This window comes from Pelophylax lessonae (genome assembly GCF_965119305.1).
Source record: "Pelophylax lessonae genome assembly, chromosome: 5".
Classification (NCBI taxonomy): Eukaryota; Metazoa; Chordata; class Amphibia; order Anura; family Ranidae; genus Pelophylax; species Pelophylax lessonae.
Genome location: NC_138772.1, coordinates 334,306,387 through 334,594,744, shown reverse-complemented (window position 1 = coordinate 334,594,744; position 288,358 = coordinate 334,306,387). Strand labels below are relative to the sequence as shown.

The 288,358-nt window shown below is 43.1% G+C and overlaps 1 protein-coding gene across 1 annotated transcript; it reads left to right on the top strand.

The window, feature by feature from the left end:
• Positions 1 to 85,351: 85,351 nt before the first annotated feature.
• ELOVL2 (ELOVL fatty acid elongase 2) lies at positions 85,352 to 263,151 on the top strand. Its single transcript, XM_082258838.1, has 8 exons — positions 85,352 to 85,509; positions 193,218 to 193,281; positions 207,584 to 207,771; positions 236,437 to 236,514; positions 241,662 to 241,833; positions 248,859 to 248,983; positions 253,296 to 253,430; positions 262,688 to 263,151. Exons 1-8 carry the CDS (start codon positions 85,507 to 85,509, stop codon positions 262,808 to 262,810), a joined length of 888 nt encoding a protein of 295 aa, XP_082114964.1. The 5' UTR covers positions 85,352 to 85,506; the 3' UTR covers positions 262,811 to 263,151.
• Positions 263,152 to 288,358: the final 25,207 nt, after the last annotated feature.

Here is a 288,358-nt window from a genome sequence, read left to right as displayed (position 1 = left end):
TATCAGTTTAGGCCAATTTGTATTCTGCTACATATTTTTGGTAAAAAAATATCCCAAAAAGCGTATTTTAATTGATTTGCGCCAAAGTTATAATGTTTAAAATCTACGGGATAGATTTTTGGACTTTTTATTTATTTATTTATTTTTTTTTATTAGTAATGGAGGCAATCTGCGATTTTTAGCGGGACTACGACATTACGGCGGACAGATCGGACCCCCTCACTGAAATTTTTGACACTTTTTGGGGACCAGTGACACTAATACAGTAATAAGTGCAAAATAATATGCACTGTTACTGTATAAATGACACTGGCAGGGAAAGGGTTAATACTGGGGGTGATTAAAGGGGTTAAATGTATGCCTCTGTGCTTACTGACTGTGTATGTGTGTGTGTGTGTGTGAAACTGCTGATCTGTCCCTGCCTGTCTGAGAGAAGATCAGCCTGCTTTGTTTACATAAGCAGGTGGGTCTTCTCTCCATTTCCCGGACGATTGTGGGAGGAAGGCGGCGATCGCGGCCTCTCCTCCCATGGCCCGCCTCCCGCTGTGTCTAAACAGCGGGAGTGTGGCTCCGGCAGCGCGAGCGTGCCGCTGAAACCACATGCACTCCAGTCACGTAGTACTACGTGACTGGACACAGCCAAGCTGCCCCGTCACAGTAAAAGGCCAGCGGGCGGTCGGCAAGTGGTTAAAACGAAGCCCCCGCAGCGGCGCCCACACAACACTTACATGGCTGATATGTTAACCTGTCTTCCTTCCGGGTTCAAGTCCTCTGGATTGTCCAGAGCCATGATGATGTCACTCCCGCGCATGCGCACAGGAGCTGCCGTTTATGGCACAGGGCTCTGAAGGAATGGCATGGGCGGCCGTTCCTTCAGAGCGCATGCGCCAGTGATGTCACTGGCTGCATGCAAAGTAAATATCTCCTAAATGGTGCATGTTTAGGAGATATTTACAGTAGGTAAGGATTACTTATAGGTACAAGTTACAGTTGGTTGGATACCCAGTAAGATAATGATTTCCCTATCACGTTTCACTGAATGTCTGTAGAATAATGGGTCATTATATTGTGATGTATGTAAAGGCCAACCCGCTGCTCCAGCTGATTCATTTGATTTTCTTTGATTTTTAGTACCCCAAAAATACCACAAGATGGCAGAAAAAGGGTAATGAGAAGCACATTTTCAAATTGAAACTTTTTAGTCTGCAGTATTTATCCAGATCAGGGTATAGTTTGTCACATTCAACAAGATTTATTCTGTAATTAGTGATGGGCTTATGCGTGTATGGATCCTAGTCTGACCTTACCTGACCAAGCTCACCAGGAAGCTGTCACTACGGCTGGGCATTTACTGCACCATAGGATATACCTGTGTGCAGGTATATTGTATCACCCATCGGGTTCATAACACTAAAAATTCTAGGTGAACCCTCTGCACACTGACACCCTTTCTAGCAAACTTTGCAGAAAAACAGGGATTTTTAGTTCACATACAATGCATGTTTAAAGCTGGCCAGCTGTGTAATAGTAATTTCTCCCAACCCCACCCCACAAGTGCCCCCACCAGGTTTCCTGGGTTCTATACACCCATTGGTGAACCCTGGACCTTCATGGTGGGTGATCGCCCCTTCTTGCTAATGACCCGAAAGCGACATGTAAAACATTACATCCATGATTGGTGTCAGTTTCCCCAGCCAGTATATCTAGAGAAGACGCTAATGGAGCATATTCTGCATTCTTTTAGCTTCACTGGGGACAAGAGAGACATCAGAGGTCTTATAGACCCTTATGTATTTTAACCCCCAAAAAACATCACATAGGGGACTTTTGTCATTTTTGCAATTTTAAGGCTTGATGTGTTGTGTGTCATTTTAATCGGCGCAACCTCATATTTTATATTATTCTATAAAAGGACTAAAATATTGCATTTGTTTACCCTAGAATTAACTTTACTGTCATTTTTTACTGAAATGTGGTGTTTCACAAACTCTTGTGCTATTATCGTGTGACATTAGAAAGTTGAAACTACCACCATTTTATTCTCTAGGATGTCTGCTTTCAGAAAAAAAAAAAAAAAGGGGGGTACTATAAGCTTAGCGGTTTGAAAATAACATTTCATAAATCTATTCCGTTTTTGTTTCAGCAATTTGTTTCCAGTCATCAAAAAGCTATGCAATGCCCCCAAACGAACAGATTCCTACAATATACTTATCAGGAAGAAAACAAAAACATTTCGCTGTCAGATTAACATTATAGTTCTGCAGTGTGCCCAGTATCAAAGCAGTGTACCACACCTGCATACCAGTCAGACTAGATATTGATCAATCAAACCCATTATTAGTGCCATAGATGGAATGTGTGCTTGTCTGGGCTGTTCATTTTCTATCCCTCCCAAACAATCATTGAAAAGCTTAGGCTTTATGCACACAGGGCGCTTTTACAGCTTCAGGCGTTTTTTTTTTTTGCAGCTTAAAAAGGCCCCTCCATGTTATTCTATGGCCTCATGCACACACAGGCTTTTAGGAGCTGTAAGTGGCATAGGCGTTTTTAGGCTGTAAAAAAAATCCAGGGCCAGCGCGTTCTGGAGCAGCAGCGTTAAGCTGTAAAAACACATGACTAGTAATAGACCGATATGTTTTTTTCATGGCCATTACTGATACCGATATTTTGGTCACAACGTATCGGTATCAGCCAATATGGGCCGATATTTTGTACATTTAAAGCGGAGTTCCACCCAGGGGATACTTTTTTTAAGAAAAATACCCCCGGGACAGTCAGGGCTAGTACATTCCACAATGGCTAGCCTCTGATCTGTCCCGGGTTGCACTTACCTTTTAGGAGAAATACTTACCTTGAAAAAGTATTCTGCCATCTCAGGTGTGGGCAGCTTGAAGCCAGCGCGATCCTCTTCGGCGTCCTCTTCCTTCTTCTTCGGTCCCACGATGCACTGAACCGGCCCCGCCGTCACTTCCGGTGTGCGCGCGTCATCCCTCCACAGCTTCTGGGCATGCCCAGAAGCTGTTTAGAAGGGAATGATATGCGTGCACCGGAAATTACGTCGGGGCCGGTGCAGGCGCATTGATTCCTGGGAGCGATGACGTTCAGCTCCCAGGAATCATTGCAAAAGCCAGGAAGTGACAAATCGCCGTGGCCGCCGAGGGGAGGAAGAAGGAAGTAAGGTAAGTATATTTTCTCTACAAGGTAAGTAAAAAAAAAAAATGCGATTATCCATTTGTTTTTCAGGTGACCCGGAGCGAGAAGATGGAGGTAAGTGTAAATTTAGGGTGGAACTCCACTTTAAAGTTTTGAAAAATAAAGACAATTTTTACACAAATCTGGTACTGAACATGTCATTTTTGTTTAATGCTTAATGGCTGGCTTGCTGGCACCCTGTGGTGGGTGGCTGGCTGGCTGGCACCCTGTGGTGAGTGGCTGGCATCCTATGGTGGGTGGCTGGCTGTCTGGCACCCTGTGGTGGGTGGCTGGCATCCTATGGTGGGTGGCTGGCTGTCTGGCACCCTGTGGTGGGTGGCTGGCTGGCTGACACCCTGTGGTGGATGGCTGGCTGGCTAGCACCCTGTGATGAGTGACTGGCTGGCACCCTGTGGTGGGTGGCTGGCACCCTGTGGTAGGTGGGTGGCTGGCACAGGGGCTGCGGGTGGCTGGCTGGTACAGGGCCTGTGGGCGGGTGGCTTGTACAGTTTCTGTGGCTGGCTGGTACAGGGCCTGTGGGTGGCTGGCTGTATGGCACCCTGTATGTGGGTGGCTAGCTGGCTGGCACCCTGTGGTGGATGGCTGGCTGGCACAGGGCCTGTGGGTGGGTGGCTGGCTGGTACACTGCCTGTGGCTGGCAGTTTGCATATGATGCCATTTCAATCCCAACTCTGGGCACAAGAAAAACATATCCTTGCAGGCCCCCCCATACACACACACACTCGCTGCAAGGGTTAACTGTGTGTCAAGTCTAAGGATGCACAGAAAAGAAGTGAATTGTACCTTACTCCTCACTCCTATAGGCTCCCTATTTCTGTGTGAATGCTTCCGCTAAGCCTGGGTTAATAGCCCTGTATTCTATACAATGACATGAAGGGACCATCCACAGCCTGGAGTGGAAAAAAGTGTCACTAAACCCACATCATAAAAAACTATCAATAAATGGTGCATTACATGCTGTTGATACTCAGTCACTATGAAACTTGTTTCTGTATTCTGTGAAAAAACCTGATTGATCCACCTGCTCTCTATCTCCCCCTTCTGGTTATGTCCTCTACTTCAGCTGGGGATTTTGCAGTTGTGGTGGCAGCTTTGCACATGCTCAGTTTTCAGTGAGTTTTAATGCTGAGCATTCCTCCCTATCAAATCTAGACATGTACAATTAGTTTAGTTCTTGGGCGAAATTTGGTATATTCATTCATTCGGGAGCATCCGAATAAAAGAAATACTCTTTTGAGGAATGCGTATGAAAACAAATTGTCAGAAAGAAAATCTGAAAGAATGAAAACCCGTAAGAAAAAGTATTAGAATGAAAATTTGAAAATACAAAAAGAAGAAACGAAAAACAATTCAACCCAAGAGTTTAACGAATCGATTACATGCGGATCATTTTGTTTTCATATTTTCGTTCCTTCTGACAATTCGCTTTCGCTGAGTATAAAGAAAAAATTGATGAATGCATTCGTATTTCTTTTGGATATATTTGGATTCATTTGATTTTCAGATGGGCAGTGTTAGTGTGTTATCTCTGGCCAATGAGCTTGTCCCTTATTCCCTTGTCTGTTTTTCTGTATCAGACTGCATTCAATCCAAGGTCCAGTCAGGGTGTGGTGGTCCTGTGGTACTGTTATTTGGATTCGTTGATTACAAATGCAACCACCAATGTCTGAATGAACGAAGGGTCTGAGCCTGAAGTAACGAATGACGTAGTTAAACAAATAGAATGTAACGAATATGAATGCATCCAAAGTTATGAATTATTCCGAAGTAACGAATACCGCATCTAAACTAATGGAACGGAACGAATACAAATGCATCTGAAGTTACAAATTATCTGAAGTAACGAATGCCGCATCTAAATGAATTGAACCGAATGAATACAAATGCATTCGAATTTATGAATGATCCGAAGTAGCGAATGCCAATCATAACGAATTATCCGATAAACGAAAAAAAAAAAATCAATGAAACGAAAATGAAACAAAACAAATTTTTCGGTAGTGCACATGTCTAATCACATCTGAGTAGCCCATGTAACTATAGAGTCACACATAGTGTATGGGTGTATATACAGCCCACTCCCTTCCTCTTCTTCCATGCCCAGTAACCATCCAAACACAATGGCGGTGGGATATTACATGTGGATTGATGGAGGCTTCACCTCCCTCGTATTCTAAGACACAGGCTGGAAGGGAGTGACACAGCCTGTGACTGGAAGAAATCCACTTACACCATGTTATTTCCACAAAATAATAAAGACTTGATATCAAATATATATTTTTTGTATGACAATTTCAAACAGTTTATTGATATTATTTATTTATTTTTACTCTGCATCCCAAGGGCTGTTTTTTTATTTTATTTTGAACATGTGACAAGCAGCAGAGCACTAGAAGCTCCTCCTGCTTATGTTTCCCTGCAGACAGGCTTGGAAAGATCTGGGTCATGTGACAGCTGTATATTGATTAGGGAAAAAGTAATCAGAATGTTTTTTTTTTTTTTTAATTAAAATAATTACAGTGCCATCCTCCACATACAGAAAGAAAATGGACAATGTGAAATAAACACTGTGTGCTTAGAATCACTTTAACTGATCCCTGACTGCCCGCTGCAGATGTACTGCGGCAGGCAGCCGCACCCAGGCAAATCGCCGTACATGTATGGCGCTCGCTCTGGGGAGTCTAGGGGGCGAGCGCGTGCCGCCGGCGGCACGCTCTCCTCCACCGCTCATCAGCGGGGAAGCTGATGCCTGTGTCAGGTGGCTCTGATTGCCGCCTGACACCCACGATCGTTCCCCACTGAGAGAGATGGACGGTCGAATGTTGTAAACACAGCCACCCGTTCTTCTCCCTGGGATGATCATAGAGATCATGTGATCCTGCTATATAGGATCACATGTCTCTATGGTCATCTCAGAAGCCACACCCCCCACAGTTAGAATCACTCCCCAAGGCTCACTTTTAACTCCTTGATCACCAACAGGGTTAACCCCTTCCCTGCCAATGGCATTAATACAGTAACAATGCATATTTTTAGCACTGATTACTGTAGTAATGTCACTGGTACCCCCAAAAGTGTCAAAAATGTCAGTCAGGGGTCCGATCTGTCCGCCACAATGTCGCAGTCCCACAAAAAATCACAGATCGCCGCCATTACTAGTAAAAAAAAAACAATAAAAATGACATAAATCTTTCCCGTAGTTAGTAGATGTGATAACTTTTGCGCAAACCAATCAAAATACGCATATTGTTTTTACCAAAAATATGTAGTAGAAAACAAATTGGCCTAAAATGTGAAAAAATTTTGATTTTTACATTTTTTTTGGGACTGTCATATAGCAGAATGTGAAATATATATATATACATATATATATATATATATATATATATATATATATATATATATATATATATATATATATATATATTTTTTTTTTTTTTTCAAAAATGTCACTCTGTTTTTGTTTATAGAGCAAAAGATGAAAATCGCACAGGTGTTTATGCGCAGACGCTGTAACTTAGCTCTGCCTCTTTCCTTGCAGCTCCCTAGCTGCGCTTGTACCTCCTGGACTTTCTCAGGCTTCGGCCTGGGTCTGTCCCAACCTGGACAGCATGCATCTAACAGCTCCCTTCACACACATTGACCTCCTCAAGGGGGTGGGGCTCTGAGCTCTAATTCGGGGTCCAATATTAAGCCAGCACACACCTGAGCCTTTAGCATGCCTGCTTCTCCCAAAATCTGGCATAAACCACCATTTTACCAGGTCACCCTGCTACAATATTTACTGTATATATATATATATATATATATACACACACACACACACACACACACAGTATCTCACAAAAGTGAGTACACCCCTCAAACGTATGTAAATATTTTATTATATAATTTCATATGACAACACTGAGGAAATGACACTTTGCTACAATGTAAAGTAGTGAGTGTACAGCTTGTATAACAGTGTAAATTTGCTGTCCCCTCAAAATAACTCAACACACAGCCATTAATGTCTAAACCGCTGGCAACAAAAGTGAGTACACCCCTAAGTTAAAATGCCCAAATTGAACCCAAAGAGTCAATATTTTGTGTGGCCACCATTATTTTCCAGCACTGCCTTAACCCTCTTGGGCATGGAGTTCACCAGAGCTTCACAGGTTGCCACTGGAGTCCTCTTCCGCTCCTCCATGACGACATCACAAAGCTGGTGGATGTTAGAGATCTTGAGCTCCTCCACCTTCCATTTGAGGATGCCCCACAGATGCTCAATAGGGTTTAGGTCTTTAGACATGCTTGGCCAATCCATCACCTTTACCCTCAGCTTCTTTAGCATGGCAGTGATCATCTTGGAAGTGTGTTTGGGGTCATTATCATCATGCTTGAATACTGTCCTGCGGCCCTGTCTCTGAAGGGAGGGGATCATGCTCTGCTTCAGTATGTCACAGTAGATGATGGCATTCATGGTTCCCTCAATGAACTGTAGCTCCCCAGTGCTGGCAGCACTCATGCAGCCCCAGACCATGACACTCCCACCACCATGCTTGACTGTAGGCAAGACACACTTGTCTTTGTACTCCTCACCCAATTGCCACCACACACGCTTGACACCATCCGAACCACATAAACTTATCATGGTCTCATCAGAGCACAGGACATGGTTCCAGTAATCCATGTCCTTAGTCTGCTTGTCTTCAGCAAACTGTTTGCGGGCTTTCTTGTGCATCATCTTTAGAAGAGGCTTCCTTCTAGGACGACAGCCATGCAGACCAATTTGATGCAGTGTGCGGCGTATGGTCTGAGCACTGACAGGTTAACCCCCTCCCCTTCAACCTCTGCAGCAATGCTGACAGCACTAATACGTCTAGTTCCCAAAGACAACCTTTGAATATGACGCTGAGCACCTGCACTCAACTGCATTGGTCGACCATGGCGAGGCCTGTCCTGAGTGGAACCTGTCCTGGTAAACCGCTGTATGGTCTTGGCCACCATGCTGCAGCTTAGTTTCAGGGTCTTGGCAATTTTCTTATAGCCTAGGGCATCTTTATGTAGAGCAGCGATTCTTTTTTCAGATCCTCAGGGAGTTCTTTGCCATGAGGTGTCATTTTGAACCTCCAGTGACCATTATGATTGAGTGAGAGTGATAACACCAAATTTAACACACCTGCTCCCCATTCACGCCTGAGACCTTGTAAACTTTTTTTTTTTTGAAAAATTCTTTTTATTGAGTTTGCAACAAGAAAAATACAAACAATGACAGTCACCAGTCCCTAACACGGCGGGACGGTACAACAACCCCCCCCCCCCCGACCCACCCCTCCCTCCCTCCCAACCATGGCAGCTTATCCAACAGAACAGAGTAGTGGGGGCCGGGGGCGGCCGGGACAGCACCCCCTGTCCAGACCGCCCCCCCCCCCCCCAGCCCCAGAGGTGCAGGATACAAAAACATATATGACAATCAACTCAAATCAGAACATAAAATCAGAAGGTAAAAATAAGAGACATTCCTTGACTGAAAAATAGGGACTAGTGAGAGAGCGGGCCCAAAGAGACAATCATGGTGGGGTCGTTATCTAAACAGCATTATCCCGCCGTCTCAGTAGATTCCACCCAAGCCTTCCATACCTTTTCAAATTTCCGGAGACAACCTCGGGACACGTATGTGGCCTTGTACAATGGTAAAACAGCGTTCACCAGCCCCTTCCAGAATTCCAACGAAGGGGGGAGACACCTTTTTCCAATGTAATAGGATAGCCTTTTTGGCATAGAATAACAGGATTATCAACAGCGTCCTATGAGCCACCGAGGGGACCACCTCCTCCACCAGGCCCAGGAGACATACGCTCTGGGTCAGCGGAACCGGGGTCATAAGTACCCTCCCAAGGCAAGAGACAACCTCCGACCAGTAGCGCTGAACCAGGGCACAGTCCCAAAATATATGACGGGCATCCGCCGGGGTAGCCGAGCAACACCAGCACTCAGCGGCTGTCGTTGGGAAGATCCTAGCCAACCGGGCAGGCGTGTAATACACTCTGTGGAGAAATTTAAATTGGATGAACTTATCCCTAGCCGCCACCAGGTGTTTAAAAGGATCAGTCCACAGGTCATCCCAGTCTTCCCCCTGCAGGTCAGGAATATCCTCCGTCCATCGCTGTCTACAGCGCACGATCCCCGGGGGGGTCAGACGAAACAGTTCTTTGTAAATAGTGGACAGTGTTTTACTAAGGTCAGGGTTAGTTAGCATTAGCTCTAAATCCGACGGTACCGACTCAATCCGAAGATCCGTAAACTGACTCTGGAACGCGTGCCTCAGTTGCAAAAAACGAAAAAAAAAAAAATGTCGTGGGCAGGTTGCGTCGAGAACGCAAGGTGTCAAAAGTAACCAAACACCCTCGGTGGTGATGTCCCCCAACGTCTTTATACCAAAAGCAGCCCATACCCCAGGGTCCGGAAGGTGGTAAAAATGGGGAAGTCTGGGATTCATCCATAGGGGGGCGGAAGGTGAAAACCCAAGGTAGCTAGGGCACGCCAGCCTCACCGTCTGACCCCACGCCTTAATTGTAGCCTTCATAGAGTCCATCAATGGCAAGTCAGAACCCACCCCTCGAAATAGTGCTAGGCGCAAGCTCTCATAGGACCCCAAGTGCGCAGCCTCCAGAACCGTAGCCGAGTCCTCCACATCCGCCCGTAACCAACGCCTCGCAAATACCATCTGCCATGCCAGGTAGTATTTATGCCAGTCAGGAAGAGCGAGGCCACCACTAGCCTTGGGCTCCTGGAGGGCCCTCAGGCCTATCCTAGGGGCCCCTGGCGACCACAAAAAAGAGCCAATGATGCCATCCAACTTACGGAAAAAAGCTCTAGGAACCCAGGTAGGAGAGTGCTGCAAAAAATACAGTACCACGGGTAGAAATTGCATCTTCAATAGGGCAATACGGCCAAGCAATGAGAGCGGGAGCCTCTTCCACACCTGCACCAGTTGCTGCAACCTAGGCACCAGTGGAAGGAGGTTTAGGGCGTAGTAGTCTCCCGGACACCGCGTAACTTTCACCCCCAGGTAGGTGAAAGAGTCCACCCAACACAGAGGAGGATCAGTAGTGGAAACCGTCATCGGGGCCCCCGTGAGAGAGAGGATGGAAGATTTACCCCAGTTCACCCGGAGCCCCGAGAAGGCACCAAACGTGTCCAAAATGCACAAAACCGCCCGCAGGGAGGGGCCAGAGTCTCTAAGGAAAAGCAGCATATCGTCAGCATAAAGTGCTACGCACTCCCTAATGGATCCAACGCGAATGGCATCAAAGGCCTCAGAGGTTCTGTGGGCAGTGGCAACCGGTTCGATTGTGAGGGCAAACAAAAAGGGAGAGAGGGGGCAACCCTGTTGGGTACCCCTTCCCACCCCAAAGTACTCAGATTTGGCCAGACCCAGCCGAATGGCCGTACGAGGAGAAGAATACAATAGTTTAACCCACAGCCAGAACATAGGGCCGAAACCCATCAGCTCCAGCACCTTATGCATGTACGACCAGTCGACTGAGTCGAAAGCCTTCTCAATATCAATAGAGACCACAATTCTCTGCGGATAGTCAGAATTTGGCAACTGAAGATGGGTAAAGAGGCGCCTAATATTGGAGTCCACCGATTTACCCGGCATAAAACCCGTCTGGTCCGGGTCAACCAAGGTATGGATGACCCCCGCCAGTCGGGACGCCAAAACCTTAGAAAGGACCTTCAGATCGGCATTTAAAAGGGCTATGGGTCTGTAGGAGGAGCAGTCCAAGGGGTCCTTACCTGGCTTCGGCAACAACACCATGGTGGCGTCAAGCATGGAAGGGGGAAGAGCCTCCCCCTCGAGACAACATTGGAACAGGCTACTAAGGCGTGGGGCCAGCTGCTCAGCAAACGATTTGTAAAAATCAGCGGGGAACCCATCAGGACCCGGGGCCTTGTGCGGGGGGAAGGAGGCTATAGCCTTTTCCACCTCCAAAGGGGTAATGGGTGCGTCAAGGAGGGCTCTGTCGTCAGCAGTCAAAGTGGGGAGGTAAAGACCCTGAAGGAGCAGTTCCATGGCAGTACGGTCGTAGTCAGGGGTAGGAGCATATAAGGCCTCAAAGTATCGTCTGAACTCAGCCAGTATATCTGCGGGATCCGTTAAAAGGTCACCCCCGAACTCCTGAGAAGCGGGACATTAATCGGCGCCTTTTGATCAGCTACCAGCCTCGCCAAAAGCTTGCCATTTTTATCTCCCTGTGCAAACACCGAAGCCCGCACATGGGAGGCCTCAGTGTGGGCAAGGTCAGAGAAGTGGAGTGAAAGAGTGCGCCGCGCCTCCATTAAGGAAGCATAACTGGAATCAGAAGGCGACTCCGCGTGCGCCCTCGCCCTCTCCCTCTCCTCCTCCTGCAAGGACACGACTGTGCTGTTGTGATCCTTCCTAGCAGACTTAATTCCGGCTATACACTCCCCTCTGGCCACCGCTTTAAATGCCTCCCACACCACTCCCGGCTCAGCAGAGTCCTCGTTGCTCTCCCAATACGTCTGGATGACCTTTTCCAGCTGGGAGGTAATCTGTTCATGTTGGAGCCATCCAGAGGACAGCCGCCAGCCCCGCTCTCTGTAAGATTCTGGTACCTCCGGTACCCTTAATCACTACTTTCTCTGTAATGCGTCCCACCTTTCTCTTCAGGTGGTACGCATATACCTTTAAGAACGATGATGTCACTGCTGAGCGCCGCAGAGCGGCTATTTCAACCGCCGGCGGTCTCACTCACATTGTTCGTTCAACCTGCCTTGTTATCCACATGCTTTCAAGCCTGTCTCTCGATCGGAACCTCCAGCTATTCCCTTTACCTGGAGCAGACCGGAACCTCGCTACTGATCCCTGTATCTCGCTACTGGATCATTCCTTATCTACTGGACCTCTCTAAACTACTAACATTACAAGTGATAAGTACCCCACAGGGGAACCCTCCATAACCTTATTGCACTATCTACCTATGCACATTAAGGACTGTTACTACCTATCCATACTATCCTATCATCTGCACTGTTACATAGATTGCTAGCTCTTGAGCCTACTACCATCTATCTGCACTGCTGCATAGATTGCTAGCTCTCTTGTCTACTACTATCTATCCTTGCACTGGGTTAGTCTATCCTGTATTTGTCATCTGATGTCCTCACCACCTGTTAGCATACTCGATACTAACCTATCTGCATTCCTAAATACCATCTTGAACTCTCCTATACAAACCTATCAAGTGATTACCATCCTTGTCACTGTTCACACCTGTCCCTTCAGCACATCCCCTTCATACTATCATATACATCCTATCACTCCAGGAACATCTCATTGAGTGTGTATATATCTGTATGTTGAAGCTGACAGGCCCACGGTGATGAGTCCTGGAGAGTTGGATCTGGTATTCAACACATCTCTACATGACTACTGAGTGGAGATTTTGCAGCTGCAAATCCAGCCTATACTAAAAACGCAGGAGCGATACAGATTGAACGAACCTTAAAAATGGATTCAGCAGAATTACCCACTCAAGTGACACAATTAACACAACAAGTAAAAGCGTTAATACTTGCTCTGACTGACGTACAAGAAAAGAATCAGACTCTGACACAGCAGGTAACCCAGCTCTCACGGCTTACTGCTGTTCAGCCTCCTGAACCTAAAATAAACCCTCCTCTAGTGTTTACAGGTGATCGGAAAAAATTTCGTGAATTCAAAAACGCATGTCAATTGCTTTTTTTGTTAAAACCTCGTACATACCCCACTGATCAAATAAAAGTCTGTACCGTTATTTCATACTTGACGGGTGATCCACGGGCCTGGGCAGACTCTCTCTTTGAGAATAATGATCAGATTCTCAACACCTATTCCTTATTCCTAGCGGAACTCGCTAGTTTATACGATGACCCCAATAGGCAGAGTACTGCTGATATTCAGTTGAGGGCCTTAAAACAAGGAAGGAGACCTGTAGAAGACTTTGTATCTGAGTTCAAAAGATGGACCCTTGATTCAGGGTGGAACGACACATCTTTGCGAACTCAATTCAGACTCGGGTTATCGGAAGCTGTTAAAGACGAGCTCGCCCGAGCGGATTTACCTGGCACCTTGGAGGCCTTGATACAACTTAGTATCAACATCGACAGACGACTGCGAGAAAAAAGGGCTGAAAAGATGGGAATGCCATTGTCTAGTCCTTCTCAGATTTCGGCCGTTGACCCTACTCCCATGGATGTAGGAACCATACGCCCACCTTTAACGACTACTGAACGAGCTAGAAGAACATCCAGAAATCTCTGCATGTACTGCGCAACCTCGGATCATTTGATAAGCACCTGTCCCCTTGTTCGCAAAAAAGAGGGTGAGTGTTCACATGTCTTGCTGGGAGGATTAACGACTTCCTTTTCTAACCCCTATCTTTTTGCTCATTTAATATTACAGTGGGACCAAACTAGGATCACCACCAAGGCTATGGTCGACACTGGATCCTGTGGAAACTATATTGATACACGCTTTGTTACCTTAAATAAAATACCTATTATTTCAAAATCTAAGCCTGTTTCTGTTAGTTTCATTAATGGTATTCCACTGTCCTCTGGTCCAATCACCAACCAGACACAGGCACTCCTTGCCACTACCAACGAATCACATGTGGAGACCATCACCTTTGACATACTATCCTCACCCCATTTTCCTATTATTTTGGGACTTCCCTGGTTACACACACACCAACCAATCATAGATTGGAAAAAACGGACTTTGGTTTTCCCTTCTCACTATTGTGAGAATACGTGTAACCTCCCATCTTATGGGAAGATTCTGTCTGTGGTGTCAGATGAAATTGCACCACTATGCTATCAGGATCTGTCCGAAGTGTTCCTTGAGAAAAATGCTCAAGTGTTGCCTCCCCATAGGGATTACGATTGCACTATCGATCTACTCCCTAACAGCAAATTGCCTTTCGGTCATGTTTATCCCCTTTCACAGGATGAACTTTCTCATCTCAAGGAATACTTGGATGAGAATTTGACAAAAGGGTTCATTAGACCCTCTACTTCTTCCACTGCTGCAGGACTTTTCTTTGTCCGCAATAAAGATTCCAGTCTCAGGCCTATTATCGATTATAGGCAATTAAACACGATTACGATAAAGGATCGCTATCCTTTGCCGCTCATCCCTGAACTTATTGAACAGGTGCGTGGGGCTACTTATTTCACCAAATTAGACCTGAAAGGGGCATACAACCTAATCCGAATCCGTGACGGGGATGAGTGGAAAACAGCATTCAGAACCAGATACGGACTATTCGAATACCTTGTGATGCCATTCGGGCTATGTAATGCTCCCGCAGCTTTCCAAAGATTCATAAACGACATCTTTAGAGACTTACTTGATGTCTGTGTTGTAGTATACCTAGACGATATACTTATTTATTCTCGATCTATGCCTGAACACATAAAACATGTAAGACTTGTGTTGTCCAGACTGCTCTCACACAGACTATATGTGAAATTAAAAAAATGTCTATTTCATAAAGAAGAAATATTATTTCTAGGATACTTCATATCCAAAACTGGAATTAAGATGGATATGAGTAAGATATCCTGTATTCTAGACTGGCCTATACCAACAACTCGTAAGGCCCTACAGCGATTCCTTGGATTCTCGAACTTCTATAGGAAGTTCATCAAGAACTTTTCCGCTATTGTGAGACCTCTCACACAACTGACAAGTATAAAAAAACCATTCAAATGGTCAGAAGAAGCAAATCAAGCTTTCTGCTTGTTAAAATCAAGCTTTACTTCTGCTCCCATACTACGCCATCCAGACCCATCCCTCCAATATATTCTAGAGGTAGATGCGTCAAATATGGCAGTAGGAGCAGTTCTCTCCCAACGACCAACAAACACTTCATCACTCCACCCAGTTGCTTTCTTTTCAAAATCACTAAGCAGCCCAGAGGTGAATTACCCAGTGGGTGAAAAGGAGTTGCTTGCCATAAAACTGGCACTGGAGAATTGGCGACATCTGCTCGAAGGTACACAGTTACCAATACTCATATATACAGATCATAAAAACCTTCAATACCTCCAGACTAACAAGACTCTCTCCCACCGGCAGGTACGATGGTCATTATTCTTTTTAAGATTTAATTTCCTAGTGACCTACACGCCTGCAGACAAAAATAAAAAAGCGGATGCGCTATCACGATTAACCGAAGATAACTGCGCCGAAATCCCTTCCATTCCCATAATACCCTATGAACGCATTATTGGTGTTGTCCGTTCCTTGAAGGAAGAGATTTTGCACAGTATAAGAATGGATTCACCTCCACCACAACTAAGTACTGATGCAGAAGGCTTCCTCTATTACAATGACAAACTCTACATACCCCCTACTATGCGCACCAAGATCTTGGAGTTATCGCATGATGTGCCCATGGCAGGACATATGGGTATAACGAAAACCTTTAATTTGCTCACCAGGCAGTTTTGGTGGCCTGATATGAAGACGTCTGTACAAAAATTTGTTTCTTCATGTGACATCTGTGCAAGGTCCAAAATTGACACTACAAAACCATCTGGACTACTTTGTAGTCTACCAATACCCCAGGTTCCATGGGAAGTTGTGTCCTTAGATTTCATAGTAGAACTACCACCCTCTAAAGGATTTAATACCATCCTAGTGTCAGTGGACCACTTGACAAAGATGGCACATTTCATTGCTTTCCGTAGACTACCTTCATCTAAACAAACAGCAGAACTACTGATGAAACATGTGTTTAAGTTGCATGGAATTCCAAAAACTCTTTTGTCCTACCGTGGTTCACAATTCATCTCTAAATTTTGGCAAGCACTTTGTCAAATTTTACGCATTGAGCGAAAGCTCACTTCTCCCTACCATCCTCAGACCAACGGACAGACTTAAAGAGTCAACCAGTGCATTGAGCAATATCTACGTTGCTACACATCATACTTGCAGGATGATTGGGTGGATCTCCTTCCTCTAGCAGAATTTGCTTACAACAACGCAACCCACAGTACTACGAAGCAAAGTCCGTTCTACTTGAACTATGGGTTTCATCCCACTCTTCTTCCACCACGCATCCTGCCATCGAGTAACCCAGTAGCCTCGGATTACCTTACCCAAATAAAAGACTCTTTGGGTTTACTCAATACCACTATATCACACGCTCACAGTCAACAAAAAAAGTACTACGACCTTCATAGAAGACCTTCTCCTCAGTATGCTATTGGGGACCTTGTTTGGCTATCGACAAAGAACTTAAGATTAAAAATCCCTAGCAAGAAGCTTGGACCTTTATTTTTGGGACCCTTCCCAATTAAAAAACTTATCGGAAAAGCTGCAGTACAGCTCACCCTACCAGCAGATCTCAAGATCCATCCCATCTTCCATGTGTCGCTACTGAAGCCCCATGTTCCTAACCAAGGAATAAGGCCTACCATCTTGCCTCCACCTCCAATACAAGTTGAAGGCGGAGAAGAGTATGAGATCAAGGAAATTTTGGATTCTCGCATCCATAGAGGAAGACTCCAGTATCTCATAAGATGGAAGAACTATGGACCATAAGACGACTCCTGGCTAGATACCTCTGATATTCATGCGCCTAGACTTATACGGAACTTTCACTCGAAACACCCAGAGAAACCTGTCCTATAGGCCTTCCGGAGCCGGCCTTAAGGGGGAGTACTGTAAGATTCTGGTACCTCCGGTACCCTTAATCACCACTTTCTCTGTAATGCATCCCACCTTTCTCTTCAGGTGGTACGCATATACCTTTAAGAACGATGATGTCACTGCTGAGCGCCGCAGAGCGGCTATTTCAACCGCCGGCGGTCTCACTCACATTGTTCGTTCAACCTGCCTTGTTATCCACATGCTTTCAAGCCTGTCTCTCGATCGGAACCTCCAGCTATTCCCTTTACCTGGAGCAGACCGGAACCTCGCTACTGATCCCTGTATCTCGCTACCGGATCATTCCTTATCTACTGGACCTCTCTAAACTACTAACATTACAAGTGATAAGTACCCCGCAGGGGAACCCTCCATAACCTTATTGCACTATCTACCTATGCACATTAAGGACTGTTACTACCTATCCATACTATCCTATCATCTGCACTGTTACATAGATTGCTAGCTCTTGAGCCTACTACCATCTATCATCTGCACTGCTGCATAGATTGCTAGCTCTCTTGTCTACTACTATCTATCCTTGCACTGGGTTAGTCTATCCTGTATTTGTCATCTGCTGTCCTCACCACCTGTTAGCATACTCGATACTAACCTATCTGCATTCCTAAATACCATCTTGAACTCTCCTATACAAACCTATCAAGTGATTACCATCCTTGTCACTGTTCACACCTGTCCCTTCAGCACATCACCTTCATACTATCATATACATCCTATCACTCCAGGAACATCTCATTGAGTGTGTATATATCTGTATGTTGAAGCTGACAGGCCCACGGTGATGAGTCCTGGAGAGTTGGATCTGGTATTCAACACATCTCTACATGACTACTGAGTGGAGATTTTGCAGCTGCAAATCCAGCCTATACTAAAAACGCAGGAGCGTTACACTCTCTAGCCTCCACACGGAGGTGCACTGTCAAGAGAAGCGGGTTATGGTCAGACACCCCCACAGCCAGATAGTCAGCAGTTGAAAGAAGGGATTGTAGACGAGCATTTCAAAGGCCAGGTCAATGCGAGCCGCAGAGCGGTGCGTGGCTGAAAGGAGGGAATAACACCGATCATCAGGATGCTTCCAACGCCATAGTTCCACCAGGCCCATGGCAGACGCCCAAGCCATAAGGTCAAGCGAGGCCGGCCGACTGGAGTTGGAAGTATCTAGCCCACTGTCCAGAATGGCATTAAAGTCCCCCATCATAAGCACCGGTAATGAGACATGATCAGAAAGCTTGTCCATAAGGTCATACAGTAATTGCACCTTAAAGGGTGGAGGAACATAAACATTAATCAAGAGCATTTTGAGAGAATACAGAGTAACGACTAAAGCCACAAAGCGCCCCTCCGGGTCAGAGACCACCTGGTGGATGGTGCAGGGAATAACCTTGCTAACCAAAACCGCAACACCTCGGGCATACGTGGAATAAGTGGCATGAAACGCCTTTTGTATTCACGGTTTTCGAAGGGCCTGGACCACATTGCCATCCAGGTGGGTCTCCTGAAGGAGGAACACATGTGGCTTGTATTGCTTAAGATATTGAAATACAGCATACGCTTATATTTGCTATTAAGCCCCCTCACATTCCATGAGAGGAATCGATAAACATCAGCCATGGGGGGCATGTAAAAAGGGAAAAACAAAAATAAAAGGAGGATGGAAAAAACAGTCAGACAGGGCCAGGAAGTCCACAATCCAATTGTCTGAGACACATTTAGTGCACCACTGGGACCAGGAGGCCCCGAGGATACACACAGTCAGAAGAAGGTATAGCTGCCCAAAAAACTGCCCAAATGCCCTTGTACCAGCAACATCAAACTGGCCAGGAAAACCTGGCAAAACCCAGCCGGTACGGGCCTGAAACCCCAAACTTCCCAACATTAGAGTCAGTGAACGCTGTGCAGTGCAAACAAAGTTCGACAGGTACCTAGTTGGCGCTATAGAGACTCCAGCGGAGCCCCTGGGGAAACCAGGATCATATGAAACCAAGAAAACAAAATGGGGGGGGGGAAATATGCGCACAAAATAGTCACCAACACTCCAAGAAGTAGGGGATAGATCCGTAGAGAAGAGCAGCCCGCACCAGGCTATCCACGAAGACTGTCCAGCCACTCCGAGACCTCCTGAGGGGATTCATAGAATTTCACTGCGCCATTAAATTGAACCCGGAGTCTGCTGGGGTAAAGCATGCTATACTTGATTTCCTTATCCCGGAGACGTTTACGGACCTCTGTAAACGACCGGCGTTTCCTCTGGGTTTCCGCCGAGAAATCCGGGAAGAGCATGATCCGTGCATTTTCAAATTGCAATTCCTGATGCTTGCGAGCCTCAGCCAGGAGCATGTCACGGTCCCGATAGTTCAGGAATTTGACCAGGAAGGGTCGTGGCGGGGCCCCTGGTGGCCTAGCCCCCATGGGAACGCGATGGGCTCGCTCCACAACATAGGTGGGGGGCAGGTCAGTGAGGGCGAGCAACTGTTTAAAGAATTGTTCTGCAAATATGGCCGGTTTAGACCCCTCCACCCCTTCAGGGAGCCCCACCACCCTTACATTGTTCCGTCGCTGGCGGTCTTCCGCATCATCCGCACGGTGCTGCAGGGACTTGACTAGGCCTTGGAGTTCCGCCAATTGAGCGGCATGTGTTGTCGTGCTGTCCTCCACATCCGAGATGCGACCCTCCGCAGTGGTAATGCGGCCCCTCATCTTATCCAGGTCATGGCGGATCAGGGTGCACTCAGAGGCCAGGTGGTCGATCCGAACCATGAGGGCAATCTTGCAGCCGTCAATGGCCGCCAGGATCGGAGCTGTGATGGCCCGCTGATCGGCCTCATGTTGCGAGGCGGAGGGCTGGGATGAGGCAGGCGGCTGTACCTGAGAGGAACCGTCTCCGCTCTGCTCCTGCTCCATGGCCGTACTCCCTCGCGAGGCGCGCTGCGGCGTTGAAGACGGCGCCAAGATGGCGGAGGCGGAGCCCTGTGTCTGGCCGCGAGCGGAGCGGGTCTGGCGATGATCTGTCCGGCCTTTGCCGGGAGTGTTGGAGGCAGCTGTAGGCATCCCCAGAACGGGAAGGAGTTCCCCCACCGGTCAGGAGCGGGTACAAGTCCAGAAAAACGGTTGGTAAGGATAAAAGTACCGGATGATCCAGGAGCTCCGCCGAGACACGTCCTGTCTTGTTCACATCCGGACACGCCCCGACATAGACCTTGTAATCTTAACAAGTCACATGACACCAGTGAGGGAAAATGGCTAATTGGTCCCAATTTGGACATTTTCACTTAGGGGTGTACTCACTTTTGTTGCCAGCAGTTTAGACATTAATGGCTGTGTATGGAGTTATTTTGAGGGGACAGCAAATTTACACTGTTATACAAGCTGTACACTCACTACTTTACATTGTAGCAAAGTATCATTTCTTCAGTGTTGTCACATGAAAACATATAATAAAATATTTACAAAAATGTGAGGGGTGTACTCACTTTTGTGAGATACAGTATCTATATTTAAAGCCCAAGTGTTGTCAAAATAAGGCCTTATTCACACGGGGTGATTACATCTGTGCCCAGCGCAGGGTTGTTGTACGTGAACAGGGATGAACAGGTGTTGCATGCATCTCTAAGCCAGAAGTCCCATTGTTATCTATTGGGATGCAGTAGCTGCATGGACACAACCACTGCTCATAATATGATATTGGTGCAGGTACAGTTCGGGGACATGCACCCGCACCCACATGGATGTCATATTGGAACACAGTGGCTGTGTCCATGCAACCGCTGTGTCCCAATAGACGTGAATGGGACTACACAAAAAGGGATGCACAGAACCCCTGTGCAACTCTGTCCTAGTGAAACACAGCCCTGCAGAGGATACAGATCACACCACCCCATGTGAACGAGATCTAAAGAACACAAAAATAAGCACAAGGGACACGACTTACTATTATTGTACTGTGTCCCTGATGCTGCTGTCGTCTGTAAGGTCTCCTGCACACTGCAGCTTGAAAAAGCTCAGTACAGCTTTTTTTTTTTTTTTTTTTTACTGAGCTAAAACACAGCCTATTCGTTGTAAGGCACGTAAACAAGCACCGTGTATTCTTCAGTAAAAAAAAAAAAAACAATAATAATAAAAAAATAAATAAATAAAAATCAGCTTTTTTGGTCAGTAATTTACACCTCATGCACACACATGCGTGCAAATACGTGTGAATGCACACAAATGCCCATTTACATATTGTGCAGAACAAGAACATGGGAATACGTTTTCCTCGCATTTGCGCAAAAATGCATGTGCATACAAAATTGCGAAAATGCGTGTAAATACGTGCAAATATATGCAAGAAAAAACGTCTGAAAAAGTAGATGCTCATACAAGAGTATCATGTGCATGACTGACCTTTCCATCCACCTTCTCCATTGAGTGATAGAAGCCATACTACAGCTTCTATGAATAGAACACCATCTATGAATACGGGACGGACAGATGGTTGAAAGGTCCTCCCCCTCCATTCAAAGATCCTGTTTCATTCATAACAGCTGTGGTACCAGGTTTATGAATGGTGGAGCTGGGAGTAAAGGGTGGGAATATTTGGGCACTCTTGATCAGTACAAATGACAGCTCCCTTAGTCAGAGATGTATAGTAACTAAGTAGAACTACTTCACTACTGTACTTAAGTACCGAAAGGCGGTATCTGTACTTTCCTAGAGTAGAATTTTTTCTCCTACTTCCACTTTTACTTCACTACATTTTTTCAATGATTTCAATACTTCTACTCCAATATTTTTTTTTGTGCTGCATAGTTACTCGTTACAATTATAAAAATTACCACTGCCAGAACAGTAGATGGCAGGTTTCATGAAGCTCAAAACATGTGTATTATCAACGCATACGAAAATAAATGCTACTGTATGTATAAATAAAAGCTGCATTTGAAATAATAAAAAACAATATGATGCTCAAACTTTTGACTTCTTTCTTTAATAACTACATAACACAGTACTTGTACTTTTACTTTCAGTACTTGAGTAGCAATTTTTTTTTTTCAAAACTACTGGTACTTTTACTTTCAGTACTTGAGTAGCAAAATTAAAAAAAAAAACTACTTGCAATACTTAAGTACAAAAAATGTTGAATACTTTAGTACTTCTACTCAAGTCACTTTTTGATAGAGCACTTCCACTTCTACTCAAGTCACTTTTTGATCAAGCACTTGTACTTTTACTCAAGTATGGGTTTTGAGTACTTTATACAACTCTGCCCTTAGTTCTATTAAACCCCGCTGCACCAGATGGGCAGATGGGATCGATGGAGGACAAGTTCAAGGAAACTATCAGCACAAGGGACACAGCACATTAATAAGTCATGCCCCTGTCTCTGATTTTTATGTTTTTTTTTTAATTTTATTTGATCACACTTAGATGTTATTACCAGAACTATGAAGTAACAATTGCCAACCTTTTTCCAAAAATGCTGGATAGAAAATATTTTTTTACTGAAAGAGTATTAGAAAATAATAATTTAGTAGTTGATGCCTGGAACAGACTTCCAGTAGAGTGAAGAAGTCAGTCAACAGTAAATAAATGTAAGCATGCTTGGAACAAAAAAATGAAATTAAAAGATAAATAATGGGGTGACTCGTGACCTTTGTGTACATGGATTCAATAGTTTTGGAGTTTTAAAACAATTAAAACCTTTAAAATCTGGGATTGTCTCTGGAAAGACAGCTGGTAAAAAAATGTATAACAAAACACTAGAGCAAGGAGAATCAGCAAATAACTATTTGACATGTAATGCAACGAATATGGAAACTAGATTCTAAACAAATATTTATTTTCGTTCATGAACTGCAAACATTGCAGATTATTAAATTTCCACAAGAGGGCGACATAGTGCAATAAATCAGGTTTAGCTCAGAAATTAATCTATTTTCAAGCTCCCAAAATTCCTCTACAGAATGGAAGCAGCCAGTGGAGCTGTACACGATATTTAACTTGATTTATTATGCCTGCATGTTGCTGATCAACCCTAACGTCCCTATCTACGCAAGAATGCATTTTACACGTTCCCGCTGCTGCATTGCTTTTTGCTGAAACTGAAATAGTGCAACAGTGAAAAATTATACAGACTATTTTAGTTTTTGCCTTTGGGCACCCTTCTAAATCATTTTAACTGTATTGCTACCATGCCTGCATGGTTCAAAGAATCACAATTATAAATATGTTCTGCCTGCTTTTTAAGGAGGACTACTTTATTCATTTTTATTTTTTAACTTAAAGCAGAACTTTACCTATAATAACTTGATATAAATTAGTGTTCTTTAACAAGAAACATACATTCCACTCTAATATTTATGCTACCAAAATTAGTGTGTGCTGTAAATTGCCTCCAGCATTGTTCCTGTTTTTTTTCTGAAGCCCAGAGCCCCTGAACAGCAGTAAGTCTTTAGGCTGTCAGCAGATCGGTCTCTATAAATTTGGCACAGGTCCTAAAAAAACAGAGCAACTGAGCATGTGCAGAGCAGGGTTTGAATGAAAGAAAATATACCAAGGTATATTCCCCACGCCTGGAGGTGTGTGAAAGCAGTAAATATTATGAGAATATAAATATTAAAATATGTGGATGGTGCAGCAGCAGCTATAGAATAAAAATGACAAATGACCGTAATAGCCTTGTAATAAGACTACCTACAGCGCTTGCTGGAATTAATATACCTATGTTGGCATAAAAGTGCTATATGAAATATATTACCAATATTACTAGGCTCTTAACCATGATAAAGTGCTAAGTGCAATAGATGAAGCCGTGGCTAAACCAATAAACCTCAATTAGCTATGTAAACACAAAATAGTATATAAAAAAATATATAAAAACACACTCAATGATATATAAATAAATGGAATATACACTGTGGTGAGGGTTCAAAAGTGCACGTGATCCATAAGAGTTAAATCAAGTCCATTTAAAGTGACTGTAGTGATCAGACAGTTCAAAAAAATATATGGATTTATATTCAATATCCTCTGTGACATAGATCTTTCCACCGTGGTAAGGGTAAATTGGGTGACTTACCAGAGATAGTAGGTCCTATATGCCTTATGGCATTAAGACCACTTATGGCGCTTTTCCACTGCATGGAACCAAACGGTTCGGCTCGCTTTTGTGCTTTTCCACTGCTGGTACCGCATGGTATGGTGTATGAACGGTTCGGTACAGTGCGCTATGTTACTGTACGGCGGCGCTTTTCCACTGCATGGAACCGAACGATACGGCTCTCAAAAACAGTACCACCTCGATTGTGGTTCCAACAGGTACCATACCCGGTACCATATCCCACAATCCTTTGCATGCAGTCACTACTAGCCACTGATTGGTCAGAGAATCCCACCCACCCCATTGTTATCCCACCCACTTAACTTTAGTACTACTTTAGTGGAAAAGCAAACCATACCGTACCGTACCGAACCGTTCCAACACCGTACCATGCGGTACCAGCAGTGGAAAAGCAAACCGGGCCAAGCAGGGCCGAGTAGAGCCGAGCCGGTACTTGCAGTGGAAAAGTGCCGATACGCTTGAGGGGGCCCCCAGGGCCGAGATGGATTCCCCCTTGGCTCTCTGGTAGGATAGTGGGGTGATGTAGGATTCCTCCTCCTCTCCTCTCACCTTTCACAGAGTATGGGCCAAGGTATGTAAGGGAAACAAAATGCTCCAGATGGTGTAGTATTGTTTAAAATTGTTTTATTCCCAATTCATTGGTGAAGGCTTAAAAAATAGCATAAAAACTATGCTGAGCAGTCTAACTGACAGGCTGTACGTCCTCTCTGCAGAGTGGCGAGCGGAGGTTCCGGTTTGTGCTCCACCCGACGTGACGCCATCATGCTGTGCGTTCAAATCTAACGCGTTTCGTCACTTCCTATGACGTCTTTAGAGATGGGAAGGCACAGTAAGCGGTGTCATTTTATACGGCAAACGCTGCCCCTCACTCCGCCCAGTGTGAATTTTTCCGGAAACGGGTTATGCTATGGGAGTGTCCCCACTATAGTGATTGACACTTAGAATTCCTGTGTCACCCTACGTAACCGGCTGGAATATATATAAAGGATAACGATGACATATGCTTTTAACACTGGGGTTTGACCAAAGAGGATCAAAGTATATTTACGATGTTTTATAGACAATGTAATCCCCGATTCTTAGAAGCTCAAGATATATATGGTACCCAAAAACTCTTAAAATATACAAACAGAATTATATGTATACATACATTATAAGCAACCCTTCTTATGTTACACAACAAATACTTAATCAAATTACATGTTACAAAGATGTATTAAAATTGTGTTTATAAAAAATTAATTATACATCTTTGTATCACCCTTCTACTACTATACAAGGAATTATATATTTATATATATATATATATATATATATATATATATATACTCATGAAACCATACATTTGCACAATCTTTCTTAATAGATAATAATTAATGAGCAGGTTGCTTATACATCTTTGGTTACTCCCAGGTAATACTGATATCTATTATATAGATTATTTTCTTGATGTAGGCTATATGGAGACCACAAAATTATAAAATTATGGAGAATATAATAAATAAAAGAATAAAAAAAAAAATATATATATATATATATAAAAAAAATATATATAAAAAACACACGCTATATATTGAGATCAGGTGCTAACATAATACTGGTATATTACACATGTTTTGTGATCTAGGTAATGGAGTAGGATAAATATTTCATATTCCCTATGATATTCTACATAAAGTGGGAATGAGTGTATGGTAGATTGGCAGATCCTGTGTTCTGACTACCATATGCTCTTAATTGGCCCCAAGTTGTGAATTCAGATAATTTAAGGTGGATGGACCCTAAGGGTTAGATATGAAACAATTTATATCCATATCTATATTCATTCTCCTGGGTTGTAGGGTGGAAAGTTGGTATATCCATCTTGATTCATTTTGTGAGACCACAATTTGCATGTTTTTTCCCTCCAGTCTGGTTCAATCTTGTCGATTCCACAAAAGGTAAGTAGGCTTGGGTCTCTACTATGTGCCAGTCGGAAGTGGTTGGATACACTATGATGTCTAAATCCTTTATGTTATCAATGTGTTCCCCAATGCAAGTCTTCAGTTGCCTTGTAGTACGCCCCACGTACTGTAGGTTGCATGGGCAGGTAAATAAATATGTTACATGGGTGCTTTGGCAGGTTATTAGATTCTTTATCTTGTATGTTTTGTTAGTGGTAGTGGATTTGAATTCTAAAGTTGTTTGTTTCCTAGTTTTTACAGTTCTGCAAGGTTTACACCTTCCACATGTGTAAAAACCTTTTTGATCCAAGAATGTGGCAAGTTTTTTAGGGGGGTCAGAATATTTTTAACCAGACTGTCCCTTAGATTTGGACCCCTGCGGTAGACAAATTTAGGTCGATCTGGTAATATCCCTCTTAATTGTTCATGTCCCAGAAGTAGATGCCAATGTTTCTGCACAATATGTTCAATTTTCCGATATCTGGTGTTATAATTGGTAATAAAGGCTAATGCATAATCTTTATTTTCCTTCGGTTTATCTTCTAATAGCTTTCTTCTATCCATATTTTTCACCTCCTCCTTCACCCTTTCAATTTTTATATATATATATATATATATATATATATATATATATAATATTTTTATATATGTTTTTTTTATTCTTTTATTTATTATATTCTCCATAATTTTATAATTTTGTGGTCTCCATATAGCCTACATCAAGAGAATAATGTATATAATAGGTATCAGTCACCTGGGAGTAACCAAAGATGTATAAGCAACCTGCTCATTAATTATAAGAAAGATAATGCAAATTTATGGATTTATGAGTATATATATAATTCTTTGTACAACAGTAGAAGGGTGATACAAAGATGTATAATTCATTTTTTATAAACACAATTTTAAGAGCATCTTTGTAACATGTAATTTGATTAAGTATTTGTTGTGTAACATAAGAAAGGTTGCGTATAATGTATGTATACATATAATTCTCTTTGTATATTTAAGAGTTTTTGGTTACCATATATACCTTGAGCTTCTAAGAATTGGGGATTACATTGTCTATAAAACATCGTAAATATACTTTGATACTCTTTGGTCAAACCCCAGTGTTAAAAGCATATGTCATCGTTATCCTTTATATATATTCCAGCCGGTTAGGTAGGGTGACACGGGAATTCTAAGTGTCAATCACTATAGTGGGGACACTCCCGTAGCATAACCCATTTCCGGAAAAATTCACACTGGGCGGAGTGAGGGGCAGCGTTTGCCGTATAAAACGACACCGCTTACTGTGCCTTCCCATCTCTAAAGTCGTCACAGGAAGTGACGAAACGCGTTAGTATGGAACGCACAGCGTGACGGCGTCATGTCGGGTGCAGCGCAAACCGGAACCTCCGCTCGCCACTCTGCAGAGAGGATGTACAGCCTGTCAGTTAGACTGCTCAGCATCATTTTTATGCTATTTTTTTAGGCCTTCACCCATGGATTGGGAATAAAACAATTTTCAACAATATTACACCATCTGGAGCATTTATTTTCCCTTACATACCTTGGCCCATACCCTGTGAAAGGTGAGAGGAGAGGAGGTGAGGAGGAATCCTACATCACCCCACTATCCTACCAGAGAGCCAGGGGGGAATCTATCTCGGCCCTGGGGGCCACTCAAGCGTAAGTGGTCTTAATGCCATAAGGCATAAAGGACCCACTATCTCTGGTAAGTCACCCAATTGACCCTTACCACGGTGGAAAGATCTATGTCACAGAGGATATTGAATATAAATCCACATTGAGCACCTGCACCTTGAGCTTATTGGATGAGCATACTTGCACAAGGATTATATATTTTTTTTTTTTAACTGTCTGATCACTACAGTCACTTTAAATGGACTTGATTTAACTCTTATGGATCACGTGCACTTTTAAACCCTCACCACAGTGTATATTCCATTTATGTGTATATCATTGAGTGTGTTTTTATATATTTTTTTATATACTATTTTGTGTTTACATAGCTAATTGAGGTTTATTGGTTTAGTCACGGCTTCATCTATTGCACTTAGCACTTTATCATGGTTAAGAGCCTAGTAATATTGGTAATATATTTCATATAAAACTTTTATGCCAACATAGGTATATTAATTCCAGCAAGCAATGTAGGTACTCTTATTACAAGGCTATTACGGTCACTTATTTTTAATATTTTACATAGCTATACCTGCAAAAGGGGCCAGCCTGAAGTAACAAGACTTAATTTCTAATTAAAGTTCAACTTTAAGTTCTGCAACTTCTCAAACTGCAATTATACCTAATTTCTAAATTATTCAGTCAGACCTTTGCATACATTCATCTAGTACAGCCTTTCTCAACTCTTTTATCCCAGAGGAAAGCCTTCACTTCTAGGCAAACTCATGCTAAAATTAATTCATTGGGGGCGGTCAATGGAGATATTGCCCACCTTACATTAGTGATCAATAGGAAAAATGTAACCCTTCCATGTTGGTCAGAATACCTCCTTTAGAGAGAGCTAACAAGATGATTGCTGTCATGCTGTTGGCTCTGCCAATTTGTGTTGGCCCTGGAACTATGCACACACCATAAATTGGAAAGCCAATCAACCACAGCTCAAAGAACCCCTAGCAACCTCCGGAGGAAGCCTAGGGTTCCATGGAACCCTGGTTGAGAATGACAGATTTAGTGGTTACCATGGCATCTGTTGCTGTCACCCCTTGTGAATGTTAATAAACTGTTTACCGAGTTCTGTATCTATTAAGGCTCATTAGCTTTCCCAAATGCAAGAAAAAAAATGCCATCTGGAGCCAAGAAAACAGCCCCGCAGGCCTTGTGAAGTTAGTGAGCATTTTTTCACCAATGCCTATTATCCCCCTAAGAATTTTCATCATAATCAATTTTCTCTAAACAGTCAGTCTCTCTCTCTCTCACTTTTCTCTAATTGCTGTACTATATGTCTCCCTCTTCTCTACCCCCCCCCCCTCCTCTCTCGTTCCTTCTCTCTTATTTTAATAATCTTGCTCCCCTTTCCTTTCTCTCTCCCTCATAACCCTTCTCGCTCTCCCTTCTCTCTCTCTCTCTCTTAAGGGGGTTGTAAAGGCAGAAGTTTTCTCATCTTAATCCATTGTATACATTAGAATAAAAGAACTAGCTCCTGCTGCTGTCAATCAAATACAGTGAGGAGGAAATGGGGGGCAAAGCGAAGTCCCGCTGTGTAAGTCTATGGAGCGCTGTTCCATAGATACACAGCTCGGGAGGGTGCAGACATTGTGTGCCTCCATAGAAAATGGCTTGGTATGGGGACACACGAAAAATAGAAGGAGCGAGGAGCGCCACAAGAGAACTCAAGAAGAAGAGGATCGGGGCCGCTCTGTGCAATACCATTGCACAGAGCAGGTGAGTATAACGTGTTTATTATTTTAATCTAAAAACAAATTTTGACTTTAGTAACACTTTAACTCCTTTCACTATCACTTTTCTGTCTCTTTCTCGCTCTCTCTTCGATCCAATTCCTTCACTCGCTCCTTCTTTAATTGCTCCATGTTTTATTCCTCTCCTGGATCCTGGAAATATAAATATTAGTTAAATAGAGAAATAATAAAAGTGTATTGTGTGGTGACTTTTAATACAAATCTATCTTACTTGCACTCACCCATGGACTGGTTAGGGATCTGAGGAACCCCTGAAAACTGTTCACTTGGAGGAAGGGGTAACCATGGGGGGCAGGTAGGTGGAACAGGAGCCCCCCCCCCCCCCACTCCTCTTTTGGCCAGTACCCCCTTCTGTGCATCAGGGATAGTGAAGAGCCTGCTGCTTGTCAGCATAGGACTTAGGTGCTTTTAGAGGATCATTTGTCTTTTGGGGAACCTGCTTTGAATTGCTGAAGGGCATGTTCTTTTGGTATTAGCAAAAAAAAAACCACAAAAAAATAATTATGGAAGTGCTGAACCCATAATAAAAACAGAGGTTCAGCATGCTCCATAAGTAAAAAGAAAGAATCAACATTTCCCACATCAAACCAAGGCAAGTATGAATAAAGTGAAAAATGGGCAAGTGTTGGGAAAGGTTCAGAACAAGCTTACATTCATTAACCACTTTACCACTAGAGGATTTTGCTGTCTTACGTCTGGGCCACTTTTTGCGATTCGGCACTGTGCGACTTTAACTGACAGTTGCGCGGTCATGCCACGCCGTACCCAAACGAAATTTACGTCCTTTTTTTCCCACAAACAGAGCTTTCTTTTGGTGGTATTTGATCACCTGTGCGATTTTTACTTTTTGCGCTATAAACAAAAAAAGAGCGTACATTTTGAAAAAATAACAATATTTTTCACATTTTTTTTATATGAAATTCCCCCCAAAAAAATGTAAAAATCAAATTTTTTTTACATTTTTGGCCAATTTGTTTTCTGCTACCTATGTATGGTAAAAAAATCACAATAAGCGTATTTTGATTGGTTTGCGCAAAAGTTATTGTGTTTACTAAGGGAAAGATTTCTGTCATTTTTGGTGTTTTTTTTTTAACGAGTAATGGCGGCGATCTGCGATTTTGTTTGCAGGACTGCGACATTGCGGCGGACAGATCAGACCCTTGACTGACATTTTTGAAACTTTTGGGGGTACCAGTGACATTACTACAGTAATCAGTGCTATTTATATGCACTGTTATTGTAAAAATGACACTGGCAGGAAGGGGTTAATTTTATTGGAGAGGGAGGGGTTAATGTATGCCTGGTGCTTACTGACGTGTGTGTGGGTAGAGATTTTTTTAAAAAAATTTTGGGGGGGGGGGGACCTGTGGGGTAAAGCAATAATGTGCTAGTATACATCACATCTAGCACATCATGTTAAACCTACTTGAAAATGAAGCCCTCCCGCGTCAGCGCTGCAGGCACCTCCATCTTCACCCGTTTTACTTCCAGGTTCGCGGATTCCAGCCCTGTGAGTGGCTGGAGCCATGGTGACATTATCATTCACGCACGGGAGCCGCCGTTCACGGCACAGGGCTCTGTAGAAAAAGCATGGGCGGCCGTGATGTCACTGGCTGCATGCAATGTAAATATCTCGGAGATATTTACACTACCTATAGGTAAGCCTTATTATAGGCTTACCTATAGGTAAAAGCAAGAGAAGGAAGTTTACTTCCTCTTTAAGTTATCGCTGCACTTTTTTATTGATTGAATCACATGGCAGTATGAGCAAGCTACTGACCATTTAAAGTAGAACTGTAGGCAAAACTTTTTTTTTTTTATTATTTTGGATAGAGCAAGGAAGGGTAATAATCCCATTGCAGATATTTCTTGTTCCGATAGTCAGACAGGAAGGGATCGGAAATCCCCGCAAATTAAGGGAATCTCTTGGGGACCCCCCAGGTCAACAGAGTAAGGGCCCTTTCACACGGGCGTTCCGTATGTCCGCAAATCATCCTATTTTTTTGCGGATGATTTACGGACATAATGAATGTCTATGGGATTGCGGATGTCAGTGGATGACCATCCGCTGACATCCGATTTTCTTCCTTTCAGTTCTGTTCCGTTTTTTGGAACGGAACCCTATTTTTGTTCCGTTTAAAAAACGGAAAGGAAGCAAAATAGGATGTCAGCGGTGTCATCCGCTGACATCCGCAATGCCCATAGACATACATTATGTTCGTATATCATCCGCAAACGGATGGGATGATATGTGGACATACGGAGCGGATGACACAAATGTTATCCGCTCCATGTAATAAAAAAAAAAGCACCGGAGCGGAAAAAAAAAACTGAACGGCCGTGTGAAAGAGCCCCTAGTGTTCCCATTGGAAGGTTTCCCCTCTATTACTTTTTTGGGGACAACTGGAAATTTGGGGTTTTCTTTACTTTTACTTTTAATGATAATGGTAAACAGGACAAATAGAGAGGGTGAATCTCCCTAATGGAGGCACAGACAGCAATAAAAAACTGACAGGTATTTTAATCCCTCATCACTAATAAATAAAATAAAAGTTTTGCCTTTAGTTATACTTTAATGATACCTATTAGAGCTGAGCATGGCAGAAGTTGATTCTATTTTAAATTTAGAGGTATAAAAAATATTTTGGACACCTAGAAAAGAGGTCTTAATGAAATTTTCACATGGGAAAATCTTGTTTGATGCTATTTCCAATGGAGGAACTTAAAAAAAAAAAAAAAAAAAAGATGATAACTGCTTGGGTAAATGGAGAGAAAGTGGAATATAAAAGTTTAGTAAAAAAAAAAAAGGGGGGGGGGGGTAGATTGAGCGACTTTTTTTTTTTTTTTGTCAAATCACCGGAAAATACCCTCATTATTCCGTATTTTCACAATTTTCTATAGAACCGCCTTTAGCATCCTGTAAAATTCACACACATTAGGGGGAGAAAAAAAAAAAAATTACGTTAGAAAACCTTTGCATGTTACCATGCAACAGGAGAGTAAAGCATAACATATAGCTAAACAGTTTATAGCCAGAGGCATGTATGGCTTTCTAGCTAACCCTACTTAACCACTTCCATACCAGGCCTATTTCGGACACTTTGTGTTTACAAGTTAAAACCAGTATTTTTTCCTAGAAAACTACTTAGAACCCCCAAACATTATATATATTTTTTTAGCAAAGACTCTGGAGAATTAAATGGCGGTCATTGCAATATTTTTTGTCACGCGGTATTTGCGCAGCGGTCTTTAAAACGCCATTTTTTTGGGAAAAATTACATTTCACTGCATTTAAAAAATACTAAACAGTAAAGTTAGCCCATTTTTTTTTGTATATTGTGAAAGATGATGTCATGCTGAGTAAATAGATACCCAACATGTTACGGTTTAAACTTGCGTCCCCCCGTGGGATGGCGACAAACTACGGTCAATAGAGATCTCAATAGGCGACACTTTAAATTTATTTAACGGTTACCAGTTTAGAGTTAGAGTGTAGCTCTTTTTTTTTAATTATTGCTCGCGCTCTGGCGATCACGGCGATACCTCACATGTGTGGTTTGAACAGCGATTTCATTCGCGGCTCGACTTCCGTATACGTTTTTTTTTGTGCGCGAGCTAACGGTGATCGGGGCGGCTAAATTTTTTTTTTTTTTTTCCCATTTATTTTATTTATTTTTTTAACTTTATTACAGTTTTTAAAAAAAAATAAAAATCTGATCACTTTTATTGCTGTCACAAGCAATGTAAACATCCCTTGTGAAAGCAATATGCAGTGACAGGTACACTTTATGGAGGGATCGAGGGTCTAAAAGACCCTAGACCCCTCCACTACACTTCCCTGTATGCAAAACGCCGAAAACGGCGTTTTTGCATACAGCCGTTTTTCAAATTTGGCGCCGTTTTGCAGCACACTAACCCGGAAGTGACGTCATGGACGCCGCCTCCGGGTTACGTCATCGGAGACCCGATCGATGCCGTTTCCGGCATTCATCGGGACTCCATCCAGCCGGCGGACGCGCCGGCTGGGTGCTCGGGGCTCCCGGTGGGACGTGAGCCCCGGTAAAAGCCGCGGGAGGGGGGGGATGTCCCCTCCCGACCCCCCGAGTTACGATCGAGCGGCTCCCGAGCCGCATCGATCGGTACCGACGGAAAGCCGACCGTTGGCTTCAAACAACGGTACCGGGATGATGCCTCTAGCTAGAGGCATCATCCCGGTATACCCCCGCAAAGTTTGGACGTCATATGACGTCCACCTAGGGGGAAGTGGTTAAGGTGGACACAAAAGGCATTGTTTAAAGTTTACTTTTCTAATTGTAAAATATGTAAAATATGTCTTGTACTGCTTGAGTTTAACCACTTTACCACCGGAGGATTTTGCTGTCTTACGTCTGGGCCACTTTTTGTGATTCGGCACTGTGCGACTTTAACTAACAATTGCGCGGTCGTGTGACGCCGTACCGAAACAAAATTTACGTTCTTTTTTTTCCCACAAACAGAGCTTTCTTTTGGTGGTATTCGATCACCTGTGCGATTTTTACTTTTTGCGCTATAAACAAAAAAAGAGCGTAAATTTTGAAAAAATAACAATATTTTTCACATTTTTTTTATATAATAGGGTTCCAATCTATGTAGTCCCGCTACTGGGTCTCATATAACTTAGTACCATTCAGGTAAATTATTGTCAATAGATTTTTCATTTACACACTTTCTGGATACCACCTTGGGAACTTTTGCGGCTTTTCCTTTCACCTCTTGAACTCGATTGGTATCACATGGATACCTTTTCTGGTTCATGTACCACACGCTCTCTAGGTGTCCCTGTCTTATCTCTCCTCCACATCCGTGGGTAAGACGTTTTGTGGGGGTTGCAGACTCTCCCTCTTCCTGGTGTGCTATCGGGTGACCGTCTGTGGTGAAGCACTGTGCATGGTATACATAGGGGCCACACTTGCATGTTGGACCATTACGTTTTTATCTTGTATAATCCTCATGTTTGTCTCATTATTTGTTATTTCATTATATAGGTCATTAAAGGTGTGTCTGACCGGGCTGTGCGACTGAGTGTGTGCGTCTGACCGGGCTGTGCGACTGAGTGTTGTGCGTCTGACCGGGCTGTGCGACTCAGTGTTGTGCGTCTGACTGGGCTGTGCGACTCAGTGTTGTGCATCTGACCGGGCTGTGCGACTCAGTGTTGTGCGTCTGACCGGGCTGTGCGACTTAGTGTTGTGCGTCTGACCGGGCTGTGCAACTGAGTGTTGTGCGTCTGACCGGGCTGTGCGACTGAGTGTTGTGCGTCTGACCGGGCTGTGAGATTGTGAGTGTTGTGCAACTGAGTGTCGAGCGAGTGTAGCGGAACACCAGAGGGTGAGAAGGTAGCGTTAGGAAGCCAGGAAATAGCCACATAGGATAGACTTAAATCGCTGTATCCCCATTAGATTAGATTAGTAGGTACAATGCCCGGCGGGTGTGGAGATGCGACTCGGTGTACATCTTGTGATATGTATGCGTTCCTCAGGCATGTGATCGAGGGCGAATACAAATGCGCAAAATGTAAGCACATTGCTTCCCTGGAAGCTCAGGTCCTGAATCTAGGGAATCAGCTGGCAACACTGAGACGTATGTCCATACCGGAGGAGAGCCAGGATCGTACCAGTCAGGTGCAGGCAGGGGTCTGCACAGAGGTGGGCGGAGTATTGGAGGTGCAGGCATCAGAGCAGTTTAGAGGGGTGACAGTTAGGAGGGGTAGAAGGGGACAAGGCAAGGAGGCTGATCCTGGGCTGGAGCACCCCAATAGATACGCCCCGTTGTGTGATGTTGGGGAAACCAGTCAGGGACCAGCATTGCTGGAGCAGAGAGACGCCCCTAGCTGCCAGGGGAAGAACTCCTCCAGTGAGGCCGGGAGAAAGGGAAAGGAAAGACAGGTGCTGGCGGAAGGGGACTCAATTATTAGAAGGACAAACAGTGTAATCTGTGACAAAGACCGTGTGTGCCGAACAGTCTGTTGTTTGCCGGGCGCTCGGGTTCGGCACATCGCGGATCGCGTGGACAGAGTACTGGGTGGGGCTGGGGAAGACCCAGCTGTCATGGTACACGTGGGTACCAATGACATAGGCAGAGGAAGACAGAGAGTCCTAAACAATTTCAGGGACTTAGGCGCTAAGTTGAGGACTAGGACCTCCAAGGTAGTATTTTCCGAAATACTACCTGTACCTCGAGCCACACCAGAGAGGCAGCGGGAGATTAGGGAAGTTAACGAGTGGCTGAGGAGCTGGTGTAGTAAGGAGGGTTTCGGGTTCCTGGAGAACTGGGCCGACTTCTCAGTCGGTCACCGGCTCTTTGGTAGGGACGGATTGCACCTAAATGGGGTGGGTGCAGCCGTACTGGGTGAGAGGATGGCCAAAAAGTTAGAGGGGCTTTTAAACTAGGGAATGGGGGGGAGGGTACAGATGTAGAATTAGCCAGTGGAAAGCAAGTTTCAGAGGGCAGAAATGGGGGCATTAGCGGTAGGGTGTTCGTAGCTCCTAAACCCAGGGTGGGTACGGGGAAAAATCAAGAGAGCAGCCTAAAAACATCAAACGAGGATAAATGTAACCGATCAAAATTACGAGGCTTGTATACCAATGCCAGAAGCCTGGCCAACAAGATGGGAGAGCTGGAGCTGCTGATGTTTGAGGAGGACTTAGATTTTGAAAAAAACCTATAAAAAATAAAAAATAAAAAAAAAAAACCTGCAAGACAAAGGCATAATGAGCTAGTATGCATCGCATACTAGCCCATTATGTTTACCTTACCTTAAAACGAAGCCCCGACACGGACCCCCGGACATCGATGCGGGCGCTGCCATGATCCCTCGTCGTCTCTTCCGGGTTCGGCGGCTCCGGCGGCTCCGGCGCGCTGATTGGCCGGAAGAGACGGCTCCAGCGCGCTGATTGGCCGGAGCCGCGATGACGTCACTCCCGCGCATGCGCGCGGGAGTGATTTTTCCGGCAAGCTCCCGGCAAGTTAATTGAAGGTCCCCCCGGACCTTCAGAGCTCATGCGCCGCTCGCGCGAGCGGCTGCATGCACTGTAAATATCTCCTAAACCGTGCCGGTTTAGGAGATATTATTTGTACCTACAGGTAAGCCTTATTATAGGCTTACCTGTGGGTAAAAGTGTCAAAAAGCGGGATACAACCGCTTTAAGAACAGTATACTGGTAAATATGAGGGATGATATTAATAATGGCGCTATGGACGAGGCAGAATCCCTATGGGTAGAGCTTCAAAGGGAAGGCACGGTGGGGAAGGTAATATTGGGCGTATGCTATAGGCCCCCCAACCAGAGGGAGGAGGGTGAGGCGGACCTCATGTTACAGATAGGATTGGCAGCAAGGATGGGAAATGTCATTATAATGGGGGACTTTAATTATCCTGATATAGACTGCGCAGAAGGAACTGCGCACTCAGCCAAGGCTCGACAGTTCCTAAATGTTTTGCAGGACAATTTCATGGGTCAGATGGTGAATGCACCGACAAGAAACAATGCGGTACTTGACCTACTGATTACCAACAATACAGACCTGCTCACGGATACAGAAATACGGGACAACTTAGGGAACAGTGACCATAGGTCAATTGGTTTTAGTATTAATTACAGTAATAGGAAACACAAAGGTAATATAAGGACACTGAATTTCAAAAGAGCCAATTTCCCTAAACTGCGCTCGCTGCTAGAAAATATCAAATGGGATAGAACGCTGGGAACAAAGAACACGGAGGAAAAATGGGAGTGCTTCCAGAGCATACTTAACAAAGGGGTGGGCCAGTGCATTCCACAGGGAAATAAATTTAAAAGAGCAAAACTAAACCCTGGGTGGCTAAACTCCAACATAAAAATGTATATTAGAGCTAAAGAAAAGGCCTTCAAAAAATACAAGACTGAGGGGTCATTGGCAGCATTTAAGCATTACAAAGAGTGTAATAAGAAATGTAAAGACGAAATCAGGGCGGCTAAAATAGAACACGAGAGACATATAGCGGAGGAGAGTAAAAAGAACCCCAAGAAGTTCTTTAAGTATATAAACAGTAAGAAAGCGAGGTCAGAACACATTGGCCCCATAAAAGATGATAAAGGAAAAATGGCCACAGAGGACAGAGAAAAGGCGGAAGTGTTAAATAATTTCTTTTCTTCAGTCTTCACAAAGGAATCGGGGGGCTACACGAACCTTGCTTGTAAGGCCGAACTAAATAATACACCTCAGGAAGTGCCGCCATGGCTAACAGAGGATAGACTTAGAGCTAAACTAGAGAAACTTAACATAAATAAATCCCCGGGACCGGATGGCTTGCACCCGAGGGTTCTTAATGAGCTCAGCCAGGTGATTGCCAGACCATTATTCTTGATCTTTAAGGATAGTTTACAGACGGGTATGGTGCCAGCTGATTGGAAAAAAGCCAACGTGGTACCAATATTTAAAAAGGGGCCGAGATATATCCCGGGTAACTATAGGCCGGTCAGCCTAACATCAGTAGTCTGCAAAATTTTGGAGGGGATGATAAGGGACCACATACAAGACTTTAGTAATGAAAACGGTATTATAAGTAGTAATCAGCATGGATTCATGAAAAATCGTTCGCGCCAAACCAATCTATTAACCTTCTACGATGAAGTGAGCTGCCACCTAGATAAAGGTAAGCCTGTGGATGTGGTGTATCTGGACTTTGCAAAGGCCTTTGACACCGTTCCCCACAAACGCTTACTGTACAAACTAAGGAAGGTAGGTATGGACCATAAGGTAAGTACCTGGATAGAGAACTGGCTCCAGGGGAGAGTACAGAGGGTGGTGATTAATGGGGAGTACTCGGATTGGGCGGGTGTGGAAAGTGGGGTCCCCCAGGGTTCTGTCCTGGGACCAATCCTGTTTAATTTATTCATAAATGATCTAGAGGAGGGGATATCTAGTACAATCTCAGTATTTGCAGATGATACTAAACTAAGCATGCCAATATCTTCTATGCAGGATGTGGAAACCTTGCAAGAGGACCTGACCAAAATAACGGGGTGGGCAACTACATGGCAGATGAGATTTAATGTTGAAAAATGTAAAGTAATGCACTTGGGGGCCAGAAACCAGAAAGCAAGCTACTCACTAGGGGGGGAACCTCTGGGTGAGTCTAGGAAAAGGACTTGGGGGTACTGGTAGACAACAGGCTTGGCAGTGGCATGCAATGCCAAGCCGCCGCAAGCAAAGCCAACAGAATACTGGGTTGTATAAAAAAGGGGATTCACTCCAGAAATAAAGAGATTATTCTCCCACTCTACAAGACTCTGGTCCGGCCACCTCTGGAGTATGCTGTCCAGTTCTGGGCCCCGGTCCTCAGGAAGGATGTGCTGGAACTGGAGAAAGTCCAGAGAAGGGCAACAAAAATAATTAGGGGAATGGAGGACATCAGCTACGAGGAAAGACTACAAGCACTGAACCTATTCTCTCTGGAGAAGAGAAGATTGAGGGGGGATATGATATCAATGTACAAATACTGTACTGGCGACCCGAGCATAAGGAACAAACTATTCAGAGAGAGGAGATACAATAAGACACGTGGCCACTCACTAAAACTTGAGGAAACGCGGTTTAACCTTAAAGTGCGTAAGGGGTTCTTCACTGTAAGAGCGGTAAGGATGTGGAATTCTCTTCCACAAGCAGTCGTATCAGCAGGGAGCATTGATAGTTTCAAAAAACTATTAGATGGACACCTTAAAGACCACAACATACAGGGGTATACAATGTACGGTTAATAGCAAACACACACACACATCATAGGTTGAACTGGATGGACTGATGTCTTTTTTAAACCTCACTAACTATGTAACTATGTAACTATATAGCATGACACAGACCCCTGAAGAAGCAGCCCTAACTAGGCTGCGAAACATGTTGGGTTAATTTCCGAGGTCTTGCACATCGGATGAGTTATATATCTATGATTGCCTATTTTATGTACCTTTGTAATGGACTGTATGCATCTCACCATGTATTGTATATGTTCCCCTTATCTGGTTTTAATATGTTAAAATAAAACACTCGATTTTACTATTGTTGCTATTGTTTTTCCTACGGTACCCTTAAAATCCCATCAGCCCTCTTCTTCACACTTTTCTTTTCCGATCTCTTCTTCTCCTCCCCTTTTTCGGTTTCCCTTTTTCCTTTTCCTTCTTCCTTCCCTTTCCCTTTTTCCCCCCTCTTTTTTCTCCCACATTTCATCTCTACCCATTTTCAGTTCTTTCCTTTTTCCCCTTTTTTCCTTTCACTCATTTTGGGTCTGCTTCATTTCTTTTGGATGGTGGCTTGGACGCCTTGAGCCCCCACCCATTCCTCTGGTAGGTCCTCTCTCCTACCCAGAATTGACATTTTTTTATATGAAATTCCCCCCCAAAAAAATTTAAATTTTTTTACATTTTTGGCCAATTTGTTTTCTGCTACCTATGTTTGGTAAAAAAAAATCACAATAAGCGTATTTTGATTGGTTTGCGCAAAAGTTATTGCATTTACTAACTAAGGGAAAGATTTCTGTCATTTTTGGTGTTTTTTTTTTAACGAGTAATGGCGGCGATCTGCGATTTTTTTTGCGAGACTGCGACATTGCGGCGGACAGATCGGACCCTTGACTGACATTTTTGACACTTTTGGGGGTACCAGTGACATTACTACAGTAATCAGTGCTATACATATGCACTGTTACTGTAAAATGACACTGGCAGGGAAGGGGTTAATTTTTATTGGTGATCAAGGGGTTAATGTATGCCTGGTGCTTACTGACATGTATGAGGGGAGGGGACTATGTGACACAAGGACAGATCGCAGGTTCAGCTATGCTGAACCCTGCAATCTGACCCTGCCTGTCACTTAGGAGATCCGCCTGCTTGTGTTTACACAAGCAGGCGGATCTCCACACTCGATTTCCCGACGAGTGAACAGCGGCAAAGTGGTTAAATACAGACCTCCACCTATAGCAGTTTTTTTTCCATTTTATGGTGAAGGCTGACTTTTGAAAAATAAATTATTAGTATAAAAGCTGAGTTCCAGGAAAACATTAAGGCCTCATGCACACTGGACGTATTACAGCTGCTGTTTTTGGCTTCAGGCGTTTTTTTCTGCAGCTAATAAACTCCCCAGCATGTTATCCAATGTGTCCATGCACACACATGTTATCAGCAGTTTTTGGCAGGGGCGTTTTCTGGCTTGAAAAAAAAAACCCAACTAGCGGGTTTTTTAGAGGAGTTTTTCAGCTGAAAAAATGCTCTAACCCTGAAAAAAGCTTAAAAACACGACTATTCGGTGTCTATCATCGTTTTTGAGCCATAAGCTTTTTTAGGAGTGTAATTTTGGTAGAAAAAGCAACAGCTAAAAAAACGCTACTGCGTAAACCCTGAAAAACTCATTCTACAGCTGCAGCTTTCTACAGCTAACGCTACTGGTGTTTGGTAATGTCCAGTGTGCATGAAGCCTTAAAGCGGTAGTAAAGTCTTCTAAAAGAAAAAAAAAAAAATCTGGTCCTTGAAAGGTAATGTCATATTGTGCTCATACTAGCGCATACTAGCTCAATTGCATACTAGCATAATATGAAAGACTTACCTTAAAACGAAGCCCTCCAGCGGTATGCTGTCACCACTGTCAGGGCTTCCATCTTTACTGGGTCTTCCTTTCGGGTTCGTGGGCTCCAGCCATTTGAATGACAGAGCTGCGATAACGTTATGCCATGCACACTGGGGCCACAGCCATGGCACAGCACTCTGAAGGGATGGCAAAGTCAGTATGTATAAGAATAGGTGACAGTGTTGCGCTGCCCATAAAGTATGCATTCCCCTCAGAGCACATTGCACATGCGCCAGTGATGTTTCCGGCTGCAGAAATAGTGAATATCTCCATAAGGTGCACATTTAGGAGATATAACTTGTACCTTTATTATAAGCTTACCTGTAGGTACAAGTCACCAAGCAGTGTTTACTATCACTTTAAATTCACAGATTAACCACTTGCCCTACAGTAGATTTACCCCCTTGCATGACCAGGCCACTTTCTGTTTCTTAGCACTGCATTTCTAACAATCATGCAATGCTGTACACATGAAATTTATATCCTTTACCTCCCAAAAAATAGAGCTTTCTTTTGGTGGTATTTGATCACCTCTGAAAAAAAAAAATGTTTTTTTCTTAATTATTTATTTTTTATTTTTGCACTATTCATTAAAAAAAAATGTTTTGATCACTTTTATTGCTGTCACAAGGAATGTAAACATCAACAGATGCTCTTTATGAAGGGATCTGGGGTCTAAAAAGACCCCAAACCCCTCCTCTGCACTTAAAAGCATTCAAAACACCAAATTTGGCTGTTTTGAATGCTGTAATTTTTTTTTTTTTTTTTTAATCTGGGGCCTTTAAGGCTCCATTACCTGGAAGGGATGTCATGACATCCCTTCCAGGTTTTTACATCAGGGACCCGATCAGACTTGAATGCAGCTTTGTTCGGGTTCTTGGCCAGCTGGTGGTTCGGGTATCCATATTATTACTAGAACAGAATTTACCAGCTTCCACAACTTATCCAACAATTTCTAAGACATCAAAAGATGTCCAGCAACCAGGATGCCCTACTTGGGAAGGTACACTGACAGAACAGACATTAAAGTGGTATTTGACTCAAAACCAAAAATGTAATATATTGCAGCTTACCAATCCTTAGATGTGGTGGTTGTATCAGTTTTCTTTTCTTTGGCCTTTTCCCCTCACAAGGAGGTGATCTGGAGTTCATCTTCCCAGCAACACACCTCCTTCTAGTGGTCAGATGCAGCTCTGGATGAATGAGAACAGGAGGCACAGCAGACAGCACCATTGTCAGTGGGGGTGGGGGGTGAAAGCCAAACTCCAGCTCACACTTTATAATCGGTTACAGCAAACTTTTTTTTTTCCCTTTTGCAATAAAGATTTTTCATGAATAAATAAAAGCTTATCATTTTAATATCCTCTGTTAAAGTGATTGTAAAGTCAGAAGGTTTTTTTTTTTGTATCTTAATGTATTCTATGCATTAAGATAAAAAGCCTTCTGTGTGCAGCAGCCTCCCTAATATTTACCTGAGACTGCATAACTGAAGCCACTTGGTAATATGGTGCCCACGTCCCTAACTTGAAATAGCAAACGCACAGGAAATTCCCTCTGAATGGGATTTTAAGGGGCAGGAGTAACTGATGTATGGATAACTAAGAAATGTGTTTACAAAATTGATATCAAAATGTATTACAACAATTTTAAATACAAAAAAACATATACTGTTCAAAGATAATATGTACGCAATTCAATCGGTCTGTATGACCAGCATTCATAAAGGACTGTTCACATAGGGACAACGAAGGACCCAAAAATAATATTTACCTGAGCCCATCTCTATCCAGTGATGTTGCAGGAGTGTCTCGGCTGCCAGAGACTCTCCCTTCTCATTGGCTGAGACGGCAGGGTGGCGCCATTGACTTCCACTTCTGTCAGTCAAATTCAGTGAGCAAATGAGGAGAGAGAGGGGGGCAAGGCCAGGTCGCAGCTTCCTGTCTGAATGGACACAGGGAGTTGCGGCTCGGCTCAGATGCCCCCATAACAAGCTGCTTGCTGTGGGGGCATTCAACAGGAGGGAGGGGATAGGAGCACTAAAGAGGGACCCAAGAGGAGTAGGATCCGGACCACTCTGCAAAACCATTACACAGGGCAGGTAAGTATGACATGTTTTTTATTTTTAACCAAAAAAAAGAGACTTTACAATCACTTCAAGTGGTTTGACTCATTCATGCAAGCTGATACTGTACATTCCGCTGGAGAGCTTGTGTTTTTGAAAAACAACAGACTTGCTGGCTGGTTCATCAGATCAAAATAGAAGCAAGAAAGCCTAAAAAAGAAAACCAATGCAGCCATCACATCTAAGTATCAATGAGATGCATTTATCCCCTTTTTTCCTCATGGGAAGGTGGCAGAGCTGGTAGTTTCAGGGCTCCCCCTCAAGTTGTCAGGATAGGAAGGGATATGGGATACAGGGGAGGGGTCCTTGAAACCGCTAGGTCACATGCCCGGGAAGCTTCTGGAAGCCAGGGACCCTCCATATAAAGGGGTCCCGGGTGCGCAGACTTTACCAGTCACCTCAGAGGGTCAGTAGGTCAGAAGTGACCCTCCCTCATGCCCTATAATAAATGTTTGCTTTTGAGTATAATACCGCTTTAAGATTCAGTTTAGGTGTTTTCTTTTGTATTGCAGCCATCAGTTTACATGTGCTAAGTAGGGATCAACCGATTATCGGCAAAGCCGATATAACGAGGGCCGATATGCACTTTGCCCGATATATCGGAATCGGCCCCTGAGGTTACCGATATTGCTGATATTTCGGGAAAGTGCTTGTACCAGAGTGATGCCTGCAGCTAGAGGCATCACCCCGGTACCAGCGTCCATAGTCGATGGTCGGCTGTCTTGTAACGACAACCAATGCGGCTGAGAAGCCGCTCAGCTATCATTACAAGGAGCGGGAGGGGTCACCCCCCCCCTCCCGCCGCCTTCCGCGGCTCGCCCAGGTCTCCCGTCCCACCGGGAGACCCAGGCAAACAGCCTGCACGGCCGCCGAAGAGAAGACCCGATCAAAGCCGCATTTGGCTGTGATCGGGTCTCCATGCAAAAACCCAGAAGTGATGTCATGACATCACTTCCGGGTACTCGGCGCAAATTAAAAAAAATGACAGCATTCAAACTAGCCAAACTTGGCGTTTTGAATGCTTTTAAGTGCAGAGGGGGGATTTGGGGTCTTTTAGACCCCCAGATCCCTCCACAAAAGTACCTGTCAAACAAAAAAAAAAACAGAAAATATCGGCCGATACCGATATGCAATGACCAATATATCGGTATCGGTATTGGCAATAAAAAAACGCTATTGGTCGATCACTAGTGCTAAGTATACACATCTCATACATTCACATTCCATGACAGTGGAAGTCCTCAGGGTAAAATCATTGCTCTATAGCTGGATTAGAGGACAATTGATTCCATTTATTTTCCTACTGTCCTTACAATAAATTCCAATTTTAGTTTTTACTGCCAACACAATTAGCATTATGCAATCTTCACAAACAACGTGCTCCCTGGCTCAGACCTACTGGACTTTAGCAGCACGACTCTTCGCTGTATCTGAACATACTACAATACATGGGCTTCAAAGTATAAATATACTCTAAACTAAGAAATCACATTTGTAAAGTGTATCTAAAGGTAAAAGTCATGAAAAACCAAGTCTACACAGACACGGAGACAAACTCAGTGCACCTAATGGAGGATAAGCTACCATTTTTTGGGGGGTTAGATTCACTTAAGTTTTACTAAACGCACAATAGTAAAATCAGTCTGTAAATGCAGTAAAGCATGCTTGTTATACTTAAACCTAAGGGGTTAATCCTGCGCATTGTGTATAAAACTCTGTTTGATCCTGTCTTCTCTGATAATCGCCTTCTTCCGCAGTCCCCAATCCATCGCCTGAGAGGTTTGCCTTGGGCGTACTCTGCACATGCTCAGTTTGGTGTGTTTTTTTTTTCTTTGGGGAGGGTGCATGTGATCAGCACAGGGCCAATCAGTACTGTCCAGACAGAGGGGTCAGGAGTCATGCAGCCTCATAGGACAGTAAAAGCAGAATGAAAACTCCTCTTACAAGCTTTAACCAGTGCTCAGCCCCACACTAATAGAAGTCACAAGACTGCTATATACTGTTGACGAGAAAAGGTATTTAGCAGATTATATTTACTAAAATTGTTGCATTTCCATGTTCTGTGTACTGCGGGGATATAGTACCAGATATAGTGAATGCAGGGTCCTGGGTTTAGTAACACTTTAAAGATACTAACTGGAGTACTGAGCTCATACAGTTGCTATACAATAATCCATAATTGCCTGGCATTCAGCATTGAAACCATTCATATGAGGGAGAATTACCATAAAGAAAAATAATCCCTGTGTGTTTTCAATCAAGTTCATTTACATATCTGTTGAATAAAGTTAATGCAGCATTTTATGGTTTTATTTTTTGTTTTTTTACTAGAAATACAAAATATGTGAAATATTAGGCACCAGTACCTTATTTTAACATATAGTATGTATGTGAAAAGTGTTGTGTTTGGTTACATTTTTTTTCTTTTTTGCAGGAAAGCAATAAATCAAAATATTTTTTTTTCTTATCCATCATTGCATTTCTGTGTGGGTGTATAACTGATGAAAGCAGATTTAAAACGATTACATTACTGTACATAATAGACAGACAAGATTTTCAATTTAAACATGGAGCAGTTTTCATGGCCATGGGACTGCCATCAGGATAGAATGGAAGAAGAGGGGGGGGGGGGTTGATTTCTGCTGGGGTGCACAGGAACCAGTGGCATGATTAAGGATGATCAATAATCGCTGGCCACTTAGTCTTCCTTGCTGGGAAAAAATTATGAAAATGCCATTTATTTGTACTAATTGCACTTCTACTGTACCACAAATGTACAAATAAAAATGTACCTATAAAAAAAAAAAAAAAAAATGACCTAATTTTAGGCACATGTACAAAATTGTGTATCAGCCGGTTAAAAAATTATTTGCAGAATTGTAACCGTGCATCATTAATTTATTGCCACTGTTAGGCTTGTAAATGTCCACATTTATTAAAGTGGTTCTAAACGCAAAAGATTTTTTTTTTTTTTACCTTAAAGCGGTTCTCCAATCTATAAAAAAAAAACAACTAAAAGTCAGAAGCTAAAATTAGGTTCATGGCGTCGGCATCCTAACTGTGGGCAGTGTACTGCTTGCGGGGATGTGCTTTGTGAATGGTCCCGCAGTCTTCTGGGACCTGTGATATGTGTCAAAAGACTGTGGGGAGGGAGTGAGAGCAGGTATTTGCCCCCCCCCCCAAAAAAAAAAAAATTACCTGCCGGGGGGATGACTTAATGCAGAACTTCCCTTTTTCGGTGAAGCTTCACTTTAAAGTGGAAGCAACGTTCCACACATTACTTTTACCTATAGGCAGGGTCTTTTTTTCATCCGGAACATGGTGGGACGCCGTTCCGCCACCTCTGGCGCTGCCCCGTACATTCCGATCACTACTGTCACTTCTAAACACAGAAGCCTGACTTCTGTATTTAGAAGTCATAGCGCTTCTGTCCTGGCTGCTGCAACAAAACCTCCCTGGGCGCAGCTAATGTGAAGGCGTTGCCCCGGTGCTTCTGCTAGGCTCTTCCTTGGCTCTAAAGTCACTTAAGACAGATCACGAGCAGGAGCCTGGGAAGAAGAACTTGTCCACTGCTGCATCAAGCCACGCTGTATCTGAGGTCTGTGTTTGGAGATGTGAGAAGAGATATGAGGGGGAGAAAAAAAAACACAATAATAGTAGCATTTGTACAGCAAGGGGGATGGGGGGGGGGTGGGGATTTATACTGGGAGGGGGACTTGTTTTTTAAGACAATTCTATCAAGGGTGAGGATTTGGGGGAGGAACTCTGCACTCTGTACATAGCACCCTCCTGAACACTGCACTCTACAAGTAGCACACTCCTGAACCCAGCACTCTACACATAGCACCTTCCTGAACCCTGCACTCTAAACGTAACACCCTCCTGAACCCTGCACTCTGTATGTAGCACCCTCCTGGAACCCTGCACTCTAAACATAACACATCCTGAGCCCTGCACTCTGTACAAAGCGCACTCCTGACCTCTGTATGTAGCACCCTCCTGAACCCTGCACTCTGTATGTTGCACCCTCCTGAACTATGCACTCTTTACAAAGCGCACTCCTGAATTCTGCACACTGTATGTAGCACCCTCCTGAACCCTGCACTCTGTACAAAGTGCACTCCTAAACTCTGCACACTATATGTAGCACACTCCTGGTATTTAATGGCCGTTTAAGACCCCCCTACACCCATTTGCTGCGGTGTGCACAAACCTCCCCCCCCAATCCCCAGCAGAAGGTGGGGGGCGTGGTTGAATTCCTGCATCTATTCTCTGAAAAAAAAAAAGACCTGCCTATAGGTAAGCCTAAATGCATTTAAATGCATTCTCTACATGCAGCCACTGACATCACTGGCGCACGCGCTCTGAAGGAACGGCCAGCGGCACCGTTCCTTCCGAGCCTTGTGCCGTAATGTGCGGGGGGTGATATCATCATGGCTCTGGCCAGTCATAGACCTGGAATCCACAAACCCAGAAGCAAGATGGGTAAAATGGGAGCACGCTGCAGCTTTAAGGTCTTTACGCTGGAGGGCTTTGTTTTAAGGTAAGTTTAGCATAATGTGCTGGTATGCGATGCATACTAGCACATTATGCCTTTACATTGCAGGGTGCAAAAAAAAAACACTTTAAATGCATTCTCTGCATCAGGGTAAAAAGAAAACACTAACTGTTCTAGCCTCCCATGTTACTAAACGCTTAGCTAAGTCCAGACACCAATCCAGTGCTGTCCAGGCTACTGCTCCGCTCTCATCTCTTCCTACTTTCACAGGAAACTCTGAGAGTAGTGGGGGCCATAGGCTCCTTCAAGTGTCAGTCAAACTCCTGTGAGGGGGGAGCAGGAGAGTGACCAAGCTGTGCTCTGTGTGTCTATAGATGCACACAGCCCGGATCAGGAGTGCACCTGCCTCCTTAGCACTGAGGGGGACTTGGAAAAAGAAGGAGCAGACAGCCCCAGCATGGGAACACCAACGAGAAAGTAAAGCCCCGTACACACGTACCGATGGTCGGCATACAAATGTTCCTCTTTTCTCCCCGGGATGTCGGTGTCTGCTGAAAAGTGCAAAGACAGCACAAGGACAGCACAAGAATTTTGTCCGCCGACTGCAGAAGTGATGTCATGTAATGGTTAACTTTCCCTGTGTTTTCTATTTTCTGAGCATGCCCAGTCTTGCAAATCTGCGGTCTGTCGGCCGAATTGTGTACTGACAGGCGAACAATCGTCCGTTCTGGTGTCGGCATACAAATATTTTCATGTTTGCAAGAAAGACTTTTGTCCGCGGATTGTGCGCAGACATCTGTCGGAGGCACCATACTAACACGCGTACAATCGGCAGATCCTTCGTCCACCGACGTTTGTATGCCGACGATCGGTACGTGTGTACGGGCCTTAAGAAACCACTTTGTGCAACATTGTTGCACAAGGGTAAGCATACTTTTTTTTATTTTAGAAAAATAAAATATGTATGTATGTATGTATGTATGTATGTATGTATGTATGTATGTATGTGTGTGTATATATATATATATATATATATATATATATATATAAAATAGGGACCGCGCTCAATAGATTGTGTGGACAATAGATAAATAAATAAAAAATATACGCAAATTTTGTGCAAATATGCTATGCTTATCCAATAGGTACCATGATTTTTGAATACATTAATTTGTGAAAAAACACTAAATACATAAACTCAATTAATAGATTATACAATAAATAGTAGAGCAATACATTTTAAAAAGTGAAAATAAAAAGTCCAAAGTGATTATAAATATTGCAAATAATAGTATGGAATTAGAAAATCAAAATGTGCTAAAAGTGCTAAATAGTGAGCAAATAAATAGTGTTATATTGCAAAAAATGTCCAGCTTGCTGGAAAGTGCTCTTGGTGCTTATTCAAAGTGATGAGCAGGTATCGTGGAAAAATGTTCATTCAGTGCGGAATTTGGTGGGTATGTGCTGATCCTTTCACCTCAACCGCATGCATGGCTTACTTACCAGATGACCCCTTGGGGTCAGGCGCCAGTAAGATCTCCTATAGTGGTGTCCCGCTGGGGTTCCCTCACAGGGGTCTCCTGCTATAATATCCCTCTGGGGTTCCCTCAATGGAGAGTGAGGTAAAAGGGAGTGCAGATGGCTTTTAGGGGTCTCCTTCAGGGTCCGTTCATGGATTATTTATTAAAATTCCCGGCATATGTAAACAAGATGAAGGCTTTATGGTGTAGTTTGTCTGTACATATTTTATTGAATAAAGCAAAACTCACATTTAAAATGAAGAAAGCCGGCCGCAGAGGTCGGAACGCCGTTCCGCGTTCCAGATGTGTGTCCCTGGCCGGAAGTGACGGACTGGCGTATAACGAGATCCGACGTGTTTCGTCAGTGTGCGTCTGTCATCAGGTGAGTAATGACAAGTGTATCCTACAGAATATCTAGCACAGTACGGTGATGAGATGCTCAGCCGCAGTAAGACATTTGAATTTTGTAAAGGTTTTAAAGATGGCTGTACGTCTGTCAGTGACAATCCTACCTGTGGTGGTTCCCAGCCCACAGCAGTCATTCTTGTGAACATTCAGCACATGGAATTCCTGATCCTGGATAATCAACACACAACCTGTTGTAAAAATGCACAAGAGACAAATCTGTCTGTGAGAACGGTGAACACAATCATTCAAAAACATTTGCATTTTCGAAAAGTTAACGCACGCTGGGTACCAAAGACAGCTTTCTGTTTTTGACCGGCACATCCCCCCACAACCATATAGCATATAACACAAGATTAGCTGCGCTTAGTTAAAAACCAATCATATCCAAATTAGCTGCCAGCACAAATGTGCAGGAATAATAGTATAAAAAATACAAATAATACAAAGAAGTGCAGCGTAGTAAATATATTAGTCCATTAATTTGCAGATATCATTCAAAATTTGTTGCTAGTAGATGTGAGAGGAAGAGGGAGTGTGCAGAAATTAGCCATCACCAACACACATTCACACTGCCTCTTACCCCTTGCTGTAGACCCCCAATCCTAGAAGGTCAAACAGACACTGTTATATAGGTCCATAAAGACATAGATAAGTGAGCTTGGGGTGGAGGAACTTGACTGGCCTGCACCGAGTCCTGACCTCAACCCAATAGAACACCTTTGGGATGAATTAAAGTGCAGACTGCGAGCCAGGTCTTCTCTTCCAATATCAGTGCCTGACCTCACAAATGCCCTTCTGGAAGAATGGTCAAACATTCCATTAGACACACTCCTAAACCTTGTGGACAGCCTTCCCAGAAGAGTTGAAGCTGATATAGCTGCAAAGAGTGGGCCAACTCAATATTGAACCCTACGGACTAAGACTGGGATGTCATTAAAGTTCATGTGCGTGTAAAGGCAGGCATCCCAATACTTTTGGTAATATATGGTATATATATCTATGTATATAGATATATATAAATATATATGTAGCACCCACCTAGGTAGGTGCTAGAGAGAGAGTATCGTTTTGGGGCTTTTCTGCTTACCAGGGAGATTGCCAAGTAAATTTATGTTGCTGCTAGTAAGGTCTGATCATGGTGCTCAGGTGCAGCTCAGTTTGTCTGAAGTGTTTCACACTGGTCCAGTAGGGAGGCATATTGGACAGTGGGAGGAAACCTGACAAATGAGTGCACAGGAGTTTAGTACAGCGCTGGTGATTAGCAGAGGAATGTGTCTCAGTGCATGCTGGGGTACTGTATAAATGCCAACGGCACATGTGCTGGGGGTCTTTTCTGCTGGAGAGCGGCTACCCCTCCCCTGTAGAAGTTGCCATGCAGCCTCAAGTGGTCAACCTGAAGGCCTGAGAGTCAGAAAGGAGCTGAACCCAGAGGCCCTGCAAAGCTAACTGGGAGGGAGACACTGGAAAGGATCTGTATGTAGTGCGCACAGATCTGTGTTATGAGGCCTGTCCTGAGAGGGCCACCCCTCCAGCTAGAAGAGTCGGTGGACAGGTGTAAGTAAAGGGGATGTTCGAGAGTGTCCTGAAGATAATGTAATGCATCATGTTTGCTGCTGGAGAGAGCAAGAAGACTCAACCCCTTCCATACAAGTGGCAGTATGGTTAAAGCAGTGTGACTGCTTCCACAAATAACCTGGTGAGGCCAAGTGCGAGTTGTCCTTATTAACTGTAGATAGTTCCAGTTGGAGTATCCCACTATTCCCTTCTCTCATCCAAGTTCCACAATAAATACAAAACTAAAACCCCTGGACTGTTTATTGAGTAACGAGCCATTGGGAGTAAGGGTGAATGTGTTAACTGTCCCTAAGTGACTGTGTGCAGGTAATCAGAGGAGGCCCAAGAAGTCATCAGGCAAGCATACCCTACAGGGACAGTGCTATATATACATAGTATCTCACAAAAGTGAGAACACCCCTCACATTTTTGTAAATATTTTATTCTACCTTTTCATGTGACAACACTGAAGAAATTACACTTTGCTATTGTAGCACTGCCCCCGTAAGGACTGCCAGATTTCACTCCATGGGCCTCCCTGAGTTACCAGCATACAATAATGACAGTCAAGATCTTACTTTCTCCTTCCTTAGCTCCAGTGGTGGGATTCAGCCAGTTTGCACCGGTGCCACAGAACCGGTTACTAAACATTTGGAAGTTCGCCGAACCCCCTTACTGTGACCATCTGTATCATCCGCTCTGGCTCTCTCTGCCTCTGTCCCTGCCTGTGGCCATGGCAGCGGCGCTCTCTCTCTGCGGGGAGGTGGCCGGAGCCCACACACTTCACTGGTTTCTAGGCTAGAACCCCTTAGCGTCTAGCAACCAGTGACGTCACCCCCTTTCTCCTCCAGGCCGCCACGCCGCCGCCTCCCAGTCCCTGTCTATTACAATTTGGCTCCTGCAAAGGGTGGACCCGGGGTGCAGAGCAGTGCGCCACGAGCCCACCCATTGTGTGACAATAGCGAATGAAAATTCCCTATTGTCACACGGATCCTCTTCCTGGCCAATCAGGAAGCGGTTCCGAGACCCATGAAATCCCATGCCATTGGCGGAGGAGGAGGCAGGAGGACTCGAGGAGACGTGGGGACTGAAGAGAAGCCGCCGCTACAGGTAAGTGCACTGGTCTCAGGGGGGCTTGGCACGCTGTTCACTCTGCATTGAAAGGGGGCACGCTGGTCTGAAAGATTGTATTAACATGCCTTATTACATTTCATATATATTTCAGTTTTATGCCCATTCTATGATGAAATGTGGCCCCCTGCAATTACAGATTTAACGAGCCAGGCTAACACCCATTCATCCACCCTGGACAGCAGACAGTTGGATATTTTGCATTTAGACGACATGTTAAACACCTTGTCATTCATTCATTTGGACACTTGACAGGTTTAAGTCTGCGCATGGTAATTACTGACACCACCTAAACACATTTGACAATTGCTTGCATTAACACATGACAACTGAATACAGACGGGGCGACTCTGCCACAAAACACAGATTCAGATACAAAGACACCTCATATTGACACAAATGCATAGGGAAACAAAAGCCTTTCATGTACAGTTTCTGTGAGACATGTTCTATTGTCAAATTGACCAGTAAATTGTAAACCAGTTAAAGCAGTTTTTTCCCGCTCAAACGTGCCTTAAATATGAGCTAAACTTGTAATAAAATCAGATGTGACTACACTTTGTTTAGGTACTCTGTGTTCTTGCATCTCCCAGCTGGAAGAGGAGGAATTCACTATCTAGGGGGGGGTTAGCCACTGAAGGGCCGTATATCATCCTTTAATTGCCTCCTGACGAGATATGAGCTAACATTGGTCTCTCTGCATTGAAGGGGGCATGCTGGTCTCTGCATTGAAAGGGGCACGCTGGTCACTGCATTGAAAGGGGGCACGCTGGTCACTGCATTGAAGGGGGCATGCTGGTCACTGTTTTGAAGGGGGCACGCTGGTCAGTGTGCATTGAAAGGGGGCACAATGATCTCTGCATTGAAGGGGGCACGATGATCTCTGCATTGAAGGGGGCACGCTGGTCTCTGCATTGAAGGGGGCACGCTGGTCACTGCATTGAAGGGGGCACGCTGGTCACTGCATTGAATGGGGCACGCTGGTCACTGTTTTGAAGGGGGCACGCTGGTCAGTGTGCATTGAAAGGGGGCACACTGGTCACTGTGCATTGAAAGGGGGCACGCTGGTCACTGTGCATTGAAAGGGGGGACGCTGGTCTCTGCACTGAAAGGAGGCACGATGATCTCTGCATTGAAGGGGGCACGCTGGTCTCTGCATTGAAAGGGGGCATGCTGGTCACTGTGCATTGAAAGGGGGCACGCTGGTCTCTGCACTGAAAGGGGGGACGATGATCTCTGCATTGAAGGGGGCACGCTGGTCTCTGCATTGATAGGGGGCACGCTGGTCTCTGCATTGAAGGGGGCACACTGGTCACTGCATTGAAGGGGGCACACTGGTCACTGCATTGAAGGGGGCACGCTGGTCACTGTTTTGAAGGGGGCACGCTGGTCAGTGTGCATTGAAAGGGGGCACGCTGGTCACTTTGCATTGAAAGGGAGCACGCTGGTCACTGTGCATTGAAAGGGGGCACGCTGGTCATTCTGCATTGATAGGGGGCACGCTGGTCACTGTGCATTGAAAGGGGGCACGCTGGTCACTGTGCATTGAAAGTCGGAACTGGTTACTAAACTTTTTGAATCCCACCACTGCTTAGCTCGCTCCAAAAATCTTTCCATGGGGTACTTGGTTCTTGTTTTATTTTAAATAGGGGGCTAGGGAAAGGGATTGGTGGGATATTCCAATTTGAACTATAGACAATGTTTGAGGACTCCTATCTTTCGATACAGCCAGGCTATTGATTCACCCGGCCACTATGGGTGAACTTATATTAGGTCTCTTTCCTTAAGACGACTTGGTGAACTGACAATTATCTTCAGGACACTCTCACCAGCATCCTCTTTCTTCTCCGCTGCTGACACCCATCCACTGACTATTCTACACTTAGGGGTGGCCCCTTAAACCGAGTCCCTGTACTCACGATACTGTGGTCCCAGGGTCTCCAGTGTCCCCCCTTCTCAGTCAGCTCTCCTAGACCTCTGGGTCCAGCTCATCTCATCCATTCCTCAGGTCCTCAGGACGACCTCCTGCGACCACAGAGCACCTCTTCGGAGGAGGCAGCCGCCCCCTCTCTTCGGGACTCTGCTCTCCAGCCAAAGACCCCGCAGCACATATGCTCCTTGCTTTTATACAGTATCCCAGAATGCACCGAGACAACCTGCCCTCTGACAATCACCAGGACTAAATCAAAAGCCTATGCACCCATTCCTCAGGTTTCCTTCCACTGTCCAAAATGCCTCCCTAATGGACCAGCAGGAAACTCTCTTCAGACTGAATGAATCGCATACTGAGCACATTGAGCAGACCTCACTAATAGATCCTGCTCCCTGATAGGCAGTGAGTAATATAGATTTACCTGAAGTTCCTCTAGTAAGCAGACAGAGCTCAAAACTATACTCTCTCACTAGCACCTACCTAGGAGGGTGCTACACTATAATGTAAAGTAGTGAGTGTACAGCTTGTTTAACAGTGTAAATTTGCTGTCCCCCCAAAATAACTCAACACACAGCCATTAATGTCTAAATCCTTGGCAACAAAAGTGAGTACACCCCTAAGTAAAAATGTCTAAATTGGCCCCAAAGTGTCAATATTTTGTATGGCCACCATTATTTTCCAGCACTGCCTTAACCCTCTTGGGCATGGAGTTCACCAGAGCTTCACAAGTTGGAGCCCTCTTCCACACTTCTATGACAACATCACAGAGCTGGTGTATGTTAGAGACCTTGCGCTCCTCCACCTTTTGAGGATGTCCTACAGATATTCAATAGGGTTTAGGGCTGGAGACATACTTGGCCAGTCCATCAACTTTACCCTCAGTTTTTTTAGCAAGGCAGTGGTCATCTTGGAGGTGTGTTTGGGGTCGTTATCATGTTGGAATACTGCCCTGCGGCCCAGTCTCCAAAGAGAGGGGATCATGCTTTGCTCAGTATGTCACAGTACATGTTGGCATTCATGGTTCCCTCAATGAACTGTAGCTCCCCAGTGCCGGCAGCACTCATGCAGCCCCAGACCATGACAATCCAACCACCATATTTCACTGCAGGCAAGACACACAAGTCCCTTGTCTTTGTACTCCTCACCTGGTTGCCGCCACACACGCTTGACACCATCTGAACCAAACAAATGTATCTTGGTCTCATCAGACCACAGGAAATGGTTCCAGTAATCCATGTACTTAGTCTGCTTCAGCAGCTTTTTGCAGGCTTTCTTGTGCATCATCTTTATAAGAAGCTTTCTTCTGGGAAGACAGCCATGCAGACCAATTTGATACAGTGTGTGGCGTATGGTCCGAGCACTGACACGCTGATCCCACCCCCCCCCCCCCACACCCCTGCTGGCAGCACTCATATGTCTATTTCCCAAAGACAACCTCTGCATATGATGCTGAGCACGTGCACTCAACTCCTTTGATCGACCATGGCGAGGCCTGTTCTGAGTGTAACCTGTCCTGTTAAACCACTATATGGTCTTTGCCACTGTGCTGCAGCTCAGTTTCAGGGTCTTGGTAATCTTCTTATAGCCTAAGCCATCTTTATGTAGAGCAACAATTCTTTTTTTTCAGATCCTCAGAGAGTTCTTTGCCATGAGGTGCCATGTTGTATTTCCAATCACCAAAGTGAGAGCGATAACACCAGATTTAACACACCTTCTCCCCATTCACACCTGAAACCTTGTAACACTAATGAGTCACATGACACAGGGGAGGGAAAATGGCTAATTGGGCCCAATTTTGACATTTTCACTTAGGGGTGTACTCACTTTTGTTGCCAGCGGTTTAGACATTAATGGCTGTGTGTTGAGTTATTTTGAGGGGACAGCAAATTTAAACTGTTATACAAGCTGTACACTCACTACTTTACATTGTATATATATATATATACAGGGTAAGTCCTGAGCTACTAGCCAGGCCTTAAGGCTCCATTCACACCTGGGCGTTTTTGAGCGTTTTTCAGCTCCAAAAACGCTCAAAAAAAAACGTTCCAAAACGCCCAGCAAGTAAAACCCCATTCATTTAAATGGCCCCCTGTGCACATCTGAGCGTTTTAGCGCCGGAAGCAAAATGCCTGTAGCCGAAAAAAGTACATGAGCTTCTTTTTGGGCTGATTACCAGTGTTTTTGATAGATGTCAATGCCTGCCTCCAAAAACGCCTCAAAATCGTGGTAAAAATCGTGGTTAAAAATGCGCGAAAACGCTACGCTCAAGTGTGAATGCAGCCTAAGGGTTACTCGCCACCAGTTGCCCCACCTATAGGAGACGCCCCCCCATCATGTGACCATAAATAAGACATGCTGTGCCTTGTTGTCCTATATGAGACCCCCCCATCATGTGACCATAAATAAGACATGCTGTGCCTTGTAGTCCTATATGAGACCCCCCACCCATCATGTGACCATAAGACATGCTGTGCCTTGTAGTCCTATAGGAGACTACCCCCATCATGTGACCATAAATAAGACATGCTGTGCCTTGTAGTCCTATATGAGACCCCCCCAACCATGTGACCATAAATAAGACATGCTGAGCCTTGTAATCCTATATTAGACCCCCCCAACCATGTGACCATAAATATGGATTGCAGCCTCACCTGTGCAGGAGAAGAGAGAGAAAGAGGAAAGGCGGCCGGATAATCAGAGCGAGGATCGCTGCACTGTAACATCTTTCATTTGAATTGCCGGGCGCTCAGCTTCACACCTAGTCCCACCTCCTGGCCCGGTTCCTATGATAGACGTCACACGTACCGGCGGTCTTTCGTCTATCAAAGGAGCCAAGCCAGGAGGCGGGATTACGTGTGAAGCTGAGCTCCTGGCAATTCAAATGAAAGATGTTACAGTGCAGCGATCCCCGCTCTGATTATCCGCCTTTCCTCTTCCTCTCCTCTCTCGTCCTCTCGCCCGCTATCATTTTCCACTCGCAAAATGCGAGCGGAAAATTTGAGGGCTGTTTATATATATATATATATATATATATATATATATATATATATATATATATATATATATAGTATATCTCTTTAGAGCCAGTTTAACCACTTACCGGCTGCAGGTTTACGTCGGTCCTTTGACGCTAAATACTGGGGTTATGGCAGCAGATAGCTGCCATAACCCTGGTATTTTTGAAAACGGTGGGCGATCAGCTTTTTAGATAGGGGGGTCCCAGCAGATTATTCACTGCGGGATCACCCTTACGGTGCGGCGGAAGAGGTGACTCCCCCCTCCTGCCGCGTCCTGGCTGTTTTCCTCCGCAGCAGGGAAAACAATCCGGTCCCAGATCCTCAGAGACAGGATGGCCCTCACTCGACTCTTTGGTCTTGGAGGACCAGAGCGACGCCAAACATCGTTGCCTGGCAACCGGTTTAAAGGGCCGCAGAAGCGAACGCATACGGAAGTCCCGCCCACATATGTAAACGGTGTTCAAACCACACATGTGAGGTATCGCCATGATCGTTAGTGCAACAGCAATAATTTGAGCCCTAGAACTCCTCTGTAACTCTAAGCTGGTAACCTGTAGAAATTTTGAAAGTGTCACCTATGGGGATTTTTAAGTGCCAAAGTTTGCCGCCATTCCGCGAGCGTGCGCAATTTTGAAGCATGACATGTTGGGTATCTATTTACTCAGCGTAACATTATCTTTCACATTATGGAAAAAAATTGGGCTAACTTTACTGGTTTCTTATTTTTTTATTCAAAAAAGTGAATTTTCCCCCAAAAAATTGTGTCTGGAAGACCGCTGCGCAAATACGGTGTGATAAAAAATATTGCAATTATCTCCATTTTATTCTCTAGGGTCTCTGCTAAAAAAAATATATATAATAATAATGTTTGGGGGTTTTAAGTAAAAAAAAAAAATGGTTTTAGCTTGTAAACACCAAGTGTCAAAAATAGGCCCGGTCTTAAAGTGGTTAAAGAGGCACTCCATTAACAAAATAAATACCTTCAACAGTTCTAACAGTCTCCTATTTGTACATTGTGTTCTTTACTTGTGCAGCCAGTTCTATCAGCAGTCTCCAGGCAATATGGCTTTACCCTGAAGTCAGACGCTCTTATTCCCTAAAGCTGCAATTATTACTCTAGGGAGTCTCCACTCGGCCTGCTGAAATATGCTAAATATGAACTGTGAGCCTGCTTGAAATCCATCCCGCTCAATCTAAGTGCATGAAATATGATATTGGAATTGATATAATGCCAGGAGAAGCCGCATGTGCACCTGGTGGATATCGCTGTTCTTTGCATTATTGAAACCCAAATTTGGAAACTGATCCTGAACCATACAGAGACATTTGCCTATATTTATCTACCATAGCAGTCTCCTTTTCAACTATAGTCCGAAGGCACACGCAGAAATCCTTCTTTGTATACAATGACCTGGCACGGCTGATTTTTAATGGCGGTAATATTACAGGATAGTCCAGACACAGTATAGAATGAACATTTGTGTACATACCAGCTACCCTGCTGTCATCCTATGTGAGGAGCGAGAGTCAGAAATATGCAAATACAGAACAAAGACAACGGATTCAAGGTATTGCTTTACATGTGTGCATAGGTGCTCGGATTTTATTATACTTTTCCATGGATACTGTTGTTCTTTGCAGATGCATCACAGCAAAGCTATAATAATACAGTGCTTGGCCATAGGGTACTGTGATCAATCCAATATGGATAGTGTGCAGCTATTAAAGCTGATCTTTAAAGCTAAATTCCCAGTATATATAAAAAGACACAAATTCATTCAGATCCATATTTAGTAATGCAACTGTAAATGTATTTCCTAATGCAAGTAATAATAAAAAAAAAATTTAAAAAAATAAGTTTGACTTTGCATCAGTCCATTATGCAGCAGAACTCATACTGGGAGATAGAGAAGCAACCCTAGGAGCCAATTAATGCAGCACAAAGAGCATGTTGGCAAGAAGAGAGAATAAAGAGATGAGCTCATCAGTCTGCTGCATTCTTCATTCACTGTCCTCCATGGGGAGGGACAAGACCTGGAGGAGTTACTGAACAACAACAGTGAAAAATCAGGTCATTTAGCCCTACCAGGGAGAATTGGGGCTGTATACATTTCAGGACTGCATGGACAGAAATACAAATTATATTAAAGGCATTTTTTTTTTCTTTAAGTAACAAACATGTCATACTTACCTTCCCTGTGCAGTGGTTTGAACACAGCAGCCCCTATCCTCCTCTTCTCGGGTCCCCTGCCGGTACCCCTGGCTTCTCCCTCCTGTCAAGTGCCCCCAGAGCAAGCAGCTTGCAATAGGGGCATCCAAGCAGGTGTGCTCCCGAGCCGCTGCTGTGTGTGTCCATTCAGACACGGAGCCACTGCTCTGCCCCACTCTCTCTACACATTGGCTCACTGGCTCTGATTGACATCAGCTGGAGTGTCTCAGCCGATCAGGAGAGATTCCCCGGAGAGCCGAGGCTCTCGTGCACATCGCTTGATTCGAGAGGGAGCTCAGGTAAGTAGTAGGAAGGCTGGGGGGCTGCTGCTACTGAGCTTTTATTACATGAACATAGGCGTGCGCACAGGGTGTGCTGGGTGTGCCCAGGCACACCCTAGTCACCCTGTGCGTTACCGATTCCCCCTGCTTTCTGGCATCCCCTGTCTCCCCCCTGCAGTGCTGCCAACTTCCCTCCTCTCCTTTCCCGCCCGCTGCTGCGGGGGATGTTTCAGAATGGATGAATAAATTAAGTGAGTGATGTGTACCAATCGCTCCTGTGTTCATTCTTTACTGAAGCATAATAAACTAATAACTATGCTTCCATTTATGAATAAACAGGAAGCCTCTCAGCACAGAGCACTTCCCATTCATTCATTGTCCAGTGCTGCAGAAAAAGGGACTAGGGAAGATCTGTCCCCAGTCACTTTCTGTCTGTTTAGATCCCTGATATTTCACCAAAGCTTCTAAGAGAAACTGTAAAAAAATAATAAAAATAAAAACTACTGACACCATCCACTGCGTTACTGACACCAACAATTTCTGCTCTGTCCACTGCTCTGCTGATATACACGTATATGTATTTGTGCTCTGGGGTGCACACCCTAATGCAACAGCCTGTGCACACCAATTTTCATGAAATTAAAATATATGGGGTTATGGAAAAAAAATACAAGTGGCTTAATAGTTTTTTCGGAACGCTCTTGGCTTAGTATGATAACCACTTTAAGACGATTTTGCTGCTTAACCTCCCTGGCGGTATGATTCTTTTGGATTTTAGGTGCTGAAAGCGGTACCATTATTTTGCATGTAATTCTTGTGAATGAGCAGCCCAAACCAACTGTATACATTTATTATATATATATATCTATATATCTATGTATACATACATATACATATATATATATAATGTATACAGTTGGTTTGGGCTGCTCATTCACAAGAATTATGTATGTATATATATATATATATATATATATACACATATATATATGTATATTTATATATATATATATATACTGTGTATATATATATATATATATATATATATATATATATATATATATATATATATTTACATAAAAAGTACAGTAAAACTGCAGGAAAGGGCACTGGGGGCAAACTAATGTGATTTTATTTTATTTTGAATTGTATCAGTGTGTTTGGTGCGTTTTTACATTTGTATTTGCCGCCAGTTCCACCCCCCTGTGAACGTCACATCGCAGGAGACGGAAGCCGGGGCACGGAGATGATCGGGAGGAAGATCCGCCGTGAGACACCGCTGAGACACATCGCTGGATCCCGGTGACAAGGTAAGAAACCTCTCTTACAGGATCCAGCGATGCTTCTGGCGGTACCCCGAGTGTGGCTCGGGGTTACCGCTTTTGGCTCTGAAATGTAACCCCGAGCCACGCTCGGGAATACCGCTAGGAAGGTTAATGACCAGGCCCTATTTTGCGATTCGACACTGAGTGACTTTAACGGACAATTGCGCAGTCGTGCGAAGCTGTTCCCAAACTAAATTGACGTCCTTTTTTTCCCACAAATAGAGCTTTCTTTTGGTGGTATTTGATCACCTCTGCGATTTTTATTTTTTGCGCTATAAACAAAAAAAGAGCGACATTTCTGAAAAAAAAAACTATATTTTTCACATTCTGCTATCTGCTATAATGCTATATGCTATAATGTAAAAATCAAAATTATTTAACATTTTAGGCCAATTTGTTTTCTGCTACATATTTTTGGTAAAAAAAAAATCGCAATAACCGTATTTTGATTGGTTTGCGCAAAAGTTATTACGTTTACTAACTACGGGAAAGATTTATGTCATTTCTATTTTTTTACTAGTAATGGCGGCTATCTGCGATTTTTAGCAGGACTGCAACATTGCGGCGGACAGATTGGACCTCTAACTGACATTTTTAAAACTTTTGGGGGTACCAGTGACATTACTACAGTAATCAGTGCTAAAAATATGCACTGTTACTGTAATAATGACACTGGCAGGGAAGGGGTTAACCCTGTGGGTGAACAAGGGGTTAAAGCGGAGTTCTGGCCACAAAATCGACATAGTTGATTTTGGGCCATCCGCTTCCTATTTGTCACCTAAAAAAGGAATGGGTAGTTACGATTTTTTTTTTTTTTTTTACTTGTAATTGCAGAAAAATATACTCACCTTTCTTCCACTCCCTCCCTCGGCCGCGCGGCCCGCGCCGTCACTTCCGCTTTGCAATGATTCCTGGGAGCTGAACGTCATCGCTCCCAGGAATCAATGCGCCTGCACCGGCCCCGACGTCCGTTCCGGTTCAGGCGCGTCATACCTTGCTAAACAGCTTCTGGGCATGCCCAGAAGCTGTGCAGGGATGACGCTGCAGCCCCGGAAGTGACGGCGGGGCTGTCCCAGTGCATCGTGGGACCGAAGAGGACGGAAGAGACACAGAAGAGGATCGCGCTGGCTTCAAGCTGCCCACACCTGGGATGGCAGCGCTGGAAAAGAAATTTTAAAAGTGAGTATTTCTTCTAAAAGGTAAGTGCGAACCGGGACAGATCAGAGGCTAGCCATTGTGGAATGTACTAGCCCTGACTGTCCCTGGGGTATGTTCATTGAATTTTTTTTTTGTGGCCGGAACTCCGCTTTAAATGTAAGCCTAGGGGAGTGGTTCTAACTGTGTGTGTGTGGGGGGGGGGGGTTGGGCTTGCGAGATGACCATAGGGACATGCAATCCTTTATAGCAGGATTGCATAGTCTCTGTGATCATCTCAGGGAGGACAGACTGCTGTGTTTACATCAGCCGTCCGCCCTTCTCTGTCAATGGGGAGAGATCGCGAGTGACTGGCAGCCATTGGAGCCGCCTGACACTTGCGCCAGCTTCCCCGCTGATAAGCGAGGGCGGGAGCGCGCCGCTGGCGGCACTTGCTTGCCCCCTAGCTCCTCCCAGGTGAGCGCCGTACATGTACGGGACTTTTCCTGGGAGAGCCAACCTGCCGCAGTACATCTGCGGTGGCTGGATGTAAAGTGATTAAAGTGCACCTCTAAAAACTGCGCCAACATTGTTTTTTTTTCTGGTTTGCTAACAGGTCAGCATTACATTTACTGTATAATGTGCTAAAACCTGACACTGTCCTTAGAATTAAGGAAAGGTGTTAAATATGCAAACACATTGGAGAAATAAAGGGACTTTGTGTTTGCAAACTCAGCAATGACTCATTCAGTTGAATCCACACAAAATGACATGTGCTCTGCTAATGTCTAGCTAAAGGATAAGGTCTTCAAGTGTGAGCCGGTGATCTCTGTATGCACCGGCCACCGAAGCGATCGTACAACATCGTGAAATGTACTACAATCAGAATCAGCAGGGCCATGCCCCTTACAAACGTCACAAAGCCAGCAACACTGGCAAGCCTTGCATTGTGACGTAGGCCTTGTTATTAGGAAGAAGGCATCCCCAGCATCCCTTTAGATATGTACGCTTCTTCTCTGTCCCACTCATTTTCACTGGCTAGTGAGGCTACATTGACCGTCTCATGAGACTCGCCTTTTCCATTGCATCCGTTAAAATGAGCAGATACGATTTTCAGTGCTTTGATTGAGCAATCATCCATAGTGGTACAAATTCTCATGAGACTAATGCCTCGGACGACCTATCGTTTGCATTTTGTAGCATGATATTAGTATCGAATGGGACCAATCCTGTTTAATTTATTCATAAATGATCTAGAGGAGGGGATATCTAGTACAATCTCAGTATTTGCGGATGATACTAAACTAGGCTCGCCAATATCTTCTATGCAGGATGTGGAAACCTTACAAGCGGACCTGAACAAAATAACGGGGTGGGCAACTACATGGCAGATGAGGTTCAATGTTGAAAAATGTAAAGTAATGCACTTGGGTGTCAGAAACCAGAAAGCAAGCTACTCACTAGGGGGGGAACCTCTGGGTGAGTCTAAGATGGAAAAGGACCTGGGGGTACTGGTAGACAACAGGCTTGGCAGTGGCATGCAATGCCAAGCCCCTACAAGCAAAGCCAACAGAATACTGGGATGTATAAAAAAGGGGATTCACTCCAGAAATAAAGAGATTATTCTCCCACTCTACAAGACTCTGGTCCGGCCACCTCTGGAGTATGCTGTCCAGTTCTGGGCACCGGTCCTCAGGAAGGATGTGCTGGAACTGGAGAGAGTCCAGAGAAGGGCAACAAAAATAATTAGGGGAATGGAGGACATCAGCTATGAGGAAAGACTACAAGCACTGAACCTATTCTCTCTGGAGAAGAGACGATTGAGGGGGGGGGATATGATATCAATGTACAAATACTATACTGGCGACCCTAGCATAAGGAACAAACTATTCAGAGAAAGGAGATACAATAAGACACATGGCCACTCACTAAAACTAGAGGAAAGGCGGTTTAACCTTAAAGTGCGTAAGGGGTTCTTCACTGTCAGAGCAGTAAGGATGTGGAATTCTCTTCCACAAGCAGTGGTATCAGCAGGGAGCATTGATAGTTTCAAAAAATTATTAGATGGGCACCTTAAAGACCACAACATACAGGGGTATACAATGTACGGTTAAAAGCAAACACACACACACATCATAGGTTGAACTGGATGGACTGATGTCTTTTTTCAACCTCACTAACTATGAATTCAACAATGCGTACTAAACGTATGATTTTTTTCGTACGATTCTGAAAAAGCTTCCTGGTTGCGTAGCTACATATCGGATAGTGCAAAACAATAACAATGGCAGCCAGGCTTTTTCCGGGTTATTTTCGTGTTTCTGATCATGCATGGTCTTTGTCTATCGATTTTTAGCGGACGCATACTGTACTGATTAAACGATTGTCGTTCGCTAGGTTATCGTATGACAAAAGTTTTCCTGTTTGTCCCTTGATCGTGATCGTCTGTCGAAAGCTGTGTACTAACGATGAGATTATCATGCGATCAATTCCAAAGCGATTTTTTCCATACGATTATCTGATCGTGTGTACGAGGCATAAAGCCAGCCACAGACAGAATGCAACTTGGCCGCTTCAGCAGAAATTGGCTGAATTTCGATCAGTGTGTGTCCATCCCTGCTCCACATAAGTGGATAGTTTGGTTAAATTCTGTTGAAGGAATATAATGGAAAACGTTTATTGATCAGTGGTTGTCAGTGTATTCAGTCAGCCAATAGCAGACAGAAATGACAATTAGGCTTCATTCACACAAATGCGACTGGCCATGCAACTTTGGACATCAGTCGCATGACAAATCACAGCCCATAATTTTCAATAGCACCCGTTCTAATCGGTGCAACTTAAAGTCGCAGCGACTTTGAAAAGGTGCCTGCACTACTTTGATGCGACTTTTGACATGACTTTGATCCAGAGAGTGTCAAGTTGGATCAAAGTCGCACTGGAAATTGTGCAACATTGGAGTTAAGCAAGTGTGAATGGAGTCTAAGTCTACAGTGACACTGGATCCGACTTTGAAATCGTGAGACTTCACTTGAAGGCTCACAATTTCAAAGTCGCATGTCAGTGTGACTCAGAAGACATCTGTGCGACTTCATGCACAGATGTCTTTGTAAGTCACACCTCGTGGAGCTACTATTAAAATTTGACTGCTTCTATTGCGGTCAATAAGGCGTCTATAAAATTGCAAGACAAGTCGCACCGGTGTGACCAGGTACGTGCTATGAGAAAATCGGAAGAATAATTCCGCACAATGATTAGATTTTCGTTTAGTGTGTCCTGTTTTCTTACAAGAAAAATCAGATACGAAAGAGTGCACATGATCAGACACAATAAGCAACAAAAGAAAAGCCTTTGTTGTACAAGAATTTTCATACATCACTTTTATCCTTGGTACCGACTTTCTGTGAAACATCAAGGAAAACAGGACGATTGTTTCCTAATTTTATTATATTGCGACATTGGAGTCTGACTTTGATACGCTATTGATAAGACTTTTACACTCTCTGGCAATGAAGCTGTATCAAAGTCACATCAAAGTAGTGCAGGAACCTTTTCTGAAGTTGCAGTGACTTCAGTAGTGTCAATTGGAACGGCTCTCAGAGAGATACATGACATTTCACATGTCCTACGGCTTTGGGTCTCACAAGTCTGATCCCAAGTTGCAGGAGTGTGAACCGAGCCTTAGTGCTCATAATTGAGGCAAGTACACATTGTAGAGGCATCTGCTTTGTCCATGTGTAGCACCCTCTAGTGTGTGCAAGTTGGTAGTGTAGTTTTATAGTGTAGGTTTGTTATTGTAGGAAAATTTAATTTGGCTCAGGGCTAAGCCTGAGCAGTGAATCTGGGTCAGGGTTTAAAGAGATAAGGGCCATACACACTATAAGATTTTCTGAAGACTTTTTCCTTCAGATTTACCTTTTCTATGTAGTGCAAGGGCCTGCCAGATTGCATACAAATTGCATACAAACAAAAAAAAGTGTTTAGGTTTGACCTCATATTATATGGTTTTGGTAAGTCTGAAGGAAAAAGTCTTCAGAAAATCTTATAGTGTGTATTAATCTTTAGGGCTGGGTGACTCATCCTGACAGCTCTTCTGGTGCCTCCCCCTGGTCTAGAAAGTTGTAGAAACTTCTAGAGCAAGTGGGTGGAAGTTAGGAGGAGCTGTTTGAAATACTTATGTGGGTCTAAGCCTGTGGAGACTGTCGGTGACCCTCAGGGGTACCCCCTAGTCTGGGAGGGGGTGACCTTGGGCAGGGCTCAGGTGCTGGAAGGATCCTGCCCCAACACATGGAGGAAGCCCTTCCTGGAGGCATGGGAGCAAGTGTGAGGACAGTTTGAGTAAAGCCTCGTACACACGCACCGATTGTTGGCCGTGAATTTTCGGCCAACGTCCGTTTGGCCGATTTTTGGCTTGTTAGTATGATGCTTCCGACAACCGACTGCGACTTTTCGGCCGAACAAAATCTGGTGTGCATGCTATAAAATTTTTGTTGGCCATCACCAGAACGGCCGATTGTTCCTCAGTCAGTACAGATTTCGGCAGACAAAAATGTGATGAGCAAGACTGGGCATGCTCAGAGAAGAAAAAACACACGAAAAGTAAACCAGAACATGACATCACTTCTGAAGTTGATTGTTGTTGGCCGACAAAATTCGTGTGCAGTCTAGAGCACATTTCAACCAACACAACAACACTGGACAAAAGACGGACGATCGGTCGGCCAACAATCGTTGCGTGTGTACGAGGCTTTAGTGCCGGTTCACACTAATACTACTTGTCAGGCGACTTGGTCAGCCTGGCAAGTCGTGCACCGTCGCGGTCATTGAGTAGTACAGGACCGGTTCTAATAGGAGCGACCCAAGTCACTCCGACTTAGAAAAAGGGTCCTGTACTACTTCGGGGCGACCTGGAGGCGACTTGCATTGACATTCATTTTATGAAGTATGTGCAAGTCGCGCCGAAGTCACGCTGCACGCGACTTCACAGGTCACCCCCTAAGTCGGAGCGACCTAGTGTGAACCGGCACTTAAGCAGCACTACTGAGGACTTACAAGGGGGGGAGACTGCCACATGTAGCCATTTCTCCCTGAAGACTGTGTTGTGCCAAGTTTTCATCCCTTCCCTGAGAGATGTCCTGAGAATCAGCTGGGTGGGCTGGTGGGAGTCAGTCTGGAGGACTGCTGTGAGAAGTTAGCCTGGAGGGCTAGTTAAAGGGGCAGCTGCAGCCAGGTGGATTGGCAGTGCCCGAAGAGGTGGCGCTGGGAGCAATAACCACAAGGAAGGAGATTGCAAGCTGATCACTGTGTTCTACAACAAGGGACTCCTAGTTCCTGCCTGAAGAGGGCTAATGATAAATCTGACTGTGCCTGGCAGATCCATTACGGTGATCCAGCTAGAAGCAAGTAGAGTGCAGGAGTGTCAAGCAGGCTGTATATAGACTGTGCATTGGAAGACATCCCTGAACATGCTGTTAAAGTGTTGCTAAAGTCAAGTGGGCATCCCATAATTTCCCATCCACATCCAAGGTATTAACTCTCACTAAACCACAAAAACAAAGTCACGGACTGTCCTTTGTCTTTGAAGTGCCTGTAAAAATTTGGTGTGCGTGGCTGTGCAGGGTGGGGGATCCTAGTTCAACTGCGGCTCCTTAAGTGGTGCCTTACACATATTTCATGTCTGAGGTTTACAACCACTTTAAAGCTGAACTCCTGGCAAACATAAATACATGATTAAAAAAGCATGTATGAAAGCTGAAGAAATTGTATGTCTAGTCATCCAGTGCACAGATTTACAGAGCCAGCCCAAACTGACTTCTATATACTGCAGTTAGAGCAGGTTATCCTTACATAGTTACATTGTTAGTGAGGTTGAAAAAAGACATCGGTCCATCCAGTTCAACCTATGATGTGTGTGTGTGTTTGCTGTTAACCGTACATTGTATACCCCTGTATGTTGTGGTCTTTAAGGTGCCCATCTAATAGTTTTTTGAAACTATCGATGCTCCCTGCTGATACGACTGTTTGCGGAAGGGAATTCCACATCCTTACTGCTCTTACAGTGAAGAACCCCCTGCATATTTTAAGGTTAAACCGCCTTTCCTCTAGTTTTAGTGAGTGGCCACGTGTCTTATTGTATTTCCTTTCTCTGAATAGGTTTTTCCATATGCTAGGGTTGTCAGTACAATATTTGTACATTGATATCATATCCCCCCTCAATCGTCTCTTCTCCAGAGAGAATAAGTTCAGTGCTTGCAGTCTTTCCTCATAGCTTATGTCCTCCATTCCCCTAATTATTTTTGTTGCCCTTCTCTGGGCTTTCTCCAGTTCCAGCACATCCTTCCTGAGGACCGGTGCCCAGAACTGGACAGCATACTCCAAAACTGGCCGGACCAGAGTCTTGTAGAGTGGGAGAATAATCTCTTTATTTCTGGAGTGAATCCCCTTTTTTAGACATCCCAGTATTCTTTTGGCTTTGCTTGCAGCGGATCGGCATTGCATGCCACTGCCAAGCCTGTTGTCTACCAGTACCCCCAGGTTCTCATTACCTGCCCCCCCCCCTCCTTCCGTGTGAAGGAGCAGCAGCAGACTGATGAATCATCCCTCTGCTCACTCTCCTGTGCCTGACACATTGATTGGCAACAATGCTGTCTCTAGTCTCAGTGGTGCTGTACAGGGGATTACAAGAAACTGATCAAGCTGACTTGATCAGTTTCTTGTAATCCCCTGTACAGCACCACTGAGACTAGAGAATCAGTTACTTATACTAATTACATAAATTACATTTATTGATATTTTTATGAATACATTAACTGTTTTTATTTTTATATCTGTCTAGGTATGATTTTTTTTGCATAGTTACATTGGTCCATCTTGGTCCAATGAGCAGGCATATTTCATGCCCAACTAATTGCTGTGGAAGGAGCAAATTACTGTAGTAGTCATCGCACAGCCTCTATACCTCGTCCAATCAGAAAATGCAATTTCTTCATTAAAAAAAATATTTTATTTTAACGCAATCCATAGACAAAAATAAAAGGAACAAAATAAAAAAAAAAAAAAAAATCTGCTTTGATTAGTGTTGGTTTTACAAAAAAGTAACAGTATCACTGTAAATAAAAGTATACACTTGATTTTATACTTTGCCCTATCCAACATTATGATTCTGACACAAAGCATTGCAAGGTTATTTACAATAAAAACAAAATATTTGTTTTGTATTATTTTGTTTTTCTTTATATTGCAACAAAAAAATTACAAAAGCAAAATAAAAATGAAAAAGTTTAAGGCCCCTTTCACACGGGCTTTCCGATCCGGTCCGCCTGTCAGTTTTTCAGGCATACCTGATCAGATGCTCCATGCACCCCTATAGAGCAGGGGATGTCAGCGGTGACATCTCCACTGACTCCCGCTGCTATCCGATCCGATCCTGTCCGTGAAATCCAGATGGATGATAACCCTCTTTTCTATCTGCCTGGAGGATCGGATAGGATAGGATGAAAAGGGACGGGGGTCCATTTTTATCCGATTTCCCCATAGAGGATAGCGGGGATCTGACATTTCTGGAAACGTAGGCAGAATATGTATTTCTGCCTGCGTTTCCATGTCACTCAGTAGGGCTGCATTCACACTTGCGCTTTTCCTAAACACGCTACAAAACACACAAATATGTGCGTTTTTTCACACAGTTCTGAAACATGCTGCAAACATGGGTTTCACTTGCGGTGTCGTTAATTATTAATGGCACAAGAAGTGTGGGCAGCAGACGCGTGTTTTTGCAGCGTGTTTGTCGCGTGACAAGAAATACTTTACCTCGCACAAAAAAAAAACGTCTGATGCTCAGTGACCAAAAAGGTCCGAGAGCTACTACTACTAGTTGGGACAGTTAGCCGCATGTAGGAAAGCTGCACTTGGCATGACTATCGTGTGAAAAACGCACAAAAAAACACATGCAGAAACGTGTGTCTCCGCTACGCTCAGGTGTGAATGAAGCCTTCATCCTTTTTAACTTGCATTACAGCAGCAAACCCCTGAGAAAATCTACTGGTAGCTTGTATATAATGCCTAGTACACAAGTTTCTCTTGTACTATAACCAGGGCCGCTGATAGGGGGGGACCACCAGTCCTCCTGTAGGGCGCCCTGGCACACTCTCAGCATGGGGAATCTCAGCCCTGGCCTCTACAGCATGGGGAATCGGTGCGGTTGCGCAAATACAGAAGGAAGCCCTGTACAGCTCTCTACAGCAGTTGAAAGCCAGTTTCTCCCCCTCCTGCCAGCTTTCACCTGCTGCAGGGAGAGACACAGACACAAGGCATCGTTCCTGTAATTGCTTCTCCAACACCAACCCCCTCCATGTTCTGCCTGCTTCTGCTCCCCCCCTTCCCGTGTTCCCCCCTTTCACTGTGCTGACACCCTCCTGCAGCGCTGCAGGCTTCCCTTTCCTGTAAAAAAAAAAAAAAAAACAAATTAAAAAAAAAACAAATAAACATTAATAAATAATTTAAAACAATTGTAAAATAAAAGAATTGTTAAAATGTTTTACATTAAAAAAAAAAAAGTGTAAAAAAACTATTTAAAAAGGGCATATTCACGCAGGTTCTCTGCTACGGTTGTGTCCGCTAATGATTTTAGAATATATTTAGTGAAAATATTGTCTTGATAAATACGGGGGGGGGGGGGCTGCCAGATAGGATGTACGGTAGGGAACGACCGATTATCGACAAAGCCGATATGTCTAGGACCGATATGCACTTTCCCCGATATATCGGAATCGGCCACCAAGGTTACCGATATTGCTGATATTTCGGAAAGTGCTGTACCGGAGTGATGCCTGCAGCTAGAGGCATCACTCTGCTACTGGCGTCCACAGACGACGGTCGGCTGTCTTGTAATAACAACTGAAGCAGCTGAGGAGCCGCTCGGCTGTCATTACAAGGAGCGGGAGGGGACGTCCCCCCCCCCCTCCCGCCACCTTCCACGGCTCGCCCGGGTATCCCGCCCCACCTGGAGACCCAGGCATCCTACCTGCACGGCCGCCGAAGACCCGATCCAAGTGGCATTCGGCTCTGATTGGGTCTCCATGCAAAAACCTGGAAGAGATGTCATGACATCACTTCCAGGTACTCAGCGCCAGATTAAAAAAAATGACAGCATTCAAAACAGCCAAACTTGGCGTTTTGAATGCTTTTAAGTGCAGAGGAGGGGTTTGGGGTCTTTTAGACCCCCAGATCCCTCCACTAGAGTACCTGTCAAGTAAAAAAAAAAAAAAATTTTTAAATGTACAAAAATATTGGCCCATATCGGCTGATACCGATACGCGATGACCAAAATATCGGTATTGGCAATGAAAAACTGATATCGTTCGATCCCTACTGTACGGGGCCCCGTGATTTCTAACAGCAGCCCTGACTATAACAGAACAATTTTTGTTTATTCAGTACAGTATTCCTCCCAAAAACAAAACAGAAGAACGAGAAAATGCATGCTGGAAAATGAAATTACCCATTACAATACAATACAACACATTCCATCCATCACTTCTGAAGTTGTATTCTGTCGTACGACAATTTTTCGTACGTAGTAGCCTTTTCAATTTCGATACGAGACTAGCGTGCAACAAAAAAAATGAACAAATATTCGTCCGATAATCTCATTGTGTGTAGCAGGCATTAGAGGAGTGTTCGCTGAGCGCCTTGGTCCGTGGTAGGGCACACAAAAGAAGTTGAAGTATGTAGCATAGTACATAGGGCACATAGGGCACACAATAGAAGTTGAAGTATGTAGCATAGTACATAGGGCACACAATAGAAGTTGAAGTATGTAGCATAGTACATAGGGCACACAATAGAAGTTGAAGTATGTAGCATAGTACATAGGGCACACAATAGAAGTTGAAGTATGTAGCATAGTACATAGAGCACATAGGGCACACAATAGAAGTTGAAGTATGTAGCATAGTACATAGGGCACATAGGGCACACAATAGAAGTTGAAGTATGTAGCATAGTATAAAAGGCACATAAGGCACACAATATAAATTGAAGTATGTAGCATAGTACATAGGGCACATAGGGCACATAGGGCACACAATAGAAGTTGAAGTATGTAGCATAGTACAAAAGGCACATAGGGCACACAATAGAAGTTGAAGTATGTAGCATAGTACATAGGGCACATAGGGAACACAAAAGAAGTTGAAGTATGTAGCATAGTACATAGGGCACATAGGGCACACAATAGAAGTTGAAGTATGTAGCATAGTACATAGTGCACACAGGGCACACAGGGCACACAATAGAAGTTGAAGTATGTAGCATAGTACATAGTGCACACAGGGCACACAATAGAAGTTGAAGTATGTAGCATAGTACACAGGGCACACAATAGAAGTTGAAGTATGTAGCATAGTACATAGGACACACAATAGAAGTTGAAGTATGTAGCATAGTACATAGGACACACAATAGAAGTTGAAGTATGTAGCATAGTACATAGGGCACACAATAGAAGTTGAAGTATGTAGCATAGTACATAGGGCACACAATAGAAGTTGAAGTATGTAGCATAGTACATAGGGCACACAATAGAAGTTGAAGTATGTAGCATAGTACATAGGACACACAATAGAAGTTGAAGTATGTAGCATAGTACATAGGGCACACAATAGAAGTTGAAGTATGTAGCATAGTACATAGGACACACAATAGAAGTTGAAGTATGTAGCATAGTACATAGGGCACACAATAGAAGTTGAAGTATGTAGCATAGTACATAGGGCACACAATAGAAGTTGAAGTATGTAGCAAAGTACATAGGGCACACAATAGAAGTTGAAGTATGTAGCATAGTACATAGGACACACAATAGAAGTTGAAGTATGTAGCATAGTACATAGGGCACACAATAGAAGTTGAAGTATGTAGCATAGTACATAGGGCACACAATAGAAGTTGAAGTATGTAGCATAGTACATAGGACACACAATAGAAGTTGAAGTATGTAGCATAGTACATAGGGCACACAATAGAAGTTGAAGTATGTAGCATAGTACATAGGGCACACAATAGAGGTTGAAGTATGTAGCATAGTACATAGGGCACACAATAGAAGTTGAAGTATGTAGCATAGTACATAGGGCACACAATAGAAGTTGAAGTATGTAGCATAGTACATAGGACACACAATAGAAGTTGAAGTATGTAGCATAGTACATAGGGCACACAATAGAAGTTGAAGTATGTAGCATAGTACATAGGGCACACAATAGAAGTTGAAGTATGTAGCATAGTACATAGGACACACAATAGAAGTTGAAGTATGTAGCATAGTACATAGGGCACACAATAGAGGTTGAAGTATGTAGCATAGTACATAGGGCACACAATAGAAGTTGAAGTATGTAGCATAGTACATAGGGCACACAATAGAAGTTGAAGTATGTAGCATAGTACATAGGACACACAATAGAAGTTTAAGTATGTAGCATAGTACACAGGGCACACAATAGAAGTTGAAGTATGTAGCATAGTACACAGGGCACACAATAGAAGTTGAAGTATGTAGCATAGTACATAGGGCACACAATAGAAGTTGAAGTATGTAGCATAGTACATAGGACACACAATAGAAGTTGAAGTATGTAGCATAGTACATAGGGCACACAATAGAAGTTGAAGTATGTAGCATAGTACATAGGACACACAATAGAAGTTGAAGTATGTAGCATAGTACATAGGGCACACAATAGAGGTTGAAGTATGTAGCATAGTACATAGGGCACACAATAGAAGTTGAAGTATGTAGCATAGTACACAGGGCACACAGGGCACACAATAGAAGTTGAAGTATGTAGCATAGTACACAGGGCACACAGGGCACACAATAGAAGTTGAAGTATGTAGCATAGTACACAGGGCACACAATAGACGTTGAAGTATGTAGCATAGTACATAGGGCACATAGGGCACATAGGGCACACAATAGACGTTGAAGTATGTAGCATAGTACATAGGGCACACAATAGAAGTTGAAGTATGTAGCATAGTACATAGTGCACACAGGGCACACAGGGCACACAATAGAAGTTGAAGTATGTAGCATAGTACATAGGGCACACAATAGAAGTTGAAGTATGTAGCATAGTACACAGGGCACACAATAGAAGTTGAAGTATGTAGCATAGTACATAGGGCACATAGGGCACACAATAGAAGTTGAAGTATGTAGCATAGTACATAGGGCACATAGGGAACACAAAAGAAGTTGAAGTATGTAGCATAGTACATAGGGCACATAGGGCACACAATAGAAGTTGAAGTATGTAGCATAGTACATAGTGCACACAGGGCACACAGGGCACACAATAGAAGTTGAAGTATGTAGCATAGTACATAGTGCACACAGGGCACACAATAGAAGTTGAAGTATGTAGCATAGTACACAGGGCACACAATAGAAGTTGAAGTATGTAGCATAGTACATAGGGCACACAATAGAAGTTGAAGTATGTAGCATAGTACATAGGACACACAATAGAAGTTGAAGTATGTAGCATAGTACATAGGGCACACAATAGAAGTTGAAGTATGTAGCATAGTACATAGGGCACACAATAGAAGTTGAAGTATGTAGCATAGTACATAGGACACACAATAGAAGTTGAAGTATGTAGCATAGTACATAGGGCACACAATAGAAGTTGAAGTATGTAGCATAGTACATAGGGCACACAATAGAGGTTGAAGTATGTAGCATAGTACATAGGGCACACAATAGAAGTTGAAGTATGTAGCATAGTACATAGGGCACACAATAGAAGTTGAAGTATGTAGCATAGTACATAGGACACACAATAGAAGTTGAAGTATGTAGCATAGTACATAGGGCACACAATAGAAGTTGAAGTATGTAGCATAGTACATAGGGCACACAATAGAAGTTGAAGTATGTAGCATAGTACATAGGACACACAATAGAAGTTGAAGTATGTAGCATAGTACATAGGGCACACAATAGAGGTTGAAGTATGTAGCATAGTACATAGGGCACACAATAGAAGTTGAAGTATGTAGCATAGTACATAGGGCACACAATAGAAGTTGAAGTATGTAGCATAGTACATAGGACACACAATAGAAGTTGAAGTATGTAGCATAGTACACAGGGCACACAATAGAAGTTGAAGTATGTAGCATAGTACACAGGGCACACAATAGAAGTTGAAGTATGTAGCATAGTACATAGTGCACACAGGGCACACAATAGAAGTTGAAGTATTTAGCATAGTACACAGGGCACACAATAGAAGTTGAAGTATGTAGCATAGTACATAGGGCACACAATAGAAGTTGAAGTATGTAGCATAGTACACAGGGCACACAATAGAAGTTGAAGTATGTAGCATAGTACATAGGGCACACAATAGAAGTTGAAGTATGTAGCATAGTACATAGGACACACAATAGAAGTTGAAGTATGTAGCATAGTACATAGGGCACACAATAGAAGTTGAAGTATGTAGCATAGTACATAGGACACACAATAGAAGTTGAAGTATGTAGCATAGTACATAGGGCACACAATAGAGGTTGAAGTATGTAGCATAGTACATAGGGCACACAATAGAAGTTGAAGTATGTAGCATAGTACACAGGGCACACAATAGACGTTGAAGTATGTAGCATAGTACATAGGGCACATAGGGCACATAGGGCACACAATAGACGTTGAAGTATGTAGCATAGTACATAGGGCACACAATAGAAGTTGAAGTATGTAGCATAGTACACAGGGCACACAATAGAAGTTGAACTATGTAGCATAGTACATAGGGCACACAATAGAGGTTGAAGTATGTAGCATAGTACATAGGGCACACAATAGAAGTTGAAGTATGTAGCATAGTACATAGGGCACACAATAGAAGTTGAAGTATGTAGCATAGTACATAGGACACACAATAGAAGTTGAAGTATGTAGCATAGTACACAGGGCACACAATAGAAGTTGAAGTATGTAGCATAGTACACAGGGCACACAATAGAAGTTGAAGTATGTAGCATAGTACATAGTGCACACAGGGCACACAATAGAAGTTGAAGTATGTAGCATAGTACACAGGGCACACAATAGAAGTTGAAGTATGTAGCATAGTACATAGGGCACACAATAGAAGTTGAAGTATGTAGCATAGTACACAGGGCACACAATAGAAGTTGAAGTATGTAGCATAGTACATAGGGCACACAATAGAAGTTGAAGTATGTAGCATAGTACATAGGACACACAATAGAAGTTGAAGTATGTAGCATAGTACATAGGGCACACAATAGAAGTTGAAGTATGTAGCATAGTACATAGGGCACACAATAGAAGTTGAAGTATGTAGCATAGTACATAGGGCACACAATAGAAGTTGAAGTATGTAGCATAGTACACAGGGCACACAATAGAAGTTGAAGTATGTAGCATAGTACATAGGGCACACAATAGAAGTTGAAGTATGTAGCATAGTACATAGGACACACAATAGAAGTTGAAGTATGTAGCATAGTACATAGGGCACACAATAGAAGTTGAAGTATGTAGCATAGTACATAGGGCACACAATAGAAGTTGAAGTATGTAGCATAGTACATAGGACACACAATAGAAGTTGAAGTATGTAGCATAGTACATAGGGCACACAATAGAAGTTGAAGTATGTAGCATAGTACATAGGGCACACAATAGAAGTTGAAGTATGTAGCATAGTACATAGGGCACACAATAGAGGTTGAAGTATGTAGCATAGTACATAGGGCACACAATAGAAGTTGAAGTATGTAGCATAGTACACAGGGCACACAGGGCACACAATAGAAGTTGAAGTATGTAGCATAGTACACAGGGCACACAATAGACGTTGAAGTATGTAGCATAGTACATAGGGCACATAGGGCACATAGGGCACACAATAGACGTTGAAGTATGTAGCATAGTACATAGGGCACACAATAGAAGTTGAAGTATGTAGCATAGTACATAGTGCACACAGGGCACACAGGGCACACAATAGAAGTTGAAGTATGTAGCATAGTACACAGGGCACACAATAGAAGTTGAAGTATGTAGCATAGTACACAGGGCACACAATAGAAGTTGAAGTATGTAGCATAGTACATAGTGCACACAGGGTACACAGGGCACACAATAGAAGTTGAAGTATGTAGCATAGTACACAGGGCACACAATAGAAGTTGAAGTATGTAGCATAGTACATAGGGCACACAATAGAAGTTGAAGTATGTAGCATAGTACACAGGGCACACAATAGAAGTTGAAGTATGTAGCATAGTACATAGGGCACACAATAGAAGTTGAAGTATGTAGCATAGTACATAGGGCACACAATAGAAGTTGAAGTATGTAGCATAGTACATAGGGCACACAATAGAAGTTGAAGTATGTAGCATAGTACATAGGACACACAATAGAAGTTGAAGTATGTAGCATAGTACATAGGGCACACAATAGAAGTTGAAGTATGTAGCATAGTACATAGGGCACACAATAGAAGTTGAAGTATGTAGCATAGTACATAGGACACACAATAGAAGTTGAAGTATGTAGCATAGTACATAGGGCACACAATAGAAGTTGAAGTATGTAGCATAGTACATAGGGCACACAATAGAGGTTGAAGTATGTAGCATAGTACATAGGGCACACAATAGAAGTTGAAGTATGTAGCATAGTACATAGGGCACACAATAGAAGTTGAAGTATGTAGCATAGTACATAGGACACACAATAGAAGTTGAAGTATGTAGCATAGTACATAGGGCACACAATAGAAGTTGAAGTATGTAGCATAGTACATAGGGCACACAATAGAAGTTGAAGTATGTAGCATAGTACATAGGACACACAATAGAAGTTGAAGTATGTAGCATAGTACATAGGGCACACAATAGAAGTTGAAGTATGTAGCATAGTACATAGGGCACACAATAGAAGTTGAAGTATGTAGCATAGTACATAGGACACACAATAGAAGTTGAAGTATGTAGCATAGTACATAGGGCACACAATAGAAGTTGAAGTATGTAGCATAGTACATAGGGCACACAATAGAGGTTGAAGTATGTAGCATAGTACATAGGGCACACAATAGAAGTTGAAGTATGTAGCATAGTACATAGGGCACACAATAGAAGTTGAAGTATGTAGCATAGTACATAGGACACACAATAGAAGTTGAAGTATGTAGCATAGTACATAGGGCACACAATAGAAGTTGAAGTATGTAGCATAGTACATAGGGCACACAATAGAAGTTGAAGTATGTAGCATAGTACATAGGACACACAATAGAAGTTGAAGTATGTAGCATAGTACATAGGGCACACAATAGAGGTTGAAGTATGTAGCATAGTACATAGGGCACACAATAGAAGTTGAAGTATGTAGCATAGTACATAGGGCACACAATAGAAGTTGAAGTATGTAGCATAGTACATAGGACACACAATAGAAGTTGAAGTATGTAGCATAGTACACAGGGCACACAATAGAAGTTGAAGTATGTAGCATAGTACACAGGGCACACAATAGAAGTTGAAGTATGTAGCATAGTACATAGTGCACACAGGGCACACAATAGAAGTTGAAGTATTTAGCATAGTACACAGGGCACACAATAGAAGTTGAAGTATGTAGCATAGTACATAGGGCACACAATAGAAGTTGAAGTATGTAGCATAGTACACAGGGCACACAATAGAAGTTGAAGTATGTAGCATAGTACATAGGGCACACAATAGAAGTTGAAGTATGTAGCATAGTACATAGGACACACAATAGAAGTTGAAGTATGTAGCATAGTACATAGGGCACACAATAGAAGTTGAAGTATGTAGCATAGTACATAGGACACACAATAGAAGTTGAAGTATGTAGCATAGTACATAGGGCACACAATAGAGGTTGAAGTATGTAGCATAGTACATAGGGCACACAATAGAAGTTGAAGTATGTAGCATAGTACACAGGGCACACAATAGACGTTGAAGTATGTAGCATAGTACATAGGGCACATAGGGCACATAGGGCACACAATAGACGTTGAAGTATGTAGCATAGTGCATAGGGCACACAGTAGAAGTTGAAGTATGTAGCATAGTACATAGTGCACACAGGGCACACAGGGCACACAATAGAAGTTGAAGTATGTAGCATAGTACATAGGGCACACAATAGAAGTTGAAGTATGTAGCATAGTACACAGGGCACACAATAGAAGTTGAACTATGTAGCATAGTACATAGGGCACACAATAGAGGTTGAAGTATGTAGCATAGTACATAGGGCACACAATAGAAGTTGAAGTATGTAGCATAGTACATAGGGCACACAATAGAAGTTGAAGTATGTAGCATAGTACATAGGACACACAATAGAAGTTGAAGTATGTAGCATAGTACACAGGGCACACAATAGAAGTTGAAGTATGTAGCATAGTACACAGGGCACACAATAGAAGTTGAAGTATGTACCATAGTACATAGTGCACACAGGGCACACAATAGAAGTTGAAGTATGTAGCATAGTACACAGGGCACACAATAGAAGTTGAAGTATGTAGCATAGTACATAGGGCACACAATAGAAGTTGAAGTATGTAGCATAGTACACAGGGCACACAATAGAAGTTGAAGTATGTAGCATAGTACATAGGGCACACAATAGAAGTTGAAGTATGTAGCATAGTACATAGGACACACAATAGAAGTTGAAGTATGTAGCATAGTACATAGGGCACACAATAGAAGTTGAAGTATGTAGCATAGTACATAGGGCACACAATAGAAGTTGAAGTATGTAGCATAGTACATAGGGCACACAATAGAAGTTGAAGTATGTAGCATAGTACATAGGGCACACAATAGAAGTTGAAGTATGTAGCATAGTACATAGGACACACAATAGAAGTTGAAGTATGTAGCATAGTACATAGGGCACACAATAGAAGTTGAAGTATGTAGCATAGTACATAGGGCACACAATAGAAGTTGAAGTATGTAGCATAGTACATAGGACACACAATAGAAGTTGAAGTATGTAGCATAGTACATAGGGCACACAATAGAGGTTGAAGTATGTAGCATAGTACATAGGGCACACAATAGAAGTTGAAGTATGTAGCATAGTACACAGGGCACACAGGGCACACAATAGAAGTTGAAGTATGTAGCATAGTACACAGGGCACACAATAGACGTTGAAGTATGTAGCATAGTACATAGGGCACATAGGGCACATAGGGCACACAATAGACGTTGAAGTATGTAGCATAGTACATAGGGCACACAATAGAAGTTGAAGTATGTAGCATAGTACATAGTGCACACAGGGCACACAGGGCACACAATAGAAGTTGAAGTATGTAGCATAGTACATAGGGCACACAATAGAAGTTGAAGTATGTAGCATAGTACACAGGGCACACAATAGAAGTTGAAGTATGTAGCATAGTACATAGTGCACACAGGGCACACAGGGCACACAATAGAAGTTGAAGTATGTAGCATAGTACACAGGGCACACAATAGAAGTTGAAGTATGTAGCATAGTACATAGGGCACACAATAGAAGTTGAAGTATGTAGCATAGTACACAGGGCACACAATAGAAGTTGAAGTATGTAGCATAGTACATAGGACACACAATAGAAGTTGAAGTATGTAGCATAGTACATAGGGCACACAATAGAAGTTGAAGTATGTAGCATAGTACATAGGGCACACAATAGAAGTTGAAGTATGTAGCATAGTACATAGGGCACACAATAGAGGTTGAAGTATGTAGCATAGTACATAGGGCACACAATAGAAGTTGAAGTATGTAGCATAGTACATAGGGCACACAATAGAAGTTGAAGTATGTAGCATAGTACATAGGACACACAATAGAAGTTGAAGTATGTAGCATAGTACATAGGGCACACAATAGAAGTTGAAGTATGTAGCATAGTACATAGGGCACACAATAGAAGTTGAAGTATGTAGCATAGTACATAGGACACACAATAGAAGTTGAAGTATGTAGCATAGTACATAGGGCACACAATAGAAGTTGAAGTATGTAGCATAGTACACAGGGCACACAATAGAAGTTGAAGTATGTAGCATAGTACATAGGGCACACAATAGAAGTTGAAGTATGTAGCATAGTACATAGGGCACACAATAGAAGTTGAAGTATGTAGCATAGTACATAGGACACACAATAGAAGTTGAAGTATGTAGCATAGTACATAGGGCACACAATAGAAGTTGAAGTATGTAGCATAGTACATAGGGCACACAATAGAAGTTGAAGTATGTAGCATAGTACATAGGACACACAATAGAAGTTGAAGTATGTAGCATAGTACATAGGGCACACAATAGAGGTTGAAGTATGTAGCATAGTACATAGGGCACACAATAGAAGTTGAAGTATGTAGCATAGTACATAGGGCACACAATAGAAGTTGAAGTATGTAGCATAGTACACAGGGCACACAATAGAAGTTGAAGTATGTAGCATAGTACATAGGGCACACAATAGAAGTTGAAGTATGTAGCATAGTACATAGGGCACACAATAGAAGTTGAAGTATGTAGCATAGTACATAGGACACACAATAGAAGTTGAAGTATGTAGCATAGTACATAGGGCACACAATAGAGGTTGAAGTATGTAGCATAGTACATAGGGCACACAATAGAAGTTGAAGTATGTAGCATAGTACATAGGGCACACAATAGAGGTTGAAGTATGTAGCATAGTACATAGGGCACACAATAGAAGTTGAAGTATGTAGCATAGTACACAGGGCACACAGGGCACACAATAGAAGTTGAAGTATGTAGCATAGTACACAGGGCACACAATAGAGGTTGAAGTATGTAGCATAGTACATAGGGCACACAATAGAAGTTGAAGTATGTAGCATAGTACATAGGACACACAATAGAAGTTGAAGTATGTAGCATAGTACATAGGGCACACAATAGAGGTTGAAGTATGTAGCATAGTACATAGGGCACACAATAGAAGTTGAAGTATGTAGCATAGTACACAGGGCACACAGGGCACACAATAGAAGTTGAAGTATGTAGCATAGTACACAGGGCACACAATAGACGTTGAAGTATGTAGCATAGTACATAGGGCACATAGGGCACATAGGGCACACAATAGACGTTGAAGTATGTAGCATAGTACATAGGGCACACAATAGAAGTTGAAGTATGTAGCATAGTACATAGTGCACACAGGGCACACAGGGCACACAATAGAAGTTGAAGTATGTAGCATAGTACATAGGGCACACAATAGAAGTTGAAGTATGTAGCATAGTACACAGGGCACACAATAGAAGTTGAAGTATGTAGCATAGTACATAGTGCACACAGGGCACACAGGGCACACAATAGAAGTTGAAGTATGTAGCATAGTACACAGGGCACACAATAGAAGTTGAAGTATGTAGCATAGTACATAGGGCACACAATAGAAGTTGAAGTATGTAGCATAGTACACAGGGCACACAATAGAAGTTGAAGTATGTAGCATAGTACATAGGACACACAATAGAAGTTGAAGTATGTAGCATAGTACATAGGGCACACAATAGAAGTTGAAGTATGTAGCATAGTACATAGGGCACACAATAGAAGTTGAAGTATGTAGCATAGTACATAGGACACACAATAGAAGTTGAAGTATGTAGCATAGTACATAGGGCACACAATAGAAGTTGAAGTATGTAGCATAGTACATAGGGCACACAATAGAGGTTGAAGTATGTAGCATAGTACATAGGGCACACAATAGAAGTTGAAGTATGTAGCATAGTACATAGGGCACACAATAGAAGTTGAAGTATGTAGCATAGTACATAGGACACACAATAGAAGTTGAAGTATGTAGCATAGTACATAGGGCACACAATAGAAGTTGAAGTATGTAGCATAGTACATAGGGCACACAATAGAAGTTGAAGTATGTAGCATAGTACATAGGACACACAATAGAAGTTGAAGTATGTAGCATAGTACATAGGGCACACAATAGAAGTTGAAGTATGTAGCATAGTACACAGGGCACACAATAGAAGTTGAAGTATGTAGCATAGTACATAGGGCACACAGGGCACACAATAGAAGTTGAAGTATTTAGCATAGTACACAGGGCACACAATAGAAGTTGAAGTATGTAGCATAGTACATAGGGCACACAATAGAAGTTGAAGTATGTAGCATAGTACATAGGGCACACAATAGAAGTTGAAGTATGTAGCATAGTACATAGGACACACAATAGAAGTTGAAGTATGTAGCATAGTACATAGGGCACACAATAGAAGTTGAAGTATGTAGCATAGTACATAGGGCACACAATAGAAGTTGAAGTATGTAGCATAGTACATAGGACACACAATAGAAGTTGAAGTATGTAGCATAGTACATAGGGCACACAATAGAGGTTGAAGTATGTAGCATAGTACATAGGGCACACAATAGAAGTTGAAGTATGTAGCATAGTACATAGGGCACACAATAGAAGTTGAAGTATGTAGCATAGTACACAGGGCACACAATAGAAGTTGAAGTATGTAGCATAGTACATAGGGCACACAATAGAAGTTGAAGTATGTAGCATAGTACATAGGGCACACAATAGAAGTTGAAGTATGTAGCATAGTACATAGGACACACAATAGAAGTTGAAGTATGTAGCATAGTACATAGGGCACACAATAGAGGTTGAAGTATGTAGCATAGTACATAGGGCACACAATAGAAGTTGAAGTATGTAGCATAGTACATAGGGCACACAATAGAGGTTGAAGTATGTAGCATAGTACATAGGGCACACAATAGAAGTTGAAGTATGTAGCATAGTACACAGGGCACACAGGGCACACAATAGAAGTTGAAGTATGTAGCATAGTACACAGGGCACACAATAGAGGTTGAAGTATGTAGCATAGTACATAGGACACACAATAGAAGTTGAAGTATGTAGCATAGTACATAGGGCACACAATAGAAGTTGAAGTATGTAGCATAGTACATAGGGCACACAATAGAAGTTGAAGTATGTAGCATAGTACATAGGGCACACAATAGAAGTTGAAGTATGTAGCATAGTACATAGGACACACAATAGAAGTTGAAGTATGTAGCATAGTACACAGGGCACACAATAGAAGTTGAAGTATGTAGCATAGTACATAGGACACACAATAGAAGTTGAAGTATGTAGCATAGTACATAGGGCACACAATAGAAGTTGAAGTATGTAGCATAGTACATAGGACACACAATAGAAGTTGAAGTATGTAGCATAGTACATAGGACACACAATAGAAGTTGAAGTATGTAGCATAGTACATAGGACACACAATAGAGGTTGAAGTATGTAGCATAGTACATAGGGCACACAATAGAGGTTGAAGTATGTAGCATAGTACATAGGACACACAATAGAAGTTGAAGTATGTAGCATAGTACATAGGGCACACAATAGAGGTTGAAGTATGTAGCATAGTACATAGGACACACAATAGAAGTTGAAGTATGTAGCATAGTACATAGGACACACAATAGAGGTTGAAGTATGTAGCATAGTACATAGGACACACAATAGAGGTTGAAGTATGTAGCATATTACACAGGGCACACAATAGAGGTTGAAGTATGTAGCATAGCACATAGGGCACACAATAGAAGTTGAAGTATGTAGCATAGTACATAGGACACACAATAGAGGTTGAAGTATGTAGCATAGTACATAGGACACACAATAGAAGTTGAAGTATGTAGCATAGCACATAGGACACACAATAGAGGTTGAAGTATGTAGCATAGTACATAGGACACACAATAGAAGTTGAAGTATGTAGCATAGTACATAGGACACACAATAGAGGTTGAAGTATGTAGCATAGTACATAGGGCACACAATAGAGGTTGAAGTATGTAGCATAGTACATAGGGCACACAATAGAGGTTGAAGTATGTAGCATAGCACATAGGGCACACAATAGAAGTTGAAGTATGTAGCATAGTTGAGCAGGCAGGCATGTAGGGAGGAGCATGCACATGTAAAGGGATGCTGAGGATGCCATGCAGCATATAACCCTGGCCTTTTTACCCTGCACAACTAGCTGAGCCATCCTCTAAGCCAGAGCGCTGAGCAGCAGCGCCACTTGTGATACCCTGGACAGCGCTCACCCAATCAGCTCCACATTCTGCCAGCCAAGCTTCAAGTCTCTCCAGCATGGTATGTGCATTGTACAGAAGGGGGACACACACCTGATTCATTCATTCTTTTCTACTTACTACTAATAGCCTACATGCTGATTTGTGTGATAGGATAGAGCTAACACTGCTAGTGACAGGTGCTTAGGAGAAATCACAAGAACTGTCAAGCATTTATTTTTTCCTTTATGCATTTTAGCATGCAACTTATTTGAAATGCATTGGATCGGGGGGACTTTTTCTACTCTAAACTGCCCCCCTGATCCAATTAGCCGGGGTCTTTCAAACACTAGCGTGCCCCTCCTTGACTAGACACATGGTAATATAGCTTATCCTCTTCACCCAGACTGGAAGGTGAAGCAGCTGTCTGCCTGGCTTCCCTATGTGTGATCTATCCAATATTACTCTAATCCTTAGCACTCTTCTGCTGTACCATATTGCATAGTAGGTTTACTATTATACCGCTACCAGATTGGCATCTTGTGCCCAGGGTGATTGTAGACTGACTGTGTTCTTGGGGTGACTGTAGACTGACTGTGTTCTTGGGGTGACTAGTAGTGAATTTGTATTTAGGCTGTTGGTTGAGGTGTACTTTGTAATCAAGGGAAAAATATTGTGACCAATGTAACCCCTGTAGGCAAGCCATGCCATGCCTAATGGGCAATATATCTAGCTGTCAATGTATTGCGCTCATTATCCTACTGACACATGCCTAGGGGGTTGGTAGGCATATGATGAGATGCAGATCGGTAGATCTCATTAGCTATGTTGGAGCTGTCATCAGTTTAAATGGCCATCAATGGGATTGTGAGAACAGGCAAGTGAGTATTGTAGGCTGTAGAGTGGGTTGAGTGTAAGCAGTGTACTAGATGGGATAAAGGGGATGTACAAGGGGAGGAGAGCATGGTGGGCTGAGGAGAGGGGCGGTCTATTCCCTATTTTATTCTGCAGAGTGGGGGCAATCGGAGAATCCAATGGGATGACCTAAAAACCACTGCCAAGGAAACCCACAGCTATACAGATAATGCACCTCTTTCACTGGGCTGATTAATGGAGCCGGATTGTAGATGGCTCAGACAAGTATTGTCTTCTCACATGCTGGGCTGAATGGAGGAGAAGATGTGCTGGGGAAAATACCTGAACGCTCCTGAAAGCTGAAACCTTTTAAATGTCAAGTGAGCCTAGAACCCAGCAATTATCAGCCGCTAAAATAAAACTAGAATACTCCTTTTCCCTGACGGATAATGTTATTGTGATATTTTTATGTAGTGATAATATTCGTCATCAGTGGACCTATGAAGACTTAAAGTGATTGGAAACAATCACCTTGTAAAACAACAATAGAAATGTAAGGCAAAACATTTAGGTATAGATATATAAAAAAAAAATTATAAATATATTTTTTCCCTTTTTTTTTATAAGTGATCACATTCCACTGTTCTCAGTTTCTTAAGAGCTGGGGGAGGAGAAGCAGCAGTGCACTGAACTTCCCAGTGAAAGGCTGTGTCAGGACAAGTCTGGTCATTGGAGGAGAGCAGGCAGGTAGAGAACTGACCACGGTGTGCTCTCATGCTTAGGCTGGTCATAAATTATACAATTTTCTTATTCAATTTCCTTTAGATTTACCTTCAGTGCCAGTTCACACATATGCAATGTCAGACATCGCATGTGATTCGCACCGCACTGCTGTGCCAATCACATGTGATGTCTGTGCGTTGCGAATTCAGACATACAGATTGTATGGCTGAATTTGCATCGCATTCGGATCAAAGTTGCACAGGACCCTTTTTTTGGTCCACACCAGAATTGGATCGCATGGGGGTTCACACCTATGTTAACCGATTCATGCCTGAATTGACAGTTCGAAACTGCGATATGCGAACTGATCTGGGAGAGTCGTTAACTTTTGTATTGAAACCTCCAGCCGTTCGCATATGGCAGTGTAAACTGCCTGCGAGTCGAGTGTGCTGAGGGAACCCGCAGTAGATTCGCAGGGTTCCCGCATTGCATATGTGGGTGAATCGGCAACTATGTAGTCCTTAGTCCCGGTTCACATATATGCGATGCAGGAACCCTGCAAATCAAACCGGTTCCCGCATTGCATATGTGGGTGAATCGGCACTTAACTATGTAGCCTTAGTCCCGGTTCACACATATGCGATGCAGGAACCCTGCAAATCCACTGCCGGTGTAACGTTAAAAAACCATACCCCGTGAAGAAACCATACCCTCGTCACTTCCGGTCTGAAACAGCTGAGCAGCGCAGTAGTGCGCATGCTCAGAGCCCCGGATACGTGATTGAAGAAGAAAGAATTTGAGAAGTGCGCATGCTCGGTGGGCATGAAATTATCACGGCAATGTTTCTAATGTTATACTTGCGGCGGGTACATTAAAACACTTCGGGTGCAACATAAATCATGTCCTCTCCTATCGCTGTAACATCCCTCATCTCCGGTAATAAATATAAAAGCGGCGGCGGGTGTATGAGACGTAAATGTGACGGCGATCGCGGCTCCGTGATCCGCTTTTATATTTATTACCGGAGATGAGGGATGTTACAGCGATAGGAGAGGACATGATTTATGTTGCACCCTAAGTGTTTTAATGTACCCGCCGCAAGTTTAACTACCGTGAGAAATCCATACCCTCCAAAGCGGAACCGGAAGTGACGAGGGTATGGTTTTGTCACAGGTATGGTTTTTTCACGGAACACCGGTTCCCGCATTGCATTCAACTCACACTGCCATACGCGAATCAATACAAAGGTAACGACACCCCCAGATCAGTTTGCATATTGCAGTGCAACGTGCCAGTTCGGATATGAATCGGATCGCATAGGTGTGAACCACCATGCGACCCGATTCTGCTGCGGACCCAAAAAAGGGTCCAGTGCGAGTTGTGCCCGAATGCGATGCAAATTCGGCCATACAATCTGTACGCCTGAATTCGCATCGCACAGACATCGCATGTGATTTTCAGAGCAGTGCTCTCCAAATCACATGCGATGTCTGACATCGCACATATGTGAACCGGGACTAAAGGAGAGTTGTACAAGAAGACTGTATAATATATGGCCAGCCTTAAGATCGAGTCACACCTATGCATGTTGCTTTTGAGCATTTCAGCAGTGCTTTTTGCTGTGCTTTCTGCGTTTTCGAACATGCAATTTGGACGCTCTTTTCATGCATTTTTATTGCGTTTTTTTTTCTTTTTTTCTTTCTTTCTGGCCAATTTGTTGTTGGGCAGATTAAATAATTTAAAATGCATCAAAAAAGCTTAAAAAATGCGTAAAAACGCAGGACTTGCGTTTTTAATGCATGCCCATTGATGTCTATTACATGCAAAACGCTGAGTTTTGCGGGGGAAAAAAGTCCATGACCCTTTCCAAAATCGCAGAGGCACAAAAATGCATTGATGTGAACGTGTTCCATAGGAACCCATGTTAAAAAAATTAAATGCGTTTTTGTAAAAAGCAGGAAACTATGCATTAGTGTAAATGGAGTCTTAGTGTGGTCAGTTTTTATTAGGAAAGCAGAGGGACTGGCAGGAACTCCACAGATTTTCACATAAAGGACGCAATACACAGAGAACGGGAGACTTTCTAATACAAGTACATGGTACAGCAGGCACAAGTCAGGAATATGAAATGTTGGGGTAACCTAGTACACACACTGAGAAAATTGGACAAAAAATACCACTTTCAGAACGATCGTTCGATAATCTGATCGTTATTACAAAACTTTTGAGAGCCGATCATGACAGTTCATGCGGAATTATCTGAAGGGACAAACACAAAAAGTTTTTCTTGTACTATAACAGAATGATTTTTGTTTATTCAGTACAGTATTCATCCCGAAAAAAAAAAAATCGCACGAACGAGACGCATGCTGGGAAATGAAATGACCCATTACAATACAATACAAGACATTCCATCACTTCTGAAGTTGTATTCTGTCCTATGAGAATTTTCCTAACTTTAGTAACCTATGGGAGTTTCAATGCGAGACTAGCATGCAAAAAAAAAAAAAAACAAACCTGTGCGATCATTCGTCTGATATTCTTATCGTGTGTACGAGGCTTCAGGATACAGTGCATGCATGTGGATGCATATAGGCGTATTTATTGTCTGCAGATGGCAAGCCGCAGGTATAGCCTGTCATTAAGTGAATAGCTGTACAGTCCTGCACTTGTGTAATCACTGATGCTTAACTGCGTCGGCATTTACTTACGCATGTCTGTACGTCGTATTCCCCCAAATGCAGTAAGCCTCGACGTTTACATGAGTACAGGGGCGTACAGACATTTCCTTCCTTTTTTTTGACAGGTTGTACACCCCACCTTCAGCTCGGCCAAACCATCTGATTGTACAATCAGTCTATAGTGAAGGGGTATTGACGTTCACCCAGGTCCAGTAGGTACATTTTTCTTCCAGCAGAGGTCCGAATCGCATGTTTGTGAGATGACCACCCTGCATCCTTGTAACCAATCACCTACTTGTTAAAGTGTTACTAAACCCAGGATCCTGCATTCACTATAATAAAACAACAAGAGAAGGGCGCACCGACCTTGTGCATTACCACTTAAAAGTTTATTAAAAGCAAAGAAGGGTAGCGTACAATATACTCACAAACGTAGCATATGAACAAGCATATAGGAAATGGGCACTGCTTGCTTCCAGGACACTTCTCTACTGCTGGATAGCGTGATGTTTTCCTCAAAACCTGATGTGGCTTACGCGTTTCGAGGGAGGAACTCGATTTTGGCTCTGAGGAAGAGGGTCCTCCCTCGAAACGCGTAAGCCACATCAGGTTTTGAGGAAGCCATCACGCTATCCAGCAGTAGAGAAGTGTCCTGGAAGCAAGCGGTGCCCATTTCCTATATGCTTGTTCATATGCTACGTTTGTGAGTATATTGTACGCTACCCTTCTTTGCTTTTAATAAACTTTTAAGTGGTAATGCACAAGGTCGGTGCGCCCTTCTCTTGTTGTTTTCTTGTAGTGCCTTTTGGATACCCTTGGTCCTGAGGGGAGCAGCAAGACCACTTCATTTGTGTCATAAAACCGCCTAGAAGATTCACCTTCCCGCACACCACTCGAGCGCAGGAGAGATATTGTTGTTTTTTGGAAATCCCTGCATTCACTATATCTGGTCTCCCACAGTACACAGAAAATGGAAATGCAATTATTTTAGGAAACTGCTAAATACCTTTTCTCATCAGCAGTATATAACAGTCTTGTGACTTCTATCAGTCCCTAGTAAAGCTTGTAGGAGGAGTTTACATTCTCCACCGGGCCTCTGTCTGGACATGTCTGGACAGTGCTGATTGGCCCTGTGCTGATCACATGCACCCTCCCAAGAAAAAAACAAAAACTCTCTAACAATACACACCAAACTGGGCATGTGCAGCCTGTCCCCTGGCTCTGTAAATATCAGGTTATTTTTTGGAGGAAGAGGAGGATCAGAGAGACATGATCACACAGCCTATTATATATAATGCAAAGGATTAACCCCGTAGGTTCCATAGTGAGCATAACAAGCATGCTTTACTGCATGCAGGGCCCTCTAGTTCCTCCTGTTTTGAATTGTATTGTAACTGTATTGTCTTCCCTCACATTGTAAAGCACTGCGCAAACTGTTGGCGCTATATAAATCCTGTATAATAATAATAATAATAATATACAAACTGATTTTACTGTTGTGGGCAGGGCTGCAAATCACACGTGATGTCTGTGCGTTGCAAATTCAGCCGTACAAGCTGAATTTGTATCGCATTCGGACCAAAGTCGCACAGGACCCTTTTTTGATCCGCACCGGAATCAGATCTCGTGAGTGTTCACACCTATGCGATCCGATTTGTGTCCGAATTGACAGTTCGCACTGCGATATGCAAACTTATCTGGGGGTGTTGTTAACTTTGTATTGGCACTCCCAGTAGTTTGCATATGGCATTGTGAATTGCCTGCGAGTCGGGTGCAAAGTGGGAACCCGCAGTGTATTTGCAGGGTTCCCGTATTGCACCAATGTGAACCAGCACTAAACTGATCAGCGCTGATCGAACACACAGCAACACACAGCAAGCCTGCTCGTGAGAAGGCAATCATTAGATCAGCTTCCCGCAAACGGCATTGGCCAGAGATGGATTGAAACTTGGCTGCTCCCTTCTGAAGCAGATGATTTTCAATCCATCTATGGCCAGCAATCTGATTCCAGGTGCAGACCTAAAAATGCATCCTGCACCATTTTGGTGCGAATGTGCATCACACAGACATCGCATGCGGTCTGCACAGCAGTGCGGTGCGAATCACATGCGATGTCTAGCATCGCACCAGTGTGAACCCAGCCTAAGGGACAGAGTCAGTCAGTCTGTTTTTATTCAGCTGGCTTAACCACTTCCAGACCCGCCGCAGTTATACGTCGGTACTTTGACGTTAAATACCGGGGTTATGGCAGCAGATATTTCTTACCGGTGGGCGGTCCTCTTTCTCATAAAAATCGTCACAGCGGCAGATTCGCTGCAGGATCACTTTTATGGGGAGCGGAGTGGTAATAGGACTAAAAGTGATCACATTTTTTTTTAAAGGAACAGTGTAAAATAAAAAATAAAAAGTCAAATAAATAAGAAAAAAAATAATTTAAAGCGCCCCGTCCCTACGAGCTTGCGCGCAGAAGCGAACGCATACGCAAGTTGCGCCCACATGTGTAAACGGTGTTAGGGCTCTTTCACACGGTCCGCCTCCGTAGGCGGATCCGTGCTGCTCAGCGAGGATCGATCCGCCAATCCCCGCTGAGCCGGCGGATGACAGCTCCGTCTCTGCTTGCAGTGCGGAGAGGGAGGTGTCACAGCTCCTGCTGCTCTCAATGGGGAATCGGATGAGAGTGGGCCCGCCTGTCCGCTCTCATCCGATCTGATCCCTGAACGGATGGAAAAATAGGGTTTCCATCCATCCGGATTTCACGGACAGGATCGGATACGGATGGCAGCGGGTGTCAGCGGGGGTGTCTCCGCTGCCCCATAGAGATGCATGGAGGATCTGATCAGATCCGCCTAAAAAACTGACAGGCGGATCTGATCGGACCGCCCGTGTGAAAGAGCCCTTAAACTACACATGTGAGGTATCGCCGCGATGGTTAGAGCAAGAGCAATAATTCTAGACCTCCGCTGTAACTCTAAACTGGTAACCTGTAGAGATTTTTAAAGCGTCGCCTATGGAGATTTTTAAGTACCAATGTTTGTCGCCATTCCACGAGCGTGTGCAATTTTGATGCATGACCTGTTGGGTATCTATTTACTCGGCGTAACATTATCTTTCACACTGTAGAAAAAATTGGGCTAACTTTACTGTTTAATTTTTTTTAAATGCAGTGAAATGTATTTTTCCCCCAAAAAATTGTGTTTAAAACACTGCTTCTCAAAAACCCTGCGATAAAAAATATTGCAACGACTGCCATTTTATTCTCCAGAGTCTTTGCTAAAAAAAAATCTATATATAATGTTTGGGGGTTCTAAGTCATTTTCTAGCAAAAAATAATGATTTTAACTTGTAAACAACAAGTGTCAGAAATAGGCCTGGTCCTTAACCGCTTGCCGACCGACGCACAACTATTTACTGCGGCAGTCAGCCCCTCACAGGCAGAGCGAAGTAGGTCTACGTCGCTAGCCTGTGAGGGTCTAGGGAGCAAGCGCGCGCCCCCGGAGGCGCGCTCCCGCTCCCGCGCGGTCACGGACCCGATGTCCGCCGGTCACTCGGTGATCGTCGGTACAGCGGGAGAAAGGCAGGCGGCTAATGTAAACAAGCCGCCTGTCATTCATTTCCCTGTGTAGAAACAGTGATCATACGGTTCTACTATGTAGGACCGTTGATCATTGTTCCTACACATCAAGCCACAGCCAATCACAGTTAGAATCACGCCCCTAGGGACACACATAGCCCCTCCCTTTTAAAAAAAGTTAACCCCTTCACTGCCAATGTAATTTTACAGTAACAGTGCATATATATATATAGCACCGATTACTGTAGAAATGTCACTAGTAACCCCAAAAGTGTCAAAAATGTCAGTCAAGGGTCCGATCTGTCTGCCGCAATGTCGCAGTACCGCAAAAAAAAATCGCAGATCGCCGCCATTACGCGTTAAAAAAAAAACAACAAAAATTAAAAAAATATTTCCCTTTGTTAGTAAACGCGATAACATTTGCGCAAACCAATCAAAATACGCTTTTTGCAATTTTTTTTACCAAACATATGTAGCAGAAAACAAATTGGCCAAAAATGTTAAAAAATTTTGATTTTTAAAATTTTTTTTTGGGGAATTTCATATAAAAAATGTGAAAAATATTGTTATTTTTGCAAAATTGACGCTCTTTTTTTGGTTATAGCGCAAAAAGTAAAAATCGCACAGGTGATCAAATACCACCAAAAGAAAGCTCTGTTTGTGGGAAAAAAGGACGTCAAATTAGTTTAGGTACATCGTTGTACGACCGTGCAATTGTCCGTTAAAGTCACGCAGTGCCGAATCGCTAAAAACCCCCTGGTCGGAATGGGGGTAAAATCTTCCGGGGCTTAAGTGGTTAATAGCTGCCCCGGTGTTTATCATCTACTAGTCAGAAGACTTTTTTCGCTCCTCAGTATGTCAAATGAGCTTTACTGACAATGAGGGGTTAAGCTCAACGTAAGCTGAAAGCAGTAAAACGCAGATGTTTTTATGCTCTTAGGATTAAAATGTAGAATTTAGCCGTCCCGGATTTGGACAGTGTGAACGAATGCTTGGAAACAATAGAAGATGCTCCCTCCTATTCTGTTTTTTCATCCCTTGTAAGATATTTTTCCCAATAGAACTTTGGTATGTTTATGCTGTCCTGTTGGGTAAATGTATTCATATTATCCCAGTGTTCCCTGCCACTCAAACACTGGCTTAGCATGCTGGAAGGTTTGGTTTCCCAGCATTCCATGAGATGCCTCTGATGAGTTTGCACACTGTTCCAAATTTGCTTATGCAGGCCATACACAGTGCAATTTTCTTTCCTGCAACCAACTAGTTATACTTACCTCCTCTGTGCAGTTGGTTTTGCACAGAGCAGCCCAGATCCTCCTCTTCTCGGGTCCCTCTTTGGTAATCCTGGCCCCTCCCTCCTGTTGAGTGACCCCCTAGCAAGCAGCTTACTATGGGGGCACCCGAACCAAGCCGCAGCTCCCTGTGTTCATTCAGACAGGGAGCCACTGCCTGGCCCCGCCCCCTTTCTCTTCTCATTGGCTGACTGACTTTGATTGACAGCAGCAGGAATCAATGGTGCCGTACTGCCGTCTCAGCCAATGAGGAGGGAAGTCCCAGGCAGCCGAGACACTCCTTTAACCCCCCTGGCGGTAATCCCGAGCGTGACTCGGGGTGGATTTTTTAGGTTAGGAACGGTATCCCCGAGTCACGCTCGGGGTGAATGTGCAGAGAGCGCAGCGGTGTTCTCTTACCTTCTCCTGGCGCTCCAGTGATGATCTCTCATTGCTGTGACCGCCAGCCGAGAGTCCCGCCGCTCCTCCGTCCTCCGTCGGTGTGATGACTTCCTAGTTCTGTTCCCTGCAGCATGGGAGCGGAACTAGGGAGGGAAATTAAAAAAAAAAAAAAAAACGTTGCACAAAACACATTTTATATTTTATATATATATATATATATATACAGGGAGTGCAGAATTATTAGGCAAATTAGTATTTTTGAGGATTCATTTTATTATTGAACAACAACCATGTTCTCAATGAACCCAAAAAACTCATTAATATCAAAGCTGACTATTTTTGGAAGTAGTTTTTAGTTTGTTTTTAGTTTTAGCTATTTTAGGGGGATATCTGTGTGTGCAGGTGACTATTACTGTGCATAATTATTAGGCAACTTAACAAAAATCAAAGATACAGTATACCCATTTCAATTATTTTTTTTACCAGTGAAACCAATATAACATCTCAACATTCACAAATATACATTTCTGACATTCAAAAACAAAACAAAAACAAATCAGTGACCAATATAGCCACCTTTCTTTGCAAGGACACTCAAAAGCCTGCCATCCATGGATTCTGTCAGTGTTTTGATCTGTTCACCATCAACATTGCGTGCAGCAGCAACCACAGCCTCCCAGACACTGTTCAGAGAGGTGTACTGTTTTCCCTCCTTGTAAATCTCACATTTGATGATGGACCACAGGTTCTCAATGGGGTTCAGATCAGGTGAACAAGGAGGTCATGTCATTAGCTTTTCTTCTTTTATACCCTTTCTTGCCAGCCACGCTGTGGAGTACTTGGACGCATGTGATGGAGCATTGTCCTGCATGAAAATCATGTTTTTCTTGAAGGATGCAGACTTCTTCCTGTACCACTGCTTAAAGAAGGTGTCTTCCAGAAACTGGCAGTAGGACTGGGAGTTGAGCTTGACTCCATCCTCAACCCGAAAAGGCCCCAAAAGCTCATCTTTGATGATACCAGCCCAAACCAGTACTCCACCTCCACCTTGCTGGCGTCTGAGTCGGACTGGAGCTCTCTGCCCTTTACCAATCCAGCCACGGGCCCATCCATCTGGCCCATCAAGACTCACTCTCATTTCATCAGTCCATAAAACCTTTGAAAAATCAGTCTTGAGATATTTCTTGGCCCAGTCTTGACGTTTCAGCTTGTGTGTCTTGTTCAGTGGTGGTCGTCTTTCAGCCTTTCTTACCTTGGCCATGTCTCTGAGTATTGCACACCTTGTGCTTTTGGGCACTCCAGTGATGTTGCAGCTCTGAAATATGGCCAAACTGGTGGCAAGTGGCATCTTGGCAGCTGCTTGCTTGACTTTTCTCAGTTCATGGGCTGTTATTTTGCGCCTTGGTTTTTCCACACGCTTCTTGCGACCCCGACCCTGTTGACTATTTTGAATGAAATGCTTGATTGTTCGATGATCACGCTTCAGAAGCTTTGCAATTTTAAGAGTGCTGCATCCCTCTGCAAGATATCTCACTATTTTTGACTTTTCTGAGCCTGTCAAGTCCTTCTTTTGACCCATTTTGCCCAAGGAAAGGTAGTTGCCTAATAATTATGCACACCTGATATAGGGTGTTGATGTCATTAGACCACACCCCTTCTCATTACAGAGATGCACATCACCTAATATGCTTAATTGGTAGTAGGCTTTCGAGCCTATACAGCTTGGAGTAAGACAACATGCATAAAGAGGATGATGTGGTCAAAATACTCATTTGCCTAATAATTCTGCACTCCCTGTATATATGCATATATATATATATATATATATATATATATATATATATATATATATATATATATATATATATATATATATATATATATACACACACACATATATATATATATACATATATACATATATATAAAATTATATTATTGATTCAATTATAATTCATGCGTTATATATTATATATATATATATATATATATATATGTGTGTGTGTGTGTATGTATATATATATATATATATATATATATATATATATATATAACTATATATATATATACACACACACACATATATATATATATATATATAATATATAATGCATGAATTATAATCTAATCAATAATATAATGTTATTATATATATTATATATTAAATAATAAAATTATAATATTGATTCGATTATAATTCATGCGTTTGTGTTTCGAATTTATCACATCTGGGATGTCTACTAGACTCTTGTTTTGGTCAGGTTTAAGTCAGTAATTACTAAGAATTGTAGGCCTATAATACATAACGCCAAATTTCCATGAAAACAATTGTACCGCTTTTGGTATGTAATTCCTGACATAATCATACCGCCAGGGAGGTTAACATCGCTGGATCTAGATTAACCTCAGGTACATATTAGGGAGGACTAAGTGGGGCTGCTGCACACAGAATACTTTTTATCTTAATGCATAGAATGCATTAACAACACAGGAAATAGCCTAATATCATTCCAGATCTTTAGCCCCATTTGTACAGAACAAACATAAACAAGTATATGTACTTTCACTGGCCAAATTGTTATGTGAATTATTTACAGGGCTTTTTTTCAGCAGGAACTCGGGAGAATGCAGTTCTGGCACCTCCTGCACTGAATGCATGTAATGGCAAGGGGTGCTGGGCTGTGCTGGAGAGAGCCTGTTAATGCTGGGTGCTGGTGGTTCTATTATTGCTGGAAGGGGTCTATTTGTTGTATGGCGTTCTATTGTTCCTGGTGGTGGATCTATTGTTGCTGGGGGGTTATTTGTTCCTGGATGAGATCTTCTGTTGAGGGAGGGGTCTATTGTTGCTAGCTGCTGGAGAGTCTATCGATGCTAGCTGCTTGAGTCCCGGTTCACATTTGTGCGATGCGGGAACGCTGCGAATATACAGCGTGTTCCCGCATCACATCCGCACCCCTTGCAGTTCACCCTGCATATGCGATACTCTGGGGGTGAAAATTAAAAGTTAACGACACCCCCAGATCAGATCGCATATCGCAGTGCGATCTGAAAGTTCGCACAGAATCGGATTGCACTAGTGTGAACCACCATGCGATCCGATTCTGCTGCGGACCAAAAAAAGGGTCCTGTGCGTGTTAGGTGCGATTGCGGTGCGAATTCAGCTATACAAACTGTATGGCTGAATTTGCACCGCACAGAGATCGCATGTAATTTTAGGAGCAGTGCGCTCTGAATTACATGCAATCTCTATGATCGCAGAAATGTGAACAGGCACTAAGAGTAACTTTAACATTTTCCAAATGGTCCTAACTAGCAGTTTGCAGTTTTTCTGGGATGCCGAAGCATGTACAATAGAACCTACAGAATGTTAATATTGGACTTGGAAAGAGCTTCCTCCACCCTGGCACATTGAGGGGGATTTACTAAAACTGGTGCACACAGAATCTGGTGCAGCTGCAGGGTCGGTGCAAGGATTTTTGGCGCCCTAAGCAAAAAAAAAGTAATGTCACTGGTACCCCCAAAAGTGTCTGCCGCAATGTCGCAGTCCCGCAAAAAAAATCGCAGATCGCCGCCATTACTCGTTAATAAAAAAAACACCAAAAATGACAGAAATCTTTCCCTTAGTTAGTAAACGCAATAACTTTTGCGCAAACCAATCAAAATATGCTTATTGTGATTTTTTTTTTTTTTATTTATATCTTTATTGGTGATTTTTTATATATACATACATTTCAAACAAACATTGTCATGATCTGACCAAACCCCACCCCCCTTACCTCCCCCTCCCTCCTCCCCCCAATTAAACCAAAAAAAAAAAACCACAGAAAAAAAAAAAACAAAAAAGAAAGTTTTTATACTTTTATACACTCATTCCCAACATTTCTTCGTATGAAGATGTATTCCATACTATATTACCGTACGCCAGAAGGGGTATGGGGACCGTCCCCCCGCAGCCTGGACCAGGCTCTGCCCAGGGTGACCCTCTCTTAAACTCCCTTTAAGAGGAATTGGCTTCCAAGTATTGCACCCAGGGTCTCCATCTCAACTTAACTTGATCCCCTGAATTTCCCAATATGGCGGACAGTTCTTCCATCTTAAAAATCTCGTTGACCTTCCCACACCACAACTCGTAAGTTGGGATCACTGTCTGTTTCCAGAAAATAGGTATGCATGCCCTTGCTGCATTCAACAGATGCAGAGCCAGGGACTTCCTGTAGCTCCGCACTGAGCTTCCTGTCAAATGCAGCAAGCACAACGCGGGGTCCTCTAGTATATCCACGTTGGCTATATGTTTTATAGCCACTGCTATCTTATTCCAAAATGGCCGCACTCTTTTACATCCCCAAAAAATATGTACCATATTTCCATCCTCCAATCCACACCGCCAGCATTTTCCTGAGACCGCCTCTTTTATTCTGTGTAATAGTGATGGGACTCTATACCATCTGGTTAGAATTTTATACCCTGTCTCTTGGATCTTACAATCTAGTGACGATTGGTGAACTAATCTCAGGATCTTATTTATCTGCTCTTTTGACCACACGGTGTTTAACCTCCCTGGCGGTATGATTCTGTCAGGAATTCTGTTCCAAAAGCGGTACAATTGTTTTCATGGAAATTTGGCGTTATGTATTATAGGCCTACAATTCTTAGTAATTACTGACTTAAACCTGACCAAAACAAGTCTCTAGTAGACATCCCAGATGTGATAAATTTGAAACACAAACAAGTGAATTATAATCGAATCAATAATATTATTTTATTATTTAATATATAATATATATAATAAAATTATATTATTGATTAGATTATAATTCATGCATTATATATTACATATATATGTGTGTATATATATATATATATATATATGTGTGTGTGTGTATATATATATATATATATATATATATATATATATATATATATGCATATATATATATGCATATATATAATATAAAATGTGTTATGTGTTTTGTGCAACGTTTTTTTTTTTTTTTTGAATTTCCCTCCCTAGTTCCGCTCCCATGCAGCATTGCTGCTGCAGGGAACGGAACTAGGAAGTCCTCCTAACGACAGACAAGCGGCGGAGATCTCACTGGCGGTCACAGCAATGAGAGCTCATCGCTGGATCGCCAGGATAAGGTAAGAGAAGCTCCGCTGCGCTGTCTGCACGCTCTGCCCATTGACCCCGAGCGTGACTCGGGGATACCGCTAATAGCAGAAAATTCCTACCCCGAGTCACGCTCGGGGATACCGCTAAGGCGGTTAACTCCTGCTCCCATTTTTGGATAAACGGCAATTGTTGGTCTCCCTCATCTTCTGACAATTGTGTATAGAACCTTGAGATCAGATGGCCCGTCGCATTACCTGTTGTACACATATTTTCCAGATCCGTTAGCTCTCGTGGTGCATACCCTTTCTGCCGAACTTATCTAATATAATTATACAACTGATGAAGGCTGAAATAATCTAGCGATTCTCCTGCACCTGTCCTAAGTTCTTCTAGGGAGGGCATAGGCCCATTTTGCCATATATCACCTAGGCGCCTTTTACCATTCTGAGCCCACCTACGGAGTCTGGCATTTATACACCCCGGGGGAAAATCCGGGTTTTGTGATTTTTTTTAGCAAACATAGGTAGCAGAAAACAAATTGGCCAAAAATGTAAAAAAATTTAGATTTTTACATTTTTTGGGGGGGAATTTCATATAAAAAAATGTGAAAAATATTGTTATTTTTTCAAAATGTACACTCTTTTTTTGTTTATAGTGCAAAAAGTAAAAATTGCACAGGTGATCAAATACCACCAAAAGAAAGCTCTGTTTGTGGGAAAAAAAGGACGTAAATTTTGTTTGGGTACGGCGTCGCACGACTGCGCATTTGTCCGTTAAATTCGCACAGTGGCGAATCGCATAAAGTGGCCCAGACGTAAGACAGCAAAATCCTCCGGTGGTAAAGTGGTTAAAGTCGCACCCAAAATCAGTCAAAAATAGTGCAGAAACGACTTTTTCAAATTGGTGCGGCGCAGCAAAGTCACAATTGGAACAGTGCCGTTTTCGGCAATAGGCTGCGACTTGTTGATAAATCAGTTCAGTGCAGTGTTGCCAACCTCCCGGGGGGAAATTTACTGGCAAAACGTCCAAAATTTACGGACGGCACCAATTTTTTACTGGCATTGCAAAAATGTACATAAACAGGCTGTTTTCAGTGCTAAACCGTGCAAATATCAATACTTAAACTATAAACATGTAGATAGTGCTATTAGCAATGTGTTTAGGTTAAACAAAAGTCAAAAACCATATTTCTCCATTAACATGGAGAGGTGAAGGGGGCACAGGAGCAGGACACTGATGTCCTCTGCCCCCGGGCCCCGACTCCTCTCTCTACTACTCCAGTCTGCAGTGCGCTGCTAGCTGTCGGACTCGGGGGGGGGGGTGAGAAAGAAAACCAACGGAGCTTCCCCTTTTTAGGTGGAGCTCTGCTTTAAATAACTGTTGGTTGCAAGTTGAGGTTGTACATCCACTGGAAAATACAGAACTGTCCATTGCATTACAATTAGTGGTGCTACAATTGGCTGTGCTATTCCCCCTAGTGGTGCTGCCCATACCTTGGATCAGAAAGGTCCATATTTAGAGTCCAATTATCTGGCTGCCCATAATCAATCGAGTCCCAATAAAGGTTGACACTGCCAGTTAAACGGTTACATACTTTAATCACTAATATGCTCACAACTTTCTTCCCATGATGGACTGCACCATAAGGAATGATTGCAGAGTGCCAGCCACACATTGCCCCCCAATGATTGCAGACTGAGTGCCAGCCACACATTGCCCCCCAATGATTGCAGACTGAGTGCCAGCCACACATTGCCCCCCAATGATTGCAGACTGAGTGCCAGCCACACATTGCCCCCCAATGATTGCAGACTGAGTGCCAGCCACACATTGCCCCCCAATGATTGCAGACTGAGTGCCAGCCACGCATTTCCCCCAGTGATTGCAGAGTGCCAGCCACACATTGCCCCCAATGATCGCAGAGTGCCAGCCACACATTGCCCCCAATGATCGCAGAGTGCCAGCCACACATTGCCCCCAATGATCGCAGAGTGCCAGCCACACATTGCCCCAAATGATCGCAGAGTGCCAGCCACACATTGCCCCCAATGATCGCAGAGTGCCAGCCACACATTGCCCCCAATGATCGCAGAGTGCCAGCCACACATTGCCCCCAATGATCGCAGAGTGCCAGCCACACATTGCCCCCAATGATCGCAGAGTGCCAGCCACACATTGCCCCCAATGATCGCAGAGTGCCAGCCACACATTGCCCCCAATGATCGCAGAGTGCCAGCCACACATTGCCCCCAATGATCGCAGAGTGCCAGCCACACATTGCCCCCAATGATTGCAGAGTGCCAGACACACATTGCCCCCAATAATTGCAGAGTGCCAGCCACACATTGCCCCCAATGATTGCAGAGTGCCAGCCACACATTGCCCCCAATGATCGCAGAGTGCCAACCACACATTGCCCCCAATGATTGCAGAGTGCCAGAACACAGCATTGCCCCCAATGATTGCAGAGTGGCAGCCACACATTGCCCCCAATGATTGCAGAGTGGCAGCCACACATTGCCCCCAATGATCGCAGAGTGCCAGCCACACATTGCCCCCAATGATTGCAGAGTGCCAGCCACACATTGCCCCCAATGATTGCAGAGTGCCAGCCACACATTGCCCCCAATGATTGCAGAGTGCCAGCCACACATTGCCCACAATGATCGCAGAGTGCCAGCCACACATTGCCCCCAATGATTGCAGAGTTCCAGCGATCCCCCCCGCACTTACCTCTCTCGCAGTCGCAGCTTCTCTTCAGTCCCCGGCTCCCCGCGGCGCCTCCTCCTCGTCCAATGGCACGGTGTTTGCCTTTCGGCCAATCAGGAAGCGAGAGGACCTGCTCCCTGATTGACCAGGAGGAGGATCCGTGTGACAATAGCGAATTCTCATTCGCTATTGTCACAGAATGGGCGGGTCTCCGAGTCCGAGTCCACACACAGTCCACACGCTGCACGCACTCACTGTCAGTGCCAGCGGCCGGCGGGAAAACTTGAATGACAACGGGGGCGGAGGCAGGCGCAGGCGGACCTGCTGCATTGATCTCTGCGAGAGAACTTGGAGTCAGTCGGGAATCTTCGGAACTGCGCGCCGCACATGCGCAGTTCCGACCTTGCCGCCGCCGCCGTAGATTTACTGGCACTTTTCTCCTGCTACGGGCATTTACGGGCAGGAGAAAAGTGCCCTGTTTTAACGGGCTGTCCGTAAATCTACGGGCGGTTGGCAACACTGGTTCAGTGTGAACGAGGGCTAAAACCTGGATGCTGATTGGTTACTATGCAAAGCTGCACCAGATTGTGCACGTTCCTGTTTTACTAAATGTCACCCATTGAGTGAGAGGTGGTGAGGGATCAGGGATTTGCATGGTCGTGGCTTCTGAATGTTAATGCAAATTTTGATCTAACATTTAATAGGTAAAACATTTCTCTGTGATAGAAGCATAGTTCCATTTTGTCAGAATGGTTGTAGAGATGTATTGATATCAATGATCTATTATAGGACTCACAGGAGCCAACTGTAGAAAACATTCTAGATCTACAAGAGCCCGCACCTTCAATGAGGAATGAGATAATGATCATTATTATCCATCCTGTGTAGGTAAACAATCATTCAAAGGAAACTGTTACAGAAAGAAAAAGGCGATATTTAAATACCTTCACCCCCCAGGAGATTCCATTGTTTTGTGCAAGTAGAGTAACTAGGCAATGATGCCGCCCAGCACACGCGCTGTATAGAGATCTCCCAGGTATTTCAGGTTGGGCCAGTTTTACTGTTACCTTTTCTGTGCCGTTATGTGCGCCTAAGTTTGCATCCAAGCTGTTCATTAAAATAATATGTAAAAAAGGCTGCTGGATTATGGCTGAAATACAGGGGCACACAGAGGCGTAACTAGAACCTTCAGGGCCTTGGTGCAAGAAACCATGAAGGGACCCCTGGCCGCTGCCCTTCCCTTCAAGCCTGGGGCTTTTCCCACTGATCCTGGGGCCCTTTACTCTCATTGCGGGACCCTTTCACAAGTTCTGTAGTGTGCCCCCTTCCTGCCATCTTGGAGCATCCCCACAGTGGTGGAATGCCAGGGCCCGGTCGCAAGTGTGACCTTTGCGATCCTGGAAGTTCACCCACTGGTGTCAGTAGTTTTTATTTTTTGATATTTTAATTATATTATTTTTTATCATTTTATTTTATTTTTTTTACAATTCTACTGACTATGACTCTGTCCATTCAGAAAAGGAAGGAGCTGTTAATTACATATTTACCGACCCCTTTCTGGTTCTCTGTTGTGACACATCCCCTGCAGCAGCCAACAGGAGAGGGGAGGGAGCACAGTGGGGTGGGGTGGGGGGGGGGGGCAGGGGAGCACACAGGGGCCCCGGACACACAAGTGAACTGGATAGGAGGAGTGGCGGGGGCAGCATACAGAGGAACCAATCTCCTCCATTTTCCTCCTGCAGCTACAGGAGGATTTCTCTACATGCTGCCCCCGCTGCCCCTCCTATCCAGGTGTACAGGGGAGCCTCACAGGCCCCCTGTAACATGGGGCCCGGTTGCAATTGCAACCCCTGAAGTTACGCCCCTGGGGCCACATATAAGACATAAATAATGCAGCTCTGTACTAACTAATACATTATTTATTTATACACAAACAGTGTAAGACCCCGTTCACACTGGGGCGAGCCGACTTTGCCGGGCGACCTGTGTAATCGCGGTGCGCAGCTCGCACCGTGACCTCGGAGCGGCCGGCACGGACTTCATATAATTGAAGTCAATGCAGGTCGCTCCGGGTCGCCCCAAAGAAGCTCCGGACCCTTTTTCTAAGTCGGAGCGACTTGTGTTGCTCCTATTAGAACGGGTCCACAGCTTCTCTATGGCAGGCAACCTACGGCGACCTGTCAGGCGACCAGGTCGCCTGACAGGTCGCCCCAGTGTGAACCGGCTCTAAGGGGTTGATTTACTAAAACTGAAGAGTGCAAAATCTGGTGTAGCCGATTGGCTTCAGCTTGTTCTGTTAAGCTTTGACAAAAACCTGGAAGCTGATCGGTATCTATGCCGAGTTGTTGCAGATTTTGCACTCTTTAGTTTTAGTAAATCAACCCCTAAGTTGATTCAATCCATCTTCCATCCATTGAATCCATTGAAATCAATCCATAAGTTCCCACTGACACCATTGATCTTTTTAGCTATCTGTAAGGGGATCATTCTTCCCAATGACCACAAGTGTAAGAAGCATTCTTCCCACTGACCATCACACTAATGTATCATTCATGAGATGTAGATATAATAATCTTTAGCAGGGGTTCCCTGAGACCGGAAAGTTATCTCAAGGGTTCCTCTGTGTTGAAAAGGTTGAGAAAGGTTGGTCTAGGGGGGTCAATTCACTAAGAGTTGAATACCGGCGAATAAAATGCGGTAAAATAACACATGCGGTAAATCAGTTGTGAAAGTTCAATTCACTAAGAATTTAGCGTTAAATAACGAAGGCAGTATTTTTTCGATTGTTTGGTAACTACTGCATTTTCTCATGTGGTAATTTATTGCATGTGTCGGTGGTTAAGGGGTGTTTAAGGTCATTTCCTTATAACATTTTACTTTTTACATGTTTGTTATTTTTCTTCTGCAAAAAAAAAATATTTTTTAATCTAACATTTTTTACAGTAATCTGTATTTGGAGGCATTGACATTTTAACTACCTTCTCAAATGTATGTCTCCTGATGCTTGGTAATCCAAGCTGTGTTTTTTTCCATGCGGAGATCTGTTTCCTGAAAATCGCTGTTAAGCTGTGTTGCGCTCCTTTATTAAATCCATTCAAAAAATTAGTTTTTTTTTTTCTGTAAATGGATGGCCTACTAGAGCTGTTGAAAGTGCTCTTTGCTAGATTGTTTTGTTTTTGGCCCAATTATGCGCTACTGCCTATGTTTATATTGTGGAAACTAAAGGAAACTGAACTATATTTTTTTTATAATTTTTATAAACATTTTTAGTTATTTTTCATGTTCCTATCCAAGTTTAACTTGTTGTAATGGTGTATATAACCAAAAGTTCTACAGTGGCCACTTCAAGAGGTCACTTCTAGCTGGAGTAATTGTCATGGTTGACATACTCCATGGTTGCACTTTTGTAAAAAAAGTTTACTTTAAAAAAAAATATATAATTTTTTTTTTTAAAGTTCTTGATGTTAAATTTCAGCTGATGTTTGCATTTAATTTGCACTGCACGTCATGCCTTTTTGATTAAAAAATAAATAAATAAATTATACTTGCGATGTATCATGCCACATTTTTGTGTGTCCACTGTTGGTGGAATAGTGTTAACTTTCGGTGGGTGGAATTAGACTCCTCTCTAAGGGTAGTATTGCACCCCTTTCCATGGGTGGAATAGAACCCCTTCCTGTGAGTGTTCGGTGGTGGAATTAGGCCCTTTTCTGTGGGTCTTCTGTGGGTTGGATTAGGTTCTCAGTGGGTGGAATAGAACCCCTTCCTGTGAGTGTTCGGTGGTGGAATTAGGCCCCTTTTCTGTGGGTCTTCTGTGGGTTGGATTAGGTTCTCAGTGGATGGAATAGAACCCCTTCCTGTGAGTGTTCAGTGGTGGAATTAGGCCCCTTTTCTGTGGGTCTTCTGTGGGTTGGATTAGGTTCTCAGTGGATGGAATAGAACCCCTTCCTGTGAGTGTTTGGTGGTGGAATTAGGCCCTTTTCTGTGGGTCTTCTGTGGGTTGGATTAGGTTCTCAGTGGGTGGAATAGAACCCCTTCCTGTGAGTGTTCGGTGGTGGAATTAGGCCCCTTTTCTGTGGGTTGGATTAGGTTCTCAGTGGATGGAATAGAACCCCTTCCTGTGAGTGTTCGGTGGTGGAATTAGGCCCTTTTCTGTGGGTCTTCTGTGGGTTGGATTAGGTTCTCAGTGGGTGGAATAGAACCCCTTGCTGTGAGTGTTCGGTGGTGGAATTAGGCCCCTTTTCTGTGGGTCTTCTGTGGGTTGGATTAGGTTCTCAGTGGATGGAATAGAACCCCTTCCTGTGAGTGTTCGATGGTGGAATTAGGCCCTTTTCTGTGGGTCTTCTGTGGGTTGGATTAGGTTTTCAGTGGATGAAATAGAACCCCTTTCTGTGAGTGTTCTGTGGTGGAATTAGGCCCTTTTCTGTGGGTCTTCTGTGGGTTGGATTAGGTTTTCAGTGGATGGAATAGAACCCCTTTCTGTGAGTGTTCTGTGGTGGAATTAGGCCCTTTTCTGTGGGTCTTCTGTGGGTTGGATTAGGTTTTCAGTGGATGGAATAGAACCCCTTTCTGTGAGTGTTCGGTGGTGGAATTAGGCCCTTTTCTGTGGGTCTTCTGTGGGTTGGATTAGGTTCTCAGTGGATGGAATAGAACCCCTTCCTGTGAGTTTTCAGTGGTGGAATTAGGCCCTTTTCTGTGGGTCTTCTGTGGGTTGGATTAGGTTCTCAGTGGGTGGAATAGAACCCCTTCCTGTGAGTGTTCGGTGGTGGAATTAGGCCCCTTTTCTGTGGGTCTTCTGTGGGTTGGATTAGGTTCTCAGTGGATGGAATAGAACCCCTTCCTGTGAGTGTTCGGTGGTGGAATTAGGCCCTTTTCTGTGAGTCTTCTGTGGGTTGGATTAGGTTCTCAGTGGGTGGAATAGAACCCATTCCTGTAAGTGTTCGGTGGTGGAATAAGGCCCCTTTTCTGTGGGTCTTCTGTGGGTTGGATTAGGTTCTTAGTGGATGGAATAGAACCCCTTCCTGTGAGTGTTCGGTGGTGGAATTAGGCCCTTTTCTGTGGGTCTTCTGTGGGTTGGATTAGGTTCTCAGTGGGTGGAATAGAACCCCTTCGTGTGAGTGTTCGGTGGTGGAATTAGGCCCCTTTTCTGTGGGTCTTCTGTGGGTTGGATTAGGTTCTCAGTGGATGGAATAGAACCCCTTCCTGTGAGTGTTCGATGGCGGAATTAGGCCCTTTTCTGTGGGTCTTCTGTGGGTTGGATTAGGTTTTCAGTGGATGGAATAGAACCCCTTTCTGTGAGTGTTCTGTGGTGGAATTAGGCCCTTTTCTGTGGGTCTTCTGTGGGTTGGATTAGGTTTTCAGTGGATGGAATAGAACCCCTTTCTGTGAGTGTTCTGTGGTGGAATTAGGCCCTTTTCTGTGGGTCTTCTGTGGGTTGGATTAGGTTTTCAGTGGATGGAATAGAACCAGTTTCTGTGAGTGTTCTGTGGTGGAATTAGGCCCTTTTCTGTGGGTCTTCTGTGGGTTGGATTAAGTTTTCAGTGGATGGAATAGAACCCCTTTCTGTGAGTGTTCTGTGGTGGAATTAGGCCCTTTTCTGTGGGTCTTCTGTGGGTTGGATTAGGTTTTCAGTGGATGGAATAGAACCCCTTTCTGTGAGTGTTCGTTGGTGGAATTAGGCCCTTTTCTGTGGGTCTTCTGTGGGTTGGATTAGGTTCTCAGTGGATGGAATAGAACCCCTTTCTGTGAGTGCTCGGTGGTGGAATTAGGCCCTTTTCTGTGGGTCTTCTGTGGGTTGGATTAGGTTCTCAGTGGGTGGAATAAAACCTCTTCCTGTGAGTTTTCGGTGGTGGAATTAGGCCCTTTTCTGTGGGTCTTCTGTGGGTTGGATTAGGTTCTCAGTGGGTGGAATAGAACCCCTTCCTGTGAGTGTTCGGTGGTGGAATTAGGCCCCTTTTCTGTGGGTCTTCTGTGGGTTGGATTAGGTTCTCAGTGGATGGAATAGAACCCCTTCCTGTGAGTGTTCGGTGGTGGAATTAGGCCCTTTTCTGTGAGTCTTCTGTGGGTTGGATTAGGTTCTCAGTGGGTGGAATAGAACCCCTTCCTGTGAGTTTTCGGTGGTGGAATTAGGCCCCTTTTCTGTGGGTCTTCTGTGAGTTGGATTAGGTTCTCAGTGGGTGGAATAGAACCCCTTCCTGTGAGTGTTCGATGGCGGAATTAGGCCCTTTTCTGTGGGTCTTCTGTGGGTTGGATTAGGTTTTCAGTGGATGGAATAGAACCCCTTTCTGTGAGTGTTCTGTGGTGGAATTAGGCCCTTTTTTGTGGGTCTTCTGTGGGTTGGATTAGGTTTTCAGTGGATGGAATAGAACCCATTTCTGTGAGTGTTCTGTGGTGGAATTAGGCCCTTTTCTGTGGGTCTTCTGTGGGTTGGATTAGGTTTTCAGTGGATGGAATAGAACCCCTTTCTGTGAGTGTTCTGTGGTGGAATTAGGCCCTTTTCTGTGGGTCTTCTGTGGGTTGGATTAAGTTTTCAGTGGATGGAATAGAACCCCTTTCTGTGAGTGTTCTGTGGTGGAATTAGGCCCTTTTCTGTGGGTCTTCTGTGGGTTGGATTAGGTTTTCAGTGGATGGAATAGAACTCCTTTCTGTGAGTGTTCGGTGGTGGAATTAGGCCCTTTTCTGTGGGTCTTCTGTGGGTTGGATTAGGTTCTCAGTGGATGGAATAGAACCCCTTTCTGTGAGTGTTCGGTGGTGGAATTAGGCCCTTTTCTGTGGGTCTTCTGTGGGTTGGATTAGGTTCTCAGTGGGTGGAATAAAACCCCTTCCTGTGAGTGTTCGGTGGTGGAATTAGGCCCTTTTCTGTGGGTCTTCTGTGGGTTGGATTAGGTTCTCAGTGGGTGGAATAGAACCCCTTCCTGTGAGTGTTCGGTGGTGGAATTAGGCCCCTTTTCTGTGGGTTATATTAGGTTCTCAGTGGATGGAATAGAACCCCTTCCTGTGAGTGTTCGGTGGTGGAATTAGGCCCTTTTCTGTGGGTCTTCTGTGGGTTGGATTAGGTTCTCAGTGGGTGGAATAGAACCCCTTCCTGTGAGTGTTCGGTGGTGGAATTAGGCCCCTTTTCTGTGGGTCTTCTGTGGGTTGGATTAGGTTCTCAGTGGATGGAATAGAACCCCTTCCTGTGAGTGTTCGGTGGTGGAATTAGGCCCCTTTTCTGTGGGTCTTCTGTGGGTTGGATTAGGTTCTCAGTGGGTGGAATAGAACCCCTTCCTGTGAGTGTTCGTGGTGGAATTAGGCCCTTTTCTGTGAGTCTTCTGTGGGTTGGATTAGGTTCTCAGTGGGTGGAATAGAACCCCTTCCTGTGAGTGTTCGGTGGTGGAATTAGGCCCCTTTTCTGTGGGTCTTCTGTGGGTTGGATTAGGTTCTCAGTGGATGGAATAGAACCCCTTCCTGTGAGTGTTCGGTGGTGGAATTAGGCCCTTTTCTGTGGGTCTTCTGTGGGTTGGATTAGGTTCTCAGTGGGTGGAATAGAACCCCTTCCTGTGAGTGTTCGGTGGTGGGATTAGGCCCCTTTTCTGTGGGTCTTCTGTGGGTTGGATTAGGTTCTCAGTGGATGGAATAGAACCCCTTCCTGTGAGTGTTCGATGGTGGAATTAGTCCCTTTTCTGTGGGTCTTCTGTGGGTTGGATTAGGTTTTCAGTGGATGGAATAGAACCCCTTTCTGTGAGTGTTCTGTGGTGGAATTAGGCCCTTTTCTGTGGGTCTTCTGTGGGTTGGATTAGGTTTTCAGTGGATGGAATAGAACCCCTTTCTGTGAGTGTTCTGTGGTGGAATTAGGCCCTTTTCTGTGGGTCTTCTGTGGGTTGGATTAGGTTTTCAGTGGATGGAATAGAACCCCTTTCTGTGAGTGTTCTGTGGTGGAATTAGGCCCTTTTCTGTGGGTCTTCTGTGGGTTGGATTAAGTTTTCAGTGGATGGAATAGAACCCCTTTCTGTGAGTGTTCTGTGGTGGAATTAGGCCCTTTTCTGTGGGTCTTCTGTGGGTTGGATTAGGTTTTCAGTGGATGGAATAGAACCCCTTTCTGTGAGTGTTCGGTGGTGGAATTAGGCCCTTTTCTGTGGGTCTTCTGTGGGTTGGATTAGGTTCTCAGTGGATGGAATAGAACCCCTTTCTGTGAGTGTTCGGTGGTGGAATTAGGCCCTTTTCTGTGGGTCTTCTGTGGGTTGGATTAGGTTCTCAGTGGGTGGAATAAAACCCCTTCCTGTGAGTGTTCGGTGGTGGAATTAGGCCCTTTTCTGTGGGTCTTCTGTCGGTTGGATTAGGTTCTCAGTGGGTGGAATAGAACCCCTTCCTGTGAGTGTTCGGTGGTGGAATTAGGCCCCTTTTCTGTGGGTCTTCCGTGGGTTGGATTAGGTTCTCAGTGGATGGAATAGAACCTCTTCCTGTGAGTGTTCGGTGGTGGAATTAGGCCCTTTTCTGTGGGTCTTCTGTGGGTTGGATTAGGTTCTCAGTGGGTGGAATAGAACCCCTTCCTGTGAGTGTTCTGTGGTGGAATTAGGCCCCTTTTCTGTGGGTTGGATTAGGTTCTCAGTGGATGGAATAGAACCCCTTCCTGTGAGTGTTCGGTGGTGGAATTAGGCCCTTTTCTGTGGGTCTTCTGTGGGTTGGATTAGGTTCTCAGTGGGTGGAATAGAGCCCCTTCCTGTGAGTGTTCGGTGGTGGAATTAGGCCCCTTTTCTGTGGGTCTTCTGTGGGTTGGATTAGGTTCTCAGTGGATGGAATAGAACCCCTTCCTGTGAGTGTTCGGTGGTGGAATTAGGCCCCTTTTCTGTGGGTCTTCTGTGGGTTGGATTAGGTTCTCAGTGGGTGGAATAGAACCCCTTCCTGTGAGTGTTCGGTGGTGGAATTAGGCCCCTTTTCTGTGGGTCTTCTGTGGGTTGGATTAGGTTCTCAGTGGATGGAATAGAACCCCTTCCTGTGAGTGTTCGATGGTGGAATTAGGCCCTTTTCTGTGGGTCTTCTGTGGGTTGGATTAGGTTCTCAGTGGATGGAATGCCCCTTTCTGAGGTTTTGGATAGGCTCCTCTTTCTGGTACCGCACTGGTTACTGCTACCAAAAGGGTGGTGATAAATATCACACTTTTTTAGTTCCTGTTTTGTTTCTAAATTGGATTTAACAGATTTTTTTTTTGTTGTTGTTTACTGCAAAATTGTTGTGTTTTTGTTTTTTTTTAATGAATTGGGCTTTATTTCCTGCATGCAAACGTTTATGCAAATGAGTACCATGGTACCCTTACTGCAGGCGGTAAAGCTTAGTGAATTGACCCCTAGGTATTGAGATGGTATCAGCTTCTTCCTATCCTTGTACAGCAAATCTCAGACTGAGAGAGAAGCAGCACAAGGAGCCGGTCAGCTGTCCTGTAGTGCTTATGTGCTAGAAAGGAACATGCTGAAAGAAGAGAACGGATTAATAGAGAGATGAGCCAATTGGTCTGCTGCTTCTCATTTGATTGTCCTTTTCAAGCACATATGTCAAACACCATATCCAGCCCACCAGGCCCTATCATGTAGCCCTCTCACCCAGTTTTGCAGCCAGGTCATGGTGGAACTTTATTCTGCCACCTTCAGTTCTCACCCTCCGCTTCCACTCCCCAATGTCACTTGTAAACACAGAATCCTTCTTTGTTTTTAAGGGACAGCTTTGTTTTCTGCCTACATAGGAGTTGCCAGAGATGCAACAAAGCTTTGTGGACGGGTTGGGTTGGTGTTGCACACTATGCATGACGCATCTCTAAACCCTGCATTCTGTACGTAGCACACTCCTGAACCCTGAACTCTGTACATAGCGCATTCCTGAACTTTGTTCTCTGTGTGTAGTGCACCCCTAAACCCAGCACCCTATACACAGCGAACCCCTGGACTCTGCACTCTGTACGTAGCACACCCCTAAACCCTGCACTCTTTACTCAGCACGCCCCTGAACTCTGCACTCTGTGCTCAGTGCACCCCTAAACCCTGCAATCTGCATGTAATGTACTCTTGAACCCTGCACTATGTACATAGTACACCCCTGAACTCTGCACGCTATACATAGCGCACTCCTGAACTTTTCACTCTGTTTGTAGCGCACCCCTAAACCCTGCACTCTATATATACCGCACCCCTGAAATCTGCACTCTGTACGTAACACACCCCTAAACCCTGCACTCTGTACGAAATGTACTTCTGAATCCTGCACTCTGTACATACCACATCCCTAAACCCTGCACTCTGTACGTAGCGCACTTCTGAACCCTGCACTCTGTACATAGGGCACTCCTGAACTCTGCACTCTCTAAGTAGCGCACCCCTAAACTCTGCACTCTATACACAGCGCACCTCTGCACTCTGTACATAGCGCACCCTTAAACCCTGCACCCTGTACATAATGTACTTCTGAACCCTGCACTCTGTACATAGCACACCCCTAAACCCTGCATGCTATATGTAATGCACTCCTAAACTCTGCACTCTGTACATAGCACACCCCTAAAAAGAGAAGATACATAGTCTTACAGATACAACTGGCCCTTTGAGGGCAACCACATTTCTGATGTTTTAGAGGGTGGGTGACAAAACCTAAAAGGGCTGCTTAACCACTTGCCGACCAACTGCCGTAGTTTTACTATGGGAGGTCGGCTCTGTTTCGCGAAACGGTGTACCTGTACATCGCTTTGTGTAATAGATAGTGGGGGTGTGCACACGCGCCGATTGGCTAGAGGGGGAGTCAATCAGCGGTAGACATATGCCGGTTTTTCGGTAATTCGATATATCGCGGTATTGCATAGCCACGGTATTGTTATTGTGGCATTTTTAAAATACCGAGTTTCTCTGCTCCTGGGTCTGACTTGTGAATTGATACATTTCAGTGAGCTGGATGACTCATTCACTCACACAGCTAACACCTTTCAGCATTAAGTCTCCCAGTAACTATAAACAAAAATGATTACATTGTATCTTTTCCTTCCCTCTGCCAGGGAGAAAGGAAGTTTAACCTCTTAAAGACTGGACCTTTTTCTGACACGTGTTGTCTGCAAGTTAAAATCATTTTTTTTTTGCTAGAAAAGTACTTAGAACCCCCAAACATTTTATATATTTTTTTAGCAGAGACCCTACAGAAAAAAATGGCGATTGTTGTAATATTTTATGTCACACTGTATTTGCGCAGCAGTCTTTCAAACGCAAGTAATAGACTTTAATGAATGAAAAAAAAAAAAAAAAACGTAACAGTAAAGTTATCCCAATTTTTTTTTTTTTTACACAGAGAATCGTGAGAGAATCGTGATCTTTATTCCAAGCTAAAAAATCGTGATTCTCATTTTGGCCAGAATCGTGCAGCTCTAATAAATATATATATACACACACACACGCATAGCAGCCCACATTACATTATTATATAGCCATCAAGCAGTGTCTGGCCTACCTGGTGATGACTGGTCCTGGCGCTCTGATCCGATGGCCTGGTCTTTAAAGGGGCAAATCCTTGCGATCCAGAAGTGGTTAAACCTGCAGGAGGACCGGTGTTTTTATCTATTAATGACTTTACTATTGCTTTAGGCCTGGTTCACATGTATGCGGGTTGGTGGTTCACATGTATGCGGGTTGGCGGTTCACATGTATGCGGGTTGGCGGCCCACATTTGCACAGGCATAGCAGCCCATTGATTTGAACGGGCTGCTATGCCCTCATTTTCCGCAGAAAAAAGGTGAATGCAGCATTTTTTTAAAATTCAGTGGCCTTGAAATCCATCCTGCTTTTGCACCATGCGACTAACCTGTAGTTCCTGCTCTGGCAAGCTTTCTGCATTTTTTGTATACGTGGGCACGGCATTTAAAAACAGTTTGCGTGTGCAGCAACGGCAGGTAAGTCGCATGGTGCAAAAGAAGGATGGATTTCATGGCCACTGCATTTTTTTAAATTCTGCATGCACCTTTTTTCAGCTGAAAACGCAGGCATAGCAGCTCAAGCCCATTCACATCAATGGGCTGCTATGCCTGTGCAAATGTGGGCCCCCAACCCGCATACATGTGAACCAGGCCTAAAGCAATAGTAAAGTCATTAATAGATAAAAACACCGGTCCTCCTGCAGGTTTAACCAATTAATGACTTTACTATTGCTTTAGGCCTGGTTCACATGTATGCGGGTTGGGGGCCCACATTTGCACAGGCATAGCAGCCCATTGATGTGAATGGGCTTGAGCTGCTATGCCTGCGTTTTCAGCTGAAAAAAGGTGCATGCAGAATTTAAAAAAATGCAGTGGCCATGAAATCCATCCTTCTTTTGCACCATGCGACTTACCTGCCGTTGCTGCACACGCAAACTGTTTTTAAATGCCGTGCCCACGTATACAAAAAATGCAGAAATCTTGCCAGAGCAGGAACTGCAGGTTAGTCGCATGGTGCAAAAGCAGGATGGATTTCAAGGCCACTGAATTTTAAAAAAAATGCTGCATGCACCTTTTTTCTGCGGAAAATGAGGGCATAGCAGCCCGTTCAAATCAATGGGCTGCTATGCCTGTGCAAATGTGGGCCGCCAACCCGCATACATGTGAACCGCCAACCCGCATACATGTGAACCGCCAACCCGCATACATGTGAACCACCAACCCGCATACATGTGAACCACCAACCCGCATACATGTGAACCAGGCCTAAAGCAATAGTAAAGTAATTTATAAACAACACCTCCTTCAGGTTTAACCACTTCTTGACCACAAGGATTTGCCCTCTTAATGACCAGGCCATCGGATCGGAGCCGAGCGCCAGGACCAGTTATCACCAGTTAGGCCAGACACTGCTTGATGACCTATTTTAGACCTGGTTCACAGAGTCTGTACTGACTGACTATATAATAATGTGCATAAGTGAACCAAAGCCCCTAAATTCAGCAATGAAATTGAAGTGAGATGGAAATTTAATAATTTAAATTTAATAATAGAATATCGTGATAATACCGTATACCGTGGCAAAACCTTAATCAATTAATCGCAGCATGAAAATCTGATACCGTCACAAGCCTAATCAGCGGGTCTGGCAGACGCAATGTCCCCCGGTCACCTGCGATCGCTCCCCATCGAGAGAGAATGGGGGTCTGCTGATGTATACAAGGCAGACCGCTGTTCTGTAAGTGATGAACACAAGGATCCTGTGTTCCTCCTATTTAGGAACACAGGTCTCTGTGTTCATCCAGTGAGTACAACCACAATACAGTTAGAAAGCACTCCCTAGGAGCACACTTAATCCTTTGATCGCCCCGGGTGTTAACCCCTTCCCTGCCAGTGTCATTAGTACAGTAACAGTGCATATTTTTAGCACTGATTACTGTAGTAATGTTACTGGTCCCCTCAAAAGTTTCAGCTAGGTCTCCGATCTGTCAGCCGCAAGGTCGCAGTCCCGCTAAAAATCACCGATCGCCGCCATTACTAATAAAAAAGAAAATTTAATAAATAAAAATGACATAAATCTTTCCCCTAGTTTGTAGACGCAATAACCTTTGCGCAAATCAATCAAAATACACTTATCACTTTACCAAAAATATGTGGAAGAATACATATTGGCCTAAATTGATGAAAAAAAAAAAGATTTTTTTAAATTTGTTTATTGGGAATGTTTTATAAGAGAAAGTAAAAAAATATTGTTTTTTTTTTTTTTCAGAATTGTCGCTCTTTTTTTGTTTATAGCAAAAAAAAAAAAAAAACGCAGAGGTGATCAAAAAACCACGAGAAAGCTCTATTTGTGTGAAAAAAGGATATCAATTTAATTTGGATACAGCGTCGCACGACCGCGCAATTATCAGTTTAAGTAACACAGTGCCATATCGCAAAAAATGGGCTGGTCATTAAGGCCGGTCCTTAAGTGGCTAACTGGAGTAGAGAAAAATTAAATCATCTGCCCTGGCAGTCAGGGCTGTAGTGTGTGGCAGAGCAGTGTAAATTTCAGGACTGGATGGATAGAAATATGAATGCCTATTTCTATGCTGCAGTAAAGTGTCACATACAGGTCTTGTACCTACTGTAAATGAACAGTGAAAAAAGAAGCAGCAGACCAATGAGATTAGCTCTGTGTTACTCTGCTCTCCTCTTTTTTCTGCATATTCCTTGCACTGCAGCATCACTGACTGGCTCCTTGCCCTGATTTTCCCTCCCCCAGGCTGAGCTCTGCTGTACAGTGACTGTAAGGCTCCATTCACACCTGAGGGTATTGTTTTCAGGCGTTTTCTTGAGTGCTTTTCAGGTGTTTTTTTAGGCATTTTTCTGACGTTTTTTCAGGCGTTTTTTTTTTTGCGGTGTTTGGAGGCAGGCATTGACATCTAACAAAAAGCGCCTGTAATTTGCGAAAAAAGAAACTCATGTACTTTGAGCTTCAGGCGACAAAATGCTCAGATGTGAACAGGGGCCATTGAAATGAATTGGATTTTGCTTGTTGGGCATTTTGAGCCTTCAGAGATGAGCGTTTTACGAGCTGAAATATGCTCAGGTGTGAACAGGGCCTTAAAGGCTGATACCAAGTCAAATTCAGGCCCCAACACTGCATTTAAAATATGTTTATTGTCACATTATTGAATGAAGAGCTGCATTAATTTGTGTCTTTTATATCTTTAGTTCAGCTTTAATGTTGGGGGGTCCATACAAATGTCAGGAATTGCGATTTATCCATAGCATGTTATGATATATTCAATTAGTATGTCTTACAAATTCCTCTTGGCAATGATGCAACTTTTTATGCCATGACGTCTTTTTTTTTTATTTTTTATAACAGCCCAGGAGGGAGCTTAGACTGAGATCTTGCCTCGTCTAGAGTTGCGAGTTCATAGCTGCTAACAGATTGAATGTGCTTGCACCTAAGCGGGTTTAATTACTAGTTGACATTCTGGTATTGTTGGAGATCCTGGTTCATTAAACAGCATATGGTGAGACGTGGGGATTGAAGAGATTCTGAAAAAGATCGCTAACATTCATGCATGCCTCGAGTGTCTCTTTTTACCTCTGTATGACTTTGATTTGCAAAGATGCTTAAAACCCATAGCATTCCATAGCATGATCTTATAGTATACTAATACCCAGGGCCATTTTCTGAATGCATTGTGCATGTGTGAAAATCATAAGTTGGGCCTACTCATTCACCAAAAACGTCCTTTATTAAAAAAAAAAAACGAATTTGCTCTCACGGCCGAGTGTTAGTTTTTCGAAAATGAGTTTGAACGATTTTTCGTATGGTGTATGGCCAGCATTAGGCTAGCCCGCTCTGTGCTAAATGATTGGCTCCAAGTGCCGTCTCTCCCTTTCAGGAATTTGCTTTTAGGAAAGATTTAGTAGCCAGGTGTGTATAAAATGCATCGAATGACTTATTATTGTGTAATTCCTGTATAGGCAATGTTTTCTAATGCAGCCACTGCATTGCTGGTATTAATCTGAATCCATCACCAGAGCTATTTACTTTTCTTGTGCAATGATACAGGTCCAGTGTATACAGGAGCAACAGGTAATTTGAGGCTACTCACACGTATGGATTTTCTTATCTGTTATCTTATGATTTTTCCCCTTAAATCAGTTTTTTATGTGGCAGGTGATTATAAAGGTAGTTAATTTAGAGCCAAACAGATAAATACACAGTTTTAAATGCTTATATACAGTAGGAGCTGTCCTAAGAATGCAGCTAGTAAAAAAAATCTATACATCTCTGCCAGACAACATAGTCAGGTTGGTGACCTCACTTTTCTACTGCAGTTAGACTTTACAGCTTTGTCACCACCCTGCCATGTCCTGCGATTCGACAATAAAGGCGCAACAGCAGACCGAGGCAGCCATCTCTGCAAAAATATTTAACAGATTCCTCTATCCATTCCATCCACATTTAACAGCATGGATGGACGAGTTCCCCTATTGGGCTGCCTGCCGTGGCTGTCAGAATACCTGAACAGCAGCTGATTGGATGCAGCTGCATCTGTGCATCCCATGCAGGCAAACATGGCCCTTTGCTTGGAGGTATGACTAAAGCTGGCCATGCATTATAGGATTTCTTAGTCAATTTCCTTTAGATTTACCTTCAACTATGTAGCATAAGGACCTGCCTGATTGCATGAAAGTTTTTGAGCTGAAATTGAAAGTGTTCAGGTTTGACCTCAACCAGTTAACGACAGCACGATTGTAGCCTAAGGCCCCTTTCACACGGTCCGCATTCCGTTGCGGACCGTGCTCTGCTCAGCGGGGATCGATCCGCCGATGCCCGCTGAGTCGGTGGATGACAGCTCCGTCTCCGCGGAGAGGGAGGTGTCAGAGCCCCGCTGCTCTCTATGGGGAATCGGGGACAGGCGGTCCGCTCTCATCCGATCCCATCCGATCCCCAGGACGGGTGGAAAAAAGGGTTTCCATCCGTCCGGATTTCACGGACAGGATCGGATGCGGATGGCAGTCGATGTCAGCGGACATGTCACCGCTGACATCCGCTGCTCCATAGGGCTGAATGGGGCATCCAATCAGATCCGCCTAAAAAACTGACAGGCGGATCTGATCGGAACGCCCGTGTGAAAGAGCCCTTACTGCTACATGGTGGTCGTTCTGTGCAGAATCACATATATATATATATATATAGATACGTGATTCTGCACTTACGGGTAGGAGGCGCACGCGCTGCTTCTGCTGTGATTAGTCACTGCAGAAGCCGAACAGCGGGTGCTGGCCAATAGATGACCGCCAGCACCCACTGATCGGTGAGGAGACACACTGAACAGTGCAGAGCTCCGTTCTGTCAGCGGGGATGTGCTGGATTTTGTTTCCTCGCTCATCCCTGTCTTTATGGACCTTGCTCTGTGCACTGGTGCACAGTCATGTACAGGAACAGGAAGAGGCCATCCCCAAACTGTTCCCACAAAGTTGGGAGCATGAAATTGTCCAAAATGTCTCAGTATGCTGACACCTTAAGTGTTCTCTTCCCTGGAACTAAGGGGCCAAGCCCAACCCCTGAAAAACAACCCCACACTATAATCCCCCCTCCACCCAATGATTTAGACCAGTGCACAAAGCAAGGTCCATAAAGACATGGATGAGCGAGTTTGGGATGGAGGAACTTGACTGGCCTGCAGAGTCCTGACATCAACCCGATAGAACACCTTTGGGATGAACTAGAGCGTAAACTGCAATCCAGGCCTTCTAGTCCAACATCAGTGCCTGACCTCACAAATGCCCTTCTGGAAGAATGGTCAAACATTCCCATAGACACACTACTAAACCTTGTGGACAGCCTTCCTAGAAGACTTTAAGCTGTTATAGCTGCAAAGGGTGGGCCAACTCAATATTGAACCCTACGGACTAAGACTGGGATGCCTTCAGATTGTAAGTTCCATGAGCAGAGCCCTCCAATTCCTTTTGTATTGAACTGTATTGTAAATTGTGCTGTCCCCCTTTTTATTGTAAAGCGCTGCATAAACTGTTGGCGCTGTATAAAACCTGTATAATAATAAGAATTAAAGTTCATGTGTGTGTAAAGGAAGGCATCCCAATACTTTTGGTAATATAGTGCAGCACCCTACATAGTTTGTATAGTTTTTGTACAGACTTAGACTTTATCTTAACTACTTAATACCCCACGCCTTGGAGAATAGTAATACTTGTGTAATAACTTTACATATGCTGCCACCATTCATTTTAAAACAGAATATTAAAAAATAATAACTTTAGTAAAAAAAAAGTGGTGGAGGATTGGAAGAATTGCACAAATCATGTGGTGCATTGGATTGAGAACACTGACTGTTGCTTGCTTAAAAATAATTAATGAACTTCATGAAGATATCACGGATGGATGCATTAATTATGAATTAATTAATTATGAACGTTATAAGGCTACCACTGATACTGGCACTTTTATTAAGTGGTTTGTGTTAGGAAACCCCTTTACATTTATTGTGGATTGGATCAATATTGCTCTACCAGAGAGTATAATTGTAGTTACTCTTTTTTTATTATTTTCTTTTTAGAAACTGCTGCCCTTTAGTGTTCACTGTGATTATCTGAGCTCTGTTACTTAGGGCAGCCCATTGCTTACTGTTGCTGAAAAGACATCATCCCTGCAACAGGACAGAATTGATGGATTAGGGAAGAACAGACTGTCCCTGCGAGGGCAGAAAGGGGCATACTGTCAAGTTCCCACATACTTTGACGGATGTCCGTACTTTTCTGTAGAACTTCTAGTCCTGTAAAAATGTGCTGCAGGTTATAAATCTAAAAATCTTAAGACGGGTATTTTTTTTTTTACACGGATGCATATTTTCAAGCATGTTGCATTATTTTTCTTTAACATTTTCCCAGCCCTTCTGTATTTGCATCCTGTTTCATTATTCATTCCATGTTTAATTTTAGATACTGGTTAAGTATCACTGGTTGTCATCTCTTCCTGGTCATTCTATCTCAGAAGCTATCTAGTTTCATTGATATCTTAGAGTCACATCTGTGAAAGAATGTGTCTGCTGAAAATTTTAAATTAATATACTCCATTTAATAATGCATTGCTTGCACGTGTTGTAAGCAATTCCTTGTATTTATACAGACCTTGCTTAAAAATTAAGCTAACAGTCACCAATAAAATATTAATTGTGCTCCCTGCTTTGCTATTGAACTATATTAAGGCCTTGGTCACATCTAGCTATTTGGGATTGCGGGCAGAATCGCTGCGATTTTTCCCACAATCCCAAATCACATGGCAACCGCAGCACAACTCACTGTGGGTGTGTGGGTGCCATTATCTTTCAATGCGATCAAACGGGATGTGATTCTGGTGCAATTGTCACGCGACAAACCGCACTTTCAAAAAGCGCATGAAGCTTGTCACCCAAAAAGGAGCAGGAACTTCTTTTTAGGTGACAAACATGAAAAGGGCAGTATAAGTGCCGATTCACACTTGTGCGGCTGCGGAGATCGCATGTAATTCGGAGCGCACTGCTCCTTCATTACATGCGATCTCATGTGCGGTGCAAATTTCAGCCATACACTTTGTAAACGTAAATACATGACAATGATCAGATCAAATTGAGTGATAAATAAATAAATGGTGATCACAGAATAAGTGCAGCATGCAAAAAATGAATGAAATTAACAAGAAGTCCAGTTCACAACAGCTGAATTTTCATGCACATTGGAGTCCAACAAAAGTGCAAAGTCCTTAGACTATACAGTGGAAATATAGGATTCTTCCATACACCAGTGCGCCTCCCCCATCAAACAGTGCCACCCCTGTCAGAATGGACACTCACCAAAAGGCTGATCAGTATGTGCCTGTATAAACAAAGTGAATATTCCACCAAAGCGAAAGGGCACAGCTGCAACTTATCTCCAATGGATCTGTGTCTCCAAATGAAGCTCACTCACGCCAGCAATACCATGGAAGTAAAAGCACAAGAGCGGGGACTCATAGCGTAATTCCGTACAAATTAATTAAAGATCACACAATAAAAGTACCCCCTTCCCATCAGAATGCTACTCACAATATTGCAGATAACATCAGGCGTGCAACTGGATGTTTTTAATGCCCCTAAACCCCCCTGCATGTTAGCCTATATGTCCATCCAGAAGCAGCAGTGCTTTGGCAGACAAAATGCTTGATGCTTGTTAAAAGAATACTCTACAGTAAACCCCCCTCCATTGCGGGGGTTACAATCCAGACCCACCCGCGATAAGTGATAATCCACGAAATAGAAATACCCTATTTAAATACACCCTAGGCATGTTTTTATAACATTTACAGTACTTTTAAAAGCAATTAAAGGTCTTTAAACACACTTTTAAAACAATAGAAACACATTTAAACACATACAAGATATTGAGAGAGAGCAAGAGCAACGGAAAACACAAAAAGACAGCACAAAACACTCAAAGTTATGCGGAAAACCATACACTGTAGGGAGACATGCGGAACTGAGACAGAGCAAGGCGAGGAGCAAGATGCTTCTAGAACACAACAGCCAATCAGTGGCCGAGAAAACAATACAAACGCTCTGATTGGCTGAATCGGTACGTACTACTATTCTATTGTGAGGCGCGAGATTTAAATTCATAAACAATTCTGCAGAATTCTGTGAAATGGGGAAATATATATGATATCAAAATGAATAGGCCTCACAGAAAAATACGCAAAATACCAGGACCGCGAAAACTGAACCGTGCTATAATGGGGGTTTACTGTACCTGATATATAATAGGTTAATGGTACACATCCAGACTTCTGGGCCCTGGAAGCAACTCACTCACACCTTATGTAAAGGCATATTTTAAAGGGTCTCTTGCTGAGGATTATGGTAAAAGACTTTTTCCTGTTATGCATGATTCTATTTGTATTATATGCAGAATATGACGTGTATAGACTGGAAATATATCCTGTTTGGTATACTGTATATGAGAGCCAAAGACAAATGAAAATTGAGTAACCCTTTCACTATGCTCTAGGGCAGGCATGTCCAACCTGCGGCCTGGAACCGCAGGCAATGTAGCCCACTGCCCCCTGACAATTTTTTATTTTTTTTGCTGGGTAGGAAAGAAGTCGAGTCTGGGGTACGGCCACAGCGGCTTCCAACTAAGGAAGGAGTGGAGGGGGGCAAGTGCCGCAGGATTACAAACAGAGCAGGGATCTCCTGCTTACCCGGCAGCCGCTGTTATACAAAGCCCTGCCTCCTGGATCGGCTCCTATGATAGACAGCACATTGGTGACGCATGGTGGAGCATGTACTCCAGTCAACATAGCTCTCCAGATTACAGAGGCACCTTTAAGGGTTAAGAATGAATTAATTGCACATGCCAAATGTTGCACGTAATGTATTGAGCCTTGGCTTAATACAAATAGCCAATCTACTAAGGATTTCACCTACATCTTATAAAAAATGTGAACATGCTTCATCTGTCTGCATTGATTGACCTCACTCTTGTCAGTGTTACGATCTACAGCTGCAGCAAAAATAATAATCACTGTAAAGCCAAAATTACTCATAAGACCATTTTTTTTTTTGACCATCAGTATTAAAACTTATGATAGTTTAAATAAATAGTAACCTTAGTTACAATAAAATCAATCATGGAAATATTCCAAAGCACAGAAATTGGAAACTCCTCTGATGCCTATAGTATCATGAATTTAGTGCTAGCGGTCCCAACCAGGGAACCAATGCAGCTGCTGCATCTACAAAAAAAAAGACTAGGAGTCCAGCTCAAAATGTAATTTTTTTAATTTTATAGACAATTGTGTTTTTTAACAAGGCTTTTTATAATTTGTGAAAATTACCCTCATGACTTTGCAACTAAATTATAGAATCAATGTTTATTGGCAGGTATAAAAAACTTTTTTCATTATCAGTGCAGTATATCTGAATATAGACGATATCATATTATTGTTAGATGCTAGATGAAAGTATGATACAATTACAGTCATTCACAACAATGCCATTCACACGTGACATTTTTCAGAATAAGAGGATTTTCTAGTTAAGGTGATTAAGTCATTTAGTTGTGTGATTTGCTGCCACGATATGGTATGATTGAGTGGTACTATGCCTATGGGCCAAACTGAAGTGCTAAATTTTGTGCCCGCCTCATGGATAAAAAGACCATATGCTGACTTATTGTAACAGTTTCTGCCTGGTATCCACTATAAATCTTTGGGACTCAAGAACTAAAATAAAAATGGCATTGTATTTTCCTATTTTCCTAGTGTGTACTAAATACTCCTGAGCACCCATTGAAAAAAGGTTATTTTTTTTAACATAAATTGCTTATATAGTGTTTGGGGTACACAAGGGGGTGACTATAGCCTTAGCCATCCAGACAATCATTGTTGATTATATATAAAACCAAAGTTACACTAATCGTGATATTAAATTGTCAGGTTGCCTTTCATGAATGTTGTTGACCTAAAACCATTGGTACTTTTTTACCTTCATGTTGACCCTGTTTGCTCAAAGAATGATTATCTTTGGTCTTTGGAACATGGACCTTACACAATTTGTATAAAACAGTGTAAAGATGTTATTTCTTTTCATGAATTATCTGACTTTAAATGAATAAATACCTATCTACAGTATCTGGGTTAGTTAATCATTTTGTTTTTTTTGTAATATCTAATATTGGTGGAGGTACGTGATTCAGTAATGGTTTGATAGTCTTTCATCAAATTTGGTCAGTGGTTTTGCTTTTCACTGTTCTCGAACACTGAATTTTGCTTTACAGTTAAAAAATAACAGTTGCCTCTCTATCTGATATATCAGGAATTTAAATTAGAACTAAAGGCAAAACAATTTGTTTTCATTTTATATAGAATAACAGAGGGCTATAACCTCTGCCAGTTTTTTTTTTTTTGCCATCTGTGTCCCATTGGAGAGATCTTCAATCCCATAGCCTAAACAGGATGTGAAAGGACATCTATCCAAAGTGAATTAATCCCTGGTGGTCACCTTCCCATTGGCCCCTCGATTCCTTTTTTTTTTTTGTCAAAACGTTTTATTGAAATAAGGCACATTACAAAATACAAGAACATAGCAGGTGTATATAATGCATGGAGAATAAAGCCTTGAAACCTTTTAAACTTAAGGCATGGCATACAATTAGGATAGTAACAAGAAAAAATACAACAGCAATGTGAAAATATCCCAACTGCAGACCAGAAAAACAAAAAAAGAAGACAAGGAAGGACATGCGGAGATATGCGGAAGTCAAGTGTGAAGGGTATAACCCTGTCACGTGTCCCCTTCGTCAGCGGGAATCGGGGTAGGAACACTAAGTCTAGGCTTCGGTGGGGTTTCCCTGTCCCCGGCACCCCCACGGGGAGCTTGCTGTACCAGGGAACAGGGAGCCCCCACCAAAAATGTGTAAGTCCTGGCGAAGGCGTTTCGTACGGGGGACACCGGTATATGCTGTCGGTGGGGAGTGAAAGACTACCATCCAGCAGTCTGGAGTGCTAGACCTTGATTCCTGTTCTGGTGACAACCCAAAATTTGGGATTTTCTTTCATGTTCACTTTTGGTTATAATGATAAACAGGACAATAGAGAGAGGGAATAAACGGGGTAATAGACAACACTAAAAACCTGACTGTTGTTCTAATCCCTTGCTACGCCATACAAAACTAAAAAATTTTTGCCTTTAGCTATCCTTTATATAGAATTAAAGCTGCACAATTATATGTATGTAACTGACCTGTGTTTTAATATATAAAGTAGCACTGGCATATTCTATAGCACTTGACTGAGAGCCTTGGACTATTCCCTGAAGAAGCTTCCAATGTAATGTCCTTATGTCCTAGATGTCTTTCCTCCTGGTAGCGGAATCTGGGCAGAAAAAATGCTTAATGCATGTAAAAGTGTGTATCGCATTAGGCTCATTTAGTCGCATGAAGAGTTTAGGCGTTATTTTATTGCTCATATTACTAATTTATTCTGGCTTCTAAAATAAATGAATACTCAAGTGCCAAATGCGGCTAGCGTTAAGGTATGTTTTACACATGTCAAGTGCTTTTTCTGCCAAAACGCCACTGGTCCTGGACATACTGGGAATGTTTTTTTTTCCTGTCTCTAATAACTCCACTAAACACCTATATGTGTGCATGGACACATAGGCTAACATGCAGGGGCATTTAGAAACAGGAAAAAAATAAATAAAAACTAGACGCCCCTAGGAGCATCTGAAAAATGTCTAGTGGGCATAAGGCCTAACCCACCTACCCACATTGTCAGTTAGCCTTTAAACCACAGAAAATAAACATTGGAATAATATAAAAACTCTATCCAGAATACACACTATAATACCAAAAATATTGGGATGCCTTCCTTTACATGCACATGAACTTTAATGACATCCCAGTCTTAGTCTGTAGGGTTCAATATTGAGTTGGCCCACCCTTTGGCTTCTATAACAGCTTCAACTATTCTGGGAAGGCTGTGCACAAGGCGTTCCATTGCCTTTGGACTCCCGGCGGCAAACACCATTTCCTGAAATGATGATCGGTGCCCCACAGTGTGCATGCCCACTAGCAGGTCCATGACTTGCTTTGGCGCAGAAAGCGATCATGTGACCTGCTCTTTTAAAGGCAGAAAATCTATTACAGGCAAGTAAAAAAAATAAAAATAAACATTAGGATTAGGAACAAGGCTAGATAACTCCAAAAAAACATGTTTTAAACTGTCCTTAAGGTTGCAACTACTAAAGCTGAAGTTTAGGTATGACAATTTTTACATAGTTACATTGGTCCAGCTTGGACAAATGGAAGTCTGTATGTGTCATACCCATGGGATCCCGCTGAAAGTCAGAAATGACTGGAATAGGCACCTCTACTCCAGTAATCTCCAGCAGGGCAGCCACTTGGCAAAGCACCAAGAAAATAGTGGAAATTGTAGCAGTGTCTACTACAGTGACTTCCAAAAGTACAAACAAATGGCCATTGCTCCACCTATAACTATAAAACAACTATGTACCTGCGCTGCTTATGTCTAAACACCTCAAAATATATGTGATTAAATAAATAAAGTGCTAGTGCAAAATTATACTAAGTGCAGCCTTAAAAAAAAAAAATCTATATATATATTACACAAGTACACACAATAAATATCGGTTATAAATTCCATATATGAAAATACCACATAAAAAAACTTGTGCAAATAAAAAGCTTATAAATACAAATATGTATTCTATAGTGTATAGTCCATGATATTATTAAAGTGAAAAAAATGAAAAAAAGTCTCTGTGCTTTATTTAAGTGCTTCGTGCTCCACTAATATTAAAAGTGCTCGTGCTCAATCCAGGTGAAGTGGTGCTCCCCTCTTAGCTCCCCACTCACCAGAAGTTGGATGTAAAAACGCCTTATCAGTAGATAAAATGGAGTAGACCCCTCACTGGATCGCCAACAGGAGCAAGGTAACGCACCACAAGCCTCTCACTCTATCTCCAGGATATGTTCTCACGATTCATAAAAAGAAAGGGCCATCATCGTGCAGTATATAAGACTTGTTTATTCACACGCAAAACAAATAACACTTACACTGTACAGGGAAAAAATATCGCCTTGTGCAAACCCGCGGGACGCCAAACAAATGGCCGTGCGTTCCACCCGCGTAACCGGAAGCCGGAAACCGGAAGTGGTTGCAGCCGGAAGTGATGTATTACGTATTCGGACGGCTTGACGCGTTTCGCTCCGCCAATCAGAGCGTTATCAAAAGCAAGGGCGTCACGAATACGTAGTACTATATATAACAGTATCAATAATACAACATTGTAAACACCTGAGGCGGACCGGAAGTCGATCGCCGCCATCTTTGGACTCCCTTTACAATGGGCTGCCTATCAATCTCCATTATGGTGCACCCGGGAAGTGCCATTATGCCCCAAAAATGTATAAATATATGCAGCATGTAAAGTAAAAGGCCACATAGCCTAAAATGGTTAGATAAATTATGTTTACGGAACCCCTTTTTTATATTGCTAACGTGCTCTCTGAGGCGTACTCTTAATTCTCTTGTAGTGCGGCCTACATACTGTAGGCCACATTCGCACTGTAGTAAGTATGTCACGTGTGTATTGTAACACGAGATAAATTGCTTTATCTCATATTCCTTTTTAGTAGTCCACGAAACAAAGTTATTTATACTCTTACGTTTGTCCTTACGGCACGTTGTACAAGCCACGCATCGCCCACATTTAAAAAACCCTGTTTTGTCTAAAAAAGTTCCCAATTTTTTAGGAGGGTTGGGGGTGCTCTTCACAATCTTATCTTTTAGAACTGGTGGTCTTCTGTAGATAAATTTAGGTCTACTAGGTAACATTTGTTTAAAAACCGGGTCTCTCAACAAAATGTCCCAGTGCTTTCTTATACTCCTCTCAACCTGTTTATATTGCTGGTTAAACTCTGTACAAAACGCAATGTCAAACTTTCTGTTGTTATCCTTATTTCTAGGTTTGTCACTCAATAAAACTTTTCTCTCCAGATAAGATTGTGAAGAGCACCCCCAACCCTCCTAAAAAATTGGGAACTTTTTTAGACAAAACAGGGTTTTTTAAATGTGGGCGATGCGTGGCTTGTACAACGTGCCGTAAGGACAAACGTAAGAGTATAAATAACTTTGTTTCGTGGACTACTAAAAAGGAATATGAGATAAAGCAATTTATCTCGTGTTACAATACACACGTGACATACTTACTACAGTGCGAATGTGGCCTACAGTATGTAGGCCGCACTACAAGAGAATTAAGAGTACGCCTCAGAGAGCACGTTAGCAATATAAAAAAGGGGTTCCGTAAACATAATTTATCTAACCATTTTAGGCTATTCCACAATAAGGATCCATCCAAGCTTACATTTTGTGGAATAGACAGAATCAGCCCCCATTGGAGGGGTACACACATGAAGAGGGCTGTATCCCAAAATGAAACTTGGTGGATACAGCAGCTTAAGAGTATGGTGCCGACAGGTTTGAATGTAGACTTAGATATAAATTGTTTTATAAATGATTTTTAATTTTTATTTTTATTTTTATATTTATTTATTTTCGTAATCATCTGTTTATTTTATAAAAATATTTATTATCAACTGTGTTTTTTAATATGAAATTTATATTGTATTTATGGATTATAGTATGCTGTAATATGGTGAGATATTATAGGGTATATGGTTTTCAGCATACCAATGTATATGTATATTAATGTGTTAGGTCTTTTTTGTGTATATACATAGACAGGGCAACCATCAAGGTACACCGGAATTCGATCGGTTAAATATCATATGATTGAGGGGTCGCTATAGATCCAAATTAGTTTATTATTATAACAATGTATTGGTTTATTATTATAGTAACATGATGGTGGTATGTGGCCTTTTACTTTACATGCTGCATATATTTATACATTTTTGGGGCATAATGGCACTTCCCGGGTGCACCATAATGGAGATTGATAGGCAGCCCATTGTAAAGGGAGTCCAAAGATGGCGGCGATCGACTTCCGGTCCGCCTCAGGTGTTTACAATGTTGTATTATTGATACTGTTATATATAGTACTACGTATTCGTGACGCCCTTGCTTTTGATAACGCTCTGATTGGCGGAGCGAAACGCGTCAAGCCGTCCGAATACGTAATACATCACTTCCGGCTGCAACCACTTCCGGTTTCCGGCTTCCGGTTACGCGGGTGGAACGCACGGCCATTTGTTTGGCGTCCCGCGGGTTTGCACAAGGCGATATTTTTTCCCTGTACAGTGTAAGTGTTATTTGTTTTGCGTGTGAATAAACAAGTCTTATATACTGCACGATGATGGCCCTTTCTTTTTATGAATCGTGAGAACATATCCTGGAGATAGAGTGAGAGGCTTGTGGTGCGTTACCTTGCTCCTGTTGGCGATCCAGTGAGGGGTCTACTCCATTTTATCTACTGATAAGGCGTTTTTACATCCAACTTCTGGTGAGTGGGGAGCTAAGAGGGGAGCACCACTTCACCTGGATTGAGCACGAGCACTTTTAATATTAGTGGAGCACGAAGCACTTAAATAAAGCACAGAGACTTTTTTTCATTTTTTTCACTTTAATAATATCATGGACTATACACTATAGAATACATATTTGTATTTATAAGCTTTTTATTTGCACAAGTTTTTTTATGTGGTATTTTCATATATGGAATTTATAACCGATATTTATTGTGTGTACTTGTGTAATATATAACGGAAAATTTATATCAATACTTACCGTAATTTTCCTTTCCTGATGGACTCCATGGCAGCACACGTATGGGTAGGCTCCGCCTCCTCTCCTACCCTATAGGACCCCACTCCCATAAATCTTTGCTCCATACCAGGAGCCGTGTTCCATAACTAGAACTACTCCAGCAGATGGGAGGGGACTCCTGCTGCCATGGAGTCCATCAGGAAAGGAAAATTACGGTAAGTATTGATATAAATTTTCCGTTTTCCTGACAGACTCCATGGCAGCACACGTATGGGAAATAACTAGCCATACACACCCGGGCGGGTAACTGCTGGTTTAACAGAAAAAGGTTTAATTTGCACCGTCAACAGACAAGACTTTTAAACCAAAGTTGACCGAAGATAAAGAAGCCGGTTCAACACAGTAATGCGACATAAAGGTATGAATTGATGACCAAGAAGCCGCTTTGCAAATCACGTCAGGAGCTACATGAAGAGAAGCTGCCCACGACGTAGAGATCCCTCTAGTGGAATGAGCTGTCACCACCTCTGGAGGAGCCAGTCCCTTGGCTTTATATGCCCACTGGATGGTCTGAACTATCCAACTTGCTATAGATCTTGAGGAAGCTTGTTTGCCCTTGTTTTTTCCACAGATGAGGACAAAAAGATGGTCTGACTGGCGGAAAGGAGCTGTAGTCTCCAGATATAGCCGAAGAGTTTCCCCCACGTCCAAAGGATGGACAGAATTTTCATCTTGAGATTTGAACGTGGGTAGGACAATTTCCTGATTGACATGGAATACCGACATTACTTTCGGATTGGAGCCAAGCATCGGAACCAATACTACCCGATCAGGGAAAAACGTAAGGAATGGTTCCTTGTAACCCAAGGCACCGAGTTCAGAAACCCTTTTGGCCGAAGTAATAGCCACCAGAAAGGCTGTTTTCATGGAGATGTTTTTAAGGAAGAATGGATCCTTCTGATCCAAGGTGAGTGAGGAAAGAAACTCCAAGACCGTAGGAAGATCCCACTTAGGGAACCTGGGCTTTCTAGGAGGTCTTAACCTAGTAGCGCCTCTGAAGAACTGGCGAACCAGGGAGTGTTTCGCCCATGCAGTCCCAGTGAAGGCTGAAATGGCTGAAATTTGGACCCGAAGGGAGCTTACTGCTAATGACAGGTCCAGACCGGACTGGAGGAAGCCCAAAATATCCTGGATTCCTGGGTCAGAGACAGAGCTAGATCTGCTATCCACATAATCCTTAAACTTGGACCAGATTTTTTCATAGACCTTGTTCGTGCCGGGTCTTCTGGCACTTCATCATTGTAGCGATTGCCTCGTTTGGACAACCGAGCGCTTTCAATCTTTCCCTCTCAACAGCCATGCCATGAGATGAAGCTGTGCTGGGCAGGGGTGAAGAATAGGCCCTTGGGACAGAAGGTCCGGCCTGACTGGCAGAGGTATCGGGTCCCGACAGCTCAGCTGGAGCAACAGAGGAAACCACGGTCTCTTTGGCCAGAAGGGAAGAATCGCTATGATCTGCACTCTCTCTGTCCTGAGTCTGTGAAGAAACTTGAAGATGACTGGCACTGGAGGAAACGCATAGGCCGTTTGAAAATTCCAATGATCCGTCAGGGCGTCTACCCCGTAGGCCTGGGGATAACGCCACCTCGTGTAGAATCTCTCCAGTTTGGCATTGCTTGGAGATGCGAAAAGATCTACCTCTGGATGGTAACCTAGAGACATGACCCATATGAAGGTCTCTGGATGGAGTGACCACTCGTTGTTGTCCAGAGCAGACCTCGAGAGGAAGTCTGCCTGGACGTTCTGGGCACCCGGAAGATAGGCGGCTGACAAGTTGGACAGATGTCTTTGAGCCCAATCCATAATAGGTTTCACTTCTTTCAGAAGAGAAGGACTGTGGGTGCCCCCTTGTCTCTTGATGTAGGCGACGGCTGTCGTATTGTCCAGTCTTAGGAGGACCGAGGCATTGGTCGCCAGATGCTGAAAGGCCTGGAGAGCACAGAACGCTGCCCGAAGCTCCAGCACATTCGAGACCACCCCGTATGTAGGGAAGTCCCATCTGCCCTGGGCCACCTCCGACAGGCAATGCGCTCCCCATCCCGTCCTGCTGGCGTCCGAGGTCATGACCAACCAGGACGCTGGAACGATTGAATGGCAGTTTAAAAGATTCTTTCGCTGAAGCCACCAGGTTAAGCTGTCCTTCATGGACGTAGTTATCCGAATGAGGACTTCTGGATTCTCGAAATTCCATTGTTGGAGGAATCCCATCTGAAAGGGCCTCATCTTCCACTGTGCCCACTTCACCATGGGAGCCGTGGAAACCATGGTCCCAATTATCTTCATGCACTGGGACGCCCGGAGATGAGAGGCTGATAATGCCGGACGAATCCTGTTGCGAATTGTCGGAATCTTCTCTAATGGAAGGGAGATAGTGCCTCTGGAAGTGTTGAAGAGGGCCCCTAGGAAGACCAACGACTTCGTGGGTTCCAGATGACTTTTTTCCAAATTCAGGAGCCACCCGAACTCTTGAAGGGTGGAAATTACTTGAGATCTGTGAAGCAGAATTTGATCCTGATGTTCTGACAGAAGGAGCAAGTCGTCCAAGTAATGGTAAAGACGAATCCCTTTTGCTCTGATCAGGGCTACTACAGCCAGTAAGATTTTGGAAAAGATTCGAGGTGATGTGGTAAGCCCGAAAGGGAGACAGGTAAATTGAAGATGCACCTGACCCACTGCGAATCGGAGAAATTTTTGCATTTCTGCTGCGACTGGGACGTGAAAGTAGGCATCTTTCAAGTCTATGGATATCATCCAATCCTCTGGCTGTACCACTTGCCGAATTGTAAAAAGTGTTTCCATCCTGAACCTCTCTTTCTTGATGAAGGTGTTTAGGTGTGTTAGGTCTATAACCGGCCTCCAAGAGCCGCTTTTCTTCAAGACCATGAAGAGCGGAGAGTAGATGCCTTGGAACCGTTCCTCGGTTGGGACAGGCACTGCCGCACCCTGGGCAACCAGGGATTCTACATATGTAAGAAGAGTTGACTTCTTCTCTTCTGAACGGGGTAAGGCCGTAGGAATGAAGCGAAGAATGGGGCTTCTGTCGAAAATCCACACATGTCCGTGTGATACGGTTCTGACGGCCCATTGATCTTCGATCGAGGCTGCCCAGACGTGCGCAAACTGAAGCAAGCGTGCGCCTACCCGCACCGTCTGGACAGGTTCGATGTCAAAAAGACTTCGTCGCCTCTCGGCTTACTGAAGATTTTCCTTTGGAGAACTTCTGCCCTGTAGACTGAGGGCGCTTCCAGTTCTTCCTGAACTCACGACCGGGCCTGTAAAAACGGGCCTCTCTGGCACGATCAGGATTTTGTCTGTTTTGAGGTCTTCTCTGATCTATCAACCGGCGATCCTGGGGAAGAAAACCAGGTTTACCACCAGTGGCACGGGTAATAGCACTGTCCAGTTTATTACCAAAGAGGGAGGAACCCTCAAAGGGAATTTTGCACCAGGCCTGCTTAGAGGCAGGGTCGGCCAACCAGGGGCGCAACCACAAGGCGCGTTTGGCCGTGACAGAGGACAGCATGACCCGCGCCGCCAAGCGGATTATATCAATGGATGCCTCACCCAAGAAAGCCGTTGCCAGTCTCAACTCCTGAATGGCTGAACTCCTGGCCACCTCTTCGGAGACACTCTGAAGTGTAGCCTCCACGCTGTCTACCCAGGCTTCCATTGCCTTGGATGTGGCTGCCAAAGCCAGAGCCGGCTTACACGCCATACCTGCGGAGAGATAAATCTTCTTAAGATCTGTGTCAATCCGCCTGTCAAGAGCGTCTTTGAATGAGACTGAGTCTTCCAATGGTAAGGTTACGTGTTTCACCAACCTCATCAAGGCCGCATCCACCGTGGGAGCGGAGTCTAGATGTTTCACCTTATCATCCTTAAAGGGATACATTCTGGAGACCTTAGATGACAAAGAGTTTCTCTTTTCAACTCCCTGCCACTCGTCTGTAATAATTTCTCCCAATTCCCCTAGGAGGGGAAAATGGGAACGCTCTTTTTTGAGATGTTTGAAGTATTTCTTCTGTTTAGCTGGGGACTCAGCTGGATCTTCCCATTTTAATGCCTCCTTAACCGCCTTAACTAGCGGTGGGACCATAGCAAGTTCAAAACCTACATTCTGGTCTGCCAAATCATCTTCACTGTCTGTAGAATCTTCTGACAGACGACTTGGTTGTGAGGTACCTGGCTCCACTTCATCCCTTGGGAGGAAACCAGGAGCCTCTGAAGAGTGACCCGAAAGCCTGCTCGAATCCCAATCTCTAAGGGATTCTTTTACAATCCGCCTGACCATAGCCTCCACTGGTTGTGCAGTGTCTTGCTTTTCCCTCAAAACCCTGGAATAACAGGTATCACATAGGGATCTATCCTCAGGGATATGGGCTCGACAGCCCCAGCATGATTTCCCTGAACTGCGGTCAGGATGGCGGGATTGCCGCGGAGCGACTGAACTGGAAGTGTGCTCATGTCGTTTAGACCTGGAGCTAGACCTATGACCAGACTTTGATGAAGAATGCCGATGGGCTGAAGGAGAACGATCCTTTGATCCAGAAATAGGGCGTTGGTCAGACCTAAAAGGGCTAAATAGGGAAAGAAAAACACACTTAGGCTCCATTCCACCAGCCAACGCAAGCAGGTAAGGGTTAAGAAAAACTAGCTCACCTGTTGCGCAGGGACTGGCCACCGGGGGGTGGTGAAGCATCCATTTGCAGATAGAAGCAAAAGCCTGCACAAGAAGAAAGTAAGCATACATGTACTGACTTTCGTCTCCACACCAACCCTTTTACCCCAAATGGCACCTGGATCAAAGCATGACTCACCGCTGAAGAGCAGAGAAACAGCACGGGGAAGCCACCGCAACGCCCGCAGACATCCCATTGTAAACAGGAATGACAGCTGCTTAAATCTCCCGGGCGCCGCAAAGCCACGCCCCAAACGACGCAATATCGTCATAGGAGATCGGGAGCGATGCGCGCGCATGCGCAGACGATACCAGGGCCAAGCCTCATCCTGGACAGCCAATTGAAGGTCCAGCGAGGCAGGGGGAGGAGCCTAAGCGACGATCTGGAACGCAGGAGCGCTCCACCGCACAAACAGGAAATGCAATGAAACCAAAAGAAAGTTTTATACTTTACCACCATGACGATACACGAACAGTCTCAGGCCTGGATGAAATCATGCGTGTGTGACAGGGCACCAGGGCCTATCCGCTCAATAGCAAGGACGTGTTGGCCATCAATGCAGCCCACCTCTCATTCAGGATTTACGGCATCTTCAGCATTTTAAAATAATATTGCCCGGGTCCACCCGATAAATATCGAGATTGCTGGACATAAAACAGGAGGCATCCGACATCAACAAGGTCCACACGCCACCAGCTCGCCTGAAACCGATAGACGTCCTATAAGGTAAGACTTCCTTCTCGCAGGAGGAGGACGAAAAAGGAACACGGCTCCTGGTATGGAGCAAAGATTTATGGGAGTGGGGTCCTATAGGGTAGGAGAGGAGGCGGAGCCTACCCATACGTGTGCTGCCATGGAGTCTGTCAGGAAATATAGATTTTTTTTTTTTTTTTTTTTAAGGCTGCACTTAGTATAATTTTGCACTAGCACTTTATTTATTTAATCACATATATTTTGAGGTGTTTAGACATAAGCAGCGCAGGTACATAGTTGTTTTATTGTTTGAGAGGTATTACCTTTTTTACCTGCAGCAGCTTATATTGATTTATTTATTTATTTTTATTAATATTGGAGTATTAACACCCATTTATCCTAAGCGCGAACCCTTTATATTTGCATCCACCTATAACTAGCCTTCCCAGCAAGGAGCGTAAGGAAAGGGTGACCCATGTCAAACAAAACCAAAGAAAATTCCTAGCTCAACTGACCTACCAGCCTGCAAACAACCAAATGATCCTGTCTAACAGTTTGCATTAAAAACAGGGGTTTAGTTTGCACACATTTGCAAACACATGCGTAAGCTGCAGAGTTGCTTGACGGCACCTCAGTATTACCTGCAGTCCTAACTCTATACATTTTTGAGAGCCTCCACAGTGGAAGCACATGCATAATAGTGGATAGATAGAGGTAAGCCTGGAAGGAGGGATTTCCAGCTTCCTCAGGGATCCTACAGGTAGGGCACATACAGTATCTCACAAAAGTGAGTACACCCCTTACATTTTTGTAAATTCTTTATTATACCTTTTCACGTGACAACACTAAAGAAATGGCACTTTGCTACAATGTAAAGTAGTCAGTGTACAGCTTGTATAACAGTGTAAAATTGCTGTACCCTCAAAATAACTCGCCATTAATGTCTAAACCGCTGGCAACAAAAGTGAGTACACCCCTAAGTAAAAATGTGTAAATTGGGCCCGATTAGCCATTTTCCTTCCCTGGTGTCATATGGTTGGTGTTACAAGGTCTCAGGTGTGAATGGGGAGCAGGTGTGTTAAATTTGGTTTTATCGCTCTCACTCTCTCATACTGGTCACTGGAAGTTCAACATGGCACCTCATGGCAAAGAACTCTCTGAGGATCTAAAAAAAAGAATTGTTGCTGTACATAAAGATGGCCTAGGCTATAAGATGATTGCCAAGATCCTGAAACTGAGCTGCAGCACGGTGGCCAAGGCCATACAGCGGTTTACCAGGACAGGTTCCATTCAGAACAGGCCTCGCCATGGTCAACCGAAGAAGTTGACTGCATGTGCTCAGAATCATATCCAGAGGTTGTCTTTGGGAAATAGACAAATTTGTGCCGCCAGCATTGTTGCAGAGGTTGAAGGGGTGGGGGGTCAGTCTGTCAGTGCTCAGACCATACGCTGCCCACAGCATCAAATTGGTCTGCATGACTGGAGTCCAGTAGGAAACCTCTTCCAAAGATGATGCACAAGAAAGCCTGCAAACAGTTTGCTGAAGACAAGCAGACTAAGGACATGGATTACTGGAACAATGTCCTGTGGTCTGATGAGACCAAGATAAACGTATTTGGTTCAGATGGTGTCAAGTGTGTGTAGCAGTACAAAGACAAGTGTGTCTTGACTACAGTCAAGCATGGTGGTGGGAGTGTCATGGTCTGGGGCTGCATGAGTGCTGTCAGCACTGGGGAGCTACAATTCATTGAGAGAACCAAGAATGCCAACATGTACTGTGACATACTGAAGAAGAGCATGATCCCCTCTCTTCGGAGACTGGGATGCAGGGCAGTATTTCAACATGATAACGACCCCAAACACACCTCCAAGATGACCACTGACTTTCTAAAGAACTGAGGGTAAAGTTGATTGACTGGCCAAGGTCTCCAGACCTAAACCCTATTGAGCATCCGTGGGGCATCTTCAAACGGAAGGTGGAGGAGCGCAAGGTCTCTAACATCCACCAGCTCCGTGATGTTGGCATGGAGGAGTGGAAGAGGACTCCAGTGGCAACCTGTGAAGCTCTGGTGAACTCCATGCCCAAGAGGGTTAGCGCAGTGCTGGAAAATAATGGCGGCCACACAAAATATTGACACTTTGGGCCCAATTCGGACATTTCCACTTAGAGGTGTACTCACTTTTGGTGCCAGACATTAATGGCTGTGTGTTAAGTTATTTTGAGGGAACAGCAAATGTACACTGTTATATAAGCTGTACACTCACTACTGTACATTGTAGCAAAGTGTAATTTCTTCAGTGTTGTCACATGAAAAGATAGAATAAAATATTTACAAAAATGTGAGGGGTGTACTCCTTTTTGTGAGAGACTGTACATACTTACAGTGGTCCAAGCTAGACCGATGTAACTATATAAAAATTGCTATACCTGGAACCCTGCTTTCTTGATTTTTTAATTAATGCTTAACTGTAGTGTACATTTTTTATATTTCTTTTTTTGGTATTGGGTTATAAGCTTTAATTCTAGAGACATTTGGCTTCAAAATCAGTGCTGTGAGTTTTATTGCTGATCTATGAGTGTTTATATTATAGGATATTGAGGAAATGTAATCCAGATAATCCTGACTTTTAGTTAGCCCTTTAAAAACTTTAGCAGAAAGGTTCCCCTTTTTAATGCTGACTGGTTCATTTTATAGAGGTATAAAAGTCACTTGTGTTCGTTATGGTCAAAGTGCTGCAGTAGAAGGACATGAGGTGACTTGTGGCATTCTCTGTGTCCTGATTGAACAACTGACTGTGGACAAGATAAAGGAAACCATCAGGTGAGGTACACAGTTCAGCCTAGTCAGACATAGGCAGATAACAAGATTTCACACTGCTTACTGTATAATGCATAGCAGCTGTTGAGAAGGAGGAGTATAGATCTTTCCTTCAATGTAGGAGGCAAAAGCTTTATATATGTGTTGTCTTAATCAGGCTTTACCGTACTTTTGGAAATAGAGATGAGACACTTCCTAGCACCAAAATGTTCCACAAACGATATATCCTTTGCAGGTCATTATAATTTCATATAGCCCAGATCTGTTTACTTTCTATGGGTGCCATTGTTACTGAAATGTTATCATGTACAGAAAGATTGTAAAATAAAGAACAATTAAGACACAAATGGCATTTTATTGGTAAATTTATTTGCTTTTCTAATAAACATGATAGGATTGGCAGGTACCAGGTTATCTTCCTAAAGACATCAGGAGTCTATTAGACTCTTCATGCCACCCCTGCCCTCCACTCCAGCCAGTCAAGCTCAGCGGATGTTAAAGCGGAGTTCCACCCATTTTTAATAGGTTGGATTACATAGATGTATGTAATCTCCTTTAAAACGACTTTTTTTTTTTGCTAGTAAATACCTTCATTTCTGCTTTATTCCTCCTCTCCTCACTTCCGGGTCCGATCGGCGATGACGTCATTCGGAGATTCGCAGTGTGTGCTGGGATGTATTCCATTCCAGAAATCTTGCAGTATTAGCCAGGAGCTGAGCTGTACTGAGCCGTGACCTGCTTCGCCTCCGCCCCGCCTCCTCTCAGTGAGTTGTACTGTATGCATTGTATTCAGGCTGTTCTCTGTCCCGCCTCCGCCCCGCCTCCTCTCAGTGAGCGAGGACTGAAAGCATTATATCCTCACTGAGCTCACTGAGAGGAGGCGGGGCGGAGGCGGGGCAGAGCACGTCCTGAATACAATGCATACAGTACAACTCACTGAGAGGAGGCGGGGCGGAGGCGGGGCAGGTCACGACCTGAATACACACAGTACAGCTCAGCTCCTGGGTAATACTGCGAGATTTCTGGAATGGAATACATCCCAGCACACACTGCGAATCACCGAATGACGTCATCGCCGATCGGAGCCGGAAGTGAGGAGAGGAGGAATAAAGCAGAAATTAAGGTATTTACTAGCAAAAAAAAAAAAAAAAAAAGTTTCCATTGGTAAAAGTCGTTTTAAAGGGGATTACATAGATCTAAAGTTACGAAAACGGGTGGAACTCCACTTTAAGCTTGTATTTCAGCTGGGATTTTAACAAATCTAAAACTAGAAATGTTTAGAGCTGAGTGTTTCTGTATAATTGATTGCAAAGCAGATGTTCCCTGATTTGCTTCTACTCACCACCCTTACACCATTTACATTTGACCCAGGCTCCCTGGAGGAGTGGAAGAGTTTTGGAAGCGTGACGGAAGGAGCACCTTCACAGTACCGTAAAAGTGATTGGGCGGCTCTACTGGATAACCGGAACTCTTACTATATAGCCAGAAGCCAGTTGAAAAAACAGTACCAAGCTTCCAAACTTGAGTTTCTGACCATTTAAAAATGGTGACAAATCTTCAGTATTTTTTAGTGTAGGAAAATACAAATGCAATGCTAGAATCAGTTAAAGGAGAATTACAACCAAAGCTTGTTTGTCTGTACTTCTCCTGTGGATCACAGGAGTGTAGTGTCCAGAGCTGGTTCTGGCTGGGGAAAGATCACGAACATATAGTCGGGATCCACCCAGGAGCCTGAATTGGCACCTGTCTTAGGCTGGCCATACATGTTCAATTTTCTTGTACAATTTTCTGTTAGATTTACCAAAAACCATATAGTATGAGGTCAAAACTAAACAACACTTTCAATTGTATCTAATTAGGCAGGACTTTGTACTACATACTTGAAGGTATATCGGAATCCTCTATTCTCAGCTGCATAAGACCTGGGAGAAGGAGAAGCTGCAGCACACTGATCTTCCCAGTGAGGGGCTGTGCTAGGGAAGGGGGGGGGGGTGTCAGGACAAGTCTGATCATTGGAGGCTTGGAGGAGGGCAGGCTGAGTTCCCAGAAAAAACTAAAGAACTGACCACGGTGTGCTCTTCAGTGTGGTCAGTTTTTTTTTTTTTTTAAATGGGAAAGCAGAGGCACTGGCAGGTAAACCAGGGATTTGACACAGGGGAAGCAATACAAAGAGAACAGGATACTTTTTCATACAAATACATGGTACTGCAGAAACCTATCTGGAATATGAAATGTTAGGTTTCCAAGCACCTAACTCTATTTACTAAGCAGTACTCACATCAATTATATTGCTGGCAAATGACAGATCATAGATGACCAGCCTATCCCTTGTACACACAGACCTCAAAAGAAGAATACTGCTTGTGCAGCTTAGGCCTTCTTCTGGTGCCACTCTATCCTCTTCCTCAGGAGAGCAAAGGAAGGTGAGGTGCAATGAAGCCCACACATCCAAGTGAAACTAAAGGCTCTTCTGTGTAAGGTTTAAAGTAGAACTATAGGCAAAACATATTTCTCTTACGTCCTCTGACAGTCGCCGCCCACTCATACAGTTTTCACTACTACGACCAATACCCGTCTTATCCACAGTAGTAAGCTAGGCAGAAGATTTTTTTAGAAACATTCACAAAAACTTTGCATAGACACGCCTACAGGGGGCTGTCCCTCTGGTCCAATACCCCCCTGCTGGCAGCATTCCCAATTCAGTTTGTCTTTTGCCTAGTTAGGAGTAGGCAGGCTTCCCTTGGCTGGGGCTGCAGTCTCAGTCTTTTCTTCTTCATCTTGATTTTTATTTCTGCAATCAGGCGTCGGTGTCCCAGGTGTGCAAAGCGGCGACCTGGTCGTCCATGCACACCTTTACCAAATTTTACAAACTTGATGTTTTGGCATCGGCAGATGCCTCCTTTGGCCGCAAAGTTCTGAGTGTGGCAGTGCCTTAGGGGAGACATGGCGTTTTTGCCTGTCCCCTCCTGTTGGGGTTTTTTACCCCTTGGTTATTTTGCTTTCCTGGGTTTGTTCGCTCCTGTTGAGCTTTCTTGTTAGCCGGTGTTTTACCTTTCTGGTTCAGATAAGGTTCTTTTCTCTGACCTTAGTGCTGCGTTGCCTTATAGACGGTTACGTTTCCCACCCCTCACATCTACACTGCTTTGGGACATCCCAGTAGTGAAGACTGTATGACTGGGCGGCGACTGTCAGAGGATGTAAGAGAAAATAGAATTTTTGTAAGAACTTACCGTAAAATTCTTTCCTCTGAGTCCTCTGACAGTCGCCTCCCCTCTTTTGGGGTTCATGGACTATCTACTGCTTGCTACCAAACTGAATTGGGAATGCTGCTAGCAGGGGGTTTTGGACCAGAGGGACAGCCCCCTGTAGGTGTGTCTATGCAAAGTTTTTGTGAATGTTTCTAACAAAATCTTCTGCCTAGCTTTCTCCTGTGGATAAGACCAATACCCAGTAGTGAAGACTGTATGAGTGGGCGGCGACTGTCAGAGGACTCCGAGAAAATAATTTTATGGTAAGTTCTTACAAAAATTCTATTTTTTTTCATTGAGGATAGAGCAAGGGAGGGTTGTAACCCCAGTCAGATTTTTGTTTTGCCATCTGTGTCCCATTGCAGAAATTTATCTTCACTTCCTGTCCCATAACCAAACAGGAAGTGAGAGGAAATCCATGCAAATTAAGGGAATCTCCTTGGGGACCTCCAGGTCACCAGGAATAGTGTCCCCATTGGAAGATTTACCCTCTAATACTTTTCAAGAAACAACCCAAAATTTTGGTTTTTCTTTTACTTTCACTTTCAAGGAATAGGTAAATAGGACAAATAGAGAGGTTGAGTCTCCTTACCGGGGGCACAGATCGCAATAAAGACTGACAAGTGTTGTAATTCCTCCTTGCCTTTAGTTATACTTTAAAAGATAACTCCACATTTGTTGGGGAAAAAACAGTAGAATAAAGGAAAAATAATATAGCGTATACAACTGTGACACAAGTCATATTGTATTCTTCAATCTGCAGCTGCTGTAATTTTCTGAAAATGCAATGCAATATGGCTACTTGGAGTTGTTCTGTACACAGAATGTTTACTGAACACCCTCCAGAAACGTAATTTCCTGCTTGTGTGATTGGCTAACCAATTTCCCCAGAAGTCTGCACTAATATACAAGTCAGATTTCAGGCATCCCCTGCAACAAAAATGTCATTTTTGGTGAGATACTCCCAATAGGAACACCTCTAAAGGGATGCAGGCCCAGCAGCTTTCCTCATTAGTGCTCTGCAGCTTCACAGCTAATAGATAATTATGAAACGACTCCCATTAGACCCACTCAGCACAGAGGAGCAAATGGGGATTTCTTCAGAACAACAAAAGGTAGGAATCTACAACAAAGGTTGTTATAATCTTTGTAATGTACATAGATCACCCAGAGGTGGAATGTTTTTTTCTCAACAAAAGTGAGAAAGTAAGTTCTTTGGATTGTAATGAATGTTCTGATTCTACCCTCAATGTAAGGCCTGATACAAAGTTCTAGCGGAAACGAATGCGTAAAGATCTACCCTAGCAAAATAGTGAGTACAACAGAAGAAGACTTTATCGCACACATAGGTTTTCCAACTTGCTTCTGGGCAACAGGGTTTATAATTCCATTCTGCGAAGTGGGTGGCAAGTATACAGCAGGTCTTACTTTGTGTGTAGAATATTTAATCTTAGCAGGTGTACTGACCTCCAGTTTGTGAAATAAAGAGGTATAGGCATATAATAATGATATCCAAACCATTATAGAGAATTTCTGCTTGCACGTTTTACAGTGTTTTTCATGCTGTGGTAATACATGCAGCTAATAAAGAAGCTGGCTGTGAAGTCTACAGGGGACCTCGGTTCCTATATGCCTATTGATAGAAATCTTTTTAGAAACAGAACAATATGACTGCTATTAAAACCATTTTAAGAGAAACAAGCAATAGGAGTGCTTTAGAGCCACTAAAAACATTTACTAAGCCTAAAATTAGGTAATTATTTTCCAAATACAAAACCAATTTGTTCACACAACAGGACTGTACATATCGTATAGTGCTTAAAGTGAATGTATAGTCTCGTTTTTTTAATAATAATAAACATGTTATACTTACCTCCTCTGTGCAGTTGGTTTTGCACAGGGCAGCCGTGATCCTCCTCTTCTCAGGTCCCTCGTTCCTGCTCCTGGCCCCTCCCTCCTATCGAGTGCCCCCATAGCAAGCAGCTTGCTATGGGGGCACCTGAGCCCAGCTGCAGCTCCGTGTGTCATTCAGACACAGAGCTGTCCTTCGGCCCCGCCTCTCTCTCTCTCCTGATTGGCCTATTGACTTTGATTGACAGCCGTGGGAGCCGATGGTGCCACGGCTGTGTCTCAGCCAACTAGGGGGGGAGAGTCCCAGGATGGCCGAGGTATTTGTGTACATCGCTGGACAGGGGGGCACAGGTAAGTATTAGGGGGTGCTGGGGAGGCTGCAACACACAGAAGGCTTTTTATCTTAATACATAGAATGCATTAAGATAAAAAAAAACCTTCCTGACTTTACAACTCCTTTAAGTACACTATTACATTAGAACTTGGACTTTCCAACTTGAACTTTCCAGACTTGAAATTGAACACTATTACATTTGGGGTTGGAATCGACTTTTACATTCCGCGCAATTACCTCAACCTTTCTATCCTCTTCACAAATACTGACCACACTTTATCTTGGACAAAAAGAAATTACATTTTTTATTGAACAAATAATTCTCAGACAATCCTAGCAGTACACCTACACAGAAGCTTTGGGCTGGCAGACCTATATGTTGCTTATCCATGGCATGGTCTGTCCAAGGGTCTTGTTGGTCACTCTGGGGCTCACAATAAACAGATTCTTAAAGTGGTTGTAAAGGCAGAAGGTTGTTCATCTTAATGCATTCTATGCATCAAGATAAAAAGCCTTCTGTGTGTAGCAGCCCCCCTCAGCGTCCTTAATACTTACTTGAGCCCCATCTAGATCCAGCAATGTTGCAGGAGTGTCTCGGCTGCCCGGCACTCCCCTCCTCATTGGCTGAGACAGCAGTGCGGCATCATTGGATCAAAGTCAGTCAGCCAATGGGGAGAGAAAGGGGGCAGGCATGCCTCCAAAGACGCCCAAAAAATGCCCGATAAATGCCTGCAACAAAAACACCCAGGTGGAGCGGAGCAATATCCCTGTGCTACTAAAAATTGATCTTTTTTTCTGGTTCTGGACATGCTACAGAGCTGAAACTTCACAGGTACACTTTTTAGACCCCCCAGACACTAAATCCAAAAAAAGTCATGCCTGCCTCCAAAAACGCCCAGGTGGAGAGGATGCCTGTGCTACTAAAAATTATAAGAAAAATTATCTTTTTTTTCTGGTTCTGGACATGCTACAGAGCTGAAACTAAATCCAAAGAAATCTCATTTTTTTTTCAATAATTTTTTGTGTGATTGAGCATGACCCAGAACCATCATATTCTGATTGGCCAAATACAAAGTCGTACAAAGTCGTCTATCATACAAGTCGCGCTGAATATGCGCAAAGTCACGCTGAAGTCGCGCTAAAAGTCGTGCTAACAAGTCGCCCCTTATGAGGCGACTTAGAGGTCGCGGCAGTGTGAACCGGCTCTTAGATCAAAGGAATGAACTTGGGTCTGTAAAGGCTCGTACACACTTGATGGAAATCGGACGAAATATCCTCCGATTTTTCTCTCTCTTGCTCAGCGTTCATTACCGTTTTTAGTTGACAGTGCATAATGTTCAAGAAATTTCTCGTCCGATTTTTTTTTTTTTTTTTTTGGGACATTTGTTCCTAGACTTCCGGGTCGTCAGCAACTTCAGATCATGCGCGGTCTTTCGTATCCTATTTTTCGCGAACGTACTGCATACACATTAAACGAAAAGTGGTTGTCTGGGGACTGGCGACAAAAATTTTGGTGTTTGTCCCTCGGGTTTTTTTAGTTGAAAATGTCGGCATCGGCTGCTGAAAGTTGTGTACACACTAGCATGAAAATCGTACGATTTTACCTCAGACGAGAATTTTCGACAGATTTTCTACTAGTGTGTACCCCACTTTAATGAGGGCAGTTTACCAATGAAAAACTATGCCTTTTTCCGACACTTGCTTACAAGTAAAAATCAGTATTTTTTTGCTAGAAAATTACTTAGAACCCCCAAACATTATATATACAGTGGGTACGGAAAGTATTCAGACCCCCTTAAATTTTTCACTCTTTGTTATATTGCAGCCATTTGCTAAAATCATTTAAGTTCATTCTTCTTCCTCATGAATGTACACATAGCACCCCATACTGACAGAAAAACACAGAATTGTTGACATTGTTGCAGATTTATTAAAAAGAAAAACTGAAATATCACATGGGATATCTCTTTGCTGAGTATATGAAGCTGTCTTTTTACTGGATTGGAATGTGTCTTTGCTGAATATATGAGGCCGTCTCTTTACTGGATTGGCATGTCTCTGTGCTGAATATATGAGGCCATCTCTTTGTTGGATTAGGATGTCTCTTTGCTGAATATATGAGGCTGTCTCTTTACTGGATTGGGATGTCTCTTTGCCGAATATATGGGGATGTCTCTTTGATGGATTGGATTCATTTTCATTTATTAAGTTGTAAGAGTGTTAAAATAGAAGTGGGTGCGGTGAAGGACTCGGTGGAATGGCCAGTGGGGGGATTCGGTGGGACAGCCAGAGGGCGGGCCCTGCAAAATGTTGGTGGTCAGGCCCGGAGGGGCCCAGGTCTTAAGCTGTGTAAGGGGCCCCAAAATTTCTGATGGCTGCCTTGCACACACACACACAGTTTGATTACCACCCCCTACCTCCTCCATGAGATGCTCATCTCCCGACAGCAGGAAATGTGGGTAGGGTGCGGTAATCAAACTGTGTGTGTGAGTGTACAGTCCGATGCAATGTAAGAGCGATCCTGTCTCTTATGCTGTGTGTTGTTCAGACAGGAGGGGAAAGCGCAACACAGTGCACCCCCTCCTGGCTTTGTAGTGGTTTCTCCCTGTCGGTTTGGGGGGGCTTACAGAAATAATAATTGGAAAATAATATATGCCTGGGTTGTTTGAGGGATTGGCAGCTCTCCTTTGCTAGAAAGTGTAATGGGGATTTGGGGGGGATTTGGTAGAAGGAGAAATTGGGGGGGGGAGGGTATGTGCTTGTAGGAGGGTTTGGGGGATTTGAGCCAGAAGGGGGGAAAGTTTGTGCTAGGAGCGGGGCTGGGGGATTTGTGCTAGGAGGGGGGAATTTGTGCTGGGGGGACAGGGTTGTGAATTTGTGGAGGGATTTGGGGGGTTGTGTTGGGAGGGGTGAGTGGGATGGATTTGTGCTAGGAAGAGAGATTGGGGGGGGTGATAATATAATTTTGATATTTTCACCGGAAGTGTGGGGGGGGGGCCCTGTCAGGTAGACTGTATGGCTTACGGGTAGTGCAGACGTGTGCACCAGATCTTAACCCATTCTTACATCAGTGTCCTCAGTCCCCACTGCACATTACAGTGCCCTCCCCCTTCACATCAAGATCCCCTCTTGATGAGTGTCCTCAGTCCCCCCTTTACATCATCCCCCTTCACCCCTTTCACAGTAGTGTAATCACACTCCCTTGACATCAACCCCTATTAACAGTAATGTCCTTTGCCCCTATTTACACCATTTCCCCACATTCCAGTCCCCCCGTCATTCCAGTCCTCAGTTTCCCCACATTCTAGTCCTCAGCTCCCCCACACTCCAGTCCTCAGCTTCCCCACATTCTAGTCCTCAGCTCCCCCCACATTCCAGTCCTCAGTCCCCCCACATTCTAGTCCTTAGCTCCCCCCCACATTCCAGTCCCCCTACATTCTAGTCCTCAGCTCCCCCCACATTCCAGTCCTCAGTCCCCCCACATTCTAGTCCTTAGCTCCCCCCCACATTCCAGTCCCCCTACATTCTAGTCCTCAGCTCCCCCCATATTCCAGTCTTTAGCTCCCCCCACATTCCAGTCCTCAGTCCCCCCACATTCTAGTCCTTAGCTCCCCCCACATTCCAGTCCCCCTACATTCTAGTCCTCAGCTCCCCCCATATTCCAGTCTTTAGCTCCCCCCACATTCCAGTCCTCAGTCCCCCCACATTCTAGTCCTCAGCTCCCCCCACATTCCAGTCTTCAGCTCCCCCCACATTCCAGTCCTCAGTCCCCCATTCCAGTCCTCAGTCCCCCTACATTCTAGTCCTCAGCTCCCCCCACATTCCAGTCCTCAGTCCCCCCACTTCCAGTCCTCAGTCCCCTCACATTCTAGTCCTTAGCTTCCCCCACATTCCAGTTTTCAGTCCCCCTACATTCCAGCAGATCTGCTAATGTGGAATTGCTTATATCTTTAATTTGTACATATGTGAGTGGCATATTGAATAACATTTGTAAATGGAATTATGCTATGTGACATCATTTTACCCTTACATGAGCATCACCACCTAATGGTTGGAGGTGGAGAAGACCAGTCTCAGACTCTGATATAGGATGTACAAAATATCGGCCCATGTCGGCCAAGGCTGTGTATCAGTGTCACAGTGACTTACTTTGCATGCCTGCATAAAAACCCTGTGTCAGCTTCTTCTGTTGTAATATTATTTCAGTTTATCTCAACTTCCAAGACCATAGAGATAAAATACAAGGCAAGACGGTCCTGCACTACTTGTGCCTGCAAATGATGATTATACAGAGTGAACTTGAACCCATTAACCACTTAAGCCCTGGAAGATTTTACCCCCATTCCGACCAGGGGTTTTTTTGCGATTCGGCACTGCTTGACTTTAACGGACAATTGCGCGGTCGTGCGACGCTGTACCTAAACGAATTTGACGTCCTTTTTTTCCCACAAACAGAGCTTTCTTTTGGTGGTATTTGATCACCTGTGCGATTTTTTGATCATGCGCTATAAACAAAAAAAGAGCATCAATTTTGCAAAAATAACAATATTTTTCAAATTTTTTTATATGAAATTCCCCCCCAAAAAATGTAAAAATCAAAATTTAACATTTTCGGCCAATTTGTTTTATGCTACATATGTTTGGTAAAAAAAATCACAAAAAGCGTATTTTGATTGGTTTGCGCAAAAGTTATCGCGTTTACTAACAAAGGGAAAGATTTTTGTCATTTTTGTTGTTTTTTTATTAACGCGTAATGGCGGTGATCTGCGATTTTTTTTTTTGCCGTGCTGCGACATTGCGGCGGACAGATCGAACCCTTGACTGACATTTTTGACACTTTTGGGGTTACCAGTGACATTTCTACAGTAATCAGTGCTATACATATGCACTGTTACTGTAAAATTACACTGACAGTGAAGGAGTTAACTTTTTTTTGAGAGGTAGGGGCTGTGTATGTCCCTAGGGGCGTGATTCTAACTGTGATTGGCTGTGGCTTGTGCTGTAGGAACAATGATCAACGGTCCTACATAGTAGAACCGTATGAGCACTGTTTCTACACAGGGGAGAATGACAGGCGGCTTGTTTACATTAGCCGCCTGACTTTCTCCCTCTGCACCGACGATCGCCGAGTGACCGGTGGACATCGGGTCCGCCGGTCACACGCGCGGGGGGGGGGGGGGGTCTGTGACCGCGCGGGAGCGCGCCTCCGGGGGCGCGCGCTCACTCCCTAGACCCTCACAGGCTAGCGACGTAGTACTACGTCGCTCTGCCTGTGAGGGGCTGACCGCCGCAGTAAATAGTCGTGCGGCGGTCGGCAAGCGGTTAAAACTATGTGGTGAAAAGCATTAAAGCATTATGTACATCTTTCGAGGAAAGAATCCACTTGGTACCATTTCTGCATGGGTGGCATGGGTGAAGATCAGAATATCTGCTTACCACAAAGTTGGGGAAACTAAGTTTGAACATCAGTAATGTAATCATCTGGGATCGTTTTCTTACCTTTTTTTTAATGCAGAAGTTGTGGGGTTGATTTACTAAAACGAGAGAGTGCAAAATCCGGTGCAGCTCTACATAGCAACCAATCAGCTTTCAGTTTTTTTTTGTCAACGCTTAATTGAACAAGCTAAACTTAGAGGCTAACAAAGAAAATAATGCAGCGCCTTCAAATATAGAATATTGCAAACGTAATGCATGTGCTATCAACACAGCATTCATAATGTGCAAAAAACATCCACAATATTCAAAAATGATAATAAAAATAAATCAGTGTTAATAAAGTCCAATGCAAAAGAGTCCATGTGATAAATATTACCGAAAAGAAAGTGTCTTCCACCAGCTAACAAAAATCATCTCCACCACACGTGAGCAACAGAATTAGTTATTAGTCAACATTTTGTCATGGCATTTGTTTTACTGCCGTTTGGATGAAGCCTTTTACTTTTTGATGTGAAAGCTATACTTTTTAAGAAATATACTATACTATGCATGGTCCTCTGCTTCTGGCTCTGTGTGGTGAGCAAACCTGACTGTCCCCAGTGGTGAGAAGCGGTACTACAGGGTGTCCCCATTTCAAGAATTTGAGCTGGTTGACCATGTGTGATGTATCCTGTTGACGCAAATGCGCATGTGGCTGCTTTCCTCTGGCAGCTTTAAGCACTTTAGGTTTCTCGGCATAGCAGCAGTGTGGCGGATCACGTATTTATACCTGATCTGGCTCTCCCGGGTAAGGCGCATGCATGTCTGCCGGCACCTGCCGATGATCGAGCAGAGAGGCAGAACGGTGGTCTACCCATGTAAACAGGACAGATTGCCGTTCTGTCAGTAAGCAAGGCAGAGATCCTGTGTTCCTGCAAAGCAGGGACATGGATCCATGCCTTCCCCTAGTAAAAGCAACTCCCACAGTATAGAAAAACACAGACTAGCACACATTTAACCCTTTAATAGCCCCTGATGTTAACCCCTTCCCAGCCAGTGCCATACAGTGACAGTGCATATTTTTTAGCACTGATCACTGTAATAATGTAATTTGTCCCCAAAAAGTGCCAAAAGTGTCAGTGTCTGAATTGTCCGCTGCACTATCGCAGTACCGCTATAAGTTGCTGATCGCCACCATTACTAGTAAAAAATAAATTTAAAAAAATAGAAATATCCCAAAGTTTGTAGAAGCTATAACTTTTGCGCAAACCAATTATTATACACTCATTGGGATTTTTTTTTTTTTTTTACCAAAAAATATTTAGCAGAATAAATATTGGCCTAAATTTATGAAGAAAATAGATTTGAGTTAACGACTTTACCACTAGAGCATTTTGCTGTCTTACGTCTGGGCCACTTTTTGCGATTCGGCGCTGTGCGACTTCAACTGACAATTGCGCGGTCGTGCGACACCGTACCCAAACGAAATTGACGTCCTTTTTTTCCCACAAACAGAGCTTTCTTTTGGTGGTATTTGATCACCTGTGCGATTTTTACTTTTTGCGCTATAAACAAAAAAAGAGCGTTTATTTAGAAAAAATAACAATATTTTTCACATTTTTTTATATGAAATTCCCCCCAAAAAAGATGTAAAAAACAATTTTTTTAAAAATTTTTGGCCAATTTGTTTTCTGCTACCCATGTTTGGTAAAAAAAATCGCAATAAGCGTATTTTGATTGGTTTGCGCAAAAGTTATTGCGTTTACTAACAAAGGGAAAGATTTATGTCATTTTTGGTGGGTTTTTTTTAACGAGTAATGGCGGCGATCTGTGATTTTTTTTGCGGGACTGCGACATTGCGGCGGACAGATCGGACCCTTGACTGACATTTTTGACACTTTTGGGGGTACCAGTGACATTACTGCAGTAATCAGTGCTATAAATATGCACTGTTACTGTAAAAATGACACTGGCAGGGAAGGGGTTAACTTTATTGGAGAGGGAGGGGTTAATGTATGCCTGGTGCTTACTGACGTGTGGGGGGGGAGGTGACTGTGTGAGACAGGGACAGATTGGATGTCCAGCTATGCTGAACACTCCGATCTGTCACTCCCTGTCACTGAGGAGATCCGCCCGCTTGTGTTTACACAGGCGGGCGGATCTCCACACTTGATCCTCGACGATCGGGGCAGAGCAGCCCTGGCCCGACTCCCGCTGTGAATGAAAACAGCGGGAGCGCGCCTCTACAGGGGAGGAGTCTGGCGACGTAGGTCTACGTCGTCAGACGGGAACGAGCCACTTTGCCGCAGTACTATTCCAGTACTCAGCGGTAAAGTGGTTAAAGTAATATAGTGCTGTATCGCAAAAAAATGGACGGGTCATGAAGGGGGTAAATCTTCTGCAGGTTAATTAGTTAACCACTTCAACTCCGGAAGGTTTTACCCCCTTAATGACCAGGCCATTTTTTGCGATTGGAAACTGTGCTACTTTAACGAAAAATTGTGCAGTCCTTTTTTCCCACAAATAGAGCTTTCTTTTAGTGGTATTTGATCACCTCTGCGGTTTTTAGATTTTGAACTATGACCAAAAAAAGAGCTACAATTTTGAAAACAATACAATATATTTTACTTTCTGCTATAAAACATTCCCAATAAAAAAATTTAAAAAATCAAATTTTCTTTTATTAGTTTAGGCCAATTTGTATTCTGCTACATACTTTTGGTAAAAAAAAGATCCCAAAAAGCGTATTTTAATTGGTTTGCGCAAAAGTTATCACGTTTACAAAACTAAGGGATAGATTTTTGGACTTTTTATTTTTGTTTTTAGCGATTTTTAGCAGGACTGCGACATTGCAGCAGACAGATCGGACCTCTAACTGACATTTTTGACACTTTTTGGGGACAATCGACATTAATACAGTAATCAGTGCTAAATAATATGCACTGTTACTGTATAAATGACACTGGCAGGAAAGGGGTTAACCCTGGGGGTGATCAAAGGGTTAAATTAAATGTATGACTGGGAGGGGGCTCTGTGACAGGCACAAAGAGATCAGGGTTTAAAGCTGGCCATACACTATACAATTTTCTTATTCAATTTCCTTTAGATTTACCTTAAACTATGTAGTGCAAGGGCCTGTCTGATTGCATACAAATTGAAAGTGTTTAGGTTTGACCCTATATCACATGGTTTTGGTAAATCTAAAGCAAAGTTGAACAAGAAAATTGTATAGTGCATGGCCAGCCTTAGCTTAGCTGAAACTCCTGATCTCTCTTCCTCTGTGACAGAAAACCTGCCTGCTTTGTTTACATACGCAGGCGGGTCTTCTATCAGTTTCTGTGATTGCGGGAGACAGGCGGCGATCGCTGCTGCTCCTCCTGCGGTCTGGCTCCCGCTGTGTCTAATCAGATAGTCTAATCAGTAGATCTACGTGATTATGCGCAGCCCAGCTGCCCTGCCGCAGTAAATCTGCATGGGGCGGTTGGCAAGTGGTTAATGGTGAGTGCATTTTAGTTCTGTTGCTCACGTGTGGTGGAGAGGATTTTCATTAGCTAGGGGAAGACACTTTCTTTGCAGTGATATTTATCACATATTTTGGACTCTTTTGCATTGGACTTTATTCACACTGATTTATCTTTGTTATCATTCTTCAATATTGTGGATGCTTTTTGCACATTTTGCATGCTGTGTTGATAACACAAAGAGATGGACCGAACACCCCCCTGTTCGGTTCACAGTAGAACTCCCAACCATGAGAAATGAAAAGTGCCCAATTTGATGGCTTACATGCAAGTAATTGGCCATAAAATGGGTATGGGCGGTCTGGGTACTGCCCTGGGGGACATGTATCCATTCAAAATTATTTTTTAAAAACAATTTTTAATGGAGCAGTGATTTTATTGATGCAATAAAAATGAAGAATTTATTTTAATATTGTGTCTAGGGGGGTCCCCTTAGTCTGCCTGTAAAGTGGCGCATCTGTAGCATGTATAGAACATGCTGCAGCAAAAATTACATTTCTAAAAAAAAACAAAAAAAGGTCAAAATACACTTGAATTGACTTGCAGTTGCAATTGCCAGCACCCGGCTATTTAAAAAAAAACCCTGAAAGGACCCTGAGCCAAAATAAAAAAAAAAACAGGGCGAGGTCCCCCCCCCCCCCCCAAATACTTACCAGACTCTTCTCCTAGCACGCAGCCCCCCCCCCCAAACCATACCAGGCCACATGCCATCAACATGGGGGGGGTGCTATGGGACAAGGTTCTCTTCTTCTGCTGGAAAGAGGCGTGTCGGAATCTGACCCCCAGATCCTGGCCCCAGCTATTGTGAATGGCCCATTCACCAAAAAAATGTTAAAGAGTAATAAAAACAAAGAGACAGTTTTTGACAATTCCTTTATTAAAAAATAAAAAAAACTGTGTCCCCAGATGTAAATCCATTGTCAATGATACCCGTGCACCATTGGAACCTGAAAAAAGAATAAAAAGAAAATGCTCCGCACCCATTGACGGCTAACTTCGAATGCCTTCTCCGCCATTTGACACCTGCAAATTCGAGTGTTCCCTAAACGGGGCGAACAGCCAATGTTTGGCTCGAACTCATGCTTGTGCCATACCCTTCGCCCAACCTTAATAGATAATGCTTTTTGTTTGTAATATTCTATATTTGGAGGTGCTGTTTTATTTTCTCGCCGCCATTACTAGTAAAAAATAAATAAAAATGACAAATCTTTCCCCTGGTTTGTAGACACAATAACTTTTCCACAAACCAATCAATATACACTTATTGGGATTTTTTTTTTTTTTAACAAAAATATGTAGCAGAATACAAATTGACCTAAAATGATGAAAAAATTTGATTTCTTAATTTTTTTTTTTAAATTGGGAATGTTATATAGCAGAAAGTAAAAAATATTGTTTTTTTTATTTGTTTTTTTTTTTTTGCAGAATTGTGGCTTTTTTTTTTATAGCGCAAAAAATAAAAATCGCAGAGTTGATCAAATACTGCCAAAAGAAAGATCAATTTGTGGGGAAAAAGGGACATCAATTTTATTAGGGTACAGCGTCGCACGACCGTGCAATTGTCAGTTAAGTTAAGGCAAGAAATTGCCTGGTCATTAGCGGAATAAATCCTTTCGGTCCAGAAGTGGTTAAGGTACCATCATTTTTTACAGCCGCAGTGTTTGCTGGAAAGCATTAGCAGCTCATCAATGGAACAAAGCCATTTATCCAAACATCAGTGTATAGATAATGATCACAATGGAAAAACCTCATCTTTATATTAGAAAAACTGCAAGCTTTCCCCTTAACAATGTGTTTTATGGTGCATGTATCCCCCTATCACCATCCACATGAGTAGGGAATTGATTCTGCACTGCTGTGCTGTACAAAATAGTTGAAGGCATCAGATTGTTTCTTGTAGTGAGGACAACCACTAACAGTTTACAAAATTTAGGTGATATTATTCATTTTGAAAAAATGAATATCCCGCTTTCCCATTAGATCAGAATTCATCATTATAGGACGCTTGTAGCAATATGTATCTAAAGCATTAGCTGTGAATTGCTGCTAGCAATATAGAAAGCAGCATTATCTAGAAGAACAAAGTGAAACGGCAGTGTATAAAGTCACATGACAGAGTTTCCTTTCTTCTATTCACCGGCCAAGTATCTCTCCCTCTCATGGGGCCCAGTAGGCATTAGATGTAAACAATGAAAGAATATTTCCATGCTGTGATCTAACTTTCAGTGTATTCAGCAGAATGAAACTTGTTTACTCGTAAAATGGATAATGGCAGATCCGCTCCACTAAGCTAATAGTGCTTCTGGCTTACTATTATGGCTGTATGTCTGTTATTTTATATTATCTAGATGCAAAGTATTCTAGTACAGTATAAGAAAGTTGGGTCAACACCTGCCCAGTGTCATTTTTTCCTACAATATGCATACTAATATCCACAGCTAGTTTAGTCAGAAGAATAAATGGGGCAACCCAAGGTTCATAGGCAATTAAACTCTTGCTGCCCCAAGCATTCGTTTCATCTGCTAGACCTTACCAGTTATTAGGCCCCTTTCAGAGGGAACGGATCTGTCCAAGGGGGATCTGTCCGCTGATCCCCACTTAGCAGGTGTATGACAGGTCCGTGTCAGCTCCAATGTGCAAAGCGGACACAGACACAGTCCGCTCACCTCTATGGGGCGTTTGGATGGAAATGGACTGTATGTCCATTTCCATCCGATTGTCATCTGATCCGATCTGCCGAGTGGTGAGCGTATTGTGGGAAAAGTGAGGCAAGGTGGCGCTGCCTAGTTATGTACAGGTGGTGTAAAAAATTAGTCTAATGGTCACAAAATAAAGTACTATTGTGCTAGCTTAAATAATAACATGCAATCCAAGGTGTGTATAAAAGAGTGCAAAACAAGTTTGGGGAGCAATCTCCCCAACTGTGTGCTCAAAGTTGTGTTGCAATAAATAGTTAAATAAGTTAATATACAAAAACTAATATGCCAGTGAAACAATATTGGTGGTGGATTCCCAAATTTAAAATAATAATCTAATATAATATGATTAAAAACGTGTTTAGAAAAATGAATACAATAAATAAATCAATCAATGTACAAAGAAGACTGTGTGCCAGTGAAAGAGATTAAGATGATAATAGTGACCAAACAATTAAAATAATAATGGTCCAATATAAAGGTAAACAGTCCATCTAGTGCTGAATAATTAAAAAATGTGATAATCCCCCAAAGGGTGACAAAACAGTCTTAACGGTGCTATAAAGTGAAGAAAAAGTATTTCGATCAATTGGTGGTATTCCAGGTGATCCAAGTGCTGGGTGATGGGTGGGAAAAACACGTGCATCCCTCCAATTTCTCCCGCACTCACCAGAGATATATACCCCTACAGGGGTAATGGGCCTTGATATAATACTCTCTCCTCCAGTAATTTTGATGTATGGGGCTCTCGAGGGGAAGGTGTCACTTTCACCTGGGTAGTGGAGCCTCCCTTTTCCTCAATCGGTGATGATATGCAAGGAAGAAGCGCTAATATAGTGATGTACCGTTCAAAATACTTTATTAGGCAAATAAAAGTCAAGTACTCACATAAAATAAATGGTAAACAGGCATCCAGAGCAGTAGGGGCCGCGAGTCCCTCGTTGGCGGCTACTTCCGAGGCTATGCGTGTCAGCGACCGGATCTGCGTTGCAGTGAGGCGGAAATGACGTAATCGTGCACGACGCGTTTCGTCAGAGCCGACGTCATCAGATGCGTGGTGAGCGTATTGCCATCTGTCTGATTTTTATCAGATCGGGTGTCAGCGGACACATATCTGCTAACATCCAGCGCCCCATAAAGATCAATAGGTGGTCTGATCGGGTCCACCTGAAAGACGGACAGGTGGATCTGATTGGTCCTCTGGTGTGAAAGGGGCCTTAAACTTCCTCCCTGTAACCCATGCACCTAAGAGCTGTACCTGCTCTTGAGTGAACTGTGATGTGATACAGTAAGTGCAGTAATAAAAGTCTTGCATTATTTCCCCACTGGGGTTGATTTAAAAAAACTAAAGAGTGCAAAATCTGGTGTAGCTCTGCATAGTAACCAATCAGCTTCTAACTTCAGCTTGTTCAATTAAAGTGATTGTAAACTCTCATTTTTTTTTCAATAAAAATACCAAACATGTTATACTTACTTGCTCTGTGCAGTTGGTTTTTGCAAAGAGCGCCCAGATCCTCCTCTTCTCTGGTCCCTCTTCAGCTCTCCTGGCCCCTCCCTCCCCTTGAGTGCCCCCACAGCAAGCAGCTTGCTATGGGGGCACCCAAGCCGAGTCACAGCTCAGTGTATCCAGTAAGACACGGAGCTGCGGTTCGGCCCCTCCCCCCCTCTCTCCTCAATGAGACTTTGATTGACAGCAGCGGGAGCCAATGGTGCCGCTGCTGTGTCTTAGCCAATGAGGAGTGGGGTCCCAGATGGCTGAGACAGTCATGGACATCGTTGGATCGAGAGGGGGCTGAGGTAAGCCTTAGGGGGGGGGGCTGCTACACACAGACGGGTTTTATCTTAATGCATAGAATGCATTAAGATAAAAAACCTTCTGAATTTGCAACCACTTTAAGCTTTGACAAAAAAAAATAAAAAAATGGAGGCTGATTGGTTTTTGTGCAGAGATGCGCCAGATTTTGCACTTTCCAGCTTTAGTAAATCAACCCCGCTGTGTACACGTATCATGTTTTCCATAGGAAATTGGTAATTGTCTCCATACCTCATTATGGTAAAGTTTGACCAAACAGTGAACTAATTATTGTCCAAGACAGGCCATTCCTCACTTAATGTGCTAGTAATCGACCCATTCAAATGCATTGCCCATTGTTATTCCTTTGAATATCACTGATGTGGGATGGAACATGGTTATTATCCAACTGGCATGTTACAGAAGTTTAGCGCAATGTTTATAAACTGTATTTATAAAGACTTACCCATACACGTGATAATATCACTGTAGCAAGTAATGGCTTGAGTGAGAAAAAATAACATTGTCCAGTTCACCAGTGTGACTGGAAATCTGCAGAATGGATAATGCATATAGAAAGGTCAGTCTTAAAACCCAGAGCAGTTATGGTGTTTCCTTTGGTCCAGCAAACACAACAAGGAGCATCAGTTAGCAGATCAGTACATATTTGCATTATGTACTGTGGATTTTTAATTAAAGCTTGAAATGTTGAGCTCAAAAGATCCAAATGTATTATTTTCTTAGATATTTAACCTTTTTAGGTTTACAACATTGAGGCTGTGTTTGGAGGATACACTGGTCATTTTACAGGTTCCAACCGTATTTACACAAATACGTTGTGCAAAATTTCCAGCTTTTTGAAATAATTTCAGGGGATCCATTGCTGATGATCCTGAGTACATAAACTGGCTATCCTCTATATCTTGTTGACAAAAATGTTAATTAAATCCCTATTGCACTATACCTGTACTGTTTCTTTAGCAATCATTTTTATTGATCTTTCTTGTCTAGTAGTGGGTTACAATTAGACAGGAACATGCAGTAGTGCAACATATAACAGTTGAGCTTGCAATGTTGTACAATGAAGGTGCACAAATAAAACACACAAGCATAGGCGTACGCACAGGATGTGCCAGGTGTGCCTGGGCACACCCTACTCACCCTATGTGGTGCAAATTTCCCCTGTTTAGACTCCTGATATTTCACCAAAGTCCCCTAATATGGTGTGATGGAACGCTTGGCACCACACTGATGTGCTTCTGCCAAACAGTACCTCCTGCTGTCCAAACATTCCAGAAGACCTGAGAGCTAATACCAACCCTTTACCCCAAGCATGGTACCCAGACAAGATGTTGAGGTAAAATCCAAAGGAATGACTGTTTATTGAACAGAAATACAGGTTTTTTATACACTTCAAAAGTAGGTCAGCCACCTCATTAACAATAAAACCAAATATTTGCCCAAAACATCACACAATAGTTAGATAATCCCATCATAAGAACCTCAAGGAATTTGCCAAATTAGCCAACAGACAGAAACAATAGGTGACTCAATTAACAATGGGAAGGAGGCATTAGGAGTCTGGACACAATGGGACAGACATACATAACAGAAAGACACATAACACCTTAATAAACAGACTATAGCAGGGGACCCCAGTATCAAGATGCTTTGAACTAATCATATTAACACCTGCACTCAGTATCACAGTCTAAAGCAGTCATTACTGGTTTGGGCATAGAGGCCCCAAATATGTATATGGGTCCTCCAGTTACCAGAGTCTGAGTTTTTTGGGGAAACAGGGACTTGAATCAGATGCAAGACCACTCCAAGGATCCCCCAGGCACACACCTCCCAAAGAGTAATTTTCCCTTAAAAGCCAAGGCCCATAGTCAGTAGGCAAGAGCCCACCCTGCAGTCCCCTCCAAAAACCCCTGTCCTGGTTGGGTCTGTCACACGGGGCTCCCAAACAAATTGTAAAAAAAAAAAAAAAAAAACAATAATAAAAAAAAAAAATTGTAAAAAATAATAAAAATAAAAAACAACTGACACTGTCCACTGCCCTACTGACACTGTCCATTGCTCTACTGACACTGTCAATATATATATACACATATACACAGGCATATGTGTGTAAGCTTTGGGGTGCACACCCTAATGCAATAGGCTGTGCACACCTATGCACACAAGTATAGGTAAACATTTTACAAGCAATAAAATGTAATAAAAAGTGAACAGGTTCCATTGTATGCAGCATGTCACATGTATCCCAGTCAGAGCTTCCATTTAAATTCAAAAAACACGATGATGACTGTTATCTTAGTTGCAGAGTGTCTTACTATCCCTCTCTGTAGTCTTCAACTATCACAGTTCTGCTGGAGAATTTACCTTCGTGTGTCCAGTGATGGACAAGCAAAAAGCTAAAATTGCAGTGTCCATGTGACATGTGCTGCTATCTTCTTTTACTTCATTCCCAGAGTTACTGGCTAAGATTGCCCTTGGCAAGAGAATGGCACGTATTAAAAGATAAAGTAGTTGCCATTTATCTTATTTTATAATTACTAGAAGTACCAGAGTCTAGAGTAAAATCAGTTTGAAGGCATTTATTAAATGTTTGTCTTCAGGCTGGAAAAGTACTGTAGCAGAATCCACGGTTTGATTGTGGTGGATAATTTCGCTCTTGTCCATGAACATTTTTGCATTCAGGTTAGAACACAGAAATAGTTTGTATCTCTCTGTGGAATATGCAGCTGTTCTTCTCATATTGCCTAGTTTAGGGCCAAGTAAGTAAAATTACATGAACTCTACATGCAGGAAGCCTTTATTTTTTCAGATTTTGTAGAAAAACTGTATACTCAGTTTGGGTAAGGGAGTCTGTGTCATAAGGAAGCCTTTTTTTCATAAAGAAAGTTTCATTGTTTCCTGTTCATTCTTTTTATACCTGCCGCACTCTTAACGGAATTCTTTTTTCCGTTTTGGATAAAGTGTAGGGCTAGAAGCTCTGTCAGGTTTTTACTGCTGTTTGTGGCTGCTTTATACTCACATTTATAAAACACAGCAAAGCTTTACAATTATACTTAACACTTCACCGACTTTGGGACATTTGGGAGTATAAACCCAAACATATCAGAGCAAACCTGGATGTAACTTTTTAAAAGAGTCATAGATTGAGGAAAGTCTTGCTATAGAGGTGTTAGAGGCAGTCACGGATAGCGGCGTGTCTGGTATTAACAGATGGAGGGGGAGTCACAGATTGGAGGATGCCCAGTAAGGGAGATGGAAGTGAAGATTGCAGGATGCTTAAGATGGGGGGTGGCAGGGGAAGTCACAGATTGCAAGATGTCCAATATGGGGGGATGATAAGGGGAGGCACAGATTTCAGGGTGTCTGGTATGGGGATATAAAGGAGGAATCACAGAATGCAGGGTGTGTGGGATGGGGGACAAGAGGGGAAGTCACAGATTGACGTATTTCAAACATACTTTGGCCTTAAATACACCATTTGGATTGGTACACTGCAAATTCTGTTGATTTTGAGCTTAATTCTGTTACGATTTAAATCTGGAGCCAGTGGGTGTTCTACTGACACACAAGGATCCTATGGGTTGAAAGTATGTGCCCACATACACCAACCTATACATGGGTCACATCCTTGGAGATATCAATCTGTTCAAAGTGATTCGATATTTTTTTTTTGTACATCGGGGCTCTTCAGTGAAGTATTTCTTGGGGTATCTGAATGATGAGTAAAATTTCAGGTTTAGGGGTAATGAACAGACTATTCACATTGACTTTCCAGACATTACCTTGAGTGGTCCTGAGAGTATCCAGGTATGGGCTTATCACAAGCCGACCTCCAGGACTTCTCTACTCTGCATAAAGCTGCTATCCCATGCATGTAAAAAAAGGCAGTACTCAAGGGTCAGTTTATTAGGACAAGGTAAAACTGCTCTACATTGGAGGAAAATGATTGGGATGGTGCAATGGTGGAAAAACTCTCTTAATCGATCTACTGGTAAAAGAGCTTGTATGTCGATACCTGCTCATTCTATATGGGGATGCAGGTATGAGAGATATTTTATCAAGGGGTGCATCTTGTGGCCAAATGGGCTCAAACGATGGGTAATATTTTATTCCCCAATCTTCATATGAACAAGCAAAAGAACACATGGTTAAACACAGGGGTCATGTTCAAATTTGGTTAATCTCTTTGCTCTTGTTATATCACCAATTTACCTATGGTGATTATTTTATAAATAAGTAACTGGTAAATTGCAAAACCAAATATGGTATGAGAGATATTTTATCAAGGGGTGCATCTTGTGGCCAAATGGGCTCAAAGGATGGGTAATATTTTATTCCCCAATCTTTATATGAACAAGCAAAAGAACACATGGTTAAACACAGGGGTCATGTTCAAATTTGGTTAATCTCTTTGCTCTTGTTATATCACCAATTTACCAATGGTGATTCTTTTATAAATAAGCAAGTGGTAAATTGCCAAACCAAATATGGTATGAGAGATATTTTATCAAGGGGTGCATCTTGTGGCCAAATGGGCTCAAACGATGGGTAATATTTTATTCCCTAATCTTCATATGAACAAGCAAAAGAACACATGGTTAAACACAGGGGTCATGTTCAAATTTGGTTAATCTCTTTGCTCTTGTTATATCACCAAGTTACCAATGGTGATTATTTTATAAATAAGCAACTGGTAAATTGCCAAACCAAAGATGTGATATATGTCGTTGACTGTGTAACATACAAAAGAACAGTATGCTAGTATGACAACAGGACAGTTTATAATTGGATGAATTATTATTTCTTATATTAGGACTAGGGATGAGCTTGGGTGGGTTTGGATCCTAGTTTGAACCAATGTCAGCGAGCCTGACAGAAAGCTGTCACCTGTACCGGGCCAATCTTCTGAAGCAACATTTATACATGCGGCTGCAGGGTGGGGAATGCACCAGCCACAGATAATTGGCCTAGTACAATGAGAGCTTCTTGATGGACTCAATCAAATGGGTTTCATCTGGGCTCTGTACACACCCGAGCTCATCTCTAAATAGGACATACAAAAAGACCACTATAACCAGCCAATATGTGGAACAGCATGGGTCTAGTAAAGAATCCTTTTTAAAGTTTAAATAATAGAAAGTGTGGGTCATTTTATATGAGGTGCAGAATATTTTTCCTTGATAAGTAAAAAAGAGGTAATTCTGGATATTCAAATTCCGCACACATATCCCAAAAAGAATGAATTAAAAGTGGGATGTGACTCATTATTATAAATACAATTATAGGATTTTTTCCTCTCCCCCTTCCCTCCCTATCCCCTTTTTTTTTTCCTTCCCTTTCTTACCACCACACTGCCCTCTATAGGTCTTCTTAGTGATTCCAGCTGTTGAGATCTGCTGCTCCGCTGTCATACACCCTGTCTAGTGCCGCCATCCTTCCTTTCTACTTCATCAGGATCTGTCTGTCTCTTCTGGGTTAATATGGCCAGACCCAAATGCTGCCCCGTCAGGTCTGCCACTGGGATATATTGAGGATATGCCAGGAGGCTGTGGGAGCAGGACATGTCAATCTTGCCTAGATGAGAATGGAGACAGGGAGGAGGATGAGAGTAAAAACATACACTCACAAAAATATTTTTACTATTGTGGCGGAAAGGGCTGGCTTGCAAGAAAAAAAATTAATTTTGGGAATTAAGGTCCACTTGAAGGAACTGGATGACCAGGTGTACTACAGCAATGCCTATAAAAAAAAAAAAAAATAAGTCACCTGCATCCCCGTTTTTTCTTTCAAAGCTTTTTAATGCCCTTTTATTGGTTGAACTAGATGTCTTTTTTCAACCAGACTAACTATGTAACTATGTAGTGTAATCTATGAAGGCGCCAACCGGTAAGCTAACCCCTAACTGCCGACCCCTTTAAATGTTAAAAAAAACACATTAAACTAGTGAAAAATGGTAAAGTAAGGCGCTGTTAGAATAGATTCTACTAAGTGAAAAAATAATATGTATGCCACCTCCACAAATGTTGCACATAAACTCCAGCTGTGATAAATTTGTTAAACCAAGTAACCTTCAATAAAGTAAAGGTTATACAAATTTGAAATAATAAATATGATAACAGTCCATAAAATGGTGTCAGTAATAGTACAGTAAACCCCCCTCCATTGCGGGGGTTACGTTCCGGACCCAGCCGCGAAAAGTGAAAATCCGCGAAATAGAAAAACCCTATTAAAATGCATTGAAGGCATGTTTCTTTTACTGTCACTGTACATGTAAAAGCATTTTAAGGTCTTTAAACACACTTTTAAAACAATAGAAACTCATTTAAACACATAAAAGATACTGAGAGACATATGGAAAACACAAAAATATTTAATTTTTAATGATTTATATAGTAAAATAACATTACAAAAAAAAAAAAAACGCAATATACCGGGACCGCAAAAACTGAACCGCGATGGAGCGGGGGTTTACTGTATGTGTCCATACACCCCAACCAAAATCCGTGAAATCCTTTTTTCTGTTTATTCAGTGCTCCACCACGTTAATGACAAATAATTGTGCTCACCACAACTCCTGGGTCCAAACGAACCACAAAGCTCCATCCCATTTGACAACCTCCTCTTAGGTGGCCGATGGTATACCTATGAAGGCAAAAAAACACCAAAATAATAGTGCAACCCTGTTTATTGAGTGTCAACCAACAAACGGCTAAAAGGTTATGCTTACATATGCTGTGCCCAAGCCGGCACCAGCTCGAATGGCGCTAAGACTGCATCCCACTTACAGAACACCGTTGACTCGCCCTCATATGTATGCCATCGGCCACCTGAGAGGAGGTTTTTTTTATATGGGACAGATATGAAAAGGAACCTCAGGTCGTTTTGGATGTACTGATCCTTGACTAAGCTTTGTGGTCCGTTTGGACCTAGGAGTTGTGGTGAGCACAATTATTTGTCATTCACGTGGTGGAGCACTAAATTACCGTAAAAGAAGATTTAACGAATTTTGGTTGGGGTGTATGGACACATACTATTACTGACACCATTTTATGGACTGTTATATTTATTATTTCAAATTTGTATAACATTTATTTTTTAGAAGGTTACTTGGCTTAACAAATGTATCACAGCTGGAGTTTATGTGCAATTTTATACACACTTGTGGAGGTGGTGTATGTATACATATTTTTTTTTTCACTTAGTAGAATCTATTCTAACAGCGCCTTACTTTACCATTTTTCACTATGTAACCTAAGCTATTATGACTAAAGTTCAATTTTACATTTACACAGAATATGAAATGCCTTTCATATAATGGAGCCGTACCACACTACTAGCAATGTTGCCATGAACCACATCATAATGTAATAATTTGGGTGTCACAAGAAATATGTATCAGGAGATTATCAGGAAATTTGTGCTTTCAGTTGAAGAGTTTTTCAGGATAAAAGGTTTCCATGGAGACAGCGTGATTTGTAGTGTAGGCCAGAGTTCAAGAAGCATGTAAATTGTTCATACAAAGAAGTTTGCCAAAGTCGGGCAGCCCTGGTCCTTCTGGGGCGGGGGGGGGGGGGGGGGGGGAAACCTCTGTATCCCAATAATCCTAATTACTCATATACTATTAGTGATGGTCATTGCTCCAGTGGTCTGCACCTCTGTAATGGTTGATCACTTACTGAGTTGTACTGGTGGGGGATAATGGTGCTGGTATGAGAGTGTATATGAGTGTGAGTATGTATGTATTTCAGTTGTATATACCTATGGATATCCTGTACTGTCTCAGAATTTTTATCGGGCTCTGTGTAGTGCCCATGATCTATTATCTATAATCTTTTTCTACTTTTGTAACAATTCTCTTTTTATATCTTTATGCAAAATCTTAAATTAGAACATCACTCTCCCAATCATCTTTGATTATTTTTAATCCTCACGCTGTTGGCATTAGTAAATAGATAGGAAAGTACTGTATATCATATTTACTTGTTTTAAACTTTTTTTGCCTAGGCAAATTATGTCATACAGGAAAAAAGGGGGGGAGATTGGCGCAATCGGGTTACACGAGCTGCTGCGATAATCTAGATATGGGCAAAATGCAGATGATTGAGTCCAGTGGAATTGCTAAACACTTTGATGGCTGCAGGCTTTGTAGGGTGAAGCAACCCTGTATGGATCCAAGACAAAAAGAGAGAGAAGACCAAGCGCCAATCTAAGTGTAGCAATGCAGTTGATTTAATAGCAATTAAAAGAGTATTACTCACAAACGTGCGTTAAAAACAGGCATCTCAAATAGTATAGGGCATCTGGGCGCTATTCATCCAGGGTGTCATTCCAGATCCCTTGTGGAGCTGGCGCTGTGGGGGATGAGTGTTGTGAGGCAGGGGACGTGCAGATCCTTCAGCGGTGGTGTAGCAGCGTGGGTCCTTGGGTCGGAGGGCTATGACATCACTTCCTGGGGATGCTGGTGTGTAGAACGGCTACGCGTTGCGGAGCATGCGCTCCTTCTTCAGGCCGTACAGGGGCCATTTTGGATGTGGGTCTCTTTTTGTCTTAAATTATGTCATACATCCCAAGAGTCTTCAGGAGGGGAGGAGGGGTTTTCTCCGCTAAGCACACTCTCCTGCATGCATGCCTAATTTAGGGTCCTTTCACACGGGCTTTCCACCCGGCGACCTGTCATCCCCCGATCCCTGCTGTGCAGGCGGATGACAGCTCCGTCTCCGCTTACTTTTCAGAGACAGACCTGTCAGATCCTCTATGGGAGATCGGATGAAAACAGACCGCCTGTCCATTTTCATCCGATCCAATCCTCCAGACGGATGGAAAATAGGGTTTCCATCCATCTGGATTTCACAAACCACATTGGATCAGAGAGCAGCGGGTGTCAGAAGATATGTCACCGCTGACATCTGCTGCTCGATAGAGGTACATGGAGCATCCGATCAGGTCCGCCTGAAAAAAACTGACAGGCGGACTTGATCGGAAAGCCCATGTGAAAGGGGCCTTAAGGGTAGATGGATTCCAGGAAGTAAATGCTACATGAATCATGTGCCCTTTTTTAACCGGTTGCCGACCGCCACAAGTACATATACTGCGGCAGTCAGCCCCGGCCAGGCAAAGTGACATACCGGTACATCACTAGCCTGGGAGCCAATAGCGGGCGAGCGCGCACCGCCGGAGGCGCGCTCCCACCTCGGCTCGTTCACGGACACCTCCGTGCGTGTGACCCTCGGACCCGATGTCCGCCGGTCACTCGCGATCGTCCGCTGTGAAGGGAGAAAGGCAGGCGGCTAATGTAAACAAAACCGCCTGTCATTCTTCCCTGTGTAAAAGCACTGATCTAACGGTCCTGCTATGTAGGACCGTTGATCTGTGCGGTTACACACACAGCCACATCCCTGCACAGTTAGAATCATGCCCCTAGGGACACACTTAACCCTCCCTCTCCAATAAAGTTAACCCCTTCCCTGCCAGTGTCATTTTTACAGTAACAGTGCATATGTATAGCACTGATTACTGTAGTAATGTCACTGGTACCCCCAAAAGTGTAAAAAATGTCAGTCAAGGGTCCGATCTGTCCGCCGCAATGTCGCAGTACAGCAAAAAAAAAAAATTGCAGATCGCTGCCATTACTCGTTAAAAACAAAAAACAACAAAAATGACAAAAATCTTTCCCTTAGTTAGTAAACGCAATAACTTTTGCGCAAACCAATCAAAATACGCTTATTGTGATTTTCTTTACCAAACATAGGTAGCAGAAAACTGGCCAAAAATTTAAAAAAATTTTGATTTTTACTTTTTTTTGGGGAATTTCATATAAAAAAAATGTGAAAAATATTGTTATTTTTGCAAAATTGTCGCACTTTTTTTTGATTATAGCGCATGATCAAAAAAATCGCACAGGTGATCAAATACCACCAAAAGAAAGCTCTGTTTGTGGGAAAAAAAGGACGTCAAATTTGTTTAGGTACAGCGTCGCACGACCGCGCAATTGCCCATTAAAGTCACGCAGTGCCGAATCGCAAAATACCCCCTGGTCAGGAAGGGGGTAAAATCTTCCGGGGCTTAAGCGGTTAAGATAGCCACGGCTAGAAACGCCAGGGGTCTGTTTTTCAAAGGGATTTCTCAACAAAATAAAGCATAGAGACATAGGTGGATGGGGGCACTTGCTTTGACAGGCGGTCTGTTCTCATCCGATTCCCCCACAGGGGACAGCGGGGATCTGACACCTCCCTCTCCGCACACAGAGCGGAGACAGAGCTGTCATCTGCCTGCTCAGCGGGGGATCGGCGGATCGAGAAAAACAGAGTCCGCCAACGGAGAGGACAGTGTGAAAGAGGCCTAAGAATACTTTTCTAAGGTACTGTAGGTGCTAGGCTCTGACAATCAGCCACCTGTCCCCAAAATCGTGGGAAGATAGGGCACTGTGTTGCAGGTAGGTGAGGCTTACACCCTAGGGTGAGAACTAAGGCCTCCCTAATAATTTCTAAGCTCAGATGGGATACTAAAGCTGTCCACATGCTGTGTGAATGAACTGGTGGAAATTCAATCAGTGGGCAGCCCTCTCGGCATCACCCAGGCTGCCATTCTTCCACTGTGTAAAAAAATAAAGGAGCGGGGTGGAAAAATGTTGGCCGAACTGTTCGGGTATTCTGTTGGCTTTCAAAATACAATAGTAGTAGTGGATAAACTTAACCCACTATATAAACAAAATCTATTGGTGTACAGCCAGCGGGGATCATTTGAGCTGATTTGGATCGGCTGGGGAGTAGGTGTCTTTTACCTATTTCAACAATGGCCCTTGAACTGATCCCTTGTGATGATTAAACGCTAAGATGTGTGAAACACGTTAGCCTTATACTTGGACTCCTGTGATTTTATCTATCTTCATCCAATAAAGACATTTACTAATGCTATCCTGTTGTGGGATGTGCGGCCATCCATTTCTTATTATTTTTCTCTCTCTACTTTACTGGCATATCTGTAGGACAGGATGTGAGAAGAAATATCCCAAAAAGTTGACACAGACAGCAGTATGAAACTAATATTCGAGCGTGAAAATCGAAGCACCACAGCAAAACTTTTATTCCAAACGTATCACAGGTGCTACACCTGCACATTTCGAGGACCACACATTGTTTCCTTCACCATATTTTAATTCAAATTAAGCAAGGGAGGGTTATAACCCCTGTCAGATTATTTTTCGCCATTTGTGTCCCGTTGCAAAGACTTCCATTCACTTCCTGTCCTATAGCCAAGCAGGAAGTGAGAGGAAATCCTTGCAAATTAAGGGAATTCCTTGGGGACCCCCAGGTCACCAGGACCAGTGTCCCCATTGGAAGATTTTTCCTCTATGGCTTTTCTGGGGACAAACTTTCACTTTCAATAATAGTAAACAGGACAAATAGAGAGAGTAAGAGCCCATTCAGACTAGCGCGACTTGTCAGGCGACTTGTCAGCCTAACAAGTCGCAGTCGGTCACTCGCCATTGAGTAGCACAGGACCCGTTCTAATAGGAGAGACACAAGTCGCTCAGACTTAGAAAAAGGGTCCTGTACTACTTTGGGGCGACCTGGGAGCGACTTGCATAGACTTCCATTATGCGAAGTCCCTGCAAGTCGCGCCGAAGTCGCGGTGCACAGGTCACCCCTCAAAGTCGGATCGCCTCAGTGTGAACCGGCTCTGAATCTCCTTAATAGGGGCACAGACAGCAACAAAAACTGACAAGCGTTCTAATCCCTCTCCATTCCATCCTAAACTAAAAATTATATTACTAAAAAAATGTTGCCTTTAATTATACTTTAAACTGAAATAGTTCATAAAAAAGAGATCAAATAATAGTCATATGTACATTTTTAAGTGTAAATGAAAGCATATAAGAAATATATCACTATCACAATTACATGCTGAAAGCTGTAATCATGTTGTGAGATTTGATGGTCAAATGTATTAAGATTTTGGAAAATAATCTCAATGGTGTTTTAATACTTTTTTTTTTTTTTTTTATAAACCATTCAGTTTAATTAATTTATATTATCACTTAATGTTTTTTGCCTTAATGAAGGGGACGACCTGTGGTTCCCGAAACGCGTTGTATGAAACACCTGTGATATGTTTTGGAATAAAACCTCTTTTATTGTAAAAAATCTGTTCTATAAGTTCCTCAAGAGCAGCCTACTCATCACCTAGATGCCCCATTGTGATACCACCCTTAATTTACTACTTCAAGTAGTATGAACCTGACAGGAGTTCTAATCTTTGAAATCATAAAATTGGAACAAATTGGAACAAAACCTCCAACTTTTGGTGTGATACATCTATTTTCAAACTCAAATATTACATCTACAGTCCAAGGAGACTGTTCAGAAGTTCCTCAAGAGCAGCCGTCTCGACACCTAGATGCCCCATTGTGATACCACCCTTAATTTACTACGTCAAGTAGTATGAAGCTGACAGAGGTTCTAATCCTTGACATCATAAAAAGTTCCTCTTGACAGTAGCCATGGATGTATGCTGATTGCCCAGATGGAATGATGGTCCTCATGTTTATGGAGGATAACCGACACACCTGGCTGACCAATCTCAAGAAAAAAAAGGAACCATCCAGGCTGGATGATTTTGGTCATCTATTGTTATTTTTCTTATAATAACCTGGAACTAAAGTTGCCTATCTGTGCTTTCCATTCCTCCTGCACGGAAATAATCAGGCAACGTACAGCAATCTAAGTGTGCATGTCTATAAAAAGATGTTTTACAGGAAATATTTTTCTGTGGTTAAACCATGTCTGCATTTCCAATCACCAATAAAGTCTAGAATGGATACTGGGCCCTCTTCTTAGTGAATGACCCTTTAGTCTTTGGTTTAAAAGGGGAAAAAAATGCTTTTATTTAAACCCAAATGTCGGGGAATAAGCGCACAGATAATCAGAGATCAGTTAACAATCTCTAGTAGAATCACAAATTTAAACTTACCTGACCCTTGCAGGAACTTTGTACAGTAATTCAATATACTGTGTGCAGATAACCATATATTATTTAGGGAGACCTCTGTAGAAACTGATTATCATGATACAGTGTAATTACTACAGAAGGTTATCTGTAAAAATAATTTATGAACTGGTCAAATGGCAGCCACTGAATGCACAGTATTAGACCTTTTTTTAACTAAAATAACTTTGGTGTTCCAGTATGTATAGTATAAAGTATACTTAAAGCTAAAAAAATAATACGTTTTGGATAGAGTAAGAAATGGTTAAAACCTATGACAAGTTTTTGCGTGTTCAATTGAGGAGATTTTCCTTCCTTTAGGCTCGATTCACACTGCTGCGACGGCAAAGTCATAGGACTTTGCCTGAAACTTTGCCCTGGGACTTTATTTTGACTTGATACGACTTGAATGCTATTTAGGAGCCTGTACAAGGGCTGAAATCACACCCAAGTCGGACCAAAGTAATGCAGAAACCTTTTCTAAAGTCAGATGGACTTATGTAGTATCAGTTAAGACAGCTCTCATAGGGAAACATTGAATTTGACATGTCATGTGACTTGCGGTCTTACAAGCTGGATCCCATATCGCAGCACCGTGGACCAAGCCTTACAATGTAGAAAGATGATGGGAAGTGAGAAAAGATCCCGCTAAAGCAGGGGTTTCCATACTTTTCAGCACAGGGCCCCTATCGTATATTTTTCAAATATTCTCAGGCCCCAAAAATTCTGGTTTAAAAAAATAAAATTAATAAAATTTAAAATAATTAAATTTTTGTAATCAACGTGATATTATTTGGAACAGAGAAACAACATCAGTAAAATAAAGTAAAGGAATTCCAAATAAACTTGAGCCCATCAGAATCCCACCTTACTTTAGGGTCCCCATTAGGGACCCTGATGCGAGTCTGGACTCTGATGGGGACTCTCATGTAAGGGGGCTCTTATAGAGGGGGGGTCTCTCATGTAAGGGGGGCTCTGATATAAGTGGGAATTACATGATTGGTTGTTAGGACACAGGCCGTCCTAGCAACCCACGATGGTACAGTGAAATCACAGCCAGTGGAACCTGCGCTGCAGACTGGAGGTTGGTTGTGGATGTTGGAGGGAAACAGAAGCCACTGGCTGACCTCAAGGGCTGTGTGAGACCTGTGTGAGATGCCATTGACCCAACTGTGGGCAAAAAAAAGTCTTGCAGTGGGACACATTTGACCCACGGACCACACTTTGGAGACCCTTATTCTAATGGAAGTCTTCACCTATCAGATACACTTCAAACTATAAAGACTGGATCTGAAAAAGGTACAAATGCATATGCACATGTAATTTGCGCATCATGTAAAAGCTGCAAATTTGTCAGGTTTATACAACAGTAGGACGCTGTGTGGGGTAAAAATACAGTAAAGCTTAAGTTTTAAGCCCAACATCAGGATCAGCCATCTATCCCCTTCTAATTGATAGCAAACAGATAAAATTGTTTTGTTTGAATGAACTTGTGGCAAAAAGGAAGTACTGCCGGGACATTTGAACATCAGTTGCACTGACTAGGCTGCGTAACATTTGGGCAATAGGAACTTTAGCAACTTCTATGGAGACTATACGTATAATAAAGGAAGAATTACAGCCTAACACTAACTAGTATTAAAAATGTGCCCTCACCCTTTCTGCTTACTATACTGTCGAACATGTGTAGAAAAGATCTTTATACTTACCTATTTTTAATCTGCTCCATTATGGCTATGCTTGACAACGGCTGTCAATTCTGTGAAAGATGTTGTTACGCCGAGTAAATAGATATCTAACATGTCATGCTTTAAAATTGCATACACCCGTGGAATGCCGCCAAACTTCCGTACCTAAACATCTCCATAGGCTACACTTTAAAAATGTTTAAAGGGTACCAGTTTAGAGTTACAGAGGAGGTCTTGTGCTAGAACTATTGCTCTTGCTCTAACGTTCATGGCAATACCTCACCGACACCTCATACATTTTTTATATCTTTTTATTTTTATATATTTTATTTTTACACTTTCCCTTTTTTTTTTGTATCACTTTTATTCATATTACAATGAATGTAAACATTCCTTGTAATAGGAATAAATCATGACAGGTCCTCTTTATAGAGAGATCTGAGGTCTACAAGTTTCCAGATCTCTCCTCTATGCAGGAAAGCCTGAGATAAAAAAAAAAAATTGATCTCAGGCTTTTCAGCTAAAAAAATGTAATTGTTTACATCTGCGGGCACCAGAAGTGATGTCACTTGGGGCCTCCGAGGGTCATAGAGATGGACGGGGGCCATCTGGTCCAGGGTCGGCTCTATGGTAAATGGCCACCACTGGCCGATTCATTCTCCGGCTCCCTGATTACACAGGCGAGCTGGAAGAAGCACCAGGGAGCAGCGGGGGGGGGGGGGGGTCCCGTCCCCTCTCCCCACCTGTAGGGGGGGGGTCCCGTGCGTCCCGTCCCCTCTCCCCGCCTGTGAAAGCACTTGAGTGGCTATGATTGCTTTTACATGTGAGGGAATCACCAGCTGAAAAAAATGATATCTGATAGGCATCATTCAGATCTCCACTTCAACCTAAGGATATCATATGACATCCACCTAAGGTTAAAGGTTAGTAGGCTTGTCACATTCAGCTGGACCATAGAGATGGACGGGGGCCATCTGGTCCACGGTCGGCTCTATGGTAAATGGCCACCACTGGCCGATTCATTCTACGGCTCCCTGATTACACAGGCGAGCTGGGTGAAGCACCAGAGGGCAGCGGGGGGGGGGGGGGGGGGTTGTCGTCCCGTGCGTCCCGTCCCCTCTCCCCGCCTGTAAAAGCACTTTAGTGGCTATGATTGCTTTTACATGTGATGGAATCACCAGCTGAAAAAAAATGATATCTGATAGGCATCATTCAGGTATCTCCACTTCAACCTAAGGACATCATATGATGTCCACTTAAGGTTAAAGGTTAGTAGGCTTGTCACATTCAGCTGGACCACTAATCCACGCCGCTTCTTCACCCGAAATGAGTGTCAGGAACATTCCCCATCATTTACACCAGCACAGGTAACTCATAAACAGACATTTAAAGTCACACATGTAACTCTAATTCAGCTGTCTTTAATATTACAGAACAGGTCCTGTTACTACTATGTTTTTTCATGATCTGAAAAATTGGATCATTTACAGACGTCACGCTCCTTATTGTTAAAATAGTTTTTAAGACGAATTAATACTTCTCTTTCAGATTCCTCTTACTAATTCCAGTCATCTACTCCTACCTTTTTTACACAACAAAGATAACTTTGCAGTGAACAATTATATCTGAATAGCTTGGATCAAAAGGCAAGCAATTCTGCAGGTATAAACTAAAATTGTCACCGATGATCTCAACATTAAAGCAGAATTTATTCCACTGCAGGCTCCGGGAGCTCCTTCCATCCTTGCCTGCATACTTCCCTATTATAGCAGGCTTTTTCACTAGTATGCTCTTCAAGCAATGCAACTTCTGCGCTCCCCCTCGTCACTGCGTCAAGGGCCGCAGACAACTTCACCCTCTTTTTTTTTTACAGGTCTGGGGTCATCCAGGTCTGTTATTGGACAACCACTGATGATGTATCTCCTGCGCATACGTGCTGCAGTTACATCACCCCAGTACTGTTCATGCATTGTAAGCAGTGTATACAAATTAAAAAATTGATAGCAAACAGATAAAATTGTTTTGTTTTTTTTTATTACAGAGAAACGTATAATGTCTCTTTTACCGAAACACAATTTACTTGCTAACGATTCTTTTTTTTTAAACTGTAGTTCTGCTTTAAAGCAAAAGATTTAGGCTCCATTCACACTAGCGCGACTCCAAAGTTGCACAATTTCCAGTGCGACTTTGGAGTGCGACTTTGTTCCGACTTTACACTCAATGGATCGCATTAAAAGTCGCACCACAGTAGTGCAGGCGCTTTTTTAAAATTGCTGCGTCTTTAGGTTGCACTGATCTGAACTAGTGCCATTGAAGAGAATGCCTGTGACTCGTCATAGGATTTGTCGTGTCCAAAGTCGCATGACAAGTCGCACAAGTGTGAATGGAGCCGTAGGGAGGGAAATGATGCCTTTTTACATCACAAAGGGGACAACAAATTACATATATAGTAGAACACCTCTCTAAAGCCCAACTCCAGGAAGAGTAAAAATCCTCCATTGCATTGGGGATGCCCCTGCACTGCAAGGGTTAAAAGCTTGTTTAGGTTTGGGAGAAAGCAGCTTTACTTACGGCACTTCCTATATGTTCCAGTGGTAGACTGGTCCCGAGCATGCCTACATCCCATAGTACTATGCAGGGGCAGACTGGCAACTTTCGGCCCAGGGGGCAAGTACAAACCAGAGGCCCATGGTGCATTGACTCGGCCCCCCTCCCACTCTCCCTCTTATTGTCCTCCTCCTGACCCCCATTCCAGGCTGAAGCCCTGCTCCAGGTATTCTCTACTCACCGACATAATCCAGCAGGGGGCAGTTGGGTGAGCTGGGACAGCTCAGTTGGGGCTGGCCAGGGGAGGAGAGTCTCAAGTGGGGCATCTGCTCAGACACAGTTTACACCAACCACGATGGGGGGGGGGGGGGGAGTCCTGCGCTCTGTTCTTGTCTTCATCCCACACTCAGTAGGTCAGCAGCGGGGACTTTTTACTTCTCTTCACCAGTAATCCTTTAGGCATGTCTGTGGCAGAAGAGGTGCAGCCTTTTTACAGGACATCGGAGCAGCCCAGGGGGCAATTGCCCCCCTGCCCCCTGGCCCAGTCCTCCCCTGGGACTATGGGCCCTGCATTGATCTTGATGATGTTAGGGGGATTATCTACCATAGCATAGGGGAGAAGGCTGTGGGGACTAGCCTTGCAGGGTGCATACTTTCCTTGGAGTTTAGCCTTAAGTGGCTTGATTAGGTCACTTTGCATATGGGGTGTCTAGCTCCTGTGCATGCAGTCCTGGCATTTAGTGTACCCTGAAGGCACAAATGCAGCATCCAGCTCTGCTGCCTGCAGCAAGTCAAGCTCTATGGCATTTGTTGTGAATGCATACAATGCTAAATGTGAGTACCACTCAGTACAGCGTTCAGCCCTGTCTAACTGCAACATATTTCAACCTGCTATGACTTTGGCAGGCTACAGGAAGAGGGGTTGGAGGATGCCCCTGTACCTTCCAGGCACATTTCATGCACAGAGGCCTAATATGAAGGTTAGATGCTCAGCTCTGCCCCCCCAAGGTGACAAAGTGTCCCGGATTGCCTGGGACAGTCCTGCATTTTTCAGGTCTGTCCCGGGCACCTTCATTCTGGTACAATACAGTGTCCGAATACTGTACAGTGGGGATCTTAGCTGTCACTGGAGATAAGGCTGTGTGTCAGCCCCGCCTGCTGTGTGTCAGCCCGCAGTGGAATCGTAACTGACACTGAGCAGCCGCACTGCCCCACGCAGGACAGGCCCTCTGCCCACACCCACTCTCTGGCTGTAGCAGAGCCCCCGTCTCACTGTATGACACCAATCACAGCCCACCACTCTCAATCCTGGCCCACCAGGCTCTGGTGCCATCCACCCCAGTGAGTGTGGGTGCACCACAGCTGAGCCACTCCCCAAATTGAAGGACTACAGGGCCCAGCATGAACCCCTCAGTGCCCCCCCCCCGCTCCACAAATTGTCTAAAAAAAAAAAAAAAGTAGAATCTAAAGCAGGATTTACCAAAGTCCTGCTTCTGAATCGACCTCTGTGTACGCTGGTCTCAAATTGTGAAAGAGTGGTTCAGGGAGCATAAGACATTATTTTCACACATGGATTGGCCACCACAGAGTCCAGAACTTAACCCCATTGAGAATCTTTGGGATGTGCTGGAGAAGGTTTTGCACAGTGGTCCGACTCTTCCATCATCAATACATGATCTTGGTGAAAAATGAATGCAACACTGAAGGGAAATAAATATTGTGACATTGCAGAAGCTTATTGAAACAATGCCGCAGTGAATGCGTGCCGTAATCAAAGCCAACGAAATATTAGAGTGTGTGTGTTTTTTTTTTTGGTGGTGACTTTTTTTTTGGCCAGGCCGTGTATGTTTCTGGGTCTGGGTCTTCACTTACACGCTAGTAACATGAGAAATGTGCCCATAATCCAGTATTGTGCTGTGAAACAAGGTCAGGCAGTGCTGTGCTACACCGCTCTGGAGTCTGGGCAGCATGTGTGAGAAAATCCGGCATGATCCCCTCAAGCTGTAACAGGAGGGGTTATCTGTTAATCCCACTTTTGGGGATGGTGTATTAACTTCCTGACCAGCTCTTACATTTCTTGTCTATAAAGTTTACTTTGTTTCTGGATTAACAGAAAAAAAAAAAAAAACTTAATTCCAACAGTTATTTTATAGTGTACAATATTCCAGTGTTCTTCTAAAAATGAAAACTCTAATAAATGGAAGGAATATAAGTAAAATTTTTAACTCTTAACATTTCCGCACTGAACAGCATTTTGCTGTGTGGTTCGGTCATTGGTGTATGGTGGAAGTCAATGAAAGTGGTTATCCTAAAGTGTTACTAAACCCAGTACCCTGCATTCACTATATCTGGTCTCCCACAGTACACAGAATATGGAAATGCAATTATTTTAGTAAATATAAACTGTTAAATACCTTTCCTCATCAGTGCAGGTATATAGCAGTCTTATTACTTCTATCAGTGTCTGGATAAAGCTTGTAGGAGGAGTTTTCATTCTACTCTGACTGTCCTAGGAGACTGCAGGACCCCTGACCCTCTGTCTGGACAGTGCTGGTTGTCCATGTGCTGATCACATGCACTCTCCCAGGGAAAAGAAAAAGAAAAATTTCTATCAATACGCACAAAACTAAGCATGTGCAGAGTACCTCCTAGGGCTCTGTACTATCAGCAGATTGATTTGGGACAGTGGAATGAGGGGAGGATCAGAGAATACAGGACCCAACAGCCTTTTTATACAGAGTGGAGGATTAAACACCCTTAGGTTCCACAGCAAGTATAACAAACATGCTTTACTGCAGGGATCCTCAAACTATGGCCCTCAAGATGTTGTGAAACTACACATCCCATGAGGCATTGTAAAACTCTGACTTTCACAGACATGACTAGGCATGATGGGAATTGTAGTTTCTGAACAACTGGAGGGCCATATTTTGAAGACCCCTGCTTTACTGCATGGCTGCTCAACCTGTGGCCCTCCAGCTGTTGTGAAACTACAAGTCCCATCATGCCTCTGCCTTTGGAAGTTATGCTTGTAACTGTCAGTGTCTTGCAATGCCTCATGGGACTTGTAATTCTGAAACAGCTGGAGGGCCACAGGTTGAGCACCCATGCTTTACTGCATGCACAGGCTGATTTTACTGTTGTGGGTTTAGTAACACTTTAAGCAGAACTCCAGTCAATATAACAAGATAAAAATAATTAGCCCATTTAAAGATGAATTAACAAAAACATCTCTTGTTGCAATATTCACCTTCAATCCAGAGATTTCTTCTGCATTTTTTGCCATTAGATATCCTCAGTCTGATAGTCAGCAATATTCAACCCACTTCCCCTGAGTTTAGGTCCTTGCCCCTCCTTAGCCTGTGACTGGACAGTGAAAGGAGAAGCAGCACAGTGATGACCTCATCTGTCCGTCACTCTACTTTCTCCTCCTTGTCAGCACATGACATAATTGGCTTGTGTGCTGCTACCTCCTCTCACACTCCAGCCCTGCTGTACAGGGGCTGCAAGAAGCTGATACCAGGTTGTAAGTAGATACTTACACTGCTTGTATTTTACTATCTAATGATGGATTAATAATTACAGAGCTGTATTCATTTTGTTTTTTTAATAGTATTTTTGAAGATTTTTTTCAGAATTTATGTTTAGGATAAAAAAACAAATTAAAACAGGCAAATATGAAATATTGCAAACCAATATTTCACCTTTCCCATAATAGCCAGGAGGTGGTGTACTTGGGACTGCCCTTCTATTTCTCTAATATAGCTACCATACTGCTATGCTGTGTAAAGTCTGAATAGATTGTTTCGTATCATTTCCTGCTATTCACAACACACGGGAGCTGAATTACTTAGGCTGGATTCACACCATAGTGCTTCGACAATGTTGTGCATGTTCATTCTAAGCAGCACCCCCCAACACACCTGCATTGCAGTGCTATGTATGTATGTAGGGGCAACAGACACCATCTGCAACATACAGTATTTGAAGGAACTTGGCAAGTAGATTGATCCAAACATCTTGGAGAACTAACCACAGATCTTCTGTTGATGTAGGCTCCCCACATCCTTCAAATCCCAGAGAGACTTGATTATTTTGAGATCAGGGCTCTGTGGGGGCCAAACCATCACTTTCAGAACTTCTTGTTTTTCTTTACACTGAAGATAGTTCTTAATGACATTGGCTGTATGTTTGTGGTCATTGTCCTTCTGCAGAATATATTTGGGGCCAATAACACGCCTCCCTGATGGTATGCCACTCTCATCGGGTGAACACAAAAGAAGTGAGGAGAAGCTCCCCAATGGGGATACAGAATGCATTTAAAACTTGACAGAGGTTATAGCTAATCTCCATTCTATTTAAAAAAACATGAATAATAATATGGTGTGCCCCTAATGGAGAGATTATGCTGACTTTCTGTCTCGGTGACCACACAATTGAAGGAACATTTCCCCTATGACTACAAGAACAGCATTAAAACAACCCTGTCACCATACAAGTATCAACCATGTCCCAAGACAACAGTAAGTGAAACAAGATGTATAAACAAATTATAACATCACTGCATCTCAGCATAAAAATATAAATATACTGTAAATATAACTTCCTTTAGCAGCTCTTCTCAATGTTATTCACTCCACATCTACAAAAAACAAGAATGAGCAAACTGAGCAGCGCTGGATTTCCCATGTTTTAAAGCAGAACTAAATTCTCCTATCCTTTTCAGCCAAGGGAGCTGCCATATTATCTCTGTTTGATCTGCAACTGCCATGATGCTGCACATGTGGTCAGTTATGACACCAACCATTTTGAAGGTTTGACAGTTTGGTTGGCAGCAAATTCAAACGTGACAGTTAGCATTCCCAGCATGCCGGAAATGTCACAAGTTTTTTGAAACTGTTAAATCCATGGGTTTAGTTCCGCTTTAAAGTGGAGTTCCAGTCTGTAAAAAAAAAAATTAAAAGTCATCAGCTACAAATACTGTAGCTGCTGACTTAAAGCAGAGTTCCGCCCCCCTTAAAAAAATTAAAAGTATACTTTTACTGTAGCTGCCGATTTACGTATCGGCTCTCGGGTGCCGCTGCCGCCATCCAGGGTAAGGGAACCCGGCAGTGAAGCCGAAAGGTTCTCTACGGCACATGCGCAAAGCACGCTGCACTGTAATTGGCCCAGCGGCGGAGGAAAAAGGAGGGGGCCGAACTTCCGAGGGAGCGCCGCGGCGCTGTCTCCCAGGAAGTGGGGAAGAGTACCTGTCAAAAACATGAAAGGTGCCAAATGGGGCACCGGAGGGGGGGGGAAGCAGATCAGCGGAGTACCACTTTTGAGTGGAACTCCCCTTTAATATAAGGACACTTACCTTGTCCAGGGATCCCACGATGTATGCACCCCTAGCTGATTTGTCAATATGCTTCGGGTACAGGTGCTGGCATCTGTAGTAAGGGAAGCAGAAAGTGAAGCCTTGCGGCTTCACAGCCTGATCGCACTGTGCATGCGTGAGTCGCACTGCACATTCCTAATGGTCCCACCATCTTCTGAGATCTCTGATTATCCCAGAAGGCAGCGGGGGAAAGGAGGAGGGGCCAGAAATCTCATAGATTGCAGATCAGCGATTTTACCCAGAAGTGGGAGCGGGTACCTGTCAAAACCAGGTACCTGCCCCCCCCCCCCCCTCAAAAAGTGCCAAATGTGCCTGTGGCTGGGAAGAGGGTGCGAACAAGCGGAGCTTCCCCTTTTGGGTAGAGCTCCGGTTTAAGTTCAAATATGAAACATAACAAACCATTTCAAAATTCGAAAAACAAGATGTGCATGGAGAATCATATACAAAAAAAAAAAGTCCTAGGTGGAACCAGGCATACCTGTAAATGAAGACGCCACCGAACACCACCTGATCCTAAGAAATCTGATCACAAGAAGGCTGACACTTCAGGTACTGTGGATCTCTTGGATCCCCTATAGTTCTCACTGGTTCCTTTTGCTGATCGCCACTCATTATAGGCGAGAGTAATGTGACGGGGGGGGGGGGGGGGGGTCAGCGGGAGGAACCAGTGAGAGTTGTGGGGAACCCAGGAACCTGACACTCAAATTGTTTTCTTTCAGACTTCAGCAGAACATTTCTTAGGATTGGAGTGGTATTCCTCAACACAGGCTGTGGTTAAGGCCTTTTTTTACAGCTATGCCTTGTTTCATTTACAGTCATGACAGGGTCCCTTTAAAAACCTTACAGATGTTTCACCCCTCCCCATTCTATCCAAAACTAAAAAAAAATAAAAAAAATAATTATTATTATATTGGATTTATATAGCTATGATTTATACAGGGAGACTCAACAGTTACAATACAATAAAATACAAGAGGGTTGACAAGGTTCTGTTCATTAGAGCTTACAATCTAGTAGGGTAAGAAATTGCATTTTAAATTTTACATATGAAAATTCAGTATTAACTAGGTATGTTTCTATATACATAACAAAAAGTGCAGCGCTATCAATTATGGATTATGAAGATGATATCGAGGAGAGCAGTCCACAGGTGCAAATTATGGTGAAGCATGCACAAGATATAAACATTCAGTGATCTTCAATGTGCTGGTAATCCTCCACCCAGTCTCATTAGCCTCTCACCTCACACTTAGCCCCTGTGTCACCAGACGGGCTAGTAAGACATAAACTTTCTCCAAGGATATCACCAATATAGATCAGATCAGTATTGCTCTTCATCAGAAAATAAGGCTCACAGGTAACAGATCACAGGTCCATAAAGCGGGTCACAGGTCCATAGGAAAACAAAGGTCCGGACATAGTGCATTACTGCAATAAATTACTTTATTGAACATAGCATAAAATCACAAAATTACCTTGTAAAGCACTATACAAGTGCATGTGATGAGCAGATCGTATTACACACAGCGGTCTCGACCGCAATGGATGGCGGGTGACGTCACCGACCCCTTCTCCTCTGCGCGCGTTACATCCCACTGGGCGGAACTTCATCAGCTGCCATCCATTGCGGTCGAGACCGCTGTGTGTAATACGATGTCCGGACCTTTGTTTTCCTATGGACCTGTGACCCGCTTTATGGACCTGTGATCTGTTACCTGTGAGCCTTATTTTCTGATGAAGAGCAATACTGATCTGATCTATATATATTGGTGATATCCTTGGAGAAAGTTTATGTCTTACTAGCCTGTCTGGTGACACAGGGGCTAAGTGTGAGGTGAGAGGCTAATGAGACTGGGTGGAGGATTACCAGCACATTGAAGATCACTGAATGTTTATATCTTGTGCATGCTTCACCATAATTTGCACCTGTGGACTGCTCTCCTCGATATCATCTTCATAATCTATATTTGATAGCGCTGCACTTTTTGTTATATATTTGTTATTGGGACTTTGGTTTATTGATCCTTTAGTGCATAGCAGCTTTCTATTATTATTTTATACAGTTGTGCTGAATTTTTTATTTATTATTATTTGTATGTTTCTATATATGCAGACTGCATTACACTGTATTTTCGGACACAGAGGACACCTTACATATTTATAAGGGTGGCAATTGAGATTAAATGTTTCTGCAAGTTCTAATAGGTATTACATAACAATTACAGCCAGTGTTATACCCCATGTCAGGTGCCATGCTGTCCCGGTGATTCCTTAGGGTGTATTTAATTTCCTGCTGCATGAATTGTTAAGTAATCAGCAGATACAACTGCATTGATGACAGAGCCTTAGGGAATGAACAGAGCTTCATCAGATTGCATGCAAAGTTAACTCTGGAATTTAGGATCCAATCATTCTCCCGCACCTTTTACTGGATTAGTTCAACAAACTCTTTAGCTTCCTCTGAAAAAAGGAAAATAAAGTGAGATATCTCTTGTACATTTACATTATGGAAGTGAGGATTTTAATCTGCATAGGCATCCGCTATTAATTACTGCGGCAGAAAATGATTAGCCACTGCGGCCTCACACAAAATAGTCTTTTTAGATGGTAACAACCTATTGTGCACTGAGCTCAGCTTGTTATGTACATCACAAGAACAAAGGCTTGTATAATTAAAGCAGAGAACAGTTTGCCAATTGCATTAAATATTAGCAATCAGAATGACAGTGCAAATAATGCCCAAACCTAAGTCTTTCAGAAAGGCGGTCAGGGACCTGTAAAAATGGGTGGATGAGCTGCGGTTTTACTGCCCCTTGCCCATCTGAACTGTAAAATAGCAGCTGGATTGGGCTGTACACATGCTGTGGCTGTGATGGTGTGCTTCAGCGCCAGCATGTTTAATTCAGGGCGCAAAACTTGACAAGAAACTTGCACATGGAGTTTGATTGGGCTGCACACAACCGTATGCAATGCACGCAATTGTGGTGTAGCATTATAGGGTAAATCAGGCAGGGAGGAGATGGTATATCCCCTCCTTAATGCCTGTCAAATGCCCTCTACAAAGTGATCTGAATTTGGACCACATTTCACTGCTAGCGTGAAAGAGCCCTAAGGCTATTTTCCCACTTGTGCAGCTCCGCAAACAGCGTTTTGCGGGGGCACAGAGGCCCATTAATTTGAATAGTCTGCTATGCCTCCTGAAAACACTGGGAAAAGGTCCCTGCTCCATTTTTTATAATGCTGCCTGCATGGAAACCGCAAGTTGAGCTTTGTGACATGGTGCATTATTCTGCTGGAAGGAGCCATCAGAAGATGGGTACACTGTAGTTATAAAGGGATGGACATGGTCAGCAACAATACTCAGGTAGGCCGTGGTGTTTAAACCATGCTCAATTGGTACTAAGGGGCCCAAAGTGTGCCAAGAAAATATCCCCCACACCATTACACAACCACCACCACCAGCCTGAACTGTTGATACAAACCAGGATGGCTCCATGCTTTCATTTTGTTTATGCCAAATCCTGACCCTTCTATCTAAATGTGGCAGCTAAAATTGAGACTCATCAGACCAGGCAACGTTTTTTCAGTGTTCTATTGTCCAATTTTGGTGAGCCTGTGCGAATTGTAGCTGCAGTTTCCTGTTTTTTTGCTGACAGGAGTGGCACCCAGTGTGGTCTTCTGCTGCTGTAGTCCATCTGCTTTAAGATTCGATGTGTTGTGCGTTCAGAGATAGTATTCTGCATATCTTGGTTGTAACGAGTTGGGTTGTTACTTGAGTTACTGTTGCCTTTCTATCATCTCAAACCAGTCTGCCGATTCTCCTCTGACATCAACAAGGCATTTTCATCCACACAACTGCCGCTCACTGGATATTTTCTCTTTTTCGGACCATTCTCTGTAAACCCTAGAGATGGTTGTGCATGAAAATCCCAGTAGATGAGCAGTTTTTGAAATACTCAGACCAGCCTGTCTGTCACGTTCAAAGCCCCTTAAATCCCCTTTATTCCTCATTCTGATGCTTGGTTTTAACTTCAGTATATCGTCTTCACCACATCTAGATGCCTAAATGCATTAAGTGCTGCCATGTGTTTGGCTGATTAGCAATTTGTGTTACCAAGCAAATGAACAGGTGTACCAAATAAAGTGGCCGATGAGTGTATATACATTGTGTATATACAGTATCTCACAAAAGTGAGTACACCCCTCACATTTTTGTAAATATTTTATTATATCTTTTCATGTGACAACACTGAAGAAATTACACTTTGCTACAATGTAAAGTAGTGACTGTACAGCTTGTATAACAGTGTAAGGGCCCTTTCACACGGGCGCTCCGTATGTCCGCAAATCATCCTATTTTTTTGCGGATGATTTACGGACATAATGTAAGTCTATGGCACTGCGGATGTTAGCGGAATACCATCCGCTGACATCCGATTTTCTTCCTTTCAGTTCTGTTCCGTTTTTTGGAACGGAACAGAACCCTATTTTTCCTCCGTTCAAAAAACGGAAAGGAAGCAAAATCGGATGTCAGCGGTGTCATCCGCTGACATCCGCAATGCCCATAGACTTACATTAGGTCCGCATATCATCCGCAAATGGATGGGTGATATGGGGAAATACAGAGCGGATGACACAAGTGTCATCCACTCCGTGAAAAAAAAAAAGTGCCGGAGCTGATTGCAATGCGGTCCGCTCCGTGTGAAAGAGCCCTAAATTTGCTGTCCCTTCAAAATAACTCAACACACAGCCATTAATGTCCAAACCGCTGGCAACAAAAGTGAGTACACCCCTAAGTGCAAATGTCACATTGGGCCCAATTAGCCATTTTCCCTCCCCGGTGTCATGTGACTCGTTGGTGTTACAAGGTCTCAGGTGTGAATGGGGAGCAGGTGTGTTAAATTTGGTGTTATCGCTCTCACTCTCTCATACTGGTCACTGGAAGTTCAACATGTTATCCACTGACCACCAGATCTGGGCATACGGCCAATTACTATTTTGTAAGTAATCAACTATCACTCCTTTTTCTCCTATGTATAGAAATTCTGCCACTTTGCTTAAAGGTACACTGTGCATAAAGGTTATAACCATCTGGGTGCAGCAGCCCCCCCAGAAACCCCCCTTATACTCACCTGAGCCCCATTATGATCTAGTGATGTCCATGACAGCAGCAGCTCTCCTGGGTCTCTCTCTCCCCTCATTGGCTCACACACAAGCGCCTGCTGCTTTCAATCACAGCCAGTAAGCCAATGAGGAGAGAGCGGGGGATGGGGCCGAGCCATGCTCCTCTGTGTGATTTACTAACCTGAGCCCCATCTCGTTCCAGCAATGTGCATGAGAGCAGCGCCTCTCCCAGGTCTCTCTCTCCTCACTGGCTCACACACGAGTGGGAGCCATTGACTCCTGCTGCTGGTAATCACAGCCAGTGAGCCAATAAGGAGAGAGAGTGGGCGGGGCTGAGCCACGCCATGTGTGTGACAGGACAGTGTCCAGTCTTCTTGAGTTCCCCATGGCAAGAGACTCGGTAGGGGGGAAAAGACAGGTCAGCCGGCGGGGAACCCAAAAAGTAAAGGATTAGGGCTGCTCTGTGCAAAACTATTGCACAGAGCAGGTAAGTATAACATGTTTGTTTTTGTTTTTATTTACAACCTTTAGAATGACTTTAAGAGCCGGTTCACACTGAGGCGACACGACTCCTTACTACTTTGGGGGCGACTTGTGCATTACCATGCACCACGACTTCGGAGCGACTTGCAGGGACTTCACGTAATGGAAGTCTATGCAAGTCGCTCCGAGGTCGCCCCAAAGTAGTACAGGACCCTTTTTCTAAGACTTTTGTCGCTCCTATTAGAACGGGTCCTGTAGCGGTCAATGGACCGCGAGGGAGCGCGACTTGTCAGGCTGACAAGTCGCGCTAGTGTGAACCGACTCTAAATGTGATTTTACATGCAGCCACAATAAATACTTGAAGTTATCCTAAAATTGGCCTCCTGTAATCCCCTGTACAGCAGAACTCTATTAAGAGAGTCAGGTTTTGCTGCTTGTACATACAGTATATTGTCAAAAGTATTAGGACACCTGCCTTTACACACACATGAGCTTTAATGGCATCCCAGTCTTAGTCTGTAGTGTTCAATATTGAGTTGGCCCACCCTTTGCAGCTATAACAGCTTCAACTCTGCTGGGAAGGCTGTCCACAAGGTTTAGGAGTGTGTTTATGGGAACGTTTGACCATTCTTCCAGAAGCACATTTGTGAGGTCAGGCACTGATGTGGACAAGAAGGCCTGGCTTCCTGTGCTTCTGGAAGAATGGTCAAACATTCCTATAGACACACTCCTAAACCTTGTGGACAGCCTTCCCAGAAGAGTTGAAGCTGTTATAGCTGCAAAGGGTGAGCCAACTCAATATTGAGCCCTACAAACTAAGACTGGGATGCCATTAAAATTCATATGTGTGTAAAGGCAGGCGTCCCAAACATTTTGACAATAAAGTGTATGTTGACAATGATTACATTGGCAGTAATAGAGAGCAGAAGGATAACCTTATCTATGCACAGTGCTGCTGCTGCTCCTTCACTGTCCAGACTGCGAATGTGTTCTATGAACTGCTGTAGTGGAGAACAAGAACCTAACTTTACTAAGAGCAGATTGGCTGGGCAGAATTATGAATATGTGTAGGTAACTAGTTCCCATATACAGTATATATTTCATCTCTCTACTGTATTTATCTGTTTGCCTGGAGTTTCAGTTTAAATTCAGCCTATCTCACACAGGCCAGACTCACCTCTAACAGTGAACAGATATCATTTCATGTCTACAAAAAGGCTTTAAAAATCTACAAGTTAATTCTATAGAATATTGGTATAGTAGCAGTGATGGATCTATATTCTGTACTGGTTTAAACCTTCCTAATCTTGGATGGACTGCAGCTACACTGGGATAAAGCAGGAAAGGGTTGAGCAGGATTACTTATAAAAGGATTGCATTGATCTGCTTCATAAGCATAACTCTTCCCTGGGTATAGAAACTACTGAAAGCCAATAAATTATGCAAAGCTAAAGGTTTGTGTGCAGTTTGATTCATGGTCGTAAAAACTATATCCATTTTTCCTTTATCCAGGATATAGTGTGCAAATCAAGTAACAATACTTGTTAGCATTCATTTATATTTTGAGGGCCATTGTATGACCCATTACCAATTAATTAACTATTGCATATTTCTATTAATCTTCCAGCTGCTGCATCTTGGCAGTTGATATTAGGGCTACAAACAAAAGGTTTAAACAAACTCCAATACTTCTAAACTCCAGCCCCTGACCAACAGGTCATATTTTCAAGATTTCCAGGTAGAATCACAGCTTTATTAATAAGTAGCTTAGAAGTTATAAAACATTGGGGTTTATTTAGTAAAGAAATATAGGCTGTTTACCTTGCACAGTACAGTAAATGGTCATTTTGGAAAGTATAGTTAGTATATAAGATGAAACCGCGATAACTTTAAATTAGTGATTGACCGATATAGTGTTTTTTAGTTTCGATACCGATATTTTGGTCATCGGATATCGGTATCGGCCGATATTTTCGGACATTTAAAAACTTTTTTTTTTCACAGGTACTGTTGTGGAGGGATCTGGGGGTCTAAAAGACCAATTCCTCCTCTGCACTTAAAAGCATTCAAAAGTCATGACATCACTTCCGGGTTTTTTACATGGAGACCTGATCAGAGCTTAATGCGGCTTTGATCGAGTCTTCTCTTCGGCGGCTGTACAGGTAGGATGCCCGGGTCTCCCGGCGGGACAGGAGACCCGGGCGAGCCGCGGAAGGCGGCGGGATGGGGGAGACATCCCCTCCCGCTCCTTGTAATGACAGCCGAGCGGATTCTCAGCCGCATCGGTTGTCATTACAAGACAGCCAAACGTCGGTTATGGACACCGGTACCAGGGTGATGCCTCTAGCTGCAGGCATCACTCCAGTGCAGCACTTTCCGAAATATGGGGCCGATTCCAATATCGGGGAAAGTGCATATCGGCCCACGATATATCAGCATTGCCAATAATCGGTCGATCCCTACTTTAAATACCCAATTATGTGCTATAAGCAATCCTGTTTTTTACTTTTTTTGCACACGATTGGATATTTTTTTTTTTTAAATGTCTTTTTATTGAAAAATTGAGATGTACATAGCCTTTGGGCTGTCCCCGGCTAATAAATAAAACAGAACTACTAATAACACCTCCTATTATAGAACCCAAAAAATGGGGAAAGAAACAACACACCTTCCATACACCTCGCTCTGTCATTCTCTTATAAAAATCACTTCAAGGGTTGGTGAATTATAAGGAGATTCCTGTTCCCTCTCAACCATCAGGATAATGTATCGGAGAATATTAACTCATGTTTAGAATCCTACCTGAACAAATGTAATGTGAGTCTTCTCCTCTTTGGTCAGTGGCCATGATAGGAAGCCGCTCCCTCTGGGGGCACACGTACAGGCTCGATTCTGAGCCCCGCTGCCTGCATCTATTGACGCAGAAAGCATGGCCCCGCTCCCTCGTTATAGAAATTGATTGACAGCAGCAGGAGCAAATGGCTCCCACTGCTATCACTCTGCTATGTGAGGAGGGAAAGAGCAGAGAGCTGCTTCTCTTGGGCACAGCGCTGGATCGAGATCAAGTTCAGGTAGTTAGAAGGGGGGTCTTGTGGGGGGGGGATCCTTGACACAGAAGGTTTTTTTAACCTTAATGCAGAGAATGCGAAACCTTAATGCTTTAGAACCACTTTAAGAGAAAGCCTTGTTTCCTTCAGTAAATTAACCCCACTGACTTTCAATGTGTAAAGGTGCATTTCAAAAAATTAAAATATCATTAAAAAGTTATTTTTTTCAGAAATAAATTTAAAAAGTGAACCTCGAATAAACCAGGTATTGATAGTTTTGGAAGTGTGGGCAGGTGCCAGGGCCTGCTGGAAAATAAAATCAGCATCTCCATAAAGCTGGTCAGCAGAGGGAAGCATGGAGTGCTCTAGAATTTTCTGGTAGAGGGCTACGCTGACTTTGTACTTGATAAAACACAGTGGACCAACACCAGCAGATGACACGGCTCCCCAAATCATCACTGACTGTGGACGATTTTGCATTTGATTTGGAAATCAAGGTCCCAGAGTCTGGGAGTGGAGTGGAGAGGCACAGAATCCAAATTGCATAAGGTCCAATGTGAAGTTTCCACAGTAAGTGATGATTTGGGGAGCCATTCCATCTGCTGGTGTTGGTCCACTGTGTTTTATCAAGGCCAAAGTCAGCACCACCCTCTACCAGGAAATTCTAGAGCACTTAATGCTTCCCTTTGCTGACCAGCTTTATGGAGATGCTGATTTCATTTTCCAGCAGGACTTGGCACCTGCCCACACTGCCAAAAGTAACAATACCTTGTTTATTGATGATAGTATCACTGTGCTTGATGGCCAGAAAACTCGCCTGACCTAAACTCCATAGAGAATCTGTGGGGTATTGTCAAGGCCGAAGGCTGCTATCAAAGCAACCTGGGCTTCCATAGCACCTCAGCAGTGCCACAGGCTGATCGCCTCCATGCCACGCTGCATTGATGCAGTAATTCATGCAAAAGGAGCCCCAACCAAATATTGAGTGCATACTATGCTGTACATGGACATACTTTTCAGTATGCCAACGGTTTTAAAAATCCTTTTTTTATTGGTCTTATGCAATATTCAAATTTTCTGAGATACTGAATTTTGGGTTTTCATTAGCTGTAAGCCAAATTAATCAAAATTACAAGAAAAATGCTTGAAAAAATATAACTCTGTGTGTAATGAAATATATGAGTTTCCCTTTTTAAATTGAATTACTGAAGAAAGTAACTTTTTGCTGATATAATTTTATGAGATGCACCTGTATATTGTCTGCATCTATGTTATGTAGACAGAAAAAAAAGTATATAAAAGTTGTGTTCTCTGCTAACTAGTTTGGGTCAATGACTAAAATCGGCTAATTAGATTTTTCTTTTCAGATGCTCAAGAGATTCTAAAGCTGTGTAGAAAGACTAATTAGTTTTAAATGAATACAGCCGTTTGGTTTTCCCATGTGTCAACTGTACTATGTTAATTGGGTTTATTTCCATATTTTGGTTTGTCTTTATTGTTTATGTCAAAGGTCACACTGAGCCTTTATGTGTATGTCCATCAAAAAAAGAAAAAAAACAACAAAGATAATAAGTCTCTCCTTAACCCCTTCATGACAAGGGTAAAACTAATCCTAACACTTGAACACAGTGTTGAAACTTTGATATGTAAAACTGTACATATCACAACTACTTACTGTTATCCAGGTGGATTATACCTTCTTTTTTGAGGGACAAACTGGACTTTCCTTTGGTTGTAAATTGTAATGGATATGTCTTGTTTTTTTTTTGTATTACATTTAGTCCCCGTTCACATAGGGGTGACGCTACTTCCAGGGGCGACCTCGGAGCGGCCGCCACGGACTTCATAACATTGAAGTCTATGGTGGTCGCCTCCTGGTCGCCCCAAAGAAGCTCCGGACCCTTTTTCTAAGTCAGAGCGACTTGTGTCGCTCCTATTAGAACGGGTCCGCAGCTTCCCTATGGAAGGCGACCTGTGAGGCGACCAGGTCGCCTCACAGGTCGCCTAAGTGTGAACGGGGGCTAAAACTTTCCCAAATAATATAAAAAAACCATACTCTTAAATTTAGCTGTATATTTTTTGCTATTACCATAACCAAAATAAGTTCTCCTGCTCCTGGCATTTGCAGCAATACCACATATCTTTATATTCTTTGTACCTGTAGTAGAGCCCAGAAACCATACAGAAACATTTTTTTTAATCCTACCTAAGTCCCTTTTCACAAATATGGTCCGTTTGTCCGTTTTTCATCCATCCGTTGACAGATGAAAGACGGACATCAATGCATCTCTATGTAAAAACAGATAACAACGGATGATCATCTGTTAACATTCGTTTTCATCCACGTCTATCAATGTCTGTTTTTTGGAACGGATGAATGCCCTATTTTTCATCCGTCAAAAAATCGGATCGGACGAAAAACGGATGTAAACGGACAATCGGATAAAAAAACGGATGAAAAACTGATACATTTTGACGTGACTGAACTGATGAACTGAACGGACCGTATGTGTGAAAGGGGCATTAAACACACTGGGGTTGATTTACTAAAACTGGAGAGTGCAAAATCTGGTGCAGCTGTGCATAGAAACAAAGCAGCTTCCAGGTTTTATTGTCAAAGCTTAATTGAACAGGCCAAAGTTAGAAGCCGATTGGCTACCATGCACAGCTTCCGCAAATTTTGCACTCTCCAGTTTTAGTAAATCAACCCTACTGACACTAACTGACACTGATACTAATTTAAAAAAATCATTTTTTTCCTACAAAAAATACACTGATCCAGTAGTCCTTGACCCTAACCTGACACTGACATAGAGCAAACCCTGATCAAGCTATTTTATCTTTATTATAATTTCTTACACACCTTTGTTTGTGTACATTTTTCTTCTCTGGCATGGAGAAAAAAATACAATGTATCTTTCTCTCCATTCAGAGGAGAGAAAAAACCCCATAGGGGCAGGCTTTACAGTGACTGATTACTGTGATAGCCAATCAGAGGCCATCACAGCGATCAGGGGATCGGGAACCGGGCCTCCCAGTTCCCAATCGTTTGTACAAGACCCAGGAATCTCGTTGAGAGCTCGGTCTCTGTGCTGGGGGGCAAGCTGTGCAGTACAAACACATGTATGCATATATGCAGCCTCACGTAGGACGTCCCACTTAAAGCGGAGTTCCAGCCTTTTCACTCACCTGTCCAACGGTACAGCGATGCGGCCGCCCGAAGCCTCGATCCCCTCCCTCTGGTCTCGGCGGCGCCGGCATCACTGCTGTGGGCACCCGGCTGTGACAGTTTGCGGCTTCACAGCCGGGTAACCACTGCGCATGCGCGAGTCGCGCAGCGCGTCTTGATTGGCCGGCAATCTTCTGGGACCTCTGACATGTCCCAGAAGATTGCAGGGAGGGAGGGGGAGAGGAGAACTTCCGTTCAGGGCACAGCGGCGCTCCGAGTGGAAGTGGGAGCGGGTACCTGTCAAAACTAGGTACCCGCTCCCCCCCAAAAAAAATGACATGCCAAATGTGGCATGTCAGGGGGTTAGAATACCTAAAGCGGAAGTTCCACTTTTGGGTGGAACTCCGCTTTAAGCGAGGCCATATGTGTACAGGGGATGGAAAGAGGTAAAGATAAGAAGTCTTTCTTTAGTATGCAGTTGCAAAGCTGATTACACTTCTAGGATAATAATTTTTTTTGGCTATGGATACTAATTAAAGGTCAGATATCTAGGGCTCATTCACACCATGGTGCACATACACTGGCATGCAGTTTTTATATCCAAGAACCTCTATGCTGCTCAGCAATGCATTATATTATAAGTTATAGAGCATTTGTATCACCATTTTTTTCTACTGCATGCTTTCGCCATGAACTGCAGCATTTGTTCCGCATTGCAGTGCATTGGAACACACCACGCATAAATGCTACCTGTCCTATTTTTTTCTAGACCACACCCATGCAGCCTTTTCGTGTGAACTGAAGCCATAGGACAATAAGCTATTGGCCTTGTTCTTGCTTTGGGACTGCATTGGGCAACTAAGAAAAATGGAACCCAACACTGCTGGTGTGAAGCCCAAAATGATAGCCTGTGAGACGTGTGCCCATGTGCAGTCTGCCATGATGAGAGTAGAAGGGTAAATGTGTTGACTACAAAGTTAATACTGTATATTCCTTTAACTATAGGAACAGGTAGAAAAATCTCAGCGTACGAAAACCAGAACTTTCAACCAAAAGGGAAGCTCTAAATAGCTTGATCCTCAACCTCTTTATTACAAAATATCCCCTCCAATATCTTCTACCTAAATCATCATCTGTCCCTTCTGTTTCTATATTTGAATGTAAAAGTGCAAATTAAGTTCATCTCATTTTTGTTTTTTTCCAGGAACACATACAGAGGCTAGACCAAGAAGTAAATGAATTTGTTGACTATTTGTTTGGGCCAAGGGGTAAGTAGATTTCACTTACATTTAATTATAATCAGAATGTAGAAACTCTAGATAAAAAGCATTTATTTTCAAAACAGCAGCTGTTATGAAGTCCTTGGACCTTTAACATGTTCAGTTAGGCCCCTTTCACATGGGGCGGATCCGTTTGGATGGACTCTGCTAACTCAGCGTGGATTGCTCTGTTGATCCTGGATGAGCAGACGGATGACAGGTCCGCCTCCACTTACTGTGCAGAGACGGACCTGTCAGAGTCCCACTCTCCTCTATGGGGAGATTGGATGAAAACAGACAGCCTGTCCATTTTCATCCGATCCGACCCGCTGGACGGATAGCAAACGTATCACTATCAGTCTGTTTTTAGCTTCTTGTCGGATTGGATGCCAGACACATCTCCACTGACATCCGCCTCTCCATAGAGGAGAATGGGTGGTCTGATCAGGTCCTCCTGAAAAAGGGACAGGTGGACCTGATCGGTCCAATCGTGTGAAAGGGACCTTATGCACAGTGTACATAATGTAAACCCCAACAATGATATTTACTCCTTTTGGTCTGTTAGGTCCCTTTCACATGGGGTGGATTAGATCAGCAGGGGATCTGACCGCTGACCCCCTGCTGATCAGAGCATAGAATGCAAATGACAGGTCCATGTCCACTCAGTTTATGTTGAGGAGAGGAGGAGAGTTACAGTATGTCCTAGGCGACAATGCGGTTTCTTTATTAATGAAGCACTCTCATTTAGAATTGTCACCTTAGGACAGGAAGTTATTACTGGTAGGATAACCAGGTAAAAAAAAGAAATAAAAAGCCTGAAAAATCAAACTTATGCAGCCACCACATTTGAGGTTTGGTAAGCTTCAATATATTACATTTTAGTTCTTAGATAAACTCTAACCTGGGGTCGGCAAGCTGTCGATCATGAGCCACCAGTCGACCACGAGCAGCCAACAAGTAGATCGGGAACTCAGCCCTGCATTGCCGGTCCTTCCCCTGCCTTCCTGGTCCTTCTGCTCTTTTAGCCTCCACTGCCACCACCCCCCCCCCCTCACTGCAGAGTGGAGAGCGGGCCATAGCACAGCACTGAAGCTGCCGGAGTTAACTGTTCACATTAACCAGCAGGTGACTGGTTACTAGAAAGCTGGGCGGTCCTAGCAACCAATCACCAGTTTGTTCTTGTGAAAAGTTATCTCTGGCAGCTCCTGCTCCCACCCTTCATTCAGTACTGTGGCACCTCTCGCTCACTGCTCTACTGCTCTACTGCACAGTGTACACCAGTGTAAGGTCAGAGACTGCTACCTACACTGTGTATGTGTGGGGGGGGGGGGGGGAGTCAGAGGAAACTACAGTGGGTGGGGGGGGGGTGTGAAGAGGACAGATGACACTAGTTTGGGGGGACACAGGACACTGCTATGGGGGGGGGGAGCCAATGACACTGCTATGGGGGACACAGGACACTACATGGGGGTTGTAAAGGGGGGCAGAGGACATTGTTTTGTTATGGGGGGGGAGAGAACACTGCTTTGGGGGAGCACAGGACATTGCTATAGTGGGAGGGGCAGGCAGAGGATACTACAATAGGGGGTGATGGTAAGGGGGGCAGAGGACATTGCTATGGGGGGCACAGGGCACTGCTTTGGGGGAAGAGGACACTACATGGAGGGGCTGTAAACGGGGGCAGAGGACACTACAGGGGAGGGGTAAAGTGAGCGGGCACATGAAACTGCTTTGGGAGGGCACAGGACACTGTTATGGGGGCAGAGGACAATACAGTGGGGTGATGTGAAGGGGGGCAGAGGACACTGCTATGGGGGGCACAGGACACTACAGTGGGGGTGATGTGAAGGGGGGACAGAGGACACTGCTATGAGGGGCACAGGACACTACAGTGGGGGGGGGGGTGATGTGAAGGAGGCAGAAGATGCTGCCATTGGGGGGGGGTAGAGGACACTACAGTGGGGTGTTAAGTAAAGGGGGCAGACACTGGTATATGAAGCAAAAAGACACTACTGTATAGGGGGGAGGCAGAGGACACTACTGTGGAGAGGATGATGTGATATGAAGGGGAGCAGAGGGCACTACTGTTGGGGAAAGGGGGGGGTTACAGGACATTATGCTGTTTTTTTATTGGGGGCTTGATAATTTATTTTTTTAAGTGGCATCCCCACGTCATCGCCCCCCCACCTTACCCAGGGATGTTTGATTTACTCCATGTTATTCAGGTAGATCTTAACCTCTGAAAGGTTGCCTACCCCTGCTCTAACCCTTTTACTGACACCGATGTACAGTATGTCATGGGGTTTTACACACACTGCCAGCTGCTCCCCTTTTTACCTAGGAAAACAGGCCTGTAGAAAGAGAAGGAATGCAGCCACCACATCTAAGGTTTGATAAGCTGCAATATAATATTTTTTTCACTTTGGGTTTAATATCGTTTTAAAGTTTGTAACGATTTATTGGTGGTAAGAATGGATACTTCTCAAATACACCTTGGTGCCCATTAGGGAGTTTGGCACCATATGGCTCCTGAATAGAAGTGTTAGATATAACTAATGCACATCATCCTTCTCCAGGAGCTACAACATTTCTGTAGGTTACTATCATAAAACTATTTTTATGGCTTTTGTTGAGGAAACTGTGGAACACATGAGCTGTGTTACAGGCAACCGTAAACAATAAATTCACATCAACATCAGAAGTCTGGATATAGAAGATGTTTGGAAGAGATTGATGGAATTCCACTGATCAGATTTTCTGCTGCCTAATAGTGTATTCATTATTCATGCTCTGAGATTTGTGTTCTAGATGGAATAATACAATGTACCTGCAACTCTATTACAAGAATATTCCCAGAAATGACAACATACTTTTGGAATCTGGTCTGCAAAATGCAATAATAAAAATGTTTTATGGTTTATCAGAAATTTCATAAAACTTTTGAGGGATACACAGGGCTAAAAAATAATTTGACTCAGCATGAAGACGACACCTACATGCTGCTCTGTAATTATTTTTTTCATCAACCTATAAACAATTTCATAAGATGATTGTTATCTCTGTGATTGTTGCGGATTATCATTTGTCAGTTCAGTGACGACTGGTTGAAAATATGACCATGGAGCATCTGAACTCCTTCTATTCAAGTCTATGGTAAAGCACCATAAACACGTCGGCATGCATTTGCAACTCTTTTGCACGATGCATTTGCGGCACGTTAGGCCTTGTTCAAAGACAAATCCATCTGGGTGCATTTTTAACGTGCATCAAATACACATAGGGGGTTTGGGGAGCATTTTTAGCACACAATAAATGCATTGAACAACTCGCATTAACATTATAAGCGCGTTAGTTAAGCGTCAGTATTTTTAGCAGGTGTGTGAACAAGGTCTAATTCTGTTGCTAGCTCTTTAGGCAATTATGCTGCCTTTTTTTTTTTTATATTACTGGGGGCGTTTTTAACCACTTTAAGACCGGAAGATTTTGCTGCTTAATGACCAGGCCCTATTTTGCGATTCGGCACTGCGTGACTTTAATGAACAATTGCGCGGTCGTGCGATCCTATACCCAAATTAAATTGACATGCTTTTTTTCCCACAAACAGAGCTTTCTTTTGGTGGTATTTGATTACCTGTGCGATTTTTATTTTTTTGTGGTATAAACAAAAAAAAAAAAAAAAAGACAATTTTGAAAAAAAAAAAATATTTTTCACATTCTTTTATAAGAAATTCTCCAAAAAAAAATGTAAAATTCAAAATTTTTTAACATTTTAGGCCAATTTGTTTTCTGCTACATATTTTTGGTAAGAAAAATCGCAATAAGCGTATTTTGATTGGTTTGTGGAAAAGTTATTGTGTTTACTAAGGAAAGATGTCATTTTTATTGTTTTTTTACTAGTAATGGCGGCGATCTGCAATTTTTAGCGGGACCGCGGCGGACAGATCGAACCCCTAACTGACATTTTTGACACTTTTGGGGGTACCAGTGACATTACTACTGTAATCAGTGTTAGAAATATGCACTGTTACTGTAATAATGACACTGGCAGAGAAGGGGTTAACAGTATAGGTGATCAAGGGGTTAAATGTGACCCTAGGGGCTTGATTCTAACTGTGGGGGGCGTGACTTGTGAAGTCATCACAGAGACATGCGATCCTATGTAGCAGGATCACATGACATCTGTGATCACTTCATGGAGATGTACGGATGGCTGTGTTTACATCAGCCGTCCGTCCTCCTCTGTCAGCAGCGGGAGTTCGCCGATGTCAGGTGGCCATCGGAGCCGCCTGACACCCACACTAGCTTACCTGCTGACGAGCAGGGGCGGAAGCGCGCAGCCGGCGGCGCACTCGCTCGCCCCCTAGCGCCTCCCAGGAGAGCGCCGTACATGTGCAGGGTTTTGCCTGGGAGAGCCGACCTGCTGCAGTACATCTACGGCGGCTGGTTGGCAAGTGGTAATATTATTTTTATATTATATTATTTTATTTTGTGGTTGATTTGAGGTCAGTGGTCACTTTTAGCTGCTGTTCCCTATAGAAGCATTTTTTTTTTTTTTGCTGTGCATTTAAACAAAATGTGAGCATTGATTCAGTGGTATTTTGGGGTTTTCATTTAGTTTGTGGGTTAATTTATTTCTCTATGTTGATCTGGCTTTTTTTTAGTTTGTGGTGCTCAAATAAGCATTTACTGACAATCTGTTCTTGAAGCTGCCATTTGTAGACATGCAGGATGAACACTTTTGTCGTTTCATTTTGATTTGTTATTTACATAAACTTGCTTAGTTAAAATTGTTTAATTCTGAAAACAAATTAAATTAATTTTTGTTTTGTTTATTCTAATTTGATTCAAAATTTTCAGAATTCGGTCTAATTGAACTCAATTCGACCAAATTTGGAAAATGTGAATCAAATTCCATTTGAATTTAAATGAATTCTATTTGAAATTCACATTTTGGAAGATGGTTATATTCTTTCTATTCTATTTTTTTTCTATTCTGTTCTATTTTTCTTGTATTCTTTTTTTTTCTATTATATTCTTTTCTATTATAGTCTATTCTTTTCAATTCTATTAGAAAATCGAATTCATTTTATTCGAATTTCGGAAGATGGTTATATTTTATTTAATTCTATTCTATTATTTTATTTTATATTATTTTCTAATCTATTCTTTTCTATTCTATTCAAAATTTGGAAGATGATATTATATTTTATTTTATTATATTATTTTTTTATATTCTTTTCTATTCTGTTCTAATATTTTCTATTCTATCCTAGTTTATCCTTTACTATTTTATTCTACACTATTCTATTCTTTTATTTTCTATTGTATTCTTTTCTATTCAAATTTATTCCATTTAAATTTGAATTTATTCTATTTGAAATTAGAATTTCAGTAGATGGCATTATTCTTTCTATTTTATTCTATTCTAGCCTATTGGTGTTTTCTATGCTATTCTATTCTATTCAATTTTTTTCTGTTCTTTTGTTTATTATATTTGTTCTGTTCTAGTCTATTCTATTCTATTCCTTTATTTTCTATTTTATTTTATTCTATTATTTTTTATATTCTTTTCTATTCTCTTCTAAAATGTTCTATTCTATCCTTTACTATTCTATTTGAATTATAATTTATTCTATTCCAATTTTAGTAAATAGTTATATTCTATTTTATTCTATGCTATTCTATTATTTTATTTTCTATTCTATTCTGTTTTCTATTCTGTTGAAATTCAAATTTATTCCATTAGAATCTGAATTTATTCTTTTCGGAATTCGAATTTCAGAAGATGGCAATATTCAATTTTATTCTATTCTAGCCTATTGGTTTTTTCTATACTATTCTATTCTTTTCCTTTCAATTTTATTCAGTTTTTTGTTTTCTATTCTGTTTGTTCTGTTCTAGTCAATTCTATTCCTTTATTTTCTATTCTATTCGTAAATTTGAATCAAATTTGAAAAGGTTTGAAAATTTGAATTCAATTCACATTTCGTCCAAAATTTTGTTTTGTCTTTTTGGATTAGTTTAATTTCGTTACATCTGATACATCCAAATTTCCAAATAACAAAAAATGTGTCCGGATTTCGATACGGAACTAAAAGAACCACACATGTCTAGCCATTTGGTCACAGCATGCTGATAAAGTATTTGAAGAAAAAACAAGTGCATGAACAGTGTGCACCTAAACCTTTTCACATGACATCACTCACAATCACAGCATCCCTTTCCCCTCTATTCCCGTAAATAAAATTAAAGCTATACACCAGTTATCTTTGTTATCCCTTATGAAGACTGTCCTGCTGCTGGCCAGGTTTACACTGCTGTATCCTCTGTAGTATCTTAATTCTTGTCTCTGGTAAACTTGGGCTTAGCCTTGCTCATTCAAATTGTGTAGCTGCAGGCCAATTTTAAACTGCTCTCTCATCTGCAGTCTCGGAATTCTTGTGGTAAAACACATGCCTGTACTCCAGGTTCCTAGCACAGTTTGGCTAATTCTCTCTTATTAAAATGTCCTTCTGCTGGCTAATTTTAAATGACTGTATCATCTGCATATGTCTCTTAATTCCTAACGCTAGCTTGATAAAAAATTGACCAATGACTGGACAGTTTTACAGAGAATATGAATGCTGGAACAGTCACAGTGAACTACTGGATGATTTCTATATGCCGGTCAAAATTACTTACTGTAAAAATAATTACTAATTATTACTGTCTGATAAAAAAAAAAAAGCGTGGCTTGATGCTAAAACTACCTGGAAATTTTTTTTTTTTTTTCACACTGAAATAAATTGGATTGATGCGCTGCTGCAGTATGTAAGCCAAGCTAATTGTAAAACAAAAATAAAATCAATTACCTAGCCAAATATGCGCTGCTAAGATGATGCTGAGACTATCTGCAAAAGTACCATTCTGTAATACCACGTACAGCTTTAAGGCATCCCCTAGGCCAGTGATGGCGAACCTTGGCACCAAAGATGTTTTGGAACTACATTTCCCATGATGCTCAAACACACTGCAGAGGGCATGAGTATCAAGGGAAATGTAGTTCCAAAACATCTGGGGTGCCAAGGTTCGCCATCAGGCCTAGGCTATGTTATTTAAAGAATTTTTGTATTTTTAATGTTGCCTTAAAAGCCGCATGAAAAGATTCTCTCCTCTCTATATGGCATCCTTTAAACTTCCAGTTTAGTTCAATACACTTCAGTACAGCACTCCACCAGGACCGGAGGTGTGGTGAAATCTTTAACAGGAACACAGCAATAAGAACACTTTTTTAGTACCTTAAGATAGGTCTAGAAACTCTGTCAGATTTTATTGCTGCCTGTCATCAGAACAAGAAGTGAGTAAAAATCTCCCCAATGAGGCCCCAGACAGCAAAAGAATCTGGTAGCTCCTCACGACGTCATTCTGACGAAACACTTAGGGCGGAGCTTTGTGTCATTACATCATTGCCAGTTCCGGCCCATGAAATGCATGCCTGTCATTTCCTTTGTACACGTAAGTGGAATTTTAAACGTTTTAATAATAAAATCACACAGATTTACACTATGAGGTTTGCCTCTGTCCGCTTACTCCCCGCATGAGCCTATTGAGACAGAAGACTGAGGAGAGGAGAAGAAGAAAACTGCACCCAGATTGGGATTCCTGCCATTTGTTTTTTGAAAGCCTTCTATCCCCTGTGGGGGTTGAGCTTTCTGGTGAGTGCAGACCTGGAGGGTGGAGCATGAGTGGAGGCACCTGTTCACCACATGCTTGAAATGCATTAATACCAGAGCACTGGCAGCACATTAATTTAGGACTTTATTAATGGACTTATGAACTGTGTTTTTTATGTTATTTATTAATCACGTTTGCACAGGATATATCTACTTTTGACTATCGTATGCACTTGCACTTTGCATTATAGAGTAAAATTATTAATTATGTTTATATAGCACACATTCATTTTAGATTTTTGTATGCATCTTGCACTTTGCATTACAGAGTGTAAGAGGGCTTATGTAAAGAATATCATATTTGTGGCATAATTCACTTATTTATATTCATTTTTATTTACTTACACATTTGTTTTAAGGTTTATCACTCTTTTGGACATTTTGAAGGGGTACAGGTATCATAAATCACTTCAACGGTTATTAATGATATGTTCTGCATGCCTCTTCCATTATTGCCATAATGTGGGAGGAGCTTGGTAGTACCTCTGTTTGGGGGGGGGGGTTCTACTAGCCAAAGGCAGGGCTTTTTTCTCAGAGAATAGATGCCGGAACTCCTGCCTTCCGAGTCAGCCTTTGTTTCTGCCCCCTACCCACCTGTAAACAGTGTCCCTTGTATCCAAATCCTACCAACCTCCCAGTACCTCGCCTTTTAGAAAATACAGAACCAAGTATTATTTTGTGCTACTAGGTGATTTACATGGAATTTGTTAATGATAGCAAAAAGTAAAATAGATGCCCTGCTGCTGTGGACAGCAGTAGACCTCCCCTCCCCCAGCAACAGTAGACCCCAAGGAACAAAATACCATCCCAGCAAAAATAGACCTCAGCAGCAATAACAGATCTCCCAGCAGCCAACATCAATAGACCCTCCAGCAGCCAGCGACAATAGACCTCTTTCTCAACAGTAGATCCCTCCCGGCAATAAATGACCATCCATCAGCAAGAATAGACTTACCCAGCAACAATAGACTCCCACACAAAAATAGATCCCCACCAGTGACAATAGATTCCCCCAGCAGCCAGCATCAATGCACACTCCATCACACCCCATGACTCCATTCCATTACATCCATTCATTGCGGGAGGTGCTGGAACTGTGTTCCCCCCACGTTTCCGCTGGAAAAAAGCCCTGGCCGTAGGTTTAATATACCCTACGGTAACACTTCTCCTTGTAGTTGGTTTAGCAGCGCTCTGTGCAGGAGAGGATGGCTGTGACATTAATGGGAAGTGACGTCACCCATAGAGTTACAGTGCATCCAGAAAGTATTCACAGAGCTTCACTTTTTCCATATTTTGTTATGTTACAGCTTTATTCCAACATGGATTAAATTCATTATTTTCCTCAAAATTCTACAAACACTGCATCATGACCATGTGAAAGAAGTTTGTTTGAAATCTTTGAAAATGTATTAAAAATAAAAAAATTAAAAAATCACATGTACATAATTATTCACAGCCTATGACACTCAAAATTGAGCTCAGGTGCATCCTGTTTCCACTGATCATCCTTGAGATACTTCTACAACTTGATTGGAGTCCACCTGTGGTAAATTTAGTTGAGTGGACATGATTTGGAAAGGCACACACCTGTCTATTTAAGGTCCCACAGCTAACAGTGCATGTCAGAGACCAAACCAAGCCATGAAGTTCAAGTAATTGTCTGTAGACCTCTGAGACAGGATTGTATCAAGACACAAATCTGGGGAAGGGTACAGAAAAATGTCTGCAGCAATGAAGGTCCCAATGAGCACAGTGGCCTCCATCATCCATAAATGAAAGAAGTTTGAAACCACCAGAACACTTCCTAGAGAGAGCCGTCTGGCCAAACTGAGCGATCAGGGGAGAAGGGCCTTAGTCAGGGAGGTGACCAAGAACCCAATGGTCACTCTGACAGAGCTCCAGCTTTTCTCTGTGAAGAGAGGAGAACCTTCCAGAAGAACAACCATCTCTGCAGCACTCCACCAATCAGGCCTGTATGGTAGAGTGGACAGACGGAAGCCACTCCTCAGTAAAAGGCTTATGACAGCCTGCCTGGAGTTTGCAAAAAGGCACCTGAAGGACTCTCAGACCATGAGAAACAGAATTCTCTGGTCTTATGAATCAAAGATTGATCTCTTTGGCCTGAATGGCAAGCGTCATGTCTGGAGGAAACCAAGCACTGCTGATCACCTGGTCAATACAATCCCTACAGTTAAGTATGGTGGTGGCAGCATAATGGGGCGAAGGTTCATCTTTCAACAGGACAACGACCCTAAGCACACAGCCAAGATAACAAAGGAGTGGCTACGGAACAACTCTGTGAATGTCCTTGAGTGGCCCTCCCAGAGCCCAGACTTGAACCCGATTGAACATCTCTGGAGAGATCTAAAAATGGCTGTGCACCGATCCTCCCCTTCCAACCTGATGAAGCTTGAGAGGTCCTGCAAAGATGAACGGGAGAAGCTATCCAAAAAAGGTATGCCAAGCTTTAAGCATCATACTCAAAAAGATATGAGGCTGTAGTTGGTGACAAAGGGGCTTCAACAAAGTACTGAGCAAACATTTTTCATGTTGTCATTATGGGGTATTGTTGGTAGAATTTTGAGGAAAAAAATGTATTTAATCCATTTTGGAATAAGGCTGTAACATAAAAAATGTGGAAAAAGTGAAGTGCTGTGAATACTTTCCGGATGCACTGTACTATTGGGCTTCCATTGTTGAGTGCCTCTCCTGCACCCGCCTCCACAGGGAGGCCATCGCTGACAGCTCAGCATGGGACCAGACAGGATCAGCTGCAAAATAGGCAAGTATAGCGATTTTTGCTTTACAGGGTTAGATAGATTAGGTTTAGAATGTGGCAAAGAGCATGTTTAGCGTTAGTTAGGTTTTTCCTGGACTTTTACTTTAAAAACACTGCTTTTATAGGAGTTTTCCATTTTGCCTGTAGAAGCAGCTCAGTATTATCCTAGGAGTCCATTCACATTAGGACCGTTAGGCCAGCCGTACACGGTTTGAATCTCCTTACACGGTACATGTTACACATTTCACGGTTTAAATCTCATTACCGGCCATACACAGTTTGATTTGAACCATTAATGGGCAGGCTGAATGCACCAAGTTGATCGATCAATCACCTTGGGTACAACCAGCCTGCTGGATTCTCTTGCAATTGTCGCTAGCAGCTGCTATAGCCACTAGCCATAATCACTTTCTTCTCCCGGTGGGGGTGGCTTACCCCGCCCCCCCCTTATTGGGAGGAGACAAATGCTGACTCCCACTCTCTGCGTTGATGGGGGAATGGTGCAAATTTCTTTCCTGCAACCCCTGCAGGGTTGCAGGAAAGAAATCCGTACCAAGTATTGCCGGCCTTAGAGCCAATTTTAGGCTGAGTGTTTGGAGGCAGGAAAGAAAAACCCTTATGTTTTGCGTTTTTGTGAGGAATTTACTGGTAGAAAAAAATGCCAATAGCTCCTTAGCTCTCCTAAACTCATATACAAAAGTGCCCTATAAGAGCAATTTTTTCTGCCAAAGGAGCTAGAATTTTTTTAAGACCAGTGTGCATGGACCCTAATTCATTCCTAAACTGAGTTTGAACTCTATAGATTTGAATGGACATAATTCAGATTAGCCCCTGTTTCTGCCTATCACCTTGTGACTTGCTACAATGTTATGAAATCTCCACTAAAGTAAGGTGCTGTTATGACATAACTTGCATTTTCTGCATTTTCCAGTGTACATAAATAACAAACAGGTGGGTATACATCAACTCCCCATAAATAACTTGAAGTGAAAGTGAAAAACTAAATAATAAATGCAAAATGTTAGCACTTATTAACCAAAAATATATTCATAATGGTGACAGTCCACTACAGTATAAAATAAAGTGCCAATCATCTGTGATGATCTCCAATCACTGTGACCACAACCAGTATTAAATGTGCTCTTCTTCCTTGAATAAAGTGCTCCACCTCGTGAAAGGCAAAATATATGCACTCACCATAATATGTGTTTCACAATCTTATTATATACATTGGGGACTGGGGGTTTATATATGGGATATGTGTATTTTATATGCATGGGAATTTTGATAGTTTAAATGGGTAATCGGATGTTGTCTCTAATAGCATATAATTGTAAAAAGTGATGCTAACTCGATAGCCATTACATCACCCAGAGGGGGAGGAATAAAAAAAATGTCCATTTGAGGGTTTGTTAATGTTAGGGTGTGATATATGGTCACATTCATTAGGTGGTATGATTACTTTACGGTTATTTCGCTAAACATGCAATTGTGTTTAATGGCGGCCCGCCAATTAGGAGAGACCAGCGTTTAAGACGGCAACCGGATTTCCTGATGAAGCCTATGAATGGTGAAACGCATTGAGATCTGGTTGCTGTTTGAAGGAAGTACATGTTTAAAACGGACGTCAAAACTGGAAACCTCCGTGGAACGCACGCCAGCTGGCGGAACGGAGCGAGGGGTGAGACGTTACTGATGCCAAAGAGTGTGGGGTGCAGTAGAGGCGATTCGAGCTGGTACCGGACTAGGCATTTTTCATGTAAGCGAAATACCGAGAGAGGTTATTGAGGGGATACTTTTAATAAACTGTGTTGCACGATCATCTTGCCTTTTTGTCGTATGCAATCTGCTGTCTGAGAGGAGGTTGTGTACCAAGGCTAAGAGTGTTTGTTGTGGAAGGATTTCTGGATGTCTTCGCGTCCCTACCCCTATAAAGCTTAGTGGTCCCTGGGACCGGGGGACTCTGGTGAGCGCATATATTTTGCCTTTCACAAGGTGGAGCACTTTATTCAAGGAAGAATAGCACATTTATTTACTGGTTGTGGGCACAGTGATTGGAGATCATCACAGATGATTGGCACTTTATTTTATAGTTGACTGTCACCATTATGAATATATTTTTCGTTATTAGGTGCTAACATTTTACATTTATTATTCCATTTTTCACTTGCACTTTAAGGTATTTATGGGGAGCTGATGCATACCCACCTGTTTAAACAATATAAAACAAAATGTGCAGCGCTATAGGTGAATAACAATACTAATGATAATGAACCCAATAAGGTAAATTAGATGAATTGAAACAATAGTGAGAATATATAAAACAAATTTGTAATAATTCAAAAGTGAAAAATGTCCAAAAAAATAAAAAAAGATGAAAATTTCTTATTGCCACAGTGAACGTGAAACCAGAATTCTTCAAAATTGTGCTGCAAACAGTGAATAGAGACCAAAATGTTGTGACACAGTCCACCATCAATCATTTAAAAAGGCTTACCAGAGTGAGTGGACCCAACTTGGCATACGCCCAGTGTGTCGACTCATACGTTGGTCTATGTACACCTGGAGTACCGGGGAAAATGTTGAATGGCACCGCTCATCAGTCTCCTTCACAATTCCTTGTATTGATCAGGATAAAGGTAGATGTATACTCTCACACGGTGGATCAAATGTTACGAAAAGAAACAAAAAATACTCCACGTAGTGTAAAACCATAAAGAAGAGGTATTTATTAAAAGTTCAAACACTTACAGTGAGGTAGAATAAAAAGTGCTTATCAAAATAGATCTGTATACAGCTTCAATCCGAAGTAGCATGGATGGGACTCGACCCACCTGCTGGTTTTATATGTACACTGGAAAATGCAAGTTATGTCATAACAGCGCCTTACTTTAGTAGAGATTTCATGTAAAAAGTGTGTTTCACATTTATTTTGTAGTTTTCTCACTTACACTGGGTTGACGCCTTCAGTGGGTTTTTAACTGCTACAATGTTCGGCTCCATGCACACTGGATGCTAGTTCCCTTGGCAGAAAAAAATGCTCATATAGAGCATTTTTTGTTCAAAATTTAGACGAGTTTAGGAGAGTTTTGCGATTTTTTTGCCAAATTAGAAGGGTTTTTTTCCTGCTTCTAAATGTTGAGCTCAAAATGTGCCTCTAATTGTCCTAATGTGCATGGACACATAGGATAACACTGAGCTGCTTCTATATGCAGAACACAAAACTCCTGTAGAAGCAGCGATTTTTAAGCCAGTGTGCATGGAGCCTTACGGTTTTCAATCAGATCACTGTAAAAGAGAAGATCGAGAAAATGCTACCTCCCACCTGCAGCAGACTAATGGCATTATCTGAGCCTAAGCAAAGTTACTTACCTAGAGTTCAAAAATGGCTATTTATTGTAAAAAAAAAAGTGCAGCATTTTGTTGTGAAATTGTACCAATGCTGTATATTGTAACAAGTCAGGAATATATTAATGCAGGCTTTTAAAATAACTGGGGAGTCCGCACTTTATTCCAGCAGGTAAATGAGGCAGCAATTGAATTATCAATATAGGAGCAGGCAAAGTGCAGTTTTGCTTTCAGGACTAAAAAATTTATTTAACAATGGTAATGGGTTTGTTAGCAATATCACAGCATGTTATGTTATATGATTCTTCTTTAACTGTCTGTCTCCGGTTGCATTGTGCTTATTCACTTCAGAAGAGTGTTTTACATGGTAAGAATGCATTCCACGATTTATTGCTTGTAGCACCAAGGCTTATAATTGGCATGAGCTTTTTGTGTGCTTTTTCCTCATTCTCCTTTTTCCTTGTCTTTCCAGATCCGAGAGTTAGAGGATGGTTTATGCTGGATTCCTGTCTTCCCACCCTTATACTGACTATCCTTTATATCCTATCCATATGGTTGGGGACCACATATATGAAGAATAGACCAGCATTTTCTCTCAGGGGCCACCTAATTGTTTACAATCTTGCAGTAACTTTGCTCTCCTTGTATATGTTAATAGAGGTGAGTTTTTAATAAATGTTCAATTTTGTATTGTCACTAATCAAAACTTTCTAATCAATGACTAATTTACTAGTATGCTGAGGTAAGAGATCTGCTGGCACCTGCATAATGCAGGACCTCCATGGTAACTTTGAAGTCATTTGCAAATTTACAATCAAGCAGAGAAACAATCTGTGGCAACCTCTTGAATGTATTAACCTACTTTTTTTATTTGCCACTCTCTTTACCTGGCCAGAACATAACGGATACAAAATATTTTCCACAAAATACAAAAATAAATTGGAAAAAATTGGGGAAGAATGAAAGAACACGCAAGATCATGCAAAGGAGTGAGGGTTGACTTTGAAGAGGTCCATAGATGTTATTTGGAAGTTTTCCACACCTGCACTGGGCAGCAATCTAATGTCTATGAGCTACCCAAAGACCAGGGGCGTAACGACAGGGGTTGCAATTGCAACCGGGCCCCATGCTCAAGGGGGCCCGTGCTGCTGCCCTGTACACCTGGATAGGAGGGGCGGTGGGGGCAGCATGTCCCCCTTTTTCCTCCTGTAGCTGCAGGAGGAAAATGGAGGAGATTGATTCCTCTGTATGCTGCCCGCCGCTCCTCCTATCCAGTTCACTTGTGTTCTGATGTCCCGGGGCCCCTGTGTGCTCCCTCCCCTCCCATGCCAGCTGCTGCAGGGGATGTGTCACCATAGAGAACCAGGAAGGGTAGGAAGTCATAGTCAGTGACATTGTAAAAAAATAAAATAAAATTATAAAAAATAATACAATCAAAATACCAAAAAATAAAAACTGACACCAGTGGGGGAACTTCCAGTATCGCAAAGGTCACACTTGCAACCGGGCCCCGCCATTCCACCACCATGGGGAGGCCCCAAGATGGCAGGAAGCCCACTGCAGAACTTGTAAAGGGTCCCGTTGCAGGACAGTAATAAAGGGCCCTGCAACAGGAGTAAAGGGCCCCAGGATCAGTGGGAAGAGCCCCAGGCTTGAAGGGAAGGGCCTTGGCCAGGGGTCTGGGGGGCCCTTCATGGTTTCTTGCACCGGGGCCCTAAAGGTTCTAGTTACGCCTCTGCCATCCGAGGTTCTCCTAGGATTGCAACACTCAGGGTAGAAAATCTTGTCCACTTGCTGTTGTTTTTCTCTTGCTAAGGTAGTCTTGAACGTGTCTGCAGTGTACCTTCTTCCTCCCAATAGTCCTAAGCACATATAGTTCTCTGTATAGCAAACAAACACAGATGCCTAAGGGTAAGCAGACTGATGCATATGGTCATGTTTAGTATTCCAAAAGGTAAAGTCCCTATGGTGAGAATAGTGTAAATGTATCTGACCGTGAAAACAGAGTCTAATACAGGGGTGTCCAACCTGCGAACCAAGACAGCTATGAATGCTGTCCAGCACAAAACCATTAACTTAATTTAAAAATGTTGATTTTTTTGGGGGGGAATTTCTTTGTAATAATACAAATACATTTAGCAAACACATGCGGTTAAAGAATTTGACAGTGTCTCTTTACTAGACATTTAGAAATTTTATCTTCCTAAAGAAAAATATCCCCCTCTTCACAATCCCGACTTTTTCATGTCATCAGTTTTTGGCAGCACCTATATTTGTAAGCAACTATTTTTAAGGATGAAGCACACGAAGGGCAAATTTAGAACCAAAATATCTGATCAGCACCTTTTGAGTTCATTGAAAATTGCTACTACATCCATCAAACCAGATATTGATGAGTTAGGTTATCAAAAAATGTGTCAAATATTGCACTAGTTTTATGTTGCCCTCTTTTACTTTTATAACAAAAGTTATTTAAAAAAAAAAATTAAGCTTTATTACTGGATGGATGGATACATTATCTATATCTGTGAACTTGTCGCTTTTTGTGGGTTTGGTGTTGGAAACTGGTGCACAGGTTCAGATGATACCGTAGTGAATGTGCAAACTAAAGCGGTAGTAGAAAGATTGCAAGGCAGTAACCTTTGCTTGGAAATACATCCAAAAATATTAGTGAATGCGATATTCAGATGAACTGTACCACTGCTGACATTTTGAATAGTCCAGCATTATCCAAACATAATTAATCTCTGTGTAACAACCAGTAACTTGTAAAGTAAATTAAAATCAATCAAACCGTGCCTTTTTGACAAGGAGCAACAGACAGGACAAAATTAATAAATGTGTTCCATTTATGTGTTACATAAAAGAATTTCCATGTAAAATCTCCCTGTTGGTTGAACATTTGTTACACAAAGATGTGACCTCTGGGTCTGTTTCAATTCAATATGCTTTTGTTCGTAAAACACTCGGAACATTCCATACTTGTGTTTTTATCTGAGATGGGGAAAAAAAGGCAAGAAATGAAGCAAAAAGTACACAACCATGCAGTGTTTCACTGGCCGAGCAGACAAAGCATCTCTTAATATTACGCACTGAATGAAGCCGTTTTAAAGCAAGTTTCAGTAGAATGTCGCAAAGAAAAATTCTACTGCATATTTAGCAGTGTGAATATGAACTGTGACTATTTTTCAATCTTTGGGAAAAGGGGAATCAGTTTTAGGTATGATACAGCTAGTTTGGTATTTCAACCCTTATGTTCACAGAATGTGCACATTCTACTCTGCTTCCCTAACAAAGGCAAATAGCTTTGGAGCAACTGCACTTGCAAAGTACAACAGTCTTAGTAAATCAAGTAAATATTCACTTTGCAAAGAATAACCAATCACATGCAAGGAAAATGAAAAAACTGCATCAGGATTGGATAATGGAAGTCAGCAGAGCTTCTGCTCATTTACTAAGCTCTGGAGCAACTGCTGTTGCAGAGTGCAACTGCACTTTGGGAAATGCACAGTCTATTTGCTTTTAATAAATCAACCCCATTGTATTATTGCATATAGTACAATATTATAAGGTACAATGTTGACCACAACTACAACAAAGAAAATTATTTGAAGTTACTTATTTCAGATGATTGCAAAATTAGCAAACAGTGTGGCCAGACATTGGGGAAAGTATATAGAATTCTCAGGGTGAATAACTGGAGGGATCATTAGCAGAAGGAAAGAGGTAATTTTTCAAATACATAAAGCCTTAGTAAGAACTAATTTAGGCCTCAGACACACTGGGCGTTTTAAATGCCACTTCTAGAGGTGCCTTGCATTTTTTTTCTGCCTCTAAACACCCCTCAATGTAAGAGTAAGGAAAGGGGTGGTAGGCGCTCAAAAAATAGTATTTCTTTATTAAGTAAACATGTACAAGGCTGTAAAACAGCCTACACGTTTCGGATGTTAGTCCGTAGTCATGGCTATGACTAAGCCATAACTAATGCCTCGTACACACGCATCGATTATTGGCCGGGAATTTCCGCCCAACGTCCGATCGGCCGATTTTCGGCCTGTTAGTATGATGCTTCTGACAACCGACTCCGACTTTTCGGCCGAAAAAAATCTGGTGTGCAGGCTATAAAACTTTTGTTGGTCGTCAACACAACGGCCGATTTTCCGTCAGTCAGTACAGATTTCGGCAGACAAAAATCTAATGAGCAAGACTGGGCATGCTCAGAGAAGAAAAAACACACGGAAAGTAAACCAGCACATGACATCACTTCTGAAGTAGATTTTTGTTGGCCGAGAAAATTCATGTGCAGTCTAGGCACATTCCAACCAACAAAACACAACTCTGAACAAAAGTCGGATGATCGGTCGGCCGATAATCGTTGCGTGTGTACGAGGCATAAGTCTGAGCTATGACTAAGGACTAACGTTCGAAATGCATAGGCTGTTTTACAGCATTGTACATGTTGACTTAATAAAGAAATACTTTTTTTTTTGGATGTCATCCTGAGTGCTGACCATCCCTTTCCTTACTCTGGTACGTTGGTACATGTTGATTTAATAAAGAAATACTATTTTCTGGATGTCATCCTGAGTGCCGACCATCCCTTTCCTTACTCTGGTACATTGGTACATGTTGACTGAATAAAGAAATACTATTTTTTGGATGTCATCCTGAGTGCCGATCATCCCTTTCCTTACTCTGGTACGTTGGAGGTGTCAGCAGCCTCAAGCTCACATATTAGGGCCTACAGGCATTTAGAGGCAGGAAAAAACCCAACTGCCAGCGTGTCCAGGAGCAGTGTTTTGGCAGAAAAAACACAGGACGCACCTAAACACATGTAAATGTGTGTAAATGTGTTTACACGCTCTTAAGCGCCGGGTACATGAAGCGCTAAGCGCTCATTTCAGTGGGCAAAATAAATTAATTTTCTGGCTGATGAAATGAATAAACACCCAACTGCTTGATGCGTGCCCAAACATGTTTGCAAAAACGTAGCTTTTGATGCGTTTTTGATGCTGCTTTTCTCCCTCCAGGAGAAAGGTGTTTAGAAGAGCTGGGCTAGTTTGCCCAGTGTGCATGAAGCTTTAGAATACTTTGTCCAATTCTGAAGACCTCACTTAAAAAAGATAATAAAAAAATAAAGCAAGTCCAGAGACGGAAAACAAAAATGGTGCAAGAACAAAGGGATAAAACATATCAGAGGAGACTGGAGGAACTTAAAATGCATAGACACAAGGAAAAAAATGGAAAGAAAAGAGATGATTGAAACCCATAAGGTGTATCTAAATCTAAGAAGAAAAATGTAATGTATTGCAGCTCACGAGTCCTTACAGGTAAATGTGGTGGCTGCCTTAATATTCTTTTCACAGACTTTTTTTTCCCCCATTTTTTTATCTGGTGATCCTACTGGTAATATGTGTCTTGTCCTAGGGTGACAATGCTCTTTCACTGTACTGTATCTATGGAGAAGCAGCATTGTCAACCTAGGAGATAAGTACTGAACAGCTCCCTCTTCACTTCTCCATGACACAGGGGGAAAGTGTTATGAAGTCCACAGAGAGAAAGTGCTGAGACCAACTGATAACAATCAGCAAAGGCTGAGCGCTTGAGAAGTTTCCAGCTCATTCAATTTTTGGTAGGATCAACAGTTTTTTTTTTTTTTTTTGCACTTAATCAAACATTTATAATGAAACAGTCTTGATAGTGTATTTAACAAACCAAAAGCAAATTAAAGGAGTTCATTGTTAGAATTTACATACAATTAAATAAGGGTGTGCATAAGGTGCAAGAGCAGAATATTTCAATATGAAGCAGAGACCAAGGACACAGAGATGTGTCCTCAAACTAACTGGAGGGGAGTTCCAAAAAAACATTAGAAAGTATTTTACAAAGAGAGTACTGGTTGCTGGAATACACTTGCATCAAAGTCAATGAGTCAGCCAACAGTAAGTCCAATGTAAACCTGTGTGGGGGTCAAGGCACAGAAAATGATCACAAACTAAAACCTTACTAATAGCTTTATCACAACGAGCGAATATGGTCATTCAATTAGTAGGTATTTCATCATACTTCATCGAGTTGCAATATGTTTGATAGGACACAAATTTTAAAGGAAGGCTGTTGTGAGGAAAAGCTTCCCCTGCTTTGCTAGTTGCTTGACTGTCATTCTGAGCCTCTTTCTTTAGGATTTTACTTTGTTGTAAGAAGAATGCAAATCAGGAATTCAGAGCTACATCAATGCTGCCAACCTCCAGCAGCGTTTTTTTACTGACAAAACATGTAAAATTTACAGATGGACCACATTGATTACTGATAACCTGAAAAATTACAAAACTCCTATTAAAAACCAATCGAAATTTAAACAGTATAAACACAATATAAAAACACTGACAATACACATAACAAGTAATTTGCCTGGTTTACACTTAAAAAGTTAACGCAGCATGATGAATTATCCATACACATCCACTACTTAATGACTCTAATCTATTTTTCATGATATTGTTCCTTTTTATGGTTTTCTGCCTCTGTGTAATGACCTCCGTGAGCTCCTGAACCTCTCCATTTTTTTTTTTTATTTATTATTTTCAAAAAGATAAGAAAATACATACAAATACGTTTCACACAATAAAATGATCAATTTTCCAGTAGTATAAATTTCCCTTCCCTTATTTATCCCGCTATCCCCCCCCCCCCCCCGCTCCAAGCTAGTTATCTTACTCTTTTTCTCCACTCCATTTGGTGTACTCTCTTGTTGTCTTGAACTCCTTCCAATTTTCCCATATGTCACCACCTTCCCCTATATCATCCTCTTCCCATTCCCTTAGATATTCCAGTGTTCTTATTCTCTCTACTCTTTGCACCCAATCTCCCATAGTCGGGGCCTCTTCCTTCTGCCAAAATAATGGGATAAGTCCTTTTGCTGCATTCATCATTCATCAAATGGGGTATCAGTGTTACTTTGTATTGCTTGACGGAGTTTTTGATACCGTGGAATAGGCAATACCAGGGTTCTTCCGGAATTTCTATTTTCGGGATTTTTTTAATTAGACCGAGTATTTCCCTCCAGTACTTTTTAATTTTTGGACAGTCCCACCAAAGATGGGCCATCAATACCTACTTTTGGGCAACCCCTCCAACAGTTTTTTGATTTTTCTTTTTGATAATTATGAGCTTTGTCGGGGGTAATGTACCATCTAGCAATACATTTATAATTCATTTCAACTGTGTTCATACCTACTGTGGAACCATGTATAAGTTTTAAACTTTTTCCCAAGTGAAAATCCTTGTTTCTTGTTCCCAAGTCCCTCTCCCATTTGTCGATGAATGGCGGGACCACCGGTCCTTCCAAATCCACCAAAATTTTATATATATTTGATATTTTATTTTCATGTTACTCTGAAGAACAGAGCCACTCGAAAGGGAGCAAGTCATCTCCCCTCCTCAGTGTGAACCTCTCCATTTTTAGTTGCAGTCATGTGCAGTGCACAATGCACACTACAGGTCCCATAGTCCATAGTGCTTGGACTATAGACCCATAGGAGAGAGCAAGAGTGGATGGCTATGTTCCTAGGTGTTGTCCTGTACTCTGAACTCTCCTTCAAGCCCCACATCCAATCGCTGTCCAAATCTTGCCGCCTCAACCTCCGCAACATCTTCAAGATACGCCTCTTTCTAACCAAAGACACAACAAAGCTCTTAGTTCACTCCCTGGTCATCTCGTGCCTTAACTACTGCAATTCCCTTCTCATTGGCCTACCTCTACACAGGCTATCCCCCCTTCAATGCATCACGAATGCTGCCGCCAGACTCATCCATCTTACCAATCGCTCAGTGTCCGCTGCTCCTCTCTGTTAAGCCCTCCACTGGCTTCCACTCACCCAACAAATTAAATTCAAAATTCTAACAACCTCTTACAAAGCCATCCACAGCTTAGCCCCCAGCTACATCACTAGCCTAGTCTCTAAATACCAACCTAATCGCTCTCTTCGTTCCTCTCAAAACCTTCTGCTCTCTAGCTCCCTCGTCACCTCCTCCAATGCTGGCCTCCAGGATTTTTCCAGAGCCTCTACAATCCTATGGAACTCCTTACCCTTATCTGTCCGATTGTCTCCTACTATATTAGCTTTTTTTCTATTAGCTTTTAGGCGATCTCTGGAAACCCTCCTCATCAGAGAAGCCTATCCTACCCACACCTAACTACCTCCTTTTCTCCTCTCCATCAGCCCATCCCCCACGGTTATTACCTTTTGTTTCACTTGACCCTCCCTTCTAGATTGTAAGCTCTAATGAGCAGAGCCCTCTAATTCCTCCTCTATTGAATTGTATTGTAACTGTATTGTCTTCCCTCACATTGTAAATAATAATAGTAAATACAGTGTGACCATGAAGAATGAACACAACTACCCTCTAACAGAAAGGAAAGGATAAGGCTGAGGCCATTTTTTGAGTAACAAATACATATTTAAATTTAGATTATTTTTTTTAAACCAGAGTTTCGTGTCCTCAAAGCAGAACTCAAGCAACTTTGGTTTTAAATATAGTGGTAAGGATTTAGGAGCCTCTGTCAGCTTTGGGTTACTTTCTGTGTTCCCGCTGGGGAGATTTCTCATTTTCTGTTAAAACACAAAAATGATGGACAATCTCTGCAACAAGGACACAAACGAAAAGAAAAACACATTTAGAGTGAGAATGGGTTACGATTTATGACTATGACCATATTAGGACTTCCTGTTCCTTTGGCAGCAGAGCTAGAAAAAAAATTAGGGTAGTGGTTGTCACTGGACGAGGAAGAAACAGACAGTGACAGTAAAGCCCCGTACACACGTACCGATGGTCGGCTTACAAATGTTCCTCTTTTCTCCCCGGGATGTCGGTGTCTGCTGAAAAGTGCAAAGACAGCACAAGGACAGCACAAGAATTTTGTCCGCCGACTGCAGAAGTGATGTCATGTAATGGTTAACTTTCCCTGTGTTTTCTATTTTCTGAGCATGCCCAGTCTTGCAAATCTGCGGTCTGTCGGCCGAATTGTGTACTGACAGGCGAACAATCGTCCGTTCTGGTGTCGGCATACAAATATTTTCATGTTTGCACGAAAGACTTTTGTCCGCGGATTGTGCGCAGACATCTGTCGGAGGCACCATACTAACACGCGTACAATCGGCAGATCCTTCGTCCACCGACGTTTGTATGCCGACGATCGGTACGTGTGTACGGGCCTTAACAGAGCTTCTCCATTCTACCTAAAAAAAGGGCATTTTGTAAAAGCCTGTGCCCTACTGGAGAGATTTCCCATACATTCCTGTCCCAACACAAAATGAGGAGAAATCTCCCCAATGGACACAAGGACAACATTAAAATCCCGACAAAGGCTCTGTTTTTTCCTTGCTCTGTTCAAACCTAGAATGGGGTTTTGGCTGGAGTTGTTCTTAGGTATTAACCTTTTATTTTTCTATTATGTTGTTTAAAACTTTTAAAAAATTACCAAACTCAAATGTGTCATACTGTCATAAGTAATCTACTAGTTTTTTTTTTTTTTTGCTGTAGTTATTTTAGAATTTTGTTGTATCATCAAGGTTTCGAAAGATAAAAGATCAGAATACCTGCAGGACCCTGTTTCACCTTGTGTGCTGAGATAAATACAACGACCTGTCATTATTTGCTTAGCTCAGTACACGGCCCATCTCTCTTTAGGTCTGATGCCATGCTGGCAGTCATCCTAACGCTACACCAGAAAGTCACAGAGGTAAAAGAGCTGGGCGCCATGCCATAGGTAGTATTATTTTTCTCCTACTGCAATGATTTCCCTGGTATGAACGCTTTTATGGGATAATGACTCGGGTCAGCAGTGTGAATATGAGCTGTGACAATGGGGATTTCGAACAGGAAGGAGACGCGCTGAAGTGAGACAGTTTTATTAGCACAATGTGCAAGGACATTGTGTGCATGGGACTTTTCGTAGTGGAAAGGATTGATGAAACCTTAACAAAGAAAATCATCGTTACGCTTTGCAGAGTTTAAAGGCCCTATACACGATCAGAAAATCGTATGAAAAATACCGCTTTCGAAGCGATCCTTGAATAATCTGATCATTAGTACACAGCTTTCGAGAGCCAATCATGACAGTTCATCCAAAATTATCCAAAGAGACAAACACGAACATTTTTCTCGTACAATACCAGATCGTAAGATTTTTGTTTAATCAGTACAGTTTTCATCCGAAAATGCAATATAAACACAATACATTACATCACTTCCAAATTTTTGTTCTGTCGTAGGAGAATTTCCGGACCTTAAGCGACCTTCATTTTCGATATGAGACTAGCATGCAAAAATAAATGGGCGATCATTCATCTGATAATCTCATCATGTGTACCAGGCTTTAAACAGCAGGACATTAGGTATGGGTATTAATACTAGGGCAATAAAACAGGTGTTGATCATTTTATTACCTGTGCAAATAGGAAAGGTAACATATTAGATTATGCTATTTACCACTTCACGCCCAACCTATATACAAATAACAGCCAGGCGGTGGCTTTCCCATCCTGACTGGACATCATGTGGCATCCTGTCAGGATGCCCTGATCATGCAGCGGCACAATCTGTCACCGAGTATGTCCACAGGACACAACTGATGATTGATCAGAGTACTGGCACCATGTGACCGCCGTGACAAATCACAGCAGTTGCACACAATGGATGGGTTCCTGTCAAGCCATCCAATCTGTGCAATTGTGTTGCTAGTTGTGATTGATCAATTTGATCACCTGGTAGAGACAGGGACAATCACAGCCCATCTGTACCATGTGATTAGCTTTGAACAATCACAGCTAATCACAACAAAACAGACTGAATGAATCAGTTTCATTCTGTAAAATGCTTGCTTATAGCAATGTAATACACTGCTATAAGCAAACGTGTAAAAAAAAAAAAAAAACCCTGATCACTTCCACAGAGCAGTACAATGTTACTATAGTAACATTATATTGCTCTGGTCACAGTGTGTTAAAAAAAAAACTGTAAAAAAAAAAAAAAAAAAATTGAATTATTTTTTTTTTATTCCGTACTATCACCAGTCAGTGTCCTAGATCACTGCCACGCCAGTTTTATGATGAAGCTGTACTGCACTGGTGACAGTATGTAAAAAAAAAAAAAAAAAAAGTGAAAATTATTTTTTAATTTCTTAATTTTCCAAAAAGTTATGACAAAAAATTACAACTTCAAAAAACCCGCCATGCCTCTTACTAAACACCTTGGGACTGTCTATTTTCCAAAAAGGGGTGATTTGGGGGGGTATTTTTACTGTCCTGGTATTTTAGGGCCTCAAGAAATGGGATAGTCCATCAGTACATCAGGATTGATCAATTTTCAGATATATACCAGTTTGTGGACTCTATAACTTTCACACAGACTAAATAATATACACTGATTTGGGTTATTTTCACCAAAGAAATGTTGCAGAATACATATTGGGCTAAGTTTTCTAAAGAACGATTATTTATTTGCAAAATTTTATAACAGAAACAAAGAAAACCTTTTTCAAAATGTTTAGGTCTTTTTTGTTTATTTAGCAAAATATAAAAAATCTAGTGGTGATTAAATACCAGCAAAAGAAAGTTCTATTTGTGTGAAGAAAATTATAAATATTTTGTTTGGGTAGTGTTGCATGACCGCAGCGGACTTTAAAACGCCATTTTTTTGGAAAAAATACCAAAAATCCCATTTTACTGCATTTAAAAAAAACTAAACAGTAAAGTTAGCCCATTTTCTTTGTATATTGGGAAAGATGACGTCACGCCGAGTAAATAGATACCCAACATGTTACGGTTTAACCACTTTACAACCGGAGGATTTTGCTGTCTTCCGTCCAGGCCACTTTTTGCGATTCGGCGCTGTGCGACTTCAACTGACAATTGCGCGGTCGTGCGACGCCGTACCCAAACGAAATTTACGTCCTTTTTCTCCCACAAACAGAGCTTTCTTTTGGTGGTATTTGATCACCTGTGCGATTTTTACTTTTTGCGCTATAAACAAAAAAAGAGCGTTTATTTTGAAAAAATAACAATATTTTTCACATTTTTTTATATGAAATTCCCCCCAAAAAAGATGTAAAAACCAATTTTTTTAAAAGTTTTTTGCCAATTTGTTTTATGCTACATATGTTTGGTAAAAAAAATCGCAATAAGCGTATTTTGATTGGTTTGCGCAAAAGTTATTGCGTTTACTAACAAAGGGAAAGATTTCTGTCATTTTTGGTGTTTTTTTTTTTAACGCGTAATGGCGGCGATCTGCGATTTTTTTTGCGGGACTGCGACATTGCGGCGGACAGACCGGACCCCTGACTGACATTTTTGACACTTTTGGGGGTACCAGTGACATTACTGCAGTAATCAGTGCTATACATATGCACTGTTACTGTAAAAATGACACTGGCAGGGAAGGGGTTAATTTTATTGGAGAGGGAGGGGTTAATGTATGCCTGGTGCTTACTGACGTGTAGGGGGGGAGGTGACTGTGTGACAGAAGGACAGATCGGATGTCCAGCTATGCTGAACAGTCCGATCTGTCACTCCCTGTCACTATGGAGATCCGCCCGCTGTGTTTACACACAGCGGGCGGATCTCCAGACTCGATCCCCGACGATCGGGTAAGAGCAGCGGCGATCGCCGCTGCTCCTCCCCTGGCCCGACTCCCGCTGTGAATGAAAACAGCGGGAGCGAGCCTCCGGCGGCGCGCAAGCGCCGCCCAGAAGGGGAGGAGTCCAGTCACGTTAATACTACGTGACTGGACGGGAACGAGCCACTCTGCCGCAGTAGTATTCCCGTAAGCGGTAGTAAAGTGGTTAAAATTGCGCACACCCGTGGAATAGTGACAAACTACGGTCAATAGAAATCTCAATAGGCGACGCTTTAAACATTTTTATCGGTTACCAGTTTAGAGTTAAGAGTGTAGCTCTTTTTTTTTTTAATTACTTCTCACACTGACAATAGCGACGATACCTAAAATATGTGGTTTAAACAGTGATTTCATTTGCGGCTCGACTTCAATATACGTTTTCTTTCATGCGCGAGCTAACGGCGATGGGGCGGCTAATTTTTTTTTTCCTATTGATTTTATTTTTTTTAACTTAACTTTTCAAAAAAAAAAATCTGATCACTTTTATTGCTGTCACAAGCAATGTAAACATCCCTTGTGACAGCAATATGCAGTGACAGGCAGGGGCCGACTGAGCGGTCGGGCATTTCGGACCTGGTCCGAAGGCCCGCCTGGGAAGGGAACCCGCCGCCCAGTACAGCACTAATTCACCCGATGTTGTCTCAGAGACAACATCGGGCTATCGGGGCCCGCCGCTCTGTGACCAGTGCTATAGTAAAGTATGAGGAGGGGAGGGGCCCGGCTGCCGTGTCACTGTCTATCGAAGTGGGAAGAGGGGAGGGACCCGGCGGCCAATGCTATTGAAGTGGGAGGAGAGGAGGGGCCCGGCGGCCAGTGCTGTAGTAAAGTGTGAGGAGGGGAGGGGCCCGGCGGCTGTCTCTATAGAAAAGGGAGGAGGGGAGGGACCCGGTGGCCAATGCTATTGAAGTGGGAGGAGAGAAGGGGCCCGGCGGCCAGTGCTATAGTAAAGTGTGAGGAGGGGAGGGGCCCGGCGGCTGTCTCTATCGAAGTGGGAGGAGGGGAGGGACCCGGTGGCCAGTGCTATTGAAGTGGGAGGAGAGGAGGGGCCCGGCGGCCAGTGCTATAGTAAAGTGTGAGGAGGGGAGGGGCCCGCGGCTGTCTCTATCGAAGTGGGAGGAGGGGAGGGACCCGGCGGCCAATGCTATTGAAGTGGGAGGAGAGGAGGGACCTGGCGGCCAGTGCTATGGAAGGGGGAGGAGCCTGGTGGCCAGCTCTGCTTCTGTGGGAGGAGGGGCCCGGCAGCGCTGGCTTTCTATGGTGTCATCAGTGAGGTCAGTAAGAAGATAACAGGAATACAGAACAGGTTTTGTTCAAGGCAAGCCCAGCTAACTACCACATCCAGTGACACCCCCACCAACATGTGATCTCCCCTAAATTCACCATAGTGGTGAACTTGGGGGAGATCACATATTGGTTGGGTGTCAGTGGTGAATTGTGTGGTGGGGGGATGACGACACAGCAGTGGTGAACTCGGGGGAGATCACATATTGGTGGTGGTGTCAGTGGGGGGGGGGGGTATGACACAGCGGAGGTGTCACCACCGCTGTGTCATACCTCCCTACACCACCACTGACACCCCCACCAATATGTGATGTCCCCCAAATTCACCACAGCTGTGTCATACCCCCCACACCACCACCAGTATGTGATCTCCCCACCAAATTCAGCACCGCTGTGTCACGCCCCCACCCCCGACACCACACAATTCACCACAGACTCGGTGAATTGTGTGGTGTCGGGGGTGGGGGCGTGACACATCGGTGCTGAATTTGGTGGGGAGATCACATATTGGTGGTGGTGTGGGGGGTATGACACAGCAGTGGTGAATTTGGTGAGATCAGTGGTGAATTGTGTGCGGGGGCTATGATACAGTGGCGGCGTAGCCCCCGCCCCCAAACCACACAATTCACCACTGACACCCCCCACTCTAATATGTGATCCCCCACCAAATTCACCACTGCTGTGTCACCCCCCCCCCCCTTACACCCCACCAACATGTGATCTCCCCCAAATTCACCTCCGCTCTCATTCCCCAACACACAATTCACCACTGATACCCAGGGCTGACGATTCAGCACTGCCCCCACCAATATATAATCTCCCCCCAAATTCAGCACAACACTGTGATCCCCCCACCCCAATATGCGATCCCCTTCAGACCTGATCATTCACTACTACCTATCCCCCCCTTCCCTGCCAATTCACTGCCACCTCGTTCCCAACCTCCGCTGATATTACCTGACTTTATATTGGTTTATCCATAACATCCTATTCCATCACTCCCTTTAAATGCAACACCACCTGTCATACTGCAAATACCACTTATAGGTGTCTGCAGAAAACTGCATATGTGACCTGACCCCCCACCCCCAGACCTGGTAATTCTCCACTGCCTACCACCCCCACTGCTACACAGTGACCCCCCCCCCCCCCCCAGACCTGGCAATCTGGCAATTTACCATTGCCTACCACCCCCACTGCTACACAGTGACCCCCCCAGACCTGGCAATTCAGCATTGCCTACCACCCCCACTGCTACACAGTGGCCCCCTCCCCTCAGACCTGGCAATCTGGCAATTGCCCACTGCCTACCACCCTCACTGCAGCACAGTGATCTTCCCCCCAGACCTGGCAAATCACCACTGCCTGCCCCGCCCCCTCCACTGCCACAATGTTATTCTCCCCCTGACCTAACAATTTACTTTTGCTTCTCACCCCCATTGCCACTATTTAATCCCCCCCCCTTAGGGTTGCCACCTTATCCCTTTAAACCAGGACACATTAATTACACAGGTTCCGTGGATGATAAGGTGGTAATTAAACTCACTTGGTGCCTTATGTGCATTCTATAAGCCTCAGAACCGGTGTAATTCATATGTGTCCTGGATTAAAGGGAGGAGGTGCAACACTACCCCATCTAGACCTGGCAATTTACCATTGTAATGCTCTGGTTTTGTTTGTTTATGATTTGAATTTCTCTGGTTTTGTCTATTTATGATTTTTGTAATGCACTGGTCTTGGTTTGTGATTTATTTATATTGCACTTGGTGATAAATTATGGCACTTTTGTTCCTTGTGTCTAAAGATTGTGTAGGGTGTGTCTGGAGGCGGGGCAAGGGTGTGACTGGAGGCGGGACATGGGTGGGGCCTGGAAGGGGGCCCTTGATTTATTTTGCCCGGGGGCCCTGAGGGTTCTCAGTCCGCCCCTGCTGACAGGTACTCTTTATGGAGAGATCGAGGGTCTAAAAGACCCCAGACCCCTCCACTACACTTCCATGCATTCAAAACGTCGAAAACGGCATTTTTAAATACACTTGTTTTTTTAATCTGCCGCCTTTAGCAGGAGAGTAACCCGGACGAGACGTCATGGACACCGCCTCCGGGTTACGTCAGCGGAGACCCGATCGAAGCCGCATCCGGTTTAGATCGAGACTCCATCCAGCCGGCGGACGTGCAGGCTGGTTGCTCGGGTCTCCCGGTGGGAAAGGAGACCCGGCAGAGCCGCGGGAGGGGGGGGGGACGTCCCCTCCCGCTCGCCGGAGTAAGGATCGAGCAGCTCCCGAGCCGCATCGGTTGTTACCGCCTGAAAGCCGACCGCCGGCTCTAAACAACGGTACCGGGATGAAAAAAAAAAGACAGTTTCTTCACCTACTTTGCTAAAAGTGCATTATAAAAACAAAAGGATATGAGAAAAACAGAGCGTTCTTATCCTTCTTTACTTTCTCTGGAGATCCTCTCTTTTCTGACTTGTGTGGTGTATTTTTCTGCTGTATATACAATCTTTGCTTTGCAAATAAAACGTTTTTACATGACAATTCTCAGAGCAAAAAGAATTATTGAAAGGGAGCACAGCAAGAGACACCCCCTTTCCCAGGTGCCATGTTTCCAAAAAAAAAAACAGAGAGAGCTCTATGGACAGATAGGTAGTGAGGGGAAAGAGCCACTGCTCTGACTTATCGACTTGTGTGTGCAAATGTCATCTTGAACTATTGAGCTCTATATACAGACTTTTTAAAGCAGAAAGCAAGGAAACTGGGAAATGTGTCAGTGAGCCTAAACCACCACCTGTTGTCTAAAAAAGGAGAATACACAATAAAACAGTTCACCTTTTCACAAAAGAAAGAAAGATAAGAAGAGATTCTAATTCGTTGACATGGTCATGTGGCTTTGCTGAGTATTGACTGCTCATCATTGCGAGCATTGTGATACAACACATCGCCCGGACTGTGTAATGAAGTTTTATATTTAATGTAGAGGGGACCTGGGGTGGAGTGTGGAGAAGGTGTTGTGGGTTTGTTAACTATTTTCAATTTTTTTTGTGAGATTAGCATTTAAAATGTATTATTTTATATGTACCAAATTCAGAAAAAAAAAAAAGATTTGAATTTTTTAGTCGAAACCCAAACAAATATGACGAAAAAATACTTATAGTTAAGTAAGCTATAAAGTTTATATGCAAGGATAACTTTGGACATTTGTCTCAATATACAGCATTTTTTAAATCCAGGAACCCTACTGAAGCTTGCTTTATATATGCTAATTAGCATTACAATACACAGCAGCGACTCTCAGTGCTTACATGCATTGCATGAACAAGTGCTGCTCTCCTGCGGTAGTAATAGTTTGGCTGTTCAGAGTTTGCAATGTGTGCCAAAGGTCATCAACCCATGAATAGGAGGACAAATGCCAGCTACATTCAGCTCATGAGATTTTTTTAGAATAAAGTCCTAACTCTGCAGGGACAAAAATCATGTTTTAGTTTAAATTCAGAACATGCTTAGTTCTTAAGACTCCACTATATGGGGAAGCTTAGCATAATGTGAGCTCAAATGCAAAAATGGAATAAAAGGCCTTAATCCCCGCAAGTTACTATAAATACTTTTTCTGTAATAATGTTTATTAAGTTTTCAACAATTTACAGGTTGCAAAACATAGTAACAGAAATAGTGCATACTCCTAACAAAATGCTGAAAATAACATTGTGCATAGATGGCCTCACTAGGCTAGCGTGCAACATAATGGTTTCAGTTTTCGGATTGTGCACTAGTCTAGAAGTAACAATCCAAGCAGTATCTCACCCGGGGACTAGGGAGTCAAATAACTCAAAAGGGGTATAGTCAATGTGACGGGCAACAGTAAGGAGTAGGGAAAGGGGGAGACAAGATGAAGAAACACATAGAATTGGGGGAAAGGGTGAGGAAAAAGAAAGGGAATAAAAGTGTGTGGAAGGTAGGGGGGAAAGAGGAGGCAATGCCAATAGTGTGTAATCCAGAGCTCCCACATTTTGTGTACTGTATTTTCTGGCGTATAAGACTACTTTTGAACCTCAAAAAATTCCCCCAAAAATGGGGGGTAGTCTTATACGCCGAGTATAATATCTCCAAGGTAACCTAAGTATAAGTATTACCGGTAGATGAAAATTAGGGGGGTCGTCTTATATGCCCAGTCGTCTTATACGCCGGAAAATACGGTAATTTAGATTACCACCATTTTCTAAATATGCCTTTTTTTAACTTTTCCATTTTGGATTTCTGTCCAGTTATTACCATTTTTTACATTTAATGGCAACAGTATGAATTAGTATAAGGTTTTGGGCTGTGCTTGTTAATAGGAAGGTCCTTACTGAATAATTCCTTCTATGTAATGGTACAGGTTTTATCATTAAAAAGAGTAGTTTGGCCTTTTTTTTTTTTTTTCAAAAATCATCATTACCTAGGTGGATGCAGCATCGGTTCCCTGTCGGCTCTAAGACTGAAGACTGAGCGACGAAAGATCGCTTATCACTCAGTTCTCAGTGGCTTTCTGCTCTGTTTCTCTCCCCCCCCCCCCATGCTCACTGGAGCGCTGGGCTGTGAAGAGAACAGGAGCGGCCGGCTCAGGCTCACAGCGTCTCGCTGAGACAGGTGGCAGTCCAGGGTTGTGGGCTGATCCAGACTTTATCGTCACAATCTTTCCCCATGCTGAACCAACTCTGTAACATCAGCCGACAACGGGTTGTGATACAACCAAAGGAGCTTTGGCTGTACTTCTCCATTAACGGTCTTCTGCCTGATAAACTCGCTCAGGTCTCTGCTTTTCATCCATGTTTATAGTATGGACCCTTCGGTGTACTGGTAATAGTTTGAGGTTGAAAAAAGACATCAGTCCATTCAGTTCAACCTATGATGTGTGTGTATGTTTGCTATTAATCGTACATTGTATACCCCTGTATGATGTGGTCTTTAACCGCTTCCATACAGAGCAGTTAGACCCCCTTCCTGCCCAGACCAATTTTCAGCTTTCAGCACTCTCACACTTTGAATGACAATTGCTCGGTCATGCTACACTGTAACCAAACACATTTTTTATAATTTTTTTCACACAAATAGAGCTTTCTTTTGGTGGTATTTGATCACAACTGGGTTTTTTGTTTTTTTTTTCGTGATAAGCAAAAAAAGAGCAAAAATTTTGAAAAAAAAAAAAACACTTTTTTTTTAGTTTCTATTATAAAATTTTGCAAAAAATTAATTTTTCTTCATACGTTTGGGCCAAAATTTATACTGCTACATATCTCTGGTAAAATTAACCCAAAATAGTGTATATTATTAAGGCCTCTTTCACACATGCTGTCCGTTTGTCCGTTTTTCATCCATCCGTTGACGGATGAAAAACGGACATCAATGCATCTCTATGTAAAAACGGATGACAACTGATGATCATCAGTTAACATCCGTTTTCATCCACTTCCGTCAATGCCCGTTTTTTTGAACGGATGAATGCCCTATTTTTCATCCGTCAAAAAAACGGATCGGATGAAAAACGGATGTCAACTGATGACAATGGATGAAAAACTGATGTCAACTGATGACAACGGATGAAATACGGACGACAACGGATGAAAAACGGATGAAAAACGGATAACAACTGATGAAAAACGGATGAAAAACTGATGACAACTGACGAAAAACGGATGAAAAACTGATGACAACTGACGAAAAACGGATGAAAAACTGATGAAAAACGGATGAAAAACTGATACATTTGACGTGACTGAACTGATGAACTGAACGGACTGTATGTGTGAAAGGGGCCTTAGTCTGTGTGAAAGTTATTGAGTCTAGAAGCTATGGTACCAATTACTGAAAATTGATCACACCAGATGTACTGACGGCCTATCTTCTTTCTTGAGGCCCTGAAATGTCAGGACAGTACAAATACCCCCCAAATGACACCTTTTTGTAAAGTAGACAGTCCAAGGTATTTAGTAAGAGGCATGGTGAGTTTTTTGAAGTTATAATTTTTCCCCACAATTCTTGGGAAAATGAAGAAAAATTTTTTTCTTTTTTTTCCCACAAAGTTAGAAACATAGAATGTGTCGGCAGATAAGAACCATTTGGCCCATCTAGTCTGCCCAATATATCTGAATCCTATGAATAGTCCCTGGCCCTATCTTATATGAAGGATAGCCTTATGCCTATCCCATGCATGCTTAAACTCCTTCACTGTATTTGCAGCTACCACTTCTGCAGGAAGGTTATTCCATGCATCCACTACTCTCTCAGTAAAGTAATACTTCCTCATATTACTTTTAAACCTTTGCCCCTCTAATTTAAAACTGTGTCCTCTTGTGGTAGTTTTTCTTCTTTTAAATATGCTCTCCTCCTTTACAGAGTTGATTCCCTTTATGTATTTAAAAGTTTCTATCATATCCCCTCTGTCTCTTCTTTCTTCCAAGCTATACATGTTAAGGTCCTTTAACCTTTCCTGTTAAGTTTTTTCCTGCAATCCATGTACTAGTTTAGTAGCTCTTCTCTGAACTCTCTCTAGAGTATCTATATCCTTCTGGAGATATGGCCTCCAGTACTGCGCACAATACTCCAAGTGAGGTCTCACCAGTGTTCTGTACAGCGGCATTAGCACTTCTCTCTTTCTACTGCTTATACCTCTCCCTATACATCCAAGCATTCTGCTGGCATTTTGTGCTGCTCTATTACATTGTCTTCCCACCTTTAAGTCTTCTGAAATAATTACTCCTAAATCCCTTTCCTCAGATACTGAGGTCAGGACTGTGTCAAATATTCTATATTTTGCCCTTGGGTTTTTACGCCCCAGGTGCATTATCTTGCACTTATCCACATTAAATTTCAGTTGCCAGAGTTCTGACCATTCTTCTAGTTTTCCTAAATCCTTTTCCATTTGGCGTTTCCCTCCAGGAACATCAACCCTGTTACATATCTTTGTGTCATCAGCAAAAAGACAAACCTTACCATCGAGGCCTTTTGCAATATCACTTATGAAGATATTAAACAAAATTGGTCCCAGTACAGATCCCCGAGGTACCCCACTGGTAACATGACCTTGTTCTGAATGTTCTCCATTGACTACAACCCTCTGTTGTCTGTCACTCAGCCACTGCCTAATCCACTCAACTCAAGTTGTCAATTTATAAGCTATTTCTAGCACATAAACTGCACACAGCAAAAATGACACCCCAAAATACATTCTACTACTCCTCCTGAGTATGGTGATACCACATGTGTGAGACTTTTACACAGCCTGGCCACAAAAAGAGACTCCACATCCAAGTAGCACCATCAGGCGTTCTAGGAGCATAAATACACATAAAACTTTCTTACTACCTATCACACTTTTGAAGGCCCTAGAGCACCAATACAATGGAAAAGTCCACAAAATGACCCCATTTTGGAAAGCTAAAACCCAACGTATATTCTATGAGGCATTATGGGTCGTTTGAACATGTCATTTTTTTCCACAAGTTTTTGGAAAATGTGGGGGAAAAATAAAAACTTTTTTTTTTTTTTTTTACACAAAGTTGTCAATTTATAGGATATTCCTAACACATAGCATGTACACAGCAAAAATGACACCCCAAAATACACTCCTCCTGAGTATGGCAATACCACATGTGTGAAACTTTTTCACAGCCTAGCCATATAGAGGGGCCCAACATCCAAGGAGCACCATCATGCATCCTAGCCACTTGCCTAGGCCTATTTTTGACATTTGGTGTTTACAAGCTAAAATCAGTTGTTTTTGCTAGAAAACTACTTAGAACCCCCAAATATTATATATATTTTTTTTAGCAGAGACCCTAGAGAATAAAATGGAGATTATTGAAATATTTTTTATCACACCGTATTTGCGCAGCGGTCTTCCAAACGCAATTTTTTTGGAAAAAAATTCACTTTTTTGAATTAAAAAATAAGAAACCAGTAAAGTTAGCCCAATTTTTTTCCATAATGTGAAAGATAATGTTACGCCGAGTAAAAAGATACCCAACATGTCATGCTTCAAAATTGCGCACGCTCATGGAATGGCGACAAACTTTGGTACTTCGAAATCCCCATAGGCGACAATTTAAACATTTCTACAGGTTGCCATCTTAGAGGTCTAGGGCTCAAATTATTGCTCTTGCTCTAACGATCGCGGCGATACCTCACATGTGTGGTTTGAACACCATTTACATATGTGGGCGGGGTTTCCGTATGCGTTCGCTTCTGCGAACGTCTCACGGGGACAGGGCGCTTTAATGTTTTTTTTTTTTTTACTATTTATTTTATTTATTATTTTTTATTTTTACACAGTTTAAAAAAAAAAAATGATCATTTTTATTTCTATTACAAGGAATGTAAACATTCCTTGTAATAGAAAAAGGCATGACAGGACCTCTTTTTTGTGAGATCTGCGGTCAAAAAGTCCTCAGATCTCACAAGTACACTAAAAGATAGAAAAAAAAAAAAGGGACCTTTAAACCGGTTGCTAGGCAACGACATTTGCCGTAGCTCCGGTCCTCCAAGACCATAGAGTCGAGTGAGGGCAAGCTTGCCCTCACTCGATATCCTGTCTGTGAGGATCCGGGACCGGATCATTTTCCCCGATGCCGGCGGGTCCGGTAAGCGAGGAGAAGGACCGGAACGCGGCGGGAGGGGGGGGCACCTCTTCCGCCATCCCGGAAGGGTGATCCCGCGGCGAATCCGCTGCTGGGACCACCTTTATCAGAAAGCCAACCGTCCACCGTTTAAAAAAATACCAGGGTTATGGCAGCTATCTGCTGCCATAACACCGGTATTTAGGTTTAAACTGAGGACGTATATAAACCTTTTTGGACTTGGACATGGTGGCTGTATGAGGGGTGACAGGAACTCGGGTACTTTGCTGGGCAGGTGACAGGTACTCGAATACTCCGATAGGCAGGTGACAGGTACTCGGGTACTCTGATGGGCAGGTGACAGGCAGGTGACAGGCAGGTGATGGGTACTGATGAGTAGTACTGATACTGATAAGTGATACTGATACTGTACTGATGGGTACAGATGATCAGTACTGATACTGATAGGTGATAGGTACTGATGGGTACTGATGAGTACTGATGAGTAGTGATGGGTACTGATGAGCAGGTGGCAAGTACTCAGGTACTTCAGGTGTCAGGTACTCTGATGAGCAGGTGGAAGGTACTCGGGTACTCTGATGGGTAGGTGACAGGTACTCTGGTACTCTGATGGGTAGGTGACAGGTACTGGGGTACTCCGATGATGGGTACTCGGGTACTCCGGTGACGGGTACTCAAAGTACCCGAGTACCTGTCATCAGAGTACCCGAGTACCTGTCATCAGAGTACCTGAGTACCTGTCAGAGTACCCGAGTACCCGTCATCAGAGTACCCGAATACCCATCATCAGAGTACCCGAGTACCCGTCATCAGAGTACCCGAATACCTGTCACCAGCCCATCAGAGTACCCGAGTACCTCTCTGTATCCCATCAGAGTACCCGAGTACCTGTCACCTACCCATCAGATTACCCGAGTACCTGTCACCAGCCCATCAGAGTACCCGAGTACCTGATGGGCTGGTGACAGGTACTCGGGTACTCTGATGGGCTGGTGACAGGTACTCAGGTACTTTGATGGGCTAGTGACAGGTTCTCGGGTACTTTGATGGGCTAGTGACAGGTACTTTGATGGGCTAGTGACAGGTGCTCTTTATTGGGGGGGGCAATCAGTGTGTTTGGAGTGCACTGTATTTGGTAATTAGCTGTTACCACAATCTCCTCCTCACACAGGATCAGTGTGTGAGGAGGAGAACACGGTGACAGCTAGTTACCGTGTTCTCTGTTGACACTTGTGACCGGCTGTGATTGGACACAGCCGGTCACGTGGTAAAAAGCCAATTTCATTGGCTCTTTACCTAGATCGGGGATGGGCTCTGTCCGAGGGACGAGCCTCGTCCCCGATCCGCGCGCATTGAGGCGTGAACGAGCGGCACGCGCTGGAGCCGCTCATGTGATCGGCTGTGATTGACACAGCCGATCACGTGGTAAACAGCCAATTTCATTGACTGTTTACTGTTGTCGGGGTTGGGCTCAGTCCAAGGGATGAGCTTCACCCCCGATCGCCGTGCTGCCTGCCCCCGGGGGCGCGCAGTAGCGGGGAGATCCGGGCGCCGTTATATGACGTCCGCCCGGATCGAGAAAGATTTCCTGCCACCGTCATTTTATTATGGCGCGGTATGGAAGGGGGTTAAGGTGACTAATAGTTTTTCGAAACGATTCGATGCTCCCTGCTGATACGACTGCTTGTGGAAGAGAATTCCACATCCTTACTGCTCTGACAGTGAAGAACCCCTTACATATTTTAAGGTTAATACGTTTTTCCTCTAGTTTTAGTGAGTGGCCACGTATCTTATTGTATGGTAATGCAGATAATCTCATTGCTTTTATGTGCTTCTAAGGCTAAAGGCTGATGTAAAGTTGTATTAGTGCCCATAGTACATTATTACATTTGATTAGCTGGTCTATAATCCCAAACATGCACCGGCAAAGAGTACTTGCTGCTATTCCCCAGAGTTGGTAGATGGTGAAATCTGTGTTCCAGGGTTCTTAGACTGGTAATAGATGATTACCTTAGGACTTATGTAGATGGAATTGCTGTCAAAAACTTCCTTTTGGATTTGAAGTGCAGCTCAAATGCATGCGTTTGAACACAACATACAGAAAAGACCAGTGTTTGACGCAATGCAAATGTATCCCTGTAGGACATGATTCGTCCAACAAAATGCAATGCAAAACAATGCAGGTCAAAATTTAGCCTCAGAACCGTCATCTACATTACAGCACTTCAGTAAATATGAATCTGGAGAATGTGTGCTTTAAATATAGGAATATAGGAAAACATTGCCAATCTATGTGAGCCCTTAATTGCCAATTATAAGTGAAGTACTTTCCAAACTTCTACATTATTACAGAACCTATTTCGATGTACCTTGTTAAAGACATGATTTTGCATGCAATATTTGCAAAAAATGGATGTACAGTCCACAAATGCAAATTAGTAACATTACCGTAGGGCTTAGAGTGCTGTATTAATATATGACAGATTTGCAACTGTCTGCCTGAAACTCCCAAACCGACTAGACAAAATTATTCACGGAGAATGGATTTAAATATTGGAATTTGCGTAAGATATAGCATAGCCTGTGGCTTGTGTTGGAGGACTCCAACAAGTTGTGAGTAGCAGGAATCAGTAACGAAATCAGTAATGAATCCGTAACTATTCTTAGCAGACCTGACTTCTCTAATGACAGCTTAACCTGCTATTAGTGGAGGTGGAATGTTTAGCAATACTACTTCATAGCAAGGCTTGTTAGATGCTACAAACACGATCATCATGGAAATATGCCATACGCCTACATAATGGCAATTTAGCAGCCTGTTAAGACCACTTTAGCCTTTGTGGATGTTTCCAATTCTTGGAAATTGATACGGACAATCTTTGCTTGGTAGGCAAATTAGTTATTCTTCTACTCCAATTATGTCAGCATTCTTTATTAAAACCCTAGGTGGATGGGTTTGATTTAAATTCTTTATCTGGTGGTTGGCCTTGTGATTGCTTGGGTCTCATCAAGTAGATCTGGATTCCTTCCACAGTCCAAAAATATACCAGCCATTAAACGTACTCCCACCCATGCTGGCAGTGCAGTGTGTGCAGGTGTATGACTTTTGTGCGTTCCCTGTACAGGTCTGTGGAATATATCCACACAATATGCTATATCATTTATCACAGGGCACTTTTACCCCCCTTCCTGCCCAGGCCAATTTTCAGCTTTCAGCACTGTCACGTTTTGAATGACAATTGCGCGGTCATGCAACACCATACCCAAAGAAATGTTTATCATTTTTTTTCACACCAATAGAGCTTTTGTTTGGTTGTATTAAATCACCGCTGGATTTTTTATTTTTCTCTAAAAAAAAAAGAAAAGACCCCAAAAATTTTGGAAAAAAAAAGTTTAAGACCCCGTTCACACTGGGGCGACCTGTCAGGCGACCAGGTCGCCTGACAGGTCGCCTGCCATAGAGAAGCTGTGGACCCGTTCTAATAGGAGCGAGACAAGTCGCTCCGACTTAGAAAAAGGGTCCGGAGCTTCTTTGGGGCGACCCGGAGCGACCTGCATTGACTTCAATGATATGAAGTCCGTGCTGGCCGCTCCGAGGTCGCGGTGCGAGCTGCGCACCGCGACCTGTGAGGTCGCCCCGGCAAGTAACGTCGCCCCAGTGTGAACCGGGTCTTACTTAGTTTTTGTCAGAAAATTATATAAATAATTTATTTTTCTCCTTCACTGATGTGCACTGATGAGGCTGCACTGATAAGGGGGCACTAATATGCAGCACTGGTAGGCGGCACTGATGGGCACTATTGATGGGCACTCCTGATGAGCAGGCACTGAAAGACAGAACTGACTTGCATCACTGATGTGTACAGATTGGCCTTACTGATGGGCACAAATTGGCATCAATGATGGGCACTGTTGGGGCGGCACTGATAATCAATGCCCTGATTATCTGTACAGGTCTCCCCTGTGAGGAGATGCCGCCGATCGGCTCTCCTCTCCTCATACTCTGTCAGTATGAGAAGAAAAGCCAATAACTGGGATTTCTTTGTTTACATGTGATCAGCTGTGATTAAAGTGTTCACATGGGTAAAGAGCCGCGTCATCGGCTCTTTACTGAGATCAGGGTCCCAGAGGGTGCGCAAGCACGGTGAGGCTTTGGCGGTGTCATATGATATCACCCCAGAACAACAGACCATTCCGCCCGCCGTCATTTGTCTATACGGCAGACAGGAGCTAGTTAAAGCAGACTTTCACAACCTTTTAACACAGAAACACCTAAAATAATCTAGGGAAACCTTACTGTTAATTATTATATCTACAGCATTGCCATGGGCACTAAGTGATATATAAAAAAGGAATAAAAGAATAAGGATGTTGCATATTTAGCATATTTGGCACCAAGGGCTGTTTTCAATAATAATAATAGTAATAATAGCCTGGCAGGCTTACCCAAGGAAGGCTTCAAAAAGGTCTATTATTGGCCAGGTACACTGAAGTACCTCTGTCCCTCTGAGATAGGAGACCGTACCAGTATGTTATTACCTGCCCAGAACTGAAGCTTCTCTATAAATAGGTCACTACGTGTGCAATCCCGGTCTGGAACATATTTCCCTAACTAATTGTGCCCTTAGAATTACGCTAAGGGAGGAGGAAGTTGGAATCTAGTTGATGCCAGCAGAAATACCGGTCTGTCATGGTCTCTCTGGCCCTGACTGAGGAAGCCATGAGCAAAACACGTCAGCTTGCTGGGGACCTACATTGACTGCTCTCCATCTGAGACCTACCATCTTTCCCATACAGGCTTTGGTTTCCCCTTATGGGTTGTATTTCTATTTAATGACTCTGATGAATTGTTTTTAATTCTTGATATATGTATTATATTCACATGCACATGATTGCTCATGTTTTTTAACTTGAACATAATTAAATAAAATGTTTATTTTTTGAATATGTTGGTTTTGTCGTGATCCTTCTCCTCCCACCGGCCCGTAAAGCCCCACTTTTTTCTATCCCCTTCTTTTTGTCAATAATAATAGAGAAATGAAACAAATAAGGGCCAGAAAAGAATAGCAAACAGTGAACATTGTAGTGTTCCATCACATTGGTTATCAGAGGGAATACTCCTTAAAATTGTACTCAGTGGGGAGATTGTCATGCCTACAATTAGCTAAAAAGATTATTGGTGTCAGTGGCTACTTAAGGCAGAAATTGTTCAGGAAACCTTTGGTGGAACCTCAGCGTTTCTTGAAATCATGGTTGAAAATGGCTGCTTAAAGTGATTCTAAAGCCTTTAAGAAAATTTTTTAAAAATCATCATACAGCTTTAACAGGTTTATATTTACTGTGAGGGAAAAAAGTTTTTGATCCCCTGCTGATTTTGTATGTTTGCTCACTGACAAAGAAATAATCAGTCCATAATTTTAATGGTAGGTTTATTTTAACAGTGAGAGACAGAATAATGACAAATAATGCAGAGGTCAGACGTTTCATGTAGTTGGCCACCAGGTTTGCACACATCTCCGGAGGGATTTCGTCCCACGCCTCTTTACATATCCTCTCCAAGTCATTAAGAGTTTTTCGAGGCTGACGTTTGGTAACTCGAACCTTCAGCTCCCTCCACATATTTTCTATGGGATTAAAGGTGTGGAGACTGGGTAGACCACTCCACGACCTTAATGTGCTTTTTCTTGAGCCACTCCTTTGTTGCTTGGCCATGTGTTTTGGATCATTGTCATGCTGGAATACCCATCCACGACCCATTTTCAATACCCTGGCTGAGGGAAAAGGTTCTCACCAAAGATTAGACGGTACATGGCCCTGTCCATAGTCCCTTTGATGCGGTGAAGTTGTTCTGTCCCCTTAGGAGAAAAACACCCCCAAAGGATAATGTTTCCACCTCCATGTTTGATGGTGGGGATGGTGTTCTTGGAGGTCATAGGCAGCATTCCTCCTCCTCCAATCACGGCAAGTTGAGTTGATGCCAAAGAGCTTGATTTTGGTCTCATCTGTTCACAACATTTTCACCCAGTTCTCCTCTGAATCATTAAGATGTTCATTACCAAACTTCAGATGGGCCTGTACATGTGCTTTCTTGAGCAGGGGGACCTTGAAGGCGCTGCAGGATTTAAGTCCTTCACGGCGTAGCGTGTTACCAATTGTTTTCTTGGCAACTCTGGTCCCAGTTGCCGTGAGATCATTGACAAGGATCTCCGTGTAGAGATACTGATGGCTAAACATGTACCTTAATGCAAAGAATGCTTTAAGATAAAAAAATGTTTAGGTTTTTATAACCAAAGCTGAACTATTACCACATCTGACACAAATAGTCCCTCTAGTGGTGAATATTGGCAAGGGTTTCGATCACAATAAAACAAGTGCTGGAATTTAAACCTTTTTAAAAGTTTTCTTTTTTTTTCTGTTTAAATGGGAGTTATAAATGCTTGTAGCATCTATATAATTTACAATCAGAAGCAAGTTTTATATCTCTGAAAATGGGTAAAGCTCTATGCATTTTTATATGCATCAAATAAGAAAAAATACATTCTAGAAACAAAATCAATACATATGTCATTGGTAGCGGAAATACCTCCCACTATAGTAGAGATACTTTATTTTGGTAAGGTTTGTAAAATTTGTGTCCTGTCCACTTTATCAGTGCAAATGTTTTTTTTTTTTTTATTCTCTAAAAAAGGTCACATATTTTCAATTTGTATTGTCTATGTGTATTTTCATACAAAAACACAAACTATATTTATCTTTTACAGCTTATTCTTTCAACATGGGAAGGAGGCTACAACTTACAATGCCAGAACTTAGACAGTGCGGGAGAATCAGATGTGCGGGTAAGACGCGGTCTGTCTGGACATAGCAAGATGAGAAGCCTACAGGCTGTCATAGATAGAAGCAAAACAAACTAACCTAACAGCATACAACATACACCGATCAGCCATAACATTATGACCACTGACAAGTTGTTAACATTGAATATCTCAATACAATGGCATCTGATATATTAGGGATATATTAGGCAGCAAGTAAACATGTTGTCCCTGAAATTGATGTGTTAAAAGCAGAAATAAAATGGGCATTGCAGTTTGTTGTGTATGGGTCTGTGTAGCCACAGATTGGTCCACAGCCAGAATCACCTACAATGAACATGTGAGCATCAGAACTGGACCACAAATCAATGGAAGAAGGTGGCCTGGTCTAAAGAATCATAATTTTTTTCACATTATGTGGATGGCTGGGGGTGTCTGCTTTACTTACCTGGACAAAAGATGGCACCAGGATGCAATATGGGAAGAAGAGAAGCTGGTGGAGGCAGTGCGATGCCAAGGGCAATGTTCTGCTGGTAAACTGCAAATCTTGTCATTTATGTGGATGTTACTAACCGCCTTACCACCTACCCAAACACTGTTGCTGAGCAAGTACACTCCTTCATAGAAATGACATTCCCTGATGGCAGTGGCCTCTTTCTGCAGAATAATGCACCCTGCCATAATGCAAATATGGTTCAAGAATGGTTTGAGAAACACAGCAAGTTTTGAGAGCTGACATGGCCTCCAAATGTCGATGCAATTGAACATCTGTGGGATGTGCTGGAAAAACAAGTCCAATCCATGGAGATCCCACGTCGCAACTTACAGGACTTAAAGGATTTGCTACTGTAGGCTTGGTGCCAGATACCACAGCATACTTTCAGTGGTCTAGTGTTGTCCATGCCTCGATGGGATCAGGGCTGTTTTGACAGCAAAAGGGAACTTACTTAATAATGGGTAGGTGGTCATCAAGTTATTGCTGCTCGGTGTATATTGTATAAAACAAATATCTGGTAAATTATTGTTAGGAATATTCCAGGACAGCAATGAAAAGATGGTTCCGCTAAAACAGGAGAGAGAAACAACAGAGACACGTGAAAAACATTACTAAATCATATCTTTTGGGTATCAAAATTGGGAAAAAAGAGGGGATAAAGTGTGAGCTGTCCTGGAAGATTCCTGGAAAGGTAGTTATCAGGCAAGGGCAAACACTCATTTTCACCAGTCATCCTTCAGGACAGTTCTGGAGAGCAAAATAAATCTAACAACTATGACGGGAAACCCTCTAGGAGAAAAGACCTTAGAACACATAAAACACTTCAGTGGACTACTGCTCAATAAAACACACCAGAGAAAAATGTTTAATAAACCCCAAAGCATCTAAAGTGTGTACACTACTTTGGGTTTGCCTTCTTTTTCTGAAAATAAGCCAACTGCTTCTAAATAAGTTGTCTACATTGCAAGGATTTTAGCAAACATCATTGCAGATTAATATTGCAGATTCTTTAAATACATAAAAGGCCAGAGAGTCTATCTGCTATAATCACTCAATGTCTAAGGTTTATTAAGAGAAAACCCAAGGCTGCCATCATGGCAGAAACAACATAACTTCCTTTGCATATAACTGTCTGGATTGGGCCCTACAATACAGAGATTTTATTACATGTCATGCAGAAAAAAGTGGTTTCTGTCAGTGGCCAATTAGATAAGAAAGGCAGATCTGCTGCGTAGACCAAGGGAAGTTATCACATAATAAATAAAATTAACATTGTATAGCAGGTCTCCCGCAGACCACTTATCTGTAGAAAGCTGTTCTATAACTCTTTTACCCGAAAAGAAGGTTTACCTGTTTACTGCCAGGAAACTTGAAGAACTTGACGTTTAATAGATATTTATGTAAATTACTGATGAAAATGCATGTAAATACAATTGTTCAATTCAGAAAAATTTGCCCATATCTGGGCCAAAACCTAAAGTTGAACTTTAGTCTGAAAATTAAGTCCTGATAGGTCACTTCATGCTGGCCCCTTTTGAAGGCATAGCCAGGGCCGGCGTTACAGCTAGGCAAACTAGAGAGCAGCCACGGCCGCTGGTTTCCCTACTCTCCAATGGCTTCCTTAAGCCCCGTACACACGATCAGATTATCGAACGATCTGTCGTCCGTTTTTTGTGGCATGCTAGTCTGATGTGGAAAGTGAAGAGGTTATTTTCATATGAATTTTGCCCGTACGACAGAATTCTACTTCAGAAGTGAGGTCATGTGCTGGATTGTTTTGTATGTGTTCTTTCGTCTCTGAGCATGCCTAGTCTTGCTCTTAGGATTTTTTTCCGTCAAAATCTGTACTAATGAGACGAAAATTGGACGTTGTTTTGACGGATGACAAAAATTATATAGTCTGCACATCAGGATTTTGTCAGCCGAAAAGTCGGAGTCGGCTGTCGAAAGCACCATACTAACAATCCGAAAAATCGACAGATCGGTCGTCGGACAAATTTTCCCTACAGATTTTCTTATCGTGTGTACGGGCCTTAACACTTCACTGGCTTCCTTACACAGGGCTCCATTCACAAAGCGGTATGATGCAGGTATTTTAGTAGTGAAACCTTGAATTAACCACTTCCCGCAAACCGACTTATCTGTATGTCGGCTTGAAGAGGTGGTTGTACTGGGATGATGCCTGCAGCTTTTTAGAGCCAGCGGTCGACTTTCAGGAGATAACAACCGATGTGGCTCAGCAGCCACTCGCCCGTTATCCCAGCAAGCGGAAGGGGGCACCCCCCCCCCCCTCCTGCCGCCTTCCATGGCTCTACCCGGGTCTCTCGTCCCACTGGGAGACCTGTACAACCAGCCGGCACATCCACCGGCTGGTTGTAGTCCCGAACAAAGCCTAATTCCGCTTTGATCGGGCCTCCGATCGTGTAATCCAGAAGCAAAGTCATGATGTCACTTACGGTTTGCCAATGGCGCCATTTAAAAAAAAAAAACTGTCAGTATTCAAAAATGATTATTTCAGCATTTTCAATACTTTGAAGTGCAGTGAAGGGGTCTGGGGTCTTTTAGACCCCAGATCCCTCCATAAAGACTACCTTTCACAGTGTTAAAAAAATAAAAATAAAATACATTTAATAGGAATTTTTTTTTTTTAAAGCGCCCCTGTCACCATGAGCTCGTGCCCGCAAATGAAAACAGTGTTTAAATCACACGTAAGGTATCGCAGCAATCAGAGTGAGAGCAATAATTCTAGAAAATGACCTCCTCTGTAACTGTAACTGGTAACCGTTAACATTTTTTTAAAGCGTCGGTATCTATTTACTCGGCATGACATCTTTCATAAAATACAAAAAATAAATGGGGTTACTTTACTGTTTATTTTTTTTTTAAATTTAGTGGAATGTATTTTTTCCCCAAAAATTGCGTTTGAAAGACCGCTGCGCAAATACCGTGCGACAAAAAAATATTGCAACGACCGCCATTTTATTCTCCAGAGTCTTTGCTAAAAAAATATTTATAAAATGTTTGGGGGTTCTAAGTAATTTTCTAGCAAAAAATACTGATTTTAACTTGTAAACAACATGTGTCAGAAATAGGCTTGGTCCTTGAGTGGTTAATTTAACGCCGTAAGCCGCCAGAGTCCTTAACAAATGGCAACTGTCATGGTTGTTAAGGAACATGTGGCTGCCGCATCCCTAACAACAGACAAGTCATCAGGTGTCAGCAAAAATTTTTTTAATGCCGGCATTAAAAATTTACAGAAAAAAAATGGCGTGGGGGGGGGGGGGGGCGGGGTCGAGCGAGAACCACCCTCCTTAACCATGAACCATACAAGGCTACATGCCCTTAACATAGGGGGGATGCTTTGGGCAGAGGGGACACCCCCCCCAAAGCAACTTGTCCACATGTCAATGGGGACAAGGACCTTTTCACCACAACCCTGGTCGGTGGTAGTGGAGGTCTGCGGACAGGGGATCATCAGAATCATCGGAATCTGGAAGCCCCCTTTAACAAGGTGGCCTCCGGATCCAACCCCCCCCATGTGAATGAGTATATACCCCTACTCATTCTCCAAAAAAGTGGTAAAAATAAAAAAAAAAGGTTTTTGACAAGTCCTTTATTCAAAAATGAAAGTAAAATTGTCCCCCAGTGTTGATCTAACGTTAATCATGATGAAAGTCCACCGATGAAGGCTCCTGCCGAATGACAGCTCTGCTGCCTCTCGCAACTAAAAAAACTAAGGCTCCACCGCCTTGAGACATCAATGACCCAGCATTTTTCTTTTTTCGGATTGGTGGCCGGCATTCATTGTGGTTGACATTGGATCTACACCAGGGAACAATTTTTTTTCTTTTAATAAAAGGACTTGTGAAAAACGGTTGCATTCTTAGTTTTTTTTACCACTTTATTGGTGAATGAGGAAAGAGAAGAGGCCCTTGTCCCCGTCAACATGGGGAAAAGGTGCTTTGGGGAGCAGAGCCCCCCTGCCTCATGTTAAGAGCATGTGGCCTGATATGATTCAGGGGGGAGGGGCTAGCTCAACACTCCCCCCCCTTCCCTTTCCTGGCCTGCAGGCTGCCTGCTCCTTAACAACCATGTTGTTTTATTTTAAAAAAGGTTGAAGTTTTTTTACTGTATATACTATTTAAAATCCAGTATTACACTGTCTCAGCCTGCTCTGCACATGCATGGGGTGACGTCACTTCCAGGATCCGGGCAGAGGAGGCGGCACGCATTCTGAGCGTGCATGCTCTATTTGGCCATCTGAACGCGTGTGATTAATTTTGAAGGGTTCACCAATTAACTAAAACCATGAAACTCCAGAACACCTGCATTGCAGCACACTACAATGCATGATAACATACTACCATACATTTGTTGTGTGCTGCATCAGATTTTAAGTCTGCTGTGGTGCATTGGCAGCCTTTTCAAATACATTTGCTGCTTTAAAGCAACATGCTGTGACGTGCATGCCGTAATGCAGCACGATAGACCAGATAGGTCTTCTTGGGCCCTGAATGTTTTTGGGAAGGGAAGCGTGTGTTTGAAACAGATGATGTAGCGAAATTTAAAGGTAGCCCTAACTTTACATATTTGAGTAATGGAAGTGTTAATTTCCACAATCAAAGGTTTTTTAATGTGTCGAATATAAAGATCACGTGTTCATCTTACTTTACAGGTGGCCAAAGTGCTGTGGTGGTATTATTTTTCCAAAGCAATTGAATTTATGGACACCATTTTCTTTGTTTTACGGAAAAAGAATAGCCAAATCACTTTCCTCCATGTTTATCACCATGCCACAATGTTCAATATATGGTGGTGTGTTCTCAACTGGATTCCGTGTGGACAAAGTAAGTGTTAATCTAAAACTAAATGGGCGATTTATATGAGATTTGCAGTAGAATAACCTTTGCAATCCGTGACACCTCTGACAGGTTCAGGTACTACTTCTGGCTGTTGTAGAATGTGACTGGAATTACACTTTGTCTTAACCACTCTTTGATGTATGAAATTCCCATTAATTTGAGAAATCTTTACATGCTCATTGGTTTGCCAGAATTGCTGTTATTTTGTTCTTTGGTGAAGTAAATTATATACAAATTATACATCTGAGTAAGCATTTTTTTTAAAAAAAAAATATATGTACACAAGAGGCTGATATAAAGTACACAAATTAATGCAGCTTTGTAATCTAATAATATACAGTACCACTAAATGTATTTTTAAGTGCAAGCAACGTGACTAAAATCGGATTTTTGTAAGATCTTACCGTAAAATCCTTTTCTCTTAGCTCATTGACAGACGTAGTCTTCTTGATTCACAAGAACTGGGTTATGTTGTCTCCGCAGGAGTAGGACAAGGCAGAAAGAAAAAACGTTCTGGCTCCACCCTAGGGGCAGTCCCAGAGGGTATATCCTCCCTCTCTCTGCTACAAGGAATCAGTTCTGTCACAAAGCAGCAACAGAGAATTTAACCCAACCCAACTCAATGATAGAGGGGCGGGTACTACGTCTGTCAATGAGCTAAGAGAAAAGGATTTTACGGTAAGATCTTACAAAAATCCGATTTTCTCTGTCGCTCATTGACAGACGTAGTCTTCTTGATTCACAAGAACTGGGACATCCAGAAGCAGTGCCACAAATGAGGGGTGGGATTGACAGAAATCAAAATCCAATCTAGAAGGCCCAACCGGTGCCAACTAGAAGTTTTAAAGGCTCATTATAAACAAAGAATGAGACTCAAATAAAAATTTCCAACGGAAAAAAACCCTCGAGGTAGACCACTGGTCTCCTCAAATGGCGGCCTGCAAAACCTTGCGGCCAAACGAGGCATCAGACGATGCCATTACATCAACTTTATAATATTTTGTAAAGGTATGCACCGACGACCAGGTAGCCGCCTTGCACACCTGGACCACTGACGCCTGATGGCGAAAGGCCCATGACGCACTAAGTGCCCGAGTGGAGTGCGCCTTAACAGGGAACGGGGGCTCCCGACCCTTAATAGAATAAGCCTGTACCAACGTCTGTCTGATCCATTTGGAAATAATCGCGGCAGATGCAGGCAACCCCTTTTTGGGTCCATCCGGGATCACAAAAAGTGAATCCGTCTTGCGAAACGAGTCTGTCGTTTTCAAGTATACCCTGATCGCCCGGACCACATCCAAGGAGTGCAAAGCAAACTCCCGAGGATGACTGGGCTTAGGACACAGGGAAGGTAATACAATTTCTTCATTCAGATGAAATTCTGAAACCACTTTTGGTAGGAAGGATGGATTCGGATGAAGAACCACCTTATCTCTATGAACCGCCAGATATGGGGAACGACAAGATAATGCGGCCAGTTCTGACACCCTGCGTGCAGAAGTGATAGCCACCAAGAAGGCCACCTTCTGGGACAACGTAGGTAGAGGAATCTCCCTAATATCTTCAAAGGGAGGTTTCTGAAGAACCGACAATACTAAATTAAGATCCCAGGGTGGTAACGGCACGCGCACTGGCGGAGCCAGATGTCGCACCCCCTGGATGAAATTCCGCACCAAGGAATGAGTAGCCAAAGGCTTCTGAAAGAAGATAGCTAATGCTGAGACCTGACCCTTGATAGTGCTCAAGGCCAGTTTCTGCTCAACCCCTTGTTGCAGAAAAGCTAATATTCGACTAACCGAATAAGATCGTGGGTGGAACCCCAGGGGTTCACACCATGCAATGTAGGACTTCCATGTGCGATGATAAATCTTTCTGGAAGTCGCTTTCCTTGCTTTAACTAGAGTAGGAATAACTGAAGCTGACAATCCCTTGTCCTTCAGCACCTGGGTCTCAATAGCCAGGCCGTTAAAGCCAGCGATCGTAACTCACCATACCGAACCGACAGGCACCCTCTCTTCACAATACCCTCTCCACCGGGGTGGGGGGTTGTGGACCACTCCGGACGCCTCGACTCTCTGGTTCCTGGCGTCCAAGCGAGACTTTTAACTCGCAAGGTCAGTCCCTCCAATGGGACTCCGTCGCGGCCGACCCAGCGCGGAGCTCTGGTCTGCACGCGCTCGTAGGCAGAAACCGGGGTGACCACTGGATCTCAACATCCAGCCCGTCGCCCGGCCCCGCATACTTACTTGAATGTGTCGCGGCCGACCAAGCGCGATGCAATGGTCTGCGCGCGCTCGTAGGCCGGCTGGGGTGACCACTAGTGTCGCCCAGTCCGGCGTATTTGCTTGAAGATCTCACAGGAAAAAAACACTGGAGAAAACTACCTAAAAAATATTTTTTCTAAAAAAAAAATCTTGCCAGGACCAGAGATCCCAGCAAGGAACTTAGGTCCTTACTCCTGACTAGACAGAAAAAAACTGATTCCTTGTAGCAGAGAGAGGGAGGATATACCCTCTGGGACTGCCCCTAGGGTGGAGCCAGAACGTTTTTTCTTTCTGCCTAGTCCTACTCCTGCGGAGACAACATAACCCAGTTCTTGTGAATCAAGAAGACTACGTCTGTCAATGAGCGACAGAGAAATTTTACTTGGTATCAGCCTCTTGCAGTCCCTGTAAAGTGGAGCTAAAGCCCCGTACACACGATTAGATTATCAAACAATCTGTCATCCGTTTTTTGTGGCATGCTAGTCTGATGTGGAAAGTGAAGAGGTTATTTTCATACGAATTTTCCCGTACGACAGAATTCTACTTCAGAAGTGATGTCATGTGTTGGATTGTTTTTGTATGTGTTCTTTCGTCTTTGAGCATGCATAGTCTTGCTCTTAAGATTTCTTTCTGTCGAAAACTGTACTAATGAGACAAAAATCGGACGTTGTGTTGACGGACGATACAAATTTTATAGCCTGCACATCAGGATTTTGCAAGCCGAAAAGTCGGAGTCGGCTGTCGAAAGCACCATACTAACAATCCGAAAATCGGCAGATCGGTCGTCGGACGAAATTTCCCTTCAGATTTTCTTATCCTGTGTACGGGCCTTTAGACTGGGGGAGGGAGAAGCAGCCAAAGAGCCAGTTATTCTGCACTACAAGGAGAATGCTGATAGGAGAATGACAGAGAGATTAATTTTATGGACTGTCATAGTCTGGTGGTTGGGGAGGACAAGACCTGAAAGCGTTACTGAACTGCAGCTGAAAAATACATTAGGTCTTTTCCAACACCAGCTAAGATCTGTCTAGTGTAGGAGAGCTACTGTATATCAATCTAACAACTGGGAGAACAGAAATACAAATCATTTTATAGATAAAGGAAGGTTGGTACCCGATAATGCAAATGTTTACGAGGAGTTGAGATTTCAAATGAGCAAACACACAAGAGGACATTAGTGTAAACTCAGGCACTGTAAAAAGGTTACGTCATTTAATATAGTTGAGAAAGCTTGACCTAAAAGGTTGATCCAGTTAATCCAATTAAGACATGTAAATTACACAGACTTTGTGGCTAAAAAAATCAAGCTCAAGTGAAAATCGAATAAAGTCTTGACACCAATACACTGTCTTACCCTGCTCTGCACATACAAGGAATTACGTCCTTCCAGGGTGCAGGCGGAGGAGGAGTTGCTTTAGAACTTAAATAACTGGCGTTTGTCCACATATCTGTTTGCAATAAATAAAAAAAATTAGAAGAAGTTTAATACACATACACTTTAATAAGAAACTATAGTAAAGGAGAGAACCTTGCCAAGTGTTGCCTAACATTACCCATGTACAAAACCACTGGCCTACCTGTCTTAGTATGAGTCTGACACAGTTTTCTAATTGTTCGAATGTTCACATACTAGTTAGTGATTTTCTGTACACAGAGGAAGTGGAAGGGCAAGGGGAGAAATCCGTTAGATTTGCTCTCCAAAAAACAACACTGACTTCTAACCATGCATAGCATAACATATCTGAACTCCAGCACACCAAGTTTACACTTCAATACATACTGCAGAATAGAGATCTCCCACATCATATAGAAAACGATCCAAAACTATTTTCCCTTTCTAACTCAGACATGTCAAGTCCCCAGGAAACTCAGGAGTCATCCAATATTTTGGTGGTCCCCTGGGAGCTTAACTCTTTCTATGGGATCCTGGTGTTCTGCGGACTCAGCACATGTCCGGTACACCAAGGCCACTCATCAGCACTGCATAGCAGAGTCTTCCTAGATGCTGTAATGTTGATGATCGAAGCAAAAAAAGAAAAAAAAAATATTGCCAGAGACAAACATTGAGACTGCACTGCTGTCAAAGGGGTAAGCCCTCCCTCCTATCCAATATGAACTGTGGCGCCTTTCTGCAGAGTAGAAAGTGAGCTGTTAGTGGAATATTGATCTAGAGCAGGGGTCTCCAAACTTTATAAACAAAGGGCCAGTTTACTGTCCTTCAAACTTTAGGGGCCGGACTGTGGCCAGTGAGAGAAGAAAATGTCCTGGTGTCAGTGGGAGAATACATTTCCCTATCATTGGTATTGGCGGGGGTATAGGTGCCCTATCATTGGTGTCAGTGGGAGGAATAGTGCCCCATCTTTGGTGCCTGTGGGAGTAATAATGTCCCATCATTTGTATCGATGGGAGGAATAGTGCCCAAGTGTCAGGAACTACGCCAGACTGTTGCGGACGGTGGAGGGGAATGATACCTCAAGGGCCGGATAAAAGCAAGCAAAGGGCATCTTGAGACCACTGTTCTAGAAGATCAGAGACTGGTCTGATGGTGGCTGTCCCCCAGGTACAGCTAAATCACTAAGCTGGACAGCTCCAGTCAATTTTTATTTTTATTTTTTTCAGATAGAGTGGGAAAGGTGTTAACCTCTTAATTTTTACTTCTGCCACCAGTGAATTAGACAGGAAATAAGTGCAAATCTCCTATATGAGGGAACACTGAAACAAATATAGATCATTTATTGAAAATTAGGTAATGCAGTCTAAGTGATTGACTATACTTAGATTACAGCTGACCCTTGAATAATTTGTTGTTATTCACTCCGTATATGTAAATCACACTTTTCTGATAAATGCTAGGATGTAAAGACTCATTTGTGTTATGCTATGTTTCTCTTTTTCCCTGTATGCTTGTTGAAAAAGAAATAAAAAAAAAAAGTCACCTGGAAAACTCTTGGGGGGCTCAACCAAATCTCCCATGGTCTCCTGTAATGCTGTAAATTTCCTGGAGGATTAGCATGCGTTCTTCTGCCAATTGCTTACATATAGCAAACTTCAAGGAGTGGGGGGGCTAAAGCAGAGACTAATATATGAGCAAAGCCTTTAATTTATTTAAATGAAATGGCCTGCATTTTGCTTAACATAGCCACACCCACTGTTTGTCATGTCACGCCCATATCAATCTAGAAAACTTCTCCCAGGGTTGACATCTCTAAATCTATTCCTGTCCTACAGAACTGCACAACCTAGATGGTGTTTGAAATTGTGTTACTTCCTAGTTACGGGAGAATCATATATTCCAACAACAAATCCTACGCCTCCACTCATTTCTCTTTGCACCGCCATGCTTTGAGAATTGTGATTGGTCAAGCAGCACATCCTGAATGCAATTTCCTCATTGTGAATGTCCCCGACTGTGTATGTCACAAAAGAGTGTCAGATAATTAGACCAACCTCCTGTTCTTTAGGCCTTGTTCACACTTGCTGAAAATAATTACACTAAATAAACACGCCTATAGTGTTAATGCGGGTTGTTCTTTGAGTTTGCATTGCATTTAACGCACGTTAAAGGCAAGTTAAAAACACTCCCCCACATGCCTAGTTTTTTTCTTGGCTGGTTTTAACAAGACCCAATGCTCTGCAAACGCTCCACAAACTAATCGCAAACTCTCTGCAAACACATGCCGGTGTGTTTATGGTGCGTTACCATGGACTTAAATAGTGTTGAGAGATAGAGTTGAGATGCTTCAACACCTTCCAAACTCCACATGAAGTATCATTTTTGAAGTGCGGCAACGTGTTGCAAACTTTTTATGTTTTGATAATGTGAACAGCACTATGTGCTGTCCATATTATCAATTGCAGAGTGCTTTACTAGGAGTTTGAGAAGAGTTTAAAATGCACCCTAACCTCCTGCTTTTAATGTCCGTGTAAACAGGGCCTTACAACTGGTATCACTAAATGGGGGACCATGGTCTGGACTCGTTCTATCTGGACCACCAGCCAAGCTGCAGTGTAGGTTCCCCCATACTCTGCAGTGATTGATTGTTAGAACCTCAGTATCATAATAACCAAAGACATTGTGTGTGCCCTGCGTCCAGCATCACAGGAGGATGAAAATGTCCAAATCTGCAGCCTGCTCTGCCTCTTGCATGTCACTAAAAGGTATTAGGGCACTGTGATGTGGACACCTGATGCCTGAGGGCACTGTGATGTGGACACCTGATGCCTAAGGGCACTGTGATGGAGACACCGGATGTGGGGTCAGTACTTGGACCTCTGCTACAAAAAGAGTCTACTTTCAGGACCCCATTTAAATTATAATGCAACACCCCTGCTTTACAACATAAGTCCAGATTAGACAGACCATGCAGTTTTGGAAAATTCCAAGGAACCTTTATTTATTGTCAATCCATTTGTTATATGTATTTTAGAGAAGAGTTATGCGGTGTTCAGTAAGACATAGCACTAAGGCAGAACAAGCCCTTTTTTTAGCCTGGCTACAATGCTGAAATTTGATTAATTTAACTAAAAGCGGTGTGATACTGCACATTGTTTGTAGTGTGCTAATAGTGCTTCTTACCTAGATAGTAGTGGGATATATAACAGTAATTCTGACAAATTTTATTTAAACTTTTTAGGTTTTTGTATTACAATCAAACCTATTACTTCAGTAAAATACTGTTTTAGATCAATATTTCTTTTTTAGAGTTTGCTATAACATGTCTCGGTTTCGTTCAAATGCTATTACAGGTTTCTTTGGACCTACCCTGAACAGTTTCATCCATGTTCTCATGTATTCCTACTATGGCCTGTCAGTTATTCCATCCATGCACAAATACCTCTGGTGGAAGAAGTATCTTACTCAGGCCCAGCTGGTAGGTAATGTTCATCCATCCACTAAAAACAATAATTAGAACACTAGCAGAGAAGCTTTTCTTTAGACAGCAACCATTTAAGCAAGTCTATCTCTATAAACTCTGCATAGTCATGTCTGGGAACCTTTAACCTCCCTGGCGGTATGATTCTTTTGGATTTTAGGTGCTGAAAGCGGTACCATTATTTTGCATGTAATTCTTGTGAATGAGCAGCCCAAACCAACTGTATACATTTATTATATATATATATATATATATATATATATATATATATATATATATATATACACACACTGTATATATATATATATATATATATATATATACATATATATATATATATATACACACACACACTGTATATATATATATATACACTGTATGTATATATACACTGTATGTATATATATATATATATATATATATATATATACACACACACTGTATGTATATTATATATATATATATATATATATATTTACATAAAAAGTACAGTAAAACTGCAGGAAAGGGCACTGGGGGGCAATGTAATGTGAATTTTTTTTATTTTGAATGGTATCAGTGTGTTTGGTGTATTTTACATTAGAATTTGCCGCCGGTTCCACCCCCCGGCGGACGCATACCGCCCACATTCTTATCTGGATCCCGGAGAAAAGGTAAGTAAAACCTCTACCAGGATCCAGCGATCTTCCTAGCGCTACCCCGAGTGTGACTCGGGGTTACCGCATTTGGCTCTAAAATCTAACCCCGAGTCACACTCGGGAATACCGATAGGAAGGTTAAACATTCATATACTATAATGTTCAATAAGATAACACAATTAAAAATACAAGTTTATTACAAAACTCACAGTTAATATGATAAAAACATAGGTACAGATAAAACAATGAACAAATTACTACAGGAATGTTCAAAAATTCCTCCCACACAATACAATAATTCCCCAATGGTATCCCACACCAAGTAAGTACAAATATGTATATGTACAGTATCTCGCAAAAGTGAGTACACCCCTCACATCTTTGTAAATAACTTATTATACCTTTTCATGTGACAACACTGAAGAAATGACACTTTGCTACAATGTAAAGTAGTGAGTGTACAGCTTGTATACAGCTTGTGTCAATTTGCTGTCCCCTCAAAATAACTCAACACACAGCTATTAATGTCTAAACCGCTGGCAACAAAAGTGAGTACACCCCTAAGTGAAAATGTCCAAATTGGGCCCAATTAGACATTTTCCCTCCCTGGTGTCACGTGACTCAGTGTTACAAGGTCTCAGGCATGAATGTGGAGCAGGTGTGTTAAATTTGGTGTTATCGCTCTCATTCTCTCATACTGATCACTGGAAGTTCAACATGGCACCTCATGGCAAAGAACTCTCTGAGGATCTGACCATGGTTGACCAAAGAAGTTGAGTGCACGTGCTCAGTGTCATATCCAGAGGTTTTCTTTGGGAAATAGAGGTATGAATGCTGCCAGGTTTGCTGCAGACGTTGAAGGGGTGTGGGGTCAGCCTGTCAGTACTCAGACCATACGCTGCTTACTGCATCAAATTGGTCTGCATGGCTGTCATCCCAGAAGGAAGCCTCTTCTATAGATGATGCACAGTTTGCTGAAGACAAGCAGGCCAACGACATGGATTACTGGAACCATGTCCTGTGGTCTGATGAGACCAAGATGAACTTATTTGGTTCAGAAGGTGTCAAGCGTGTGTAGTGGCAACCAGGTGAGGAGTACAAAGACAAGTGTGTCTTTCCTACAGTCAAGCATGGTGGTGGGAGTGCCATGGTCTGGAGCTACATGAGTGCTGCCGGCACTGGGGAGCTACAGTTCATTGAGGGAATCATGAATGCCAACATGTACTGTGACATACTGAAGCAGAGCATGATACCCTCCCTTCGGAGACTGGGCCGCAGGGCTGTATTCCAACATGATAACGACCCCAAACACACCTCCAAGACGACCACTGCCTTGCTAAAGAAGCTGAGGATAAAGGTGACGGAATGGCCAAGCACATCTCCAGACCTAAACCCTATTGAGCATCTGTGGGGCATCTTCAAACGGAAGGTGGAGGAGCGCAAGGTCTCTAAAATCCACCAGCTCCGTGATGTCGTCATGGAGGAGTGGACGAGGACTCCAGTGTCAACCTGTAAAGCTCAGGTACACTCCATTCCCAGGAGGGTTAAGACGGTGCTGGAAAATAATGGTGGCCACACAAAATATCGACACTTTGGGCCCAATTGGGACATTTTCACTTAGGGGTTTACTCACTTTTGTTGCCGGGGGTTTAGACATTGACTGTGTGTGGAGTTATTTTGAGGGGACAGCAAATTTACATTGTAGCAAAGTGTCATTTCTTCAGTGTTTTTACATGAAAAGATATAATAAAATATTTACAAAAATGTGAGGGGTGCACTCACTTTTGTGAGATACTGTATATATATGATAAACAGTCAGCTGTTCAACCATATGCTGGCTTAAAAACAAAAGCTTTACATTGGGGATTTCCAGACGGGGAAATATTTATCTTAACGCATTTCGCAGGAACACCACGCTTCTTCATAGTGATAGGAAGGAACCTAAAAGTACTATGAACAATAACAAAAATTTTAGATGACATAATGTACAATAATTATGCAGATTTTACTATATATGAAACAAACTGGCTCACTGTCCTTGCGCGCACAGGGTCCAAGGATAGGGGGCAGACACTAAACTCCCTTGGACAGACTTGGGTCACACAATTAGACCAGGCTGCGAGCTGGGGAGGAGGAAGGAAAAAAAAACAAAACAAAAACAGAGAATAAACATAAATCTAATAAAATCTAACACCCAAAAAAGAACAAAATTAGGCTAGGACCACCCACCTGTTTTGGAAGGCACGGTAATAATGGTCACCAATGTACAGTATAGGCAGTAACTCAAGGATAAACCTTCACAAGGTAACGTGCATTTGAGAGAATCAAAAATGCATAACCAAATAATACAAAAAACAATTCAAAAATGAAATAAATTAAAATAATAAATAAATAACAAATTGGTAAATGATGTCTATCCACTAAAAACAAATAATCAGAACACTACCAGAGTAGCTTTTCTTTAGACAGCAACCCTTTAACCAAGTGTATCTCTATGCACTCGGCATAGTCATGTTGCTTCTGAGTTTTATATCCATGCACTGCAAATAGGTATGGTGTCCCCAAATTGTATTGACATGCACTTTACACAGTTATGTTGTTCCCGAGTTGTATTGGAATGCACTGTAAATAGTCACATTGTTATTGAGATGTATTTACATGCACTGTACATAGTCATTTTGTTCCCAAGTTGTATTTATACAAACTATACATAGTCGGGATGTTCACAAGTTATACTTCCATACAATATATTATATATATATATATATATATATATATTGTTAGGTTGTTCACGAGTTGTATTTATGTGAACTGTACAGAATCATATTGTATTGCAAATATTTTCCATAAAAACGATTTACGAAATTCTATTGATTTGAATATCAGGGGGTAGAAAGCTGAATCTGGTCAGAGACCTCATCATAAATATAAAAAAGCACTACTAGAATTGCTAGTGGAGTGGAGCTTCATTTGCCTCTGTTCTGAAATCTTTTGAGTCTGGCCAGGGCTGCTGCTTAGTGCTTATTCACTCTTGCTGCAAACCAATTTCCTGATGGATGCAGAAGTAAAGACTACAGTGCCTGGGGACCGATCTCTGCAGTGGACCAGCAGTAGTATTTGGCCCTACTACTGCAAACATGCTACAGGTTATTTTTGCAGTTTATATTTTTTACCTTTCAATTTGGCTTTTATGTTTCTTCCAGGAGTATTTTTTTTTTGTGAATGGATCTCAGCTTCATCTGTGTTTAAAATGGATATTCTTCTGCCCCTTAGTAGCGGCCTGTGGTTTGGATTTTGATCATCCATCAATGTAGGGCACTTGTCTACAGTATCCGCATGATGGATAATCCAGCAAATTAGCTAGAATAGAAAGCAGTAGTATACTTTTTAGCCATCTCACACACTAGTCCTGAGAACAGACTTTTTCTCTACTTTCCACAAAGGCCATTTTTGGTCAAGCTCCAGCCATAAAGGATTCCACAAAAACACTCTTAGAAATATAATTCATATTCCTTGTGCATCAGTTTTAAATGTCAGTGATTCAACACCAGTTAATGTATGGTGAAATCTATAAATTTGCCACTTGTTTCAAGAATTACCGCAATGAATGAATACCAGAGTGATGTAGACCAATGTACCTATAATGATGCTGTCATTTTGTCTGTTTTTAGATTCAGTTTGTGCTCACCATCTCTCACACGCTCAGTGCGGTCGTTAAACCCTGTGGGTTTCCTTTTGGATGTCTAATATTCCAGTCATCCTATATGACTACATTGGTCATATTATTTGTAAACTTTTATCTAAAGGTAAGTCAAATGCTGCATGCTTTCAGGGAAAATAGGTTGAACCTGTGGTGGGCTTGAGATTTATCAGTCCTAGTTTTCAGTTTTGCAGAAACACACTACAGTCCATTTAACATGGTTTCCTTTGGGCCATTTTCACATCTATGCATTTTATGGAAAGGACGAGGAACCAGCAGGTTGTGTTTTTGGTTCCATAGACTTCAATGGATCAAAAATGTGTAATGAATAACGCAAAATGCACCTGGAATATGCATCAACTGCAACCTGCATAGGTGTGAACTAGGCCTAAACTGTCTATGGGGCAAAGCCAAAGCACAACTCATCATGGATCCACTTGATCCAAATCAAAAAGTCAAGACTAAATTTCAGATCTTTAGAAATGCTTATTAAATTTGTTAGAAGCAAAACACAAACACCCTTGTATGACAGTCCTTCGATAAAGTCCACTTGTCATGAGACAATTAGATGGCTGCCATTTCTGGTCTTCATCTGAAAAAGTTGCCTGGCCACGTTACCTTGCTTCTGGTACCCAGACTCATAATAGACCTGCAGTAGATAAAAGTCACAATTCCTTATGTCTTTTCCAGTTGCAGGTCAGTGATTCAGAAAGCATTTTATACTTAGGAACAGTATAACAAGAAAGGATCTAGCAAGGAGTTCAGCAGTGGAAGCGCACATGTTACCTTCATAACAAGTGTACTTCGGTTAGGGCTGCAGTTAATAACAGATGCCATTGTGTACCATGATAGGTCACATCAGTAGCAATGATGTCATAACTATTCCACAAAAAAGTACTTTCTCTTACGTCCTCCGACAGTCGCCGCCTCTCCATATTCGTCACAATGGGGTTATTGACCTTTGCTCCGTAGGAGTAGCTAGGCAACAGAATATGTCAATATTAAAGCTTTTAGCATATCCCACCCCCAGGGGGTGGTCCCCTCAGTCAATACCCTCCTGCTTCCTGTATCCATACCTCAGTTTCATTGTCTAGCTATCAGGAGTAGCAGGCTGTTTCTGTGCTGGGGCTTTTTGTCTCAGCCTTTATCTTCTTTTTGATTTTATTTGAGTGTTTTTTCTCTATCTTTACTTAGCTGTTTATTTCTTCAGCTTTAGTTAGTTCTTCTGATGAAGAGGATCGTGCAGGCTGGGTCTCGGGCTGGCCCCCCTGGTCGCAGGTTGTGGGCCAGTGGCTTCCCAGCCTGCCATCGAGCGTTCAGTCAGGTTTTTTCCTGGCATGTGTGAACGACCCATCCCTGTTCGCTGCAGGGATACTGCGGTGAGGTGGCTACCTCACTGGACGCCATGCGGTTTCGCACCGCAGTTCTGCTGCGTCCTGGCTGCGACTCTCCCTGTCCTCTGTGCAGCGGCTTGATCGCTTGTGCGGGCTCCCCACGCCATTCAGAAGGTAAGTGTATCTGTGTGGGGACTTGTCTGTTTAGTGGGTGTCAGTCTGGGACTGTGTAACCCAGCTTTTCTGTACACACTATTGGGCTCCCTGTCTGTTTTGCTGCCTTCTGTGGGCTACAGGGAGGGGGGCTGCCCTGCACTGTTCTGTGTTACAGACTGTGTGCTTTTTCTGTGTGACAGGCTGTATGCTGTGGGGCATGAGGTGAACATGTTTGTGCATACATGCGGCGGCCGCTGCTGCGGTCCGCCATTGTTTTATTATACTGCAGGCGTGTGATGGCCATTACTGTATACAGGGAGCGGCGTTTTTGGCGCCAAGCGCCGCCATTTTGGCTGCGATCGCTCCTGCCTCATGTCAGCGCTGCGTGATCTCTGCCTTTGCAGTCCTCCTCCGGCGGCCATTTTTTTGTAGCCTTCCATAGGCTTTATAGGAGCGGTCGTTATTGCATCACTTCCTTTTCCCTGAGAACAGTGATCCCTGCAGCAGCCCAAGTGGTCTCTCCAGGTTTACCTTCTTTATTCCTGTATTCATTGCCTAAAGTTTGTACTTATCCCTGTGGGGTTCGGTGTGTGCTGTGTGTGTGCGGTGGGCTGCGCTCGCTGCGATTTTAAAGGGGCAGTTACCCTTTTTTTCCTGCAAACTTTTGGGGGCATGGATTCTCAGGAAAGCAAATTTCCTCCCACTTTAATGGGAGGCCAAGGGGCTGCTGCTGCTCCCCCCGAGGGGGGCGATTTGGCTACCATTGTGGCTAACCTAGCTGCTCAGGTACAGATGCTTGTGGCTGCTCAATCCACAAAACGGCCCAGAGTTTCAATTTCCTCTGATTCAGAGGGCGATGGTGATGGGGCTGCTATGGCTGGGGTCCCCTTATCGGGGTCCCGTTCGTCCCTGGACCTTGCAGGGTCGGAGGGGGAGGCAGAGGTTGAAGGGGTTGATGATTCCCCCCTGGCTCGTCTGAAGAGCTTGCAATCATGGATGAATTGGTTGCTTCTATCAAACAAACTCTGCATTTGCAGGATGAACCATGTCCTCCTGCCGTCCTGGCCTCTTATGGGAAGCAGCGGAGACGCAAATCATTGCAGGTTTTTCCTTGCACTGAGGACTTTCAGCGCGCTGTTAGTGAACAATGGCGCAATATAAAGAAGCCTTTTGCTGTGCCAAGTAGGTTCAAGCTGAGTTATCCCTTCACGCCCGCCACTGATGAACGTTGGTGTGTGCCGCCTCCGGTGGATCACGCGGTGGCGGTTTTGAATAAATCTACTGCGATTCCGGCGGAGGATACCCCGGTGTTCCGGGATCCCACGGACAGGAGGCTGGAGTCTCTTGCCCGCCATACTTACTCGGTTACCGGTTCCATGCTAAAAGCTATTTTTGCTTCCCTTATGGCAGCTCAGGCTGTCGCGGATTGGACGCAGGTGGCTGATTCTGCCCCGCCGACAACGTTGGCTATGGTAGATCAAATTCATCAGGGTGTCATGTATTTGTGTGATGCGGACCTAGATATGGTCCCTTTGGCTGCACGTGTGCACAGCGTGGCGGTGTTGACACGCCGCTTGATTTGGCTGAAATGTTGGTCTGTGGACCAATCTTCTCGCAAAACTCTGGCTAATCTACCTTATACGGGATCTCGCCTTTTTGGGGAATCCTTGGATACGCTGATTAAGGGGATCACTGGGGGTAAGAGCACGCTCTTGCCCCAGTCTCACAAGGCTAAGGTTGCTCAAGGTAAGAAGCATCCTTCGTTTAGGCCCTCTCAGGGGTCCTTTCGTGCCTTTCGGTCACACTATAAGGGCAAGCCCTTCAAAGGTCAAGGCTCCCAAAAGAAGCCGTGGACAGGTAAGCAGAAGTCCGGCCAGTCCGGGTCTGCTGCCCATAACAATGCGGCCTGAAGGGGCGCCCTCACCCAGTTCTGGGGTGGGGAGACGTTTGCTCGGTTTTCTTCAACCCTGGCTGGCCCGCGTTCGGGACAGGTGGGTTCAGGAGATCGTTCGGTCCGGTTACAAGATCGAGTTTCTCTCTCGGCCGGTGAGCAGATTTTTTCCCTCAAATCTTCAACTGTCTCCGGAGCATTTGCGGGATCTGCACCTGGCGGTGTGGGACCTGCGGGCTCAGGGAGTGGTGGTTCCGGTGCCTCATCGGGACAGATTTCGGGGGTTTTATTCAAATCTGTTCACTGTGCCCAGAAAGGAGGGCAAGGTACGTCCGATTCTGGACTTAAAAGCTCTGAACCGCTTTGTGCGGGTTCACAAGTTCTGCATGGAATCCCTGCGCTCGGTGGTGGCTGCTCTAGTTCCGGGAGAATTCATGGCCTCCATCGACTTGAAGGATGCGTACCTTCACATCCCCATTTTCGAGGGTCACCAGAGGTACCTTCGATTCGCCATTGCGGAGGATCATTACCAATTCGTGGCGCTGCCTTTTGGTCTCGCTTCGGCTCCGCGGGTGTTTACCAAGGTGCTTGCACCGGTTCTGGCCTTATTGAGAGCCCAGGGCATCTCGGTCCTGGGGTATCTGGACGACATTCTGGTTCGGTCTGCGACCAGTCAGGGTCTGGTAAAAGACCTGTCTGTCACGGTGAAAACTCTACAGGAGTTTGGTTGGACGATAAACTTTCCGAAATCGACGCTGTGTCTGTCGGTTCGTCTTCCCTACCTGGGAATGATTCTGGACTCTGTTCAGGCGAAGGTCTTCCTGCCGGAAGACAAACTCAGGACACTTCAGGAAGAAGTCAGGTCCCTCACGGACGCTCCGTGCTCATCCCTCCGGACGTGCATGAGGTGTCTGGGATTGATGGTCTCGGCCTTCGAGGCGATTCCCTTCGCCCAGTTTCACGCGAGGGGTCTCCAAGCGGAGATCCTGTCCAGGTGGGACGGGCGACCGCAATCTCTGGATCTTCAAATCTCGTTGAGTCCGCGCACCAGAAGGGATCTTCTGTGGTGGCTACAGTCCCCGGCGGTGTCGGGAGGCAAGTCTTTTCGTCTTTCGTGGACGGTGATCACCACGGATGCCAGCCTGTCGGGCTGGGGTGGTGTTCTGGGCGTTCTGTCCGTCCAGGGTACTTGGTCGGAGGGGGAATCCTCCCTTCTGATCAACATTCTGGAATTGCGGGCGATAAATCTCTGCCTTCGACGTTGGACGGACAGGCTTCAGGGCCGTCCGGTTCGGGTGCAGACGGACAATGCCACAGTGGTGGCCTACATCAACCACCAAGGGGGCACCAGGAGTGCCCAGGCGGCTCAGGAGGTGGCCGACATTCTGTCTTGGGCCAAGACGCACGTCCCGGCGATAACAGCGGTTCACATTCCGGGGGTGGAGAACTGGCAGGCGGATTATCTGAGTCGCCAGACCCTGGACCAGGGGGAATGGTCACTCCACCCGGATGTCTTCCAGATGTTGTGCGCGAAGTGGGGTCTTCCGGATGTGGACCTGTTCGCGTCTCGTCTGAACAACAAGGTGGGAAGGTTCGTGGCAAGGACGCGCGATCCTCGGGCAGACGCGTCGGACGCGTTAGTGGCTCCGTGGCATCAGTATCGCCTGATGTATGCTTTCCCACCGATTCAGCTGCTATCCAGGTTCCTTCGCAGGTTGTCCTCGGAACCGCTCACTGTGATTCTGGTGGCGCCAGACTGGCCTCGGTCTTGGTACGCAGACCTCGTGAATCTGGCGGTCGACGCTCCATGGCGTCTGCCTCTTCGAGAAGATCTTCTGTCTCAAGGACCGATATTCCATCCTGCTTTACAGTGGCTGGCTTTGACGGCCTGGCTGTTGAAACCGAGGTCCTGAGGGATAGGGGTCTCTCCCCTGAGGTCATTCACACTTTGATCAACGCTAGAAAGACCTCTTTGGGGAAGGTTTACTACCATACTTGGAAGGCCTATTTTTGGCTGGTGTGAGTCCAGGGGGTTTTCCCCTCGCTCTTACTCGGTGTCTAGGGTGTTGTCTTTCCTTCAAACGGGTGTGGACCAGCGTTTGGCGTTGGCCACGATTAAGGGTCAGATTTCTGCGCTGGCCGTTATTTTTCAACGCCCTGTGGCGTCAAACGCTTTGGTTAGCACCTTTGTTCAAGGGGTGCGACATTTGGTCCCTCCTAGGAGGGAGCCTTTGCCTCCATGGGACTTGAACCTTGTTCTGTCAGTGTTGCAACGTGCTCCTTTTGAAAAGATCAGGGAGATCTCGTTGTTCATGTCGTCCGAGAAGGTCGCTTTTTTGGTGGCGATCACTTCGGCTCGCAGAGTGTCGGAGCTGGCAGCCTTGTCCTGCAGGTCTCCGTATTTGGTGATTCACTTGGATAAGGTGGTCTTGCGACCTAACCCTTCTTTTCTTCCGAAGAGGATCTCGGAATTTCACCTCAATGAGGACATTGTCTTGCCTTCGCTTTGCGCGAAGCCTAAACATCCAAAGGAGGTGGCTTTACACTCCTTGGATGTTGTTCGGGCGATCAGGGTTTACCTGTCATCGACAAAATCCTTTCGCAAGACGGATTCTCTATTTGTCCTTCCAGAGGGGCCTCGGAAGGGCATGGCGGCGTCGGCTTCTACCATGATGGATCAGACAGACTATTGAGCAGGCATATGCTTTGAAGGGCAAGGTTCCCCCTATGCCTGTGAAGGCGCACTCTACCAGATCGCTGAGTGCGTCTTGGGCCTGTCATCATCGGGCCTCGGTGGCCCAGGTGTGTAAGGCAGCGACTTGGTCGTCCGTTCACACCTTCTCAAAGTTCTACAAAGTGGATGTTCAGGCTTCGGCAGATGCTTCCTTTGGCCGCAAGGTTCTTAGTGCGGCAGTACCTTAGGGTCCCTTGTTTTTGGGCCCTTGGCTGTTTGGGATGTTTTTATCCCTGGGTTATTTGTTCTTCCTGGGTTGTTGCTCCTGTTGAGCAATGTTTTTTTCATGCTGCCCAGCTGGTTTCCTTCCTTTGGTAAGGTTCCTTTCTCTGATGTGGGTCCGGCGTTGCCTTAGGCGCGGCTGCGTTTCCCACCCCTCATGTATGCACTGCTTTGGGACGTCCCCATTGTGACGAATATGGAGTGGCGGCGACTGTCGGAGGACGTAAGAGAAAACGGAATTTTTGTAAAATCTTACCTGTAAAATTCCTTTCTCTGAGTCCTCCGACAGTCGCCGCCCCCGCCCCTCTTTTGGGGTTTGTTTATGTACTCTACTGCTATTCTACTGAAACTGAGGTATGGATACAGGAAGCAGGAGGGTATTGACTGAGGGGACCACCCCTGGGGGTGGGATATGCTAAAAGCTTTAATATTGACATATTCTGTTGCCTAGCTACTCCTACGGAGCAAAGGTCAATAACCCCATTGTGACGAATATGGAGAGGCGGCGACTGTCGGAGGACTCAGAGAAAGGAATTTTACAGGTAAGATTTTACAAAAATTCCGTTTTTACCCTGCAGGCTTGTCCCTTAAAACAATAATGTCCCCAAGCGTCAGTTCAACTGTTCATAATTATGGAGCTCAGCAGAAATGGACATTTACTAGAATGAATGTTTACTTCAGGAGTGTTTACTCCAATCACGTTTTAGAAGTTCCTATTTTCTAGTCCCCTTGCAGATACAGTATAACTAGATGTTTGAAATGAACACAGGTTCATTTTACTTCAATAAGTCATTTTTTTCCCCATTTGTTATGCCACTATGGACCAAAAATGAATGGGCAACACATTTTTCACCCTATACAAGGCAACCTTTGTCTTTTGGTCACCTCTATCAAGTCCCAAAGAAACTTGGGTATAAACTTGCTAAAACTAGTTTCTAGAATTGTGCCATCATCCCATATTTTGGCAGTGCTCATTTTGGAAATTATTGATGCCATGTACCATTACTCAGGACTACAATTTTCTGGATACTGTGTGATTCTCTACTTCACTAAAATCTTTTGCCACAGCTGTACAAATTCTAGTAAATTGCTTTTATGGCTCCATTGTTTTTTTTTTTTTTTTTTTTTTTTAAGAAACAAGAGAACAGAAGAAAAACAGTAGTTAAAACCACAAATTTGAGAAAAAAAAAAGTGTGATATCCAGTCAGTGGATTATATTTGTATTATTTAAATTATTGCCAGTGAGTCTATGGAGCAGTATGAGTGAGTTTGCATGACTAAAGCTTAATACACACTATACAACTTTTATTGGTAGATTTCCTTTAGATTTGCCTTCAACTATATAGTGCAAGATCCTGCCTAATTACATACAAATTGAAAGTGTTTAGGTATGACCTCATATTATATGGTTTTGGCAAGTCTAAAGGCAAAAATCTAAAGAAAATTGTATAATATGTATCCAGCTTTAGTTCTAATAAGCTGCAATGGCCCCTACAGTTGGTGGCCTGGAGACTGGCATTGGAAAAGGGAAGACTAGCACATGGACATACCTTGCTTAGGTAAGGAAGACCACATGAAAAAAAGAATTGCTCATGTTTTTAGGACCCATTTACACAATTGCAGTGTGTTAGGGCCCATGAGCACTAGGCTTAAAAAATGTGTATTGCCTGTAGAAGTAGCTCAATGTTATCCTATGCGTCCATGCACAGTAGGACATTTAGAGACAGCAAAAAAGTCCTTCTGGTGTGCATTTTTTAGGTTTTCCATGTATTCTGGCAGAAAAAAAATGCTAAACGCTATATATAAGCATTTTTTTTTCTGCCAAAAGAACTGGCAGGTTTTAAGCCCAGTGTGCATGGACCCCTAATGTATATCTATTATGCCACAGTATTGTGTGTTGTGTTAAGTCAGTCTGTTCATTTAAATGTACTGGCAGATGTACCAAGAGAGACACATGAAGCATTTCTGGCAGCACACCACAATGCAACACGCATAAATCCTTACCATAATAAAATATATCCTGCAGATTTTAAACAGTCAGGGGTTGATTTACTAAAACTGGAGAGTGCAAAATCTGGTGCAGGTCTGCATAGAAATCAATTACCATTCAGGTTTTTTTTTTGTATTGAACAAGCTGAAATTAGAAGCTGATTGCTACAATGCACAGCTTCACCAGATTTTGCACTCTCTAGTTTTAGTAAATTGCTCATGCATGTCTTTATGGACCTTGCTTTGTGCACTGATGTGCAGTCATGTTGGAAGAGGAAGAGGCCATCCCCAAATGTTGGGAGCATGAAATTGTCTAAAATGTTTTGCTATGCCGACACCTTAAGAGTTCCCTTTACTGAAACTAAGGGGCCAAACCCAACCACTGAAAAAAAAAAAACCCACATCATAATCCCCCCCTCCGCCAAATTAATTGGGCCAGTGCACAAAGCAAGGTCCATAAAGACATGGATTAGCGAGTTTGGGGTGGAGGAACTTGACTGGCCTTCACAGAATCCTGACCTCAACCCGATAGAACACTTTTGGGATGAATTAGAGTGCAGACTGTGAGCCAGGCCTTCTCGTCCAAAATCAGTGCCTGACCTCACAAATGCCCTTCTGGAAGAATAGTCAAACATTTCCATAGACGCACTCCTAAACCTTGTGGACAGCCTTCCTAGAAGAGTTGAAGCGGTTATAGCTGCAAAGGGTGGGCCCACTCAATATTGCACCCTACGGACTAAGACTGGGATGCCATTAAAGTTTATGTGCTTGTAAAGGCAGGCATCCCAATACTATTAGTAATATAGTGTACGTGTTACTCTTGCCTCCAGCTACCATACACTATAAAACAACCACAACAGAAAGCAGAGGGAGGCTATGGAAATAATTAGGAACACATATCTCTCTAGCCGGCTGGGAAAATTTGCAAGTGGTGTACATTGGTAAAGAGTAAAATTATAAAAATAAAATTGCAGGGTGAATTAAAAAAAAAAGCGATACAAATTTTACAGGCTCTCTTTTCCCATTTCTTTTTTTAGACATACAAGAAATCGTCAAAATCCGATCACAATAGAACAGCAGCCAGCTTAGATCTGAAGAACGGATATCACAAGGAATTAATGAATGCAAGCAATGGTTTTGTTCACAAGAAACACAACTAGTATACGAAGACTATGAAAAAGAAGATAAAACCCCTGTTTACATTTTTATTTAAACAGGCTGATAGGCTTCCTCTTAACTACTGACCAAATTCAATTTATGTTCAAGGATTTTTTTCATAATCAATACCCCAAATTATTTTGATATGTAGGATACAATGGTAAAGCACCAGGTGCTTTATTATCTCTAAATGTCATCATACCAATAATCAAGATGAGAAGTATTTCGAATTGTAGTCCAGAAAATGCCTTATAACAGCCCACTGACATTCTTTTACATGTTTTAACAATTTTTAATTTAATGTAGGCCTTTGTATGCACTAAAATTTAAATTCTGCGAAAAAGACTTGCTTATTACTTTAAGCTAACCAGCTAGATTACTTCTTTTAATGAACTGTACAGAAGTGAGTGCCTTTTGTGCATTTATACACACACACACACACATATAAGTGGTTTCAATGCATTGTTTGCGAGAGCCTGGAGTTTGACACTTTTAAATTGAATGTTTCTGAACCTATATAAAGCACCACCAATTAGAACCAATGATGACTTTACAAAGCAGGTCCAAATAATGTATATTTCGGTTTCAGTGGATATGTCCACATTGAATCATCCATCAACTTCTTAACTCTTAGGAAATCTGATGACAAGCCTTGTCCCTTAATGCAGCTAAGGGTATCACTACAATATAGATGGATTGTTATAAAAAAAATGATGAAGCTGTAGGAAAAACAAAGTGACCCTACCTAACTATATTATTATTATACAAGATTTATATAGCGCCAACAGTTTGAGCAGCGCTTTATATAAGGGAAGACCAAACAGCAACATTTCAATTCAATACAAGAGCGTAGGATGGCCCTTCTCCTGGGAGCTTACAATCTAATAGGGAGGGGCTGGTGGGATAAATGGTAATAAGTGTGAGGCATGAACTGATGGGAGAATTGGTTATTAACCACTTAAGCCCCGGAAGATTTGGCTGCGCAAAGACCAGGCCCTATTTTGCGATTCGGCATTGCGTGATTTAAACGAACAATTGCGCGGTCGTGCGATGCTGTACCCAAACAAAATTTACGTCTTTTTTCCCCACAAATAGAGCTTTCTTTTGGTGGTATTTGATCACCTGTGAGACTTATTTTTGAACTATAAACAAAAAAAGAGCGACAATTTTGAAAAAAAAACAATATTTTTCACATATTTTTATATGAAATTCTCAAAAAAAAAAAATTAAAAATACAATTTTAACATTTTAGGCCAATTTGTTTTCTGCTGCATATTTTTGGTAAAAAGAAAAAAAAAATCGCAATAAGCGTATTTTGATTGGTTTGCGCAAAAGTTATTGCGTTTACTAACTACGGGAAAGATTGTCATTTTTATTGTTTTTTTTTTTTTTTACTGAGATTTTTTGCGGGACTGTGACATTGCGGCGGACAGATCAGACCCCTGACTGACATTTTTGACACTTTTGGGAGTACCAATGACATTACTACAGTAATCAGTGCTATAAATATGCACTGTTACTGTCAAAATGACACTGGCAGGGAAGGGGTTCACTTTATTGGTGATCAAGGGGTTAAGTGTGTCCCTAGGGGCGTGATTCTAACTATGGAGGGGCATGGCTTGTGATGTAATCACAGAGACATACGATACTACTACAGCAGGATCGCATAGCCTCTGTGATTACTTTAGTGAGAATGACAGACGGCGTGTTTACATCAACCGTCTGTCTTTCTCCCTCTGCAGCAGGAGATCGCGAGTGAGCCGTCGGTCACTCGCGCTAGCTCCCACAGGCGGCTGAGCGAGTGACGTACCCCTACATCACTTTGCCCAGCAGCGGCTGCATGCCGCTGTATATCTGCGGTGGGCGGTCGTTATGTGGTTAACTGAAGGCAGGATAGGCTTCCCTGAAAAGAGGAGTTTTCATGGGTCGCCTAAAATGGGGACAGAGTAGGAGATAGCCGGGAGAAGCTCTGGAGAATTCCTGCAGACAAGCATGGGAGGAGAAGACAAGGGAGCTAGAGAACAGGACTTCTTGGGAGGAGCGGAGAGGACAGTTTGGTTGATATTTGGGGATGTAGCTCAGAGCAGAGTTTTAAATGCCTTTGTATGTTATGGTTAACGTTTTGAATTTTTTTCGTTGGGCAATGGGAAGTCACTGGAGGGATTGGCAGAGAGAGGTGGCAGACACTGAATGGTTGGTAGGATAGATGAGTCTGGCAGTAGCATTCATGAAGGGGGGATAGCCTGTGCAGAGGAAAGTCTATGAGGAGGAAGTTACAATAATCAAGGCGAGAGATAACAAGGGAGTGAATAGTTGCTTAGTGGTTTTAATGGGTAACAAGAGGCGTATTTTGGAGGTGTTACAGAGGTGAAGTCTACAAGAATTGGGCAATGATTGGGTGTTTGGGGTTGAAAACTCTATAATAACTGCTGGTGACATAACCAGGAAGAAAGAGCGGTTGAGGGATCCTGCAAGTTGGTTTTAGCAGGGAATGGATAAAGGCAGCAGGCAATTACGTCCACCAGAAACAAAAAATATTTGTTGTGCAAGGACATGTCATTGAGATTTCTGCTATGCAATGCATATCATGCAGTATAAAGTTATTATAAGCTGCGTACACTTTATTGCTTATCACTTACTACTTATCTTCCTAAAATAGATCTCAGCATTTCAAGATTGTCATTTAAGATGACTTATTGATTAGTAACTTTTAATCAAATAACCTTATTCTAAAGATATCATTATTGAGTGGCCTAACTGTGCTTTAAATTCAGCCTTTGTCAACCCTTTTACCCTAGAGGAGGGGTTGAAATAATTTTCAGATCTCAAGGAAACCCAGCTAAAATCAGGGGTCAGTGGGAGAAATGCCCATTCAATAGCAGCCAATGCAGAAAAAAAAACTCACCTTACCGTGGTAGTCAGAATGCCTCCTATCCAGACAGCTAAAAAGATCCTGGGGTCCTGGCACTGGCAAATGGTACTAGACCTAAAACTATATGAGCACCATCAGGGGGGTGATAAATCAATCATAGCTCAAGAAACCACTAGGCAACCTCTGGGGGAACCTTAGGATTCAGCTGAACCCTGGTTGAGAATAGCTGCTCTAATTTGTCAAAATGCATTATTTTCCTGTGGTAAATAATATACAGTGGTGATCGAAAGTTTGGGCACTCCAGGTAAAAATTTGTATTAATGTGCATAAAGAAGCTAAAGGAAAGATGGAAAAATCTCCAAAAGGCATCAAATTACAGATTAGACATTCTTATAGTATGTCAACAAAAGTTAGATTTTATTTCCATCATTGACACTTTCAAAATTACAGAAAACAAAAAAACAGCGTCTGCAAAAGTTAGGGCACCCTGCAGAATTTATAGCATGCACTGCCCCCTTTGCAAGGCTGAGACCTGCCAGTGTCATGGATTGTTCTCAATCATCGTCTGGGAAGACAAGGTGATGACAATCTCAAAGGTTTTAAATGCCCAGACTCATCTGACCTTGCCCCAACAACCAGCAACATGGGATCTTCTAAGCAGTTGTCTAGAAAACTGAAACTGAAAATAGTTGACGCTCACAAAGCTGGAGAAGGCTATAAGAAGATAGCAAAGCGTTTTCAGATGTCAATATCCTCTGTTTGGAATGCAATTAAGAAATGGCAGTCATCAGGAACAGTGGAAGTTAAAGCAAGATCTGGAAGACCAAGAAAAATATCAGACAGAACAGCTCGCAGGATTGTGAGAAAAACAATTCAAAACCCACGTTTGACTGCATGATCCCTCCAGAAAGATCTGGCAGACACTGGAGTTGTGGTACACTATTCCACTATAAAGAGATACTTGTACAAATATGGTCTTCATGGAAGAGTCATCAGAAGAAAACCTCTTCTAAGTCCTCACCACAAAAATCACAGTTTGAACTTTGCAAATGAACATATAGACAAGCCTGATGCATTTTGGAAACAAGTTCTGTGGACCGATGAGGTTAAAATTTAACTTTTGGGCCGGAATGAGCAAAAGGTACGTTTGGAGAAGAAGGGGCACAGAATTTAATGAACAGAACCTCTCTCCAACTGTTAAGCATGGGGGTGGATCAGTTATGCTTTGGAGTTGTATTGCAGCCAGTGGCACAGGGAACATCTCACGAGTAGAAGGAAAAATGGATTCAAAAAAATTTCAGCAAATTTAAGTTAAAGTTAAAGAGAGGATGGCTTCTACAAATGGATAATGATCCTAAACACACCTTGAAATCCACGGGGGATTACATCAAGAGGCGTAAACTGAAGGTTTTGCCATGGCCTTCACAATCTCCTGACCTCAACATAATTGAAAATCTATGGATAGACCTTAAAAGAGCAGTGCGTGACAGACAGCCCAGAAATCTCAAAGAACTGGAAGACTTTTGTAAGGAAGAATGGGCAAAGATACCTCGAACAAGAATTGAAAGACTCTTTGCTGGCTACAAAAAGAGTTTACAAGCTGTGATACTTGCCAAAGGGGGCAGTACAATATATTAACTCTGCAGGGTGCCCAAACTTTTGCAGACGCCTTTTTTTGTTTTCTGTTATTTTGAAAGTGTAAATGATGGAAATAAAATCTAACTTTTGTTGACATATTATAAGAATGTCTAATCTGTAATTTGATGCCTTTTGGAGATTTTTCCATCTTTCCTTGGCTTCTTTATGCACATTAATACACATTTTTACCTGGGGTGCCCGAACTTTCGATCACCACTGTAGATAACACAAGTGAGTCAAGTGTAGCCAAAAAAAGAAGATCAGCCTGTGTGTGTCTGTTCATACTAATGTTCTCATTACCATCAGCTGGAACATAGAGACTGGAGTATGGAAAAGTTAAGAAAATAAATTGAAGCTTTTTCCTAGAACAGACTGATCTCAGCTGACATTTCTACATGCTAAAAAGGACTACAAAATTTAGCATGTTCGCTATGAAAAAAAAACTTTTATTTCTACCAATGTTTCCCCAAGGACATATTCCACAATATCCACAATTTCCTAAAAACACGTTATAAAATGTGTACAATCAGATTGATGTGACAGGCAAAACATTCAGTTAATCAGCGGTTTATTTCAAGAAGTGTTTGGGGCCCACTCACAGTTAAGTTTTCCATTGTGATAATAAATATGTATGTTGGTTTAGAACAGCCCATTCATTATGAATAGGCTATAAGTGCATCAGGATGGATGAAAAAAATGTTTAAAAAAAAAAAAGGTGCACAACAGTGCACCACAAGACACTATATAACTGTGGTACATTGGGCTGTACTATACAATGTGTTGGGGTGCCATCCACAACAAGTTGCAACACACCACATAAAGCAGGTATGCTGCTATGCATTGTGGCAACACACCTATTGCCACAATGCAGAGGTATGAATTGGCCTTAAAAAGCTGGCTATAAACTCTGCAGCAGTTTATTTTCATGTTACACTAGCAACTGCATTCCCTCATTCATTTCCGTTTGTAGCTGTACAAGCAAAGAGCAGAACAGAACACTGTCAAATATAATCATAGCCATGGACAATTAATGGAGTAAGGCTTTCTAGATTGAACCAGTTCCTTATTGCTTTTTGCTGTTAATAAATCTAATCTAAATTGGTTAAATGAAAACTTGTTGCTCCACCTCTTAAATTATGGACCATTCATTTTAATCAGAGTTCTCCAAACTTTCTAAACGATGGGCCATTTTACAGTTCTTCAAACCTTAGGGGGGCTGAACTGTGGTCAGTGGGAGAAGAAAAATGTCCTGGCATCAATGGGAGTAAACAATACTCCATGACTAGTATCATTGGGAGGAGTAGTACCCCATCATTATTGTCAATGGGAGGAATAGTGCCCAATCGTTGGTATTAATGGGAGGAATAGTGTCCCATCGTTGGTGTCAATGGGAGGAATAGTGCCCCATCGTTGGTGTCAATGGGAGGAATAGTGCCCCATCATTGGTGTCAATGGGAAGAATAGTTTGCCATCATTGGTGTTCGTGGGAGGAATAGTGGCCCATTCTTGGTGTCAGTGGTAGGAACTTTCAGCAACAAAGGGGGGGGGGATCATGCCCCCATGCCGCAGTTTGGAGGCCACTAATTTTAACCAAAGGAAGCATATCTCATTCCTATGACTTATGTCAGAGGTAACAAACAGAAGGACTAATTATTGCATGTTTTGCATTAGTGCATTGTTTTCCAAATGCACTAATGAGTGTTATGCTCATTGGTGTAATATGTTAGTATTAGTAAATTTATTCTAAATGGCACTCCAACAGGCCTTCTCAATGCTCAAGTTGCAGCCCTGCCAAGAATGCTGCATTTGGTGCATTAAGCAGCATAATCAAATGAATGGCTGTCTTAATGCATTGCACCATAACACGCAGCATAAGAAGCATGCCCTAATAAGGGTCCTTAGACCCATTCAGATAACCCAAAAAAGTGTGCACAGGGCAGCAATTGTTGCACTTATCACATTATATATATATACATACATACACACACAATCTCATGAAAGTGGGTGAGTACACCCCTGATATTTTTTTAATATTTTTTTTTATATCTTTTCATGTGACAACACTGAAAAAATGAGACTTTGCTACAATGTAAAGCAGTGAGTGTACAGCTTGTATAACAGTGTAAATTTGCTGTCCCCTCAAAATAACAACACACAGCCATTAATGTCTAAACCGCTGGAACAAAAGTGAGTACACACCTAAGTGAAAATGTCCCGAAGTGTCAATATTTTGTGTGGCCACCATTATTTTCCAGCACTGCCTTAACCCTCTTGGGCTTGGAGTTCACCAGAGCTTCACAGGCTGCCACTGGAATCCTCTTCCACTCCTCCATAACATCATCACAGAGCTGGTGGATGTTAGAGACCTTGCACTCCTCCACCTTCTGTTTGAGTATTCCCCACAGATGCTCAATAGGGTTTAGGTCTAAAAACATGCTTGGTCAGTTTATCACTTTTACCTTTCGCTTCCTTAGCAAGGCAGTGGTCATCTTGGAGGTGTGTTTGGGGTCATTATGTTGGAATACTGCCCTGCGGCCCAGTCTCCGAAGGGAGGGGATCATGCTCTGCTTGATGTCACAGCACATATTGGCATTCATGGTTCCCTTAATGAACTGTAGCATCCCAGTGTCGGCAGCACTCATGCAGCCCCAGACAATGACACTCCCACCACCTTGCTTGACTGTAGGCATGACACACTTGTCTTTGTACTCCTCGACTTGTTGCCGCCCTACACACTTGACACCATCTGAACCAAATACGTTTATCTTGGTCTCATCAGACCACAGAACAGGGTTCCAGTAATCCATTTCCTTAGACTGCTTGTCCTCAGCAAACTGAGTTTGCTGAGGACAAATATAGTTTATAGATACATTTATTTGTATTTTGGTTACATTTAGCGCAGCTTTTTTATTTTTGTTGATTTTTGGTGTTGTCTCACTATAAGCTGCAGCTTGCATATATATTAACGTGGTTATACTTTTGATACATTACCAAATTTAACACACCTGCTCCCCATTCACACCTGAGACCTATGTAGTGCAATACATAAATAGATAAATTAATATAAGTCCATCAAAGGGGGACAAGTCTAATACAATGAGTATGTTGGTAGGAGATGGGTGCTGGCTCGTGGACGGCTGCTCTGTGTTCAAACAAGAAGGGGCTTGTTCAGTGACTAGGAAAAAAACATAAGCGCCATCCGAGTGCAGCATAAAATGTTTATTTATGGCAGAAGAAATGTAGGTACTCACACTTAAGTAAAGAGTGTGCTTCTGGCTCAATAAGTCATATCATAGGGGTCCCCTGGGAGGAGGGATGCCTCAGGCCTCTAAAGAGGGAGCGCATGCTCCGCAAACACGTCGCCTTGGCAACCCCCCTGCACCCGGAAGTCGAGCACAGGAGAAGCCGCTGGACTGTCAGCAAAGCGGCTGACATCTATCAGCCGCGTCCTAGGATTGGGCAGCCGCTGAGGCCATCCTGAGGCATCCCTCCTCCCAGGGGACCCTTATGATATGACTTATTGAGCCAGGAGCACACTCTTTACTTAAGTGTGCGTACCTACATTTCTTCTGCCATAAATAAACATTTTATTCTGAACTCAGATGGCACTTGTGTTTTTTCCTTAGTTTTTGTATCATTAATGAGTCACATGACACCGGGGAGGGAAAATGGCTAATTGGGGCCCGATTTGGACATTTTTACTTAGGGGTGTACTCACTTTTTCTGCCAGCAGTTTAGATATTAATGGCTGTGTGTTGAGTTATTTTTAGGCGACAGCAAATTTACACTGTTATACAAACTGTACACTCACTACTTTAAATTGTAGCAAAGTGTAATTTCTTCAGTGTTGTCACATGAAAAGATATAATAAAATATTTACAAAAATGTCATGAGTGTACTCACTTTGAGATACTGTGTATGTATATATATATATATATATATATATATATATATATATATATAAACAGTTTAATTGATATATTAAACCTCTTGCTGCAACTTCCTGCTGGTCTTTTAGGTGAATCTTACAGTGATTCTAAAGGCAAAATATTTTTTACCTTAACGCATTTTCTGCACTCTCTGATCTGAAGCCTGTCCTATCAGTTTAAGGTCATACGCAGGACATGAACATGGAACCATCAGTAAACTCGCTCTTAGCACAAAACAGCTGAGCTACATTGACACATAAGTTGGCAGCCTGGCATTAAGGTGCACCTGCATGCTGCTGCATATTTATGAGTTAGGCTGGTGAAACAGGTTAACAGTCAAAAAGGGAGCAAATAATAGTTTCAGGTTACATACACTTTAAGCAAGTAAACAGTTATTATACTTTTCTTAAAAGTCTATTGCGAGACACAGAAATTCTGATACTGTTGGATTATACTGCCACCTACAAGAGGACTGGACTCTGGCAAACAAGAAAAAGTATGTCAGCCCCAGGGTGACCCCCTTCTCTACTCAGCAAGCCTCAATTTGTAGCAAGCAGTACCAACAGTACACAGAGTGATGGGACCGGTGTCCTTTAATGGACTCCAAGAAAAGTATTTAAAGGAAAGTACAGAAAATGGGATTTTTGACTTACCGTAAAATCCATTTCTCTGATGTTCGAAGGACACAGCTCCTGATAATCTTACCATTTGGTTATACTGCCCCCTACAGGAGTAGGACACTAGGCAGAAAAAAAAATCTGGCTTTGCCCATGGGCAGTCCCAGGGGGTATACTTCCTCTCTCTGCTATAGGCAGTTACAAGCAGTGTCAGAATTAATTAAAACTCCACAGAGGGGTGGGTGCTGTGTCTGTCAGTGACCATCAGAGAAATGGATTTTATGGTAAGTCAAAAATCCCATTTTCGCTTTCATTTATTGACTGGGGATTGTCCTGAGGGAAAGGGGGGTGGCCCATATACTAAGTTGACACGTGGACTGGGTCAAGGTGTACAATGGTGAGAAGAAGTTTTGAGAAAAGTATTTTAATTTGTGTAGTAGTGCAGGAGGGATAAGAATGAGCAGCTGAAAGGGGTATCAGAGGCAAGGGATTGTGTCTTGTGAGTTTACGGAACTCCCTGTGCACCTATATGCTAAAGAGGCAAACTACCTACAGACCTACCCTAGGTACACATTCAGCCTGCCACATATAGAAATTGTGATGCTCCTTCATGCAGAAAGCTTACCAAAGGACTTAGCTGCTCTCCTACTTTTAGCCCTAGAGGATAAAGGCTCCAGATATCTTTTCCACAGGACCCGTTAAATCTAAATGATTTAACACAATCTGCTACAGTTTGTACTAAAGTGGGGTACACACTATGAGAAAATCGGAACAAAAAGTCCGTACGAGGCACAATTGTTTGAATTTCATATAATGTGTACATCCAATTTCCGAATTTGTAAACGAAAATTTTCGAAGGGACAAACTCCAATTTTTTTCTCATACTTGAACAGAGTGAATGATTGTCGTATAATGTGTACTGTTTTCGGACAAGAAAAATCAGATACAAAAGACTGCGGATGATCAGAAACAAACTACAAAGAACAGTGAAAAAGGCTAGCAAACAGACTTTTCTCAGCAAAGCTAAAGAAAAGTACATCTATCCATCAAAAAACTGAGGCATGCTAGGTAGAGGAGGGGGGTTTTCTGTGGTTTGCCTACACAGGCCAGTACCCTCCCTCTTGATTCCTCTTTAATACAGAAAGCTTTCCATTTTAAACATCCGTTTTCTCTCAAACACTACTTCCTTTTCTTTTGAGCTACAAACTGGGCATCAGTCACAGTCTGTGTGCATTATTCACAGAGCACAGTCATTCATGGCCAGAATCCCTACTCATTCTGTTCCAATGAAGCCAAAGTTTTTCAGTGGGATGCAGACTTTCCCAAGATGGTTGCTGGTTGAAAAACCTGATCGGGTGACATTTTCTATTTGTGTCTCAGTCTAAAATGCGTGCCCCTAGTGGCACTCACACAAAAACCCAATATAAAGAGGTGCTTCCCAACATAGCATGACCAGCTATCCACCATGGTTTTAAGGAAGACCTGTGTGATTTTAAAATACTGGAGGTTGCCATTTCTCATAACCTCAAATTGTGGCTTGTGTCCGACTCTCTCTTTGGCCTGACTAAAAAGATATTTCAACCATTCCTTAACCACTTACCGCCCGCCCGCCGTCATATGACGGCGGGACGGTGCGGCTATTATCCTGGGCGGACGTCATATGACGTGACCCAGGAAATGCACGGCAGGCGCGCGATCGCGGGCGCGCCGCCGTGCACTGCCGGTGTCGGGGTGTCCCCGGGACACCCCCCGTCACCGGCAGGGGGGAAACAGCCACTGGGCGTGGCTGTTTCCCACGTGATCGGCTGTGTTCCAATGACACAGCCGATCACAATGGAGGCGGCCGGGAGATGACCGCGCATGCGCGATCGGGAGCGCGCAGCGCGGTCATGTCGGTGGCACTGTGTTCCGTAGGAACACAGCTGTCACCGGCAGTAGTAAACAGTCACTGATAGTGACTGTTTACTATGTGATCGGCTGTGAATCCATTCACAGCCGATCAGAAAATGTAAACAAAGAGCAGTAACTCAGTGTTACTAGCTCTTCTCTCCTCATACAGTTTCCAGTATGAGGGGAGAAGAGCTAGAAATAGTGAGTTACTGCTCTGTACACATGTAAAAGTAAAATCACACTAATAAAGGTCCCCCCACACAGTCCTCAGCCCCCCCCAATGTCACCTGTCACCCAACAGTCACCTCATCAGTGCCCAGAAATTGACACCCATAACGTTCACATGTGAGCGCAGCGATCGCAGGCAGAATCACTGCGATTCTGCCCGCAATCCGGAAATCATTGCAAATTGCGGGACGCCTGTGCGTTGCCCGTTTTTTGCAATAGCACCCCAAACGCTGTGCGATGTTGCCACCATTTCCGCCTGCCGAATCGCGGTAACATCGCGCAAACAACGCATGACGCCCAAAAAAGGTACAAGAGCTTCTTTGGGGCGTCATGCGTTGTTTGCGTGATGTTACCTCAATTCGGCAGGCGGAAATCGCAGCAACATCGCACAGCGTTTGGGGTGCTATTGCAAATCACGGGCAACGCACAGGCGTCCCACAATTTGCAATGATTTCTGGATCACGGGCAGAATCGCAGTGATTCTGCCCGTGATCGCTACGCTCACATGTGAACGTAGCCTAAAATTCACCGGTCACCAGAGACTGCCATCAGTACCGCCGTGCACCATCGCCCGTCACCTGTCACCCATCAGTGACCATCGCCCGTCACCTGTCACCCCATCAATCACCGTCACCTGTCACCCCATCAGTCATCCGCACCTGTCACCCCATCAGTCACCGTCATCTGTCACCCTATCAATCATCGTCACTTGACACCCCATCAGTGATCCTCACTTGTCACCCCATCAATCATCGTCACATGTCACCCCGTCAGTGATTGTCATCTGTCACCCCATCAATCATCGTCACTTGTCACCTCATCAATCATCGTCACCTGTCACCTCATCAGTCATCGTCACCTGTCACCCCATCAGTCATCGTCACCTGTCACCCCATCAGTCATTGTCACCTGTCACCCCATCAGTCATTGTCACCTGTCACCCCATCAGTCATCGTCACCTGTTTGCCATATGCATGCAATCACTTACTGACCGCCTAACGACTATATGCGTCGGCCATTAAAAGCTAAATACTGGGGTTATGGCAGCAGATAGCCCCCATAACCCCGGTATTTTTTGAAACGGCGGGCGGTCGGCTTTCAGATAAGGGTGGTCCCAGTGGCGGATTCACTGCGGAATTACCCTTACGGTGCAGGGGAAGAGGTGCCCCCCCCTCCTGCCGCGTCCCAGACGTTTTCCCAGCTTACCGGACCAGCCGGCAGCGGGGAAAACTATCCGGTCCCGGATCCTCAGAGACAGGAAGTCGAGTGAGGGCAAGATGGCCCTCACTCAACTCTATGGTCTTGGAGGACCGGAGCTACGTCAAAAGACGTTGCCTAGCAACCGGTTTAAAGGGCCGCTTTTTTTTTTTCTTTTTTTTTTTTTCCTCTTTCAACAATTTTTTTTTTTTTCTTTTCTTTTTTAGTGTAGTTGTGAGGTGTGAGGTCTTTTTGACCCCAGATCTCACAATAAAGAGGACCTGTCATGCCTATTTCTATTACAAGGGATGTTTACATTCCTTGTAATAGGAATAAAAATGATCAAAACATTTTTTTTTTTTAAACTGTGTAAAAATAAAAAAATAATAAATAAAATAAATAGGAAAAAAAAAAAAAAAAAAAAATTAAAGCGCCCTGTCCCCGTTAGCTCGCGCGCAGAAGCAAACGCATACGCAATTCCCGCCCACATATGTAAACGATGTTCAAACCATACATGTGAGGTATCGCCGCGATCGTTAGAGCGAGAGCAATAATTTGAGCCCTAGACCTCCTCTGTAACTCTAAGCTAGTAACCTGCAGAAATTTTTAAAATGTTGCCTATGGGGATTTTTAAGTACCAATGTTTGGCGCCATTCTGTGAGCATGCGCAATTTTGAAGCATGACATGTTGGGTATCTAATTACTCGGCGTAATATTATCTTTCACATTATGGAAAAAAATTGGGCTAAATTTACTGTTTTCTTATTTTTTAGTTAAAAAAAGTGAATTTTTTTCAAAAAAATCGCATCTGGAAGACTGCTGCGCAAATATGGTGTGATAAAAAATATTGCAACGATCTCCATTTTATTCTCTAGGGTCTCTGCTAAAAAAAAATATATAATGTTTGGGGGTTCCAAGTAATTTTCTAGCAAAAAAAATGATTTTAGCTTGTAAACACCAAGTGTCAAAAATAGGCCCAGTCTTAAAGTGGATAAATGGACAACTTTGTGTAAAGCGCTACTTGGATGTTAGGCCTATGTGTGTGGCCAGGCTGTGAAAAAGTGTTACACATGTGGTATCGCCATACTCAGGAGGAATAGCAGAATGTATTTTGGGGTGCAATTTTTGCTATGTACATGCTATGTGTTAGAAATATTGCATAAATGGACAGCTTTGTGTAAAAAAAAATGTGTTTTCATTTTCTTTCCACATTTTCCAAAAACTTGTGGAAAAAAATGACATATTCAAAAGACTCATTATGCCTCAAAAATTATACGTTGGGCTGTTTGCTTTCCAAAATGGGGTCATTTTATGGGGGTTTCCATTGTCCTGGTGCTCCAGGGCCTTCAAAAGTGCGATAGGTTGTCAGGAAATTATATGTGTAATTTGTGCTCCTAGAATGCCGGACGGGGCTACTTGAATGTTAGGCCTCTGTATGTGGCCAGGCTGTGAAAAAGTCTCACACATGTGGTATCGCCATACTCAGGAGGAGTAGTAGAATGTGTTTTGGGGTGTAGTTGCAAGTATACATGTGCTGTGTGAGAGAAATAACCTGTTAATATGGCAATTTGTAAAAAAAAAAAAAAAAAATCTTCATTTTGCAAAGAGTTGTGGGAAAAAATGACAACTTCAAAAAACTCTCCATGCCCCTTATTAAATACCTTGGAATGTCTACTTTCCAAAAAGGGGTCATTTGGGGGGTATTTGTACTTTCCTGACTTTTTAGTGTCTCAAGAAATGAGATAGGCCTTCAGTACATCAGGTGTGAGCAAGTGTGATCAATTTTCAATGATTCGCACCATAGCTTGTGGACTCTATAACTTTCACAAAGACCAAATAATATACACTTACTTGGGTTATTTTTACCAAAGATAAGTAGCAGTATAAATTTTGGCCAAAATTTGTGAAGAAAAATGACTAATTTGCAAAATTTTATGACAGAAACAAAGAAAAATGCGTTTTTTCACGATATTTTCAGTCTTTTTTTATTTATAGCACAAAAAATAAAAAACCCAGTATTGATCAAATACCATCAAAAGAAAGCTCTATTTGTGTGAAAAAAAGGACACAATTTTTGTATGGGTACAGTGTTGCATGACTGAGTAATTCTCAGTCAAAGTGTGAGAGCGCTGAAAGCTGAAAATCGGTCTGGGCAGGAAGGGGGTGAAAGTGCACTGTAGGCAAGTGGTTAAATCATCAGAAAGTCCTCTTTATCAAACATGGAGAGTAACTGCAAGGTACAAAAGCAGTGATGGAGCATCCTTTGCAAGTTTCAAAGTCATAAAACACGAATTAATCCTTAAAGCGGAGTTCCGGCCTCGGGGGTGAAATTTAGATAAAAATACCCCCGGGACAGTCAGGGCTAGTACATTCCATAATGGATAGCCTCTGAACTGTCCCGGGTCGCACTTACCTTTTAGAAGAAATACTTACCTTGAAAATTTCTTCTCCAGTGCTGCCATCTCAGGTGTGGGCAGCTGAAGCCAGCGCGTCCTCTTCCGTGTCCTCTTCGTCCCAGAATGCCCTGCACCGGCCCCGCTCGTCACTTCCGGGGCATGCGCGTCATCCCTGCACAGCTTCTGAGCATGCCCAGAAGCGGTTTAGCAGGGAATGACGCTCTTGCACCGGAACTGATGAGCGGGGCCGGTGCAGGTGCATTGACTCCTGAGAGCGATGACGTTCAGCTCCCAGGAATCAATGCAAACAGGAAGAGACGGCACGGGCCGCGGCCGATGAGGGAGGAAGTAGAAGGAAAGTAAGTATACTTTCTTAAAAAGCAAGGTAAGTAAAGGAAAAAAAAAATTCGGGAGCATCTATTTGTTTTTCAGGACATTTACAGCAAGCGGATGGGCCAAAGTTGTTTTTGAGCCCGGAACTCCGCTTTAACAGAAGACTCAGTTGTTTTAATGCAAAAAAAAAAGCAGAATATACAAATGCTGAAGCATACTTTCTGGATGGTAACCGTTATGGAATGAAATAGAGCAACACTGCTACATACAGTCTAATAAGACCTAAACTCTAGAAGCTTTGTCCAAAAAAGGTAACCAGAGGACAAAGGTCTGTTTATCCTATTTTGTCATAAGTCTCCTTGACAGCTAATCTTTTCTGACAGACCTCCCATAAATTTTTTAACCCCTTCCTGCTCGCTCACAGTAGACATATTGTGAGCGTGCGGCATAGCCAGGCACTATAATGTACCTGTATGTTGCAGTGTACTTCTGGTTTGGCAGATTTTGGCCAAAGCCTGTTGCTCGGTTGTGGCCAATCAAAGCACACAGTTCTGTGTTGACAAACACAGAGAACTTGTACACCGACGGCAATCGGTTTCTTCTCCCTGAAATCAACTCTGAGTTCAGGGAGGAAAAAGCAGACAGATCTGTTAGTAAAAGCAGCACACATTACACTTGTTTGGCACACAGTTAAAGTGATTGTAAAAAATCACCTTGTAAAAACAACCCATTCAGTTTAAAATAGAAATGAAAGGCAAAACATTTTTGTATAGATATAAAAATACATTATAAATCCTTTTTTTTTTTATTAGTGATCAGATTCCCTCTGTTCTCATCTGCATAAGAGCCTGGGGAAGAGAAGCAGCAGTATACTGATCTTCCCAGTGAATAGCTGTGCAGGGGGGGGCGTGTCAGGACAAGTCTTATCATTGGAGGAGAGCACACAGAGTTCCCAGCATAGCTAGAGAACTGACCATGATGGGTTCTCCTGCTTAGTGTGGTCAGTTTTCAATAGAAAAGCTGAGTGACTCTCAGGAACACCAGGGATTTCATGTAAAGGAAGCAATCCAAAGAGCAGGATAATTTTTTATACAAGTATATGGTACAGCAGGCAATTATCAGTATTGGAGTAACAAGCGCTTTAACCCCTTTCCAGCCAGTGTCATCATTACAGTGTACGCTATTACCACTGATTACTGTGTTAACCACTTAAGCCCTGGAAGATTTTACCCCCTTCCTGACCAGACCCCTTTTTTCAACTTGGCGCTTCGTGACTTTAACTGACAATTGCACGGTCATGCAATGCTGTACCCAAACAAAATTTACGTCCTTTTTTTCCCACAAACAGAGCTTTCTTTTGGTGGTATTTGATCACCTCTGCGCTTTTATTTTTTGCGATAATAAAAAAAAGAGCGAAAATTTTGCGAAAAAAATTAAATTTTCAACTTTCTTTTAAAAAATATCCAATATACTCAATTTATGTTATTTTTTTGGCCAAAATATATTTAGCTACATGTCTTTGACAAAAAAAAAAAAAATTCAATCAGCATATTTTTATTGGTTTGCGCAAAAGTTATAGCGTCTACAAACTATGGTGTAAATACTGAAATTTACGCAGCTTTAATTTCTGACTGCCTATCTAATTTCATGAAGTTCTAAAATGCAAACTACCACTTTTTGGAAAGTAGACATCCTAAGAAATGTTCTGAGAGGCATGTTGAGCTCATTGAATATTTCATTTTTTTGTAACAGGTGTTTGAAAAATGACTAAAAAAAAAAAAAAAATGTTTTTTTTTTTTACACAAAGTTGTCATTGAAATGATATATTGCTCACACATGCCATGGGTATATGTGTAATTACACCCCAAAATATATTCTGCTGCTTCTCCTGAGTACAGGGATACCACATATGTGAGACTTTGGGAGCCTAGCATTGTAAGGGAGCCCGAAAAAAATCACCACCATCAGAATTTCAAAGGGCGTACATTTTTCATTGCATTTTCTCACTACCTATAACGGTTTAGGAGGCCCTGAAATGTCAAGATACCACAAACCCCCCCCCCCCATGACCCCATTTTGGAAAGTATACACCCCAAGCTGTTTGCTGAGAGGCATGGTGAGTCCATGGAATATTTTATATTTTGCCACAAGTTTTGGGAAAATTACAATCTTTTTTTTTATTTTTTTTACACAACGTTGTCACTAAAAGATAAATTTCTCACACGTGACATGGGGGTATATGTGGAATGACACCCCAGAATACATTCTGCCGCTTCTCCTGAGCAGGGGGATGCCCCATGTGTGAGACTTTTTGGGAGCCTAGCTGTGTACGGGACCCCGAAAATCAATCACCACCTTCAGGTTTTCTAATGGCGTAAATTTTTGATTTTACTCCTCACTACCCATTCACAATTTCAGAGGCCCTGAAATTTCAAGATAGCACAAAACCCCCCCAAATGACCCCATTTTGGAAAGTAGACACCACAAGCTATTTGCTGAGAGGCATGGTGAGTCCATGGAATATTTTATATTTTGCCACAAGTTCCCGGGAAATATATATATATATATTTTTTTTTACACAAAGTTGTCAGTAAATGATATATTGCTCACACATGCCATGGGTATATGTGGAATGACACCCCAAAATACATTCTGCTGCTTCTCCTGAGTACAGGGATACCCCATGTGTGAGACTTTTTGGGAGCCTAGCTGTGTACAGGACCGCAAAAAACCAATCCCCACTTTCAGGCTTTCCAAGGGCGTAAATTGTTGATTTTACTCCTGACTACCTATCACAGTTTCGGAGGCCATGAAATGCCAAGACAGCACAACCCCCCCCCCCCCCCAAATGACCCCTTTTCGGAAAGTAGACACCCTAAGCTATTTGCAGAGAGGCATGTTGAGTGTTTTGCAGATCTCACTTTTTGTCACAAAGTTTTGGAAATTGAAAAAAAGAGGAAAAAAAATGCATTTTCCTGTTTTTTCTTCATTTTCCAAAAAAAATGAGAGCTGCAAAATACTCACCATGCCTCTCAGCAAATATATTGGAGTGTCTACTCTGCAGAGTGCCAGCCACACATTGCCCCCAATGATTGCAGAGTGCCAGCCACACATTGCCCCCAATTGCAGAGTGCCAGCCACAGCATTGCCCCTAATGATTGCAGAGTGCCAGCCACACATTGCCCCCAATGATTGCAATCATTAGGGGCAATGCTGTGGCTGGCACTCTGCAATCATTGGGGGCAATGCTGTGTTCTGGCACTCTGCAATCATTGGGGGCAATGTGTGGCTGGCACTCTGCAATCATTGGGGGCAATGCTGTGTTCTGGCACTCTGCAATCATTGGGGGCAATGTGTGGCTGGCACTCTGCAATCATTGGGGGCAATGCTGTGTTCTGGCACTCTGCAATCATTGGGGGCAATGTGTGGCTGGCACTCTGCAATCATTGGGGGCAATGCTGTGTTCTGGCACTCTGCAATCATTGGGGGCAATGTGTGGCTGGCACTCTGCAATCATTGGGGGCAATGCTGTGGCTGGCACTCTGCAATCATTGGGGGCAATGTGTGGCTGGCACTCTGCAATCATTGGGGGCAATGCTGTGGCTGGCACTCTGCAATTGGGGGCAACGTGTGGCTGGCACTCTGCAATCATTGGGGGCAATGTGTGGCTGGCACTCTGCAATCATTGGGGGCAATTCTGGGGCTGGCACTCTGCAATCATTGGGGGCAATGTGTGGCTGGCACTCTGCAATCATTGGGGGCAATGCTGTGGCTGGCACTCTGCAATCATTAGGGGCAATGCTGTGGCTAGCACTCTGCAATCATTGGGGGCAATGCTGTGTTCTGGCACTCTGCAATCATTGGGGGCAATGCTGTGTTCTGGCACTCTGCAGTCATTGGGGGCAATGCTGTGGCTGCCACTCTGCAATCATTGAGGGCAATGTGTGGCTGGCACTCTGCAATCATTGAGGGCAATGTGTGGCTGGCACTCTGCAATCATTGGGGGCAATGTGTGGCTGGCACTCTGCAATCATTGGGGGCAATGTGTGGCTGGCACTCTGCAATCATTAGGGGCAATGCTGTGGCTGGCACTCTGCAGTCATTGGGGGCAATGCTGTGGCTGGCACTCTGCAATCATTGGGGGCAATGCTGTGGCTGGCACTCTGCAATCATTGGGGGCAATGCTGTGTTCTGGCATTCTGCAATCATTGGGGGCAATGCTGTGGCTGGCGCTCTGCAGTCATTGGGGGCAATGCTGTGGCTGGCACTCTGCAATCATTAGGGGCAATGCTGTGGCTGGCACTCTGCAATCATTGGGGGCAATGCTGTGGCTGGCACTCTGCAGTCATTGGGAGCAATGCTGTGGCTGGCACTCTGCAATCATTGGGGGCAATGCTGCGTTCTGGCACTCTGCAATCATTAGGGGCAATGCTGTGGCTGGCACTCTGCAATCATTGGGGGCAATGTGTGGCTGGCACTCTGCAATCATTGGGGGCAATGCTGTGGCTGGCACTCTACAATTGGGGGCAATGTGTGGCTGGCACTCTGCAATCATTGGGGGCATTGTGTGGCAGGCACTCTGCAATCATTGGGGGCAATGCTGTGGCTGGCACTCTGCAATCATTGGGGGAAATGTGTGGCTGGCACTCTGCAATCATTGGGGGCAATGTGTGGCTGGCACTCTGCAATCATTGGGGGAAATGTGTGGCTGGCACTCTGCAATCATTGGGGGCAATGTGTGGCTGGCACTCTGCAATCATTAGGGGCAATGCTGTGGCTGGCACTCTGCAGTCATTGGGGGCAATGCTGTGGCTGGCACTCTGCAATCATTAGGGGCAATGCTGTGGCTGGCACTCTGCAATCATTGGGGGCAATGCTGTGTTCTGGCACTCTGCAATCATTGGGGGCAATGCTGTGTTCTGGCACTCTGCAATCATTGGGGGCAATGCTGTGGCTGCCACTCTGCAGTCATTGGGGGCAATGCTGTGGCTGCCACTCTGCAATCATTGGGGGCAATGTGTGGCTGGCACTCTGCAATCATTGGGGGCAATGTGTGGCTGGCACTCTGCAATCATTGGGGGCAATGTGTGGCTGGCACTCTGCAATCATTAGGGGCAATGCTGTGGCTGGCACTCTGCAGTCATTGGGGGCAATGCTGTGGCTGGCACTCTGCAATCATTAGGGGCAATGCTGTGGCTGGCACTCTGCAATCATTGGGGGCAATGCTGTGTTCTAGCACTCTGCAATCATTGGGGGCAATGCTGTGGCTGGCACTCTGCAATCATTGAGGGCAATGCTGTGGCTGGCACTCTGCAATCATTAGGGGCAATGCTGTGGCTGGCACTCTGCAATCATTGGGGGCAATGCTGTGGCTGGCACTCTGCAGTCATTGGGAGCAATGCTGTGGCTGGCACTCTGCAATCATTGGGGGCAATGCTGAGTTCTGGCACTCTTCAATCATTGGGGGCAATGCTGTGGCTGGCACTCTGCAGTCATTGGGGGCAATGCTGTGGATGGTACTCAGCAATCATTGAGGACAATGCTGTGGCTGGCACTCTGCAATCATTGGGGGCAATGCTGAGTTCTGGCACTCTGCAATCATTAGAGGCAATGCTGTGGCTGGCACTCTGCAATCATTGGGGGCAATGCTGTGTTCTGGCACTCTGCAATCATTGGGGGCAATGCTGTGGCTGGCACTCTGCAATCATTAGGGGCAATGCTGTGGCTGGCACTCTGCAATCATTGGGGGCAATGCTGTGGATGGCACTCAGCAATCATTGAGGACAATGCTGTGGCTGGCACTCAGCAATCATTGAGGACAATGCTGTGGCTGGCACTCTGCAATCATTGGGGGCAATGTGCATTGAAAGGGGGCATGCTGGTCTCTCTGCATTGAAAGGGGGCACGCTGGTCTCTGTGCATTTAAAGGGGGCACGCTGGTCATTCTGCTGGGAAAGTCGGAACTGGTTACTAAAATTTTTGAATCCCACCACTGGCTAGGCTCCCAAAAAGTCTCACACATGGGGTGTCATTTCACATATACCCATGGCATGTGTGATCAATATATCATTTAGTGACAACTTTGTGTAAAAAAACAAAAAACAAAAAAAATAAAAATAAAGAAATAATTTTCCCGACACTTGTGGCAAAATATAAAATATTCCATGGACTCACCATGCCTCTCAGCAAATAGCTTGGAGTGTCTACTTGCAAAATGGGGTCATTTGGGGGGGGGGGGTTTGTGCCATCTTGAAATTTCAGGGCCTCAAACTGTGACAGGTAGTGCAGTGGAAAAATCAGCAATTTACGCCATTAGAAAACCTGAAGATGGGGATTGGTTTTCAGGGTCACGTACAAAGCTAGGCTCCCAAAAAGTCTCACACATGTGGTATCCCTGTACTCAGAAGCAACAGAATGTATTTTGGGGTGTCATTTCACATATTCCCATGGCATGCGTGAGCAATATATCATTTAGTGACAACTTTCTGTAAAAAAAACAACAAAAAAAATAAATAATTTTCACGACACTTGTGGCAAAATATAAAATATTCCATGGACTCACCAGGCCTCTCAGCAAATAGCTTTGGGTGTCTACTTTTCAAAAAGGGGTAATTGGGCGGGTGTTTGAACTGTCCCGGCATTTTATGCTCAATCTTATCCACACATCACCCACTCTTCTAACCTCTTGAAAACCAAGCCTTTTCTGTGACTTTTTGTTTACATGAAAACTTTTTTTTTTTTTACTAGAAAATTACTTTGAACCCCCAAACATTATATATTTCTTTAAAGCAGAGGCCCTATAGAATAAAATGGTGGATGTTGCAAATTTAAAAGTCTATACAGGTTACCACTTTAGACTTACAGAGGAGGTCTACTGCAAGAATTACTGCACTCGACCTGGCGTTTGCGGCGATACCTCACATGCATGCTGCAATTGCGGTTTACATATGACACTAGACCAACGTTTGCGTGCGCCATTGCGCGCAAGCACGGGGGGACGGGGGGGGGCTTGATTTTTTATTTTATTTTGCTTTATGTTATTTTGACACCTTTCCTTTCACTGTTTTCTATTTTTTATTCATTTTTATTGTTATCACAGCGAATTTAAATATCCCCTATGATAGCAATCTGTAGTGACAGGTACTCTTTTTTTAAAAAAAATTGGGGTCTTTTAGACTCTAGATCTCTCCTCTGACCTTAACGCATCTGACCACACCAAAATTGGTGTGATAAAATACTTTCCAAATTTCCCAATTCCCCTGTTTTTTCTGGCGAAACAGAAGTCATGAAATGCTCGTAGCTTCCGGTATCTTAGGCCATAGAGATGATTGGAGCCATTCTCATCTCCAATTATCTCTATGGTTAGATAATTGAACCACCGGCTGCACTCTCGGGTTAACCGGTGGGACAGGAGAGCCCGAGAAAAACCACGGAAGGCTGCGGAAGACGGCGGTGGGGGGGGGGGGGGGGGAGCATGTAAAAGCAGTCTAGAGGCCAATTACCTGCTAGGATTGCTTTTACATGTAAGCCGACCGCTGGCTGTAAAAAACGATACCAAGATGATGCCTAAATCTGCAGGCATCATCCTGGTATAACCACTCAAAGTCCAGCAACGTACCAGTACATTGCTGCTCCTTGTTTGGCATATAGTGTAGTTTTTTTTTTTTTTTTCATGCAGTCTGTGGGCTGAATGAAAAAAAAAGAGAACCTATCAGAAATCAGCACAGGAATAATGTGTAGTATTACCCACCATTAACCGCCCAAACATCCACCCACTTAATTTAATGATGGGTATACACAACACTATTCCATGTATACCAAAATAGGATTTTAACTGCAGTGCTGAAATCAGAAAATCACCACAGCTGCTGCCAGCAAAGGTATCCATATATGCTGAGCGCAAACACTGTTTGTGTCAGAATATATATAATCAATGTGGCAGCCAACGAGTACCTGCAAGAGAAACAGGTCACAAAAGAATGAAAAACAAAGTACAGTAAAAGTACAGTAGGAAGAGTAGAAGAACATAAAATGACTGACAACAACTGTTTTTGGATCCTTTTATTTTTCTTTCTGTTGTTTCTCGATTTGCGACTGCGATTTTCCAGCTTGGGTCTCTCAAAATGTCGATGGACATCCAAAATCTTTCGAGACCCTGTGTTTGTGTGCCCTACACTGTGTCGTGCTGTACCCTGCACTAAAACTCCACTAGTGTATGGTAGCGCTCGAAACATTCCCCGATGCAGAGACCAGGTTGGTCAGGACATTTGGGACAATAATAGCGGGTGTCACACCTACATCCGCGCCTGCTACAGACACAACATCTTCTTTGGGGTCGTCTTTGGGTAGGGGTACTCGGGAGGACATATTGAAAATGTCTCTCATGCAGCCGGCTGCATCTGGAAGGGGAAGTTGGGCAGGCATGCCTCCTGGGTACAGGTAGGCAAGGATGATCGCATCCTGGAATTCCCGGAAGGATCCAGTTCGTCCTGACGCCCTGTATAGGACAAAGGCGTTCAGCATAGCCAATTGGTAAAGGTAAACAGACACTTTTTTGTACCAGCGTCTGGCTTTACAGGTAACTAAATACGGCACCAAAAGCTGGTCGTTAAGGTCCACCCCTCCCATCTTAAGGTTATATTCGTGGACACAGAGGGGTTTCTCCATAACGCCATTTCCATTGAAATTTGGATCGTCGTGTCTGCGTGAAGGGAGGACAGAACATAAACATCCCATGTATCCCTCCACTACACTGCAAGCAATTTGTCCGTTTTCAAGCAGGCTCTCGCCCGACTAAGATGGGAATTTACAAGCTGTTGGGGGAAGCCCCGGCGATTAGGTCGCACGGTGCCACATGCGCCAATTTGTAATTCAGAAAGATGACTAAATAGTAACACGCTTGTGTAAAATTTGTCCACGTACAAATGGTACCCCTTTCCGGATAAGGGTGACACCAAGTCCCAAACTATCTTTCCGCTGCTCTCTATGTAGTCTGGGCAGTTTAGGGGCTCCACAGTGCTATCTTTTCCCTCATAGACCCGGAAACTAACTGTATAGCCCGTGGCCCTGTCACACAGTTTATACAGCTTGACCCCGTACACGCTTGGTGGGGAGGTACGGTTTCATAGCAAGGCGAATTTTGTGGAGACGATCATATTCAGGGTCTCCCAGAGGACGACAGATTTCATTGTCGCTGAAATGCATAAATCGCAGAATTTGCTCATATCTTGCCCTGGACATGGAGGCAGAGTACATGCCCATATGGTGAACTGGGCTAGTGGACCAATATAGCCGCAATTCACTCTGTTTAGTTATGCCCATGTGGAGGGAAAGGGCCAGAAAGATTTTAAAATCGGAAACCGCTATAAGTTTCCAGCCCGAATGGTCTGGCAAGGGGCGAATTTGGGTTGGCGGCGATGATGAATTGTTGTGCATATAAATTTGATTGATACACAATAGATCTGTAAAGATCTTCCATGAAGAACAGCTCAAAAAATTTCAGGGCGTAAAACCAGCTGTCTCCACATGGATTCCAGGTTGGGCAGTGAATGGGGGGAAGTACGGTCGCTGTAGAATCAGTGGGTTGCCAATTGGGATATGCCAGCGCATCAGGGAGGGCACTATGGGCTCTACGGGCCTGTCTTCGAATACGCGGTGGCTGCGGGCCACTACTCTTGCTAGCCACCGCACCAGCTTCAACTGCACTTATGGGACTCTCTATGTCACCAAGTGATACTGCAGTGCTGGTTGTACTAGGTCCACGGTGTACTAGGCCACTGGCGCTTGCCAGTACCCTAGAAGGATGAGCGGCACTAGTAACCACACTCTGCTCCATACGAGCACCCTGCGATTCCTGCATCTCAACAACTCCAGAATGGGGTCAGGTACGCCTGGGTCTAACAGGGACCAATCTGTCGTCTGAGCTATCTGGCAGGGAGCCGCTGCTGTCATCAGGTTCATATACTGACCCTAATTCTGCCAGTGTAGCTTCCCCATCGCTATCATCTGACACGGCCAGTATACTACAAACCTCTTCACCACTGTACAGACGTTTGGACATTTTGGTAACTAAATTTACCTGTACAGTGGTGTCGACTCACAGGTAATAAAAGAACCTGGTTGTCAAGGACTATTTCAAGCGCTACCAAAAAAACTGCTAATGCTAGCAGGGATAAGGCCTGACTCTGCTAACACAGCGGTTTTGTGGTTTTTTTTGGAAGTGACAGTAATCTATTGATTACTACACTTGCCTGGGTGAAAGGGTTAAACACAGGTGCTGGCAGGAATCAGTGCTGACCGTGCGTGCAAACACCGCGTTTTGGGAACCCTAAACTATGGGGACGCTAGTATAGTTCTGATCAGATCAGATATTGATCTGTTCAAACACTATACTAGTAATGGAAGTGTAATTGTAAGTGTGTGTGTGTGTGTGTGTGTGTGGTAATCAAGG

Excerpts from the sequence above, each read along its gene's own strand:
- ELOVL2 (XM_082258838.1), top strand. Across the intron at positions 207,772-236,436 it reads CCTTGTATATGTTAATAGAG|CTTATTCTTTCAACATGGGA; the intron begins GTGAGTTTTTAA and ends TATCTTTTACAG. Across the intron at positions 248,984-253,295 it reads ATCTTACTCAGGCCCAGCTG|ATTCAGTTTGTGCTCACCAT; the intron begins GTAGGTAATGTT and ends GTCTGTTTTTAG.